At 41.6% G+C, this 288,358-nt stretch overlaps 10 protein-coding genes and 3 long non-coding RNA genes across 29 annotated transcripts in view; 7 read left to right on the top strand and 6 right to left on the bottom strand.

The window, feature by feature from the left end:
• LOC146687842 (uncharacterized) overlaps nt 1-27,110 on the bottom strand; it is a 28,329-nt gene extending 1,219 nt beyond the window's left edge. The window contains exons 1-3 of one of the 4 annotated variants that reach the window (XR_014916331.1): nt 26,935-27,110; nt 16,482-16,573; nt 7,995-8,903 (exon numbers count right to left, since the gene is read on the bottom strand). This is a non-coding gene — a long non-coding RNA (uncharacterized LOC146687842). Of the gene's footprint in view, nt 1-7,994; nt 8,904-16,481; nt 16,574-19,210; nt 19,460-22,993; nt 23,056-26,934 lie in introns of those variants that run through there. The other 3 variants (XR_014916333.1, XR_014916332.1, XR_014916334.1) reach the window with 3 other exon arrangements.
• Nucleotides 1-104,350, top strand: part of LOC146687841 (neurocan core protein-like) — a 108,161-nt gene extending 3,811 nt beyond the window's left edge. Inside the window, exons 1-20 of one of the 3 annotated variants that reach the window (XM_085438473.1) lie at nt 57,687-58,123; nt 70,902-70,984; nt 75,897-76,100; nt 77,162-77,344; nt 77,980-78,154; nt 78,581-78,708; nt 80,188-80,472; nt 80,973-81,116; nt 81,262-81,351; nt 81,447-81,604; nt 81,681-81,843; nt 86,562-87,929; nt 91,557-91,673; nt 96,001-96,114; nt 98,501-98,552; nt 99,623-99,729; nt 100,099-100,181; nt 100,401-100,545; nt 101,521-101,703; nt 103,161-104,350. In XM_085438473.1, the coding sequence (XP_085294599.1) occupies nt 70,912-70,984; nt 75,897-76,100; nt 77,162-77,344; nt 77,980-78,154; nt 78,581-78,708; nt 80,188-80,472; nt 80,973-81,116; nt 81,262-81,351; nt 81,447-81,604; nt 81,681-81,843; nt 86,562-87,929; nt 91,557-91,673; nt 96,001-96,114; nt 98,501-98,552; nt 99,623-99,729; nt 100,099-100,181; nt 100,401-100,545; nt 101,521-101,703; nt 103,161-103,279 (3,891 nt within the window). In that variant the 5' untranslated portion in view covers nt 57,687-58,123; nt 70,902-70,911 and the 3' untranslated portion in view covers nt 103,280-104,350. Of the gene's footprint in view, nt 1-57,686; nt 58,124-70,901; nt 70,985-75,896; nt 76,101-77,161; nt 77,345-77,979; nt 78,155-78,580; nt 78,709-80,187; nt 80,473-80,972; nt 81,117-81,261; nt 81,352-81,446; nt 81,605-81,680; nt 81,844-86,561; nt 87,930-91,556; nt 91,674-96,000; nt 96,115-98,500; nt 98,553-99,622; nt 99,730-100,098; nt 100,182-100,400; nt 100,546-101,520; nt 101,704-103,160 lie in introns of those variants that run through there. The other 2 variants (XM_085438472.1, XM_085438474.1) reach the window with 2 other exon arrangements.
• A 1,750-nt stretch (nt 104,351-106,100) lies between these two features.
• Nucleotides 106,101-110,415, bottom strand: LOC146687840 (transmembrane 6 superfamily member 2-like). Its single transcript, XM_085439682.1, has 10 exons — nt 110,137-110,415; nt 109,389-109,492; nt 109,201-109,298; nt 109,000-109,103; nt 108,844-108,926; nt 108,636-108,760; nt 107,580-107,681; nt 107,396-107,488; nt 107,185-107,304; nt 106,101-107,075 (listed from the first exon to the last, which is right to left on the bottom strand). The coding sequence occupies exons 1-10, from the start codon at nt 110,226-110,228 to the stop codon at nt 106,866-106,868; spliced, it is 1,131 nt and encodes a 376-aa protein (XP_085295808.1). The 5' UTR covers nt 110,229-110,415; the 3' UTR covers nt 106,101-106,865.
• Nucleotides 110,416-125,472: 15,057 nt separating this feature from the next.
• On the top strand, nt 125,473-172,891 carry LOC146687839 (myomegalin). Of its 10 annotated transcripts, XM_085440445.1 has the most exons (46): nt 125,473-125,996; nt 133,667-133,743; nt 138,088-138,211; nt 138,307-138,461; nt 138,543-138,699; nt 140,329-140,382; nt 146,847-146,984; nt 147,084-147,203; nt 147,286-147,378; nt 147,482-147,706; nt 147,783-147,941; nt 148,106-148,213; nt 148,601-148,738; nt 149,049-149,228; nt 149,383-149,577; nt 149,683-149,865; nt 149,955-150,071; nt 150,156-150,236; nt 150,346-150,449; nt 150,567-150,709; nt 152,971-153,086; nt 153,191-153,366; nt 153,464-153,809; nt 154,266-154,470; nt 154,591-154,707; nt 154,797-155,056; nt 155,161-155,375; nt 155,517-155,634; nt 155,760-155,877; nt 155,960-156,014; nt 157,704-157,951; nt 158,026-158,136; nt 158,235-158,396; nt 158,559-158,807; nt 158,914-159,045; nt 159,132-159,248; nt 159,324-159,531; nt 159,618-159,739; nt 166,114-166,350; nt 166,471-166,572; nt 166,774-166,994; nt 167,086-167,229; nt 167,341-167,479; nt 168,031-168,077; nt 168,312-168,366; nt 170,236-172,891. In XM_085440445.1, the coding sequence occupies exons 1-46, from the start codon at nt 125,856-125,858 to the stop codon at nt 170,367-170,369; spliced, it is 6,846 nt and encodes a 2,281-aa protein (XP_085296571.1). In that variant the 5' UTR covers nt 125,473-125,855; the 3' UTR covers nt 170,370-172,891. The 10 variants fall into 10 exon arrangements, with proteins under 10 accessions (XP_085296571.1, XP_085296572.1, XP_085296569.1 ...); XM_085440437.1 differs by lacking the exons at nt 125,473-125,996; nt 133,667-133,743; nt 138,088-138,211; ... (1 more) ...; nt 138,543-138,699; nt 140,329-140,382 and adding an exon at nt 143,767-145,811; XM_085440438.1 differs by lacking the exons at nt 125,473-125,996; nt 133,667-133,743; nt 138,088-138,211; ... (1 more) ...; nt 138,543-138,699; nt 140,329-140,382 and adding an exon at nt 143,769-145,811 and having other exon boundaries at nt 166,777-166,994.
• A 590-nt stretch (nt 172,892-173,481) lies between these two features.
• On the bottom strand, nt 173,482-181,045 carry prkab2 (protein kinase, AMP-activated, beta 2 non-catalytic subunit). Of its 2 annotated transcripts, none has more exons than XM_085440451.1 (8): nt 180,861-181,045; nt 178,815-179,001; nt 178,542-178,699; nt 178,321-178,414; nt 177,878-177,992; nt 177,445-177,578; nt 177,246-177,314; nt 173,482-176,110 (listed from the first exon to the last, which is right to left on the bottom strand). In XM_085440451.1, exons 2-8 carry the CDS (start codon nt 178,971-178,973, stop codon nt 176,033-176,035), a joined length of 807 nt encoding a protein of 268 aa, XP_085296577.1. In that variant the 5' UTR covers nt 178,974-179,001; nt 180,861-181,045; the 3' UTR covers nt 173,482-176,032. The 2 variants fall into 2 exon arrangements, with proteins under 2 accessions (XP_085296577.1, XP_085296576.1); XM_085440450.1 differs by lacking the exon at nt 180,861-181,045 and adding an exon at nt 179,925-180,221.
• Nucleotides 181,046-182,181: 1,136 nt separating this feature from the next.
• LOC146687837 (mitochondrial adenyl nucleotide antiporter SLC25A24-like) lies at nt 182,182-191,829 on the bottom strand. 2 transcript variants are annotated; one of them, XM_085440447.1, is made up of 11 exons: nt 191,636-191,829; nt 188,384-188,774; nt 188,047-188,173; nt 187,837-187,924; nt 187,571-187,682; nt 185,439-185,597; nt 185,198-185,350; nt 184,983-185,090; nt 184,706-184,873; nt 184,370-184,520; nt 182,182-182,554 (listed from the first exon to the last, which is right to left on the bottom strand). In XM_085440447.1, the coding sequence occupies exons 2-11, from the start codon at nt 188,558-188,560 to the stop codon at nt 182,373-182,375; spliced, it is 1,425 nt and encodes a 474-aa protein (XP_085296573.1). In that variant the 5' UTR covers nt 188,561-188,774; nt 191,636-191,829; the 3' UTR covers nt 182,182-182,372. The 2 variants fall into 2 exon arrangements, with proteins under 2 accessions (XP_085296573.1, XP_085296574.1); XM_085440448.1 differs by having other exon boundaries at nt 188,384-188,601.
• LOC146687836 (EEIG family member 2-like) lies at nt 191,052-198,992 on the top strand. The gene is made up of 11 exons (XM_085440449.1): nt 191,052-191,409; nt 193,069-193,189; nt 193,440-193,469; nt 193,912-194,028; nt 194,503-194,549; nt 195,858-195,961; nt 196,245-196,340; nt 196,436-196,643; nt 196,845-196,981; nt 197,481-197,544; nt 197,812-198,992. The coding sequence occupies exons 1-11, from the start codon at nt 191,264-191,266 to the stop codon at nt 197,852-197,854; spliced, it is 1,113 nt and encodes a 370-aa protein (XP_085296575.1). The 5' UTR covers nt 191,052-191,263; the 3' UTR covers nt 197,855-198,992.
• A 445-nt stretch (nt 198,993-199,437) lies between these two features.
• Nucleotides 199,438-206,191, top strand: prpf38b (pre-mRNA processing factor 38B). Its single transcript, XM_085438769.1, has 6 exons — nt 199,438-199,869; nt 200,325-200,393; nt 200,622-200,773; nt 202,071-202,131; nt 203,400-203,635; nt 204,836-206,191. The coding sequence occupies exons 1-6, from the start codon at nt 199,660-199,662 to the stop codon at nt 205,491-205,493; spliced, it is 1,386 nt and encodes a 461-aa protein (XP_085294895.1). The 5' UTR covers nt 199,438-199,659; the 3' UTR covers nt 205,494-206,191.
• LOC146687834 (uncharacterized) lies at nt 205,758-229,778 on the bottom strand. The gene is made up of 45 exons (XM_085440405.1): nt 229,748-229,778; nt 229,224-229,484; nt 228,860-229,126; nt 228,477-228,746; nt 227,885-228,145; nt 226,188-226,448; nt 225,763-226,023; nt 225,400-225,660; nt 224,856-225,116; nt 224,318-224,578; nt 223,957-224,217; nt 223,601-223,858; nt 222,811-223,077; nt 221,790-222,047; nt 221,434-221,694; nt 221,076-221,336; nt 220,740-220,997; nt 219,800-220,060; nt 219,450-219,710; nt 219,061-219,324; nt 218,724-218,981; nt 217,404-217,667; nt 217,030-217,290; nt 216,414-216,674; nt 216,078-216,332; nt 215,721-215,987; nt 214,820-215,080; nt 214,490-214,747; nt 214,148-214,408; nt 213,776-214,039; nt 213,424-213,687; nt 212,176-212,433; nt 211,831-212,091; nt 211,430-211,687; nt 211,082-211,342; nt 210,361-210,621; nt 209,975-210,235; nt 209,255-209,524; nt 208,900-209,169; nt 208,362-208,622; nt 207,994-208,254; nt 207,628-207,918; nt 207,212-207,448; nt 207,075-207,128; nt 205,758-206,924 (listed from the first exon to the last, which is right to left on the bottom strand). The coding sequence occupies exons 1-45, from the start codon at nt 229,776-229,778 to the stop codon at nt 206,641-206,643; spliced, it is 11,367 nt and encodes a 3,788-aa protein (XP_085296531.1). The 3' UTR covers nt 205,758-206,640.
• A 6,439-nt stretch (nt 229,779-236,217) lies between these two features.
• Nucleotides 236,218-243,779, bottom strand: fndc7a (fibronectin type III domain containing 7a). The gene is made up of 13 exons (XM_085438718.1): nt 243,766-243,779; nt 243,402-243,659; nt 241,821-242,081; nt 240,911-241,168; nt 240,558-240,809; nt 239,616-239,870; nt 238,937-239,194; nt 238,203-238,460; nt 237,637-237,891; nt 237,245-237,508; nt 237,117-237,146; nt 236,738-236,774; nt 236,218-236,525 (listed from the first exon to the last, which is right to left on the bottom strand). The coding sequence occupies exons 1-12, from the start codon at nt 243,776-243,778 to the stop codon at nt 236,743-236,745; spliced, it is 2,394 nt and encodes a 797-aa protein (XP_085294844.1). The 5' UTR covers nt 243,779; the 3' UTR covers nt 236,218-236,525; nt 236,738-236,742.
• Nucleotides 243,780-254,567: 10,788 nt separating this feature from the next.
• LOC146687832 (uncharacterized) lies at nt 254,568-257,488 on the top strand. The gene is made up of 4 exons (XR_014916319.1): nt 254,568-254,651; nt 255,297-255,357; nt 255,836-255,868; nt 257,319-257,488. It is a non-coding gene; the product is annotated as an uncharacterized LOC146687832 (long non-coding RNA).
• Nucleotides 257,489-262,491: 5,003 nt separating this feature from the next.
• On the top strand, nt 262,492-263,419 carry LOC146687831 (uncharacterized). The gene is made up of 2 exons (XR_014916320.1): nt 262,492-262,715; nt 262,806-263,419. It is a non-coding gene; the product is annotated as an uncharacterized LOC146687831 (long non-coding RNA).
• Nucleotides 263,420-278,091: 14,672 nt separating this feature from the next.
• On the top strand, nt 278,092-287,362 carry LOC146687830 (uncharacterized). Its single transcript, XM_085440404.1, has 6 exons — nt 278,092-278,104; nt 278,218-278,517; nt 278,625-278,912; nt 285,239-285,571; nt 286,221-286,303; nt 286,394-287,362. Exons 1-6 carry the CDS (start codon nt 278,092-278,094, stop codon nt 286,529-286,531), a joined length of 1,155 nt encoding a protein of 384 aa, XP_085296530.1. The 3' UTR covers nt 286,532-287,362.
• The last annotated feature ends 996 nt before the right edge of the window (nt 287,363-288,358 follow it).

The following is a 288,358-nucleotide window of genomic DNA, read 5'->3' as shown; positions in this document are numbered from 1 at the left end:
CCAACAACCAGATAATGTATGCAGAGGGGAGCCTACAGTCCTGTCTCCAATAACCACACACACACAGACACACACACAGAAGAATATAACTGCATTCCTGCCAAAGACATCAGAGCTGGAGCGACCAGAGAAAGCTATCAGGCTGACTTTTATTTGATTAAAATGCAACTCTGATCTTTTTTATAATTAGCAATTGGTAAAAATTGTGGAACGAAGGATGGGGGCTTAATGCATTACTGCAATCCTTAAAATGATTCAGCAACTTTATGCTTGGATCCAAAAATATAAATATGAGGCATAGAAAGATGGACAGGCACAGGAAGTGATGGACTTTTTCCAGCTGAGAGGCATGCTAACATAATATTCTAGCTTGTTTTTGTTTCTCCTACCTCTGTCCTTTGTACAGTCTTATAATCCACAAAAACTACAAAGGGTTTCATGTATTTGTGAGGAAGTAACTCTAGATCTTAGAAAATAATATTACATTGCATATGTTCATGGTATATTGCTAAGTCACACTGACTCTATCAGAAAAACCAGTCCATTTAGGAAGTAATTGGGAATTGACCTCAAACCTTGAGAATAGGCTGTTGTTTAGGTCAATACGCGAGACACCTAACGATGTGCGATGAATGCGGCTGATTGCAGAGGGGAAGAGTTTTAACTCTCGTGTCTTATGTTTATCAAAGTTTATTTTAATCAATCGGAGAATTCAGTCGACACCGCTGTGAAAACTTCAAAAGAAGAGCGTCTTCGAGTAGCAAGCGTGCAAACCTCATATCAGCAAAAGCATGTAACGCTGATTTATCGCGTTTGACAAAATGTTCAGCTCTGGCGTCACGAGAGCTTGCCTTTGAGAACATCTGAGGCTTAACTTGGTCAAAAACACTAAATGCCAGCTCTGACATTCAACTTCTCCAACCTCTCCTATGTGCAGGACACACTTTTCCCCAAATTCTTCCTATTTTCCCAAGAACAAGGTCACCCTTTAAAGGATGTTCTCATGGAAAAGAGTTAAATCTTCTTCCATAGAGACGGAGTGAATGTGTGTGTTTGTGTGTGTGTGTCAGAGTGGATAAAGTAAGAGAGGCATAAATAGAGAAAAAGCCTGCATTTGGATGAGGAGGGTGTATGTATGGGTAGGTGTAAAGTGGACTCTCTCCCTCTAGTTCCCTGCTTTCTATATTCAACCCCACCTTCCCCGACACACACACACACACCCTAATGCTGACATTGTGTCCGTCCAACAAAGACGTCCCTGCAGCCCCCTCATTATAAATACATGTCATTGGATCACAGCTCGTCTGAATCCCCGAGTCTGCTGCGCTCTAAGTGGCCGTGACTGAGCCCTGAATGGGTGGCCGAGTGACAGCTAACCCAATAGAGCCAGCGGTGTGAGTGAGTGTGCGAGTAGCCTCAGCCTATGGGAATGAAAGCATCGCAGCAGGACGAGGTCAGAGGTCAGGGGCTGTCTGTTACGTGTGAGGATGCGAATATACACACATGAAGTTTTCAGAGTGTCGGGCATGCTGCTTATAATTAAGAATTGGTGGCAAAAAAAGGGGGACATGAATCTGTGACGAGGACAGTTTTGAGATGAATTCATGAAAAGTGCGTTAACGGTTAGCTGCTGCATGCATGCAGGAGGTTTGCTTTAAATCTAGGGCAATAAGTTTCCTGCTGCCTCAACAACAAAGCTGCAGAAATCTCGTCCTGGTTCACTTAGAAGCAGAGAACAAGGTGTGTGGGTTTGCATGCGTACTTGCGTGTGTGCGTGTGTGTTTGAAGGGCTCATCCTATCGCATTTTGCAGGGAAATGCAAAAGTGTCTCTATCCCTCTGGAACCACAAACCAGGACAAGTACAGTGTCGTACTCTCATTCCTCCTCCCTCTCTTCTATTTCTGAGTAAAAGCTTGCATTTCTCCCCAGGTATAACAAAGTTTCCCTCACTCTACTTTCACTTGCGTCTTGAACCACTAGAGATATGACCCTAAAGTCCACCACAAATTAATATTTAAAGAGTAACTAATCACCAGCAGGTAAGCTGAACATGAACGCCAAGCCTTAATCATTGTTGCCTCATTTCGCCGAGCCAATGAATGATGTGAGCCCAGAGGTTAGTGTTTCAAATTAAAATGTGTGCTTTCTCTCAGTTTTCTTTCTTTATAACACCTTTTTGAGAGTGAGCGTACATATGTGTGTATCACAGACAGTCTAATGTGCAGTTGGCTCATTAATGCAGCACCGCAACAATGAAATGAAGAAGCGATGGCAGCTGCTCATGCTAATCATGTCTGACATCCCACCACCATCCAGCACGTTGCATATATACACACACACACACACACACACACACATATACACACACACACACACTTCGATCATACTTACACACAGTTACACACAAAGACACGTGCGCAGCAGACACACACTATATATATATATATATATATATATATATATATATATATATATATATATATATATATATATATATATATATATATATATATATATATATATATATATATATATATATATATATATACACACACACACATACATACATGTCTCCTGGCTCTCACTAGGCGAGGACCCCGAATAGCTGCCTGCACACATTGCCGGATGGGGAAAAAAAGACGTGCAATGCTAACTGTAGAGGGAAATCACTGCATTTCTGTGTTTCTAGATTTTTATTCATGCTTTTTTACAAACTGCATCACATTCGTCAGTGTGCTTGACCCAGCTGATAGTATAAAGCAGTGTGACAAGGTAAGCTACTCTAATTAGAATTAAATTTAGTCGGATACAGAGATATCGTTTTTTAAGGTAGATTTTTGTGGCTGCTGTTAATATAGAGGAAAATAAGGGAGAAGAAACATGGGGAAAATATATGTCACATGGTTGAGGGTGTTTAAGCCTAAGCCTTAACCAGACAGAGACCACTGTTATGGTCAGACCCCCTCCACAGAACATGCAAGTACATGGAAGAATACTTTCAAACAGAATCCCAATACTGTCAATAAAAGTAATGAATGATTTTAGCATAAAAATGAAAGAAGATAAAGGACTGATTAATGCAGACATTAATATGTAAAACTTTAAATATTCTCGCCCCTTTTTTAAGGTAGAAGCTTCATGCAAAATCAGAAATATGTATATAAGTATTAAAAAAAAGATTAACACTAACTGATTCAAGTGAAAATGTGACAAATAAAACAGTCTATATCCTGTACAGCATATGGCTCTTCACTGAATGTCCAGTTCTGTGAGAGGAGTAAAAAAAAAATTTGTGAAGCAGACAATAATGTGAGGGAGAACAAGAGTGAGGGACAAAGAGAGAGCGAGAGAGTCTAAAAGTGTCCCTGCCAGGCTTCCTTTGGGCATGAGTGAGAAACTATGAGTGGTGTGTCAATGGATCAGAAAAGCACATGCAAACACACACACACACACACTCCCCACTGAGCCAGAGCCTCTGCCAGAGACAGGTCTATGGGTCTATTGAGGGGACTGGGAGGGAGCTGTCCCTTTCTGTAGAGCTAATGAAGCCTGGATCCCCAAACATAAAGGAATGGAGAGAGTTAGCATTGCGCTCCTACACCCATTCACTCACTTCCTTCCTTTACACATCTCCTGATGAGGTAATGCTGTCTCTCTTAAAGGGATACCGTAAGTAACGCACCTTTAGTCGCACAACGAACGCATCACGCCAAGATATGTGCTCCTATGAGCTTGCACAGGACCAGGCTGAGAGGGTTTAGCACAATTAGTTCTTAATGAAGATGTTCATTTTTATAAATTCACATCTACCTTCACCGGCCACTTTGTTAGGTGCACCTTGCTAGTAGAGGGTTGTCTTTTTCCTTCAGAACTGCCATCACTCTGGGTGGCATAGATTCAACAAGGTGCTGGAAATATTCCTGAGATATGTTGATCTATATTTACATAATAGCATCAAACTATTAGATTGAGATCTGTTGACTGTGGAGGCCATCTGAGTGCAGTGAACTCATTATGTTCAAGAAACCAGATTGGGATGATTTAGTTTTGTGACATGATGCGTTATCCTGCTGGAAACAGTCAGGTTAAAGGGTGTGCCATGGAAATATCCCCTAGACTATCACATGATCCATGCTTGTGGTTTACACCAAATTCTGACTCTACCATCCGAATGTCATGGCAAAAATAGAGAGACTCATCAGACAAGATATGCAAGGTTGTAAAAAGTTACTAACTTACTCTTGCCTTCCTATCAGCTCAGAGCAGTATGACATCTGGCATAAACAAGGCATTTCACCCAGAGAACTGCAGCTCACTTGATATTTCTCTTTGTCAGACCATTCTCTGTAAACCCTAGAGATGGCTGTGTGGGAAAATCCCAGTAGATCAACAGTTTCTGAAATACTCAGAGCAGGCTGTCTGGCACCAACAAGCATCTCCCCCATTCTGATGTTCGGTTTAAACTTCTACAGCTTGTCTTGACTACATCAAAATTCCTAAATGAACCAAGTTGCTGCCATATGATTGGCTGATTTGATTATTGTTGATTATTTGAGCAGCTGAACAGGTGTACTTAATGATCTGTATATAGTTGCAGTTTTCATCATCAGCTGGTCACTGGTTTTTGGCAAGTGTTAATCTAACAACAGTAAATACAGTTTTTTAGGGGACTAATCAGATCTGGATTAATACTAATTTTTAACATGGACATTGTAGATGTTCTTTTAAATCAGAAAACATTTCACAACATTTTTTTTTTCATAGTTTTGGACAATAATGAAGAAAGAAATTCCTGGCATGTGAATAAACGGTCTGAACCAGAGGACTCTGGATTTCCTCCATCATGGAAATGTGGAGTCTTGGTACAAAGCTGCAGTCAGTCAGCAAGAAACAAAGACAGGCACCACACTGGAGAGCCTGAGACCAACATGTCACTCAGAGAAGAAATGTCCCAGAGAGCAGAGATGTGGAGAGAAAAGGCTTCCAGACAACACAATCACACTTTCAGCAGGGGAGGTCTGACTTTAGGCGGCCTGTCTATCTGCCTGTCTGCTACTCTGCTGTGACTACAAGATGATGAAGGAGCGCTTGTCCAAGTCTACGCCCAGTCCTCTCTGAACAACCACACTGAGCTAATAATAGACGGCAGTGCTTATCAAACAGTCTCAAAACTTCATTTGCATCTTGCAAGACCCAGACAACAACCAGAGAGGCCCTACACACACACACACACACAGAGTCATGAACCAGACAACCCCTTCACTGGCCTTGACCCATGAACTCTAGGGTCCTCTTTCACCTGCTACGACAGCATTCATGCTGCCGAGGCTGTCTCGCCGGCAGCCGACTGTTCTGCATATCTGCTTGCTAGATTCCCACGCTCCGAGCTCAGACCTCCTGCACGGAGGACAATCACACTTTAAACACGGCTGTATTCATACAGGTAATTATGGAGATCAGTATTGTATCTGTGTCTGACTGTCTGACATTTGTGGGCCTCATGCACTGTCTTTACAGCTCAGTGCATACTATGGGGGGGTGGCGAGCTTTCCTTTTCCCTTCTTCCCTCTCAAATTGATCAGTCTGACTGGCACACACACAAAAAACCCTTTGATTCAGCACAGCACGGCGATCATGTATATTTCTAATAAACGTCTGTATTCTTTCACCATAAAACTCGGTCCGCTATCTTGCAAAGCGCTGGTCTCGTGTCGCCATTCCCCTTCCCACTATCCTCTGCATCCCTCTGTTTTGCTTGTTCCCTCTTCTCCAGCACATCAAGGGTAAACTCATGACTCGCCTCGCCTTTCTTTCCTCTTCCTGACTCTTTGCCGTTTGTCATTGGCTGAAAGCAGCTCCACATTGGCTGGACAGAAACGGTGATGCAACGAACACGAGGCTCCTGTGTAGTAGGGGTGTTTACGTGTTTTTTGTGAGAAACGGGCTCTGAGCACGCGTCTGCTGCTCTCCCACAAATAATGTGACCGCCAAACACGGACGGGCGCAACACTCTCTTCTCTCGTGTGATCATGCGAGGGAGACCTTCAAAAGACTGTGACTGAATTTGCCTCGCCGCGCAGCATATGGGCACCCTCGCCGTTCTATGCAAATGGCCGAAATGCAGACAAATCTGCACAAATGCAGACAAACTAAACTCCCCCCACCACCACCCTCCAGTGTCTCATTAATGGTTTCTCCTAAAACCAGACGCCCCCCTCATCAAATAATAACCTCTCCACTTACACCCCCGCCCCAACTCCATCTTCCCCTCCTGTGCACACCCCGCCAATCCCATCCTACAGTCTAGACCCCACAACCCTCTCCCAAACCAGACACCCCAAAATCTCCCCCACCCCAACCAACCCCAACCCACCCCCACGCCTCCTCCCTCTTCTCTCCTCAGCTCCCACGACCAGCAGACAGACCCTATGATTTGCGTGACCGCCATTTTGCTGCCCACAGTAGACCTAACTGTACTGGCGCAGCAGCAGCTGCCTTGATGGGCAAATGCAAATGCGAGCGCCGCATTGTTGCTTGAATTAACGGCCCCACCACCACTACCCCCCAACACCGAAAAACAAGACCTGCTCGATCAGATGCGACTACACAATGACGCAGTGCCGTAACTGTAATACAGAAAACGTGACATGTTCATTTACACAAAGCGGCTGTGAGGAGCTGTGCAGAATGCTATTATGCATGGTTACGGGATCAAACGCATTCTGTATCCCCCCCCCCCCCCGATTTTAGAAAAAGGTGCATTTCCAAAGTCTCAAATAGGTGCAGCTGAGGCGTCTCCCGTTTTTCATGCGATACTTCAAAGCTACAATCCGCCAGTCTTCAGGCGGCAATTTTTGTGCTGCGGCCTATTTATATTTTTCATCTGCAGCTCTTTTCTAGCAAAATCAGTCACCCCATGATTTGCTCAGTGCCATGGTAACCAGACACCCATGTGCATGAAAATGAGACTATTATGGTCTGTGTGTCTGGAGTTTGTTGGGCCTATGGATCCCTACTTAATTAGAGTCTGTGTGCATGTCTGAGCCTCTCTGTTTGCTTAATGCTTTCATCTGTGCATTATGTATGTCTGTGTGTAAAAAAAAAAAAAAAACCCCAACTGCGAGTGTGCATGCGTGACAGAGCGCGATCTGATTAAACAAAGCCCCAGCTTAATCTTTTGTACAGTGTCACATTTGCATGCGAGGGAATCACATGCAAGCAAGCGCACCATATGGCACAGTATGTCTAGACAGTTGATCTAGCATGGACCGAACACCTATCAAACACATTTCTGGGTGCGAATACTCGCACCTTGAAAGAAACCCCCCCCCCCCCCAAAACCCAAAAAGAAACGGCATGGAGTACGCTTTAAAACATCACTTCGCTCCTGCTCGCTTGTCGCCAACGTGTGCCTTCGTAGGATCAATTACCAGCTCATGCCGACGACGTGATGTTCGGAGGTTATGCAAATGCAATTAGCCTTGATTTGCATTCGACGACAACAGCTAACTGACGCACAGATGGCAGACAACGGGGATGCACTCGCCATTTTTTGGCAGAGGGAAAGACTGGCAGCCATTTTGTCTGAAGCTGTGCCCATCTGGATGGAAACAACCACGCCGCATTACTGTGACGACGACAGCAGTTTGGGAGATGTGGGTGCACACTGCTGCTGCTGCTGCTCGCAGCTCAAACACTCAAGGCCAAACATATACAGTCCATTTACACACACACACACACACACACACACACGGCTCTGTGATGTAGATAAGAATTATACAGCGAGAGTACAGATTGAAAGCACGAGTGGCATCTTATAATTAAAGAAACACCTCTTTTTTTTCACAGCTGTAATCCTAAATCGGCCTCAAAGGATGCCGAGTTACCATCTCTCCCTGTCACAGGCTATTTTAGGCAATGTGTGATGTAATGACAGCACATTCAGAGTAGTTCATAGAGTGGAAAATGTGAAGTGCTAAAGAGAGATACTTGCCATTTTACCATCTCCACTACAAGGTCTCTCTGCTCTATGATCTCCAGCCCTCTTTGCTGTTCAGTCAGTTTTTTTTAAACAGTCTGAAATTGAATAATAGACATCATGGAGAAAAAAAAAAGCTCATACTTCGTGTGCCAGTATTTCTTGTTTGAACAGACACGTGTCTACAGCTCACCATAGTAACAGCAAGCCAAGCGAGTGGTAGAGAAAATAAAGATCTGTCTCTTTGTCAAATGTAAAAACTAGTTGGGGGAATAAACAACGGGCGAGTCGAGGATGGAGAATGAGTCAAAAGTAGAGCTCCCGAACTGTGTTTTTTTTTTTATTTTGTTTTTTTTTTTATCAGCCCGAGGCAGGAGGTTGGGGGGATACGTCAATCTTATGATGGAAAAAAAAGGCAAGAGAAAGGAGCATCCCTCTTGGCAGTCTTTCAACGTTCTGGGCATTGGGTATTATTTGGGGAGAAATCCCCTTCAGCAGAACCACACACACAGCCAGTGGAGATTGGGACTGAGGTCCAGTCCAAGGAGCCAGGGCTGCAGCTGAGAGAACCACACAGGACCTGTCTTTTGGAGGTCTGCAGGCCCGTAGGCCACACACTTAAAACACAGGAAACCCCACTCAGAGCTGTGAAGGTTTTCTGTTTCATATTGATTTCTCCTGCATGCCGGTAGCTCCAGAGGTGATCTGAGCCTTTGGGGACCTTCTCCATCCTTCCCGGCCCACTCACTAGCTCCCCGCCTGGGCTTCACTGGCTCTACTGGACCCCTGGATGGAGGTACAAGCCACAGGAGGAGAGGAAGAAGACAAGAGCCCATGGCAATGATGATGAGCTGCGCCGGGTCTCTGAGTTCAGTCATCCAGCAGCCTTTATCCAGCCTTCCAACCACCCACCCTTGTTTCCATCTGAAAAAGGGAAAATAGAGAGTGCTTTTCAAAATCTCACCTTTGGCATTCAGCATCCCTCTGCTCAATGCAAATGCAAATGCAAACACTAACACTTTGATTAAAAATACGTGGGAAGAAAACGCCAACTTGCTCTTTTGTAACCCGCCCCAAGGCTCCCACTGCTGTACAGAAACAAATAAAAATTCTCAACATGCTGTATGAAAGACAGAAGCATCCATTTCTGTTCGTTTTTCTAAAATGTTATGCACAAATATGAATTTTTCACGTTAAAATCATTTACATTTAACCTTAACCGTGAGGAATTATTAACAACAGTACCAATATGCATGTAGAAATATTATAAAAGTATTCTGAAACCTGTTATCATGCTAATACGCTATAATCCTTTGTGCTTCTTTGTTCTTTTCTTTAAAAAATAAGAATTGAAGGAGCCTCCCCGAGTAACCTGCACACACTGGCCCTAGTTTCTATCAGCTGAGAGACTCAGCTCGGTGTGTTCTCCTGGAAAACGATTAACACAGTTATAGCCAGTCATGGGATAGTTTGCTAGGGAATTTAAGTTTACAGTAATGTGCGTGTTTTCATCATATAATGGAAGGAGCAACGGGAGTAGCCCAGCGAGCCGGAGGAAGATTCAGACACAATGCAGCCATTGAGAGAGTTCAGACATGGGTGTTAACTCGCCATTCCTTCACACACAATAGGGGCCCCCACTACAGCCAGCATAGGGCACAATGTTGGTTCAGGGCAGCCCTCCACCCAGTGACAAAGAAAAGAGCTGCATTATCAAGATGGGAGGAGAAGGAAGGGTGAGGGGGTGCAGGAGGAGAGAGACAAACAGGAGATTGAGGGATATTTGTGTATGAGGAGGGAGGTAGAGAAGCAGAGGGGAGGCCCTGCGACCCATGGCTTTGGACTTGAGGAACAAAACAGCGAGACGTCACCAACGTCAGCATCAGACGTTCCATCTATTTTCCGTCCCGCTCGCATGTTGTCAATTTTATGAGCGAGCACCGTGAAGAAGCTATTCGCGCATTTACAGTGGTGCAAAATATGATGTGGGAAAAGCAAAGACTACTAACAGATGGTTTATTCCGAATCCCATGAAACGACTTTCAAAGCATGAATTAAAGACGCCACATTAGAAATATTTGTGCTAACTGATATTTTGCAGTGTGCAATTTACTAAGGATGCCTGGTTCTGTATTTCATTTGTAGGAGAATTAATGAGGAGAAATAATAGCGTGATTCAGCCTCTGCTTCGGAGCGGTTAATATGTAGAACATATGTTCTTCTTGTTAGTTAATCGCTGTGAAGAAGAGCCTGGAAAGAAGCAGATCTGTCTTTGATCACACATATGTGGTTATGGGGTTTGTCTAGTATATTATTTAAATATAAATAATGCAATTTTTTTGGGTTCCTGTCAAAAATATGCTTGGGACATTTTCAAGAAATAGATGGAGCCATACTGAACAAACCACACATAGCCAGTACCAAGCCAGGATAGCAAGCTGTATTTTGGGGATTTGCAGACTATTATATTATATTATATTATATTATATTATATTATATTATATTATATTATATGCTTGGTGGATCCATATAAACTAACGCAAAAGTTCTTTAATGGTTTCGTATTATGGGCTTCTCTTATTCATGTTTTTATTTTCTTTCCTTTTTTTAACATCTATTGGACAATAAAGTAGAGAATAAACAGGAAAGTAGGAGAGAGAGCAAGAGGGTTGACAAGCAGGAAAGCATTCAGGGTGGAACTGAAGCCAGACCTCTGCAGTCTTTTGGTATACGTGTTCAACCAAAGCCATAGAGGTGCCTCATTATTCAGGTTTTCAGTGGCATGCTCTGGTGATACATACTAACCCAGCAAACAGTTTGTGCATTCATTTTTTTTAAAATAAAACACATTACTGAATAAAATGTACACTTCACTTTACATTTAACATATAACTGCAACGCCCCTCGTCTGTTTTTGCCTGGTGACCTTATTTCCACATTTCTTCCACCGTGTCCCTGTCAGACTCTTCATACAAATTTTACCAACTGGTAATAAAAGCAGCAGCATTTTTGATGCAGGTGCATTTTAACTACATCCAACTCCCCCCCCCCCCCCCCCCATTTTTTTTTTTTTCATTGGATCTGAAGGACCAAATTGTTTGCCTGCTTTTGTTTGTTCCAGTGAAACTCAGAGATGAATTTGATGTACAGTATGTGCATGAAATGAAGGACATGGGAATTTATCTGCACTTTAATGGCTTCATATTTGCAGCAGAGAGCAGGAATCACATCATCTCCAACGACTTCAGCATTTTTGAAACATCTTTAGTGGTCATCCAAAGACTGTATAACAAGCATTTGCTCGTTCTGAGTTGCTTGTTATACACTCTGCATGGTTGTAAGGGAGCACTGTTTTGGGAGTGAAGCTGACAGCGTTAACAATCCGTTGGTAATGTAGGTGTAAAAGCTTTTATTCTACCTTCCTTTTCCCAGACAGGTAAAAATCTCCTGCAAAACAAAGGGGCGACTTCTGCTTAAAATGTATAAAGGAAACTATCAGTTTGACAGTGTTTAAGGCCAGCAGGCTGTATAGGTGGTGACGAGGTAGTGGGGCTGGGGGTGGAGGAGTAGTTGGAAAATGTTTATGGTGATCCTGTGTCTCTCTGGGAGCCTAATAGGATCCCATGGCTGGAGTGAGAGCTCATTGTGCCAGTGTAAAGGATTACACTGCTAAACTGGTAAAACAGGGGAAAAAGCCCAAACACTCTCTACCTCCTATGGAGAGGCAACGAACCATCCAACAATGAGAGGGGAGAGTATACTGGGAGCTGACTCATTTCATCAACAGAGAAAGCGACCCAAGGAAAGGGAAGTATCGGAGGAACTGTGACAGAGGGGGGAAAAAAGACCGGGCAGTTCATTTAGCTGTATGTACAGAAACAAAAGTGACTGCAAATGGAGGGAGGGATGACAAAAAAAACAGAAAGGAAGGGGCAGGGGGGCTGCTTGGATGACAGTTTCAGTATTCGAGGGTAAAATGGGCAAATGATGTCTGTCTTGCTTGTCTGTCTGCATCCTGAGTGACAGTTTACAATCTCTGAGGCAGCAGGCAGGCCCAGCAGGTCGGCTCTTTGGCTCCATACAATCCCTCATTTCCTAACCTATTTTTTCCTCTCTCTGCCGTCTACCCTCCACCTTCAGCTCTCGTCTGTTTCCAGCCATTTCTAATCTCCTCCACTCTGCCACCACAGCCACTACCTTCACTCTGCATATATATATGTATGTCTATGTGTATATATATATTTTTTATTTCCACAATTTTTTAGTTGATCGCCAGTTAATTGAATCATTACGTTGACTGAGCCTTCCGTCGTTGTTTCTTTCTGACTTCACCACAAAAAGACTAATACTCTGCAACAATAATGCCCTCTCCTCTTTATGGAACTAGCTTGCAGGCTTTTTCTTGCCCTTTGACGCAAACGATGACCTGAATCAGTCCCTCACTGCACCTGCCTCACATTCATCCAGTAACTGTTTACAGACGACTTTCTTGGAGCTACGATCATGCTGAACTGGTAGATTAATTTTCAGCAAACATTTGCTTGCTTTTGGATTCTCTGCTCGCTTTAGTGTCTTATATAAATATATATTTGTTAAAAATCCCCAAAGGGTTTTTATTTTCATCGCAAAATTTGAAAGCACAGGAAATCCTCCGAACATCTGATGAGCATGATGACCCAGCATATTTCCTGCAGTTTTCATGTACAGCACACACATACAACATTATTCTCATCTCATTTGCTGTTCAAATGGAAACCACGCCGGGCACAAATGCATCATTTGCATCCTGCAACCTGCCAGGCTGACAGACTCCTCTCTCTCTCTCCTCCTTCGCTGTCTTCATCTCTTCCCTTCCTTCAAAGGCTGCTGAGGATGTATTCAAACAGCAGGATACACACTCAGCTAACAAACCTCATTAAGGGCCCATACACACTTTCTCAATGCTTACACTAGCTGTCACACATCCTCTCTCAATGCACACACTGGTGGCCACACTGACCACGACAAAGCATCTTTACAGAGCTAATTAGAAGGGTCCCCCTCTCTATTTGAAACTCATCTGAATAGGAGGGAACATGATAATGAGGAGGGGAGGACGAGATAGAGGAGGGAGGGACAGTTGGGGTGAAAAAGGAAAAAAGGGGCGAAGGAGAGAGAGGGAGAGAGGATGCATGGTGATTTGTTTGCGGGGATGGTGGGCATGTTTTTTCGTGGCGTGGAATTAAAGTGAGGAGCCCGTGCAAGCAGGGGGAACCGAATTAGTGTGACACTGCTCAGAAGCAGCGACGGAGACGAACGGGGAGGGAAGTGAGTGCTGCACCATTTTGATTGGTGTGCCAGTATCTGGAGAGAGAGATAGAAAGAAGCCATGGGTGGGACCCTAGCTTCATCGGGAAGGAGGTAAAAAGAGCAGCCGCTGCCACGGACGGCATTTCAGAGAGGTTTACATGAACTCATGATCAAACTAACTGACACATGCAACACAAAATGTGGGGTAAAGAGGCACCAGATGATCACCTGAATTAAAGGGAATTATTTTCATTCCTTTTTCTGATTATAATTATTTATCTGTTATTCATCAGATAACATTTTGTATTTACTGAGGGACAAAACGTCGCATTGAGGTTAAGCTCTAAAATGATCCTCAAAAGCTGCTTCATCTCTCTGTAAACTTTTCCCCATTTGTGCTTTTTTTCCTTTTGTTTCTCTGAAGCATCTCTCTCTTTGTGCGTGTGTGTGCAGACAATGCCAAGTTGACAGTTAAGGTCTCAGATCAAGTTTGTCTCTGGAGCCTGTGTGAGTGGACATATCAGAAGCTGCACAAGAGCTCTATCAGAGCTTTCCATCATAGTAAATAAAATAAAAAAAGCTTTTTAAAAATATTAGAATTAAACTACTCGAAAACAAACAACGCTCAAACAAGATCACAATGTGAGTATGAAGGGAAAGAAATCCAGGCTCCCTTCAATGCTCAGCAGAATTTTAAGTTCAAGTTGAAGTTATGACCTAATTGTTCTCTCATCAAGGCCCAGTGGCCCCTTGATGGGAGTGCAAAGCATTCTGGGAGAATAGCAGGTGTCCCCGTGTCGCAGAGCTTCCCAGACAGCTTGTTAATTTGCACAACTTTTGCAAATTAACAAGCTCTCTGCTGTATGTGTGTGTGCATGCGTGTGCATGTATGTGTGTATATATTAGCGATGGGACTTGACCCTAGCGAGCTGCGGCAGTGTTTCGCGTCTTGCTGGGCGTGGGAAAAAGACGGGACCCCTTTTCACAGCTGCCTGGCCGAGGCCTGGGCTGCTGGGGCCCCCTTCACACACACACACACACACACACACCCTGGTTCCCCCTTGTTCAAGATCCCCCCCAACTCTCACACACACACACACACACACACACACACACACACACACACACACACACACACACACACACACACACACACACACACACCAACCCTTCTCCTCCTTCTATCCCATTCAGGCTCCAGCCTACTGGCTTTCAAAAGCAGGACCCCCTTCCCAGCCCTTCATAAATACATCTCATTATTCAAGCCCTAGTTTGCATAGGGATTCCAAAGAGATCTCCACTCTGCTCGCGAGGCCTGAAGCCTCTCAGCCTTTTGGACCGCACAAGTGCAAATTTCGACTTAGTAATCTCCCTGTGTTAATATTTGTTTTAAAACGATGTGCGCACACTTTCAAAATTCTTTCACCAACATTGAAACGCATATTTTTTCCCTTTCTTTCTTTTTTTTCTTTTCTTTTTCTTTTTAGTTTTTGCATCCGACTTAAAATTTCTAATTTGTCTCAGAAATTATGGAAAAATCTGTAGAAACTAAAGCCAGTGAAAAGAGAGTTTAGCATGACTATTAGCAAGTGCTTGTCTGTGTTCCATCTGCCACGGGCTATTGTACAGTACTACACACACACACACACACACACACACACACTTCAGACCCTGTACAATACCACCCCCCACCCCCATTCACCATTCACTGCAATGCATTACTGCAGAGATTTATCTCCTATCAGCCTGTATAATACTGAGGTTATAATTTACATCCACTTTAGAAAACAGCAGCACAGGCCGCTCCTTGCATATGCTAATGTAAAGCTTGGGAAAATCTGGGCGATTCAAAGAACTCCATCCTAAATTTGAATAACTGAGCTTTCCATTGAGCTTCAAGGTTGTGGAACCACGAAGATTTGACCTTGCTAACAATATGTACTTACCGTTTAATTCCTTATTCTCGACTATTTAAGAGGGAATTGGAGGGAACGCTCTGACGGCCTTAAAGCCAGGAATGTTTCTGTTTCCATCTTGCTCCAATAACTGCAATTATATCATTTTTTTTTTTTGGTTATGTTTCTCAGCAGCCTTAAAATGATCTATTTTTTCAATAATCTTTAACCTTATGAGTCACTCTACAGTTTTCACTTAATGCTGCTGCTAAAACCGAATTATGCATATGCTATAGCTTTATGCTGATCGATGCTTTGCTCCCAGCAATCAGAGATTTTTGGATGAAGGGGAGGGTGGCTCATCAAGGCATTAGGGGCAAAAAGGACAGAGCCACCCAAACACTCTTTCCACATGAGCAGGTCCAAACCTTGGGTGAGCCCTACGCCTCCGCTCTCCTAACGGGATAAAGAACCGCAGCAAAGATTACACGGCAACCTCCCCTGCACCTACCACACACTCCACCTGACAAATAGGATCATAGTGTTTAAAGGGATAAAACGCTGAATGTATGAGAATGAAAAGAGAGTTGTGAGTGCGTGCATGCGTGTGTGTCTAAGTGTGAGAATGATGGAGGGGAAAGGGGGGAGGAGGGGGTGATATACGACGTAAAAAATGTTAATACTTCAAAGGAAGAAAAGAAATGATGGAATTCAACATGGAGGTCCTACTTCACTCGCTTAGATCGGGCCATTTGCACTCTCTCATAGCTGCAGGCCACAGTCTACGGCTGTTACAACCTGTATGCATATTCCTGCATATATGTGAAAGGTATAAAACTGACATTTACACAAAATAAAAATGGCAGTAAATGTGTCTCCTAATGCCCCTTTTGCTTTGAAAGGGTTTATGAGAATTATAGCAACACACTTAAAAAAATCACATTTGATACTAAATAATAAAAATAATATATATATTTTTAAGTATTTCAAAATTCAGGCTTAGTCTGTGTCTCTTTCTGGCTTTTTCACACCCACACACAGCCCACTATGGTCACACAGCTCAACAAAATATGGACAACAATCAACCACCAGCAAAGCTCCATCGCTGGCTGATGAATCTAGATGCAAAACTTTCTGAAAGCCTCCAGCATCTTCTGGTTTGACCTCTTGGATTCACTCTTAAAGCTACCCAAGCTGCATAAGACAAAAAGATGCACGCTTGCTTCTGCGCTTCGCAACCCTGTCGTGGGTTGTTACCGATATGGAAGCAAACAACGTCGGCGTTCATCATGCACGTCTTCCTATTTTGTGTATTCACCTGCAGGCTGATTGCTGCTCCTCATCTTGTCTGGTGGCAGCTTGACTTCATTGTGAGGTGATAAATAAGGGGCTGAAATTCCCGGCATTTTTCTTCAAAGATAAAAGAAAGGAAAATCAGTTAGCAGTGATTTAGAGGCAGTGGATGAAAACACGAGGCAGGAGAAGAAAGGAATGCATTGTGTTTGTTAACCATACAGCTAAGATCAATCTCTAAAACTTGTTTACTTCCTTGTATTTTTCCTCTGTGCACTTTACATTATTTTGCCTCGTTGCAAGGTTAAATCTATTTTGTGCTGCGCATACTGTAAACTATAAATGTAAGATGTCATGGACAAGTTACACAAAGTATTTCTAGTGAAGGAACTATACCACAAAGCAAAGCTATGCATGATGTTTTATCAGCACTGCATCACAGTTGCTAAGCTACGGAAATGCAGAATGAGACATAAAAAATAGCGCATAAAATAACAGGAGAGTAGGTTAGAAATTTTTAAAGAACATCACAGAAAGACTCATATGACATATTAATCCCTTTTTTGGGCATAAATGGAGAACATGGAGGTCAAATCGTGTATACTTCCTCAACCAGGCAAATGTCAACAACCCAGATGCACAAACATGGACACACACACACACACACACACACATACCATTTGAGCTGTCTTGTCTAACGGCGCACATCAAATATTGTCAGTCATGGTCTAAATAGAGCATGCAGGGACTTCAGGGATATTCAGTCATCTCTGAGGCTTGCTGATTCTGCTCTAAGAATAGATCAAACTCTGAGCCGATGTCCTATTTAGTTCTTATCTAACAGGCGAACACAAAAATAATCCACCCTGCGAAACACAGATTCAAACATATCTGCCTCATCTAACTTGGATTTGAGTCGAAAGCCTGTTCAAAATACACTGAAGAGGGCCGGGTACAGCCCAGTCTCTGAATGACTGATGCGGCGGGATGTTGATGTGTTGCACCTGCAGGTTCTGGTTGGGTAGCAAAGAACCAAACAACCCACAGTTATGTGATGGAAAAACACCGATAGCAGGTAGCACACAGCAGTTCAGTCCTGCACTTTCTCCCAAGTACTCCACTAGCTGGGCTTCATCTTGCACACCGAGTGGTGTGCATGTACATCCAATTATACATCACACTCCTAATGTCAAGTTAATTACAGCCATGGGACATCACTTAGGCTACACTGCTCATACAGGAAATACACTTGGAGTATTAGAGGAGTCAGAGAGTCTGCAGGATGCAGCTCTGCAGGATAAATTCACACTGTGTAATTATGCCTTGAAATGCAGGCTACAGCAACTTCTGGGCCTACAACACATTGCCATAACTATCATGTGAGATCTCAGAAAGCGATCTGATGCTGCTGGTGCTGCCAACACCGTCACGTGAGCTCTGGATTGGCCAATCATGTGAAGCCTTTAACTATTTCTGTCTCACCCCTCAAGATATTACTGTTTTAACACCCACACAGTTGTGACAACTACACACTAGCATGCGGTGTGGATTTGGAGAACGATTTCTCCACATGCGTGTCTCCCTCGTGCCTCAAAGTTGAACGAAACGCTGATATATTGATGCCCAACAGGCCCCTGCATCACCGCGATACCCACGCCACGAGCCCCCCCCTAAAAAAAATACAGAAGCAACATTCACGCCCTCGCAAGCTCCAGAGAGCCAGCAGCTCTGCACAAGAGGTGGACTGCCACAGCTACAATCACGCAGGTGCTGTTTTCCACCCGCCCCTTCCACCACTCCTCCTCAGCGGCGGCAGCCGCGGCGGTCAGCCTCCCTCAGCATCCGTCCCTCCCGCTTCCTCCTGCTGTTGCCCGCCCCGGCATCGTTTCCTCCTCCTCCTCCTCCTCCTCCATGCCGAGCGAGAGGACCCCGCGGCTCCGAAGTGCTCGGCGTCAGTTCGTACTTTCGGTTCTCTAGCTTTATGAAATTAAAACTCATACAGCTAGATAACCAAAGACACAAACTAACCCGTCGTCTCTTAAAGGGGCCGCCTCTCCGACACACGGGAGAAAACAGAGGGCAGAAAGAGAGAGAGGGGGGGCAGAGAGAGAGAGAGAGAGAGAGAGAGAGAGAGAGCCTGCTTGTGGTCTCATTGGACTGAGAGATCCTCACACACACTCACACTCTGAGTGAGAGAGAGAGAGAAAGGAAGATGCTCAACATATCAGAAATATTCATGAATTTATTTATTAGGATTTAGAGGAGAAACACGGTTAAAACACGACTTTAACACAAACGCTCACTTCTACACACACACGGTGACTGACAGCTTAGCAGGCTGTAGGCCTGATAGATCTTTAACCTTAACTATGCCCACAGTCAAGTATCACCACAAGTTGGTTAGATACTCAACCAGCGTTTTGTTTCGCACAGTATCTTAAGCCCATGCAGCAGTGATATGCACACAGCTTATTTCTTCATCCACTCCCATTTACCAAGCAATGTATTTTTTTAATGAGTTTGAGCACCTTTGTTGTGCACACTGTCACACGCATGGGCCCTTTAACGTAAACCTTAACAAACGGTTTTCTATTGTAGTGTCACAGCTTCAGTTTATATTTCTGCAAACACGCTGACAGCGTCAGAATCATTGCGATGGATGAAGGCACACAGAAGCAAGTTAAAGACGCAAACACACACGGCACCTCAAGTTATAATCAGTTACACCAGTCACAAAGCCAGCATCCTACTTACTTGCACACCAGGCTAACTCCACTCCACCAGTCCATATCCTCCAAATATTTCAAATTCCACCCTGGGGTTTTAATTCACCTGTGCGTCTAGGTTTAATCGCATCCGAGAGGAAATAGCGCAAAAGCTCGGATACTCGAGACTACAGAGTGTCCACCCTCCTTCTCTCCCTGTCTCTTTGTGGATTTTGCAAAGGACCGACACGATGTCCTCTCCCTCACACGTGCAGGCTGCGACTGACAAGTGCGGAGAGCCCACGGTGTGCAGAGGGGATAAACTCCGCCTCAGAGAGAAAGAGCGAGAGAGGGAGAGAGAGAGGGAGAGAGGGCGCGAATCCGAAATTATTAAAGCCAAATCAGAAATGAATGCAGGTGCGTGTCAATCAGGAGCTGATTCCTCCAATTATACTCATTATCCATGGGCGTAAAATAGAGAGACGAACGCATCAATTATTTCTAAGAGCAAGATGCAGATGGAGCTGCATGGGTCAAACCTGACCTTTCACAGGCTGTATTTTTGAGAACTCAATTATAGATGTTTAAAACTTCCCCGTATTCATAATTTAATGTGTGGAGAAAAAATAAGGAGAGGACTGCTTCCCTCCCCTTTTTTTTTGAGCTTTATAATTCGGTTCGGGGAGCGTAATGGGAGCACAAACTTCCTAAATTCATTTACTCCTTACGACTATTCTGGAAGGTTTAAAGCTTGATTTGAGCTGTTAATTCATATAATCAGTCAGGAACAAAAGATAACTCGCAAAAACACAACTGATTTGGTGTCAGGGAAAGTGACTCGGTAAGATGCAAGGTGTTAATCCAAATGCTAGTTGTGTGTCCAGTTAGGCTTCCTCTGCTGTGCGCATTAAATAGCACACCACACACGTGATTATACATTTTATTGTATGGCAGCAGTTGGGAAATAAACCCAATTAGTCGTCGTACAGTCTCGTTACTGTATCATGTGACCTGATGGTGAGTGCAAACATTTTTATTACGTTATTATGACACAGTTCGGTCAGTGCGCACACCAACAGTAACATGTTAGAGGATTTAAACGAGACTCCACAGAGTTAAGAAAATGTTACAATACAATCTCTTGTTTTATTTCAAGACTATAGAAGCTCGCTGTTGAGGCACCGAGCAGAGGAATTCAGGGTTTTTTTGTACTGGCTGCAGAAAGAAAAAGGGTTCACGCCGAGCTAAATCCTGATAGTATTCAGGCTTATCGAGTGCGATATATTATGATGTGAGTGATACCCGGGCTGTGGAGATGAGATAGCGAGAACGATAAGAATCACGCCCTTTGAAAGAAGAAGCCAATGGCAGAGACAAGACCCGGATAGCAACTTGTAATATAACCCAAAGTTTGAAAGGATATTTAAAAAGCTGCTGGAATCTGTGTGTTTGTGTGTGTGTGTGTGTGTGTGTGTGTGTGTGTGTGTGTGTGTGTGTGTGTGTGTGAGAGAGAGAGAGAGAGAGAGAGAGAGAGAGAGAGAGAGACATGCATTGCTTGTGTTGTGGGGACCCAAATCATAAAGACTTGTCGTTCTTATGTAGGGACAAAAATCAAGTCCCCATGACGCAAATAAGGTGAACCCGTATCTTAAGGTTAAAGTGAAGGTCAGGGTTACGCATGTAGTAGGTGAGGCTAGTTAAAAAGTTAATGCAAGTCATTGTAATGTCCTCTGAAGACATGGATATAGGGATGCACGTGTGTGTGTGTGTGTGTGTGTGTGTGTGTGTGTGTGTGTGTGTGTGTGTGTGTGTGTGTGTGTGTGTAAACCAATAAAAGAGCAGGGAGCTACAGTCCAGGTTTTCAAACGAAGCTTGCATCAGATAGCAGTTACACAGGCCTATCTGATTATTGCGCATGGGCAATCTGTTAGTATCATGGAGGTGCAGCTCTGCTGTCAGGCTGCAGCACAGGTCGGACTTTACTGTATGAATCCTATTCTACTCTGCATCATTTATAAATAGATGGCCTCCGTTATAATGCATCCGAGCTTGTGCAGCACATAGTGCATTGGCGCGGTTAAAAACAAAAATCAAAACACGAGAAAGCCTGCATACAAAGCACATTTACAAATATTCTTTCAACATTAGAATTAGCACGGTCATCATTGCACCTGAGCATGCGTGACCAAGTCCTGGAGGACACGTGCTTCCCAACATCAGTTGCACCTGCTTGTAAAATATGTAACCTCCACTTCTGGCACCCATAAAGAAAAATATGAGATAACGTGTGTGTTGGAAAGCATCACACTCGATCACACAATCACCAATGTCAAAAACTGTTAAAAATAAAATAAAAATATCAGAATATGTAGGTCTTGATATCACCTGTTTGTTTTCCACGGTTAAAGAAATAATAATAGTAATAGTATTAAAACCTTTTAATGGTGACGGATCTACTTAAAACAGCTGCCAAATAATTTAAAATGTTTTTGGTTAAAAAGAAACATTTTTTTTTACATTCTAGTTTTAATGTTCACAAACGTCACCCACGGTCACAATTCCTGCTCTGAACATTTGAACAATATGTTGAAAGGTGTGTGTGTGTGTGTGTGTGTGTGTGTGTGTGTGTGTGTGTGTGTGTGTGTGCCTGGAAAGATTTTCCCACAAACAAGTGACAGGGAAAATTTGCCCCCACTCCCACCGCCCCCACCTCCCATCTCAAAAAAGAAAAAAAAAGAAAGAAAGAAAAAAAAAAGAGAGAAAAAGAAGTCAACATCAAGTTCAACAACGTGCCGGAGAGAAATTTACATGACAATCAGGTCTGGGATCCTCCAAGTCTCCCCCTCTCCCTCCAGCCCCGCACAACAGAGTCTGGCGTCAGCCCCGCTACACTTTCCCAGGCTCACAACAATATCTCCCTGCTGAACTCTGCACTGCAGCGCTGCCTGGGGCCTCCACCTCCTCCCCAACCTCCTCCTCCCTCCCTACTACCACATGAATACTTCTTACATGAGCACATGGCAGCGGAGACCCTCATTAAATATTCCGGAGTTTGCGTTAACTTTGAAGCGAGCGAGCTGAGGTTCATCCCTGCACGATGGGAGCAAAATGTCCAATCTTTAAAGATTAATTTACAGTAAATATTAGGTGATCGGGAGGCCTTATTATGCATTATTAGTATTTTTGGACTATATAAGTCAGTTGATGCTAATATAAAATCTCAATCACAGTTCTCTTATAAATTTAGATAATTAAGCAAAAATAAATTTTAGACGGATAAAGAAAAAAAATAGAATAATATGCAACTCGGTGCTTTTGAAATAAAAAAAATATATCTGGTAACACACACACACACACACACACACACACACACACACACACACACACACACACACACACACACACACACACACACACACACACACACAGATATGTATTTTTCTTGTGGAAGTGAAAGCAACACACTGAAAAGGAGAATTAAAGACATTTCCAGTGAAGCACAAAATAACGTCCACCACGCTGCACCTGCATCACTGTCAAAATATAAAAGGCTATTACAAATCACTTGAACGCAATCCAACACTTACATCCACATAGATCGGCTGCATTTAAAAAAAGAAAAGAAAAAACCTTTTCGGGAGCAATAATTCGCCGCAGAAATGCACTCATTCAAATAATCTGGGCTCCACATTTACATACGTACATATATAAATATATCGCCCACTTTCTGCCAGCACCATAACTACAAACTGCAAATCTTATGTCTTTTAGCTGCTACATAAACGGATGACTTCCTGACATGCTATGCAGGGGGAAAAAAATCCTCTCTTACCGGATAAAGCGGGTCAGACACGAGTGTAAGAGCTGCGGCTGCAGACAGCGAGAGAGGCGAAAGGAGGGAGGGTGATAATGAGGAAGAGGAGGAGGAGGGAATACAGCCGGCCCAGAGCCTATCAAATTTGTCAAACAGAGGCCTATAATATATATCTATATATTAATTTATTATTGGTGGGGGGGAATAAACGAGAAAATAAAAGCGCTCCAAATCAGGTTACTGATTGATTTATCTTGAAATAGAAATCAGGATCACATCCAGAAAATAACTGCAATTAAAAGTGTGATGATGAGGATGTTTTGAATAAGCAGGGTGATGTAAAGCATCGGTACACGTCAGTGTGGCTAAACAACCACCGGTTTAGAAGCTGGGCTGAACGTATTTTCCTGCATAGAAGATATATCTATATATCTATATCTCTCTATATATATCTATATAGATATCTATATAGATATATATAGAGAGATATATCTATATAGATATCTATATATATCTATATAGATATCTATATAGATATATGAAACAGAAGCCTAATTAATTGTGTGTGTTTCCCTCTCTTTGTTCTAACGGTTTGATTTTTGTTGTATACGGCTGAAAAAGGACACTCCACTCTTAGACTGGGCTGAGTCTAGATCTAGTTTTTAGTCTCTCCATCATGTGCATTTACAATATTATACCATGAAAGAGTGGATGGTTATGCAAAACCTCTTAAAACATAAAGGACCATTGTTGTCTCTTTGTTTTATAGTGGTAAATGACTGAAACAGATTGTATCCAGCGATAAGGTTAAAGCAGGAAAATAAATCCAAAGCACTGTATGATGTAGTTAATCTTTACAAAAATGCATTCTGGGTATTCAAGTGTTTCCAGCCTGTTTATGATGGAGCTATAACAGCCACGGATGCGCTCTCCTTTGGAATAATGAATTTTTATTAGCTGCTACTCACCAACTCTAACTGACTGTAGCTTGTGAATTTTAACCTTCTGGATCTTAAAATGCGAACGACATGCTGCAGGCTCGTGTTTAGAAGGCACATGTGTACAGCAAAGCAGCTTAAAGTGAAAACGCAAAGACTGCAGGACGAAACAGCGACACACTTTGGCGAGAAACGAGACGATCGCCTCGTGAAAATGTGTCCACAGTCCACGACCAGTTTTTGTTGGGTTTTATTAGAATATTGATCGAATGTGTGAAGCCTGTCCGTGTGCGCTTCTTGAAACATAGAAATAGATAAAAGGGAAAGCAAGAGAGAAACATAAAGCTTGTTTTTTTAGCTGAAGACTCAACCTACATATTCAAATGAAAAGAAGACAAAAATATATTCAGATTGAATTTAATTGCTAAAAATCTACATTTTGAATTTTAAAAAAATGAATATTTTAATTGTAGAAAAAGTTGCAGACTGCTGACGTGGTGAAAACAACGCTTGTAGGAAATAAAACATACAGCTAAAACTGTCTTTGCATAATATTTCCTTTGTAAACTGCAGTTACAACAAATTATTTTATTAGATGTAATTTCATATAGTAGCATTAAAGAATGCTCAATAATCGTAATTTTACCTTTTCAGATAAGTAAACGTGATGAAAGTCAAAGTGAAAAATGCTAAAATGCTAAGTTAAAGTTAAAGGGTTAAAGTGTCTCACTCTGTAAATGTTCCACTTCTTCTTCTACTACTACTACTACTACTATTATTATTATTATTATTATTATTATTATTATTATTATTATTATTGTTAATATGTATTTATTTCTCCTTTATTCGTCATACAGTTATGTAGAAAGTGTAAATATTTATATTGATTCTTTATGGGATTATTTACAGAAAACAGTGTGTGTTTGAATTCAATGATGTTTCAGATTATTGAACTGAAACTGCTTCAGCAGTTCTTTTTAAATTTTGAAGCTATCATCACTGAAGTTCACATTTATTAAAGATAAATGCCAACATTCACCTGTCAGCTTCTAAAGATCACTATTTGTTACTGAATGTTGGGCCATCAGTGCCAACATGCATGAAAGCTTTCCTTTATGCCATATTTTGAGATTAGGCAATGAAAAAACACCCCCCCCCCCCCCCCAAAAAAAAAAAAACAAACAAAAAAAACCCAAAACAAACAAACAACAAAAACACATTAAACTAATGTGACATAACACCCATACAAAGTGTTGTGGGTATAAAGTGTGTAGTTAAAAAATAACAGTATTTTATTCAGTTTGCAGATGAATTCATAAAAAGTCTCTAAATAATATAAATGATTTTAATTACGTGTGTTTGAATTGTTTAGTTGTGTTAAAAAACATGTTTGGGCTCAGTGTGTTTCTGGTATAAATGGCCACCATGCATGTGTGCTGTTCTTGCTTTGCTATTACACCTTATTATGCACTTTATTTCTGATAATGTTATCTAACAGAGCGATAATTTTATTTTTTTAGTGCAAAATCAAAGAGTGTCACTCAGTGTGCGACATGTGTACTTCTCCATGTTTGTTCACACCAAAATCCTGAACTAATTTTTTACAAAACTCTTAAAGTTTTCTGCACATTTATAAAGATGCAGAATTATTATCCACAGATTCTAAAATAGTTTTTGATTTCGTTATGTATGTTATGGCTGTAACTTTGAAGTAAAACACGCAGAAATTATTTATTTGTTATGCATTTTCATTTTTGTGAGGTCAGTACAGGATTTATTTTAAACTGCAATTAACCATAATAGCATATGAATTTCATTAAATAAATAATAAGAATTATTATCTCAATGGTATTTTTGTAGATTACATGTTTTCCACTTTGTTGCATTTTGAATTTAATGTCTGAATACAAACAGCAATGACTGATGGTGCAAATACATTAAAAAAAGTTTCATTTCTTTGTGTTATTTGGGTTTATGCCTCTTCTGTAAAGCCTGTGTGAGCTGTGTTGGTGTTAGTGTTGCATGCTATTGCTCACAGGCCTCATATTAGACTGAACCAAGTACCCATCAAAAGACTCAACTCAGTGATGCAGCAGGCCCTGTAGGGGAAGATTTCATGTTTGAATTTAATAGATAAACCTTATTTCGAAAAAATCAGCAAATGTTTTTTTTTCTTTTTTGTGTCTTTTTTTCTTTTTATATAATGTCCTATTTGTTCATTTGTTATGGAGTGGATTATAGAACAATAAAATGCAATGATAACAAAACAGCAGTGTGATTAGTGCATTTTGAGGTTAAGATGTGCTTTCAGATACAAGACATCAAATCCATTATTGCAAATTAAGTAAAAAAAATGGGCAAACGTAAATGAAATGCAATTTAAAGCAATTAAAACAATATAATCTATAACACACAAATTAATCAATTATTCGTTGTGAAATGATAATATGACGTAATACATTAAGAAAATAGATTAAAACTCCTTTAAATATAAAAATCAGTGTATTGTCAGTTGTGCTGTAAATACGCCTTTTTCCATAAGAAGACCAGCCAATAGGAAACTACAGTTATTAAAGAGCCTGTTTAATAACTAAAGAGACCTTTATCATATGAATATGTCAGAGACAGTTTATTCACATGGTTAAAAAAAAGCTATTAGAGAAAAATAGTTCATATTTGTTTATTTTAACAGTCCAAGCTTCTTTCATATCTTCTCTCGAAAACGCAGTCAAGTTATTAATAACGTTTAAGCAAAGCTGAGACACAATCACACTTTTACAGGGGGCTAAAAAGTTGCCCATCTTCCGCAAGTCCGCAAGCAGCGGAAATATGCGCCACTTACAGCAGTTTATGTAGGACGTTAAACAAGTCTAAATTCAGCTTCAAAGGTGTTAAAACTGCTCGCAGTGAAAATATACTCCGGCCTCTGTCGCAGTTTTCATTAACACGAGAGAGCCGTGGATGTAAAGGCTTAGCGCAGGCTGTGTAAACGTGTGTATAAACCAGTAATAAAGTTCTTACCTCAGCAGGCTCCTGCAGAGACCTGTTAATTCCTCCTCTGCCTGGCGTGAAAGAGGGACCGCCAGCCTGAGCCCTCGTGCCTTAATTTGAAGCAGGCTGGGTTTTATGATAATCAGCGCTGACACCGACCTGCGCGCCATGAATAGAGGAGGGCACCCTCGAGCCTGCGTTCCCACGAGCCGCATTCCTGCGGTCAAGTTCAAGCTCAAAGCGCGAGCCACCATTACTATGCGAGGCGTGCCGCGTGGCTAATTCCAAAAAGGCGCGCACTGCTCGCCGTGGGAGAGTTCGTCACCTTGTATTCAAATGCAGCAGCAGATAGACGGATAGGCCCACTGAGAGGTTGTGGGCTACACTGAAACACACCAACGGGGCTTCTGCTGGCTTTACTTTCACCAAAAGCTTTAATAAATAAACAAAAAGCACACAAACGCAATCTCCAAATATCCTGCAGTTAAACAAAACAAACAAAAAAGGAATACAACTTACTTTCAATAATTATAATGATGTAAGTGTCCTTTAAAAATAAATATCTCAGTGTGAAGATTTACTATTTTTTTAATTTTTATTTTTTATACACTCCGTTTTCTGTTGAGAAACTTTCAGGTTCAGTGATCTGAGTGAGCCCAAATGGAAAAAATAGTCATCAAATGACTTATCAAAATCTCTAAAGCCTAACAGCTGGTGTATTTTATTAGACTATAAGTGTGGTAAAAAACAAAAGTGTAAAAAAAATGTAGCATCAACATTTAACTGAAATTCCCAAATGAAAAAGAAATGATTCAGCGTCTACACGTGATCACAGATCAGCACAAATCAGCATCAACATTACAACCCCATATCAGATTATGAGTTAAAATGTATATCTTTGTTATCTTTGGGGGCAGTTTATATTTATATATATATGAAAAAATAGTAATCTACAGAAACACAATCTGAGGAAATCTAAATGAGACAGAGATTTTGGTGCAGAAATTGTGATTGTGTAACAGTGACGTGTCAGTGGATATGAAACATTTCTGAAGGGCAGATTTACTAAAACAGAAGTTTATGTTCACATTTATCAGAAACACGCAGCCCGCGCTTTCATTTAAACCTTTCTTCTCTTATACTTTCACAGCTTGCATTTTCAGTCTACAATAGTTTAGACATTTCTGAAGGAAAAACACTGGGCTTTTTCTTCATAGTTATTATTATTAATATTATTATTCCCACATCCAATCAACTTATTGTTGGATACAGTGTATAACACAATAAACAGTTTGCTTCAACTGTGGCTTAGGCTAAACTTTATATTTTGGATGATTTGCAGATCTAAATCTTTCACAGTTTAAATAAAAATAAGTTGGATGCTTTTTGAATTCGTACGATGAAGGCTTAAAACCAGACTACATGCTTGTATGCACGAGGATGACATCCGTGTGAGTAGTTTCAAACGCAGATCATTCCCACACGTATGGCGGGCGTGTAAGTGTGATGTGTCTAGTCAGAGTATAATTGGCTGGCTCAGTCTCAGACAGCTCTGTCCCACCTCCCCATGTTCGTGTATTTGAGGTCCCATAAAACAGTGTCTGGCTCGCTGATCCCACGACCCCTGGGGGAATAAATCCCTCACTCATGATTTGGATTTTCCGGCTCTGTCTGCGATTGTAAAGTCGAGAGTTTGAAATGTCACAAAGTTCTTAACACCTTTAAAGCATCTATTTCTATTTTCATATTCTTTCAAAATTCACTTCGTCTGACATGTCACTGTGACTGTCATCTATGTAAACCTATGATTAATATTCATATCTGAAATTAAAGTCAGCAAATTATTGGCTTTTGCTAGCCTTAAGCTACCAACAAAACAAACAACACCAAAACATGGGTTTCACCCATCATGTAGCTCTGCTATTGTTTAGTATTTACAAGCCAGTATACCATTTCACTAGCCTCTAGCCTCTTTTACACCGACCTCCTCAGCTGGAGTTTAAAAGCCCGACAACCTCATAAAGGCATTTTACGTTCAACTCTCTGTGGTCCTGCTAACAGAAACAGATTGATCAGTGTGGAGGGAAACGTCTTATTATGTAATGACGACAGAGAGGGCTGGCCAGGTCAGATGTGAGATGAACCCCTGACCCCGGCTGAGCTGCGGAGTGTGCCGCTGACCACGGGGCTGTTGATGAAGTCGTGGACCTGTGGACAGTGCATTTGGTGACCTTTGGTGTCAGCTGCCGGGCAGCAGACGGATGTGTCTTTAACTTAATTAGCACTGATTAGTTGACCTGTGGAGGAGAAGCCAGCAAGTTACCTGAGCTTAGATCAAAGCTGGATTGGAAGAAAAACTGTTTTCCTTTAATATTATCTAAACCCCCCCCAAAACACGGAAACACAAGCTTTTAATCTCCACAGTCCAGCTTTCACAACATTATTCATTGATTATTGTTATTATTATTTACAGCTTATTAATTTAATATTTTTTCTGTATTTTATAATTTAACAAAATAATATATGATTACACACAGAAAATAGCTAGAAAAATAGCTAGTGTTACAGAGTTTTATGCGTCTGTTTGTAAATATGTTCAAAACTCCAGCAGACACCAGTTTTTCAAGAGAAAAATGAATCTTAACTTTTAAAGTTTGCCAAAGCTTTCATCCTCTTCCAGTGACCTTCATAAACAGATGGGGTTTGTTTACTCTGAGGTTGACGAGATATAAATATAAATTAGTACAACATAAAAATACCAGCTTTAGACTGATGAAGGTATGTTATGTAGTCAGTCATTAATTATTAGTTTATTCAAAGTTATTTCAAAGAAAAAGGTGGCAAATTTTAATTGTCTCACTTTCTGTATTTGTCTCACTATCTATCTATCTATCTATCTATCTATCTATCTATCTATCTATCTATCTATCTATCTATCTATCTATCTATCTATCTATCTATCTATCTATCTATCTATCTATCTATCTATCTATCTATCTATCTATCTATCTATCTATCTATCTATCTTAGAAAAGTGATTAATGCCCACAGGTTTGATGTACGTAAAAGATTTTTTTCTTTTCTATTCTTCCTTGTCAACAGTTAAAAGAAATCCTTTTTGTTTTGTTTTTTAATTTTGCCAGTGCAATGATGGTCAGTCTGGTGGGCAATGATTTCATACCCCCAGCCCACCGCACACACTCACGCACACACATACACACCGCAGGGCAGTCATTTTTCAATCAGCCCTGTGGGCCTCTGACAGGTCTGGGAGAGGGTCTGCCTCCATGTAAGGCAGACTGGCAGGAGTGACACCTCCGTATAGCAACGTTAATTATGGGCATCTGTTCAGACGCCCCAGTCTGGGGGTCTTCTAGGGTCCTTGGCTGTTGCCATAGGGACGGTGGAGAACCGTTGGTGGTTTTGGGGGGCAGACAGAGACCCCCTTATTCTCTTGAGGGGTGGCCAGACATGACCCCCCACAACTCACCCCTTTTGATTTGGGTGGGAACAGGGAGCAGCCAGCCAGGAGAGAGAGAGATCTTTCCAGCTTCATTTTGGGGACCATGGGTGCACCTCCTGAGAGGAGCAGAAACACTTTTAGTTTCAGTGCAGGAATATTGTAGCAGTGAGAGTGTTGTCCCTGCTTTCCTAAATGATTTCCACATTAATACTGAGCGGTTAAACTGTAATATGGTAGTACAGATACAGAAAACATACGTGCAAACAAATTAGAAATACCCAACACTTACACTGCATTCTTCAGACTGTCCTCCATGACACCGCACTGACTTACATTCATCTAAACCTCACCACACATAGCTACAACTGGGGTTCAGTCTGAACTCCAACCTGAGCTTACATCAAACCAAAGTCATCTCTTTATGCTTTGTGTTATGAAAACTTTCTTCTCATCCTCATAATGTGATTGCATAAAAAGATTTAAGTCCCCACTGTATGAGTGATACCTGGACACACACACACACACACACACACACACACACACACACACACACACACACACACACACACACACACACACACACACACACACCCTCTGCATGAACACCCTTTATTCCCACTTTGCATACATTAGCCAGTGTCTGTGTTCTGAATGCATTGTTGTGTTTTCCCACACCCCCCTATTTGATGTCTCTTTTGTCACTGTGAATAAAAGCAGACTGACGAATGGGAGGTGGGCTGTAGCTCCATTTCAGGGGGAGAGACCCCCATTAATTGCCAGCTACAGAGGCTGTAGGTGACCCCTGCTGGACAACATGTGAATATTCTGAGAAAACTCTGATCCTCATGACCTGAATGGAAATCTGAGTCTCACAGGAAGCTTAGAATAACTGCTTTGCCTCCATGTTTGGTTGTGTAAAATAACAGCTGCATGCTGCACTCTTATTTGTGAAATAAGTATACACAGTAGAGGAACAATTCTTCTAAATGTGATGACGAGATCCCAGCAGACTAAATGTGGAGCAAAGAGCATGTTTGTGTGGGATAATGCAGGATTAATGCTGAGAGGTAGTATGAAGGTTTTATAACCTATATCTACCTTCAAACACAATGATCATGGGAGGTCAAATATAGCTGTTTTATATCTGAGGGTCTTTTTTATTTTTTTAGCTCCCCACAGAAATTCAAACACTGCTGTATTTTCTTTTTTTCTGTCCCCATAACTGTTAAAAATGTTATAATTACACTCTTGCTTTTATTGAATTTGCTTATCTGTCTCATCTCTGGTTTTAAGTAGATCTTAACACATATTTTTATGTGTTTTATGTGCTCACATATATTGACTTTTGTAAATTAGAGCCATTAAAGATGTAGGGTAGGAGATAAAAACACTGTGCAGTCTGACATAAAGAAGGACACATAGTCATCCCAACTCCTGAAGTAAGAGGAGAAATGTTAGTTGCACATTATCGTCTATTAATATATTGTGTAAAAGCATTGTGTTGCTGATTTATTAGGTGTTGTTAACATTTTACACCCACATAGACTGTTTTATTAAGAAAACCCATCAAATCAAATGTAGTCCAATAAAAAGCTGTTCCTCAAATATTCCCTGATAATGAAAAACCAATAAGTGTGATTCAGTCTTTTTTTTTTTGGCCTGTCCCGTTTGGCTCTTTTGCCATCAGAATTGTTGTCTAAAGGCAAAGAAAGATGCCCAACGGATTTACTTTACCAAACTGACCATCCCAGCCTTGCCGTAATGGTCCATTTGATTCACCTTTTATTGTTTATTTTATTTTCACTTACTGAATACGGGACAGACTTGACTGGGGGAAAGAAGGGGAGAGAGAAAGAGGGAAAGAGAAACAGCTGGAAACAGCTGAGAAGAGGGACGGGGGAGAAGGGCAAAAGACAAAAACCAACAGAATGGGCAGAAAAAGAAAAAAAATGCATATATCAATCACCTGGATCACCTGCTGAGAAAGAAAAAAGAAAACAAGCAGAAGAGAACAAGAGTAATAGAATAAACAACATCACAATGATATATGGGAATATGACAGTAAATACTAAATATTAAACATTATTGTGCAGCACATAAGATCAACAGAACACAGTGTGCTTTGAGGTAGGAGCCAAAAAGGGTGTAGTTTGTGGGTGTGATCACCTGTGTGTACACCTGTGAGCATGGACGCGCTTGCTTTTTTTAAAAGGTTCCTTCATATAATGATCTGCTAGAGGGTGTGGGGGGGCCACAGCCCCGTCCTCCAGGGCATGAAGCAGGTATGGAGGAGATCAAAACTCCAGACATCCAGAGGCCCCCAGAACACAAGAGACCAAGGAAGACCAACAGAGGGGCAGCCGCGCCACTGTCCCAGAAAGAGCTGAGGAGAGTCCCAGATGAGGGCTCACTCAGCAGCCGCGGAGCAGAAGCCAGGGGGGGTTGCAGTGACGCGCCCGTGAGCTCCGCCGGCAGCCAGCCGTGCCTGAGTGACCGAGCCCCAGGCCGAGAGGCCGGGGCACCCCACCTCCGAAGTCTTCTTTTTCTTCTTCTTTGTCCTTTTAGGATTTGCCACAGCAGATTACTGATACATCTATCTGTCTCTATTGTCCTCCTCTGCCACACCATCCCTCTGCATGTCCTCCTTCACTAAATCCATGAACTTTCTCTGTGGTCTCCCTCATTTTCCTCCCACCTGGCAGCTCCATATTCAGCATCTATTGTCCAGTATGTCCTCTGCACATGTCCAAACCGTCTCAGCCTTGCCTCTCTAACTTCTTCTATCTTCTCCTCTTCTACCTTCTCCTATCCTTCCTCATCACTGCCAGTGAAAATCTTAACTCTACCACCTCCAGCTCGGCCGCCAGCCTTTTTGTCAGTACAATTGTTTCTCAATCATGCGTCACAGCAGGTCTCACTCACTTCCAGCTTACAAAACCTGTAATTAAGAATAAACATAAAAGTAAAATTAACACATGTTTCACATTGTGAACACAAAGTAAAAATGCAGAATCTTTGAGAAGCAGAATTTATGGCAGAGTTGTTGGGATTGCATAGGAAAGGTGTTCCTAATAAAGTGAGTCAAACAGGGGAACAGAGAGAATTTGAGTCATTTAACTACTGTAAGTGAAGGTATTAATGTCACACTCAATAATATTCCTGTGCAGTCCAGGCTTTATTTACAAAGTTCACATATATTAACAGTTTTCCCTCTGATGTATTGATTTCAACCTGACTTTATAACTTTGCTCTCTCCTTCCTGTAAAATGATGTGTGGCTTCTGCTTTCACAAATGTTGGATTTCCAAGAAAGAAAAAAAAAGTAGAAAAAAAATAGTCACCTGTCATGTGACACCAATTGTACCCACTAGATGGCCCTAAAACACCACAGTGAATGCTCCCCCTCAGTCACCTGGTGTCTTCTTGTTCCCTTTTGTGAATCCATAATGAATCTCATGTAAAGAATCCAATTTTGCTCAGTCAAGGTTTTCATCACAGAAACTTTTCACACACTCGCTTCAGTCCCACTGGTGTTACTGAGAAGTCTTCCGTGACGTCCTTCAGCGGAGTCAATCTGAGTCTGACGTGTAATTTACCGGAGCACCGAGGACAGGCGGCAACATCTCGGTGTCCTTCAAGAAAGTTGCTCCGAGCGTTTATTAGCGCAGAAGTGGCAGCAGGGAGTGAGACAGTGAGCAGTGGGTGTGAGAAACAATGCTTGCTTTGCAGGGATGAGACCATTAGTGGTACTGTGCTGTGAAAGGGATGAGACAGAGGGCAAAAGGAGGTGACCTGCTATCAGGACTCTGTGAATGTCACAGTTCAGCTCTCCTGAGCCTGTCGAGGTTTCAATTAGTCTGCCCTTTCTACCCACAAGGTTAAAAACCAATCCTTGTGCAGTGATCAATGGGATTGTTAGCCTGCTTCTCAGGTATGTGTCGATGTAGTGTTTAGGTGTATACACGTTTATACACATACCTAAAATATAGTGTTAAAAATAAATGAATGTCCTGTGTTTTAAGACACAGTGTGCCAGTACTGCAGTGTGAAGCACAGACATTTCTGCTACTGAAGGATTTACAGGTCTGTCTGCATAATCCACTCACAACACCTCCCACCCCCTCCTTTACCCAACCAGCCAGACAGCAACAAGAACTCAACAGGCACGGAGGAGAAAGATGTTCGGTGGACAAACGAAGGACGAACAGGTTGCTCAGAATCACAATGAGCTATGAAGGGCAGGTTTCAGAGCTAATGGACATTTAGGCTTCACTTAAAATAATAGTTTGACATTTTGGGGAAAGACCCTTAATTTTGCTTTCTAAAGGAGACTTCCACAAGGAGACTGTGCTGTAATTATGAAGATGTAAATACAGGGAGGCAGCTAACCTGGCTCTGACCCAGCCTCAAAATCCAGCTCACAGCACTTCTATCAATCACTAATTATTATAATTGATATAATGCAAAGTCCTGACACCACATGCCGACCAGCATTCGTAGCTCGATGCAATCGTTCTTCCAGCATTTCTTTTACTCGTCTTTCTGAAAAATGAGAGCGTTTGCTTTCCAGAATCTCACACACATCATCACCCACAACAGTGTTTGTAATTAGAAATGGAAATCTTTGAGATTCTTCCAAAAAACAGTGAAAAAAACCACAGATCCTGTGAAATCACTGCAATTTGGTTTTATGCATTCCTATAGTGTCAGTCAATGTTTTCCCTGTCTTGCTGCTATGACAGGCATGCCTCAGCAAGCCAAAACCATCACTTGTGGCAGGTTTAATGATATTGATTATCCTTTCGTATCAAGATTACCATGTGTTTGTATGAGACTGTAGGCAGGAGTAGAGATAATTAGCACGCCTTTAACAGCCATGTATCTTTGAGATGCACAGTATCTCCAGTGGAGTTGTGTGCTTTAAAAAATATGTTGGATTCACGCTGTGTTAATGTTCTGACAAGCCAAATGTGTTGTAATTAGGAAAAACAAACAGATGGGCATTTTCATTAGAGGCGTTAAATGTGGGTGTGTGTGTGTGTGTGCGAGAGAGAAAGGAGAAGAAGAACGTGGGGGAACTCGAGTTTTCAGAATTGTAGGTTTGGTGAGAAAAAGTCTAATGAGCGTCACCAACAAAACCCCCGAAAGCTTCTCTGTTGAACATTTGAGTTATTTCACTGCATTTTATTCAAGAGGTTTCGTCACCAGTCTGTTGATTTGCCTTTTTTTTTTTTTTTTTTGCTTGCGTGCTAAAGCTAGAGAATAAATTAAATGCATTTATGTGCAAAGCATGCTTTGTTTGCAGTGATTGGAAATGGCTCCATGTTTTCCATTTCAATAGCACACAGAAGAGAGGGGAGGGCTGCTAACAGACAGACATGACATTATGCAAAGCTCCACGAGGGGTGTTTACACTGCTATGAAAAAACAGCCCTTGAACATGTGAAGCATCGCTGGTCGGCGCAGAGAGACAAGAAAAGAATGAGGCTGGAAATAAAAAAAGCCAGAAGACCTGGGTGATGAAACCAGGTTAAAACTGGAGTAAAGTGGGTTAAGGAGTCTGTAGATCTAGTAGATCATTTAGTCAGATTTGTCTCACAGTCGGGGAGGCCGTATGAGGCAATCTGAATGAAACACGCTCTATTATCGGGCCAACTAGGGCAAGACTCACCTGCAGCGATAAAGAAATAAAGACCTACTTGTTTCTTCTACTCATTACTGTGTAAAGTTGTGATAAAATAGGTATAAAATAGGTGAGTTACAGGACTGAAGGACACAGTAATGATGTGTAGAGGAGAGAAGGCTGAAGGCTGGGTACAGAGGAGCACAGTTACAGGGAAATCTGAGGCTGTGCACTGGCAGAGTAGAATAAAGCAGAGCTAAAGGGGCTTTACACTTTTACACGTCAAATTAATTTACACATCATGCAGCCTGTGAAAACAGTGGTATGTTATCAAAGGCTGCAGGATTTTTAAGACTGATCCCGATAGTTAGTGATTTGAAAATCTGATATTCTGATACATCAGCTGATATTTTTCCTCTCAGACATTTATTGGCCGTTACTGATAGATCGTCACGTTATCGGCTGACAATACTTGCCAGCTGATGAGCTGGTCAGGCTCCACATATTCTGTTGTGTTGTGGAAGGACACTGTGGCTCAAATCACATGCTTAGTCCCTATTTTGATGGCATCAGTGAATTCAAACCAGTCCTCCAACTAGATACAGACATATTGATCATGTGACGTAAGCATTCATTAAATTTTATATAGCAGTCGTTCTATAGTAAAAGAGTGAAAGATCAGTGATTGTTAAAATACACTCTTTCACACGGGTTTGAAAAACCTGTTGCCAGGGTACTGAGCTCTGTTCCAGCTAAAAGTGACGACACCTTTGCAAAGACTTCTTCACACTACTGCTTATTTGTAAAACTCCTTGCACAAATGCCCTGCAAGGTCATGTTCAGGGATTAGACAGTCTCTTAATGCAACAAGGGTGCATGGATCCATAACAATCAAAATTTAAATGTGGTACTCTGAAGACTGGATCACCGGTATCTTGCTTTGGTTGCGCTTTTCAACCTCCCATGCTGAGGGACCAGAAGGATGAGGCTAACAGTCTGAGGCTCCTTAGTGTAGTGGTTTACATATTCAGTGCAAAAGACTCCTAGTTTGAGACCTGGAGGAGACAGAAAGCAAGACTTTTATGAAACACTGACATCTCATGTGTTGTGGCATTGTTTGGTGGTAAATCTGTCTTTAGTGCAGAGCAATTAAGATAAAATAGAAAAAAAAAGATAAAAAATAATTTATTAGAAGAGTTCATATTTGAAGATGTTCAGTAGGTCACTGTGATCACTGTGTGTCGACTCTAAGTCTTTATCAGGGTCTGTCAATTTGTCATATCACAGTGTTAGTTCCTTTGTTACTTCATTCTTAAAGCAACCTAAACATGGAGTTAAAATAGCCTTTCCAAAGCAGAGCAGCTCTTAGATGCTATTAGAATAATTAAATAACTGATTAAAATATGGATCAAGATAAGGAGAGTAGAATTATTTAGCATTTTTTGTAGAAGCTATCCATTTATAAGCTCTCCATTATTTGTGAAATAAAATAATCGATGAATTAAACAATATTAAAGAGAAAATTACAGTTTATTACAACTCAGGTTTTGTTGTTGTATTCAGGAGGTCTTTGCACTATAACACCGTATCCAGTGCGTTACTCAAAGAAACTGTTAACATGTGAAAAAGGTGCAAGATTTCTAAAAATGCAAAAAAAAAAAGGCACGCATTGTCAGGTCACCAGAAAGGTTTTAGATAGAACTATGTTTTCCCCCCCACATGAGATCCAACTTTAGACTTCAGTGAATAAAACAGTCAGTCTCCTACTTGTGATGGAAATTTACAATTTGGGGTTTTTAAAATAAAAAAAGGGCGTGTTTTTTTTTTTGTTTTTTTTTTGTCCATTCACCTTTTTTCTCTTTCCTAAATATTTTTGACCCATACTCATGCCAACATGCTGGATCTATTTAAAGCAAAGATGCAGCATTTTCCCACTGGTAGAAAGAGGAGACCAGAGTTTAGAGCTGAGCAGCAGCAGAACATGGAGTAGTTACATGAAGCAGAGCACATGAGAGCAAAGTGATGAAGAAAACTAAAAGAAATAGCAGAATTTACTGTTGCCCCAGTACGAATGATCATGTCTTCCTCTTCTATGACAGGATCTATTCAGGACCGTGCCTACAGTATGCACTTGTCCCTGTGTGTGTGTGTGTGTGTGTATTTCTCTCTTCATATACCGTATGTGTGTTAAGGAGGAGAGCTTTCTGTTTTCAAATCGGTGTGCTATGAATACATCGGCTTCCACAGACACTGGATGAAAGCAGGAGGAGGAGAAGGACGAAGGCTGAGTGTGACACGGACCACAGATGCTGCACAGGAGAGCTCATTAGAGACATGTCACACGTGCACACACACACACACACACACACACACACACACACACACACACACACACACACACTTCGATCATACTTACACACAGTTACACACAAAGACACGTGCGCAGCAGACACACACTGTCTCGCACCCACAGCTGCTCTTTCACACGTGACCTGAATTTTAACTGCCAAGGTAGATCAGTGCTTAATTGAGCATGTAAAAGGTTTTCTCTCTTTCTTCTGCTTTTCTTTTCTTTTTTCTTTTCTTTTGGAAAGTCTGAATGTTTATGTGTGCCTGTGTGTATATGTGTTGTTGGTGTTAAAGCTGTCATACAGTCAGCATTAAAAGCCCTCCCACATCAGCTAAACCGTAAGAAAAGAACAATTGCACACACAAACAAATCAGCCCTGAAACTGAACAATGCAGATAAAAGATTTTTTTTTTAAATCCAAAGAAAAGCATCACTAAATTTAGTTCCACTGTCTAAGAAGCACATAGCTCTCAAACATCGCCGCTGAACTACTTTTGATTTAGGAATGTGCGCCTCCTTCGTCCTCTCCTCCTCCAAACTCTCTGTTCTCTCGTTTGATTATTGTCTCTCAGCTGCTGTTTAGCTTTTCATTACAGTTTCTCATCATTCTTCGACACTGACAGTTTCTGACAAACATTTTTCTTGTCAAACTTAAAATCGCGAATTAGTGACAGACTCCAACCCATCTCAGCAGCACCCTTCACACCAAAGGCAAGGTTAATTACTTTGCTTTTGCAGCAGGCCCCTGGTGTGAAGGCTGCCAGTGGACTGGATTTTGTCCAGAAAAGAACAGGTAAATGATGAGATGGACGACAGGATGTTACAAACAAGGAGCCCTTAAGTTTAGAAAACCAACCAACCAGTCACACACAGCTATGGCATGTGGGGCGAGCTAAGCTAGCTTCTCTGTCTTACTGTGTTAAGTTTCATAGCGCACAACAGACACCAATCCTAACAAGACAAACTACTGGCAAAGATTTACCGGTACTCGTTATTCCAATTATATGGACCACATGTACGACGTTATTACTTACAAGCAAGAAAGAGCAGACAGATAAATGAGATGGATGACAGGTACTGTGATTTCCTCTCTCGCTTCTGCCAAGTTTGAAGAGCTGACTCGAAACCAAACCGTCTCACAAGGGAGGAGATGCTTCCCTGTGTAAACTACTGCACAGAATCAGAAAATTAAGGACCTTATTTTAATAAAAGTACACATTAAATACAAACAGAGTATAAGAAATTAAATCATTAAGGCATGTCACACTGTGGTCTAAGCCCCTTACCTATTGTACTGTCATATCTCTATGTCCAGATACAGAGAAAGTAGGCTCACAGTTTTGAAGTTTTATGTAGTAGGACATAAATGTATTCTCTTAACGTCTTGACACAGCATTTCAATGCGATTGAAGTTTGGACTTTAACTGGGCCAGTGCAACTTTGACTCTTTTTTTCCTGCCATTGTGTTTAGCTTTTCTGCTGTGCTTGGGATCATTATCCTGTTACCTGATCGAGTTTGGTCGAAGCTTTATCTGTCCGAGGTAGCTGTAGAACAGGAGGTAGAGCTGGTCGTCTGCTAATCGGAAGGTTGTTGGCCAGTGCCAAATATCCCTGCACTCGCTGACTGGCTGCTCCAGTCTGCATGCCAAATACTTGGCACACATACATGTGTGCAAATGTTAGATAGAAAGCCCTTCTGTATAGAATTGGTGCTTGTGTGAATGGGTGAATGAGGTATGTTGTATAAAGCGCTTTGAGTGCTCTAGGAGAGTAGAAAAGAAATATATAAGAATCAGTCCATTTACCATATTTGAGAATACTTTGATACACGGAGGACTTGAAGGTGCTCGGGTCCTGTGGCTGCAAAACATTCTCAAATCATCATCCCACCACCGGCTTGACAGTCAGTATGAGGTGTTTAGTTTTCTCCAAATGTGCCGGTGTGCAGCTCTGCTCCATGGCACTGTGTAAAAACAAACCTGGATGCTCAAGACCTTCAAACTGTCAGAACGTCTGCTTTTATAGAGGCGCTCACTTCCTGATGAGCAGTTAATTAAGTGCATTTCATTATCAACATCTGGTTGTTTTGTACCCTCTTAATTCCTGTGGAAGCAGAGAGGGTTGCTTAACTTTTGTTGTGTAATAGAGTAATTTTTTTTAAGTGCTTGTGATTTTTCTCAGCTTGTATTTACCTAACTTTAAGACCAGTTAAGGAGCAGATGCTTTTTTATTTTTTTAAATTGTGGCCTGAAACATAAAAGTGTAAAACTGAAAGAAGATTCTTTTCTTTTTACATGAATGTAAAATGATTTTGGATATGTGTCATAAACTATTGGAGGAACTTGCTTTATGAATTGAGAAAATTCTTCTCTCTGTATATGAAAAATGAATGAGATCATAACTTGTGGTCATATTTGATTATAACCAGTTTTTAGTGAAGCATGGCATCTTGCACTGGATGTTTTGCCTAGCTCTTCACTACATTGTAAGCACAAGGAAAAGTGTCCTGGAGTGACTGGACTCCCATGTGTGATTTACAGTAATTTTATGGGATTACACAATCCCATCCCTGACACTGTCAGTGGTTGAAGTGTGAAGAATAAGGTTGTCCACATATTTGTGAGTATTGTTTAGAGACCAGATTTTGACCTTTCATTAAAAAAAGCCTAAAACCCCCCAAAAGTGACGTCTACATCCATCATTTCAGGAAACTGCCTCATGCAAACAATAACACGGCACACAGTGGTACTTTTGGTTTCTCACTTATGCTCGAGGGGTTGCCACAGTGGATGGATCTGCATGTTGGATTTGGCACAGATTCTCCACCAGATGCCCTTCCTGACAAAACCCTCCCATTTCTCCAGGCTTGGGACCAGCAGATGTACACGTGTGACCCCCTGAGGCTGAGAGTGTGTCTCCATCAGGTCTCTGCGCACAGTCTGACATCGATAAAGGAATTGAAAGCGCGCACCTTTGGCACTTTAAGACATTGGAAACATTCATCCATCCATTTTCTTCTGCTTATCCTTATCAGGGTTACAGGGGACTGGAGCCTATCCCAGCTATCATAGGGCAAGAGAAATAGTTTCTTTGAATTTCAGAAGCCAGACACACCCCAAACACTCTCCTTCTGATTACATGTCTATAAATATCTACTTACCTGAACCACACACACATTAACTGTTGTTTCCATGCTGTCATTCACATTCACATGCTCAAGTCTCCACATTGTTCTCCGTTTTAACCTCCAGAGTTGCTGTTGTCAGTCTGCAGAGAGAGAGGGGCGATTCTCAAAAAGTACAGCTAACCCTCTAAAAGTGATTTAGTCTCCCAAAGTTTCCAAAATCAGGAAATTAAAACATTCTTCTTCTGTGGTGACATGTGATCTGGCCCACTTTTATCAAAGCTCAGCTGTGAGCAGCAAAGAGTGTCCACTTTCCAGAAGTTCTGCTAAAGACGCACTGTGTTGCCCTTTAAGCACCATCCTTTCCCCACTTCCTCGGTTATCTACTGTATTATAGCACCAGAGGCTAATTTCCTTCATCTGTTAAGTAATGGCAATTACTTTAATTTCTGGCACCGGGATGCCAGTTTCAAAATTCTCTATCCTACTTTTTCAGCATACTTCAGCTTCCATTTCAGGCAGCAGGTTGCCAGATAATCTCTTCTCTATCCTACTTTTAAAGATTCTTCAGTTCCCATTTCTGGCTCTGAGTTACCAGAGATGTTTCTCTGCAACCTACTTTTTCAGCATAGTTCAGTTCCCATTGCAGGCAGCAGATAGCCAGATTCACTTTCTCTATCCTACTTGTTATATTTGCTTGCTCCCACTCCGGGAATCGGTAGCCAAATATTTCTCCGGCCCCACAGGTGAGGGGCTGTATTTAGCCAGATAGAACATAGCAACCAGATTGTTGCTGCAGATTGGATTAAGGCCCATCATGGTGTGCACTATCTTCTGATATGGCAAGTTACATTATTCCTGACTGGGGTACAGTTGTGACAGGAGCTGAGAACGTGGGTCTGCAGCAAATCTCTTCATTCAGTCTGGAAAATGCAGGAAATTGTTGCATATAAAAGTGCCCTAAAATGATCTTGGTTCATCTCTGGTTTAAAAAAGACTTCTAGATTTCTACACCCAATATTCAGCTTTTAGACTTTGGGCGAGGCCATTGTATTTACAGGTTGCAACTTTCTCTTCCGTCTTTTGGTTGGAAAGCTAAATAAATTATAGAAGCTAAACCATCATAAATTTCAACAGGTTTCAACATTGCATTCTTAGATCTTAATGTTTGATCAGTGCTACTCTGACCACAAGTGGAAATTAGAGGGGTTCTTCACACCAAGAGATCTTTCTCCTTTACTTCAGATTACATTTATTTAGATTCTGGAAATGTTATTCAAGCATTTCATCGTGCCATTCCAGACAGAAACCACAGAGAAATAGGACCTTAGCTGCAGATTCCTGGTCTTTAGCACTAGGATGCCACTCTTCTTTACTTCTATCCTCCTTTTTAGAAATCTTTGCCACTTCTCTTTGGCGCTCATTATTCAGTCTCATTATTTGGCTTTCACACATCAGCAACCCTCAGCTAGTGACGAGTTAACAGTTCAGTCTGCCTCAAGTTGCCAGATGCACATACTGCTTGTTTCATTTTTATCATCTGACTACATTGCAGGTCCTAGAATTGGTTGCGACATCCTTGAGGGTCAGTTCACCTTTCTATCAGAGATCCCACCTTTTAATACAGCAGCCCCAAAACCTTCTGTAATCTATAAGCTCCCATATGGCTCTATAAGCTCTATATCTATGTTATAGTGTTTTATGGGGTCTTGACATCCATTGATTTCTTCATAGCATTTAAACATCAGATTGTTGCCCACAGAGTCCCACGAGCTGCTGCTGATCCTTGATGTGGCGTTCCCCAAACCACATCCTCTGGCACAGCTTGTTGCTTTATTATCAACAAATGTTTTCCATTCACATTTGTGGTTGGGATCCTTGCTACTAAAAAAACGTTTTCTCAGCCCATAGGCAAACACAGAAATGTCTATGTCACACATATCTGTGTGGAGAGGCACAGGTGAAAATGATCACTGGGTTGCACTGAGCAACTGATTTTGCTAAAACATAAGGTCAGAAGAGATGGAAGTGAGATCACATCCCTCTGAGAATAAAATAAAAACAGCTGGCAGAAGGGAACAGATTTTACATTTACACAGCAAACAGGATGAGTAGCATCAAGAGGTCTGACTTAGTTAGTTGAAAGGCCTGAAGTTACAAGGAATAAGATTATGTAGCCAGATTAACTGCTATGAGGTTGTACCATAGACAGTATAAGAGATGGATGCAGCACCATGACAACACCCACTGATTCTGGGCTATTAATTTTGAAGTTTCAACATTATTTGAAGGTCATGTTGGTGTTTTAGAGCCAGACATGACCATATTTGGATGAAAAGGTGGAGTGCTAAGTTGTCAGTTAATGGTAGCTCTCTTACACAGTGTGTTTTGTGTCCTGTCTCCCGCCCCTCACCCTCAACTGGTCGGTCACAGCAGATGGCTGTCTGCATGAGGTTTCTTCTTGTTAAAAGGGAGTTTTTCCTTCTCACTGTCGCCAGTTTTCTGTACTTTGTTGTAGAGTCTACAATCTAAACCACTTTGTGGTGCCTGTTATCGTTAAATTGAACTGAATTGAACTAGGAATCTTAGCTAGCAAGCCTCATCCTTAAACTGTATGAGACATGGTATGGTATTTAGTAACAGACTAATAAAATACTAGAATATAAATCACTGAGACTGAATGGACTATATTACAAAGAAAGCCATAATCTTAGGCATTAGATAACTTTTAAACAAGAATGGTCATTCAGTTAGGCATCGTTCTGGATGCAAGGGAAACCCATAAATAACTTCAGCTGACAAAACTTATGGAGCAAATTTACTTGGAGTAATGAGACAAAATAATGAGAAAAAAAAAGTTTTTAGCCACAACCTTAAAAACTACGTTTGGAGAAGAGTCAACGTTTGGTGTGATGAAAAGCACACCATCCCTGCTATGAAACTTGAAGGTGGATCACTGACATTTTAGGGATTTGTTAGCTACACAGGGAACTTGGTTAAAACTGATGGCAAGATAAATGGAGAGTGTTATCTGAAAATACTGAAGGATAATTTACACTCATCAGCCTGGAAGCTGCGCATAGGACGTATTTTGGTGTTCCAACATGACAGTGATCCAAAACAGAAGGCCAAGTCGACCTTTCATTGGCTACAGAAGAAAAAAGTTCTCAAGTGGCCATCTCAGTCTCCTGACCTCAATGTCATTGAGCCACTTTGAGTTAGGAACTGGAGGCATTTTGGCAAGACGAATGAGCAGCTTTACCATCTGAGAAGATAAAGTGCCTCATCCACAACTACTGTTATGCCTTTTGGTCAAAAGTCAGTAGTTAGTGCATAGTCTGATTAAGTTACATAAGCAAAGTGATAAATAAGTTCAAAGTTAAGAAATATTATAAGTGATTCATGCTAAAAACAGTTAAAATGTATGGGTTTGTAATTTGCTCAGAGTGAGACATCGTTATCACAAGCGATCTTTGTATTGTATGTGCGGAAATGGGAGCGAGGGAGCGCTCTGATCATTAACATATCTTTGACGTATTTTCTCCGTTAATGCCGTGAAAAGTGTTTCGGCAGTATTAAAAGAGTGAACGAGTTCATGTACACGCTAAGAGTGCCCTACACGCTTGTACCTTGGGAAACGTTCGTCTTTGTGAGTATTAATATGTTCAGAGATAACTTTTATATGTGTTTACATGGAGTGAACTGTGATGCTAATGTAACGCACGTGTTAAGCTAGGCTAATCAGTAAGTTGTCATTAAGATGTGTATTAGCTAGCAATTTATTTTCATTTTCTGTATGTTTCAGTTACAAATAAGAATTAGCAAGGAGAAGCCTTGAGAGACATAAGGCTTTAAAGGATCTTCATTAAAAGCAAGAAAAGCAAGCCTTGTGTGGAAGATCTCCTCTATTTTGTTCGCTAGCTGTCTAGCTTCACATGGTCACGTGTCGTGAGGGCAGCATAGTAAAAAGACGCCTACTCAGCGGGTTCAAGCATACAGAGCTACTTTAAGCAACATGAGTCTACGCTCAGGAAGAAATTACCTAAAAGACTACGCTGCTGAAGAGCTAGACGAAGCAGCCGGTGGTGAACAGCAAGCAGACGTCGCCACTCAACCAGCTACAATGCAGCAACGGTCTCAGCCATTCGACACCAAGTCGCAGCAATCCAGAACATCGACAAGGCGTTCTCAACGGACATCCTCATCAGCAGCTTCTGCAGCTGCAAGGGCCTACGCCAAAGCTCAAGCAGCACGAGCTCAACTGGCCTTCGCTGAAAAGGAAGCTAATGCAATGAAACAGAGAGCTGAACTGGATGCTCATCTCGCTGAAAAGGAAGCTAATGCAATGAAACAGAGAGCTGAACTGGATGCTCATCTCGCTGAAAAGGAAGCTAATGCAATGAAACAGAGAGCTGAACTGGATGCTCATCTCGCTGAAAAGGAAGCTAATGCAATGAAACAGAGAGCTGAACTGGATGCTCATCTACATGTCCTCCAGTGCCAAAAAGCAATAGCCGCAGCTGAAGCAGAGGTCTCAGCCTATGAAGAAGCAGAGATTCAGAGCGGGGAGCTCTACGGAGAACTTTGTGAGGAAGCTGAGCCCATCAGTACAGTGCACCGCACTAACGAATATGTTCGACAACAATGTGAGTTACTCTACCCAGACACTCAGCACGACCCATCACAGCCTCCTAAAGGAAATTGCAATGAAGTAGATGTACAAGACAGTACACAAACGACTAACCCTTTTATAACCAACACTCAGACGAAAACACAACCTGTAAATAGAGAAAGGAAACAGGAGCAAACAGTGAACACATGTGTAGTCGACACGTACTGGTCCAACTCCACAAAGCACACCCCCAACCTTAACAACTGTGTACCTGAATCAAGGGAAATGCAACAGTTTGCAAAATACCTAATTCGCAAAGAACTAGTCAGCACAGGCCTTTTGCAATTTGATGACAAATCTGAAAACTATTGGGCATGGAAAACCTCATTCATCAGCGCAACCAAAGACCTAAATTTGTCTCCAAGAGAGGAATTAGACTTGCTAGCAAAATGGTTGGGTCCAACATCATCCGAACAGGCTAAGCGCATTCGCGCTGTACACACCCTCAATCCGGCTGCAGGTGCAAAGATGGTCTGGCAACGCCTTGAAGAGTGCTACGGCTCATCTGAGGCTATTGAGGACGCACTCTTAAAAAAAGTAGAGGACTTTCCCAAACTCACAAACAAAGACAATGTTAAGCTGCAGGAACTTAGTGACATCTTATTGGAGCTACAGTGTGCTAAACAAGATGGTGCACTCCCAGGACTTGCTTACCTGGACACAGCTAGAGGAGTCAGGCAAATAGTGGAAAAACTTCCCTTCAACCTACAGGAAAAGTGGACAACTGTAGGAACACAGTACAAGGAGACTCATAGTGTGTCATTTCCTCCTTTCTCAGTTTTCACACAATTTGTCCAGCGGCAAGCGAAAATGAGGAATGACCCAAGCTTTGCTATGTCCAAGGCCAACACCCATGTCCCTTCTCCCACAGAAAAACTGAGATCATATAGTCGCAAACCTACTGTGTCAGCACACAAAATGGACATTACGGCAGAGCCGGACCAGAATAATCTCAGTCCAAAGAAAATGGAGGAACCGGATCGCCAGTGCCCAATCCACAAAAAACCACATCCACTCAAAAAGTGTAAGCTCTTTAGAGACAAAACTATTGAAGAAAGACAAGCCTATCTCAAAGAGCACCACATATGCTATAGATGCTGTGGGTCTGTCCAACACATTGCAAAAAACTGTAAAGCAGTGGTTAAGTGTATTGAGTGTGACAGCCTTAAACACTCATCTGCAATGCATCCTGGTCCTACTCCTGCCCCTAAGAGTACTACACCAGGAAACAACGACAATGAAGAGCAAATTGAGAGTTCACCTTCAGTCGAGTCGAAGTGCACAGAGGTATGTGGCCAAGGTGACAGCCCACGTTCATGTTCTAAGATCAGTTTGGTCAAAGTGTATCCTGCAGGCCAAAAAGAGAGAGCTATAAAAATGTATGCAGTAATAGATGACCAGTCCAACAGGTCACTGGTTAAGTCAGAGTTTTTCAGCCTTTTCAAAATCAATGCCAAACCCACTCCATACACCTTAAAGACTTGCTCTGGCAGAGAACAAACCTCAGGTAGGAGAGCTGTAAACTTCTTCCTCGAGTCTTTGGATGGAGAGGTCAACATCCAGCTACCCCCTTTAATTGAATGTGACTCTGTTCCAGACAATAGATCTGAAATACCCTCTCCAGAGATTGCCCAGCATCACCCACATCTTCTTCCAGTGACAGATAACATCCCACCTGTCGACCACCACGCCCCAATCCTTTTACTCCTTGGAAGGGACGTCATCAGGGTCCATAAGGTACGTGAGCAAATCAACGGACCCAATGATGCACCATACGCCCAAAGGCTAGACCTGGGTTGGGTTATTGTGGGGGAGGTGTGTTTAGGAAAAGCGCACAGTCAGTCAGAGGTCAATGTCTATAAAACACACACCTTAGATAATGGACGTGCATCCTATTTTGAGCCTTGCCCAAACACAATTCACGTTAAAGAGAATTATGGGGTCACTATGAATGCAACCTGCATCACAGACGATTTGGGACACTCTGTGTTTGTTAGATCTGAGGGTGATATCAAACAAGCCATGTCTATCGACGACAGAGCATTCCTGACAATAATGGACAATGAAGTTTATCAAAACCAAGAGAACAGCTGGGTTGCACCTTTACCCTTTCGCTCACAGAGAAGGAGGCTCCCTGACAACAGAGAACAAGCCCTAAAACGCCTCTGCTCTCTCCGAAAGACTTTGGAAAAGAGACCAGAAATGAATGATCACTACATCCAATCCATGCAGAAAACGTTGGATAACAATCATGCTGACCAAGCCACTTGGTTCATTCCAGCAGCAGACCTGCAGAACAGTACCTGGTTCTCAGGTCCACCCTTTCTGTACTCTGACCCACACACAGAACCACACACTGGTCCTTTCACGCTCATCGAACCTGAAAAAGACAGAGAGATACGTCCGGAAATAAAAGTAATGAAAACTACTGTAGCAGAGCCACAGTTGGGTTCTGACCGTTTCAAAAAGTACTCAAACTGGATCACTCTTTGCAGAGTCATAGCCAGACTCATTCATGTAGTTACATCCTTTGCACAAAAGACAAGTGGACAAAGGGGATGGAAAGGTTTCGGTGAGACACCGAGCGTCCAAGAACTCACCCGAGCCCAAGTAGTCATCATTCGAGCTGTCCAACAAGAAGCTTACAAAGGGACACTTGAAAACATTAAAGAAGGAAGGAAGGTCAGTGGCATATTTGATGCACTCAAAAAGCTCAATCCTGTGGTGGACAAAGACAGTCTCTTACGAGTCGGAGGACGTCTTTCCGCCGCCGATCTCACAGAAAATGAAAAGCACCCTCTGATTATCCCATCTACCAGCCACATCGCCATGCTAATTGTAACTCACTATCATGAACAAGTGGCTCATCAAGGAAGACACATAACTGAAGGAGCTATCCGTGGTGCTGGGTACTGGATAATTGGAGGGAAGCGGCTTGTGTCATCTGTCATTCATCGGTGTGTCACATGTCGCAAGTTGCGAGGCAAAATGCAGATCCAGAAAATGGCAGACTTGCCCGCAGACCGAGTCACCCCTGAACCACCCTTTACCACTGTAGGCCTAGATGTATTTGGGCCATGGACTATTGTGACGCGTCATACAAGAGGTGGTTGTTCCCAGAACAAACGTTGGGCTGTGTTATTCACATGCATGTCAACTAGGGCTGTGCATATCGAACTGATAGAGACTATGTCTGCTGATAGTTTTATCAATGCATCAAGAAGGCTCTTCTCTATTCGGGGCCCAGCCAAGTTTCTGCGCTCAGACAGAGGCACGAATTTTGTGGGCGCTTGTAAGGAATTAAACCTAAACTCCGGGAACAAAGCGGTAGGAAAGTACCTGCAAGAGAGAGGGTGTTTGGACTTTCAATCCCCCTCATGCGTCTCACATGGGAGGCTCATGGGAGCGCCTTATAGGCGTTGCCAGGCGCATTCTGGATGCAATGTTGTTACGAACTGAACAAACACGTCTTACTCATGAAGTGTTGTGCACCTTCATGGCCGAGGTGATGGCAATTATTAATGCAAGGCCTCTTGTCCCCATATCCACTGACCCTGACAGTCCTGCAGTACTCACTCCAGCAGCGCTACTAACGCAGAAGATGAGTGCTGTGTCTGCTCCACTTGGGAACTTTTCATCAGGGCAGTTGTTTGGGAAACAATGGAAACATGTTCAACACCTTGCTGATACCTTTTGGAAAAGGTGGAAAGGAGAATATTTGTCCACCTTACAAAGTCGTGCAAAATGGACAGAGACTAGACCTAATGTCAAACAAGGAGATGTGGTCCTGCTAAAGGACTCCCAAGCCAGCAGGAACGAATGGCCCATGGGACTAATAGTAAAAACATTCCCCAGCAGCGACAAGAAGGTCCGAAAAGTGGAAGTGCGGACTGTAAAAGATGGGACTGTTAAAATGTTTCTCAGAGCAGTTTCAGAGATTGTTGTTTTGCTTGCAGAGACTGAATGAATATTCTTCAATGCTAAATGATGTTTGAATATGTTGTATTGATGTTTATTGTGATATAATGTGTGTATATCAAGCGGGGAGTGTTATGCCTTTTGGTCAAAAGTCAGTAGTTAGTGCATAGTCTGATTAAGTTACATAAGCAAAGTGATAAATAAGTTCAAAGTTAAGAAATATTATAAGTGATTCATGCTAAAAACAGTTAAAATGTATGGGTTTGTAATTTGCTCAGAGTGAGACATCGTTATCACAAGCGATCTTTGTATTGTATGTGCGGAAATGGGAGCGAGGGAGCGCTCTGATCATTAACGTATCTTTGACGTATTTTCTCCGTTAATGCCGTGAAAAGTGTTTCGGCAGTATTAAAAGAGTGAACGAGTTCATGTACACGCTAAGAGTGCCCTACACGCTTGTACCTTGGGAAACGTTCGTCTTTGTGAGTATTAATATGTTCAGAGATAACTTTTATATGTGTTTACATGGAGTGAACTGTGATGCTAATGTAACGCACGTGTTAAGCTAGGCTAATCAGTAAGTTGTCATTAAGATATGTATTAGCTAGCAATTTATTTTCATTTTCTGTATGTTTCAGTTACAAATAAGAATTAGCAAGGAGAAGCCTTGAGAGACATAAGGCTTTAAAGGATCTTCATTAAAAGCAAGAAAAGCAAGCCTTGTGTGGAAGATCTCCTCTATTTTGTTCGCTAGCTGTCTAGCTTCACATGGTCACGTGTCGTGAGGGCAGCATAACTACCACAAAAGACTTCAAGTTGTCGTTGATCTTAAATGAGGTAATAATAAAATATTTGGGTAGTTTCTCATTATGATTTAAAGAGGACAACCACAATTGTTCACCCAACCACTAGCCTTAAGGAAAGAAAAGTTAGGTATTCTCATTTATATACACATAAAAATGACCCCAAGAAATCACAAAAATCACAAATTCTGCCAGGTTATGTAAAATTATGAACACAGCTGTTTGTTCTGGGGGAACCCGATATCACGGCAAAGCATGTGATAGACACGTGTGTCCATTTTACGCTTTGCCTCTCCAAAATGTGAAATGTACATGCATGCAGAAGTAATTTGCAGTAACAGTAGAGGGAGATATTTTATTTGAAGCACAAAATAATCTCAGGAAAGCCTTTAAACAGAAATTACTAACACATTTACATGTAAATACACATTAGCTGCCTAGCTTAATCGTTCCTGGGAATTAAGAGACAGGGAATGTACTTCATATGTTTTTTGCTCACTACCGACTTTCTGGCTTTTAATAAGTTATCTCCCCCTGCTAGTAAAGCATCTTTTGCATGCATGTCCATCTCACGTTTTGGAGATGCAAAGCGTGAAATGGACACGGTGGACCGGCGTGTCTATTTTGCTGTGATATTGGGGACATTTTGTTTATGTCATATCTGCTCTCTTTCTACATTTTTCCCATAAAATGTTTCTTGTAAAAGAAAGACAAAAAAAAAAAAAGAGAAAAGAAACAAAACTCTTGTAAACCTTTCTCTCAGTGCTTCAAATTATAACCCAGTGCATGCATGTCTGCTTTTCTAGAAACTCAGCCTCAAGCCTTTAAAGGAAAAGTTCTTCAGTGAAGCCTCCGGAGAAAACATAAAATATGAACGAAGGGAAAATTAGGCCAAAGCAAACATAAACCAAGGGCCCTGTGGTTAGACGGTATGGGGGTATTACATGTGGTTAGCTCCGCTGCCAACCTCGTCTCCTGCACTTCCTCCATGACTGCCCTGCTGCCGCCCAGATGGGCCTGCTGGGCTCGGAAACATTTAAACTTAGCAGGGTGGCTAAATCAAGCCTGAACAACTGCCCCATCAGCACAGACACTGGAGTTTGTAAAATCTAGCTCAGTTTATATTTCTCCTGACTGGGAGGTATCCTGTTTTCCATCTTTTTATGTGGTTTTCTTTGATCTCCTCTCATTATCAGCAAGGCCAGCAAATAATAGGCAAACATGTGCGTGGAGAAGCCATGATGCTACAGAAAGCTTCATTACGCAGGCTGCCTTCCTACTGAGGGCAGCCTGCGTTACTTGGAAGTGGCATTTTGCTCCAGTGAAGATGCTGTAATAGCTTTCCAGAAGTCTTTTTTGTCTCAGCATCCTCATCCGACCTCCCTTGTGTGCTGTGTGTTCTCCACTGTGCGCGGATGGCTGCCCCCTTGCTGGAGAGTGATTGACATTGTTTGTCTGTTTGGTGAGGCGCCTGACATTTCTAAAAGTCACAGCTCACATTAAGGATGAGCCTTCTTCGGGCTTGCATGTGCATGAATTGCCGCCTGTGTCCACCACCACAGCATATCTGTTCTCTATGACTGTAAACTTTAAGCAGAGCCAGACTCAGATGTCTAGTTTTGCTTCTGACTATGAATAAATATAATTTGATATATTTGGTCTTTATTGCATCTCCTCTCCTGCAGCAGAGTGGCTACGAACCAATCAAAAAACAGCACAAGGCAAACAGTTTAATCCTGCAATGTTAGTTCTGGTGGGCTGATCTTACACATGTTCAGAGCTCCCTGTAGCACTTCCCAAAGGCATCTGCAGTAAAAACTCTCAGAGCGGTGCTTCTGCGGTTCTCTGCTCCTCCTCCTGTCATGTTTTGAGGGAATCTGAGATGCACTGAGAGCTTGATGAATCCCCCACAGTTTAGCCCGTCTCTATTTTTCCATCAGTCTCAAAGCGCTGATGAGAACGTCTATAAATGTGTCCGCTTGTAAAATAAACACAGCAACTGGATCAGGAGTTTATTTTATTTTACTGGATCCATAAGTGTGTATGTGTGTAAGTGTGTTTGTGTATGCGTGTGAGTCTGACTGAAATTTCCATGCACTTTCTCCTGTCTCATAAATCTTTTACAAAACACAGCATTGTGTTTGAAAGCCACCATGAGTAAAGCAGGAACTAACACGGATGCAGCCACGTGTACACTCTAAACCAGATTAAATATGACTGTAACACAGCTTTTTTGTGGAGATTTTGGATTTTTATTTTGTATTTTGTTCCCTCATCGTGAAACAAAAACAAACACATAGACATCAAGAGAGCATGACGAGGTGTTCGAATGGCTGAATGAACTCACATTCGCAGGGCTTGTTGTCACGTGCAGCGCTTCTGCTGTAGAGTTTTGTGTTGACAACAAAAAGGAAAAGCTTTTGCATCAGTCCGGGAAGGAGATGCAGAAAGTGCCCCTGCGTTTTAAGACTACACTGTTTAACAAAAGCAATAATTTCATGTTATTTGGAGCTCCCTTGCCTCTGTGGTACAGCCGTACTGTGTAGATCTAAAGTCGGCTTCTGTTCCAGACGATCAATTTGGGGCTGACACACACCTCTCCTTGTACACTCATACGCCTTGTTTACAGCTCAGGCAGCTCTGAATTCCTCAGTGTTGGAAGTATAAGTGGAAACACACAGAGGCATAAACTGAAGAGTCATCTCTACGCAGGTGTGAAGTTCATTGCAAAAGCACCGCATTATATTTCAAATGACTCGTGTTTATGCATCACTACCTTACCATCTGATGTTAGGAAGCACCGCTTTCAACACATTTTATGGATGTTTAATCCCTTGACATCCAAATTTATCCCTATTTCCCTTTGAAGGTGCTCCAATTAAAATTTGATAGGAACAATAGATGAAAAGTCTTTGTGTACTTGAATCTGCAGTCCCCCCGAGCTCCGTGGAGTTTTTAGCATCTTTCAGCTCACTGTTTTGGTTTACTCTGTCATTCCCAAACCTCTGATCAGTGTCATTTTCAGAAGCGGTGGTAGACGGCTGTTGTTTCTGTAAATGATAAAAATACGTAAAATGATATAAATACGGCCCCCGAGGCGAAAGACACATAAAAGCCATCCGACCCATTCATCTAACCGCCCGCTAAGTGATTACTTAGTAACCGTGATTTGGCATTACTGTATATCGCCGCTTTCATTGCCAGCAGAGTGCTTCCACTCTAGATTTATGGGCTTTTGCCCGCTCTTTCCTCTTCTTCTCCAACTCTTCTGATGAGGTCGCAGGTAACGTGTCCTTCTGATGACTCCTCTGCGTGGGTTTTGTTTGTTTGGTACAGTGAGCTGCCTCTCCCGTGCCAGCCAAACGTTCATCTCCTTTGGAGGCATGCTTTGTTTTGTCTTCCTGCCCAGCATACATCCAGTTTTCTCTGAAGGTTTTCTCAGGCTTCCAGATCTCGTTTTGACTTCACAGTTCCCTTTAACCGACATTTCTCAGTGACATTTCAAACGACACTTTGATGTCTTTTTATAGCGCGTCCCTTCTTTGTAGACATCAGTTAGATTCATTTTTAGATCCTCCGTCAGAGGAACCGGAGGATGTTGAGTGTTAAATAAGGTTAGAGGAGTTTATCTCAGAGTCTGGGACTGTAATCAGAGGACAGTTCCTAATGACAGGTACATTACACTCCAGTAGCTAATTCATTAAGGCATAACAAGCTCCTAAAGCCCAAACTTCACAGGCTGCAGTCGTTGCTCATGCCCACAGACTTAACATTAAAGATAGACATCACTATGATGTCAACCATTAATGGAAAACAACTTTGAAACATTGGGCTTTGCATTTATGTGCGACAGTGAAAATGGGGCATTATCAGCTAAAGCTAGAGCTTCCATAATTCATTGTGTTATTAAACACAATGCTTTTTTTGGCTTAAACCAAAGAAATTAAAAATGAAACAGCTGAGTCCTTCGAACTTCTTCTTCTTGTCCTCCTTCTTCTTCTGTGGGTGGGGGCAACCTCCAAGTGACTGATTGTACTTGCAGTGACCAACAACAACACAACTCTTTGGTGAACCCTTTCGATCCCAAGACGGCACAGGAGGGAGGCAACTTTGTTGTGGTCTGACTGCAACCACTCTGAAACAGACTGACAAGCGAAACTGCGTTAATATATTTGAATCGCTTATCACGGCTCACATTCTTTTATTTTGTCTGTATAGTTTCCTTTTTTAAATCTTTTATATATCTGTTGTATTTCTCATACGCCCTTTTTATAATTGCTGTTTAAATTGTTTTTAATTATCATTCATTTTTCTATTTTATATGTGGATTGTTTTCTTTTTGGCATCTATTGTGGACAGCAAAGAAAAAGTTTGACTGCACAGAGAGACATGATTAATTACTGCGCATATGATAATAAACTTTGAAACTAAAAATACTTTGAGGTCTAATTTATAAACGCAGACAGATTTTCAGCAGGTTGCAATCAATCTGAATCAGATGAGCGCAACTCATCTGTCATACGTCTCGTTGCAGGGGGCTCGACTCCGCTGGTTGCCAACTGGTTTTATTCTGTTTATATTCTTATGAAAGTAAACCTGCTGAGCTTCTGTGGCATTTGTTAAATTTCAGCCCTGCAGCAACTACGTCACAATTTGGGGAGTTTCTCAATTTCTGCTTCACATCTATGAGGTTCTGGTTGGACTTTGAATGCAATCAGGTTTATGCCATTTGTGATTTTTAGCAACTGATCACAATTAATCATCACAAACAGATTGCATGTAATTGCCAACATGACCTCATTTGTCGCAGACTGATGGCAGACTGATTCTGTCTTATTTATCGCTGTCTTGATGCACTAAAGTCACTTTGAAGATGGCGGCTGAGTGTTAGTAGTTGCAGACTTGGTCTTCATCTGTGAAGCAACCACTCTAGAGGCAGCAAGATTTCAACAGTTTTGGTTATGCTATAGCCTCCAGTCACTGTTTTACCCAGTGTGAGTATAGCACACTGGGCACCTGTCACTCCTGCCAACCCCTTACTTATGCTTAATCTCGAGCCTTTTATTATTTTCCCCTTAATAATAAAAACCTTCATTTACAAATGAGAAGTTGTTATCTTTGTCTAATATTTAAATCTGTGACAAGCATACAAAAAACAGGAAATCAGGGAGGGGGCAAGCACATTTTAACAACACTGTATATAAATAACTCAGACCAAGTAAATAAAACTGCTACTTGGACAAGATTTTAAAAATGTCTATTTCTGCTGTGAAATCTGGCAGTTTTACACTGTGGGGTGAGGAACTGTGGGTTTGACTTAGTTTGGAGACGGGCCCAAGTGTAACTCTTATGAACTGCAGTTCTTGGGACTTGTTCTTTGAGTTGGCTTCATTTTTCTTTTTCTTCTTTTGTCATTTTCCCTTTTCTTTTCTTTTCTTTTCTTAAAACTATCCCCAAACAAATAATGGAACATTTGAAAAAAATGCTCATTTTCACATTTACTTGTGTTTGTTTGCTATCACATCAAACTTAGCCCAAGGATAAAAACGGCTGTTGTTAAGTATTTATCAGCTTCACAGTCAGATATTTTCTTCAGGAATGGGTGGAGCCCAAATCACAAATATTAAACTTGCATTCATTATGTGGTTGCTGTACTCTACATGAATGCTGATGCTGCTCCATGTCTGCTGGCTTTGCATGTTTACTTATTATTGCAATGATCTAATATTAGAATACATTCATGGTGTGTTTACTGGCGTTTGCTATCCCCAAGATGCCAGAACAAAATTTGATTTACTTTAAGTAGTTTTAAGCAGGTAGCACAAACTCACAGGTGAAATATTTAAACTGAAAAAAATCAAAACAGTCGTTATTTCTGCATGGTCAAACTGAAACACGCTGTTTTACACAATCTTTATTATATGAAGGTAAAAATTAACTCATATTCTTTATTACTTGTTTAATGCTCTAATTTAAGGCCTCAATTCCACGCAGATAAATCTGAAATATGAAGTTTTTGTGCGCACGCCAGCTCCGTAAATCCCCTCAGTTCTCCAAATCTTATTATAAGAATAAATGAATGAAATCAAACAGAGTATATACAGACTTTTTTCGCAGTCATCGTGATTATCATGATTAGTGGCTCGATTAAGATTCGAAAACCAACGCCTGCATTACACAAGGGAAGATGCATAATTCAAAACCATCTTGAGCACGGAGCAACAGACTGCAGACCTACAGTATGATGAATAACAAAGAGGAGTGAACTGCTCTTCTCACTTGATCACTGACAGGAATCAGTGTAGGAGCTGGACCTGTGGTCAGACAGCCCCAATGGCCAAGAGCTGCCATCAGCAACAAACCGCCGACTGCTGCTGGGTTTGTGCGCACAACGTTGCAGCAGTGAGATGTTGCCAGGTTGGGAGATTTGTCTGATGCAGCCGGTTAACAGTTAACATTGCTCAGCATTACGGTCAAACCCTGCAAACGTTAATTAAACGGACAAGAGCCCCAGCTTGTCTATAATAGGTGGCCTGGGGGTTATACGCGTAAGCACACAAGTTCTTCCATTAAATGTGTGGAAACACGAGGTGACACGAGGGTGTTGGGGTGGGTGGGGGTTAACTGATGGTCAGACTGTCACTGTGAGCTTACGGGTAAATTTAATTCGCAGACCCCGGATCAACCTCGGAGGTTTATATAGGAATCGGATTATGGTCACATAAACTACATCCCTTCTCCTCTTTTCACCCCCCACTCTCTCCTCAATCCCTCCCACCCACCCACACCGCCACCCTATCCCCACTCTTTGAATGGGGGGCGCTGGAACCGTCTGCCCGTCACTGCTTGCCTCTTTGTTTAGACCGATTCCGCTTCTCTCCCTCGGCGTTGCTGCTGGCGAGGAGGGGGGACGGAGGGAGCACCTTGCTGTCTCTCTCTCGCTCTCTCTCTCTCTCTTTCTCTTTCTGTGTGAGTGCTCCTGCTCCGATCTGGCACAAATCGGCGTCTGACGGGATGACCGGCGCATAGGCTGCTGCTCAGTGAGGAGAGGATAATGTTGAAGGAGTGAAAAGTAAGATCCGGAGCGCTTGTGCAGACACTCGCCCTGGTCTCTGTTCTGCCTCTGCAAAGTGCTGTTTCACCCTTGTTCCGTCGTTCGCCGTCTCTGCACCCCTCGGGGAGCTTTGGAGAGCACCTGATCTGAGGCGCAAAGCTTTGCTTTCCCTAGGACTGCACTACTGAGGCGAACCTTGGTTCGGTAGACACGGTAAGAGAGAGAGAGAGAGAGAAAAAGGCAAGAATAAAATGTTTTTCGCTTGCATGCTTTATGAAATCAGTCATTTGGTCAGTGTGTCATGTCTCAAGTCGCCGGGTAGCCGGAGGCGGCTGAGACCGCTCTGCTGCGGGAAGATGCTTTGAAGTGTGCGTTTCTTGGCTTAAAAAACGTACTTTTAGAGCAGCTAGAAGAAAAAAACCCGAAAAAAAAACATGGGTACATTTTTCTCACATTGCTCTAATTATATGCAAATACAATACCAGAAAGTATTAAAGTATTTTTTTCTTGTGGACCAATCAATGCCTTCCTGTTCGATCACACCGTCAGCTTCTGAGAGGCGCGCAAATCGCACCCGTTTGGGATATCTTTAATTATTTACAGGTCAAAGCTTTTAATATTGGTCTATATTTACAACCCATGTATGTTCATGCATAAATCATCAACTCAGCGAGTAACCTCGTTAGCGTGCCCATTACATGGTTTCATCTCAGGAGAGCTTGTCTTCATATCACGAGAACTGGTTTACACGGGCGCAAAAAACCTTCTTAAATCTTAATCTACAGATGTCAGAAAGAAAGGAAACCAGAAGGTGAAGACGCCTTCTACCGGTGATGCAATTGTAGAAGCGCATCCGAGCTCTTGAACAGGTGTTTGTGAAATCTATTATGTAAATCAGAGGCTTTTGGTGAGCAAACAACATGTGCTGAGTGACTGCCAAAATCAGATCTCGTGGTCCATCTCCAGAGCTGTCACCTGCGCCTGACATCAAAGATCCTCCGTGGAATCTGAGTTACTAATGATCACAGGGTCTGCTTGTCAGTATGTTATCTTTACACTGAAGTACCCCGTGCCAACTTTGCTTTGCTTTGCTGAAAATATGCGAGAAGAAAAATGAAGCAACAAAAAAAAAGTGTCGGTAAAAAGATGGATTGCCTGGTGCCAAGTAGGTGAACAGATCTTAGAGGGTTTTATATTGATGAGTGCCCCCTCTGTAAACAAACACTGGCATGTACAAATCACAGTGAAGGAGGAGAACAGTTTAAGTCACCTTGACGAATGAGCTGTATTGTCTGAGAATATGAGAGCCCCTGCAGCCCAATAAAGCCCATTCTGTTTCCATTCACCGCCTCAGCCTGGAGGAGTCCAAGTCTTTTCTTCTTTTGCCTTGTTAGTGCGCCCACCACCAGCTGTGTGTCAGTGCCACAAAGCAGGACGAGGTTAACTAGGCAACGACACGTTATAGAGGAGCTCAGGAAAATGTTTGCAAGAGGCTACAGAGAGGCAGAGAAGTGGTGCTTACAGGGCGAGAAGAGAAAAGTGAGGAATGAGGCAAAGAGGCTCAGCTGAAAGTTTACAGCATGCATTTTTCATCCTGTCCGGATCTGTGTGTGTGTGCTTGAGAGATTGTGTATGTGTGTGTGAGTCATCCATGAGCCCTGGCACGCATGCAGTAGTTGCGTGTATGTTTGCGTGTTGAAGTGTGTATGTAGATGAGTGCACTCATACGAGCAGAGGGATCAGAGAGCGGTGTTGTGAGGAAGAAAGGGGTCTGATTCTAAAATAGAGTACGAGCTCAGTTCAGCTGCCTCGCTGTCTATTTGCTGCAAACTTTGCACTCATTCAGCCTCTGTATTGTTTATCGTGCATTTCTCTGTGAGCAGTCTGCAATTTAAGGAGCCACTTTGCATCAGTGGAAGATGGAAAAAAAGAGGCTCATATGCAATGCTTTTAGAGATGCTAGAGTGTGATTAATCATTGCATAAAACTAGTTCCAGCTTTATGTGAGCATTTTTCTGCTTTTTTTTGTCTTGTGTATGAACATGAGCTGAATTTCTGTAGTTTGGCTGGGGAAAATAAACAATCTGCAGAAGCATTTCAGTGTTTTTCTGCAGTTTCTGTGGAGACAAAAATGAATTATTGAAACAATCACTAAGTTATTTGTAGCTGAGTGACAAACATCACTGTTTTTCCAGATGTTATAGAACTGCAGAGTCAATATCTTTGGGTTTCAGTGGGCAATCAATGAAACTGCTGTGTTTCTTTTTTGTGTGTGTTATTTTCTGATGAAAATAATCATTAGTAAAAGCCATGCTGGTCTCAGCTCATGTGAATTTGTTTCAAGAGCCTTGCTGCTGGCATATTTGTCAGTGAAAGCCAAAGGTAATTCTCAGTCAAGGTTTGATTTTATTCTCTATGGTTAGAAAGTGCCAACTCTAATATGTCACTTAGGTGATTATGGGTTCTAGTTCCCCACTAATACAGTGTTAATAGCTAACAGAATGAGACTATATAAATGCAAATGAGCACCAGCTTTGCGCTTATAGCGGCTTAGGTATGATCAAAATAAGCTTAACTTGGAGAGAGCCACGGGCTTGTTGCTGTATGATTGTGCATCTATTAAAAGGTTCTGATTTTGTTTGGCTCAGAATGTGATGGGCAGTGTTTTAAACCTCTTTTTGATGTTTTTTAACCTGGATTTTATAAGCAACGGACTCATCTGTGAACTAAGCTGTGAACCAAAATGGGAGCTTTAACGATCTCTTTGGGCTTTGTGGTCCGTGTGGAGCCAGAAGGGGAATAGGTTTGTGGACTAACAATGACTTTACAGTGAATGTTGTAAAAACTGTCTGTTTTCAGCACTGGACAGCTCCCAAATCTCAGAGCTCGGGGACCTAACTGCAAACACTTGGGAAATAGTGCAAGAGAAATGAATACTCAGTGTTTTGAGGTCCTTGGATTGGGATATTGTCGAACTCCGTCACTCTGCGGAATATTGAAACCCTCTCGCAGCCTGTGCACCCAGCAGCCAAAACCCAAGGGGGATTGGGCAAGCCAATCCATCAATCAAATTCAGTCTATAGACTGGGAGGGACTAAAGCAACCCACGAAACCAATCATTACAAGCCTAGATGGGACCACAGCTGAACAGCTCACCCACACAAAGAGAAGGGCCCTCTCTTTGTCTTTGGCCAGGGGCTCTCCTCGAAGGTCTGGTGGAAGACAAATGTTTGGTTTCACAGATGGATGAGGAGAAGGTCTTGAAGGCAGCACGGAAGTTTTAACAGCCCCGCAACACAGAGATTAGAATATCTTCCACACGTTCGCTGGTTAATGCAGTTATGTTGTGATGTGTAACGTCCCCCCTGTTTGAAATATGTCCATTCAGCAATTCTTTGCTGTTATTGTTAAGTGCTGATGTGAGAATAAGCTGATGGCTCAAGACTCTCCAGGCATTTGGCACTGGTGACAAACACTTGGAGGACAATACTCTTCCCTTCTTCTTTCCTCGCCTAGTTGATATTCCACAGACTCAGCACATCATTAAAGACGAGGAATCTTCTTGGATGATGTCCCACCAGCGTGTGGGTCTATTATTCCATTTCATTTCACAGCTACTCACTTTTCTGACCACCTCTGGCTGCAGAACTGAACTGTGGTCATAAACGGCGGTCTGTTTACGGTAGATCCGATGATGCAAGGCGTACACAGAGGGCGTGAATGTGTGGAGGTTCAATATACTACAGAAGGTAGCACCTGATCCTTTGTTAGCATTGTTCCTCAGAGCCAACCTCAGAGGCTTCACCTTTGACCTGTGCTCTCCTTTAGACACAGCAGGCTTCAGCATGCTAACAGCCTTTCGATGCTTATATTTGACCTTTGACCTTTAAATCATTACTCATTTGACTTACAAAACATTTCCGTGTGTAAAGGTGCTTCTTTCTTTATGATAAAACGGAATAAAGGACTGTAACGTGAAAGGTGCTGTTTGCAGCCTATTTTAGCTCATTGCTGGTTTTGTGCCTGTGTTTTTATTTTGCTTTAATCTCAGCAACAAGCAGCAGAGAGATGGTGTTATTAATGGAGGATTAGCCTGATAATGGACAGAGATGGACAGAGACTGAATATCAGAAACATGAGGAAAAAGTAAAAAGTATCAAGTTAGCGCACTGGCAAATGTCACAAATAGCAAAAAATGATACGATTTCAAGCTGAAACTACGATTCAGTAAGTTTTATTTGGTACAGCAAGTATCTAATTAGTACCAAGTACAGCAAAATGTAATTATTTAAACTTACTTACTTAACTGTACAAAGCCTTGAACCACCCCTCATTTCTGTGCATTTTGCTTCCAAGCATTTAGACTTTCTCGTAGTTGTATAAAGTGCTCTTGAGCAATAGTTCTCCAGGCTTTCTGAAGGTCATTCATTCAGCTATTCCTTGGCTGCTTTTTCACTCCTTTTCAGTCTTTGTACGTGACCATTATCAGAAGAGTCAAGCATAAAAAAGGCACCCGACTCAAGGGATGAATCACTGTTGCTCTTACACATAGATATAGACAGACAACTTAGCAACAAACCAATTTAAGATTGTATCTTTAGGGACTATTTTTTTATTAGAAGCCTGTCACCAAACATGTAATTTGTTAACGTTTCTTAAGTTGAATCTACAAAAGATAACACAGACTTGACATGGTACTTTTTGGAACAACAAAGTGATTTCCAAAGAGTTATTAGCTGAAAACTTGGCACTGTGTGCAACGTGCCCTTAAAAAACTATGAAAACTTCGCCATAGCAGATGAAGAGTATTTCCAACAAAGACCTGACACCGAACCTGAGAGATGCATCTGGCTCTTCAGTTGATCCGTTTGCTGTTCACTGAAGCCTCATCAGCAATGGTCTCAATATAACATCCTTCAAGAAACCTGGAGCACTACTCCTGAAGACTACAGACAAATCTGTGTCGAAGAATTAAAGTGGTCAGACCAAGTATTTACTTCAGGCTTGTTACAATTATACAAACTCTGTTTTTGCCTTCTATGCTGTAGGTTTGCACGTTTTAATAAATCAGTACAAATATTCCCCCTTTTCTAACAAAACATAAAGAAATAAGAGGCGACTCCAGACTTTTGCACAGTACTGTAGCCAGTCATAGTGAGATAGTGAGATTTGTACCTACAAATCTTGAGTCTCTATCTCAAGATTTTTATTCATTTTTTCATCATTTGGCCTGAAGTCTTCTGGAATCTACAAGCAAATTCTTCTCCATTATTTACAGACTTTACAGTCACAATATTTCTCCTCTGATGTTGATATATTTTGATGCATTTGCTTCAGAGCAGTGATTGACTCTACACAGAATCTGCTGTTTGCTGGTCTTTATTTTCCTCTGAAAGCTACCTTACAATGCTCCACTCTCACACACTTATAAATAATGCGTCTCCCTCGTATGTTAATCAAATGCATTTAAATGGACTTTTTTGTCCAACTCGCAGCTGGCTGACCAAATTTCTCTCTTTCTCTCACACACACACACCAACACACATATGGCAGTGACAGAAAGAGGCTGAGAATGAAGAGGTGGAGAGAGAAAATGAGCATATCTGAGATCATCTGCTGCAGGTCTGTTGAGTGCAGCTCCACAGCAGCTTAATAACACTACAGGAAGGTAGGAAACAGATGGATGGTATAAGAGCTGTCAGTCTCTCTCAGGTACCTACAAATCACTGGCGACACATACATTAAACATCACGACAGTAAATTTCCTCTTTGGTACCTGCTGCATGTTGTCTCACTGAATAATTCACACACACACACACACACACACACACACACACACACACACACACACACACACACACACACACACACACACACACACGGAAAGAGTAAAGTTACAGATTGTAACCTACTTACACTTGTGCAAAGCCGAGTCCTGACCTAAGTCATTACACTTCTCTGTGTCTATCTCACTGGACTTGTGCGTCAAGGATCCTTCAGATTGATCTAAATTGCCTTTTCCCACTTTACTGGACACACATCTAGTCAAATTTTACCTCGGCCTCTCCTGAGCGTGTTATCGAGCTGTTTTAAATAACCCCCGTCCCAGCACCAGTGAGATCAATGGTGTCAGTGTGAGAGGATGGAGTGTGTAATCTTGAATCGGAGGGACCAGCAGCTTTCCAGTGTCCTCTCTGCAGCTGAAGCCCAGGCCAGAGCAGTGAGTCATTAGCTGGTCTGAGTATAATCAGTGACCACACAGGCACACTGAGTGTGAAGGCTTTTGAATACTTGATCCAGATTTTCTTTTTCTTCCTTGTTGTTGTTTTAAATTCTTGAGTAATTAATGTTCATGCTCTCTGGTTTTATTGCCTCTTTTATGGTCCGACATCAACAATGCAATTTGGATTTTTTACTCTTTTCTCTGCAGTTACTTAGGAAAAGTTGGATTCGAGTGAGCAGAGTCTCCAGGATAGACTGGCCTCAGTGTTTTTTTGTTGTTTTTTGCACAAACATTAAATGAAAAAGACTTACAGAGTTACTGAGGCAGTTTTTAGACCTTCCACCGTGGCAGTGTGTTATTGTCATAATGCTGATAAAATGACCTTCCTCTTTCGCTCTTCTCTCCTTCGTCTTTTTCCTCTCACCACTTTGTCTGTCACTCATCCGGAGCTGTTATTCCGCTCCTCACTCGGCTGCTCTCTGGAGGTAATGGTTTTGTGAGATATGATTAAAGAAGAAGGGGAGAACAGGAATCACCTTTTGCTGTCGGTTCGCAGTAGGAGACACGCGGCAGACAGTTTGACTCGTTTCTGTAAAACTGCCACAGTTTCTGTCCTCGGGCCAATTCTTAAACTATGTTACGTTGCTAGACATTGATTGTGCTGCTTCCTCATGTCATCTCAAGATTTTGCAGATTGCTGTAAAAAAAGGAAATAATATTAACGCCTGGATTTTACATCACTCAGAAAGTGAAAGAAGACCTCAAACCCTGAAGGTTCAGTCAAATGTTGAGCATGAAGTGATTTTTTTTTCTTTTACTGTGAAAACAAATATGAACTTCAAATTTTTCATAACACAAACACAGAAATCAATTGCATTAATTGGCTATACGGTGTATTATTGACAAGCTGCCTGCAGCTAGCTTCCACCCTGCTGCAGTGGAAGAACATAAATCTGTTTTGTTCTGGAGTTAGTGAGACATGTTCATACTTCTCCAGTCCTAAATTCTATCAACTCGGTCTCATCAATGTGAAGATAGATTATTAAAAATATACAAAGCTGTGAAACTAATCTTTACGTTACTATAATCAGAAATCAAACTGAGTTATTTCATGGAACATGTTACATTTATTATTTGCTCGTGAAACAGAAGGCAGACTTTTTGTACGGTACCCTTATTTTCTCATGCTAAATGATGGCTATTATTTTGGAGTTTTACAGTTTAAAAAAAGTCAGCTGGAAACATGAGAAAGTCTTCTGGAGACATAATTTCACCGAACTCAGTGTTCAGTGATTATAGTCCAACTATCTGTAACATCAGCTGATAAAATGACTTTGTTTTTCCATTCTCTGTCAAGATGATCCCACACTGCTGTAATAATGTTGATGTCTGGGCTCTGGGGAGGCTAATCCATGACTGATAGTTTTTCACTGTGTGTTTTTCTATCCAGCTTTGCTTTTCCTGCTTTGGCAGTGTGTTTGGGATCATTGTCAAGCTGACAAGTTAAGATGTTGCCATTCAGGCACTTTGCAGATGGTGCTGCACGGTGGATCAAAATCTGAACATACATCAAGTTTGACAAGATTCCCAACAACTACTGGCTGAAATACAGCCCGAAACCAAGACAGAGCCTTCACCATGTGGTACAGATGGCTGTAGACACATACTGGTGGACCTCTGTCCTCTTCTCTCCCGCACATATTGACAAAAGATTATATCAAAACCTTCAATTTTTAATTCTTCAGTCCTGTTGCTACTGATTTGCAGACCAGTTCATATGTAATTTGGCATACCTCAGCATTTTCTCCCTGTTTCCTTTCCTAATGAAGGAACCCATGATAGCCAATCCTCCACTGAGAGCATTTGTCATGAAAGGTAGATCAACTGAAGGCCGAGATACTTCTGTCAGGTCCTGTTCAGGTCTTTGCTGGCTTTTGTCCCATTTTTTAATGTTATAACCCTCAGTTAAAAATTCTTTTGTTTTCTTTTGTCCCACAGTTGCCAAGTTTTTGATTAATGGCTCTTTGAGAATCACTCTTTTTATCAAACTGAGTCACCTATCTTAAGACTTTTTTTGTAGATTTAACTAAAAATTCCTTGAGATAGTATCTTCTTTATGCACAAATAAGTCAGTATTAAGGAGTTTAACAAAGAAAGAAAACAAACAAACAAATTCCTCTGAAAATGGTCGGGTACAAGGACTGGACTGAAAATGAGTGAAAGACCTTTTTAGAAAGCACGGAGAACTTTTGCTCAAATATGACAGACACTCTGGCTGCCTGGAATCATAATATAAAAAAATAAAGGCTTGCTGAAGACTTTTTTGCAAAGTACTGCACTTTGTGATGTGGCGCACATGTTCATGACAGTCACACTGGTCCCAACCTGGCCTGATTAAATAAACCTTTGGAGCATATGAAACATGTAGCATGACGGAGGTGCTGCAGGCGTAAAGTTGCCACGTTGCGCATGCAAACATTTACATGTAACTGCAGCAGGAGCTAATATTTTCCTGCTTTTTTAACAACCAAGTGTCCTACCAACTGAAAACCTGAAGGAGATTTGGGACGGGGGGGAAGGGGCCCTTCCTGCCTGCATCATGATGATCATGAGTGCAGTCAGCAGACTCACATGATGTAGGTCTGCCAGGCTCGCCTGTTAGCTTCCTTTGCATCTCTGTCACTCCCCTCGCCGGCTCTTACAATGCTCTGAGAATGCATCCTATTCAGACAACATCGGGAAAATGTGTCAGCTGGACATCCACATTGAAATCCACTGAAGCATTTTAGAGTCTTCTGGCTCTTTTCTCCTCAAGACACAACTGTGCCTGTTAAAGAAAAAAGGGGCAATTTAGAGGGAGGCGCTCACAACATCTGATGTCTCATCCTTAACAAAAGGTGGTACTGGTTAGCATTCGCTGCTGTGATTGGATGACCGGTTCACTGTATGTTGTAAATCCCCTCTGGTAACACTTTGAATGGCTGCTGTCTATAGGCATACAGTGTTGTGTGTCATGTAGCACCCATACAGACGGAGCTCTGTATTCTGCTGGTGTGGGTAGTGACTGTTGGGCCCCTGCCAGTCCCAGGCCCTCAGATACAGCGCTCTCCAATGCTCTCCGTTTTCAAGTCTGGGCAATCTCCTCAGTGTCACGACCCTCTCCAAGCCTTTAGAAATCTCTTGTCACCCACCCAGCCAGCTCAACCAATGGTTCAGGCCTTAAACATGCAGAGAGCCCAACGGCTCGACCCCAATCTGTCACAGCCCGTCACGAGGGCCTAACCCACCTTTAGAGATGGGATGCCTCAAAGTGTGTGGCACTGCGGGGTCTGTGCTTCTTTTCAGTCGTCCAAAATGGAAATGATTGCCCACTATTAAAAATTGCACACTCAATAGTTGTTTAATGACAGCTTAGTTTGGCAGGTGTCACTGAGTCCAAGAGGAAGGTTTTCTTTCCAAGACCTACACACTCCGGTTTTATACATTTGAAGGTTTCACTCAGCTTTTCTCATGGTCAGGACACAGCGCAACCATTATTCCTGTAATTTATTAAAGCCTGAACTGGTGTTACACAATCTTCTTTCTAAGCATGAGGGATGCTGTTGGCATGGGTTGCTGTTACCGTGGTAAATGCAAAAAAGGCCTTTTGATTTCTTGGATAAATAATTTACTTTAACTGAAATCAAGATGTGTTGGACAAATTTCTCAAAACAATTTCACTTTCTTCAAAGAGTCTGATAGGAAACCTCAGTTAAAGGTGTTGGTGTAGTCAAGAATGCTTAAAGAGACAGCTTTGTCCACAAGTGAATTAATCATTTAGATTTACCCGTGCTGTTTAACCCGTCTTAAAATATGTACATGTATATATTTTAAAAACATAGAGTAGTTGTGTTTTCTTCAAACTGCACGCACTTCTCTTCATCTCCATTTCATACCACATAGCTCCATCTCAGACATCTCACCATTGAGCTGAGAAGCCTCGGGCACCAAGCCAAATCCTCTGGCAAAGTCAGCAGCTCTTTTCCGATGTGTGGTAGGATTTCCTGAATGTTGTGCAGTAGGACTGCACCACAATCGCCTTTTTACTGCGGTAGTAAATGTTCACCCAGTCTAACAGCAGCTTTTGGAGCGATGCCATTGGGTTGTCAGAGAATTCAGTCCAGTTTTCTACATTAGATTTCTCTCATACTGCGTCTGGTACATCAAACCAGACTCACAATATTCAAAGCCTCAGCTGTTGCATCAAATCTGTCCATAGTGCCTCCTACCATTTCTAGGAGAGGAAGGGTTCAAAGGTCTCCTTGTCTCATCGATTGAAAGCAGTTTACAGGCTCTCACACACAATAGCGTTTCTTAGGTCATTGTCTAGACAACACGTGGATGCAAGCTCTAGTGAAGTGTGTTTGTAATGCAGTATTACTTTTTTGTTATAAATAAAATCGATCACCTAAGGTTTCGTTTTCAGCGATTCAGTGTTCAAGGCTGTTTTGGGGGAAGGTTTTTTTTACGTTGCCACTGGTAAGCTGGAAATGGAAAGGAGTGAATAAAGGATCAGAAATTTGTGCATTCAGAAACATTGTGAAGGTCAGCATTAGTTTTTCTGTCAGTACTATTTGATGCTGCTCCTTGTCAGGGCTCCACAGGTTTGGTTACCTTAACTTATGGATGTATGTACAATACTGTGCAAAAATCTTAAAGAAAAAACTGAAAATCTTTCTTTATATTTTGCTTCCAAAGAGTCAGACTTCTAGTTTTTTAACATGCTTTTAAGCAAAAGCACTCCAGGCATTCTGAAGATCTAGAAAAATCTTTTTTGGACATTGCCTTTCTGACTTAGTCCGGTCCTTGTACGTGACCATTTCCAAAGGAAAGGGGTTTTATTTGTTTGTTTTATGATCTTTCAAGCATATAAAAGCACCTAATTCATGATTTTTTCTCATTTATGTAGTCGAATCTATGAAAAATATCAAAGATAACATAGTTTGACAGACATAAAAATATGTTCACGCCAACTAGGTGTTTTGAAGAAACGGGACAATGGGTGAACAATAGATGAAGTGAAATGCTTTAAAAAGCTACCTACAGCACATGAACATATCTGAAAGTCATGTCCTTACGGAATAGGGGAAAAAAAAATCCAGCAGGGACCTGACACAGGACCTGAGAGATGGATCTACTATTCACTGAAGCCTCATGAGAAATGGACTCAGTGGAATGTCCTTCAAGACGCCTGGAGAACTCTTCCTGAAGAAAACTTAGAGACATTAGAAGAAAGCTTGCCTGGAAGAGTTGAGCCTGTGTTGAAGAATAAAGGCAGTTGGACCAAATATTTAACAACAGCTTGTTACTCTGTTTTTGACGCATGTGTTTCTATTTCCACTGCACTCGTTTCCTGTTTTCTAGCAAAATAAATGAGGGGTGACTCAAGACATTTGCACAGTACTGTACTTGTATTGGAGAGAGAATGAGCAGGATGCTGCGAGTAATTTCCTTTTTGCTGTGTTGAAATGGCACAAAAGCTTTAGATTTTACATACTAGATATGCAGCCCTCCTTTGCCACAGTTATTACTAATTTCACTTGGTCTGCTTAGATTTGAAGAAGGTTTTATAAACAACGTCACCTGGTTTTTATCAGGCACACAAAAGGAAACGCCAACCTTCACTTCCTCAAACAAACCTCATAAAAATCATATTCTAATATTTTAGGACTTTTATTCAAAGTGCTTTAAAATTTGCCTCATTTCCTGCTTCACACACTCACACTTACATGCTGGTAGCAGCGACCTGCCATACAAGGCATTACTGCTGGGCACAATTTGTGGTTGAGTGCAGCTGTAAATTGGACCCCTTCAGGGCTGTTATTTTTCTACAGCCTGAAGGGGTTGAGAAATCACATTTTAACCAGCTTACTTTTACTTTTCTCTAGTATATAAATATTTTTCTTTATTCTATTGACCACAGGCTCTGAAAGCATTAGAGCTTTAGAGTTTCAAGATGATAGAGAGCTCTAATAAGATCTAATTCAGCCCAATTTCAACTATAAAAAAGGTGGCACGTGAAAATTTCAGTTGGTGGTTTTGATTAGAATTACATTTTAATGCCATCAGTCTGGGAACCCACTGTTTATTGCTTGATGACTTTGTTTCTGGAGATGGGGGAATATTTCCTAGTGTATTTCTGGTGTTGTCAGAGGTGTTGCCTGAGGCTGAGACTTCCTCTTCTGTCCACTAATCATTGCTTATGTATGCAAATAGTTTTTTAAAAGCTAATGGGTTAATTTGGCAAATGCTTTCCCTCTTTAATGCGCTACTCAAATGGCTTACTAGCATGGTGTCAAAGTCTGCTCAGAGGTGATTGGTTAATAGCACTTAAACTACAAGTGGAATCCAAAAAGCTTCCTGTATCCATAATCCGGACATTCTGCAAACATATTAATACGCAAATATGTGTTTCTAGAAATTAAATGTCATGTACGGCATCAGGCAATTGTCTGACTCGACCAATTTTGTGTATGCACAAATCTGTCATTTTTTTAAGATCAAAATCATATTAGAGTGAAATAATGAGGAGACTCTAATAGTTGTGTCAAAAATCTGAAGCTAAAGTGAAACGGAGCAACTAAAATACTTTTGCGCCAAGCATAAAACCTGAAGTTTCAGTTGTACAAACACACTGACTTTCAAAACATTTTTACCTCCGATTGAGAGTGATTTTCACTCCCATATCATCGCTCCCTCTCACTACTTTCCCTCCTCCCCCTCTCTCAGCAGGTCTAGGATGGGGCTCGCTCTGTGTGCAGCTGGGCGGCAGATCCTCTTTCCTCTGATGCTGTTGCTCTCTTTAAGCTTGGGTGAGTTCTCTGTCTCCTTCCTGCACATTCTGCTCTGCAGAAACGAATCACCACAACAACACAAATAATAATAACAATAACAACAGACAAAGTCGACATACAGTTGGGGATAGAGATACCAGAGACAACAGGAAAGAACAAAGGGAGGTGGAGTAATCGTAGCAGAACAGAAAAGAGCCAACAACAACACGCACACACACACACACACACACACACACACACACACACACACACACACACACACACACACACACACACACACACACACACATGTATATAGACCTTGACCTAGACAGGTCTGTAATAATTTGACTGTTTTAAGTGAGACCTGACATGTTGGGGATGTTTGCAGACATGCTCAGAGGGACTGAGCTGGAACCGCTCCAAGCCCATTTATGCAAGTTTAGCCGACCATCTGTTCCATTACAACTATGCATAAAATTCACAATTACAGAACAAAAGAGAAATCATCCCCGAGCTGCAGCTCTCTATTGGATAGTATCACAGGTTTCAGGTCCCACACCCAGCCAGCTGACTGCCCGTACTGAAGATAAGTTTCTCTCTTTAATTACTTTCACTGCAATTGGCATGCACGGCAGTGGTCAGCCTGGATTTTCATTAAAACGAAAACCTGCATTGCACATTTCCAGAATCAGAGCATTACTTTACTAGTCACTGCGCTCAGACAACATACAGTTTTATCTCGCCACATGCAAAAGTATTTTGTCTGTTTTTGTTGCACAACGAAGAGTTAAAAATAAACCTGAAAGATATTCCAACTGTTAAAATGAAACAGCAGGATTTGAGCCTGTGATTTTTTTCAGAATTGAAGGGAGCAGATAATATTTTATCATCTCTGAGTTCATCACCATAAAGTCATCCTTGTGCATATAACAGAGTGTGGGCTAAACAAGATTTAAAACTGGGAAACAGAGAGAGCTATATTAAGGTTATATAAACTGTATAAACTGAAGAAAAATTGTAAACAGTGTACAGAGTTTATAGTAAAAACTTCACCACAGTAGTAATGTTTTATTTCAGCAGATCTGCAACAGATACACATGGTCACATTATGAGTTGATGAAAATCACAAGCAAATGCCAAAAAACTACCTTTGGCTAGTGCAAAGTGCTTTGTTAAATACAGATCGCCTCAACGCACCTCTGCAAGGTTTAACTGCTTGCATAACAGCCTGGGATTATTATATACCAGCCTAATGATTGTTTCTCTATAAAGGAATAGTTGCACACTTTGGGGAAAGCATGTTGTTGGAGCATTAGATAACAGCGTGGTTTGGCTTAGTGTGAAGGCTGAAAACAAAGCACGCCAGGATGTAACTTTCCCTCAGCTGATGTTGAACACATTTTAAAGATTTTGTGTTGATACAGACAAAACTTTTGTTTTGTTACACATGGACTTAGCACAGCTTGCTGTTTCCTGCAGTTTCCAATCTTTGAAGTTAACCTGTAGCTTCACACTGTGCAGACATGTGAAAGATGATGGGGCTGGTGAAACTAAATTCAAGTACAATATCACAAACTTTTATGATATTTGGCCATTAAATACTCCAAGAAAAGTTCACATAATTTGTGAACAATATCAAGGCGCTAAACTCAGACTTTTCCCAACTGACCTCAGTGTATTGGGCACATTAGGTTTATTTTTTGGGTCATGGCATTTCCATTTGAGCTATTCCAGTAAAACAGAGCGAGGAAAAAATACAATACAATACAGTGAGCATGCATTACTTTAATCTCTTTGATTCTGCTGTGATAGACTCAGACTTTAAAGGCTTAGGCTGTTGGACAGATTGTGTTTTTGTACAAATGATTAGCATAAAATACAATCTTTCATTTGTAGCATGCAACATTTCAGGTGTGATTTTATGCTGTTTTGTCTACATAATGAAGGGTTTGCTTGAAATTACTAAAATTTAAATCTTTGGAAGCTGAGCACTCATTTTTTAATTGATGGAAGCTGAGCACTCATTTTTTAATTGATGGATAAGCAGTTACATTTCTGGGACTGCCCTCTTCAGATTTAAGCGTATTTGTGGGAGTTTTTTTTATTTTTAGAAAGCATCCCTGGTGCTGACAGATCAGCTTTGACCTGGTGGGAAATTTACATGGGACCTCTGGAGGGCTGTCAAGACAGCTGACAACACCCATGTTGATTCTCAAATGTTGGCAGCCGAACCTTTAGATCCTGCAGGTTACAGAGTGAGTCCAGTGGGGATTTTGCTTGACCTTGGACCTCGGGCTCTTCTCTGTGGTGTGGTGCGGCTCACTGGCCCACAGTAGAGGCTGCTGCCATTGGGGAGTGCCACTGACATGGAAGAATCAGCTTAACTAAAATAATGTGCCCGTCAATGTAACATCCACATGGATGTCACGACCTAAGGCCTCTGGAGCATTGCAGTGTAACAAGATGAGGAGTTCAATTAACTCCTGTCTGTGGTTTTAATGCACAGATAGACCTACAGTACCTGGTGATCTGCTGCAGCTGGAATGTGCTCTGATTGCTATCCTACCCACATGTGACTCTTAAGTGGTAAATGACAGCAACATAAATATTTTTAAGTTACACTTTACACTTAGAGCTTTAAAGTCCATAATAGTTGGAACAATATTGACCAAGAAGAAAATTTTATTTTTGGAACTACAGATGGGTCTGTTAATGACAGAGAGCATCCTTTCATGTCACTTCCAGCTCTTTGCCTGGGGTTTTCTTTTCTCCCCTCCAATCACCTCCAGGCTACGAGGTACACTTCCTCCATTCAGTTTGTTGGATTAACTATTTTCCTCCATCCCTCTCTCATTCCTGCTCTGCCTCTTGTTTGAGCTCTCATTCTTTTCCCTCGTATTTGTGATTCTGTGATTACATCTGATTGGGGGGAAGGCAGCGGGGGCGTCCTCTGCGCGGAGTTTCTCTCAGGGGGTTCAGTCTGTGAAAGCCGTCCAATCTAAATGCAGATAGAAATATCTTTCTGGGATTCTGTTCCTCTGTGTGCACTATTCCAAATAAAGCAGTTTTTTTTCTTTTTCATACATGTGCTCTTTTTATGCCCCTGATTATTTTCTATTGTACTTGACTAACTGTGAAAATTTTAATGGTGAGGGAACAGAAAAGGCTTATGAACAAACAATGAAATATAAATAGGTAAGCAGCAGTTTATGTTATTTTTTTAAACTATATTAAAAATATACCAAAAATAAATAAATGAATGAACTGAGGGTCCTTTTGGAGACTTTAGATGTATCCTAAAATCTTCACTAATAGTGGATGGACAATGCTCAGTCATCAAGGCAAGTGTTGGCTATCATTATAATTTATCTACATAGGTTCAACCCTCTATAAATATATAGATATAATACAATAACAGAAGGCTGGGATGTTACAGTAATGTGCACAGTGTGGCAAAAAATGTCAGAAGATTGTAGGAAATAGTCATATCTGTACAGGTGTTGTCATGGTTACATTAAACCTGTATGTCATGGCAACCAGACTGAGTTAGTTGCTGATATCAATCTGCAGAACTCAATATTTTGTGCACAGAAAGTGGCATTGAAAACAACTAATGCCATATCGTGTTAGTCAGTTTGGTTTATAAATTTCAATACAGCCTAAACTTCCTGTGTACGTGCAACCTTTTATGCATATAATGACCAAAATCAACCAGAAGACATCATTCATGTATGTACAGTAGTGTGCAAAAGTCTTGAGCCAACCATCATCTCTTTTTATTTTGCTGGGAACATGGGAAATAGATGGAGTGGTTTATTGAAACATGTGCAGACATACATGGAAATACAGTATATGAGGCAAAAACAGAGTTTCCGCAATTCTAATGAGCATCAAAGTCAATAATTGGTAAGAACACCTTTATTCTTCAGCACAGCCTGAACTCTCTTAGACAGCTTTCTGTTAATTTCATTGTTGGCAAAGATTTATACCAAAATGTTCAAATATGGATTCTCTCCACAAAACCTCTCCCCCAACTTCCTCTGTAGGTGACCAAAAATTCAAATCACTCCATAAGACCTGCTGACCTGTTGCTAATTTTTCAGAACATGGCACATGGCATTTGACATTCCTCAGCCTTCTCTCTTTGTTTCCCTTAATTAAGAATGGCTTCTTGACAGCCAGCCTTCCACTGAGACCATTTCTGATGAGCCTTCAGTGAACAGTAGATGGATCAGATGCATTTCTCAGGTTCTGTGTCAGGTCTTTGCTGGACTTTTTCCTAGGACATGAGTTTGAGGTGCTATTCATCTGCTTTAGATAGAGTTTTAGGTCTGTTACTTCTTTTGTCCTGCACTTGTTCATTTCCCCCCAATTTTTCGGACACACTGTACAGAATGCTGAGATTTGCCACGTTTTAGCTAAACAGCTCTTTGTGAACCACTTTGTTGGTTCTATTTTATTTCTGCCACGCTTTGTTATGGCTGACATTTTTCATAGATTCAGCTAAATAAATTTGAACAAATTATGTGTTTTCATGACAGGCTGCTAGTAGCAAAACATCTTAAGATACAATTTAAAACAACAAGACTGTTTCCTCCCCTGAGTTAGGTTCCTTTTTATGCTTCAATGGGTCATAGGAAATGTTAAATGGCTTAATAAACATGGTCTTTGTATACTGAACTGAAAATGAGTGAAAAAGCAGATAATGTTCAAATAAAAACTCAGAAAGACTATCTATCTATCTATCTATCTATCTATCTATCTATCTATCTATCTATCTATCTATCTATCTATCTATCTATCTATCTATCTATCTATCTATCTATCTATCTATCTATCTATCTATCTATATATAGATATATACTTTCCATTGTTTTAATTTCTTCTAAGCTAAATTTCCTTGAACGCATTGCATAATCATGTTTGTTCTCTTGTTCATCCTCTCCAGGTGCAACCTCCTCCATTGTGAACATGCGTAGGATCACTCATCCTACAGTGCAACAAATGTTGGCAGGCAAAGCCACTCTGCCTTGTGTCTTCACCCTCCAGACCAGCACCTCCACTGGCCCTCCTCACCTCCTGTGGACTCGTACTAGGCTAGCAGGGGGAGGACAAGGTGCTCCTTCGGAGCAGACTGTGCTTTCTGCTAAAGGTAAAACAACAACCTAATGTTCCTGTTTCACTGAGTCAGCAGTATTCTGACTTTATTCAGTCAGAATACCCAGTGAGACTTAAAGCTACACTAATCAATAGTTTTGTATCAACAACAGATCAAATGTGTATGTGTGAGGTGTTGTTCACAGATATTAGCTGACTCAGCTGGCCAGGCTGCAGTATTTATAGAATTTATCTTAAGGCCACAAAAGAAAAGAGGGGAAAAGATCTTAACAAGTTGATGGTAACAGCTCCTGGAATAAAAGTGAAATAAACCTGCGCTTCTAAATGTCCAATCTGCCTGAGCAGTGCTGATTAAATCCATCCACAGGGTACTATACAGCAGACAACTTAACACTTTATCGGGCACAGCTGCCAGCTGTTTTCAGTCTCTTACAACGCACTGTAGAAAATTGCTAGCACATAGCATAAAGCATTCAGCAGCAAAAAAGTCACATTTACCTCAGAAATGAACAGAGATCAGGTGGAGAAAGAAATATAGCACAAAATGAATGCTAATGTTGTTCTGTATGTGTTTGATATGCAAACGTGAAACTGTTTGCTAACATGTTGTGCAGTTTATAATTTGGAGACTCACGGGGTTAACTAAATGCTGCAACGCTCAACAAGAAGTACGCAAATACTAGGAGGGAGGCAAAGACTACATTTGCCCAGGGCAGAACAGGGGCACAGGTGCTTACAGGCAGGAAATAAACAAAGGCAGGAAGTGGAGGACCTGAAATTAGAGACATAAATCCCAAACAGGAAGCAGAGAAATCAAGGACAAAACATACTTCCTTTAAGATCGTGGATCTGTCTAAATGTCAGATCTCTGCAGCAAACAGTGACTTTCTCAAACAACTGGTGAGAAAAGACTAAAAACCAAAAACCATGTCAGGGGGGGTAACTGTTCTAACTTTGTTGGACAGTTAGGTGTTAGTGGGTCACCCCATTGCTGGTAGCAAAGGCTTTTAGATCCATATACGCAAACATGTAGCAAAGTTTATTTTCTACCTCTAAAATCTCTTTAATGATGAAACCTCTCTTTCTGTGCCCAAGGCGATGTAATCAAGGTGAATAAGGCTTTCAGTGGTCGCATCATGCTGCCAGGATACGCTGCCAACCCTCTGAATGCTACCATGGAGATCTCCAGCCTCCGTACCAACGACTCAGGCACTTACCACTGTCAGGTTGTCATGGGCAACGACTATGAGAAGGACACTGTTCCCCTGGTGGTGTCCGGTAAGTGCAGCAGCCGCCGACGAGAGATTTCTGTGTGTGGAAAGTTTAGGGCCCCAAAGGAAACATATAGGTTAAGCACAAGTGATGCACAGAGGGTGAAGTGCATTAACTCGAAGGGCTTTAAAATTCCTCTTCCAGCCTAATTGATTTTATTGCAGCCAAGCCTTGTTGTGCTAATGTAAAACAGATAATGGAAGCTTTTAAAACAGAAGCACCTCATCCCCCAAACCACTTTTTTTTGCTTTTTTATTTAATTAAGCATTAATAACATTGATTCACTCTATCGATATTATAATGACTGCTTTAATTAATGTAGCGTCATGCTTTCTGTGCTTGTTTTGTTTTTGTTATCTGGTTTTCCGCTTGAATAATTTTGTTATTCATTTAATTAAAGTGTTTGCACTGAATACCAATACCGGTTTCTCTCGCTCTCTCTTTTTTTTTCTTTTTCTGTGTGCTCATGTGTGAAATTTCAGCCAAAACTAGAGTATCTTTGCTTGATCTGTTTGTGGCCCCTAATAACATGTTCGCTGATTACATTCCCCTGATGTATTGATTCTGACTGTGTTGGTATATCTGTCAAATTAAAAGGAATTAAAACAGTTTGCCACCTGTCTCTGGGTCTGTCTGTGTAGGTGTGGTGTTTCACTACCAGTCTCCCAGCGCTCGTTACGCCCTCTCGTTTAGTGACGCCCAGCGAGCCTGTCAGGAAAACTCGGCTCAGATCGCCACTCCGGCCCAGCTGTGGGCAGCGTACCATGACAACTTCGCCAGCTGTTCTGCTGGCTGGTTGGATGATCAGACTGTTCGGTGAGGAGACAATCAATAAGTTCTCTTCTCTTGCTCGCTGCTTGCACTTTCTGCAACACTGTGGCGCTTTGAAGGACTGAAACTAATGACTATCCTGTTTGCTTCCTCTCTTCTTGGATCATTTGCTTTCTCTATTAATATTCCTCAGTTCTTTTTGCTGCTTCATCTACTTTAAGATCGTGTTCTTTTCTGTGTTTTGCCGTTTCTTTGCTATTAATTTTATTCTAATTTATTCTAATCCCTTACCCTTTAAAAGAGAATGCAAATAAGAATTTATTCTTTACTGATATTTAAAGTCTTAATGAAAAGAAACACTTTGATATGTGATCTAACACATTTGTCACGCAGTAAAACGTTCAAGTTATTATTATTTTGAAACAAAAGCAAAAAGTTACTTACATCACTCCCAAATGGTTGTCTCCACAGATATGCTGTCCAGGTTCCAGAGCTTGGCTGCTACGGACATAAGGAGTACTCTGCTGGAGTGAGGAATTATGGGAAGAGGGACCCAAAAGAGCTGTTTGATGTGTACTGTTTTGCAAAAGAATTGGATGGTACACAAACACACACTCACATTCATGCACACAAAAACACACACACAAGAGAAGATATAAAACAGCATCAAGAGCTCTCACAGCTTTTGGCTGGTTTGCATCATATTCTGCTACAACATTAAAGGGATAAGTCAGGACTTTTTTTAAGTGTTCTTATTGTTCTCACTAAATCAAGTGAAAAGACACAGACCAAACCCACATGTACACATGTGAAAGAAAGTCAGCAATCTAAAATAACAATAAAAAAAACACCATTAAAGTTCATGCGCTACAAAATCATGGCTCCCTATTTTTTATTATTTGCATTTTTTTATATAAAAATATTCACATTTTCAATACTTTCAGTAGGAATTTTGGCCTTTAAGCCACGCGTGCTGCAGAAACTAAAAAAACCCCAAAAAACTTAAAAAGATTTTACAGGTCTACAAAGAGTCCTGTGAAAAACTAAATACTGCCCTCAAACTAATAAAAAAATAAATAAAAATTAAACAAAAAAACCCACACACACATATATATTTTACTGTGCATGTGCCAGTCTTCCTTATCCACTTTTTTCTCCTCCACCTCCTCTGTAAGATATATTCAGTCTTGTGAAAAACGAAGTGCACCTTACTGTTTTCATGGGAATTAAAATGGTAAGGTACAGACAGGTGTAGCTAATCAAACCCACTTGATTGACTGATCTGGAGCAAGTGTATAAACGCAGAGGTTTTCTTCAGGTGTGTTATCACAATGCCTCTATCTTCTCAGGAGTGAAGGTCCCCGCAAATTCAGCCCAAGGTCAGACCGTGCAACACTCGGAGAAACTGCAAAAACCCAAGACTCATGTCTCAGAATCTGCAAGCCTCAGTTAGCATGTTAAGTGTTTGCGATAATACAATTAGAAAAAAGACTGAGCAACTGTGAACAAACCACATGACTTCTTGAACAATGTCTGTTGTACAGACGAGACCAAAGTGGAGATGTTTGGCCACAATGCACAAAATTCAAACGCAGCTTATTAGCTCAAACATCTCAAAAACAGGACCTGGACACCTGCAGTTACTGAGTTGAACATGAACTCATCTTTATACCAAAATATTTTAGACTAAAGTTGTGTCATGTGACAGTACAATGAGAAATTAAGAAAACAATCAAAGTTCAGACCTCAACTTCATTGAAATGCTCTGGTGGGACATCAAGAGAGCTGTGCATGAATGAATCCCTGCAAACCTCCATGAAACGAAGCAACATTTTGTGGATGAGTGGGCTGAAATTCCTCCATAATAATGTTAGAGACTGAAAAAGTCGTACAGATAATGTTATTGAGTTATTGCTGCTAACGGTGGTTCTACAAACTGTTAAATCATAGGGTGCACTTTACCACCAGCCTCATTATTTTACGTCGAGCACTATTATATAACATTATGTGGCATTTCAGTTATTTAACCTATTAGAAATTTGACAGGCACTGCTGTCTCTTTTGTTTCCCTGCTCCAGGCGAGGTGTTTCACTCCTCGGTCCCAGGCAGACTGTCACTTTCTTCTGCCTCCGACCGCTGTGTGTCCCTTGGGGGCCAGCTGGCCACAGTGGGGCAGCTGTACTTGGCCTGGAGGGCCGGCCTGGACAGCTGTGCCCCAGGCTGGTTGTCTGATGGCAGCGTCCGCTACCCAGTGACCTGGCCTCGTGCTGACTGTGGAGGGACAGAGCCAGGAGTCCGCACGGTCACGCCCAATGACACCGCTGACAACACTACAGCACTATATGATGCTTACTGCTACAGAGGTATGGTGGCCTAGGGGTCAAATGATGTTTCTTAATTAAGTATTAACACAGCAGAAAACATCAATACAGTGAATTTATAGTATGATAAGGTTATGTAACATAGAATATTGTTTTATTTCCCATACAGGAATTAATAATGACTACAGGCATGATTACATACACAGATGTGATTAACATATCACTCCCAAACAAAGCCTTGAGTGTTATTAATGCAGGAACAATGACAATAAATGTCACTGCCAATGTTGTAGCTATGGCAACACTTGTTTCTGATTCATATCTGAGAAACTGTTGGATTGACAGAAGCTGTGGGAGAGAAAGAGAGAGAGAGAGAGGGAAAAGACGGGGTATGCTTAAGTTTAATATCTGGATGCTCAGCTGTCAGTTTGGGCTTTTGTGCTGACTAATATCGTCAAAATTAAAACTCTGTAAAGCTTTTAGAGGCAAAAACCTTCAGTGAATGTCATACAAACAGCAAATCTCTTTGCCCTGTTTCTTAGGTAAAGTGAAGAACACAGGCTCCATCTCTCAGATCTACACCTCCCTGTGGAAGCCCTGGAGCTACCTCGCAGGCTCGAGCGATGCTGACTCTACAGGGACAGCTAGTCCCGACGTGACTTCACAACAAACCACCACAATCAGAGGTGTAACATTTATCTGCAGTAGGCACATGAACCAGTGACGCCAACCATCTGGTTAACCAGAAAATTTGCTCATCCAATCAGTCGATGTAGACAGTGAGAATTAATGTAACATAGAAGAATTAAAAGTGTATTTTTCTTTGCATAGAGTCACCAGATGACAGCGAGCTTTCACCTTCCAACTGGACGGGATTGGTTGACCTAGAAGAGGAGGACTCCTTTCACAGTGCTGATGCCTGTAAGTACAAATGCTAATATTGACTCCCATAAGAAAGAAAACTGGGTTTGATGGGCAAAGACAGCACAAATGAACATTCACATCATTGTCTCAAGCCTCAGACCCTTGGTCCTCAGAGTCCTCGACAACATATGTAACCCTCCAGTTAATCCCGGGACAGAACTCCTTTGACTGGGGAGCATCACTGGAGCCTGGACCCGACTCTGAGGAGTTTCTCCTGCCCCCAGTCCATCCAACTCCTCCTGAGAAGAAGGTTGGTTTTAAGACTCTGTTGGGACACTTTAAACACTGAAACAGGGACTTTGTAATAAAATCAACTTTAATTTTAGGTTATTTCCAAAATCGTCAAGTCCATTTGGAAACCTTGGAACTATCTGGTGGGGACTGAAGATGAGGAGGGAACCCAATCACCGAGAGGAGAGTCGGAGGAAGAGAAGATTGTGACGAAAAAGGTCGACGAGGGTTCACAGGAATCCAGTACAGCACCATCAGGTGAGTGGATGTGTCCTGTTTAAAACCAGTGAATTAAGATTAGCCAGTGAAGTGGGATTTACTACATTAAAATGCTTTTATTACTGAATGAACTCAAAATGTGTAAACAGACCTTGATGTATGTCTTACTTGGAGATTTCTATTATTCTGTATAGTTTAAGAATAACAGGACAAAGGGGACATGCTATAGCTCTAAAGGCTCTATATGGCATAAGTCTATTGCACAGGGTTGGATTTCTTCTCCTTGCACTCTCTCACAGCTTATTTGTCTACCCTCAATTGTCCTCCTATCATAATAAAGGCTAAAATGCCCCCAAATACTTCAAAAAACATAACAAGAGAAGAAAGAAAGGACACAAATACTCAAATTATAGACCTGAATGCACACATGGTCATTGAGTCTGTTGAGAAGACTAATTTGCGATCAGGTTTTCTATTGAATTTTACTATTACATTAAAAGTATATATTTTTTAGACAAATACAGATCAAAACTGTGAGAAATTGAGTATTTCAGATTCTAAATTTGGATCTAGCTGAGACAGGAGGAAGGCCATTTCTTAGGAGACACATTTTAGAACTGTGAGAAAATTGTCAAAATCTGATCAAAAGATGTTAAATCGAGCTCAGGTCTGTGTGGGAGAAATGGGAAGAGGAATAGGATGAAATAGGCCATAAGGAGACATCTTATTTGGATTTTTCCTTTTTTCTTCAGAACCGCAGCATCTGTGTTATGAAACACTGACAGGGCTTAATGCCAGTGTATATTTATGAGCATGTATTTGGAGCATATTTGTTCAGTAACTCGCACAGTGTGTGATGTTAGGGATGAGCAACTCAACAAGATGATGCATTAAGCTCCTGGAACAAAGTTTATTAAGAAACAGTGACATTGGGGGGAAGCAGACGCCTTTACTGAGGAGAGCAGAACTCCTGAAAGAAAAGCAAACTCTGAAGTCTGGAGAGAAATTAAAGTCACACTGACATACAGTAGCTCAGCTGCCACTCCCGCAGGACTGCTTTCAAGCTGTGATTGATACAAAGTGTGACAGCTGACGAGTTCTAGCTTTAAGCGGCGGCTTTCTTCACACTGGGATACAGTCTGTAGCAGAGGTTCTCAAACTTTCTGCGGTCAGTAGGGTCACTGAATTGTTTCTCATTTTTGTCACTGAGTTTTTCCTTTGGAAAAAAATGGCAATGGCAACATGTCATCATAACAATGAATCAACATTGCAACTGATCAATGATGCCATCTGAGCACTCAGGTATCATTAGCCAACAAGTTAGCTAATACTTTAAAAAACTGTCACTAGCAAACCAGCATGAGTAGCCTAAATTTGGCTAATAGTAAACCTCACTTGATAATGTATTTATTATATATTATAAGTTACTAAAGAAAATACTACACATGCAGACCATTTGTTCCAGAAGAGAGTTTTATCATGGAAAACATTATTATCATGATACAGGAACAGCACCTCTGTAGCACATCTATACATATGGACATTATTATACAAATAAATGTATTATACTTTTCAGCTAACTGAAAAAAAAAGCAAACTTACACTGTCTAAATTCAAAACAAAGGAAAAAATAGTCTAAACAGGAAAGAGAAAAGATGTAATGAACACAAACGCAAAAAGAAACACAGACCTTTAGTGTGCAGCTGAAAGAAAATAAGAAATAAGAATTTATTATTTTTTATACCTATGCTTGATTGGGTGACTCATTAGTGTTTCTTTAATGTTTGGTGGTTTTTCATTAGCTACAGAGTAACAAAGACAAGCAGACACTCACTTGTATTTGTGACCACTGTGCTGCTGTACTATACTCTGAACCATTTCCTGTGTGATGCTGCTCTATTAGCACATCTCCACCAGTGTATCAGTGGAACGGGGATTTGCACCTTAGACATGGGAACCAAGTTTGGTTGCGAATGTGAGCAGACAACAGAAAAGGAGTGAAATGGAAATCATCTTTTTCCATTTCCAACATGTCAGTGTTCAGCAGGTTCACAGGTCTGTGTGTGTGTGCACAGTGGATGAAAGTGGTTTTAAAACTGCAGCCATCTCTGTTCAGTGTGTGTTTAAACTATGTTGGAGTTACTGATTTAATTTTGAGGCTTTTTGTGCAGAGCTTTTCAGTTTGATTCTGTTTGGACTGACTGAATCTTTGTGTGTGCGGCGTCTATTTTAGCTAACAGCGACTGTTTTTGAGGTAATGACACAGGCATTTAAAGTTTAGCACTTAAATCTCTTAGTAACTTTCAGAGTTCAAGTCAATCTATTTTTGTTTCTTAGTTTCTAACATGTTATTGATAGAAATTATTTATTTTAGCCACATCAGAGAATTGTATAGCTTTCACACCAAAGTCTGCCTCGTTGCATTCGCTGCCTGATGCAGCAGTCAGGTATGTGTGGATGTTTTGATGTTAACGAGCAGCCTTCACTGAAGAGAGCTGTGGGATTCCAGAGTAAAATATACAGTGCACTGACAATACTACAGCGCAATGTTAATTATTTTTGCTTAATGTGGGTTGATTTTTATCCGTTGTGTTACATAAATGTTAAGCTGACTAAAGCTTCAAAGGTAGTGTGGTGGATATTTTATTAGCATTTTAAAAAATATATGTTTTATGAAGATTTCTTCATCTCCGTGGCATAGTTTTCACTAATGTGCAAAAGTCATGAGCTACCCTACATTTCTAGATATTTTGCTAGGAAAATGGGAAATAAGTGCAATGATTTAGTGAAACGTGTGCAAACATACATGGAAATACAATATGTAAGAAACAAAAACATAGTTTGCACAATTGAACTCTCTTAGACAAGCTTTCTTTCCTAAGAGACTACTCATTTCTTTAAGTAGTCTTCAGGAATAGTTCTCCAGGGTTCTTGAAGGACATTCAGAGCTCTTCTTTGGATGTAATCTGCCTTTTGTTCTGTTCTGTCAATCCTATACTTCTTCAGTAATGTTCAAGTCTGGGCTCTAGGGAGGCCAGTCCATGTCATGCCAATAGTCAATGTCACTGTCAATCAGACCCTTTCCAAAATCCGATGGTACTTTTCTGAATTCATAATTCCATTTATTTTGGCAAGGTCCCCAACACCACTGGCTGAAATGCAGCCCCAAAACATCACATAGCCTACACCGTGTTTTACAGATGGCTGCAGACACTCACTGCTGTACCTCTGTCCTCACCTCTTCTGTAAATATTGACAAAGATTTATATCAGAAATCTCAAATTTAGATTCATCACTCCATCAGGCCTGTGGTCACTGACTTCCAGTGCAGTTCTTGTGTAATTTGGCATACCTCATCCTTTCCTCCCTGTTTCCCTTCCTTAAGTACGGCTTCTTGACTGCCACCCTTCCACTGAGACCATTTCTGGTAAGGCTTTAATGAACAGTAGGTGGATCAACTGAAGGGCCAGATGCTTCTCTCGGGTTAAAAAGCTGAAAAACAAATGAAAAAGCAGCCAATGACCAAAGAAAAACTTTGAAAGAAAGCCCTGAGACTCTTGTTCAAAATCCCTGTTTGCACAGTACTGTCCAAAGTTTCCATAGTGGATTCATCTTAGATTTTGATTATAGTTGTTTATTTTTTTGAGTATTTTTGCCATGACGCAGAGGTAATGGGACCCAAATGAAGACTCAGAGGGGAGGTGGAAGTAAACTGAAAAGGAAACTTTTATTTCAGGCTGCCACAAAGCCTCCAAATCAAACATACATAGGAAAGACAAAAACAGAATATCACTACTGACAAGGAACACAAGGGGAGGAAAACTGCACGTAGGAAACAGACACTGAAACAAGAACTGAGGGGAAGATAACACTATTTATACACATGAGGGATTCAAGTGAAGTGGGCAGGGGATAAGAAATAAGTAATAAGAAAAAGCTGAAACTAATGACAATGAGACAAAGGAAGTACAACTAAACACAGTAACACAGGAGCAAATGAACTACCAAAATAAAACAGGAAGTAAATAATAACTGGAAAACGAAAAGACAGGAAGAGGCCAAAGGAAACACTGAGGAGAATGTTACCAACATTATTAGACTATAACCAAAACTGAAGATTCAAAACACGAGATAACCGTGACACCAAAGCCAAACAATAACACTGAAAACAGAAGACTCCTAATAACATCAGTAACCGCAAACGTCCAGAATATAACCCAAAAATCCCATAACAAAACCCACAGACCGTGACAAGTTCGATATTGTTCAGCACCAGTTCAGATATTTTTCCCTTACAAAAATCTTGGTTTATTCTCTTCATGATTATGTCTTGTTGACATTTAAAAGTCAAAAAGACACAAACACTGCTTAATATTCTGAAGCTTCACGCTAGACTCAGACAAATGAACTGCATCAAGTTTGAGTAATTCTACGCATACTTCATACTTTTCCATGTGACATCCAATGTTTGACAGATAGAGGCAAGCACTATTGAGGCTTCTTTTTTAATGGCTTCTCTCGGTCTCCTGCTAGATAGTGTTGTTAATATTGAAGTGTAGAGAGTGCAGCTACAGTTATGGAGGAAAACAGCTGATGTAAAGCTCACACAGCTTAGAAGTGTTTGTTTTATCACCCTTGGCAAAGCTGAGAGAATCCATAAGATGAATTTCACTTTGTAACTCCTTTCCCTGTCTGGAGTAATTGCACTGCTGACTTTTATTTTGCTTGTCTTTTTCTTTGCCTTATGCCCGGCACAGGTTTGCTTTCTTTGGGAACGCCATGGTTCAGCAGTCCCACAGGAGAGCGCACCACACCAGCGAGTGAAGATTCACCCACTCATCTGGCATCTACTTTGGCTGCCTCCAGTATATCTATGACTACAGAGAGCAACAAGAGCTGGGAGAACTCGGAGACACCTACGTCCATAACCTCCAGGCCTGCACCTGAAATCCCCTCTTCCAGCGGAGACGCCTGGATCCGTGTCGATGCCGAGACCACGACTCAGCCTGGAGACAAGAGGGGGGAGACGGTGACCTCCAGAGCCAGTGGGAGAGGACGAGGAAGAGGGAAGAAGAACAGAGGGGAGGATAGGAGCAGGGGAGAAGAGAAGGGGAGAGGAGAGGAGAGAGGGAAAGCAGAGGAGGAGGGGAGTGGAGAAATCACCGGGGCAGAAGCAAAAGGAGAAATACAGGTCTCACGCCGGCCAGTCGGAACAAGCAAGCCAAGAGAAAGATCCAGAGAAAGATCCAGAGAGAGAGGTCACAGGAGAGGACACTCTACGACTACCACAACCACAACTACAACTGACACGGCCTCAACCACAGCTGACACAACCACAACCATAGATGACACGACCACAACTACAGCTGACACGGCCTCAACCACAGCTGACACGACCACAACTACAGCTGACATGATCACAACTACAGCTGACATGATCACAACCATAGCTGACACAACCGCAGCCATAGCTGACATTAGCACAACCACCACCATCACCACTGACAGACCTCATGAGCCAATAGACATGACCACATCTGGTACAGAAAGTGACTTTCCTACTTCCAAATCCTCCCCTGCTTTACCACAAGCAGAAAAGTCATCCCTGTCAGTCTCAGATGCCCCATATCAGACACTATCTTCATCTCCATCTGCACCCCCATCCACCATGCCATCCATATCTTTCTTCAAGCCATCCCAATCTGAAGCTGAGTCTCATTTTCTCCCCTCATCTATCCCCTCTTCCTTCTCTCCAACTCTAACACCTTCCTCACCTCCACTCCATCCCCAAACCCCATCTTTTTCACCTTCAGTCCCTTCTAACGTCCCATCAGAGACTCAAACTGTTGGATTGGGAGACAAAGCTACGTCACCTCATTCAAAAAATCAGGAAAGCTCCACTGACGCCCTAACGCCACTTCACTTAGTCCCAGTGGAGAAGGTGGTGGTGAACGGCTCTCTGGATAACCCTCTGTCCTTGTCGGGACCCCCAGATGAGGAGGAGCCTGCCTGGTCTCATTCTGTGGGCTCAGGGGCCCTGTTACCCGTCACCATGGAGGAAGAAAGCAGCAGCACAGGAGGAGGAGGAGGAATCAACATCAGCACCACAGCGCTCAGTCCAACATGTAAGCATCTTATGTCTGTTTTCAGATATTTTGTTATGCCTTTGGTTGCCTTTACCTTTCGTGCTTGCTCATGTAACTTTTGCTAGTAATCCACAACTATTTTTCTTGTATGTAATTTAAAATTAAAAGAAGGAAAATCGGGCAAAGAAAACACAAACAGTCAGACAGACACATATTAATGAAAGTTATCTGGAAGGGAAAACAAAGGCAGGCTTTAAAAGGATGAATCCAACTTTCTGAGATAGCTGTTCATCACAGTTTATGTTCTCTTTCATCTTTGACCTTTTGTGCTCACCATTACAAGCACTTTTTGTGTTCGGTGACTTATTACTGAGGATGTTGGCAGTTTGCAAATGTCTTTTTTCCACCCACATAAAAAACCTCGTTAGGAAGCTCAAAGATTCGCTTTAGAAATGGGACCAGGAAGATCTGTTCTTTAAACCTGCCATGACCATAATCTGTATATAAAAGAAACACATAAATCACCCAATTGTCTGTGTACTTTTTGAAACCAGACGTAACAATCGAGCAGTGGTTCTGAGAACATCGTATGGTAGCAACTCAATCACAAGGTGGCCAACACCCCTAAGGCTCACCCTGCTTTATCATCTACTCTAATCTGTACCATGAAACTAGTGCTTTGAGTTGTCTTTATGATCATTCATTCACACTTTTTGGGGGCTTACGCTAACTCCTGAGGTAAATATGAGGCTCTTTAGCAGCTAAATCCTATTCTATGTTCACCAGCTGCTCGCTGTCTTCTTAAAAAGACGTGAAAAGTAGACGTGGACATTAGAAATCTTTTTTTATGGGTGTTGAAAGCAGCTGTCTGGAAATCCAAACAATGATGCTATGAGTATCGTTAAAGGTAATTTTTTTGTACGATAATCACCATGAATGGCATGCTTCATATTGCATTGTTGTAGTAAAGATCATATCTGCTTTAATGGAAGCTCCAACTGGCTGGGCAGCATAAGAAAGTTAAGTAATGCATTAATACTAATTAAATTGTCTTCAGGGTAATTTGCAAAGCAATATAATACACCGTCTATCCATTGAGAAATATAGAAGCGACTTCATCCTTCAAGTAAGTACACGCCTGTGTCATGTCCTGTTCCTTGGAGTAAAGTCTGAGGCTTGCCTTTGTAAGCTGTTGTCTCAGAGAAAACTGAAAAGTAAGACGTGAGTTGTTGGATTACAAAAAAAAGAGGGAATTATCTTTCAAGACTACCTTTTCATTACTTTCCCTCTGACCTTGCCTCTGGCTTATTTATTCAAAAGATGCGGTTTGTTTTTCCTGGCAACAGAAGATGAGCCCACCATGCACAACTCATGATTAAGTCCGCAGCGCAGTGAAGCTGCTGGCTGGCCACCTGGTTTACTTCTTATTTTGTGCTTGATAATGAGAGCGCACAGAGAAAGCGTCCTATCGCTGAGCATTTCAAACCCCCCTGGGCATCATGCTATCACACATTTCTATGGTGATTTATTTTTGCTCTGTGAAAGCTGCTCATGTCTGTGGCAGGCATGGCGAGGAGTCTGCGGATGGAAAACAGCTGTAAACTGTATTGACAAGAAGCCGAGGGCAACCATCTGGGCCGCTGGTGCGCAGTATGAGGGTTGATTGATTGAGTGAGAGACCCTAGAGTCATGCAGGCAGAAGGCCATAAACACACAGTTATATTTTTTTGCTATACAAACAGTAGAGTGGATGAAGTCACTCGCAGCAGATTGGACCTGAATAATAGCGTTCAGCTTCACACGTCTTTCTCGTGTACACACCTCTGCTTGGGCTCGGTCCCTTGTGTTTGGGTTTCATGCTGGTGGTCATTATTTGCTCTCCTGACTGGATCACAGAGCACTTCATCAGTCAGCTGAATCAATGAGACAGAGGAGGAAATAGCCTCAGGTTTGCTTTAAGGACCTTTAGTAAAAGCGCATTGTTCCTCAGAGGTGAACAAACACACATGTGGCTCCACATTCACTGCACAAACACGCACGTCGGATCTTTTTAGGCAGATTCTTATCTTTCTGTGGCATTTAAATTGCAGCCAGCTGTCTTGTTTCCACCTTTCTATTTGCGAGTGCTTATGCACGAATCATATTTTCAAGATAACCTGTACTGTTGCTGTGCCCTTGGCTATGATTACCAGATGCAATGCATAATCTGTGGATTAACTGTCCTATCTCTGTAGACATATTTACATGAGTACAGTTTTGCTGTTGCCAGTTTATTGTTGATGTTGGTACCCGAGCTGTCAGCCTCTGTGCAGAGCGAAGGGGCAGTCCACTCTGTCAGCTCCCACTACGGGCTATTGATTTTTCTGCACCACTCGCTTTAATGAACGAGCAATCGCACAAGGTTTATCTTTCACACATACATCCGTACACACACACACACACACACACACACACACACACACACACACACACACACACACACACACACAAGGCGTAAATCTGCTTGTCACAGCAGTTGATATTTGTCAAGATGTGACCTTGACTGATGCAGAGGGTGCAAGTGCACGTTAGCCCACACTGATGTACATTAAATGAAATGCATGGCTGGGTTTAGCACCTGACTTCAGCAGAATTCAAAGCGTGATGCGAGAGGAGTAGCTCGCAAAATTCATCACAGAGCTGAAGCTATTGACAGTTCTTTCTCTTCGCTCGGGTCCTTGTGGTTGAAAGCTTTCAATGCTCTTTTGTCCTTTAACCTTTAGCTCGCAGTGTTACGATCATTCAGAGGATGTGTGCTTCTGATCAGTTATTGAAGAATCTCACCCTGAGGGCTAATCATAGCCAGAGTATTGATTTTAACTCATCGTACCATGTAAATACACAAAGCCACACACCAAGACATTCACCGTCAACCTCACAAACACACACCACCCCCACCTAAGCAGCCTTCGGTGTCAGGGAGAGAGCTGGCAGAACAAAGACTCCCTTTTGTGGCCAGGATGAACGAGTGGTGGTTTTCAAAGACCTTAACTTGCTATAACGAGCAGCTCAGGGGAGAAACACGTGGTAGTGTGTCAATTGATATGGAAATTTTTAATTGTGGAAATGGACCACACACACGCACACGTTTAGGGGGTGAATGGCTGGGACGAGGCGCTCAGCGGGAGGTCCCCTCATTTCTGTTGAGGATGGCTAATGTCTCAAGTTCTCACGCTGCCCACTATGCTCAATGGAGTGAGCGCAGGCTCGCTTTCCATATGGTAACCATGACAACTGTGGCTGTGAGTGGATGGCGAGGTTGAGGCTCTTCGGCTTCTGATCCCTTTGAAAAGAGACGGAGTGTGAAATGGATATGCATCTGTTGTAACTGCTGGTTATGACTGAGCTGCGCTGATGAAAAATTTAGAGCGCCGTGTCTTTTTTCTTCTTTTTTCTTTTCTCAGAATCATACATTGATTTTATTGAGGAAATTATGTTTAATCCGTCCATTTTAAGAGGATTAACACAGAAATCTTTTCACCGCCTGCGAGATTAGATGCACCTGCTTTTTCTTGAAAAAAATAAATGATATCTACAAACACAAAAAACATTCTCTTTTACAATGTTGCCAATTAACGGTTCCATTTTTCCTCCCTTCACCTCCCTCCATCCATCCATCTGTTTTAGCTGAGGTGGAGCCCTGCATGACAAACCCATGTCTGCACGGAGGGAAGTGCCTTCCTCAGGGAACGGGCTACACCTGCTACTGCCCACAAGGATACACTGGGGAGAACTGTGAGATTGGTGGGTCACGGTCACACATGCACAACACACACAAACATACACTGTGATATAATGAAGTCATCCCCGTGTCTGTTTGTATTTAAGAAAGTAAGGCTCTCTAACAGCCCTTTAAAAGGGTCAAAGGTCAAGCTGTCCATCACTGTGGGAGATAAGGCCAATGGGAGGCAGAGGTCAAAGGTTAAGTTCACACTGTCAGGGTCGGCTGATGGTTACAGTCCCTCAGGGTCAAATTAAGTCAGCATTTGCATAAAAAACTTTTATTTTAGCTAAAAAAAAAATGTGAAGGAAAGAAAAGAAAATTGCTCCAGGACAGAAATGACAAATCTCTGCCAATGAAACAGACTTCCATCATTACAGCCTCTTGAATTTTGTAAGCTGAATTGATTTCTTGTCCCTTGAAGAAAAAGATTAAAGTTCTGGAGTCATGTCAAGGCCGCTTAGTTTTACCAGGAGTTAAAAAAAAACAACCCCACCCTACTAATAATATCAGAACTCACTGACTCAAATTAGCACAACAAATGAATGATTTGTTTCCCACCCGAATGGCTTCATGTGCCTTAAACTTGATTGATGAATCTTTTCATTGAATAGATTTCTGTGCTGCTGATGGACAGAAACGAAAAGCAGAGCAAAGCTAATCTACTTTGCAGAGGTATAAATAGAGTTGAAAGCTGCTGTTCTCTGTTATTTGTGACTTTGCAGTCAGTGATGCTACAGATAGAAAGAACAAGGTCAGAAGGCCCAACTGGCTGCCATGTTTTACAAAACCTACTGACGGTGACGCGAATAAAACTATAAGACAGAGAAGGTGTCGGTTTCACCATTTATAGCATGTAATTCAGTCCCTGACTTTGAGCTACTTATTATTTCAGCTTAAAAGATGAGATCTGAATTGAGCCTGCCGAGCTGTTGTGTTGTTGTGGTAGACCAATCTAAATATAGATTGTATTGATACCAGCGCTGGTATTGGATACTGGATATAGAATACTAGTGCAATACGCTCGATACTTTGTTTCTCTCCTCTAAGTGCAGTATGTAGCCCACTGAATTATGTTAAATAAAAGCTCTTTTTGGAAAAGAAAAAGTATACCACAAACGTACTGAATGAAAAATGTCTGACTGTCACGTCTATTTTATTTATAGCCTAGAGCACATTAAAAACAACAGATGTTGACCCAAAGTCCTTTAGAGACAGACACATTTACATCCCAGGTCTCAAAAAAAAACCAGTTCACATGAAAATCTCAAAGTTGTGCTTTGTTGTGTGTATTGTCTAATTATTGTGGAAAGTAAAAATGAGTTAGCGGTCATTAAAATCTGTTCAGATTTTCCACGATTCATCTCATAAATCATGACACACAGCTCTCCCCTACATGAACTCCATCTACAGGTTAAAAGGATCACTACTGGTATTAACAATACTGGCCCTGTATTTACATGGTATCGGATCAGCACCACTGGTGGTATCAGGAAATCAGATTGTGTTTTGATACAAAAACACACATCTGCGTAGATTCAACTATGGATTGCATGTGTCTTCATAGAAAAACAATATTTAAAACTGCTAATATGAACCCCAAATACAAATGTGTCCAACACACCATTGCTAACGATCAGATTTTCACACTAAAATGATGTGTTGGATTTTTTTTGTAGCATTTTCAAAGTGTTGCAGCATACCCAGTACTGTGCCAAGTGCATAGGTTGTCCAGGGGTTTTAGAGTATGCAAGCAAAGGAGATAACACCAGCAAAAAATATACCACAATGCAATGCATTCATGACACACATAACAGCCACTGCCAGGTGGTGTTCAAGTCAGCTGAGGCTCATAACTCTGCAATTTAGGTGTTAAGGTGTTTAAATACAGCTTTCTGGCATATTTTCTTTTTAATTTGTTACTCGGTTCTCTCAAAATGAGGTCAGGTTACCATAGAAACACTCTCTAACCGTTTATAGGTGTATACTCATGCACTAAATATCTGAAGCTGCTGTTCCCTTGCTGCATCATGTGCGTGCAGGAAAGTCTAAAACAAAGCCGAAGTCACGTTCTCTGTTAATGTCTCTGTTAGTGTCAGCGTCACAGTATCATTACACCGGAATATAAGGTGTTTCCTGAAAAATGTATGTATATGAAACGTTTTCAGGAACTGTATTAATGCTGTGAATACTGATAACGTCCCTAACATGGTAATATTTCAGAAGAAGTGCTTACAAGCCTCATTCTGTCTCTGCACGTCCCAAAGCAGACACCAGGAGCACTTTCGCTTCGGGACTGTGACCCTTTGAAACCGAGATATAAATCTGCCTTGAGGGTCCAGATTTGTTACTTAACACATGCTCTGCTTATTAAACAGCAAGTCAATCAAGGAAGCGAGTCAACAAAACAAACCGCACACACACAATTGCATGCACAGTAGCACCCTGTTCTTACTAAGTTTTGTGCGTTCAGTCACGTAAAAATGGATGGATGGACAGGCAGACAATCAAACTGACAGCCAGCAGCCGATGCGTGGGCATGATGCAAGGCTTTGTTGTGGATTTGCAGAATTTGCAGTATTATGTCTCTGAGGAGCAGCATCCCCTCTGCATAATGGATGAGCGGGACAATCGGATCAGACTTTTTATATTGAACAACAAAGAGCTGCACTGATTTTAATGGGGGAATGAGAGAGTTAGTGGTGCGTGTTGAACTGTGTGTGGTTAGCAATGCTCCCACTGATCCCGAGGTCATTCAAAGTCAGGCTACATAACGAGACCGGGGGGTTCGCATGCATTTGTTATATTTAGGAACAGGTGCCTGTGATTTTGATGATTTGAATCATGTAAGCCTGAGTTCAACATTCAGTACATCATTTAATTTGAGTTCCAATTAAAAAAAAAAAAAGTCAGTTTGGTGCCACAGAAGCCAAATCCTGCACATCGTGCCTTTAAGGTAGTTTTTTCTTCTGAATACAACATGTGAATTTTGAGAAACTTTAGGAATTTGTGCTCTCTTGAGTTGATATTTGATTTTAGGGACAAACAACATTGTTTGGTTGATTAAAAGTTTCCACACAGACTAGTGGGAACTCTTCCAAGAAAACACATTAGCATAAATCTCTTGATATCAGTCATTAAATCCATCCTCAAAAAACAGCCTAATTTTATTTCATTCTTCTTAAAAGAGCTGCACGTTTTTATAAACAGATAAACGACCTTAAACTGAAGTCATAAAAGGAAAAAAAAAAAGGCCCAGAAACAATCTCACAGTGCATCCTGAAACACACACAACCGCAGGTTAGCCCAGATTAAAAATTAATCCTTTTGCAACATCACACTCAGGCTGAAGTGTGAAAGTCTCGCATGAGGCTAAAGGTCATTCTGGGCTGATCTGTCACTCAGATTTAGCTCTTCACAGCCACTGGCCTTTTCACTGCTTTTCACTGGAACTAAGCAGTCATTAAGCTGAGAGGAAATACTTTGAAATTCTGTTGAACTTGAAAGTCGCCTTCTTTCTACACTCTTGCTGTGAGTTTTAATAGATTTCTGCAGTCCGGGGGTGCATCTGTTATTCTGTGTCAAAAAAAACCCCACACTGGTGAAGGAAGATTACATGCCCTCCATTTATAATGATAAAGAGATATTTTATTGATCTCTGTAGAGAAACTTTCTTTTTGTCTGATTTTTTTTAAAAAACAGAGAGGTTAGAGAGCATAAGCAGCTGCAGAGAGCTGGAAGGGTTTCTGTTGTTGCTTAAGGCCTCTTAAGGTTGGGGGCAGGATCTGCTAAAACAAGAGCTTGAACCTAGATCTTTTGGTCAGACTCTGCTTTTCTGCTGGGCTATCCATCAAATTTACGCCTGTTCTTTAACTGCATTCAAAGAAAAGCATTCCACTGTGTAGCCTACTACTTCTCGCTCGTGCAGTTGTTTGTAAATGGAGACAATGCGGAGAGAGAAAAGAAGAGAATAGACACATGAAGTCAACCTTGGATTCGGTAAATGCATAAAAAGAATGTAATAACACTAGAAAGGCTTTTAGAGTGCCTTCCTCTGTGAGAGAATGAGGATAAATAAGGAATGTAAGAGGAGATTAGACTGTCTGTATTCTCCTCACACCGCGTCTGAATTATGATAATGTACTCAGCAACATGGACACATTTCAGTGTTTAAAGCAGGACTAATAACCAGCTCATCTTGTGTCAGAGCTTGAGTGGCAGCAGACGCCCACACTGTTTTATTTTTTTTTGTTCTGAACAGCATCACTTCAGCTGAATATGTCCTATTAATTTGAACCCTAATGAGATCTGCAACCCATCTGTTCTCACTGCTTTTTCCCTTCACCGCAGACGTTGACGACTGCCAGTCCGAGCCTTGTGCAAATGGAGGCACTTGCATCGACAAGATTGATTCCTTCCTCTGCCTTTGCCTGCCCAGCTACGGAGGAGACATGTGTGAGAAAGGTGAGAGGCTGGTGCACGCACACACAAACACATACATGATTAAATAACAGATTACTCCGAGCTGTGTGAAAGGAATTATTTTGCAGTCTGTGTTTGAAACTGGCCTTTTCACCGTTGTGACGCTTGCTCTGAAAGGTTTGTTGCTAACTGTGCTGGTGGAAATAATCCTGATCAGTGTGCAGCATCTGTTACTGCCGTGTGTCATACCACAATATCACAAGGGTGCGTCGCCTTGCAGATATCAGACAATGTATCTGAGTGTCACAGGGCTGCAGCGTGACAGATACTGACTGAATTTGGCCATGCACGTAAATCCACAGACTATTTTCAAAGCGTCAGTTAATATTTCCACCGTTTTTCGTCAGCACCACACATCCACACTTCCACAGGTTTGTGTAGCAGGTGATAAGAATCAAAAAACATCTTCTACTGTGTGTGACGTGAAACTAATGTTGATTTATCATTTATGACTAGTAATTGTCATAAATGCAGTAACTGTTTTATGTATGTTTGCATAAATGCAACATTTAAAATGGGAAACTGGCATTTTTGATCTCTCTTGGTGGATATCATCTGTGCCTTACTACACATGATATTCAATTCAATTCAATTTTATTTATATAGTGCCAAATCACAACAACAGTCGCCTCATGGCACTTTATATTGTAAGGTAGACCCTACAATATTACAGTGGAAGTGATTTTGCACAAGACAACTGAGTGGATAACTGTCTTGCAATATTTTTGCAGAAATATTTAGATGCTTTACACTGAAATTAGCAATACAACTGTGTAAAATATGCACAAGTTACAAGCATCACTCAAAACTCTTCTTCACGTAAAGTACAAATGTATTAGCATCAAAATATGTCTAAAGCAAAAGTCCTTCTATTACACATTATAAAATCATATAGAGTATATTATTCATAATTATGAATACATTAATAATAATCTGGGGATAGGAATACCACTTCCTGATGCTTTAATAGTTACACCTTGCCATGTTATGTTAAAAAGAAACCCAAACAGTTCCTGATGATTTGAGCTAACAACCAGTGTTATCCAGCTGGAAGAAGTCGTTAAAAAACAGGTACACTGTGGTCATAAAGGGATGAGCACACCCAGCAACAATACTCAGGTTGGCTGTAGTGTTTAAATGATACTCAGTTGGTAACAAGGAGCCCAAAGTGTGCCAAGAAAATATCTCCCGCTCCATTTAAACCATCATCCAGCAGCCTGAACTGTTGATCCAAGGCAGGATGGATCCATGCTTTCATGCTGTTTATGCCATTCTCTGTAAACTGTAAAGTTGTTGTGTGTGACATCAGCAGTTTCTCAAATACTCAGACCTGCACCAACAACCATGCCAAATCAGCTTTCATCCACATTCTGAGGCTCAGTTTAAACTTCAGCAGGTTGTGTTGAGCACGACTACATGCTTAAATGTATTGAGTTGTTGCCATGAGACATGAGACATGCCAGCCTTAACAAGCAGATGAAGATGTGTAGCTACTAAAGTACTTTTGTAGATAATAGCCCGTTTTTAATGACCCCAGGAAGAGTTGTTGTTACCACAGAAAAAAAGATTGCTGATCTGGATGCACTTATTTATAAAACACCTTTGAAGCATAAGTTCAAAGTGCTTGAAAAAATTAATGTGGGAACAAAAAAGATAAAGGAGACTGAGAAGATGATATATAGTATAAAAGTAAAAAGAATAAAGTGGACAGCTGACAAAATGTTTTTCAATTCTTAAATAAAAAGTCAAAGGAAATGGAACAGCTTGTTCAGTCCAGAGGTTCTCCTTGTTTCCAAAATTTGTGTTGCAGACTTGTGCAGGGTGACAGATACTGGGTGAATCTCCTGTGAACACACACACACACACAAACACACACACACACACACACACACACACACACACACACACACACACACACACACACACACACACACACACATCGCTGATTCATCTCTGCACTGGTCTTGGACACCTCCAGCTACAGATCCGTCTCCTTGTGCGTGCGCGTGTGTGTGTGTGTTTGCCTGTGTTTGTGTGTGAATGTCGTGCACTAGTTGTAATGAGGATTAATGAATTTCTAACCTTTGCGGTTATAAATGATTCTACGGGCCTTGGTGTTAATAATGAATACCAATAGTGCAAAGAAAGAACCACGTGTGCTGAGAATGGAAAAGAAGCCTGTGTATAATTACAGTTCATGTATTTTACTTCTGAAGATGCGCGAGTCATATGTTTTAGTCTTTATTTGCTAAATGGAAGGAAAAAAACAAAATTCTGCTTCCTTATATAGACTATAGCATCTCACGTAGCGTGCTGTATTTGACTATGTTTAAAGAAGAAACAATTTAACTTCCCTTCCTCTTTACAGATGTTGAAGGTTGTGAGCACGGCTGGAGGAAGTTCCACGGCCACTGCTACAGGTAAGAATCATGGAAAACAGAACCAGCTTACTTTACTGCTCTGTGCCAGTTTACTCAGGAAAGACTGAGAAAATTAGCAGAGAGAAGTTGTAGGAATGACTGGATCCTGACAGAGTCTCGATGCTGCTGGTGATGGACCAGAGTGAGATGCCCTAGATAACATGGATGAGCTGGAGGGGAGATTCAAATTAATTTGTATCAAATGATAACAATAGTTGCCTCAATGTGCTTTATATTGTAAGATAATAGAAAGAAAACCCAAAAATCAGATGACCACCTGTAAGCAAGCACTTGGTGAAAGTGGGGAGGAAAAACTCCCTTATAACAGGAAGAAACTGCTGGCAGAAGCAGGCTCAGGGAGGGGCAGCCATTTTTAGCCAAGTCATACTTTAACCATACATTAATATAATACTTTATTCTCGACATCCATGACCAGGTTAGAATCACCAGTTAACCTGCATGTCTTTGGACTTTGGGATAATCCAGAGAACGTGGAGGACACAGCTGGAAAAGAGAACATGCAAACTTCTATTAGCATTAAAAACAGAAGCCTTCTTGGCGACAGTGCTCCACTCCACAGCGCTGGTTGCACATTTTGAGCATCCTCAAAGTTTCATATAATGAGGTTAGAGCCCGATGAGTCAAAAGGACAGGTTTTGGTCGCCTTCTGAAATTTTTCTCCACTCTTGGCTGTTAATGGTGTCGCTGAGAGCTGATAACCTTAATATGTTGATCTCAGGCATGCAGCAAAACTTCTTTCTGGGAGTGACAGCTAAAACAACTCTAAAACAACTTGTTTCAGGTAAAAGGATTGTTATTTTGAACTGTGAATTATGCAACGCTACTCTGGCAGAAACTATTGTGCTGGAAATGAGCACAATAGGTAGGCAGATTAACTTGGAGCGCATGGATCATTAGCGAGGAAATCTCCTCCAACGTGCTTTTGACGGAGTTAAAGTAGAGACTGAACACGGAAGATCAGATGTCTCGTTTTAAAGTTGAACATCATTTAAATCTTTTGGGAAGCATAACATGTGAATCAAATCTGCTTTCACCGTGTCATCCCACAGGTACTTCACCCACAGACACACCTGGGAGGATGCAGAGAAAGACTGCAGAGAGCACAGCGCCCACCTCAGTAGTGTCGTCTCTGCTGCCGAGCAGGAGTTCATCAACGGTATGTCTGACGGGTGATTTTGATTTATTCAGTCATAATCTTTTGAAAGAAAAAGAAGGAGACAATCAAGACAAATGGCACAAATTAAACCCAACACTCTTAGGAAAAAAATATTAAAGCAGAACAAAGTATTAATATCATACATCACAAACAAGGGGCGTGAAATCGAAGCTTGAGGGATAAAAACAATAAAAGGTAGAGTGTGAAAAAAAAACAAGAAGAGAAAGCAGCAAGTCACAAAAAACATGATTCACAAATTCGATTATACGGAAAAGAGGGAGAAGGTGGCGGTGTGATGCTATCAGATACACAAATAAAGATCTTACAGAAGCAGTTAAATGAAAGGAAGCCATGTACTGTTTGTTCCAGGTCTCGGTCACGACAACGCCTGGATCGGTCTGAACGATCGCACAGTGGAAGAGGACTTTCAGTGGACCGACACCAACGACTTGGTCAGTGATCGCTTTTTACACTTCCTGTTTTCAGACTGTGAAAAGTCATCATAATAAACCAGCTCAATAGGAAACACACGTTTAAAGCTCACAAAATCACATTTGTGTAAAAATACCATTTTTTTTCTTTTCACTTAAAAATATGACAAGAATCCCAGCCTGACTACAATTACAGATGAACTCAAATGCAGGTGAAATCTGGTGTTTGCTGCCGTGCAGGTTTACGAGAACTGGAGGGAGAGCCAGCCCGATAACTTCTTTGCAGGTGGCGAGGACTGCGTGGTGACCATTGCCCATGAGGACGGCAAGTGGAACGACGTGCCCTGCAACTACAACCTGCCCTACATCTGCAAGAAAGGCACAGGTACTGTAACAATGCTCAGCTCGCTAACAAAACTGAAAAAGGTCTTTTCAGATTATCGGACAGGGAAGGACGCTCCCTATCAAAGATCTCCTGTCTTTACATGATTGGGTTTTCTGTGTACTTACCAGCTGGCCACCAGTTCTCATGCAGAAAATCAGTAGTTGGCTACACTTCACAAGTTGCTTTTTTGCTCTATAAAAGGTCATCGCTGCAGACGCTCCAAAAATTGACAAAATGCACAAGTGAAGGCTGAGATTCAGGCTAAAACCTGTATTGATTTTTGAGAGGAATATCAATCTAAATCTTCCTCTCATTGGCAGATCTTTTTCCCCTGGCCCCACTTACACTTGTTCAGGCAGAAGAACTGAAACTGCAGTTATTGTCCTGTTCTCAAACGCCATGTGAAATTCCTACAAGCTGTTTTTTGTCAGCTTTTCTTGATACTTACTGTACCCAAGCCTTTCCTCTGGGATTCAGTCAACCTAAATGTGAAAGCAATGAGATCACATAGACTTGGGGGGAAAAAAAGAAAGAAGACATGGAAGACCATCAAGAGGCCTTAGAAAAGGACGGGGAAGGATAAAGGAGGACAGGGGGAGAGGGATTAAGTCATTTGAGAGTGTTTGCTTGTCTGGCTGTGATCTCATGGCTCTGTGGTTTGGCTGTAGTCCCTGTTTACTGCAGAGACTAGCCCCTTAAAACAGCTCTTTCTGTCAGCAGATACAGCAACAAGGCTGCCATCTAGAGGCAGCGCACTCCTGCAAATGACGACCTTCACGAGTTATTGTTGTGCATATTGTGCGATGCTTTCATTTACTATACATTAGCACATACATAAAAAAATATGCGATGACTGCTCTAATGGGTATTTATTAGTGTGTCTGTTCTAATTAATGTCAAATAAACTCTGGATGTCTCTTCAGGAATTCAGCCTTTTTTGTATGAGTGATATGAGGCTTCTCTGTTTGTTTGTAGTGTTATGCGGGACCCCGCCTGCGGTGGAGAATGCCCATTTGATAGGTCGGAGGAGATCACATTATGATATCCATTCAGTGGTGCGCTACCAGTGCTCTGAAGGCTTCTACCAGCGCCACATCCCCACCGCACGCTGCCGGGCCGATGGGAGCTGGGAGCGACCAAGGATCATCTGCACAAAGTGTGAGTGGTCGCTTTAAACTGAAAGCATCATGTATGAGGAGAAAAAATTTTTTTCCCCACATACAGGCTGAGTAGAAGTTGAGATGTGAAACTCCTTTTTACTTTTTTATTATACCATAACATTGCAGCATTGTAGTGACTTTGGAGCTCTATAATAGTGACTGTGCCACCAATACAAGTTTTTTATTGATTATTTTCACGCCTTGCTCCTCACTTACAAATTCAGACGGTTCTGCCAGGTTGTTGTTTTATTGAGTCACTTTTGTCATTAGTTTCTGAACTGGTTGGGCAAATTTCTTGAATCAATTTTGTAATTCAGATTGATTTATATGCATATATGCACACAAATGAGTTTAACACATTGAAAACCTTTAATGCAGGTGTCAGACACATTAGTGTAACTACAAAGGCAAGCCCATTTGATGGTGAGCAAAACGCAGTGGTTAGATTCACAGTGGACACCTTATCAAAACTTTTACCATATACATCAGTATATCAAAGTAATGAAACATCTTCTCACACACGTCTGTTTGGTCACAGTTTCTTGTTGAATGCATATCTCTGTATGTCTTGACTGTCCTCTGCACTTTTACGTTTTCCTATATCGCATCATTTTTCTCCCGCTTCACATCCTTACTCCCCTCCCAGCGGTACGCTTCCGTCCTTATTCGTGTCTGAGCAGAGTGCTCCATGCTCACAAATCATGTCTGTGGCACTCTATAAACGCTATAAATGTGTGTGACAATACTCATAATGCCTGTGATCGTATTTTGGCAAGTAGAGCCCGTAAATGATGACTTCATTCATAGTTGTGAGACAGAGACAGAAGATTCATTGTTAAAGTCTGAAAAGAAATGTTCTCTTTCTGTTGTGCACAAGGACACTAAGTCAAAGCAACTGTAAAGATCTTGGATGTAAATATGACCTCACAGACGCGCGCACACACACACACACACACACACACACACACACACACACACACACACACACACACATAACAACGCAGTAAAATATGATTCATTTAAAATCAGTGAAATTACAATCCAAGCAGCTCTTTGAAGATTTCATCAAACCCGATAATTAGCATCAACCAACCTCAGAGCTTTAAGTCTGTTAAGGATCATTTATTAACTCTTTCCCATCTTAACAAAGGTGACTCACTAATAAATAATGTATCAGCTCATATTAGGCTTTTGTGTAGCATTGAAGAGTCCACTGATTAGCGATGGGAACCTTCAGCAAGGAAATATATTTTGAGTATTTGAGTATTTATGGTTCAACTACACACTTAAGCTTCTTTCAGAGCAGATCGTTTAAGAGTAAGAAAATAAATGCAGAGATTTAGCCAGTGAATATGGGATTTTTGTGTACAGTGCAGTAATTGTGCACAGTGACAAGTGTGTTGTTCATCTACTGCAGCTCATATACAACGTGTCACCATTTCCTCCCCTCTGCAGCTCGACGACTGCACCGGTACCGACGCCATCACCGCAACCAGCGCCACGACCGCCACGGCCACAGGAGACACGGAGGAGAGGGACACAAGGCCAGAGAGGACGCACACAGCTACTACTGAACCAAATAATACAACATCCACAATGCCTAGGTGCTAACCATGGCCCATAAGGAAAGACAGTAGATCACAGCAATTTCCATTTGCCCTTCCTGCTTCTAACCACTAACCGTGCTCTCTGCTTAGCTTTACTCCCCCAGTGAATAAGATTATCCCCATAATCTAACCTCCATGCTTTTTGATGCTTCTTTTTATTTTCTCTCTGCTTTCTTTAACCGAGGTCCATGCGAACACTGACTTTAGCACCGCCCTAACATCCGCCCTCCCAAACAGTAACTCCTCCACTCGTCTGCAAACTATAACCTTCTCTTGGTCTGTCAGCCTGACAGCAGTGTGTGAACGTATGCATGTAAGACAGAAACTTAGAGGAGTGCCAAGTCACTTTTTTGGAAAGGTTTGCTTGTTCTACATGAAAAAAGTAACTCATTTTAGTATTCTGTTTACAAAGCACAGATGTAATTGATGCAAGATAGTCCTGGTATCCCAGCTTTTTGTACGTGTACTGTAGCTGTTACTTTTCCATAGAGCACCTGAATAGCTGGTCTCTTTTATTCGACTGACGTGCTTTTTTTCTAATATCTGTTTGTGTAATGTTACTATTTATTATGAATCATTTGCTAGTGAACATGCTTGTTTTCTTACTTATCCTTTAGAAAGCTGACGTAACACCATTTTTCTATACCAATATGTAAGTCCAACAATCAGTCGATAACAAAATTAATCATTTGATTGCCTCTAATCTCTGTACTGTAAATATTGTGACGTGTGTTATTGGCTCAAACCTGATCAATAGCTGGACCTTGTCCAATCCGATAGACTCCCCAATCCCCATAAGCACTCTCAGCTAATGTATACGTCCCATTGACATAGTTAGTGTGGGTGGGATTACAGAATAATTTGAGATAACCACTTGATTGTACCTAATTTGCACGGCCATATTTACACGATGTGTAGAATGTCACTCTTTTTTTTGTCTCTTGTCTCTTTGATATTTGATCTGTTATCCACTTTTTTTGGTGTTATGACTTTTTGTCCTGCTGTTGTACTCCATTCTTAATAAAGCGAACAAAATGGACAAAAGTTCTGCTTTTCATTCATGCTATCAGCTGTTTTCACTTTCAAACGCAGCGTAGTTTTGCCACGAGGTCATGCTCGACCCAGAACCTGATCAGATCAGTTAATCTGAGTCGGGGTTTTTCCCCCTACTATTATCTCTCTATTTTGTTTTAGCTCCATAGTGTAGTGCGAGCTAAACCTCAGTTCCAGCTAGAGACAAAAATGCCCTGTGGGGTTAAACTAAGAAGAGCATCTGGTGTAAAACTTTGGAGCTACTCGCTGTGGTGACCCCTTGCGGCAAGGGATCATCTGACTGTAGCATCTGGATTTTGTCAATAAGAAGTTCTTAATGGTTATTTTAGGCAATAGATAAACTGAGGAGCAACATCAGGACTCAGTATAAGATGAATACAGATCATTTCAAGTGAATTATGGATGCTATTGAGTTGAAAATTATCATAGGTTTTTCACTTTAAAATACTTTAGTCTGGGTAAAGTTACAGAATCCTGCAAGCTGCTTTGCAACCCACCTTCACAACAGCTCCCTGTCATGCTACATCTGACTTAAAGTGCCTGTTCTCTTCTGTACAGTGCTTTTGTTGATGCTCTACTCACCTGAAGCAGCAAAATATCTTCTTTTGCAAAGGTGGACCTGATTAAAGTACACCTCCAGGAGCAATTTAGCTTTTGAAACACATACTATGAAGTGCCCAGCGGGAAGTTTTTGGCGCGAGGTTGATGCTAGCGGAGGTTTGGAGCTCTGCAGTTATTGATTCAGCAGAGCATGAAGACTTTTACATGGTATGTGCCTCAGGACTCAGCTTGTAAACTTTATATTGTTTGCCACTATATTTGGCTGATTTGCTGCGTTTCCCAAATATTTCTGCTTTGCAGTATCATCACTTACACTGGAATATCAGTTTCTTCCTATTACAGTACCAAGCTTTTTAAAAACGACCCACTGTTTCATTTACAGAGCCGGACGGTATGGCTGGTCATGACTCTACCCTAATGACTGAGAGTCAGTTGGTGGGTCCAACACTTTATACCATACTAAACTGTTTTTAATGGACACTCATGTTGCAATAAGATAAAGCCTACAGGGTTAGGGTTGTGTTTATTTGCACTGTGCTTTCTAAAGTGTGTAAGTGTGTTATAAAATACAAACTTAATCTGAGCCACAAATTGTGACAAAGACAAAAAAAACAAAAAACAAACAAACTCAGTGATCAAACTTCTTGTACTGCATCTTACATTCAGCTGTGTCCTGCATATCCTATTGTATGTACACAAAAAAGGGAAATGTTCTATTTACAAAGTCAAATGACACTTTAGCAGCCAAAACATGTTTTTTTTTTTTGCTTTTTGAGACGTTTCCTGCAGTAATCCTTATGGCCGCTGTGTCTGACAGCTCACCTAAATCCAGGGTTCACCTCTTATCAGTCTGATAACTTGAGCAGTGCAGTAGGGCACAATGACATCACCAGCTGGAGAAAACACTGACAGCTGCGGAGACGCGACTGCTGAACCCGTAAACCACTTGGTTCGGGAAGAAGTGCGTTTAAGTTTAGAAGCTCAGACGTGATATGAGAGTCATAAATATTCTCAATATTTAGCGAAGGAAAAAGGTTAATGAGAATGTAATTTAATCAAACACTGACATGCACAGCTAGCAGCGAGAAATCTGTGTCCCATTTTTATAATACAAAAATAGCCACAGTTCAGCGCTCCAGTTCTCAAACTGTAGATAGAAAGAATGAGCGTGGTAATCATTTAAGTCGTTTATTAAGCAAAAACAAATTCCATGTGCTTCCTTTCCCCGTTTCACATGACTGTAAACTGAATATTTAACTTGAAAATGACAGTCTGGACTTGGAGTGGACTGGAATAGCGATTAGTATCTGTCTGATTTCTTTATAGGCTCCAGTCACATGAAGGCTAGACCACAACGTCAATCACCAGGTGGTTTTTTCTTCTCCAAGCTATCAGCTCGAGTGAGTCATCTCTCTTATCAGCAACTCTTAAGTTATTCAGCCTACAGAGGATTCAGCTGATATTCAACATTTAATATACTCACAGTTAGCGTTGGGGGTGCTAAAAATCACAGAAGGGTGAAAGTTGCAATATTCAAGATCAAAAAAATGAATCTTCAAATTTTGTAGCTTTGGTTTAGATTTCTGTATAGAAAAAAAAAGAAAAAGGGACTGAATCATTCTCCGGTGCTGCTGCTGACCTGCATGGTTCAGGTTAGTTGAAGTTTTGTGACGATACAAACTGGGTGTCTGCATGAGTCACCTGAACGCTGTGCGATCTGATCACGGTCCTCACCTCCATCAACAGCCTCCTTATCAGGGTCCAGAAGTCCATACAGGAAGTGCTGGGTGAGGTGACTGATTTTTTTTTTTTTAACAGTTGAGTCAGAGAGAGCAATGTTTTTAGATTTCCTCTGGGTTTTAGGGATGAAAAATGTGTGCATTTAATTCAGTTCGTGCCCCAGTAAGCATTCCTCACCAGTCCGTGGCTTGCGTGTGGTCTAGTTTTCCTTTTTCTTGCTGTTGGATTGTCCCGCAGGAACAGGTTTCATAAAATAAGCAGGGTTTGTGTGGCAGCGCAGGGCCAGCAGCGCCGGTGCAGCAGCGAGCAGCGCATTGAGAGCGATAACAGGCAACCGTTTGTCTGCTGGGACTCGGTACGTGAAGGGAGTGCGGGAATGCAGAGATGCTCCGATATGGCACCACTGGGTCTGGAGGGAACAGCGAGTGAGGGGGAGGGAAGTCAACATGAAGCTTTCCATTTTTCCTTTTGTTTAAACGAATATTAATCACAGCACGAGATGAGAAAACTACAATTACCTGAGCCATGGCGCCGGCAACGAAGATGGTCCAGTCCAACATCCAGCTACATCCAGGTGTTTTCAGACCGTAGATGAAGACCGTTAGCAATGGCAGTGCATAGAATAAGTACACGAGCATCTAAAGGAATTGTGCACCAAACAGTTAAACAATAAACTACATATTATATTAGAGTTAACTCAGTTTCTGAGTCTTCGGTCTCCAGACTCACCATAACCCTGGGAAAGCCAACGGGGTCTTTGAGGTACGGCTCATACTGATAGATGTAGGTGAAACAGGTGTCCAGAGAACAGTCCAGCACTACCTGCAGCACAACACGAAGAGAGTTAAGACTGGAGCGCGAACAGAAGCGCAAGTACCGACACGCAGAAAAGGTCTTGTGATGTTTCACTTACAAAGCCTCTAAACACGGAGAAGGCCATGGATCCCAGTAACAGCAGTGAGAGAAGCAGGTCAATGGGTCGAAACAGCAGACTTTTCTTCTGCTCTGCAGCGATCTGCTCGACACAGAAATGTTCACAGTTGATGTTGGTGCTGTTCATTTTACAGCGTACAGGTTATTTTCACACGGGCATCGGAAAACTGAACGTGTCTGGAGATTACCCAGCGGAGCTGCCTGTGAGAAGACAAATGTCTAACACAGTCAAACTGGATATTAAAACAGCTCTCAAACTGCCTGCTCCCCAGTGGGAAGCCTGTGTGATGTCCCACTGAGCTCACGTGGGAATAAAGAATGTAACTGTGTGGAAAATTCACAGCAAGCAAGAGGGTGTTACGTACCCTCCAGCACCTCCTGAACCTAACAGAGTTTTTCCAAGTACTAAAAATGCATTTCAGGTGGAATAAATATTATTGTGGGTACAAGTCAAAAAGGCCAACTGTGAAGAAATGTCCCCAAATGAGTTTTCTGACACCATCTGGAGTTCATATGCAAAAACAACAATTTTCTTCTCCCAACTTACATACATACACACACTTTTTTAAAGTATAATTTAATGTCATTTGGATCCTGTTCTATTCAAATTTAAATCAGTCTAACTGTCACTTATGTAGCACCAAATCACAACAACACTCCGCTCAAGGTGCTTTATATTGTGAGGTAAAGACCCTAGAAACCCATGAACCATAACAGAGAGAAAACCCCAACAATCAGATGACATCACACGATCCACAAAGGTGCATATCAGGTTAACTGATGAGTCTCAGTTGGGTGTGAGCATGAGTGGGAATAGTCTGTCTCTGTGCTAGCCCTGTGTCCCAGTGTACCCTGCCTTTTGCCCTATGACAGCTGAGTTAGTCTCCAACCTTGAGCATGACTCCTAATTAGAAAGGTGGCTACAGAATTTTAAAGTTTAATGCACAGATATGTAAGCTGTAACCAGATTCTGGCTAGACTACTCTCGGAGTATATGGTGTATAATGAACACATCCTAAAAGCGAGAACTTTTTACCTTATCTGCTGTGATGACTTGCATCTCTCTGGGTCTGCTAAAGAGCAGCGAGGCTGCCCAGAAAGGTGCCAAAAAGAAGGGGATATTCCTCCAAAACGCTGGTCGAATGTTGGACCCATACTTGCCTGAACAAATGAGAACTTCATCAATACACGTGGTCACAAACAACTGCGCCGATCTGACCAGACTGTGTTCATGCTGCTCTCACCAATGACCACTCCTGGGATGTGAACGATCTGATGAGCGATGGAGGAGCCTGCCCACAGCAGGCCCAGGCTACGATACGACTTCCTGCACGACAGAAAGTCAGAGGTCTCACTAAAGCACAGACATGAGAGACTGTGACGGCAGCGGCAAAACCTACCCAGAGAACATGCGGTGGATGATAACGAGGAAGAGGATGAAGTGAACGATGCCCTCCCAGTAAGACATCATCAATGCATAGGCAGTGGTTAGATGAGGCTCACCCTGAAGGGAAAGAAACATCCAAACTTTAACATTTAAACTTATGAAGTAAAAAAAACCCCAAAACTGATCAGTCTTGGAGAGAAAAGCGAGAGGTTACCATTTTTATGTAGAAGCCCATGAAGCCAGAGATGAACCCATCCTGCTCTAAAGCATTGGTCAGACCCACCAGGCAGGTGAAGGAAAACTCTGCGAACACTGCAAACATACAGAGAAAGAAAGAGAAATAACAACCGTCCACCTGGACTTTACTCATTTATATGAAAGCATGTGTTAGTGTGACTGTACCATAGAACAAAGGGTCCACTTTGGCCTTGTGCCGCACAGTGAGGAAGAGGAGGAGAAGCACAGACCCCAGGATGACCGCTCCCATCCCCAAGATAACCAGAGGTCTGAGGACGAGTTCAGACACAACAAAGTTATTCTGGAGAACATTAACCAGTAAATCAGGATCGACGTAGATAATTAATTCTCTCTAAGCTGCTTTATTATAAAACGACAAGTCTTTGAATAAAACTTAAACTTCATTTTGTGCTTTATAAAAATTAACTCAAGATCAGTGACGATCGACGAGACTTTAAAATGATCTAATTTTGCGAAATATCGCAGCTTTCGCCACAAAAGGAGGACGTTTAGATAGAGGGTTCAAAAAGATTAACATTTCTGTTACTTGATTATTTTCAAAGCTTTCTCGGCTCTTTAATTGCCAGTTTCTCTTTGGTGAAATTCAAAAGCTCGGAGCAGTGTGGGGATGTAACACTGATTGATTAACGCTCATTATCGTGGGCGATATAGCCTTACACTCCGTTAATTTAGATTTAGGCCTACGTTTTAAGACTTTATAACGGATCTCTTAAGTTCACAGCATTAGATTTTCCAGCCTTGGTGAATCTTTTTTTTCTCCTCTGGGTAAACACGCCCTTTTCCCTTCAGGCTGTGGGCCGCTTCATAAGCCTATTAATATCGGCGGCTTTACCATGCCTCCACACAACAGGCCGAGATTAGAATGAAATGATCCGACTACACACACACTTACTCCTGAAGCGCTGGGATGTTGTTCATTGTGTATAAAACTCCAGGTGCCAGAAGAGAAAGGAGAAAAACGCTGATTTCCATCGGTGGCCTCATTCTTGTAAACGTGTTGTTTGGTCTCTATGGTGAACCTTAAAAATGTTCCACATAAAAAAGAAATCTGTCCCTCCTAAGCACGTTTCAGAGCTGTGCACCGAGTCATGTTAAAGCAGCGCCCTCTGCGCTGCCGCTGAACGCAGGAGATGATTTAAAGCAGCGTCACGTTGCCTTTTGATCTGTGATGAAACCTTCAGCGCCAATAAGCCTGCAGCTGTCCTGCAGGTGTCAAAGTTCACCTCGGGCAGGAGGCACCTCTAATGAGAGAACATTTAAAGGGAGAGTAATGCAAAGTTCAGATAACGGACCGCTGAATCGCCCATCATGCGCAAATATCGCTCTTTTCCTTCACGTTTTTCATTAAATTCTCTGATCTGTCATTAAATGCGTCTTTTAAAACATTCACTCAGTCTTTGTACAGACTGCCACCTGGTGGAGGACGATTCCCCATGTCAGTGTTTCCTCCCCTTGAAGTCCTTTTAAGTTCAGTTTTCTGTCTTTTCGCTTTCTAATCATGCTGTTTGTAGATACCCTGCACCAGATGAGTCTGTACAATCCAGCTATTCAAGTCACGTGATGTCAGGGCAAGCGTGGTCTTTAGGGTCTGCTCGCCCATGGGGCTCGTTTAAGGAGCCATCTGTGCTGTTTGGTGTAAGATTAACTCCTCCATCTGATGTCTCCAGTCTCGATTAGATTGTGGATTAGATTTGATATCTTACAGAGAACATAAAGTTCAGAACAAAGATTATGTCTTTTAGGTCAGGTCACTGTTTAAAACTCACAATCAGTGTGACATTTTTACATAGCTTCTGTTTCTTTGTAAAGCACTGCCTCATAAAGCTCATTGTGAAGAATGCCTACACCTGCGTTACACAACACCATCTCATGGATGAACAAGGGTGGGTAAAGCAGGTCTACATCCAGCGCACCCTTATCTTCTGTAACAAAGCTGCTGAAGAGGATTATGCTGCTGTTGCCTCAGAAACTTAGTCACCAGTGGAAAGAGAGCACAGAGAGGGGTGGGGAGTCCACGCAGAGAGTAGAAACAGACAGGCAGGCGATACTACTGCTACAACCCTTCACACACACACAGCACCAGCTTTTTCTTTCTTTCTTTCTTTTTTTTAGGCTGACACAGATTTTTTCTAAAACCTGCCACCATGTGGCACCCTTTGATTATCGGCATCATGACAGTGAACACCTCTCTAACCGTCTTCTACTGGGCCTTCATCCTGGGCGATGCTTACTACAAGTGGCTGATGGAGCCAGAAGACAAGCCCAAGAAGGTGGTCACCCCAGCTTGAGGGAGCCAGTATGGATCTACCTGAATGAGTGACTGGATGTTATTTGCTTAGGGATACTCTGCTCAGCTAGTAGTGCTTACAGTGAATTTCTGCTTCTTTTTTATGTATTGATTTTATTTTTTTTAACTGGAAAAGCCTTGGATTCCTGTTTTGAACTGAAAAAATAACCTAAAGCAATCTGCAAGTTGATGAGAAGAATCATTCTTACAGGTAAAGTGTCAATTTATCTTAATATTTATTTCGCATCATTTTATTGTGTTTTAGCTACATTTGTTGCTTGCAGTGTGAATCAACACACACACACACACTTCACACACCATCCGCAGGCAACAGGTCCTTCAGGTGACACTAAATGAACCGTTTAAGCTTTCTGCTGACTCGGTGAAAAGGTTTTGTTGGTGACAGTGGCATGAGTCAAGCAAATCCTGTTAGGATTACTAAACTACTATACACCACCTCTAAACTGGCACAGTTGGTGTTACTTTCGTAACAGCTTCATCCTGAGACACATTCAGAAACCCTCGTCTCATCTCTCGTTTGCATCTCTCCTGAAAGCTTATTTTTCACTCTTCCTCCTTTTCCTTTTTCTCTCTATTTTATTTTATTTTTTACATCTCTCCACAACATGTCGCACGTCTTCTACTGGGGTATGCACCCAGTCTCTTGGTTCATTCTTTTCGCCAATATAGCCGTAACGGTCATTGAATGGAAGTTTCTTGCCTCTCAGTTTTACAAACTTAACTGGAAAAAGGAAGAACAACAAGCCAATGCCTAAAATCCTGGTGGAAACCACATCCACATCCTGATGCTGCACTGAGAATATTTGTGAGGATAAAAATATCTCTCTCCATATATATATATATATATATATATATATATATATATATATATATCACCTGTTTACCTGCCCACATGTACAGAAAAAACAAGATTGTGTAGCTTTAGGCTTGTTATGAAAGGGCAGCCACTATGCAACGCTAACCTTATGCTGTGTTTTTGTGGTTATTTCCAGAGCTGCTTCTGTACAGTTCACCCCAGAATTCAAAAACAAAAAACCAGAGGAATCGTCTCAACTCTTTGCTGCAGGCAAGTTCATTTTCTTTCCCTGTGACACTCCAATGCAGTGCTGTCTTCCATGTCATCTGTGCCATTTTCTCATCTTTTGTCATATGAATGGAGCTGCTCTCTGGCTCTTTATCATTTTTACAAGAGTCATTTATAAAGAAAAATACGTTAAGATGTGCACCTTTTCTACCTGCAATGATATCATGCTCTGTTAGGGAGCAAGAACTCATTCATGAAAGCATTGTTTCATGTTAGTGAATTATGTGACATGTCACAAGTGCCAAATTGTGTATAAGATCATTTGAAAGTATCTATAAAGTGATGCCAGTCTGGACCTGAGTGAAAGTGGGTTCACTGTAATATACATATCATATCTTTATGCAAGGGGGACCATAAGCCTCTTTGGCATATTACTGTCCACCTCTCCTCGCTCATATCTCTAATCCCCACAGATGGAAAGCTGATATTGCTCTATGACAGACTCAATCCTATTAACTCCGTCTGTCCTACATTCACTTCTCCTCTGTCTCGCTCTCCTGGACCGAAGACCCTCTGTGCAAAAGATGAGAATGAGGAATTCTGGGATTCAAGTCTAGACCAAAGATTAGAAGAATTGGCACATGGGTAGTATCAGGCTTTACTTGTCAGCTGAACTACATTTCTGTAGAGCCATTTTGTGACAGGGAGCTGTCACTGCTGAGAAACAGTACTCTCAGTTTCAAACCATCCGCACATTTCCACCTGTCACTCATCCTTCCGACACCCAGAAGATGTTGAAAATGTTCTAATGCTTAGTTTGTTTCCCTCCTCCGCCTCCTCTTCCTCCTCCCTGGTGCACCTGTATCACCTGTTCTCCAAACATTCACAGTGCAGGAGTGAAGGAGCGCAGATCTGCAACAAGACAATAAATCTGTCATCACCCAAAGAAACAGCCCCGAAGCTTCAACGCTTTCTGTGAGCTGACAAAACCATAAAAAGAGTTTCAAAAACCGGCCAAGACAAAACATGAACCGGCAACCAAATGTGTCCCTGAACGCCTCAGGAGGAGCTCTGATTTCAAACTTCACACAGTCTGCGTTTGAGCTCCGGCAACTCCTCCAGCTGTCTAGAAGGAAGGAGGAGGAGGAGGAGGTGTATTTTGTGGACTACATCCCCCCTGCGAGAGATGCTATAACTCTCCCACCCAATGTAGTCTATGTAATAGTTGGGGTGGTGGTGATCATAGTGGCCACCTACGCCATAGTGGGACACCTCATTGATGACCTGTTGCATGACCTGGCAGGTAACCCCAGGTGGACACATCCTGAACTGATGCCACCGTGTCCACTCTGGCATCTGTGTTTGTGGTGTCCTTTCTGTCCCTGAGCTCTCGTGAATCAACTTTTGATCTTTTCCTTGTTTTGACGACAGTTTCCTTCATGTTCACCCTCTGGTTTGTGGATAGGATAACCTTCCCAGTGGTGTCTGTTATTCTTTTAAGGTGAATGTTAACAGCTGATCAAATGGCTGCTAAAAAAAGCCATCTTAAGGGGGCGGTCAATGTTCAATTTGTGCAATTCCACAAAGTTCCTGCTTTGGCTATTTAATAACCCCCCAAAAGAAACAGCATCCTCTATGCTGCAGTTTGTCATGCATGACATGACAACTGAAGTGAATCTAAACCCGGTGCAATGCCCCTTTAAAAGATACACAGAGAAGACATAAAAATAAATCATTTTAATTCATTTCCAACATGTTTCCTCTTACAGACTGGATATTTGGCCCCAAACCAGTGGAGGATGACTCAGAGGGAGGGGATGCAGAAATAGAGGAAGAGAGGCGACTCAGCGTTTCCAGCAAGCTGTTGGAGAAAGATGAGATCAGAATGGAGGAAGAAAAAGAAGGCCAGCTGCCTGGTTTCCACCAGGGAGACGCAGGCCGCTGTCGTCCATCCACCCCTCCGCTGAGAAGCGCCATTGCTTCGTCATACCCTGGAGAAAAAAGGATTTCCACACATAGCGTGACCTTCGCCTGCCCCGTGGCCCCTTACGTCACTTCCCTTTGAGTTTTTTCATCACAGCAGTTTTTATTACGTCTTAATCACAGTGCAGTGATCAGTGATGTCCTCGCTGTAGTGATGCAGAGGCTGAGGCACTCTTGTTTTATGCTGGTGTTATAGTTAGCGTGCAAAAAATGTACAAGAAAATGTTGTTAGTAAGCACGATCCATACTGTCAGTCTGTTTCTACTGCACCATGCTGAAATTCGCTGTCCAGCTGCTCGTGGTAAAAACTGTAAACAAATTAAGTTTCAAGTAAAAATATCAGTTATGTTAATAACTTAACTTTACATCTAAAAATGTTCATTGGAAACACACTGTGTCCAGTTCGTCCACAAGGCTAGACAGAAAGTGTTGTGAAATTGCAAAATCAAAAAGACTTGTCATGTTACATGTGCTTGTAATGTGTTTCTAAAGAAAACGTACATCACTTCTCCTGGTGTTGGACTAAGCTTCTCCCCAATAAACAACTCGATAATACACGCTCGTTCCTCCTGTCTTGTCTGCTTTCATTAATCCATCTTACCTTCTCCTAATACCTGCTTGTGCCCAGGGTGATGACCTTGTTTATAAATGCAGAGGATTATTGCACTTGAGCATATTAAATACAGCTGAGTGATGAAAGATAGATAGATAGATAGATAGATAGATAGATAGATAGATAGATAGATAGATAGATAGATAGATAGATAGATAGATAGATAGATAGATAGATAGATAGATAGATAGATAGATAGATAGATAGATAGATAGATAGATAGATAGATAGATAGATAGATAGATAGATAGATAGATAGATAGATAGATTTCTACAGAGAGAAAAACAGGAATCTTGTTCACATGAGATACAGCTTTGCATTTATTTTAAATCTTACTTTAGCAGTCATTAGTCATAAGGCTGATCAGCTGTGAATTAGAGGATCTTCACAGCTTCCTTGATTCATGCAAAGAGTTTCATTCACGATTTCCTGAATTTTGAGTAATTTTGCTGTTGTTACAATGCTGACATTGGAGAATGTGATATTTCCTCCTGATCTCTTTGTATTTTGCACAGAACGTTCTGTGCGATTAAATCTTTGTGCCGGCTTCTTAATACAGCGATGACCCACAGATATTAACTGGACTCGCAGGCTGACAGCAGAGGCAGCCAGACTGCAATGGACAGCTTAAACGTTCGTCACAAAGAGGAAGATGGCACAGTGTTATTTGAGTCATATATCCCTCCTTCTCGGGATGCTATCCACCTGCCCACCTACGTCCTCTACTTGCTCATAGCCGTCTTCATCGTGTTTTCGGTTCTCTACGCCATCACGGGCCACCTCATCAAAGACCTCATCCATGACTGTGCAGGTTTGTTACTGTACCGCTAGCTTTTTAAAGACCAGAATAATCAAACCACAAGCTACTGGCAGCGCTTCTCTGTGACATCTGTCTCCTACCCTCTCTTTCTGTACTCAAGACTGGCTGTTTGGGGAGCAGCCTGCAGAAGTGGTGGTGAACTACTGTGAGGCCAAGGATAAGTTCATGGCAGACTGGTCCCCACAAACCAGCCCTGAAGTAGAGGCAATGGCCCGGGAAGAGGAGAACAAGGTGATTGACAGAGACTTTATGAAATCCCCTGCCATCTGGATCATCTCTACAGAACCACAAGGGGCAAAAACAGGACCCCGGGTGGTCTTTGGGAAAAGGACTTGAACCCATCAGAGACTTGCTGTCGTTACAGACCTTCTGTATGTGATGTGAATGTATAAATATCTAGATGGATGATGAAGGTAAAGAACCATTTCTGTGTGAGGCTCAAAATAGATTATTAGATTTAATTTCAATATTTTGCAAAATAAGATTAAAAAGTAAGATTAAAGATTTTAGTATAAGCCTTCGTGTGGATTTTTTTTAAATATAAATGTTTTGTGGAACATGTGCATGTAGCACTGATCTATCATGTGGAGTAGTAAACAAGTATCTTGTGAAAATAGTTCTGAAAAGTCAAGCCATGAAAGTAATGGTACAATTACACTCTTCTCAATAATAATGATGATTTGTCTGTTAACAATAATTATCATTATTATTATTTTTAGGTAGCCTCAGTTGGTCTGCTGCTGAATTTATTTATTAATTATTTATGTTTGTGTTTATATTCAGCTTTTTCACGTTTGGATAAGGTGTAACTTCGTAACTACTGTATAGAAATGTACACCGCACAAAAAGGACAAGGCAGCTAATTTGGCAGCAGACATTTCTAAACAGAATATAATGCTGCACAGTAAACAGGACCACCCCACTTGCATTTGAGATGCAATGGTAAGCGAGAAAAGCACCTCCTGTGGTGAGATGCATGGCACTGCACGCTGAGACAGTGACGTGGTCTAATGTTATTCCAAACTCGCAGTTTCTCATTAAGTTTCTTCATTTAAATGTGAATGTAACTGCCTCTCTTTTTGTGTATAATGGCTGAAGGCTTCAGCGGTCCTATAAGGACATCTAGTGTCTGCTGTAGTCATTACAGCTGAATATTATTTCAAACTGGAAAACCTCTGGAAATAAGGTAACTCATTTAAAAAGAAGAGAGAGAGAGAAAATATGACAATGATCTTCAGAATCTTTGATTTCAACAATTAATATTTTATATCTTAAAAATGTGGTAGGTAGTTGCACTTTATTCTACATTTCTCCTTTACTTTCATGTATTTATTTATTTGAGAAAGCTCTAAACTCACTCCACACGCTTTAGAGTTTTCAGACCTTTTCACAAACGTATTCTACATTTCATAGACTATTTAGTTTCTCATAAGTCTAAAGATCAGTCGTAGATTTCAATGCAAAATCAATCAGTAAATAAATAAATAAAAGCTTTTCCAGTTGTCTGTAAATTCTCTGTGTTCCTCTTTTATGAGACTCTCAGTTCCCTGCTATAGGGATCAATGATCAATTTGAAGCTTGGCTGCACTGCTGTAGGTCACAACCAGTTTTAATGTGTCAGCACACAAAGATCCACCGAGCACTAAAGAAGCCCAACCTCAGTCCAGGAGAGGGCGCTGTGGTAGAAACAGCCCTGTAAACTGCGTGCTGCCACGTGGAACTTGATGGCTGATAGAGGTGGGGTGTTCTTCTAAGTGACATGGGAAGAGGCTCCTGATGAGGCAGTAAACATTAACCATCTTTACTCTCATTTTTGTTCCCCTATCAGCTGAAATTAGAGAGCATTTGTCCTTCAGCCTGGAGCTGTCTCCATCTCTTTCTGTCCTGATCATTTTTGAGAGCAAATTAGCTCCACATTAGTTCCGTGACTCCTAACAAGATTACCAAAGCTACATCCGCTCCTCACATCCACTCGCAAACAATGCCACAATCTCATTAACTCTGTCCCCCCCTAATCCCTTCACCCTTTCAGAGCGCCCCTCCACCACCATTCTCCTTAAACAGATAAAAGTGTGGCCAGTCTCTGCAGCTGTGTGGAACAAGTCTAAATTTGCTTTCTCACTCAGGTTGAACTAAAAAAAACAAACAAAAACAAAACCCCAACAATCTTATAATAAGCCGTAAAAACAGAGCTATAATCAGTCCCAGCAGACTTGAAAGCATCCTGAAATCATTTTACTGAAAATAACTGAGTCACTGTGATGAGATTATTGGTTCTGGGATTAATATAATCTGAAGGTTACAGTATGGTTAGTCTATAATTTAGGATTCTGATCTGGAAATCATTTGAATCTCTAACATTTATTTCATGCGTTCCTGGAAAATACATTTGAGATGGAAAAGGCCTGCGCTATTAAATCTGATATATTACATCAGATAAGTGAGTGAAAGTAAACTCACTTCCAGCCCATCAGTAATAAGAAATCATATCCATCACTTGCTGTTCCAAAACGACTTCGCATCAGAACCAAAAAAGCTGTTTTATTGCTATTTATAATTTCAAATATCTACTGGTTTCACCATTGTTCTCCAGAGTTTATTATTCGTATGACTGCATGACAAAGAGCAGGACTATAGCATAATTAATATTTAACACAACTACTGAGCAACAGTTTTGCTTTGAAAACAGGGAAACCTGCAATTTCCAATTAAATCAGAAATGTAGGCTACACATTACTGCTAAAGAAGGCAACCCAACCCTGTGGTGTCTATATCTTTAAAAGAGTGGGTATATTCCTGCCCCCAGCTGCTCTCCTGGAGGGCTGAATCAACATTAGTGGCACTCTCTTGTGTGGGCTCGTAGCATCCTTTGCTTTTCATTTTCAGGGCGCGCATCCTCTCTCTCTCTCTCTCTCACACACACACACACACACACACACACACGCACACACACCCCCTCCAAACCTGAGCGGTGCGCGATGCCTCGGCCGCTGCGGATAGCGTGCTCCTGTGTGGATGTGGCTCATGTACTCCAAACAAAAATGAGTGATGTACGGCTGATTTGAACGCAGCGATGCTTTCCGGCATGGATGCCCGTTAAATGACGGAATAGCCTTTATGGAGTGGAGCTCATCGTCGCCGGAGCAAGTCTGGGGAGAGTCAGAGAGGTGAGGTGGCTGATTGTGTGCGGGGGGACACCGCAGCGGAAGACGGATGCTTATTTGGCATTTTTAACAAAAACACGACTCCGGCGATACAAACCGCGGTTTCAATCAGAGCACTGACTGCTGCTACAGTCAGGCCATTTCAGTTATTTTCTCTCACTTGATGTGCACCCATCATCCATCCTGGATAAAAGGCCGTTTTTCTCTCCTCACAGGGCTACTCACACACAGTAGCCGCGGATCGGAGAATAAAGCTATCGGGGGTGATGCAAATGTCTCTCTGTGATTGCGCATGTGTGCATTTATCCTTACACAGCTACATTTGTAAAAGGGTTTCTGATGGAAGATGCCATTAAAGACGCGGTGTTTCTGACCTACTTTGCAGGAATAAACATAAACTGCATGCACCAACTAGGCTGCTTAAAGGGCTCATCGGTGCAGGTGGGCAGTAGGGCCTTGGAAGCGCTCAATGCAGCTGTCCTAGAAGTGATAACTAAGGCTGAATTCCTTCATGTACGCCCACCAAGTGCTTAAGAGATGAAAGCTTGACTTTCATTAATAAGGGATGGTTTTTGATAACCACTCATCACATAGCTCAAATTCTCCATGGTGACCACACCATCTGACCTATATCTGCATTAAGGGAACAGTTGTGTAAGACAGTTGTGATTTGGATGCGCTGTTTACCAAAATACTACAGCATGTATACCATTTGTCCACCTGGTGAACTTTTAAAACCCTTTGGCATGCATACAGCTGTCTTTACATTTACTGACCCAGCAGCTGTCAGGGGCATTCCCCATGAAGTGGGGGAGCACTGATGGGGCAGTAGCAGTTGGCCTAATGTTGGGCATATTTGTCTGTATACTGTTTGGGTGTTGACCCAGACTGTCTGCATCTTACTGCCGTTATTTCTAACCTTAGGGGTGACTGTAAAGGCAAACACCCCCTCCGTTAGTTGGTAGTGAAGCCCAGTTGAACTTTGACCCCGTGGCTCCTCTCTTATCTCTTCTCTCCCCTGCTGAGACTCCAATACAGAGGTGCAAATGACATCATGCTGTTATACTGAAAGGGCTTTTAGTGGCTTTTAAATTTCAGGAAGAGCTCTTTGTTTTTAAGGGCACGCAGTAAAACGGAGAGACCATTACTTGGCTGTTTTGTGTTGGAATGGATCTACTTGTGCAGGTTTTCACTCACTCTTGTCTTGTCTGTTTATGTTCATTCAGTGCTGACTTTGCTTTTTTTTGCCATTTCTTTCACAGTACTCAAGATCCTTCATCTAAGATCACAGGTCACATGACAGGTGTGTATCCCCCCCCCCCCCCCCCTCCTACACATAACTTAATATTTCCATGAGTTTTCAGGTTTTTTGAACGCACCTTTTCCCCTTGTTTAGATTTGTGCAGTGATGAAACAGACAACTCTCCCCCTCTCCAGCTTCACACGCTCAAGCAGTTCGAACAGGTGAGAGCTTTTATTTTTAGATATCATGGAGTTTGATGTGAGGGACACTTCTTCATCCCCATGATGCTGCATTTGAATGAATTATGTGCCAGATGAATACATGCTTCATGCTGCCATCTAGTGGCTTCATGGACTCACAGAAAAAAAAAAGATAAAGTCAGAGATCAGTATTGAGGAAATAAGGATAGTCTAACCCAGGAATTCACGCACATACTCCAACCATCTGGAGAGCATGTTTTAAAAATACCGTACTGAAAAGGAGAGCACCTGCGAGTGGAGAAATGTGGATGGAAAACACCCAGAACTCTCCTGGTATTTTAAAAATCTGCCTCTGGCTACTGCATGGCCCACTTTAGGTTCCCAGTGTCTGCTGCACTATTGCTGGGCATTGTAGCAGTCACATTAGAAGAGAGTATATTAAGTATTCCTTTTAATGTCTGGCAGGGTGCTGTTCAGAGCACTCACAATATCACTGACACAAACTCCAAGCCAAAGTCATAATTAGCATTTTAATGTTTTCTGCAGTTTTAAAAAAAGACATTACAAATAAAATGTTATTTGCAAATGAATGTTCCCTTGCCTACACAGTTAGGTCCATAAACTGCATTTTTTGTAAGTTTTCCCTCTGTACTGACATGGATAAGCAGAAGAAAATAGATATGGATTGTTTTTAATACTTGGATGCAGTCAATGACTGTCTGAAGTCTAAAACCCATGGACATCACCATATGTTGTATTTCTTCCCTGGAGATGCTCTGCTAGATGTTTACCGCTGCCATTGTCAGTTGCTGCTTGTTTGTGGGTCTTTCTGCCTTCGGCTTGTACTGAATAGCCATAAAAGCATGCTCTGTACAGTTGAGATCAGGTCACTGGCTTATCCATTGATGAATATCCCATTTCTGTGCCTTGAGAATCTGTGTAGCTTTGGGTCATTACCCTTTTGAACACTGTTTGATCAGTGTTGCAGCATTTGTCTAAATCTGAGCAGAGAGTAAGAATATACAGGCTGATGATTTGGTCACTCCTAATGTTTTTTCACGGTTTCTCTGAGAGGCTTATTTTGGTGTTTAGTCTAATCTGATGTCCTTTAGGGGCTCATATTTAAAATGACAATGAAAAGCTATAAAATACAAATTCAGCACTGAATCAATTTCAGATATTACGTTCGATTCATTTGCCATGAAATAACAAGGGAAGTGGCCATGAAACTGCTTGTGAGTCAAGTGTCCAATTAGTTTTGAGCCTCTGAAAATGGGCAGTTGTGTATAAAATGGTAGCATTTCCTAAAGAGTTGTTACATACTGATTTAAAATTGATTTAAAAAGCGCTGTGGTGGGGTACAGAGGCAAAACTACAAAGCATGTTTGTTTTCCAACAAATTATGGCCCTAATTGTACATGTAGAACTCATTTATTTTTGCTATAATGCTATAATATTCATATGTGATTTCCCGATGCATTACTAAAGTGAAAACTGATAATAAAGAGGGGATGAATTGCAGTATATGTTTTTCTGTCACCTTACACAAGCACAGAAAAATCGCACCCTTTTTAATGAGATAGATGGACAGTTTTGCCATGCTTACGTTTCTACAGGGATTTCATTTAAAAACAAACAAACAAACAACAACAACAACAACCTGAAACTAAAAAACCCATCCAGGCCACATTACTGTCAGAACTGTTGAAGCAACACATCAATTAAATTTAACCTGTTTAGTCGGTTAAAAGATCTCAAAAAGCAGCAAATCACACCACGATCTAAGAAAACAACTGAGAAACAACGTCACTGACATATATCGGTGTGGACAGGGTTACAAAACCATTTCTAAAGCTTTGGGACTCCGTTGAACTACAGTGAGAGATATTGTCCACAAATAGAGAAAACTTGGCCGACCACCTTCCCAGGAATAGTTGGCCTACAAAAATTACTCCAAGAGCACGTCAACATCAGAAATCATCTTGATGATCCCCAAAACTTTTGGAAAAATATTCTTTGGACTGACGAGACAAAAGTTGAACTTTTTGGAAGTTTTGAGTCCTGTTAAAGCTGCATAAAACTAAAGAGCATTTCACAGAAAGGAAATCATACCAGCATTCAAACATGGATGTGTTAGTGTGATGGTTGGGGGCTGCTTTGCTGCTTCAGGACCTGGATGACTTGCTGTAATTGATGCAACTATGAATCGCCTCTCTACCAGAAAATCCTAAAGGAGACTGTATGGGCCACCAGGTCATGCCCTGAAGCTCAAGCACACTTGGGTTATGCAGCAGGACAATGATCTGCAACACACCAGCCAGTCCACCTCTAAATGGCATAGAAATAATCAGATGAAGTTTTTGAAGGGACCTAGTAAAAGTCGAGACTTTTACTAGGTCTTGAGATCCTTTGGCATGACCTTAAACAGACTGTTCATGCTGGAAAACCCTCTATTGTGGCTGAATTAAAAGAATTCTGCAAGTAAGAGTGGGGCTAAAATTCCTCCACAGTATTGTGAAAGACTCATTGTCAGGTATCACAAACACTTGATTGCAATTGTTGTTGCACAACTAGTTTATTAGGGTTGGGGAGCGATTACTTTTGGATAGGATACCTTGGGTACGTTTGGATAGCTTAATTAAAACTTGTATTTTGTATTTATTCAGGATATCTTTGTCTAATACTGAAATTTGTTTGATGATCTGAAACATTTAAGTGTGACAAATATGCCAAAAACTATGAAAGCAGAAAGGGGGGGAATACTTTTCCACAGCACTGCACATGCCTCCATATGCATGCTACTGCAAAGTCTTGCCCTAGAAGACAACAAATCATCACAGGGAACCCATAATGTTTAACTGTTAGTGCATGGTCTCACAGAAAATATGAAATGATATCAATTCAGTGAAAGTAAAATCAGACAAAAATCATCGGTATTTAAAAGAAATGGGAGAAAATTCATGTCCAGCAACACAAATTATTTCATTAAACCTTGTGACTGTTTCTGAACTGCATGTTAGAGCAATCATTTGCTCTTTTTTACTTTTTATTTGGGGTGCCAGTGCAAATAATACAGTATATCGCTCATTTGCAATGTACCCAATAATAACATCAGCAACCTAAATTCTTCTACTACTATATTCAATTAAAGAGACTGTTATAGACCAAGAAACTGATCCCCAGGTTCTCCACAGTATATGACATCTCCGTGCTTGTCTCTAAAAATGTGTGTTTTTGGACATGCACTTTATAAGAATAAAACCTGCTGGAGGAGCTGATAAGCCCAGTTAAAATGGGATCAGGGACCAAACAGTCACGAGAGCTGAGGTAATTTCTGAGAGAGCGTGGCCGGCACATTTACACCAAACAGCACTTCAAACAACACAGTGCAGAGTTATACATACACATCATAAATCCAATTTATTTCTCTTTGATGAAGAGTGGACACGTGTGTGATTATTTATGAGGATGCGACTATGTTGTGTGCAGAGTTTAAATGTAGAGGTAGATGATGTCATCCCTGATGTCACGTGGAGACTCTGCTTGGCGCCCAGCCTATCTTTGCTCTGAATTATTTAGCAACAGCATGTAACCTGACACTATAATGGACACACTCACTGAAAGCATCATGAACTAAAAATGATCTAATTGTCCTGTCTGTGTCTCTGTATTATCCAATCTTTTCACACTTGGTTTCAGCTTATGTTTGTATTGTTAGGATATGTAGCACTCTTGAGTTCAATTCTTTCAGTTTGCTAGTTTCTCTGAGGGACATTCAGGGATTCTCCACAGTGAGATTGAGGACAGCTACCTATTAATAGCACTGTGGCTCACTGCTCCCAGGTTTCCTATTTCTTTAACTTCTTTCCACTCACCTGCCTGTTTCACTCCCACCAGTGTCTCTCAACTTCATTCCCAGAGCTGATTGTGTAGCTATCACAGGCTATGGTAAAATCAGGGTGGGCTAATCCATCTTCAACATCATTATTAGTGTAAGAGGAGAAAAAAAATGACAGCAAGGTTCCAAAAGATGCAAAACAACATTAGCATCGACACATACTCATATGTATTGCTTCCAGTCAGCCATATGTCCCATATTTGCTTTTCCTGTAGCTCACTAAAAGAGCTTTAGAAAGAGCTATTTAGCTAATTATTGTTAAACGGCTTTAGCTGTTTGCTAACTTTGTTTGCACTTTAGTGCTGAAAGCAAGAATGGATTTTTCTGTGGTTTTCTTTATCTGAAATATCTCCTGCTTCTGCCACAAACTGACATTTCTGTCAAAACCATAAATAAAAAATACATTTTCTAATAATGCAAGAGGCTAAAAGAGCTACTGCTACTGCTAATTTCCCCAACTGGCTTCTACATTTAACTCACCGTGAATGTTTAGGTTAAGACAATCTGTACCCTGAGTAAGATATTGAAGATGATATTTATATACTATTTTTAAGAAAAGGAGCTTCAGAAAACCCCCAGAATGGGATATGACAGGTACTAATTTGGTTGTGAAAGTTTAGTTACTTAAACTATAGCAAAGCTAAATAAAAAATAAAGCAGGTGTTATAGAAAAATTGTCATATCCCAAGTTCAGCAGTGGTGGATTTTGACAGTGGTTTGAATCCATACAGAAAAACAATGCAGACAAAAAGAAAAGATCAGAAAGTGCCTCACATCTCACCCCCCCCCCCCCCCCCCTTTTTTTTACAGAGGTGTGAGATTTCCTTTCATATCACAAGTAACTGTGAGTCTTTTTGACTCCCTCCTCCCCTCCTCTCCCTTTCCTCCCATCTCCCGTGGCAGTCTGGGATTCCAGACATGTCTCCCCCCAGTAAGATAAGCTCCTGTCCCCTTCCTGTGCAGACCACAACACACCATGGAGCTCGCACGGCTGCATCTCTGACCGCCGGGCTGCAGAGTAGCCCTCTGCACTGCAAACGCCCCTGAAAACCTCAGCGCGCGCGTGTGTGTGTGTGCATGTATGTGTGAGTGTGTTAGATTTAGTATGTGTGAGTGATTTTGTAGATTGTGTCCTTATGGCCTGTTAGATGCAAGAATGACACTTTGTAAATATTCTTTTTTTTTTGAGGAAGGCATATCTGTCAGTTCCTGGACTCTAACAAAAGGGCATGCTTAAGAGCTGCTGTACTTTGAAATGGACTCCTTTTCTCCATGACATGGAGAAGTCGAGGACAGCTATTCATTTCTGATCTATGATGGACATCATGTCAAGCAGTGTGGATGCACTTTGACAGTCATGTCTAACGGTTACCGTACTTTATCACAGCACCTGAATGACCTGAAGAAGGAGAACTTCAGCCTCAAGCTCCGAATCTACTTCCTGGAGGAGAGGATCCAGCAGAAGTATGAGGAGAGCAGTGAAGATGTCTACCGCACGGTGAGTGGGACAGCTCTCTAATTATTAGGAAAGTAGTGGCAAACTACTTGACTTTTGGTGATAGCTGATTTTGTGTTTACAGTTAATTAAATGAATTTATTCATTTATCAGTCACATGTGGTGACTGTCATAAACCATTGCTTTACTGAGACATGTTTGTTGATCCAGCTGTCACACTGGTTTGGTTGAGGTGATGGGACTTTACCAAGTGCGTGTTACAAGACATGGCTGTCCTGTGAAACACTAACCTCCAACTACCTCTTTTTGTAGTATTTTTAATGCAGTACATGTTTCTGGCTGGTTTGGCTGGCTTCTCTTTTCCTATCCGGGGTGCTTCATACTGGCATTTGGGGTTTTGTGCCCATTGTTTGATTCACAGCACAGAAACACTCAGACACATCCAAGGCTGCATAAACATGTAGAACAACACCACAATGTCAGAAAATAGCTTATAATAAAAATCAAATGACTCCTGTCATGAAAAAATATTTATTGGATGTGTGTGAGCTGTAAGTAAAATGTTGAACCTTATTACTTTTTATTACAACTCAAAATGAAAGAGTAGCACAGACGTTATCAAAAGAGATATTAAATTGACATTGAAGCTCTAGTTGTGTCAGTAATAATACTAACAATAACTTGTTTTATACAGCGGTTTTCATGACAACCTGAATCTGGATACCTTATTTTATTTTGCAAATACATTTGCATTTGTAGATACTGTAAAGGTTTATGTTTTATATGGATACATTGTAGATCTTATAAGATTTGTCTTATACTGTAATTTAGTTATGTAAGTAACACATTTAACATTATATCATAAAAAATGCGTATTTTATCTATAGTTAATTCTTGTAATTACATTGCTTGTAATGGCATTCATGTTTAAATCCGAGTAGGGCTGGGCCATATCATACCTTTCACGGTAATACCGGTATAATGTTGGGCAACGATAAGAAAATGAAATATCATGATAGAATATGGGTAAAATGTGCATGTGCAGTGCCTTTCTTTTCATACGCACATGGCGGAAAAAGCATGGCGGCAATGAGAAGGGCGAAAGGATCGTTGAATGAAACGGATGAACCAGACTTAGTTTGTAAAAATGCTGCAACTTCAGTGGTGTGGAACTGGTTTAGCTTTCGGCTGTCAGATACACAACAAAGCACTATTTTTGGTAGAGCATGCTTGGGGGCCGTCGTTATTACCGTGTTTTTTGAAAAATACGGCACACTTAAAATCAGTCCTTTGATTTTTATGAAAATTGACAGTGCCCCTTATAATCCCGTGTGCCTTATGTATGAATTCTGGTTGTTTTTACTGACCTCGAAATGATTTTATGTCGTACACGGCGCTCAAAAATCTGTCAAATGTTTTAGTACGACTTTGCTAAGCTACAAACCTGCACCGCTTGATGGATTGTCGGAGCGTTGCGGCTATCGTAGGCAGGCACGTACGTACTGTGCTTCAACATAATATTACCGTATTGTGTGTGTATAACCTCTTTTTAAGTTTTGTGGATATTATACATGGTTGTGCTGAGGATATGTCGGCCACTTTCCACTGGAAATGCCTTTTGGTTAAACTCTCAGCAAGGAATTTGCATTTGCACTGTTAAATTTTTATATAACTTTAATGCACATAAAAAAGCTGCTTGTTTAAGTGAAAATACATTGATCTTTGGGTTTTTTTGCACTAATAAAGTTGTGGAGTTGTAAAGTATTTTGTCTAGTGGCAGTTATATCGTTATCGCAAATTTTCAAATGTATATCGTGATAAATATTTTGGGGCATATTGCCCTGCTCTAAATCAGAGTATAAGATGTAAAACACATGCTTAAATTTTTTTCTATTTGTCTTCCATTTGGATGCTCATATTGCATCTCATATTTATTTTCTCTGAACTGATTTGAAGTGCAGCAAAACAATATGCCTTATACATTAATTAAAATAATTGGTGCTTGGAGCATTTATTTAGAAACTTGGTAAAGCTTTTGTCCTGGAATCAGTATTTTAGATACGTGAATTGATTCGAAACTTGAAAATGTCAATTTAGATTTACATTTGCAGTGATTGCGTAGATTGCATAGCCATAATTTTATGCAAGAGCCTGAATTTTGCAAGGATCTAGCTGATTTTAATAGAAGCAAAAAAAACCCAAAAACAACCCCCAAACAAATCAATTAAATTAAATTTAAAAAAATCAGCCAACAGTATATCTTCAGATATTCTCGAAATATGGACTATGTTAAAGTAAAAGGATGGAGTCATAGTATTCACACTTTCTAGAGATGTTGTTCAGATTGCTTTAACTGTATTTTCATGATCCCTGGCTTGATTAATAAAATATTAACACGACAGCACCAGTATTATGTAATACTCCAACAGACTAGGTTATTGAAGTCTGTTAGGATTCTGTGCTGCTTTAAGGGGAGAACATCTCTGGAAATGGTTTTAAAGTTGGTTTTGTCCCAAGCAAAACATTTTTTATACAGAGTGAAACTGTGAGAGCACAAAATAAAAGATACAGTCCACAACTAGTTAAAATATATATAGTAGGAAGGGATCCAGACAGCACATCCTCCACCAAAAACCCATAACCAGTTGTGCAGTTTTAAAGATCGTGCTCCACCTTTGAAATGTATTTACATGTAGTTTTAGTTTAATCTTGACAAACAGACACAAGGGTAGCTAGAATCATAAAGCTAAATATAGCATCAGAAAAGTATGGTTAGAGTGTTGGTACTGCAGGTCACCTGTTACAGTGTCATAGTTGGAGTAATGAATGCTTGGCTTTAAATCAGTGCTAGAATCAATAATTAATTTTAAGATCGTCAAAATATACAGAATATATTAAAATATTAGATTTTTAAATAGATTCATTGATCGACAGTGAGAATTCTCTGCTTATCTGAGCAAAGCAAGAAACTCACAGATGTAATAATTAGTTGCAGATCTAAAAACAATGGTCTTTCTCATAGAGTCTCTATGAGGATGCTGTTTCTGTGAACATGCTGCTTTGCTCTGCTTCTAAATGTGTTTTCTGCGTCCATCTCTGCATGCAAAGTGTGCACCTACAGTAAGGTGACCCAGTTCAGCTGTTGTCTGTTTGCAAAAGCCATCACTTTCGTTCTCCCCTGGTTCTAATTCCTTTTTGATCACCACCGACTCTTTGATATGAGAAATTAATGGCTGCTTAATCCAGCCAAACAAGACCTGAGCGTTGGTCCTCTTATCCTCCGCTATTACTGCATACCAGCAGTGATTGGGTAAACTCGATCCCATGTTGTACAGACATGCAGCTGGAGTTTAATCCGTGTGCCTCATAGGCCCCACTCTGTGTGACTAAAGGCTAATCAGTCAAAGCACTTTTTATTTGGAGACTAAATCTTTGTTCTGTGGATGCTATCCGACCTGAGCTGCTCGTGTTGAATATCATGACAGAGTGATAATGTTCCCATCTTTCCTCCGAAGCATCTCTGTGTAATACAGTACAGGCTGGCGTGTTAGTCCTGGGTACATAGTGATCTCTCTGAGAGCCCAAGAATCTCTATTTATAGAGCCGGCTTCAGTGCACTGATGTATTTATCACATGTGTCATCGTAACACGTGCTTGTATGTTTCACTTTCAGTCACATCTTAAACATATTTGAGAAACATAGTGTGGTATAAATATGTAATAATGTGTTTAATTGTTTCTTCAAATGTTCAGTTTTAGAGTCCTTACTATTTTATATGGTAAAGTTGAGAAAAAAAGCGTTTTGTGCTGGATGGATGGATGAGTTTAAAGAAGCCAGAAAACCCTAAATATTTACCATTGTTTGAGAGAGCCAGGTCAGCTCTGTCAACAGAACAGCTAGCAGCACAGCATTCCCACAGAGAGGTACCTATAAACCTGTACATCACAGCCTGTAAAATAGCTTAGCACCATGTAACTGTCCCAAGTACATGATGGGTACACGATTACAATAATTAGTAGGAAAACATGGCAATATACTACAAATATACACAGCATTTCACAGTATAATATCACAAGCAGCCAGGATCTACAAACCTAATTCCAAAAAAAGTATTTTCTGAAAAAAATAAATAAAAACAAAATGCAACTTTTTTCAAATCTCATAAACTCATATTTTATTTGCAATAGGATGTAAAAAAAACAACAACAAAAAACAAATCGAATGCGTAAAGTGAAAAATTTAGCATCTTTATGAAACATATTAGCTCGTTTTAGTTGGGTCTGTGTCATCCTCTCTTCTTTTAACACCAGTCTGTAATCCGTCAGGGAACTGAGAAGACCAGCTGTCAGACGTTTGGATAGGAACATTGTCCTGTGATAGTCTGTTATAGGATTCTAGTTTCTCAACTGGACTGCAGGAAAGTCAGTTCAGCACCTGGAATCTTCTCCTTTGAAGCCATGCTGTTGTAATAGATGTGGTATCCAGTTTGTCTTGCTGAAATATGCAAGGCCTTCCCGAAAAAGACTTTGTCTGGATGGGAGTTCATGCGATCTAAACCTTTATAAAGATGCACGCTTTTGAATTCAGCACTGACACCAAGCCAGACGGTCCCTCTCCTCTTCAGTCCAGAGGATGCAGCATCCATTTTTTTTCCAAAACAGAATTTTTGGGAAACAGAACAGTTTTCCTCCCATTAGCAGATGTCTGCCCATCCCTGGTTTCTTCCTGTTAAAAGGGAGATTTTCTTTCCTACTGTTGCCAGTGCTTGCTCAAAGGGGGTCGTTTGATTGTTGGGGTTTTCTCGGTGTTATTAAAGGATCTCTACTTTAAAATATAAACTGCCTTGATGCAAGCATTTCTGGATCATGTTGACATGTGGCTTCTTCTTTGCATGATAGAGCTTTAACCAGCACTGTGGATGACACGGTGAACTGTGTTCACAGAAACTGATTTTGGAAAGTGTTCCTGAGTCTATGCAGTGATTTCCATGGCAGAATCATTTGTGTTTTTAATGCATGTCCTGACTAAAGGCCCAAAATCACAGGTATCCAGTACTGGTTTTTGACCTCGTCCTTTGCGCACAGAGATTTCTCCAGATTCTCAGAATTGTTTGATTATATATTTTTCAGAGATTGATGAACCTCTGTCCATCTTTACTTCTGAGAAACTCAGTCTTCTATACCACCACATACTTTTCTGACCTTTTGTTGTCCGTGTCCCAACTTTTTTGAAAAAAAGTTGCTGCCGTCAAACTCAATTATCTGATATTTTTCATAGTAAAATGTTGCACTTTAAACACGTTACATTTTTTTTTATCTTCTATTGTAAAGAAAATATGGGCTTAAAAATTTAGATATCATTGCATTTTGTTTTTATTTATATTTTACAGAGATTCGCAAATTTACTGGGTGGTAAAAACGTAGGTGGGTTTATAAGGTACATGTTAAAATTTGGATTTTAAAACATTTATTTCTATAGTTTTCATCAAGCTATTTGCACTGTGATGTCAAATATGTTCTTAAAATCCACAAAGATGTCCAGAGTCTTTAGTCTGGAAAAGTGTGGAACTTGGGGAAGTTATTGAAGGACCCTTAAAATTAGAATAGAATACAATAGCATAAAATAGAATACCCCTTTATTGTCATTGTACATCTACATTGAAATTATGGATTTCTAAAGAAATTACTCATCTAAAAAGCTGTTGTCAGTATAATTAATGTTATCGATACTACCAAACCATGTAAATCTTTGGTATCAGTTAAAACAGGATGAGCAGGATAATAATTCCAAGAATTGAAGCTGATGTGATAGCACATCACTATTAGCTGATCACTCCCCATGATACAGGTGTGTTCAATTTCTGTGTGGTGAGCCTGTCAAGGTTCGAAGTGCAGCCATCCCCCTACCCTTAGTTAAAAGTGGATGTGTTGCTGAGGGCCGTCAGGCCAGGAGAGGCCAAAGTAGCAGGTGCACGGTGATGGGTGGCTATATATAGAGCTCTTTGCGAGACAGTTCCTGTAAACCATGTTGTTGTCTCATGCACACGCACACACAAACACAAACATGCACACACACGGGAATACATGTTTGCTATTATCAGAGTCTTTAGACAGGCTTCATATCATCAGGAATCTGGAACCCATTTATCACATATTTATTGCATATGTTAAAGCTGCTGTTGCATGACTTAGTAACATAAGTTGAAAAGGATTGTTTATCATAAGACATTACGCTGAAATTTTCATAGATTGTTAACATGATCTGACTCTACACAACTACAAAGTTTGAACATTTCATTGAAATATTTTTGAGCTACTGTGTTTACAGACAGAATGACCCCGCACATGACGTCCAGGGCCGAGGTAATAATTGTTATTTTAGATATTCAATCAGTTTTCTTTTGATCAGTAATTTGATAGTCAACTAATACTTGCAGCTCTACAGCTGCAGAGCCCTGCGGATTTAAGCACTCATAGTTCATGAATATTGGTTAGTTTCAGGGTGATTGATTTTTTTTTTTGTTAGTAGTTCTGGATACTCTTAACAGGAGAGCTCTCTAACAGCAAAGAGGAAAAGGTCAACACACGTGCTTGAAGGCGGAATAAAACTGAACATTTAAATTGCTCAGTACCGACCACTGAGAGCTGCATTTGTTCAGCCTGCAGCGGACAGACAGAGACAGACAGATAATCTGTCCTCTCTGGCTTTGCTGAGGTCAGAATGGAAAGAACGATCCCCACGATTAAATTGTCAGTCCTCTAACACTGTGTGAGAGCTCCGATTGGCACCTAAAATGTCCCCTGTGGACCTCAGCAGGTAAACAAACTGTGGAGTTCAGCTTTTGGCCACAGCGAGCGAGTATCTGAGCTGCTCTGAATTCTCCAGCTCTAAATATACCAGCCGTGACAGTTCGGTCAGATGCTCCGCACTGATGACACACAACACCCATGAAGCCTTGATTCACTCAGCAGAGACGGGGCAATTACAGCCTGAGATGTAGTGGTTAAGGACACTGAACAAGGACCAAGACAAATGAGTGCTAAATATGTGACAGAGATTTACACAAACAGCAAATCAAAAGCAGAGAGAGTGATGAAAACTTAAAAGCTTTTCCACATTTTATCATATACATATATATCCATTCTGCACAAAAGGATCAGCCATATTTATTGCCTAATTTATTGTCTAACCACCTGTCATTTGTGAACTCAGAAAGTTTTGCATTTTGGCTGTAGCCATTTTCTTTGGATCATAAAGTGACCATCTTTGGACCAGAGTGTGCTAAAGCTAGCAAGCTTGGGTAATAAACATAATTTTACAGACTTAAGACAGTTAAAGCGGCTTAGAAGCCATAAAACTGTGAATATTAGTCAAGGAACCACAACTGTTTTTTGTTTTCACCGCGCCGTAAATAAGAATCTAAAAAATGTCACATGTTTTGCTGTAGGTACCACGGTTACTTAGCAACTAAGGCCACATGAGGAGGGTTTTATTTATTTATTTATTTTATTAGTAGATTAACAATAATGAAGCTCAAATCAATTTTTTATTACTGATGAAAGATTTCACATGATTTAGTTTTTATTCTTTATGCCTCACACATGTTTTATTTTTAAGATAAGGCAGAGGAGGTGGTGCACCGAGGAGTGAGCTTGTTTTAAGATAACACGATGTGTTAACTGATTATCTTGATGCTCTTCATCTGTTGCAGAACATCGAGCTGAAGGTGGAAGTAGAGAGCTTGAAGCAGGAGCTTCAGGAGAAACAGGACCTTTTGGACAAAGCCCTGTAAGTCCACAAATATTCATCAGAATTAGTTGTTAAAGTACAATAAGGTAAATACTACTAACAGATTATAACAATTAGACAGATGCAACGCCAATTGGAAACTAAAGATCAATAACAATCAAGTTGAAATATTCTTCAGACATGTTCTGTGATTATTAATAATCTCTATTGCATTTCTTCTTCTGTGGTCTTTTCTCTTTTCTTTCACTGATGTACACATTACCACAGCACTTGGTTAACTTTCTTTTCTGATTTGGCTTTCATGAAGTGGTGTTCTTGCTGGATAATAAATGTAATGCTCTACATGGTCCTGTCTTAACTATGGTAACACTTCATATGACTAAAAGCTCATATGCCATGCAGCTGCTGGTAGACACACACACACACACACACACACACACACACACACAGTAAGCCAAAGCGTAGATCATTAACCTTTAAATATGTGTTCTCATTTGTGTCTAGGGATGGGTATCGTTTAGGTTTTATCCGATACCAGTGCCAAATCGGTACTTTTGAAACGGTGCCGGTGCTCAAACGGTGCTCAAACAGTGCTCAAACCGGTGCTTAAAGAATGGAGAACACAAAATTGGTCCAAAAATCTCTCATGTTCAGCTGGTTTTTTGTAAAAAGATATCAATGTTAGCCTTTTCTGCAGCTATAGGGCATATATGGTATCACTCTTGGCTGGAAGCAGTGCTTAATCAATGGAAAAAACACAAACTTTGTCCAAAACCTGTCATGTTTAGCTGTTTTCCACTTTTTCTTTGGTCATTTTAGCCTTTTTGGCCAGGGTGCAGGGAGTATCTGCCATCAAACAAGAAGACAGCCGCATGTAGCTATGATGAGGTTTGCTAGTTCACCTTACATGCATTAATGTAATAACGTGGTTAGCCTACTCAACGTAAATTACACACGAACAACATTAAGCTACTGACCCAGAGAAGAACGGCTGCTGCTGCCATCATCATTTCTGCTACACTGACAGGGCTAGGGGCCAAGACTCTCCTCTTCGGGGTTTTTGGGGGATGTTGCTAACTCCAGGTCCGATAACAGGCAACCCACGCACAGTAGATGTGCTCGGTGTGAGGTCTCGCAGCAAGCTATCATACGGCGCATTTCTGGGCTTTAAAAAAAAACGCTATGCATCGCCAGGTGTTTCATCGGATTTGAGGTGTTACCTCCTTTGACAGTATCACAGTATCAGCTTAAAGCACTTGTTGCAGGCTGCTGAGTTTGCATATTTTGCTGTGAAGTACAGCCAGACTTTGACCGCTTCGCCTTGGACATTTTTAATCTGTAGCTCTGCTCTAAAAGAACGTACGTACCTGGACCCGCCTACTATCCTCGGAAACGTAAAATGATTGGCTAGAAGTGTATCACAGCTCAGGAAAAAAAAGCACCGAAATAAAGCACCGAAATGTGCGCTGCTTTTCGGTCTGGTTACTACCGTTTATGTCAGAACCCACCGGTACCCATCCCTATTTGTGACCACTTTATCTTGTGTCCCTGTGGAATTAAACAATTAAAGAACTGAAGGTTGGGATTTTGCTGGGATATGTTGAGATTAAATAGTGGTGTAAGAGTAACATTGAAAGCATGGGTGTCAAACATCGGGCTCAGGGACCATCAGCATGACAAAGAGCCCAATCCTGTCATGGCTGAGCAGCCATTGTGTTAGTGGAGTGGACCCAAGTGCAGACATAGAAGGAGATGGAACTGAATCTTAACAAAAAAACAAGCTTTTTATTTGGCCAAAAACATGAATACAAAACAAGGCAAAAACGAACCAGGGCAAAACTAAAACTAAAACCTAAACTGGGAAAAGCTAGGCTGTACAAAACTATGACAAGGAAAACATGATTCTGAGCAGGTGTATGAGAGTAACTATGACAAGAAAAACTGTGAATATAAAACATGAACATAACCTGACCAGAATCATAAGGTACCTGAGATCCACCATGACATAGGGAATGGAAAACAGACACACCAACAGAGAGAGACAGAGGACTTAAATACACAGGAGGGAAAAGAGGGAAGTGGAAACACCTGGGGAGACACAGCTGACACCAATGATTATGACCCAACAGGGAAAAGTAAAACTAAGCACACTGAACATAGAAACAAGACTTTCAAAATAAAACGGGAAGCATGGAGAGACATGAATTGGGACACGCAAACTTGACACAAGAGACAGAGGGAGCGAGAGAGGGAGAGGGACACAGAGGAGAGAGACACAAGGGGAAGCTACATAGACGAGGAAGAATAGAAAAAACATAAACCAGACTAAAACTCAACCAAGACAAACCAGTAATAATACTAGAACTCTACCTCAACTTAAGAATAGCACATGAATATTAACATAAGAAGTCAACAGTATAAAATAACACAAAACGCTGGGTCACAGATCCAGCACCTGACAAATCCAGTGTGAAAGAAAGCATACATTTTGGAGTTTTAACTACACTTCAATAGGTTTTACAACTTTTGCTCTTGGTAAAGATTTCTCAAATGGCCTTTTATAGATAGTAATTAAGGATCAGATGAACAATTCAATGCCAGAAAAGTTTCTGTTTTTTCAGTATCTACTATAGGATTTTAATGTTTTTACTATGGGTCAGACAGTACGAAAAAAAATAGGGCATTTTCTGTGAATTAACAAAAGCATTTTGTTTTATAATTAGAGGATATTCTGGGGAATGAGCTTCCAGAACTTTTCCCTGTAATTTTACACATTGATTTCTTAGAGAGACCAAAAAACAATCCATTCACATCCTCCTCATCCTATGGGGCAGGTGCAGAGCCCAAAAAATGGGACAAAGGTAAAACAGAGTGCAGAACTCTAGAGTCCTAATTTATTGCATGGAACAGCTTTTCGAGCCCAGCTGCTCTTCATCAGACATGAAACACCAACCATAGCATTGTTTGTCCTATATAAGAACTGATTTTTGATTGGATGTAATTGGTCATGTGACCATTCACAGGTGATTTACGAGGGTGCTGTTTGGTGTTTCATTGTCTGATGAAGAACAGGTGCGCTCAGTAAATAAGGAATCTGGAGTTCTGCAGCGTGTGCATTCTTTTTCTCACGCTGGCAGATTTCTTTAATTTACTGCAGTAGAATTTTTTTATTATCATGTAGAAAAACTGAGGCATACTTGTGTATTTTTTAATCATCATTATGTCTGGTTGTACAGCATATGTTGCAACAGTTTTATGGTAGTTGTTGACCCACCAAGATTATAAAAGAGATGTGTGGGCTGTCTGAACAGCCTGAATGTCCACTTGACATAAAGGACACTTGTCCATGAGACACTTACGTTGCTCAGATGGGTTCAGAATATCCCAGTTATCTGAGCTGCTGCATGTGGTGGATAAAGTTAAAAATGTATGTAGACAGGGTCCAGAAGAGGACTCGTGGCGTCAGGGTGGCGTGTGCCATTCTGGGAGCAGGAATTCTGGGATACCGCTGTTGACTCACTAAGTGATATAGAGAGATGCTTGCACAGCTGGAGTCCAAAGGAGTCAGACGTCGCATGACACACCAAATGTGCTGGCACAGAAATATAAAGTACCAGGGCGTGTGTGAGAAATTTCAGATTAAAGTTTAAATTGTTCATGTTTGGTGGACGTTTACCTTCAGCTGAGTGTGTCAGCTAAGTATTTTATCGCACACATCTGCAGGTAACAGCAGGTACAGCAAATTGACATCCTTACGATACAAGCCTCTAGTTAACGGTGAAAGTCCAGGCTACTAATAAAAGGGATAAAATTCTGCTTTTCATGCACAACCCTACAAATATCAACCCTTTTATATTATGAGATCATCCCTTCTATGACAATAAACACCACGGGTGGTGTGCTACTTAATCTCTGCTATTAGTGGAAGGGGCTAAGGAAATCCCATGAGCAATGTAGCAGACAGAAAACCTATGACATCATATTATGTCTTGGCTCTCACTAATATTTCCCTCATGCTCTAAAAATGACACCCCCCGGACAACATTTAGATCTGTGTGTAAACTGCTGCTGGGGTTTTAAATCTCTTATTAAATAAGCTGCTACTCAATTCAAAGTGTAAGATTAGATATTTTATTAGGCCTTTTTGCATGATAACATATATAATATGTGTTGTAAGCCTGATTGTTTTAAGCCTGACTGTGTTAGCATTGCAGGAGAGGGATGACTTGGATGTACCCTGCATTTTAAACTATGACAGTTTATTCAATTTATTTTGACCAGATCCAAATGACCTGGTTATTGGAGTCCAAACCTCATATACAGTGGGCTATCTGCTATCTGATTGATTTTGTGATTAGACTGTGATGTCCTTTTCTTCTTCAGCACAACAGCAGAGAGCCTGACCAATCACAATGAGGCAGAGCTACAGAGACGGTGTCAAGAGAGACAGCAGGAAATTGACCACATGCAGCAGGTGCTTGAGGCAAAGATTCAGCTCCTGCAGGAGGTTGGTCTGCTGCTGTAATACTGACACTTGGGGATACTCTGTGATAGTGGCCAATCTTCCCAAATCTTAACTGCTTTGGTGCATGTTTCTTTCAGGAGGCCCAGCTGGCTCGCAGCGAGGCCGAACGAATGGCCTCGCTGGCTGGATCACAATCCCATGCTTCCCTCCTCTCCTTAGATGCCGCGATGGAGGAAATCCCAGAGGATGAAAGGCCTCCAAATATCCTGTCACCATCTAACAACAAAGACAGGTAAGAAACTACTCAGTTCTGGAGAACATGAGAAGAAATCCATCCTTCTATGTCACTGACTGGTTCTCTTTCTGCTTTCAGGTTAATAGAGGAGCTAACTAAAGAGCTTCGCACTAAGGAGGTCCACATCACTGAGCTGTGTGGAGAGAAGACAACACTCACACTCAGGGTGGAAGAGCTGGAGGGACAAGTTCATGAGCTATCTAATTCCCTGCTGCAGAAGGACAAGGATGTTGAGGTACATATGAGTTAAATTTTACATTAAAAAAAACCCCTCTGAAGCCAGGTCTTAAATTTCTTACTGAAATTAAAGGAACACTTTGAAGACACATCTCAGATGGAGAAAAACATGCTGGATATCTATCATGACCTGGACTGGGTAATGTTTTAAGAATGAAAAGATGCCATGATGGAAAAGATGATAGAAATGAAAGTTATCAACCTGCAGAGGTCTGATTTCAAAGACACAGTGAAAAAGTGCAAAATTTATGTGACAGGTTCATCCTCGAAATTTTGCCAAATTTCATTACGACAACTCAAAGTGGTACTCAGTCGTTTGTTTGACCCCCAAGTGGTTGTATGCATGCCTGACAACATCAGGACATGCTCTTAATGAGATGACAGGTGGTGTCTGTGGGGCATCTCGACCCAGATCTGCACAAAGGCATCACTGAGCTCCTGGGCAGTCTGAAGTGCAACCTGGCAGCATCATACAGACCAAAGCATAATGTCCCAGAGGTGGTCTACTGGATTTAGATCACGTGAGTGTGGGGGCCAGTCAAGCGTATCAATTCCTTCATCTTCCAGGAACTGCCTGCATACCCTCACTACATGAGGCAGGGCATTGTCATGCACCGGTAGGAACCCAAGACCCACTGCACCAGCGTAGGGCCTGACAATGGGTACAAGGATTTCATCAATACCTAATGGCAGTCAGGGGGCTGTTGCCTACCCTGTAGAGGCCACACCAGTGGCCTGCTAGAAGTCTTTTTCTAGCTCTGACAGTGCTCATCCCATTTCTCCTTGCACAAAGGAGCAGATACCAGTCCTGCTGATTGGTTAAAGACCTTCTACAGCCCTGTGCAGCTCTCCTAGAATAACTGTATATCTCCTGCATGCTCCTGAGACTGTGCTGAGAGACACAGCAAACCTTCCATCCTCGCGGTGTCCAGGTATCACCTTATGTTAATGACTTTAGCCAATGCAAAACTAGTGATAAACGTCAGAAAAGATGATGTCAGTGGCCTCCACCTGTAAAATCATTTGGGGGTGGGTGTCTCATTGTTGTCCCTCCAGTGCAATTATGGTTAATTCCTTTAAGACCAAAGGAATTGAAACTGCTTAACAACCCCTCGGTTACTTAAATGACCACATCAATATCCTAGAAGCTTAACTGAGTTGATGATTTATGCTGATTAAAATGTGTTCCTTTATTTTATTACATATTTTATGTATTTTTGGAGCAGTATATTATATATTATATTATAATGGACCCTGAGGTGCATGTGTGAAATGCAAAACCATGGATACTTTATATAAGCCGTCTAATGTTACTGCATTCCTCTGGACCACCATGTCTCCTCTGGCCAGACTTCTGTTCTAGAAAGACATCCTTAAAGCAGCATGTGTTCATGCCTCAGCCATATTTTACCAGCTATTCATGTAGATTGCAAGAGCTGCTGCATGCACCAAATAACACTTAAACACATGGATATGATTAAAACAGTGTCACAAATACAAAATAATATAATATAGAAATATATTAGATGCAAAATTCTCCTTTCTTTTTTCTGTGTGTATTCCTGGATTGGCTGGAGCTATTAGTTTTTTCTCTTGATAATTTTAACCTCTGTTTTCTTTTACACAGTTCTATCAGGAGGAACTTGGTCAAGAGAGGCTGCGCATCGAGCAGGAGATGCAGGTATGTGGATTTTAGTATTTAAAACGGTGCTGGATCATTAGCTTTCAGCTGTTATGTTCTATCCAAAGTGTGAGAGCGGTTTCACACAGCAGACTGAGTGAAGAATATTTTGATAGACTCTGCCTCCTTATGGACAAGTGACACATTGCATTGATATGACTAGCACAGACACACAGCTAAATTATTTGTAGGCAATAAGAAATGATCTATAGTATTTAAGAATTTTTACAGTGCGTACAGTGTGAGTGTGTTTGTGGTATAGGACCACATTTTACCCGATTTTATCACTGAAAAAGGTAAAATAGCAGCAAGACATCCTCATAACCAAGCTCAAAGAGCGAGCTCATAACAATATCATGAGTAAAAATAAGTAAAATACTCTGAAACTAAGCTGAAACTACATTTGTGTAGAAGAAAGGGACCATGAGGCAGAAAAAAGAAAACTACTTTGCTTTTTGAGGCTGTAATATATAGTGTATTGCTTAAGGATTCTAGTGGTAGCGAGAGCCATCTTACTGGGGGCTTATCTCATCACGAGAAGTGCCAGAATCTCATTACATTTACAGGCTTCAGCTGCAGTGACATCCTCAAGGGCACACTTCTCTCCTGATGCATGATGAAACTACGAATGGAGAGGGACTATTACTTGAACAGCAACTCACTGTAACCTGGACAGAATCTCTACCCTGTTGAGTAGAGATCTTGTAGGGATTAATACTTAAGAACACAGTGTGTGTTTAGCCTTACTGAACCTGTGCAGCGGTGCTTCTCTGTATTTGAATTTGTCAGCATTTGCTGCAAACATATTTGTTGTCAGGCGAGTTTTGTTTTCAGGGAGGCTGTGCAGGCGTTTTAACTTGTAAATCATTTCTGAATGAAGGATGCAAATGTACTTGTTAGGCAGGCTCTCTGTTCAGATTTCAGACGGGACACACGTATGGGTAAAAGCATGTGTGTATGAGTGAGTGTGTGCCTCGGTCAGTGTGCAGTGAAAGGGGAAAAAAAGCTGAGGCAGCAATGGCAGCTGCGCTACGGCACAGCATTTAGTTACTAGGGTAACAGTGGAATTTGCATATGATCAGCAACCCTCTGAGTGTGGCACGTGGTATATATGAAAATTGTTAGCTGGATTCAGACTGCTCATGTGTTTAAAAGCTGATATTCAAATTTTCATGAGGCTGTTTGACTTTGCAAAATCAGAAGAAGATGATTGTTTTTGAAGTATAAGTACAGTATATATGTGCAACTGTATATAATACATGCTATATATATTATATGCCTCTTCCGTATTGCTGAATTGGTTTCTAAATCAGTGGAAGAAACTGTTGTTGTGTGTTCTTACCACAGCTTTGTTTACATGTCCTCACAAACATCAGAAGAGAGCATGTAAGAATGAATTTAACTGGGTTTGTGTGTGTGTGTGCGCACGTTTCCATGAGGAGCCATCCTTCACGTACGTGTGTGCATGCAGGCGTCTCACTGGTTAGCAGTTTAGCAGTTCTGGTTTCAGCCAAAATATCGATAGGTCAGATTGACCTTTGAGTGCTCGGTGACCCCCGACACTGATATCAGGTTGTGTTGTTTCAGACAGACACCTGCCATAAGAGCTCATAATTAGCTCCCCGGACAACACAGACACTTAGCCAATAATTGTCTGCAGAGAACAGCAGGCTGGACATGAATATAATCTGAAACCTTGTAACATATTTATTTCCAGGATCTCTTTGTCAGGAATAACATGCATAAGTGTAGACCTCTGAAGCAGTTAAAAAGCGAGACGTTTCATAGTAGTTATGAGCATTCGAGTTCTCATTAAATCTGAAAGAAAAACATTTTCGGTTGCATCCTTCCCGCATATGGCCCTCTGCAGCTAAACCTAATTTTAGAGAAAATGACTCAGGTTCAGCAATTAGTCTTCACAAAATCAGCAATCAAAGACTTTGAAGCACACATTAGTGAGGATTTCCAGTCTCATTCTCTGCTCTGACGCAGTACGGCTGCTTTCAGAGAGAAAAATGGTACACGGCAGGCTTCACACTGCATATATCTGCTTGGAACTCACAGTGTGACCATCTGTTTGTGCACCCTCGGGCAAACAAAAATCATAGCCGCTGCAGAGCTGAACTTACATGGTCAAATGCAGGATAAAGCTCTGGTTGTTTGGTCATTACAGTCCAACCATTGTTGAAATATCAGCACCATGGCAACAGAAAATAATTGTAATAATATTGTGCTGGTCTAACATGACACTATTTACAGACTAAAGTCACCATGGCAATTGTGTTATAATCATATAATGATGTTTGATACGTTTGTTAATAGCAGGGCAGTTAATTGTGTTTTTAAGTGTGTCAGTGTATCTATTGTTATTATTATTATTATTATTATTTTTATTATTATTATTATTATTATTAATTAATTAATTATTAATTTAGTTAATGACACACAATTTGATTTCTGATAAAAAACTCTATTAAGAGTTTATTTTCATATGCAGCATCGCTGGCTCATTGCAACACAGGTGTTTTCTGTTATCTGTATTTATTGATTAGTATGTGATATCTTCTATTTTTACTCTGCAAAGCGTCTGCCTGACGACGGAAGGAATAAAGGTCAGGAAGGGGACTCTGGAAGAAACAGAGCATACATTTATTAACCTCGGATGTCTTTTCTTTAGTTTATAATTGCGTGTAGTGGTCTTGTTAATTCTAAATTATTAATGCTTAAAGAAATGTACAATAGTTTCGCGCGCGCCCGTGTGTGTGCGCGCGCGCGCGCGTGTGACAGAGCGAGAGAGAGAGCGAGAGCGAGAGAGAGATGGGCTGTGTCATAATATTTATGAATGTCTGGAGTGATTTGAGTCCCCAGGTTGACTTGCCTTCGCTGATAATTCAACTGGTTATTAGATAATATTATATTTTATTTTATAAAATGCAGCTGTTTAATATAAATGTGTGCACTGTTGTTCTTTTTCATTCATCCTCAATAAAAACCCACTTTAAGGGTTAGCATGCGACCATGCTAATACAGCTAATGTGAATTGTATAAAACTATAACTTGGAGACGTTTAATTTTATAGTTTAGCGTCATGCTACTGGGCTTTTCACCTGTTCAGTCAGGCGGACGGAGCTTAGCAAACCGGGTAGGAGGAAGTAGCAGACACCCGGGGGAGCGACTCTCTTTCCTGTTTACAAATAAACCCAAAATAGAGGAGATGTTATTTAGGGATGAATTTAAATATGCGTTTTAAAACGAAAGTGTCTATGTTTTGAACCGGTATCTCAGCGGGAGTTAAACTGCGAGCATCTCTGAACGTCTTCACCGGGCTTCTCAACTCCCCCTCGTTTTCCCTGAATGGTGCGCTCCGACGCTGCAGGTCTGGTTCGGGCAGGCGCTTCGTTATCTGACTGGAGGACATCCGACTGGAGTCCGGTGTGTCGTATCTCTGCCTGTAGCTGCTGTAACAGCTCTGAGATGAACAGACAGCCTTTGTTTGGGACACAGACGCCGCCGGAAGAGTCAGAGGATCGTCCTCGGACGCCTGTTACTGCTCGGTTTCCGCGTACTGGGCAGTAGATCCCGTCGCTTCCCGGTCACGATGAACCTGTCGTCGTTCGGAGCGGCTCGCGCCTCCGTGATGGTGCAGAGGCACGTGCGGCTGTGTTGGGAAATGCGAGATACGATGTTTGTTTTTTTGACAGCGTGAGGACACTTTAAAGATAAATACTGCGTCTGATTCACGAGACATTACCTGACCAGTGTGCGCCATTGCGATTCACCTGCCCCTCCATCAGATGAACGGGGATCCTGGATGTCTTTGGATCACAGCTACAGTATAAACTGATCTTACAAGCTCTTTTTTGTCTACCTCCTTTAATTTATCATGGACTTAGAAGTCATAGCATGGACTCGGTTCAATTAGGAGCATTACACTGTCCTGTTTATGTTATTGACATCAGTGCTTGCTCTGAAGCTGGACTCTTCTTGCTGTTTATAAAGCAGCGCAGTCATTCTGAGGATCCATGTTTCCTCACATCCTCATGTTAGAGTAAATAAGATGTTCTGCTCCTCCCTGATAACTATAATACTGTGTAATGTTTGATCTCAAGATGAAGGAGGTGTGTCGTATTTGTGGACGGGAGCTCTGTGGCAACCAGCGAAAATGGATCTTCCATCCTGCTGCCAAACTCAACCTGCACGTGCTGCTCTCTTATGCTGTGGGGCACGAGCTGACCCGGGATGGCAGAGGAGAGTTTGCCTGCTCCAAGTGCACCTTCATGCTGGACCGCATGTACCGCTTCGACACAGTCATCGCTCGTGTGGAGGCCCTGTCCATCGAGAGGTTGCAGCGGCTCCTGCAGGAGAAGCATCGACTGAGGCAGTGCATCAGCGGGCTCTATCGGAAAACCAATTCAGATGAAGGGGCTGTAACATTAAGTGGAAGTGATGACGGACCAGGGGATGGGATGGTGGATATTTCAGGGCTAACTCATGCAAAGTATTGCGCCCTGCTCCAGGAGGATTTAGTCTACTCTTTGTATGAGTCCTGGGCAGATGACAGCCTGGACTGCCAACATCACCACCATCCTCAATGTCCTGCTGCTAAAGGGTCAGAGGTTGCAGTTGAAGGCTCACAACGGTGTACGCCCAGCACTCCCAGAAGGTGCCGGGGATGTTCTTATTGGCGGGTGGCAGACTCTGATTATGAAGCTGTCTGTAAGGTGCCCAGAAAGTTGGCCCGGAGTATTTCTTGTGGGCCATCAACCAGATATTCAGCCAGTGTGGTTGGGGGAAGTGTGACTGGAGGTGGTGCAGGTGGAGAAGGAGAGATGAAAAATATGGAAGATTCAGAAGACATCACCTCCTCTCAGACTCTAGTTCCTGGATCTCAGGACCCCTCGAGGACCTCAGATAGTGATCGCACTTTAGCTGGGCGAGCCAGCTCAAGCCCCTCTGTAGCATCCCTGGAGGCAGCTGAGGAATATATTCAGCCTGGAGCCATAACAGATGGATCCCTGAGCTCCCCAGTGGATGCAATCGAAGACCAGATATCTGACTCCCTCTCTGAGGAGCACATGGGAGCTCCACTTGGCCAAGCCTCTCCTAGACGCACTTTCTCTCTAGCCCTCTCTTTGCTGCAAAGCTGTGCTGTCTACCGGCCAGTCCGGAGCACAAAAGGGAGCAAGCTCCCAGTCTTTCTCAGACGAAGCTCCAGCAACGGGGGCACAAGGTTGTCCTTTACCGATCCCGTTATGGGAATGCCTTATGGAAGCCCAAACGGAGAAAGATACAATCACACGCCAACACCTGAGCTGGATACCCCTCTGATCAGAGTGGACACTGGGCTGGATCAGGATCTGAACCTGGCAGACTTGGAGAAATTGTTTGAAGATTTGTACAAAGAGTATCCTCCTCCTCCTCCCCACCAGGTACAAAACCTTGATCGGAATGGGGATGTCGGCGAAAAGACGAATTTCATTAGTGCAGAGTGACGGCGCTTGGTACAGTAATGAAGTTGGCCTTTGATGAGCAAACTTGCTACATCTGCAGTAATCTGCCTGAACCAGCCTGACAGGCTTTGATGTTTGACACCGTGGTCTGCCCACAAAACCATTATCACCACATTTTAGCTTAACTATCCACATAATCCAGCTACACACAGCCTCTGCAGTTAGCTCTCACCCCAAAGGACCTGAGCTTCAGTAGCGTGCAGCCATGTTTAGTTGTGTGGTAACACTATACATTACACAAGCAGTCAGGTGTGGGTAGCATGGCCTAATTAGCTAGTCTGTGTGCGTGAGTGTGCACACATAAAAAAAGTCTAATTTCTCTTACTCCTCTGTAATACCTTGTAGGGGGTATGGATTTGTCTGAAGCCTGTGTTTTTCCCTTACTACGAGCATGTGATCGCTGAGCGGGGAGTGCTCAGTGAATTAGGTTAGATATGGGGAGACGTTAAGACAAAGTGACTCCACTACTGCCCTATTTTCACTCAGAGCCCTTGAGGCAAAGTGATCCACGCGATGTCAGACCACTCTGTCATCTCAATACTGGTTGGCTACTAAAGTCACACTATTTCATGATAAGACCACCTTCTATCTTAATATGAAAACTCTGAGTTGCATCACCCAAACGGCAAACACATAGTGATATTCTTCCTGAAGTTGAAATCATTTATATGCTGGTATGTAGCAGGAGCACAGAGCACTTTGGGTAAACTCACTCATGCATGCAGATGCTCATAAACCACTCGAGTGGTTCTTTCCTTGTCATAGCACACACACGAATGAACAGAGTTTATGTATCTTGTGCACAAAAAGTATTACGTAATATGCTGTGGTGGTTATGAAGGCTTTCTATTTTTTATGAATTTGAGAAAAATGTGTTTTCTAAAAATAATTCAGCTAAAAGATATTGTGAATAGATTTTATAAGGTTAAACTCTGATGTCTTAACCTTTTCCAGAGTCTTGTTGAAGAGCAGCAGAGCCAGCTCAACCAGTATGAGTGTGCGGCCGGTCAGTGTGTCAGCGAGCTGCAGAAGGCCCAGCTCCAGGTCCAATCCCTGCAGGCCAAAATCCAGGAGAGCGAGGCCAACAACATGGTGATCCTCATTAAAACACATTACAGCAGCTGGATATGTTCTTTTATTGTGCATCAGGCTGATGGCAGCCTAACCTAACCTTTCTGCCTCCGTCTGTAGAAGCTGCAGGAGAAGCTGAGTGAGATGGAGTGCGAGCTACGTTCGCTTCGCCAGGCCTCTCAGAGTCAGGAAAGAACCATTCAGGGCCTCACAGAGTCTCTCAGCACCAAAGACAGCGAGGTGTGTGTCTGTTTGTACCTAATCAAGGATCGCTGTGACGTGATTTGTAAACCTGTTGTAAATGTGCTGATTCTGCTCTAAGGCCCAGGAGCTGTACCAGCTGATTGAAGGGCAGAACACCACACTTTGCAAGCTGCAGGAAATAGCTCATCACAGCCAGCTTGCTCAAAGCAAGGTGAAACTTTTGACCTGTTTTTTAATCAAAAATGTAAATGCTGTCCTCAGTGTGAAAACATGTTGTGTTTTTGACCTTGGTCTGTGGTCGTTCCTCTCTTCAGGCTCCGGCAGGAGTTAGCGAGTCCTTGGCGCTGGCTCAGCTGCAGGGCGAGCTGGTCGGGGTGCAGAGCTCCCTGTTCTCTCTTGGACTGGAGCTGGAGGCCAGCCAGAGGAGTCTGAGACAGAGCCAGAGGCAAGCCGATGACCTGATGAGGTTCAGGGAGAGACTAAACTCAGATCTACAGGAGGCACTGCAGCACAGAGAGGTCACCGAAAAACACAATCAGGTCAGTCTGGTTGTGACAGTGTGAGTAAACCTAACATGTTACACAGCACGTTTAACATACTTTCTTTCTACTGCAGGACCTGCGCTGCGCCCTTCACAAACTTCGCACTGAGCTTCAGGCCAAAGAAGCAGCTTTAAAAGAGAGCGAAGCAGAGAAACACGCTGTGACGCAGGAGAAAGACCGGAGCGTCGCACAGCTCAAAAGCGCTCTGCAGGACAAGGAGCAACAGTTGCAGGTGACATGCACAATTCCACACAGTCTGCTTACATAATATATATACTGTGTATATTCATACAGTATATATATATATATATATATATATATATATATATATATATATATATATTAGGCACACACACACTTCTTTTTTAGCCCATCTAAAAATATATTAATCTGTAGGAGTACTCAGAGATGGTGGAATCAACAGGAAGCGCCAAACCAAATCCAAGAGACGCCCTGCTTGAGAAACTGAGGGAGCGCATTAAAGAAAGAGACAGAGCTCTGGAGGTAAACAAGCACACAGATTCACAGCAGGGATTGAAACTTGTGGCAGATACTGAAAACAACTCATTTTAGCCACGGTTACATTCGCCTCACAAACTGATGTGCATTCATTGTCGGGACAGTGGGAAGGCTTTTAGTCACAAACGAGTATCAGTCAAGAGTCATGGGCACACAGCAATACAGACTCACACACCAAAAGGTCAGTGTGCAGTAATATTTTACTGCAGTGGGAAGAAATATATGAATTAAAAAGGTGACGATGAAAAGCATGTGTTAAATCTCTCGGCGTTAGCTACTGCATAGCTAAACATTTTATGCAGTAAACTACAAAACTATGAAGTGCAAAGAACACGGTGAAGGTTGAGGATGCTTTTCCATCGCTGCCTGCAGCAATCCATCGATGACAAGTTCCACTGTGTGGAGGAGCGTGAGGGCCAGGTGAGGAGGCTGCAGCTGGCTCTGAGAGAGAAGGAGCGAGACCTGGAGAGACTCCGCTGCATTCTGTCCAACAACGAGGAGACCATCACGGTACGCTCGCGACACGCAGCATCATCATGTCCGAACTGTTTGGTGTGGAAACACTAGAACATACATATTATGCAGATTAAAGCTCACAGTTTAAAACAAGCTTGAACCAATAAGCCAAGTGCATCATATTTAATAAATTGTGAATAAACTGAATTTTTTTTAGTTGTCATAACGCTCAGTAAACTCTCCATTTTCAAGAAAATTGAATTTTTCTGGCAGTTATTTCATGCTTCAGGTTTTATAGCATTAAACATATTACTCAGTATCTAAAGTTATGCACTGATATATTTTTGGTGATCGTGACCACCAGAGTCTTGACGGTTTGGTGCGGGGTAAAGAGCTGGAGCTGGAGCAGGCAGCAGAGGCCTACAGGAACCTCCAGTGGTTGAAGCAGCAGAGCGACGAGAAGGAGAGAAACTCCCTGAGAGAGAAAGACACCATCATAACCCAGCTACAAGCAGCACTACAGACACGCAGCCAGGAGGCTCAGGTACACACTGACATTTACAACAGCTTTCTGTTTCAATTATTCTCAGTTGTTTGCGGTGTAAATGTTCAAAGCTTTGAAAAACCATCCCATGTCGACAAACCTGTCTCACCAGTTTCTTACTAATTGCTCTGTTTGTTGTGTTGTGCGTGTGCAGGATCTCACAGCTGCCCTCGTCGCCAGAGTTCAGGCCGGTCCCACTGAGGTTGTGGAGGAGCTGAAGGCTCGGTTGGCTCTGAAAGAGAAACTCTTCCAGGAGCTTTTGGGAGACCGCAGCCGGCAGTCTAAGGAACACCAAGCACAGATCCAGGATCTGCTCAGCACTCTCAGCTCCAAAGACCAGTATCTGCAGGTGGGCGACATCATGGCATCGAAGTGCAGCTGGTAGATTATAGGTTTGGGCCGTACAAAAAGGCGGTTCAGGAAGATAAAGTGTAACCTGATCTTTCTCTCTCAGGACTACTCCTACAGGCTTTCCTTAGTGATCAGTGAGCGGACTGGCCAGCTACAGGAGCTTCGCAAGCAGCTGTCAGAAAGAGAGCAGGAGCTGCATGAACTGAGATGGGACAAGCAGAGAGACACGGGAGGAGAGACGGAGCATCTGCAGAGTCTCCTTAAAGAGAAGGAGGCTTTTATCAAGGTACTTGCTCTGACATTTTCCCTTGGCTGTTTGTCTTTCTATAGATCCTGTACACCTGGTGTTCACAGGCTACTTTATCACACTGTCAGGAGCTGATGAAGGCCCAGGAAGAGGCCATGCAGCCGTTTTCCAAGGAGAGCGAGGCAGAGATTAAGGCTCTGAAGGAAGACATGCAGCTGGTGCTGAAAAAGGAGGCAGAGGCTCAGGTATCAGTGAAGCTCTTGAGCTGATGCACTAAAATTTCATGTTTTTTAATCTTTAAGTCACATCTTTGGGTTCTTTTTCTGCAGAAGGAGATCTCTGCTCTGCGTTTGTCTTTAGCTCACCAGCAGTCAGAAGGAGATGCCACAAAAGACAACACTGATCACAAAGTATGATTATTGCTTCATTTCGAGTCGCTTAGACAGTGTTTAGACATTTGTATTCCTTAGGAAATAACCACTTTACTCCTTTTTAACCCTCCCCGCCACTGTGATTCAGCATGTGCTGGAGCAGCTGGTATCAGAGTACAGCAAGCTGAATGACGCCTTGAGGGCAGAGAAGAGGTTATACCAAAATCTCACTCACATTCATAAGAGTGACAGGTAGGGAAATTCCACGCAGGTCTTGTGACGCTCTGGATTCCTGCAAAGCTTTTTTTTTTGTCCTTTCTTTTTTGTTTTCAAAAACACCATTTTGTTCTGGTCTTTTTGATTTTGCAGCAGCTCAGAGAAGCTCCAGGCCCTCCACATGGAGTTGGATTCAGTTCAGGCACTCCGCAGACAGCTGGAGGAGGTCCTGTCTCGGACCCGTAACACGGCCCTGCTACTGGACAGGGCAGCTAAAAAGCAGCCTGACTTTGGAGGTGGGAACGGGCAGGGTCCAGCCTCCAAGGCTGCAAGCACCATTGTCACCTGATGCTCTGTGTGACCACAGCACCACTCAGTGACACTCTAAATGTGAGATGGAGCTGTCTCCAACCACTGACGGTCAGGTTTATGAAACATTGCGTTCCTGAAGTAAGAGAAAGAGATCTATATTTTAAAAAAGCCAAAATCTGACCCTCAGTGTGCAGGCAGCTTTGTCCAAATAACACAAACACTCCTCTTAATGGTATGAAGTGAAAATGTGCAACTCAGAGTTTAATTTATTAATATATTTTGTGAGTGTGGTGTGAATCTGTTGGGTTTTTTATATTGTTTTTTTTGAGGATTGCCTGCATATTGCTTTGTAGCTCGATTGTTCTCTATTGCCATTTCTGTGTACTGTCTCTCACCGGTGTCGCTCTTCCAGTCTTACTGTCACAGTGAAGTCACGTCTTGTGGAGAAATTCAAGCTCATGCCTTACAGTGAAACGTCTCACCATCCATCATTTGTTTTATATCATCTGTTTGTCAGCAGGATTGTGCACGCTTAGCGAAGGCCCAGGAAACAAATCCAAAAAAGACGGCCTCGTACTTTCCTTTAGTTCTGTGTTAGCTCTGATAGATATGCATGATAGAGTAGGCTAGTTGTTTTAGATATAAGCTGGCAGATGCTTTATGTTGTAGTAATTTTATATGATATGCATATTTTTAGCAGCTCTGCTTCTAAATCCAGCTTTGTACAGAGATAGGATAATCTACAGTCTAGACAGTGCTCTCTATTAATGACAGGAGATGTGAACACCAGAAATAAACCTTGCATATGAATTATTTATATGAGGTAGAGTACATTTTCTAGGGATTTTGTGCCCCCGATCTTTTCATCTAGCCTCACAGATGGAATCACCGTCAAAGCTCCTTCTACTTCTTCTTTTTTTGTGTTTTAAATGCATCAAAAATAAACATGTGCTGGCTTTTTGTCAAAAGCACTTCTGTTATGGATTTCTCTTTATTGTGTTTAATTAGGAAACCTGAAATCCTCCACTTATTCCTTGACATACCTTCCGTCTTTCCCCTCAGAGCAACCCACAGTATATATCATCTCTCTGAGCCTTTACCCAGAGTAGAAATATTATTTACCCGCCCTCCTCAGCCTCTCAACTTTGCCTTTTTTTGTCCTAAAGTGTAAATTTAAAACCATATGAACACGTGCTAGAACGTTTAATGTATAAATACAAAGGCAACAAACAGCAACATGTATTCTTAACACAAACTCGGTCCCAATTAATTTTCCTTCATGTCCTTCCTCCCTCATGCATGATAGTGTGGCATGGTTTTCATGTTTGCATGGCTTCCACTGTAATGCCCAGTGAGATATTCATAAACACAAAGCCCGTGTGGCGGGTCACTCAGTGTCCTCACGATCTAGCTTGAATAAAAATACAATTCAAGTCCCTCTTCCTACACCTTCCTCATATGTGGTGACATTATGTAGTGTCACAGTGTGTAAACAGGGTGCCACATTACACCAGTCAAGCCTGCAGGGACACATTACTCAATCAGTATTGCCTCAGCAGTTTTGCTGAGTTTCCTGCCCTCTCGCCAACAACACAGAGACATTTAGTGCTGTATGCTTCATTAAAGGTGGACACATTCTGATAATTAGCACCCGTTAAACTTGCTCTGACTATGAAACAATCCTTTAATATGTCCCCACAATGCAGTGAGCAACTCTAGACACAAACCCACACCTATGATTCACATGTAGCTCTGCGCAGTGCGTGCGAAGGCCTATTATGTAAAACAGTTTCCCTTAGAAATTCTTTTCAGTCACTTTCCTGATGTTCCTGCTCTCTCTGTGAGTGCGTATACAATATTAAAAACAGAACAGAGAAGAGAACATGCAGTACTCGGTCACAACAACCTCCTTTAATCCCTGCAAACAGTCGTTACTCTAAATCTGCTACAGTTGTGTCATTTTTAGGTGTTTAAAGTGGCCTTCACACACACACTGTTACTGAGTGCACCGGTTTTTTGGCTGGCTTGCAACTTATGACATAACATTTCCCTTAAGTCCCATGACTTCCAAAGTGGTGATTCAGTGGAGAGAGAGAGAGGACTGTGGAAAGAATGGGATAGAGTGGATGCCGAGGAGGGAGAGGCTTAAAAACTACAGGACTGAGAGAAAACCAGGGGGTTTGAGATTTAAAGAAAAGAACCAAAGCAAGTGGATACTTTCCCTAAATGGTCATTTTGTTTCCAGAGCTCAGCACAGAGGAGGAAGAGGGAGACGATGAAGACGGCAGCAGTGAGGAGTTCACAGACAGCATAGAGGAGGATGACGATAGCGTGAATGCCAGAAGTTTGACCTCCGGTCAGGTAAAGTGCTTTTACTAACACTTCACTGTGACCATTAAGAGCATCTCACCTACTCCCATGACTTAAAGGGTAAGAACTAAGAAGTATTATTTCTAACTCTGTAGGCTTCTGTTAAGGCTCAAGGACCTGAGTGTGTGACCCGAGGGCTGGTGAGGGGGGCACAGTCCCAGACAGCTGATGTAAAGCAGCTCGATGAAGCAAAGAAGACACTCGAGTTCGAGCTTGAAGAAATAAAGTCACAGCTGGAGAGGGATGGATACACCTCTGTAGCTCAGATGAGGTGTGTAATTTGCTTTAAATGACTTATTGTTTACCTGATCGTGCTGTGTTTGATGGCACCATTATGCTTATTTGTCCTTCTGTTCGACTTTTGCTAGGAGTGCCCTGCAGAAGCTGCAAAGGGAGAACCAGGCCCTGAAAGAAAACCAAGTACGAGCTGGAGTGGTGGGGACAAACACAGAGAAGAGTCTGAGCCCAGAAGAAGAACAGGAAGAAGAAGAAGAGGAGGAGGAAGAAGAGGAGGAAGAAGAAGAAGAAGAGGAGGAGGAGGAAGAGGATACTGAGGAAGAAGATGAACTGGAAACATCTCCGGTGCCGGCGGGGAAGCGAGGTCCTCCATGTGTTAGTCTGAGCAACGAGCCAGGGAAGAGGCACTGCATGAGGCCATGCTCTCTGAACCTGGGCACACTGACATCTCACCATGTCACACACCAACCTGAAGCGGTAACACATCATACCCTCATTATCTGATCATTATTACAGATTTAGTGTGATTCTCTTTAGTGTTAGAGAGAATAAAATGACCAGACAGTTTAATACCAGAAACAGTACTCAGATCATTAAATGTAACATATACAGTTTAGATGGGAAAATATGTTAGAAACAATTGAAGGGCAACAAAGTGTCACTAGTGAAATTTAATTTAGTCTGATACTGCTTATAATTGGATCATCAGTAATCCAGGTGTACTAAATAGTTGTACTAACAAGTTTAAATGTAATCATATTAATTGACATGTTTTACATATAAACGTAGCTCTTAAAAAAGAATCAGAAACAGTCAGTTAATGTCTTGTTATATGTGATATTTCAGTGCAAGAGATGCTGTATGACTAAATAATTAAATGATGTGCCTGTGAAGATTACACATCAGTGTTGCTTAGATGCTTTGCTTTTGCAGGAGACAGCGGTCGCCGGTGACAGCTCTCAGGTCAGAGCGCTCTGGCGAGATAAAGAGGATGGCCTCCGTGAACAGGCGTCTCGTCTTCACGCTGATCTGACTCTGAGCCAGCAGGAGAACAGAGAGCTGCAAGAGAGGCTGATGGTGTCTGAGGCCACGGTCCAAGCTCAGGCCGAACAGCTGAAGGAGTACAGAGATCTGCTCAGTGAGTCACTCTGAGGCGCATGTATAAAGGAAGGCTGGGATGAGTTAGACAAATACATTTAAACATATTTAATTATTTGGTATAAAGGAATGAAGTAAGTTCTGCCTCATGTCTGTGCAGCCGAGACGTCTGTCCAGCAGGCCAACAAGCAGGTGCAGGTGGATCTTCAGGATCTGGGTTATGAAACTTGTGGCCGGAGTGAGAACGAAGCAGAGAGAGAAGACACCAGCAGCCCAGGTGATGAACAAAGATCTGATTCATTTTAGACCAAACACATGCTCTTTAAGATACTCTCATTAATCATGTCTCACCTCTCCTCCTTGCAGAGTTTGACGACCTAGAGATGTGCACGTCGCTGTCCCATCCTCAGGACTGTGAGGGTGGTGGCTGGTACGCTGGAAGGTGCAGCAGTAGCAGAGGCGCTTATGAAATGAGGGATGAGTCGGCGTCTCTCCAGCATCTGGTCCAGGATCTGCGCTCACAGCTTACTCGCTGTCACAAAGTGATCCGTGGACTGCAGCTCCGTGTCCGGTCTTTGTCTGCGACCAGCGATTACGCCTCCAGCTTGGAGCGCACCCCCCGCAAGGTACTGACTCACCAACAAATGCTGTACTTTAAATGTATTTAATGTTAAAGAAAAAACAATTCAAAAAACAGGGGTTTTTTTTGCTTTTCATCCTCACCCTTTAGGTAAACTGGGCGCTTGAAAGATCACCAGCCCCGAGTGGTGTGGAAGAGGATGAAGGCTGGTTATCTGATACCCAAGGGGCTCGTCCAGCGTCCAAGCCAAGCAGGGAGCTCCAAGAACTGATGGAACGAGTCGCGTCGCTGGAGGCTCAGTTGAAAACTACCAGATCGGAGGGCAAAGGCCAAGCAGAAGAAGGGAAATGTGCCACCTGGCCTGGGTAGGTTAGCAGCGATAAAGTGGCAGTGTTGCACATTTACTTTTTATCTAGAATCAGTTGATGTATGCACATAAGAGCGAGACTAATCTCCCTTAACACTGCGGTGCATTTTGTCCCTGTGGCGGCTGATTGTCTGTGCAGGAAGTACAACTCTCTGATCCAGGCTCAAGCTCGTGAGCTGTCCCACCTGAGGCAGCGGATGAGAGAAGGGCAAGGAGTCTGTCACATCCTGACCCAACACCTGGGAGACACCACCAAGGTGCTGCAAACACACTCACTGATTCAGTGATATTTTCTACATTTTATCAACATGGAGAGAGAATAAAGTTCTAGCAAAGTTCATAGCAGATTCTCACAGATGCACTAAACGTCAACAACTTTCAGGCTTTTGAGGAGCTCCTGCGGGCCAATGATATTGACTACTACATGGGTCAGAGCTTCAGGGAGCAGCTGGCACAGAGCACTGCCCTGGCACAAAGAGTGGTCACCAAGATTAGTGGACGTAAGGAACGTTTCTTTAAAAAAACTGTTTCTACTGTTATTTAAAATCTCACCGCTCCATCTTTCCTCTTTTCTCTCCACAGGAGAACGTGTAGAGAGCCATGACGACAAGACAGGCCACGAGTTGCTCGCTTTGCGGTAAGTGAGCTTGTTCATATCTATATGTGTAATGTGAGAATATGTAGGAGATTAAACTATTTTAGGGTGGTAGCAATTAAACCAAGGAGCGATCTTTGCTTAAAATCAAGCAACCAGCAACATCTGGGGATGAAAAGTGAAGCCATCACTGTTCGAATAATTAGTTGAGCCTGGTTCCAAAATCAAGTCAGTCCCCAGAAACTGACACAGACCAAAATTTAAGCAGAAGCATGAAGATTCAGCCTAGCATGAAGATCACTTTTGGTCTTTATCAAAACTGCACCTGCAGTTTTGTGATCTGTTGACCCCCACTGAACTTAATAGCTCACTTTGCAGCACTAAGTCTGTCCCACTGATTAGTTTGCTCTGTCTTGTGACACGCTGTGAGGAGCTGTCTGCATAGCTACTTATGTTGGAGAGAAGACAGAAGGTCTGCTGTTAATCCACACGCGGGCCACCACGCGGATCGTTTAAGTTACTCTAGCTGAACAGACAGCTTCCTGGTGTCCACCCAGACAGGCTTTAAAATGCTCAGTGTTTCTGTATTCTTCACAGCTTGGCACACTGTTTCTGTTGGATTCATGCTAAGTCACTTATTCGTGGATTTCTGTTGTATTGACGCTTGCTGCTGTACTGATAAATATTTGTTTTGAAATATTTTCCAGCATGCAACATTTTTAAGGGTTATCAGGAAAGCTGGTGAAATAAAAAAACAAAGACACTTAAAAAAAAAAAAAAGATGCTGTCAGAGAGCCAGGGGACCCAAAACAGCAAGAGAGACACAAATACATAGCATGAGGGTCTGTAAGGCCTCTAGACCCACTTGTGACTCACTAGAAGTGATTTCTCATCTTCTATATAAATGTGTCTGCATGGTCAGTTTCTCTCATTTAATTTCATTCGACTTTGGTTGCAATTCTTTTGGGTGCTTACACAGAAGATGTCCACACATCGTTGCATCACACACATTACTGATGCAAGAACAGAACAGGACATCGTGTGATGTCTCAAAATTTGGGCCAGCCTATGAGGATGGATGATGACAGTGCATAAATTTACAGTAGTCAAGAACATAGTGTAGTAGCTATGCAAGCCTTTGATTTAGTAGTGATTTTAGAACAGTATAAAAAGTACCTAAAACTACTGTAATCCATGGCTTCCTGGAGCTAACACATAGTATGTTGTTGACAGGCATGAAGGCGCTATTAACATAAAATACACATTAATAGGCATCTTATTAGGACTTATAAGCACCTCACACCCTATTAGTTAATGCTCTTTAAATGGGCTTTAATATAAAGTGAGTTATCCTGTGCTCATATAGGGAAGAAGAGCTCTTTTCACAGTAATAGTGTTGTTTATGTTGTCTAATATTACTGGAAAAAAATTTCCTTTCCTATTTCCCTCAATGTTGATGCGTTTTCTGTTTTCTGTGCATCCAAATGAAAAAACTGACCAATAAGCAAATGTAAAAGCATTTACTTCGATTCGAGGAGGAACTAGTTAGACTTTCATCAGAACCTTGAACTCAAAAAACATTTTTTTGATCATGACTCAAGAGTTCGGAGGCTAATTCCTACAAAGAACACACAAATGTGTAATAGAATGAAATGAAAGTGATTAGGTTTAATATCTCAAAGGTCAGAGTTCAGTTTCACTGTGATATCATGACCTTCTGTCCACATGCAGGTTAAGTAAGGAGTTGCAGCAGAAAGATAAAATCATCGAATCACTCCACACGAAGCTGCAGCACCGTCCCGAGACCCCGTCCAGTTGCCATGCCCTCTCTGAGACTACGGACCAATCAGATAGGACCTCCTTGGTGTCCGATGAATACCAAACCAATGAAGACTTGGAGCTGTGCTCTGATTTGGACACCAGGGAATATCAGGAGGAACACCGACTCCGGCAGCCAGGACTCGGATCAGATCCGGAAGGTATTGTTGATGTTAATCTCTCTTTCTGTGAAATGCATCTTTCTATCATTTCACCTTCCATTCCCCTCTTTTAGTCCGTTCCTCTATCCCACCACCTCTTCCTCCTCCTCCTCTTCATGGCCTCCTCAAGTCTTCAAGCAGCTGTCCCAACATGCTTTGCTCAGCCGCTGTGGGTTTGACCAGAGGTAGGGGAGTCACAGACGGCTGTTGACTTGCAAAGATCATTTTCTTTTTTCCTCCTCATCCTTTCGTCTTCTGTATGTGTCCTGTCATTCTCCTCCAGCCCTTTTCAGTGAGCCTGTCTCCTCCTCCCTCTCTATCCCCTCTGGCCCTGACGGCTGGGGTCACGAAGTTATGTTTGACCCCCGGCCCAGAGCTCTCTCTGTGATGGCTGTTCGCCCAGAGCTGGACACGCTGTACAAACAGATGAATGAGCAGAACAGGGGTGAGGGGCCAAAGAGAGTGTGCCATGTGTGGAAAATACTCAAAACCTGTCTGAAACTACAGTCACACTTGGAATTGTATAGAATGTTTGACTGATCTCTGACAATTTTTGTGTGTCTGTGTGTGTGTGTGTGTGTACATGTGTTTGGATGGCTGGCTACAGGCTTCCCAGAGCCTCATGACAAGGCTCTGTTCACCCTTTCACCTGATCACCACAACCAGCATGGCCTGTCAAGCTACAGCCAGCTATCCCATCATGCCTTTCAACCCTACCAGCTGGGGGGCATCCCTACAGGCCACTTAATGAAGTCTGACTCAGGTTTAATGTCAGGGGGGCCTTTGTGGGACATGGAAAACTTCGTCGGAAGTTATTCTGGATCATCTGCGCACCAACCAGGAAGCAGCCAAACAGGTGTGACACACAAATGCAGTGAATTTATTTTTGGAATATTTATGTAACTTAAGAGCTTCTTAGTTGAATGAACAATACAACATTTTATTATATGACTTTCTTTCAGGGGTAAATTTGATAGAGGAACACCTGCAGGAGGTGAGGTGCCTTCGCCAACGCCTGGAGGAGTCCATTAGGACCAATGAGAGGCTTCGTCAACAGCTTGAGGAAAAACTGGCCACCACTGGACGTGATGGAGGTAATGCAGTTTTCCACACTTGAGTAACAACAAACATCGGCGCTTCTTTGTCTCTAAAAAATGACACAATGTGGGGTTTTTTTCAGGGGCTCCAACCAACATTTATATTCAGGGACTGGACACAGTCACTCAGCTGTCCAATGAGATCAGAGTCCTGAAGGAAGAAAACTTGGGTCTGCAGTCCCGCTTGCAGGCCAGCACAGGTACTTCAGTATAAAGGCAACAGACATTTAAGACAGTTTGTTTTGTTTTTTGTTTTTTTAAATAAACCCATTCAGTCTCTCCTATGCTCTCAGACACAAGTGAGGAGGTGGTGCAATTGAGGGAGGCGGTGTTTACAGCACGCGCTCGCCTGAAGCAATCAGAGCTGGAAGCTGAGCAGTGGAAGGAGGAGCTCAGACGGCTTCAGGCCCACAGTCAGGAGCAGGGACAGCAGATTCACACATTAAGGCAGGAGCGGCAGGCGGGGCAGGAGAAAACCAACAGGTGTGTGCAGATAATGGCTGTGTCTGTCTGCGTGTTCACATCATCGCTAACTGTTTTATTACTATAACGTATCTGTGCATTAACAGGCTCCAGCACGAGGTGTCACTACTCCAGCAGCAGCTATGTGAGAGCAGGGAACTGATCCACTCTCTGCAGAGCGAACTACACGTCTATGATCGAGTGTGTTCCAGCACAAAGGCCAACAAAGGTCAGTCTATCAAATTAGCTATACACAACATCCTACCATAGATATATACAGTGGCTTGCAAAGGTATTCGGCCCCATTGAACTTTCCCACATTTTGTCACATTACAGCCACAAACATGAATCAATTTTATTGGAATTCCACGTGAAAGACCAACACAAAGTGGTGTACACGTGAGAAGTGGAACGAAAATCATACATGATTCCAAACATTTTTTACAAATTAATAACTGAAAAGTGGGGTGTGCGTAATTATTCAGCCCCCTGAGTCAATACTTTGTAGAACCACCTTTTGCTGCGATTACAGCTGCCAGTCTTTTAGGGTATGTCTCTACCAGCTTTGCACATCTAGAGACTGAAATCCTTGCCCATTCTTCTTTACAAAACAGCTCTACAGCTGCTCTGTGACGGCCTCAGAGGTTGTCTAAGAGAATATTGGGAGCAATAAGACCATGAAATCCAAAGAACACACCAGACAGGTCAGGGATAAAGTTATTGAGAAATTTAAAGCAGGCTTAGGCTACAAAAAGATTTCCCAAGCTTTGAAAATCCCACGGAGCACTGTTCAAGCGATCAGTCGGAAATGGAAGGAGTATGGCACAACTGTAAACCTACCAAGACAAGGCCGTCCACCTAAACTCACTGGCCGAACAAGGAGAGCGCTGATCAGAAATGCAGCCAAGAGGCCCATGGAGACTCTGGACGAGCTGCAGAGATCTACAGCTCAGGTTGGGGAATCTGACCATAGGATAACTTATTAGTCGTGTACTGCACAAAGTTGGCCTTTATGGAAGAAGAAAGCCATTGTTAACAGAAAACCATAAGAAGTCCCGTTTTCAGTTTGCCACAAGCAGGGACAGGGAAGCTGGTCAGAGTTGATGAGAAGATGAATGGAGCCAAATACAGGGCAATCTTGGAAGAAAACCTCTTGGAGTCTGCAAAAGACTTGAGACTGGGGCAGAGGTTAACCTTCCAGCAGGACAACGACCCTAAACATAAAGCCAGGCCAACAATGGAATGGTTTAAAACAAAACATATCCATGTGTTAGAATGGCCCAGTCAAAGTCCATCTAAATCCAATCGAGAATCTGTGGCAAGATCTGAAAACTGCTGTTCACAAACAAATCCATCTAATCTGACTGAGCTGATCACCCAAAGCAAAAGGTGGTTCTACAAAGTATTGACTCAGGGAACTGAATAATTACGCACACCCCACTTTTCAGTTATTGATTTTGTGGAATACACCAGGCACAAATACACGCACACGCCGGTATTTACTGCCAATTTCCACATTTATTGATTTGTTTGTTTTGACAGCTGACTCAGTCGCACAGCCTGACAGCTCACGAGCCCACCTGATCTTCTCGCCGCTCCTCCCCGTCTCACTATAAACACAGCGGAGGGAGACCATCATCAGTACATAAACACCATCAGCTGTTCTTACCGGCCTCGCAGCGCCGCCCTGTTGAGCCTTCTGCTCCACTCCTCCCCGGCAGCTGCGCCCGGGGCCACGCCTCCGCCACACACCCCCACCGCCCGTTCGAGGCCGGGGAGCCGTCCGGCCGAGCCAACTCCCCCCCTCGCGAGCGAGAGAGGAAATCGGCCACCGCCATCTGTGCCCCCGGCCTATGGATCACCTTGAACTTAAAGGGCTGCAATGCCAGATACCACCGGCTGATCCGGGCGTTGGCATCTTTCATGCGGTGGAGCCACTGCAGCGGGGCGTGGTCCGAACAGAGGGTGAATGAGCGTCCCAGGAGGTAATAGCGCAGGGAGCCGACCGCCCACCGGATGGCCAGGCACTCCTTCTCCACGGTGCTGTACCGGCGCTCGCGCTCCGCTAGCTTCCGGCTGATGTACAGGACAGGGCGGTCAGCTCCCCTCACCTGCTGAGACAAAACGGCTCCCAGCCCTCTGTCCGAGGCGTCAGTCTGCAGAACAAACGGGAGGGAAAAGTTAGGAGTGTGAAGCAGCGGCTCCCCACAGAGAGCGTTTTTCACTCGCACAAACGCCGCCTGGCACGGCCCCGTCCACTGGACCAGATCCGGGGCACCCTTTCGAGTGAGATCGGTCAGGGGGCTGGTTAGCTGCGCAAACCCCGGCACAAAGCAATGATAGTAACCCGCCAACCCCAAGAACCGTCTCACCTCCTTTTTCGTCCTGGGGCGCGGGCAGGATGCGATAGCCGCCGTCTTCTCCACCTGTGGCCGCACCTGCCCGCCCCCCAGGTGGTACCCCAGATACTGCACCTCCCTCCGTCCAACCGCGCACTTCGTCGGATTGGCCGTGAGCCCCGCCCCCCTCAGGGACTCCAGGACCGCGACCACCCGCAGCACATGCTCCGCCCAGGTGTCGCTGTGGATGATCACGTCATCCAGGTAGGCGGCAGCATACGCCGCGTGCGGACGCAGTACCCGGTCCATGAGACGCTGGAAAGTGGGCGGGGCCCCGAACAGGCCGAACGGGAGTGTCACGAACTGGTACAAACCGTACGGAGTGGAGAAGGCCGTTTTCTCCCTGGCCTCGGCAGACAAGGGAATCTGCCAATAGCCCTTGGTTAAGTCCAGCGTCGTGAAAAAGCGGGCCGTGCCTAACCGGTCCAGGAGCTCGTCGACCCGAGGCATGGGGTAGGCATCAAAGCGTGACACTTCGTTCACCCTGCGATAGTCGACACAGAACCGTATAGACCCATCCTTCTTCGCCACCAGAACGATGGGGCTACACCAGGCGCTGTGCGACTCTTCTATTACTCCCATCCTCAGCATTTCCGCCAATTCCCTCTGCACGATTTTTCGCTTATGCTCCGGGAGCCTGTAGGGCCGTGAACGCACCGTCACGCCGGGCTGCGTCACGAAATGGTGCTCGATGAGGGACGTCCGGCCGGGCAGGGGGGAGAACACGTCCGCAAAGCGCTGTTGCAACGCGACAACGTCCGCTCTCTGGGCCTGTGTGAGATGGTCATCACAAGGGAGGGAGGTGGGAATGATAGAATTTGGCACCTCAGGCCCCAACTCATCTCTCTCCTTCACCAGGCTCACCAGAGAAGCGGTTTCGACCTCTCGCCACTGTTTGAGGAGATTGAGGTGATAAATCTGCGCGGCTCCTCCCCTGTCCGACCGAGCGACCTCATAGTCCACGTCCCCGACACGCCGTGTGACCACAAAGGGACCTTGCCACTTGGCGAGCAACTTCGAGCTGGAAGAAGGGAGTAACACAAGCACTTTATCCCCTGGTGAAAATTGCCTGAGTCTAGCCCCTCTGTTATACAGGCGTTGCTGACGCTGCTGAGCCTGGAGCAAATTCTCCCGTGACAACCTCCCCAAAGTGTGGAGTTTTGCTCTCAGGTCCAACACGTACTGAATCTCATTTTTGGCGGGGCTCGGACCGTCCTCCCAGCTTTCTTTAATCAGGTCGAGCACCCCACGTGGCCTCCTGCCGAAAAGCAGTTCAAAGGGAGAAAATCCCGTGGAGGCCTGGGGCACCTCCCGCACTGCGAATAACAGAGGGTCTAGCCAGTGATCCCAATTGCGTTCATCCTCGTTAATGAACTTCCGAATCATGGACTTTAAGGTCTTATTCAGCCGCTCCACCAGCCCGTCAGTCTGAGGGTGGTAGACGCTGGTCCGAATAGATTTAATGCCCAGTAATTCGTACAGTTCCCGCAGTGTACGAGACATAAACGACGTGCCCTGGTCAGTCAGTATCTCTTTCGGGATTCCGACTCGGGAGATGACCTGAAACAGTGCCTGCGCCACACTCTTAGCCGAGATGGTGCGCAGCGGAACTGCTTCCGGGTACCGCGTTGCGTAATCCACCAGGACTAACACAAAGCGGTAACCGCGTGCACTCCGGTGAAACGGCCCGATGAGGTCCATGCCGATGCGCTCAAACGGGACCTCAATGAGGGGGAGAGGGCGCAGAGGCGCTCTCGGTATGGCCGGCTGGTTAACAAGTTGGCAGTCCGGGCAGGACGCGCACCAGCGGCGCACATCCGCTCGGATGCCAGGCCAATAAAATCGGGCCGTTATTCGCTCCAGAGTTTTCTCGTAGCCCATATGCCCTGCCATGGGGTTATAGTGGGCCGCCTGGAAAAGCGTTTCCCGGCGGCCCTGCGGCACCAACAACTGGGTGTGTGTTTCCTCAGTCTGAGTGTCACGACTCACTCGATATAATCGGTCATTTAATAAGACGAAACGCGGGTAGGTCTGCGCGGCCTCAGGGCGCACCACGTGACCATCAATAGCCATCACTTGGTCAAAGGCTGAGCGTAGGGTGCCGTCACGAGACTGCTCCAGTGGGAAATCACCCATGGGAGACACTTCCGGGGCTCCTCCCCCCCGGAGTCGGTGTCGGACGACCCCGCGTCACCGCTGAATGCCGCGCACACGCTACACCCCGCTTCCGGTCGTGATCGCACCCCCGCGTACTGCCCCAGTAGCTGATGAAACCCCGGCCAATTGGTACCCAGAATCAGGGGGTGCGACAGGCGCGGGCTAACTGCCGCCGTTACCCTATGTGTATGGCCCTTGTATTTTAGCAGCAGCGGCACTATGGGGTACCGGTGCACATCACCATGAACACACCTCACCTCCACCCATTCTGCCTCCAATAATGCCCCGGGGCGAACCAAGCCTTGGTGCACGAGGGTCTGTGTGCAGCCCGTGTCCACCAACGCTTGGCGTATACCCCCTCGAGTCCTTACCGGAATACTGTATGTCCCTCCTGGACCGGGGGAGGGTGCTGGGGCGCCAGCAACGCGGAACACCTGCCCCACTTCCATAAGCGGACAATCCCTCCTCAGGTGTCCCGGCTCCCCGCACTTCCAACACTCCGGCCCCGGCGTTTGTGCTGCCCTCCATGGCTCGGGGGCGGCTCCACTCGGCTCGGTTCCCCTGGACGGCACCATCGCCGCGAAAGGGTTAGTGGGGCTCAGCGCCGGCAGCCGCTCTGCCAGCCCTGGTGCCGGCACACGGCGCCTCGGGGCCGGCACTGGGGCCTGTTTGGTCGGCCTCCGTCCGGCGTCCCCGGACTCCCCTGCTCCAGCGGCAAGGTGGTCCTCCGCCAGCGTCACCGCTACCTCCAAGCTTGCGGGCCGGTGGCACCGGACCCATCTCGCCGTCTCCGCTGGCAATCCTTCCGTGAACCGCTCCAGCACCACCTTGTCCACCAGCTCCGTCTCGCCCTCCGATGTTCCCGGCTGCAGCCAGCGCACCGTCGCGTCGCGCAGCTGCCGGGCCCAGCCGAATGGTCGGTCCGTTGTAGCCAGCCGACAGGCCCGGAACCGCCGGCGATGGTCTTCGGCGGTGAGCCCCAGCCTGTCCACCACCGCCCGGCTCACATCCGGGAAGCTGCTCCTTGACGCCGGAGGCAGACTCAGGGCCGCAGTTTGTGCCTCCCCAGACAGCAGGGGGAGCAGCCGAGGGCTTCGGCGTGGCAGCGGCCCCGACCAGCCGCTCCAGAACTTGTGTCTGTCGGTCCGTTTGCTCCCGCAGCGCGGCCAGGTGGGCACGCTGGTCGGCCGCCTGATCCCGGCTCATCGCCGCCATCTCCGCCAGCATCTGCGCCAAGTATTGCAGGGGCTGGGCGGGTGGCGCGGCCTGTGGGTCGGACATTTCCCCACCGGCACTTTACTGGGTTTTGGCACCACTTGTGGAATACACCAGGCACAAATACACGCACACGCCGGTATTTACTGCCAATTTCCACATTTATTGATTTGTTTGTTTTGACAGCTGACTCAGTCGCACAGCCTGACAGCTCACGAGCCCAGCTGATCTTCTCGCCGCTCCTCCCCGTCTCACTATAAACACAGCGGAGGGAGACCATCATCAGTACATAAACACCATCAGCTGTTCTTACCGGCCTCGCAGCGCCGCCCTGTTGAGCCTTCTGCTCCACTCCTCCCCGGCAGCTGCGCCCGGGGCCACGCCTCCACCACAGATTTGTAAAAAATGTTTTGAATCATGTATGATTTTCGTTCCACTTCTCACGTGTACACCACTTTGTATTGGTCTTTCACGTGGAATTCCAATAAAATTGATTCATGTTTGTGGCTCTATCTATCTATCTATCTATCTATCTATCTATCTATCTATCTATCTATCTATCTATCTATCTATGGTCCCAGTGTCCCTTACTTTGGTGCCATCTGGTGGTACATGAACAAACAGATAAATGGGCTATAAAAAGAAAAAAAAAATCACTGGATGTTTTTCTGTGAATTGGAATTCCCAGAATTCTTTGCAGCTCAAGAAAAGCTCTAACGTATGACAAATATGAAAGGAGGAAAGAATAAAACCCTCTAAACCCCTCGCAGCACCTAAGCACAGCTGTGCCTAACACGTTCTCATGTTTGTGCATTTTGTCTTTCGTCTTCAGGCTACCTGTGCGAGGTACCAGTTCTACCAGTAGAGCTGGGGGAGTTGTTGGGAGAGGTGAGGAGTCTACGGGCTCAGTTGCAAAACAGTGTCCAGGAGAACAGCGCTCTCAAACAGCTGGAGCTCCACAAGCAGCTGGAACAAAAGCTGGGCGTGGGCTCACCTCGGACTCCCTCGCTCTCTGCTCTCACTGCCAGCCCTCAGAGGGAAAACTTCTACAGACGTCAGTTGCTTCATGGTGAGACATGACTGGGCATGACTCCATCATGCTACAGTGTAAAATGCCTGTGACGTTCAGTGTGCAGTGTTAAAGTTTACAGTGTGTCCAAGCCTGTTTGCCTATCTGTGTGCTCCGCAGACCCAGCTCCATCTCCACCAGTCAGGGACATTGGTCTCTTTAACTGTGGATCTCCTGGTCCTCCATACTCAGACTTGGATGACAGCCATAGCACTGCCAATGGTGTGACTTAACTTCAGTTACTGCAATTTATTTTGACTTAATATGAAGAAGGTTTATTTGCTTTCTAACAATAACTGCACTTTTGGTTTGTGTGCTTGTTACTGAGTAGTTTGAAGGAATTCTAATTTCCATAAAATAAAAATTTAAAAACCGCTTCATTCGAAGTCCTTCCACAATACAATCCAGCTCTTTTGTCACCAGCAGACCCTCTTGATCCACACTCTGAGCTGGAGGGGGATGCGCCCGATGGATCATTCGCGAACCGTCATGGTCGTCACGCCATTGGTCACGTGGATGACTTCAGTGCTTTGCAGCAGCAAGTCCTCGAGGGCCGGAGCCTCGTCCAGCGCATGGAGATGACCCTGCAGGCCTGCCTCGGTCCACCAATGCTGGATGTAAACCAGAAACAGAGCAGCGAGCTGGTGTGTTTTCACCATCCTAGCAGTCGGCGACAACTGAAAATAAAAAGTATTGAGCACAGAGCACGAGTAACTAACTGAGCTGTGTTTGCAGATTATGGATTACGGATGTGTTAGGAGTCTTCTGTCTAACACCAAGACTCTGAGGCAGATCTTGGAGGAGGCAACGTCTCTGCTGAAGATGTTCTGGAGAGCAGCTCTTCCCAGCACAGATCCCTCCATCCAGAACCTTAAGAAGGTTTTAAAATTACGCATTATCTTATTTGTTTATTTGGCCTTTAATAGCATCAAACAACTTATGTTAAAATAAATGTTTACAGAGTATATCTGTATGTACTTGTGCATGCAGGAGCAGTGCATGCAGGAGGAAATCTTGTCCTTGAAACTGCGTGTGTCTGAACAAGAAGAAGTTCTTAAGGGGACAATACAAAGACTGAGGAGCACCAGCCGCACCAAGGAGAGCATGGAGCACTTCATAGTCAGCCAGCGTGAGTGTTTACGTGCATGTGTGTGTGTGTTTGTATGTGTGTGTGAGAGAGAAACAGGAATGTGGGACGGTCAAGTGTACTCATCCCTTTACTGATGCCTAATAAGGTATGAGTAACGGGAAGTAAGATACAGAGAGGTTCTCAGCAGACAACAATGCTAGTCCCTTCTCGGAAATGTCGTCTGTTTAGAGTTCAGAAATAATAAAGGAGGTGGTTCATGGTCCCTTGGGACGCATGCCACCAAAAACAGCTGTATGGAATAACATCATAAGGAATTCCTTACCCCCTGACCTCAGAAATATAAGTTCATTCCCTCTTTTTAAGTCCATCCTCAAAACTCATCTGTTTAAAATTGCTCATGTTTAAACCTCTGTATGCTCTTAACTTTTATCTGTTATTCTTATTATTGTGCATATTTCCAGTTTTTTATTTGTTGTACGGTGTCCTTGGGTGCTTTGAAAGGCGCTATTTTTAAATAAAATTTATTATTATTATTATTCTTAAGTAATGCAATAAAAACAAAAAAGAAACATTGTCCTTGTTTTCTACAGTATCAAGGACTCGTGATGTGCTGAAAAAAGCAAGGACAAATTTAGAGGTAAGCCATGTGCGCAGCCTCGATTACATCACTTACATATTCTTAGCTTATCTGTGTTTGTATTCCACAGGTCACAGTATTGTGTTAATCAGGATTACGTGTTGTGATGTGTGTTGTAAATTCATTACTGTTGGCTTTTCTGTCCCACCTGTTCCTTCATCCTTACCTTGTGTCTTCTCTCCCCTTCCCTGGTCTCCTCTCTTCCTTTCCATGACCCCCCCCCTCCTCACCCAGACGAATAAGCTGAGACTTTCCTCTCTAAGTTCCTCCTCTTCCTCTCCTTATGCTGGTAATTGTCTGACATCCTGTGCGCTTGTAAATAGGTAGACGTTGTCCCAGATACATGTTTTATTAGATGACATAGTTCGTCCCTCCTGAAGTGACGATGATCATGTAATCTGGGGCAGCTTTTACCTGCGTGTGGAGTTTTGCCTTTTCTAATCATCACAGCTTTACCATCCTGTCTAACAGCAAACTCCATCCTGACTTGCATTTTTAGTATTTAATTACATTTTTCATTAAATGTAACAGGGGATATAGTGGAGGTGATTCTGGTGCAGAGTATAAAACAAGCTGACCACACACTGCTTTGTTGACTATAGAGAAAGTTGGAGTTGGATGCCAACTGGATGTATTTTTTAAGTGATGATGGTTGAGGAGGAGTTTTAAAAGGCCGTGAGTCGTTCCCGAGTCGTTCTTGAATTGTTCTGAGCGCTGTTTTACATCAGCGTGCCTCTAGTGTTCAGGCTAAGTCTGTTTACAGCTTCCAGTGTGAGTGCAAAAATAACTGCACATACTCATAGTTCCCATTCTGTATGTATGCTGCACGAGCGTCACTGAATGATGTGCACACAAACTTGTGTGATGACTTTAAGGAAGTTTCGATTGCTTCGTTATTGCCAACAGACACGCAGCACTCAGCTGAGTGTGTGTGTGTGTGTGTGTGTGTGTCTTCGTGAAAGATGGACAGCATTTCTTTTTCTTGTATCATTCTTCATCCTCAGCTTTCCATCTGCAAGGAGTTGGGGATTTTCTCTTACTGCTAACATTTTACACAGCAATCCCCTCCTGCTTTTGTTTTTAAAAGAATAGTGGGACATTTTGGGAAATAAAAGTTTTATCTGTAAAATGGTGCATACACATCACATGGGTATCCAGCACATCTGTGATGATACCTTTAATTCTGAGTAATTAATTACAGTACTTTTTCACTCATTTTCAGTCCAGTGGACTGACTGTATTTACAGATCAGGACTTGCTGCTTTTTTGTTATGTTATGTCTCTCGACACTGACCTATGAATCATCCAAGGCCAAAAAAGACACCTAAACTCAGTGGATGAATCAGTGTTGTATCTACACATAACAAACAATATCTTCAGTCAATTCGTGACTAGCAGCTTATCACAAAAATACTTCATTTGTTTTCATTTCTTTAGTTGAATCTATATAAAACACCAAAGATAAAGCAATGTTATGGGTGGGAAATTGTATTTTTGCACCAACAAGGTGATTCCCACAGAGCTAGCATTTCTTAGCATTTCTCAAAATGCTGTGCAGTGTGGAAACCGGACAGAATAAGAGAATAAAAAAAGTGGCAGGCCTATAAACCTATCCACAGCAGATGAAAACCATCTGAAAGAAATAAGGCTGTTAAGGAACCAAGCTTAATTAAAGGAAACACTGAGGACTTTTTACAGCTTTTCTCAAAATGAGATTTATGCATCATATTTTACAGAGCAGTCTAAAAAAAGACTCGCCAGCAAAGACTGCAGAAAGTAGCAGTGTGCAGTTCACAGATAGCATTTTTTTTTATCAAGCTGAATGTTAATTTGTGAATTTGAGAGATCTGGAAGATTCATTTTTAAGTTCAGGTTTAAGTTGTAAGCTAAAGACTGTACAATAATAGAGTGAAAACTCCAACAATCTGAAAATCCTCCTTGACCAAGCACTTGGCAACAGTGGGAAGGAAGAACTTCCTTTTAACAGAAAGAGACCTCTGGCTCAGGGAGTAGAGTGTTCCCCAAAATGTCAAACTATTCAGTCAACATCTCACCGCTCTGGTCAGTTTTATTCACCTGTATTATGTATGTAAGGATTGTTTACTAATAACATTCCCATTTCCTTCTTGTTCTTTTCCTCAAAAAATAAAAAATCCAGCTGAAGAGCCAGGAGGTGCTGCCAGAGAGCGGCCTGCTGATCGCAGTTTCCTGAAGGCCGGTGGTGCTTCTGGAGTCACAAGGGCCAGTCAGCGTACGGCAGCGAGAAAGCGCAGCAGCCAATGCCTGCTTTAGACTTTCAAAGAACCAGCCTAAATGCTACGACCTCTGACCTCTATGCTGAAATAGCCAAGACCCACAATCCCACCTTTCCCCTCACAAGCCCTGCTCTTTACCGCCATAGATGCTTCAGTCCTTTCCTCCTCCAGGCACTGTGTACACAGTGCAGTCTGCACCTGGAGGCTTACCTGATTCCCCTCACCCACTCCACTGTTTGTGACATCCCCCACCAACACGTGTATTATTGTCTTTGAGTGATACAGTCAGCAGTTTGCCTTGTAGTGTGTGTGTCAGAAGAAGGTGTTTAAAATGTGCCTATGAAGGCTTCACTGATGTGACGGAAGTGGTCGAGGATGCCTTTAGATGCCGGGTTACACAGAAAGAATTTGGGTATTTATCAGGTAAAGATTTTACATCACTGGACAGCTTAAAGATGCACACCGCCTTACCTGCGTTAAAGGCATCCCTGAGAGAGAGCCAGACAGCCTGTGGATGGAAGAGATGTTCATGCATGTTTAAAATGGCTTGTGAAAGGAATTCTGCACACACGAACACACACACACACACATACATATATGTGTGTGTGTGTGTGTGTGATGGAACCCAGCCCACTCAAAGACAAGACAGCTTCAACTTTGACTGCCACAGAAACTCAAGTACTTATTCTTGTGGCACTCTAATTAAAAAGGACACCTTGTAAATGCAATGCAAAGAAAAATGACACTGACAATGTATCATTACACACAGTGGAGGAATGTACAGTAGGTAGTCGATCACTGCTATTAGTTTGCTACTAGCTATATCTGTGTTTGTGGAGGAAGCTCATGAATGGTATGTCAGACATTAGCCGAGGCTTAAAAACAGCTGAACAGGAAGGTTCCATTTCAGTCACAAACGTCCTCTTTTAGACCCCAGAGGTGCTTTACTGGCATCCAACTCCAAACTGAAAAATGCTAAACAAGTCACAGAATTGTGAAGCTGGCTGATTCTGATTTCCACGCTGGACTGTAGTTTGTAAAAAAAAGATTTGAGTACTCAAATGGAACCAGGCTAAACACGCGTATTCACTCCTCTGCAGGAGTTCTCATACGAGCATGTGCAATAACGATATAGTTTCTTGAATGATTATGCTGCACTGGGTTATTTCTTCTTTGCCCAACACTGAATTATTATCATTCACGCTCATACTGATGTTAGGTGACAAACGGTGTTACGATTATACTTATTTTTCTCGAGTGTTTATGCATGACAGAGATTGTAAATGTTGAAAATTTAGGCTATGGAACAGGGGATCGCCAAAACTTGCCAAAGTTTGAACTTTGAACTCTGTACTTCACTCTGACTTGCCTTATCCATGCGAATGGCGAAACCCCAGTTGGATCAGGTCGGTGGGGTTACACAAGTGTTAAGTTATTGGGTGGGCCTGTTGAACCACAGAGACGGTAACCGTTAGACAGCTGTGTTCATTTAATTTAGAACTGTGTGACAGAAATGAGCTCCTTTATTGGACCAAAAAAAAAAAACTCAACCAAGTGGCCATATGCTATTGTCTTTGCCATTTCTCTTGGTTCAGGCCATCCTAGCATTCCCATGGCAACGGCAATATGGATGATACAAACTTTGGCAGGCTGCTGGTGGGGTCGTTGTTCCATAATTCACTTACTTCACATTTAGTTTGGTGTGTTTTCTTGCTGTACATTTGCCATTTTATGCTGTAACCCCTCCCCCCAAACAAATCTGCTTTTCTGGATGATGTTTTGTGTGAGTGCGTGCGTGGAAACATCCAACATTTGCTTTTTTGCAAAGTTGATTACCTGGGTAGCTGTGCAATAGCTTGATATGTTTTATTTTGATGTTAAACATCATTGAATTCTAAGTGTGTTTGCGATGTATGATTTCCATGCAGTGTACGCTAAGAGGTTTGTGTCACATTGAATCACTTAGTCATATATAGGCTGTCTGCTAAGTAAACTATGCCTTCGTGATATTTACGACACTGATCACAATGTCATCCACCTGTAACGAAGCTCTGATTGATGTTGCTTTACTTGCCTTCAAATTTTAGCTCGAGAGCCTCTTAAGTCTGCTCTCGGTGGTAGAAATGGCCTTCGACAAGCGTCTACCTGAGTTCTGCCAAATTAGGTTTTGTTTGCGCTCGAGTCTTCAGAAAAAAAAGACAAAAGTTGCCAAGTTTTACAAAAAGTGGTAAAATGTTTTGAAGATTTGTGTACTGTAAATAAAATTAAAAGCCAGTGACTGGAAAGATTATGACGTGTTTGATTCACAGAGCACCTTATAAGAGCGTAAACAAAGCCTTTTTGTTGAGGAGGGAACCAATAATGCTTTGTTGGTGCTGAGTTGCATATGTATATTGTGCTCTGATTGGTGCAGCTTTTTTTCCTGAGTTTGTGCATAATGAACTAGAAGGCCGATGCAGGACTCTTCAGGATCCTGTCTCTGATGAGTTAACCGTGTGTTGTGTTGGCAAAAGTATTACCACTGAAAGATTTTGGGAAACAATAAAATTTTAAAAAACACTTTAAAATCTTTTACTTCTGTTTGTTTTACATCCAGATCACCAGTAGCAGGGATTTTCCCCTCCCACTGTGGTACCTTACAATATAAAGCACCTTGAAATGACAGTTGTTGTGATTTGGCACTATATAAATAGAACTGAATTGATTTGAATTTGTTTTTTTCTATTACCAGTAGGAAAAGTTGATTTGATAAACACCACAAATAAGAGTGATGTCAGAGTGAACCAACACCTGGTGCACTCGTCACTGCAACAAGGTGAGAGGTTTGAGATCAAGTCATCTTTAGGGTATCGGATCACCTGCTTCCATCTCACCGCATCCCTAGCATCGTCTGTCACACCTCCTTCACTACATCATGAATCTTCTCTGTTGTCCTCCTTTCCTCCTGCCCTGCAGCACCAAATTCAACCCTTCATCCCATTTGTTCAGCATCCCTCATCTGTGCATGTGTATCTTACCCTCTCTAACTTTATCTCCAGTGGTTTAAAATTAAGTGGCTGAAATAAAGCAGGTATTAAGGACAGATGTTTAACCACGAATCCACACATACAATAAAGAGTCAAGTTAAAGAGAAGACAGAGGAAATGGGATCAGTGCACCCTCTTTATTTTGATTTATATGCAAACAAGTAAAACCTTGTACAGTTGATCCTTACACTGCTTCTGCAAAGCATTTTTAAAAACATTCATGAAACCGCTGTAAAATTCAAGTTTCAGTTTCAACCTTAAAACAGCCAAGTCTACCAGACATGGATCTTCTTTGAATTTAGGACTTAATCCATGTCTGGGAATCTGGCTGCATTGCCACAATCCCTTGTCATCTTGTCATATGAAACTCTTTGGACAAAACTTCCTAGCTAGCCTTACCTTTTACAAAACACTTGTACACCCAACAGGATTTATGAAAGCCCCTTTTACAAGTCTGGAGTTTACCAGATGTTGGTATATACTGTACTTAAGATGCAGACAAATAGACACCAAACTGAAAAAGTGGAAAACACAACGTTTAAAGCCACCATACCAAAAAGAAAAAAAAGAGATTAGCTTCAAATGCTTTTATGAATACACATGGTAAGCAAACTTTGTACAACACTTGAGTTCTGCTCATGTCGATTCATCTGATGACGTGTCTCTGGCTACTGTTTGAGGTGTGCGCGTTCACTCATTTTCTAAATGTGCACCACATGTATCTTTATAAGGGCAATCAATACCAAGCAGCAAGGTGAAACTGTTCGCGTGTACAGGCCTCTGTATAAAACTATACAGTACATGTAACAGATACAGTACATTCCTGTAATCCTGTTTGATAAATACAACTCCATACAGATACACACAAAGCACAGCAAAATATCTTAATTAGACTAAATCAGATCCTACAGTCCAGAGAAGCTACAGTACACGCGTTCTCTGCTGCATAGTTAAAAGCTTACATCGACACTCCTGCTCAAAGAACGGTAAAGTGCTCGAAAACTTACATCAAGGCAACAGCAGAACTAAATGACCTTTGACCATCATCATATGGAAAGTGGGTTTCCCAGTTAAAACAGGTGAGTACTCCTCCCGCGACCAAAACTTTACCATATACTGAAATGTATGTGGCAGATTCCACTGAATGACAAGCAACGGCATCAAACCCAACTGTGGGTTCTGCATCTTTTTAAAACTACAAACCAGGAGCCAAAGACTGGGGTCAGAAATGTCCTTGTTTTTTTAAAGAAAGTCAGATTTGATTTTGAAGCTAATATAATTAAAACCTTTCAAATAACAAACAAAGTTTTCATAAATACAGTTCGCTCTTTTATTGTAGAAACCTTCACTCTTGTTTGACCGGCAAACTGTATTCACTAATACAAAGTTATCATTGTTTTAAAAGGCTGACTGGCCGTGTTAGGCCTCAGTTACATGGGCCTAGACACCAGTTGGAGACCAACTGACAACCACCGGTTGTTAGGGAAAAATTAGTATTGCACAACCTGTTGTGTGTGGTTGCTGGCAGTCGCTGTGAAACTGACTGCTAAGCCTCAGTCACTCACTAAATCAGCATCTTTCTTGAAAACTATGGCAGCTGTCATAATCTATGAACAAAGTAATCACATGATGGTTTTTGGCATAGCACTACATTTGAGAAAACCAGCAACCACTTTCAGCTGGTTAGGAAATACACAGATTTCCCTAGCAACTGGAAGTTGCTATGGCGTCGCCAAAGCCTCTCTCTTTCCAAAAGAATGTGCCTCTGTACACACATGTGGACAGACCACTAAAAGACAATCAGCTATAAATTAATTAACCATTAACTGCTAATCAATTCCATGTCACATTGAATGAAAAGAAATTAGCTTTTCTTTCACAAACAAGGACAGCTCCAAGTTGCTGCAAACGTTTGAGCACTACCTGATGTTCCTGCTGCTTGCTAAACAAGAATAAACATGATACTTGTGGGTTGAGCTAAAATGTAGTATTTCTGCTTTTTATTGCACTTTAAGTTCAAGCAATGCTAAATTTGTTGCTCTTCGCATCAGCCTGTTGACCTAGACTTTGTGCCAGTTTAAGTCTTCCTGTTATTCACCATTTACTCAGCTAAAAGCTTAATGGAATTAGTGGAAAGGTGAATACAATCACTCAACACTGATTAAATTCAAACTCAACTGAATTAAAACCCAAAATCCAACGTAATATATCATTTACAGGTTCTCTACCTGAAAAAAAGGCATGTGTAACAAGGATTCGCACCCCAGAAAACATGATTATGAATCACAAGGAGCAGCAAACGCTTGAATACACACAGTGATCTTATCCGTCCGTAGAGGTCAACGGTAAAAAGCCACAATATGGTTCTCATTGCTTTTTCCAACACCTGGCACACACACTTCGCTACTATTGTTTAGAGCCCTATGTAGACAGAAGTGCAGCCTCTTTAAAACCCAAGTCACAGCCATGGGCCTCTAAGCTCGTCTGTAAACTTGTTTCAGTGCAAGATATAGCTAAATGTAACAACAAGCGCGCACGCACACACACACACACACACGCATATACACAAACACAGACTCACACGCACAAAAAACCAACAACAAAAAAACAAAAAAAACCCACAGCAGATTATAAACATGCTGCTAAAAGCACTGGGGGGAACCCGAGCTGAGGTTTAGATAGGCTTGTAAAGCAGAGAAGTGACATATTTCTTCTTGTATCTGTGAGTCGCACTCAGCACCATTACTCCATCCTAACCAGGAGAGGAAAAAACAAACAAACAAACAAACAAACAAAAACAGGCTGTCATTAAGTTGGATCCAAAGCATCAGAACAATGCAATATGCTCCAATTTGTGAAAGTACCAACTACGTACATATTGGATTACTGTTGAATACGCGATTTACCACAAACCTCACCACAGGTTTGGCTCACATTGAACCACCTAACTGATCAATTAGCTAATAACATAATAAAAATAATGCAAGAGAACTGTAGAAGTAAGTTCTGAATGTGGTCAGTGGTGTGAAACGATTCACACCACTGACCACTAGAGGTGGGAATCACCAAACATCCCACGATACGATATTATCACAATACTTAACTCACGATACGATATTATTGCAATTTCTAAAAATATTTTGCGATATTCAGATTCTGTACATAAAGGTAAACTTTATCAATATTCATTTTATCTAATATCAAAGTCTCGCACTCAGTCTTTCTCTCAGTTCAGTTTTATTGTTGACAAACTGAACGGTTTGTATTACAGTCTAGTCCAAGTTAACTGAAACCATCTGGTACAATTATAGCTATTCTGAACTATGCAATATGAAAACTATGCAGGCCCTTCAGCAACTGAAGAATTTGAAAGTAAATTAAAACAAAATATAATTTTACATTAAATAAAAAAGTTTTAAACTTAATTAAAATAAAACATGTCTTAAATTAAAATAAGTAAACTGTCATGTTTATTGCTGCAATAAAAAAAGTTAAACACATTTGGACAGTGTCAGGATTCTTGCTCAGAAAAAGGATCAACATGCTCTGAAGTCAGAGCACAAAAACTTTTTTTGTAACAAAATATCGATTTCTGCTGTCCCTGTATCGATACATTATTAGCAAACAAAATATCACGATACTACACAGTATCGATTTTTCCCCCACCCCTACTGACCACCCCTACCAGCTTCCCCCTTTAAAGCAGAACATCTTCCCTTTGTCTGCACAAGGACTGAAAGAACTGATATAAAACTGATATGATTAAAAATCATGTTCATGTAAATGTGCTGGAACATTTAACAAAAAGAAAAAAAGAGGGTAGGGGAGCAACTACTAACTTCCGTGAAAATGTGAGTCATGAGTCATTCTGCTGCAAGTAAACCTACCTTTATTGAAAGTGCATATAGGTGATTTAGCATGACATGGTTGGGTTCAGGCAGCAGGGCAGGGTCACACTAACAACAGACAGTAGGAGGAAAAGTCACAAAGAAAACAGTAACACGAAAAGATGAGTCACATCAGGGTCTAAAAAATTCTATCTGATTTGTAAACTGAGAGAAAGGTGCGAAAGGTGTAGATACTCACAGATATATTGGTGTCCTTGTTGAGAATGACTTGAAGGAGGTGAGGCGGGAGGATGGGCGGGGCTTTGAAGTGCTCCTCAGGTCTGAAGACATACTGCTCCTGTCCATACGGACCAGGAGGAGAGCTGGACAGGTCTAAAGATACAGCAATCACATTTATATGACATTTCACATACACACTTTACTCTACAGCTACTGACCAATTAAACACTAACAACAACAATAAAAAAGCTGTATTCTTTATTGTTGTATTTATTTTGGCATTTATTATTCAACTCCTTTCCTGGGAGCTGTATTAAGACTTAAATTGCTGGGACTGTAAGTGCAAGGTCAGGAAAGGCATGCTGCAATATGACAAGGCACTTTCCAGTTACTATTTACACATGCTGATTACCTTTAGTTGACTAAATAATTCAATAACGGAGCAGGCTGACCTGACGTGTCGGAGCACTCCAAAGAGTCGACCTGAAGGGCGTCAAACACCTCAAAGTCAGACTTTTTCACATGGATCAAGTTGTTGATAGTTCCCATCTGGCTGGTTACCACCGGCTGCCGAAAAAGAGAGAAATCATCACAGAGGAAATGAGGAAGCATGTGTAAAATTAGCAGTTTCCTGCACAGTTTTCCCTAAGGCAAAAGAGCTATTTAGCAGCTTTCACCGAATAGAAGGGCTTTTCAAAGCTTTTCAGTCCCTCTGAGGTCTCAAAGTCCACATTTTGTGAGGATAACACAATACAAGATGGATGAAACTTAAATGCTAAATTTCCACAAAGGAATGTGTCCCTTCCTTTTTGAACTGTCAGAGGTCTCTGCACCATGCCAAAATGCAGTGTGCATGAATAAGTTAATGGAGGGAAAAAAAATGAAGCTACTGTACCTCTGATGGATCATGCACCCACTGTCCATCTACAAAAAACTTGTACTGGTGCTCTCCTTCGGGCAGGTCCAGAATTGCCACAAAATCATTATGGCTTAGGAGAAAGTAAGAGAATGTATTAGTGCAATATCCGAAACGTTTATCTACAAACTCTCAAGCTACAGGTTTACTTATAAAAGATAATGAATGTGATAACGTACCGTTATCCACTTCCTGTTTACCTTTTATTTAGCGGTATCTTTGTGTTCCAGTTATTAAAAGAACCAGCAATGTAGACCTCCTTCCCACCTCCGGCCCAGCGGATCACAGTGGGGCGAGCCTGAGGACCAGTTTTAACCAGATCATCCAAATCTGGGGTGAATTCTTTCTCTCCTGATGCCTGAAAGTAGTAAACATATAAATCTCAAATATAAGCTGTTTTGAGAAAATAAAGCTTTCAAATCTGAGGAAGTGGTGTGGAAGACAAATGTGTTTCAATATTATAATCTGCATACCTTCGATTCGGGTCCATGTGTGTTGAAGGTGTTGGGGTCATCTGTGCTGTCCACCATCTTGCTGCTGGGTTCTTGGTCTTTGGAACTGCTGCCACTGTCTGAGCGATGGGCCTTGGCACCATGCCGATCTCCGGCCACTCTGTCACTCGTGTTGCCCATGGTGCTTCACGTTTTTTTTGCAGTGCCACTGGAAATAAAGAACAATCCATTATGTGTTTAAGCATAAAGCAAGATCTTTCAGAAACAAGAAAAAGACTTGAAGAGACAAACAGACTGTAGGCAGAGATCAGCACTAGAAATCTAATAGCTCATGGTAATCTCCTGTTTTTTTCCCCCATTATAAATTTTATACATCTGATACGGATGAAACACAGTTTGTCTATGAAGCAGGAAGACCCCCCAGGTTTTCTGGTTCTTCAGTCAATAGAAGAACCAGAAAATATTTTATTTAATTTTTGAAATCCAGCCTTTAATGTCTTATAAACTTTTAATTTTTTTGTGGTTTTCAGTGTGGAACTATCTGTTTTTTTATATATCTCCAATTTAACAGATCTACATCAGTACAAAACTTTTGATGCTGCTGACAACAAATTGAAAACAAAATATGAATATGAAGATCTCTTGAATAGACACCATAGTCGATCTCCAGTTATCCAAAAGACAATACATCACAGAAAGAAGCTGAGGCTGACCACAGGCTATTGTGACACATGTTTAAATACAAACTGAACCTGTTACATGAAACTATTTGTTCAGCATGACAAACACCATCTTAACACGATGAGCAGCAGCCTGACTCAGGCAAAAAAGCTAAACGCCTTTGCAGTGGGGCTAACCGGCTTACCGGTCGGTAGACGGATAAAAACAGAAAGGTGAAACAGGGACTGTCTTCTGGCCGTGTTTTTGGACTTGAATCATAAACCGCCTAACGTAAATACAATCATGCTTTCAGACATAACGTAGTAAGAAAACCTCCATTAGTTAACGCCCACTAGCTAAGCTACCGCCAAATCAACAAGTTTTCACCACAGAACTTAAAATAACACATACGCAATTTTGCCATTAGTAAATAATCATGAGTACTCGTACAGCTTGCCGACGGAAACCTACCGTAGTTTCCCCACCAGCTGTTCTGCTGTGTCCACCTCAGGTCACTTCGCAGGAGAATATTTTTAGCCCCTGTTGGGAGTTAGCTAACTGCTAGCTGTCACTGTCTACAAGCAAACGACCAAGCTGTTTGCTCTGTTTATCTGCGCCGCAACAAACACTTTCACCATTAAGTTGTGGCAGACGGGAAAAAAAAAATAAAATCACCGACACTCTCCACCTATCTGCACATTGACTTTAGTTTGTGTTTTAGTGGAGGGCGGGCCCACCTCTCTACGTCACTGCAGAGAGCCCAGTGCTGCCCCGACTACGGAGAGCGGTTAGGACAAAAACTGTTCAAACAACCGAAAAAAAGGGCTGAAGGTCGCCAGGAAGGCAACACCTGTCACAAAAACGCCACAAAATGAAGAAGGTTAAGAGATACCCACAAGGAACTTAAGTAAAATAAATCGTATTTTACGACTGACTGCATAGTTAAAAAAACACATAGTAAGTAATAAGCAAGTAATGTGATCCCAGTGAATATACAGCATTGTGCAAATCACCTCTCACCTATTTATATTTCCCTTCTAAGGAGCCAGACTTTACTGTAATTTTTTTAGTGTTCTTCAGCAGCAGTTCTCCAGGATTTCTGAAGATCTGTCAGTTTTATGTTTTTGACATTGACTGCTTTTTCACTTATTTTCAGTCCAATCTTTTCAAAGGAATTTTTAAAAATTGTTTTATTATTATTATTACTTTTATTATTATTATTTATGATGCCTACTATCAAACGTTTAATTAAAAATGCGGTTTGTATAGTATGTCTATACCCCCTGAGGCCCCAGCTTCCAAAAATCCTGGGGTATTTAACTTGTCTATGTGGGCAGTTTCATTTGAGCTTGAAGATACGGATTATGGAGCAGGGGCTTCTCTCAGTCCTTGGTGATGTAAACTCACTTCAGTGTGGACATGACTGTGTTCTGACTGTGTTCCAGGAGTTTTAAGTTCGTGGCAGGATTGAGCCTTGATGGTTCCTGAACATCCTAACCATTTTCCTCTCATCTGACAGTGACAATTTGGGTCTTCTTCTAAACTTTGGCAAATGGATGACACATCCAAACAAGTTGTTCAAGGAACAAGATTTCTGGACCTGCAATTGTTTAGAAAGAATTGTTTAGCTGTTTAGCAAGAATCCAAAATTCAACTGTACACATTTTCCCTTCCCTCCTAATTTTGGAGGATTTAATTTGTTATGGAAAAAAAATGCACCCAGAAATTTCAATCAAAAATACAAAGCTGATGCAAAAATATTCTCAGTTTTTGTATTTCTGTTTCATCTCCTTCATCATAGATGCTAACCGGATGGAAGTTCCTTACTGACACCAACACAAAGTTTATGTTCTGTGTGGAAACAAATCCACAGTTTTTGTCTTTATTGACCACTTGGCAAAGATTTCAACACATCAGACCGAGTTTCCAATCAGTGATCCTTACATTACTGAGGAGGCAATATCAGCATTCAAGCCTCCCTGGAAGGACCAAGTTTCAACAGCTAATAAATCAAGACTAGTTTCAAGCTCAGAAAATGTCACATAAACTAAACACAGAAGATTGTTATCATGCATGCTACATCTAAACTCCATCCACTTGGCTGTGTGAAAGAGTATGAAACAAATGAATGAATGTTAACTGTAGCAGGAATGTGTTGTGCGTATGTACTAGGTTGAAATGAGGATTGAAACATGACAAACATATGCTTCTTGCAAGTATTTTTCATCATTAAATCCCATAAATAAGCATAACTGGAAACATATATACAGTAATTTGTATAGTTATAAAACACATCTTCTGATGTTATCATCAGATTTACACACACATAAGGCACATTTAAATCGTTATCAAACAGAGAGATCGGTGGTTTTCACATTGCACAAGATGTGTGTCTTCATTCACACACTGTTCCAGTGTTAACAAGTATTCGTTTGTCCAAGCCAGCTATTTTTAGTGGACAGCTGCTGATTGGAGAACAGTTTGTTTGGAACCGCTGTCACTTAGGGCAGGTGTTTACAAAATCATGTATACAGTGCATAGACATGTGAAAGGTTCAGCTGACATAGCGTCATTTTTCAAACAAAGGAAACGCACAACGCTATGTCGCGTATTTGTTTCATCACAGTTTAAAGGAATATCCGTGGCATAAATGAAATGAGCCATTATACTTAACACGTTTTAGTGTTTTTCCAGAACTGTCTTTTTGTGTGTAAATAACGCAAGTAAATGCAGGAAGAATGGTATGTTTTACAGTAAGAAAAAAAACATTTGAGCATGCATACCACAAATTATTAATGCTTTAACTACTGGCAGACGGCTCTTAAAACATGCACTGTATGCTTGATTGCCGTCTGTCTTTTTGGAATTATTTCAGGCATTTTCAAGTCTGACATATTAAGTAAACCTTTTTTTGCAGTATCATTTGGAGATCCCTAAGCCACTCTTCATATACTCATAAACCACGTAGCTAATGCTGACTGCAGGAATGACTTTCATGAAGTTCGGCAGGATGCCCCGGTAGAGTCCAAAAACACCATCTTTGGCTACAATCTTCTTCATCAGAGAACTCATAGAAGGCTGGTTTGATGGTTCCAGAGATGCTGCAAAGAAATATTAGCTATGTTAGAGAACCAATTAAAAAGCAAAAAATAAACTCACTGGCCACTTTGTTAGGTACATCTGCCCAACTGACTTAATGCAAATATGTAATTAGCCAGTCACATAACAGCAACTCAACATATTTAGACATGTAGCCATGGTCAGGACGACCTGCTAAAGTTCAAACTGAGAATCGTTTAAGTGACTTTGATTGTGGCTGGTTGTTTTTGTCAGACAGGCTGGTCTGACCATTTCAGAAACTATTGATCTGCTGGGATTTTCCCACACAGTCGTCTCTAGGGTTTATAGAGAATAGTTAGAAAGAGAAAACATCCAACGAGTGCCAGTTCTCTTGGTGAAAATGCCTTGTTGATGTTAGATAACATGTAAGCATGGATCCATCCTGTCTTGTATCAAACAGTTCAGGCTGCTGGCAGTGTAATGGTGGAAGAAATACTTTTTTTTTTAGCACATGTGGGGTCCCTTAGTACTAGGGATGGGTACCGATACCCTGTGCCATTATGGCACCGGTTCTGACATAAACGGTAGTAACCAGACCGAAAAGCAGCGCACATTTCGGTGCTTTTTTTTTTCCTGAGATGTCATACACTTTGGATTCCAGCCAATCATTTTACCTTTCCAAGGATAGTAGGCGGGCCCAGGTACGTACGTTCTTTTAGAGCAGAGCTACAGATTAAAAATGCCCAAGGCGAAGCGGTCAAAAGTCTGACTGTACTTCACAGCAAAAGATGCAAACTCAGCAGCCTGCAACAAGTGCTTTAAGGTGATACTGTGATACTGTCAAAGGACGTAACACCTCGAATCTAATGAAACACCTGGTGACGCATAGCGTTTTTTTAAAAGCCGAGAAATGCACCGTATTTGATAGCTTGCTGCGAGACCTTTCACTGAGCACATCTACTGCGGATGTGGTAAATCTCCATTAGCGAGTTAGTGCGGATCGCCCCGTGCATGGGGCTGGACGGTGCTTATCATTTTGCAGAAAAAAAGAGACTGCTGAAAATAAAAACGTAAGAGGTTTTTGGACAAAGTTTGTGTTCTCCATTCTTAAGCACCGGTTCGAGCACCGGCACCGTTTCAAAAGTACCAATTTGGCACCTTACTTAGTACCAACTGAGCATTGTTCAAGCACAGCAGCCTACCTTAGTATTGTTGCTAATCACGCCCATCCCTCTATGACCACAGTGTACCATCTTCTGATGGTTAATTCCAACAGGATAAAACCTCATATCACAAAACTCAAACCATCTCAAACTGAGATTTTGAACATGACAATGAGTTCACTGTTCCTCAGATGGCCTCCACAATCACCAGATTTCAATCTAAGAGGAGAGTCACATTGTGGATGCCAGTATGAACCAAGGATTGTCTCTGGGGAATGTTTCCAGCACCTTGCTGAATCTATACCAAGAAGAATCCAACCTGATAACAGCAACATGTAACTAATAAAATGGCCAATAACAGCCAACATTTTTGTCTATTCGTTTCTTTACTCATATAGCACTGATTTGTCAGTTTGTGAGACCATGACCCTGTCTAAATGTTACACTCAAAAAACAACTTTCATCTCAAAGTGAACAACATTAAAGAGGAATGCCCTTTTTCAGATGGAGCCCCTTTACATTACGTGGGCTGTAACACAAGTATATATTTACAGAAAACATGGATCACTTTTACAGAACCTTTACACCATCAAATGCAACCCGCCCACCTTGAAAAATATTGTGCTATTATTATGCTACGAAGGGGCTACCTAGTTATGTCATTACTATTTTCAAATATCAGGCTGTGTTTACCTTGTGCTTGCATCCGAGTGCGCACAAGTGCGAGTGGATAGCTTGCCAGCTGGCCACAGGTACTAGAGATGGTTCCACAGCCCAGCAACACCAGCACTCCAGGGTTGGCTGACTCAGTGGCGTAATGTGCCAACCAAGTGTTCTTTAGAGTCTAGAGAGTTATGATAAGAGAAATGAGAATTCAGCTAATGTGCAAAATCAGCATAACACAAAACTTTCTCTCATTTAATTTAATGCAACTCTGCACGATGGATTGGTTTAGTGCGCATATAAATGATCTAATTAACTGAAGTGCAATCCATGGTGAAATATCCATGCGTCACAAAGCCAGCATACCTCATAAACAGCCAGGTCTATCCCAGCGTAGGGAAGGATGCCCAGTGAGTTTGGTACGTAGCCCTTGTAGAAAGCTTTGACGCCCTCCTTCCTCAGGATCTTCTTGGCACAATCAAACATTCCTGCATACTGGCCAGTTTTCCTAAGCGTCAACCGCGTCTTTAATACCTAAGAGAGAAGCAATGCATAAAAAATACAAAAGAGGTCAGATTCGGTTGGTTTGCGTGGAGAGGAGGTGTTACCACATCCAGTGAGGCAGCATCACAGATCTTGTTACCTCCATTGGGTAGATTGTTGTCTGTGCTGTGGCCCCAGCCAGAGAGCCAGCCAGAAACCTCTGGTGGGTCTCAATCTTCGCTCCTTCTGATGATAACAACCTCTTATACTGTAGCAGAAAACGTAAAAAGCCACAATATTTGTTACTACATTTAATAGCTGCAAACAGAAGTATTTAAAAAAAAAAATTCACATTTCAGCGGTATGGTTCCTTACTTGTTCATAAGCCATGAACTTAATCGCCGTCTCGGGTGCAATCTTTAAAACATTTATTCCATTTCCCCTCCACAGCGAAGTCACACCTCCTTCTGCAATCATTTGCTTAAAGCCCCCTAGCAGACTTATCCGGTTGGCCTTTGAAGAATGAACCTGCAGTGCAAATATATGCTTTAAGTAAAACACGGTCACAGACATCTATTTATCCATCTATTTGTTCCACTTCTGTCATATTTCTCACCTGCATGAAGACTTTCACTCGGTCCAGTGGGGCAGTACCGGTACGAGAAACAGCCCCTGCCACAGCACCTGCAACAAGCTGCTTCCACCAGCCACCTGTGCTCTTCTCTTCCTCTGTGAATTCATCTGGGATTGCAAGACTGTCACCTATGTCCAGAACCTAGTGATTACATAAGCAGATTTACTCAGCGAGACCAAATTCATGAACCCTGGCACATCTGATTTACAGTCATGGGAAAAAGAAAGCTCTCACAGGACTCTAAGCAGTCCAGAACCATTTTTAGCAACAATAACGTTAAGTATGATCATTTTTATCAGTCTTTTGCGTCAATGTGGATGAATTCTTATTTAAAACATTGCTTCACTTCATTGAGGTTTGCAGGCACAGCTCTCTTAAGGTCCCACCCCAGGATTTCAGGTTGAAACCTTGATTCTTTTCTTTTTCAGCCATTCTGTTCATTCTGCAAGACAGATGGCCTCATATTTGACTCTAGAATACTTAATTATACAGAGGGGTTCGTACTCAGTGGCTGCATGGTACTTCCTCCTCTGTGCTGGCAGCTGTTATGAGGCGTTTGTGCTGATATGCTGAGTTTGGTTTTCACAGCTTTAAATATATTGATGTGCATTATGGCCAAACATCTCCAGCTTGGTCTCATCTGTCCAATGACATTGTTTTCACAAGACTGCATAGAGTCCTGTGAAACCCTTATTTTTCTTCTGACTGCATGTTTGTGAGCAGACGGGATAATACTGTAGATACAAACACAGACTCTTATTAGTATTTCTCTTTATGTGTAATACACATTATAAAATGCCTTATAGGTGAATTTCTTTGCCTTTGATAATGACTCTTTCACTGAAGGGTTGTGCCACTTAAGGGTTTCTTTGTGTGGTTTCAAATGTACAAGGTCAAAAACAACAACTTCTCCTTTTTGAGGTCAGTGATGCAGAAGCAGTTATATTGTAACCAGAAGGCAACATTTACAAAATCTTCAACACGAGCTGTCAGCCAAAAGATGAAAACATTATAAAAAAAACAACAACCACCACTATTTTAGATGTGTAAATCATTTAAAAGGGTTGTAAAAAAGGATATGCAGTGAGGAAAAGCTGAAACCCTTTGAGCCAAAGAATGATTTGAGCTCCTTGTCCTTTCACTAGAATAACTACCGAGCTGAATAAACCCTTATCTAGTATATGCAGCGTTTTCCCCAAAGCTTAAAGCACTACTGTGAGCTCTATTTGAAGCTGAAAGTCAAACTTAGAGTGCCAAGTGGGAATTTTCAACTGTAACGCCGCCTCAAGTTGGACTTACAACTCAAGATGTCAGTGCAGCCCCACCAAACCTGAATTAACAATCCAACATGGCAGCAGTATACGAAAACACAGTAAAGCTGTACAACTTCTAACCTGTACTATCAATGTTGTATAGCTCCCTAAATGAGCCACTCACAGAGCACTGACCAGACTCCATCCATGAATGTCCTGCAGCACGGTTTATAAGTATTGCCAGTGATGGATACATGGCTCTACCTTGCTAAGAAGCACAACAAATCCTGTTTTCCCTCTTTTCCTACTTTAATACTGGAGCACGCTCAGTTCGGTAGAGACACCCAGCTCTGATATCTGACTTCTGAGATAAATGGAACACATCATTAGTTAAAAACACACTCTACTGGCAGTCTAATGCAAAGCTAAGGGGAAAGGCAAAGGTTCTTGGACTTGCTGCGGTCATCTGTAGGGCACGTTTCCTGTATGACAATGCAGTTCTGCCTGAAAAAGACTTCAGATACAAGCTCTGTGAAGGACAGGCACTGTTTGGCTCGTGGCTAAAATCTTGCGCTGAACAAGTACTAGAGCAATCAAAGATGTCTTTCTTAGCACTAGCAAGAGGTGGAGGAGTGAGCTGGGGGGGGGAGTGTGCTGCTATGACCTAATTATCTTGCCCAGGTCACCACTTCCAAAGCTGCTGCCTTGTGTGAACTGCAGAGGAAATCTATAAAGCTAGCACGAGAGGACTACACAGCATGTGATTCGCTTCACAGCAACTGCCTCTGTGTGTGTACGTCCACTAAAAGCACTTGTCTGTGATACAGACAGTATATGTGAGTGATTTTATATGATACATACTGAGGAGTGTTTCCAGTAGCGTATAATCTCTTCCAGGTTGTGAGCAGGGCATAACAGGAAGTGTTCCCTCCACTCGTTCCAGTCAACCATCATGGTTCCATCTATATCCATACTGAGGAAACACAAGTTTTTATCCTATGAAATGTATGATTATTGTATGGAAGTACACTATCCGATCACATATACTTCACATAATCTTAAATTTTATTCTTCAGACACATTGTAACCAGACACATGTCACAGTGCGTAAAAAGTGGAGGTCAAACCTCTGTAAGATTTTTAGGGCATCCTCTCCGCTGACACCTATGCCCAGCTCTGCAAGAGACTGCTGGATCTCTGAGGAATCGATGCGCCCTGACACATAAACACTCCAGTGAAACAAGCTGCAGTATGTGACTGTGTAAACATTCACTGGAAAGCCATGTGACTAAAGCAGAGCGTTCATTTATTTCTTGCAACCTCCCTCCTCTCCCTACCATCATCATTTTTGTCCAGGCTCTTAAACGTCAGCCACAGCTTCTTCTCGTGCTCCTTCAGATACTTGGTAAACTCGTTGAAGTCCAGGCACCCGTCTTTATTTTGGTCACCAGATGACACTATTTTCTGTAAGGTAGAGATATAGTGTAAGTGTCTCTTCATTTATATTCACAGTGTCTCACTCTCTGTCTCTAAAACACACACACACACACACACACACACACACACAGGCTGTTAAGTGTCACATTACTACGGAAATGCATGCAAAACGAGCAGGCCAGGACTTGAAACTCATATCTCTGTGTGAGTCCTCTCCCTCAGCAGACTGATATTTACCTGTGCAGCACCCTGGCGGAATATGCCCATTGCCTTGAGGCCCTCTCGTAATTCAGCAACATCCACCTTCCCATCTTTGTTGGTATCGAGCCTTTCAAACAGGTCCTGGTACGACCTCTCACTGTCGGTATCCCAGCACCGGGCATTTGACAGTAACGTCCGTAACGTCTGATACATTGTAGAGCTAATGTGCAAACTGGGTCCAGACCTGAGCCGTCCTGCAGTCGGAGTCAAATTAGCAAGCCATACTGAAAATCACCCATAAATCCAATGCAAAATCCACATGCGAACTCGTCGTAGGCAGTGACAAATCGGGCTTTTACTCGGGTTATTCTGCAGCCTGCCCTATGCAAAGGTGCGCTCCGGAGCGTTTCGGGGGAACTGCAGTGATCTGTGGGCGGAGCAGTGTAGGCTACGTAACTACACAGAGTTTTTTACGGAAAAGCGGGAAACATGGCAGCATATGAAAGCGGTGGAGAAAAAAAAAAAAAAAACTCACGGAGGGACCATATGCATAATCCGGCTTATGATTTTAAAACCGAAGTTAATCATTGTTTGCCCATGTGACATGTGAGAGTGCATAACAGAGGACATTTAATCTTTTCATGTAACAGGACGTGTGAGTACAGCGCAGCACCGCTCCACTCCAGCAGAGGGCGACGTTTCACTGCACAGAAACAGCAACGGGGTAATACTAAACTGTATGCATAACACACTGAGGTTATTATAGGTAACTAAACCAGATTTCAGTCAACTTGAATTACCCCCCCCCCCCCCCCCCCAAAAAAAAAAAAACAAAAAAACAAAACAAAACAAAAACAAAAGAAACCCCCAACTTTATAAAAAAAAAAGCAAAAACGAACTGAACAATCAAGCAGTCCCTGACACGACAGCCTTTGTGTTGTAATATTTGTTCTACACTTTTAAATCGTACCCTTGATAAATGTTTCTGTACTATAGCAAACAAAAAGACAGGCAAACTAAGCTTAAATATGAACAATCAAATCCACTTTGGAAAATAACTGAAAGTAAATTGGACTGAAAACCAAAGCATTTTAAAAAGTAAATAAAAAGGCAAAACTATAATAATGATAGTTTTTAAATGTTCTTCAAAGAACCATTTTAAAAAAGGTTCTTTGAGAAACCATTTAAACCATTTCTTAATGGTTCTTTGGGGCACCTTTAAAGGTTCTTCAGTGAACTACTGAAAGAAATGGTTCTTCAAAGAACTATTGCTTGAAAGGTTCTTTGTGGCATTAAAAAGGTTCTTCTATGGTATCAGTCTAAAGAACCACTTTTGGTTCCAGTTGACACCTTTATTTTTACGAGTGTAGAGTAGCCTATACTATATGTGCTGATAACTGCTGTTTCAGCCTGTTGACTGGTTATGCATCAGCTCAGGATTGCTTAAATTTGAGCGACTTCTGGTTTATTTTGTGAACGGTATAAAAGTCACGTCTAACCACAAGTTGGATACTTCCTGCCATTCCCATGGATGACACCCAAAAGTGTCCGCACGTCTACATTACTGACAAATGAGGCTATGTTTTAGATAAAGAAAAAAAACTTTTATCCATCAGTCTTTTAGTAGATTCAAACATCTCCACCATAAGCTAGAAGATTAAAGCTGCTCACAGCCATAATGTGCTATCTGGTACTTTTCCCATGTGTTGTTTTTATATATTTTTATTTTTCAGTAAAGCAACTGAACGCATTCAATTTAAATTTTATTAAGATAATTCTTTCATCTCTCATATCACATCCTGTTTGCACGTTGTTCTATTTTATCTTGTTAAGGTAGTCTACTTTATTTAGCTGATTTTATTATAGAATGTAAAGTCATGTGAAAAACAAAGATTTCACCGGACTGCATGTAGTCATGCTAAAAACAAAGTAAATCCTTCCTTATTTCAGGGTAATTAAGCGATTAAGTAACAACCAGGTTTATTAATTGATCAGGAAGTATGAGCACCTCTTTAAAAGCAGGGATTTTGGCAGTTTGCTGATTTGAAGCGTTCAGTCTTCCCAGGAGTGGATGCCCAAGCAAATTCAGCCCAAAGCCACAACATGTGATGCTTAAAGAAATAAGAAGAACATCACACCACAGTTTAGGTTTGCAAAACTGCCTCAGAGCAAACCACGCGATATCTGGACTAATATCCTTTGGACAGATGAGAACAAATTGGGGATGTATAGCCATAATGAACAGCACCACATCTGTAAAAACCTTTTCGCATAACTTTATTCAGGTTTTCCAAACCTTTTTTGTGAAAGTAAATGTTATCATTTTTTATTATTATTATTGTCCTCAGCTAGCAATTACTTCTGTAATGATCACTTTGCTCACTACTGATAGAAAGATAAGATAAGATAAAGGTCAGGTCAGGTTAAACCGTATACAGTCTGAGATGACATTGTTCCATGCATTTATTAACAACGTTTACATTTTAATAGTGCTAACTGCGGACAACTCAACTTTAAACCATCTTGTTTTGCATTTCCTCCTTTTGTCACATGCCACCTTCTGTTTTGTCTTTTATGGTCAGTGCTGACCCCCCACAAGAGGTGTTGCTGGTGTTGCCCCAGTGAGTTTCAGCCACACTGTAACAACTGTACCAATACCCACCTACACACGTTAAATTCGGGCTGTCGGCATTTCTTTTTTTTCCCTTTAACCTAGCTGTCCAATCACACCGCGGAATTTCCCTGGCGTCATTAATATTGTGTTTCAGTGGGTGGGAAGGAAGAGATTTGAACTTTGAGTCGTGTCTGCAGAGCAGCGACAGCTGAGTGAGCAGCAGAGACAGCTCGGAGAAAGTGTTCGGCTGTCTACCACCTCCACAGTTTCACCCGGATACTTGCGCTGCACAGTCTCACATCATGTCGTTTATTCTTATGAAGAAAAAGAGATTTAAATTTAAGGTGGACTTCGACTTGGAGGAATTGTCGTCGGTTCCCATTGTCAACGGAGTTTTATTTTGTAAAGTCAGACTACTGGATGGAGGTTTTGCTGAAGAGTCCTCCCGGTAAGATTTTTCTTATAATTTAATTTAGCTATTTATAGCAACAGGTCACTAGTTGTTTGGGAAGACTTTCATCAGTCAGGCCCAAATTCAGCTTATTTTTGACATCTGTTTGCATTTATTGCGTCGTGGTTGCTTCTTCGGTGCCTACAGCATTCCGCTGTATTCGTAGCTGACGTTTAGCTAACTCAACACCAGCTGTTCGCTAACTTAAACAACTTAAACTTACCTCAACGACAGTTGAAGACCTGTATGTAAGGAGGCAACAGAAAAGACCAGCAGAGTGATTTAACGCATTAAAACGAACACAGAGACTCTCGTTCGTCGTTTCAAGAGACAGATACTTTTTTTAAAATCTAACCCATATTTGTAAAGTTTATCTAAGCAATTGCTAAGCAACAACTGCTGTTAATTGTGTAGTGGAACAGTGAGACCACCGGTTGGGATATTAACAATAATGGTTAACATTGGGGTGTTTGTTTGTTTAATATAACACTGACTCTGGTTGAAACAAATATTTAAAGTTATACTTTCATTCATTGTTTTTCTAATGATTAAAAAAAAATACAAATCTACAGTAATCACGTGTCCCTAATTTATGGCAGTGAGAAGCCCCAGAACAGATTGTTGTTTTTTCAATTCAAAGGCGCATGCTAGGTCATAGTCTCCTGGGACGCTGTTTTTTACTGTACGTTACTTTAATGAGTCACTCTGGAAAAACGGAGTCGGAAGCGCTGGCCCTCATTACTTTGCTATGGTAACTCTCCCTAAACTATTGTGTAAACACGGTATTCTTAAGTTTATCCTGCCTCAACCACTGCTTTTTATTTCCTGCTTCCTTTGCAAATAACCTGCAAACACTCTGTCTGTCTGTCTGTCCGTCCGTCCGTCCGTCCACCCACCCATACATACCTTAAAAAAACAACAACAATAAAACAACTTTGTTCCCAAAGTTTGTAAAAGTTTTAGCTATCATTTATTTATTTGGCTGATTTTTCAGGTTTTGACTGGTGATCCTGTGCATGGAGCTTTTGTGTCTCAGTGATTGTAGATGTAATTGCTCGATAATAACTTGTCCAAACCATAACTTTCCTTTTTGGAAGATAGATAGATAGATAGATAGATAGATAGATAGATAGAGAGTCTGCAATGATAGGATTGCATTCAGTTTCATTGCACATGTGGAACAACAATAAAGATGTGTTCTGTTTTATTCTACTGCCCAAAAAACTACCTGGCTACTTTTGTGGTTTTGAGAGCTGCTTTTAGAAGGACAGTATAAAAACTATTTAGAAGCATCTCATTATACTTCTTGAAAACCTGCATACAAAAATAAAACTGTGACATTTCCTAACATAAAAGAATGTGCTAAATTGATACGCATGTTTGTTACTCAATATCAGACTATTGCAGTTAAATATTTGCTGAGGATGAGTTATCTCAAGACATCATCTGATAGACAACGAAGGACAAGGGTTGGAAATTAGCAATAGCTATAAACTTTATATGCAGCACACCAGTTTGAGAATTGCGGAAGCATAAAAGGAGCTTGTTTACTGCTTGAATAAGTGCTAATCCTTTCTTCTCCACACATTTGGAAGCTATTAAGATACTGTGATATATCTGTATGTCCACTAGTGATTAAATCCACTTGTCTTACAGGGAGCCCGTCCAAGCCAACTGTGTGCGCTGGAAGAAGAAATTCTCTTTCATGTGTAAGATGAGTGCCAACGCTGGGACGGGTGTGCTAGACCCCTGTGTGTGCCGTGTGTCGGTGCGCAAGGTACAAAACCCTTTGTTTCTGTTTTGCTGACACAATTTAGAATGCACAGTGTGAGTTGTTCCATAGCCATAGTTCATGCAGTGAACAGAGACTTGAGTGTCTATTTACATAAGGTTAGAAGAACTGTTGTAACTTCAACACAGCAGTTCATTGTTGTTCACGGACTTTAGTTGTCCTGCAAAAACTTATAGAGGCAAGGAATAGTAAATAAACAGGCAAATGATGTGATATCACTTTTTTGTCATTTCAGGAATTGAAGGGTGGAAAAACATACGCAAAGGTAACACTTTTCTTCTAAAGTGTGTAGAATTGTTGTGGTGGAAAGAAATCTGCTTAATAACAAGTCTTATCAAACCTTTCTAAGATAACGATGATAACGAGGCGTCCTTCAGATGCCCTGAGAATTTTTATTTTTTTTTAATAGCTTGCAGTTTCTGGCTTTGGTCACTGATTGGGGGGAAAAAAAAGACTGACATGTTAACCAATAACTCCAATGAGGAGTTAAAGAATTAAGCAATCTTATTTCTCAAGTTTCCAAGATCCCAACTCATGCAGGTTACATTGTTTCCCATAACTAGACCTGCATTGAATTTCTGTGTTTGTAGGACTTAAATCTCGTGATCCTTTGTAAAAAATAAAATAAATAAATCTATATTTAAGGTATGTCAGCTGACTTCTAATCAGTTCAAACTTGTTGAGTTGTCACTTTTCACTCTGCACAGCTGGGCTTTGCTGACTTGAACCTGTCTGAGTTTGCTGGGTCTGGCAGCACAGTACGACGCTGTCTCCTGGAGGGATATGACACAAAGAACACCAGACAAGATAACTCAATTCTCAAGGTATGACAATGATGCAAGACACACAGCTTTAAAACAACAATAAATAAGATGGAAAGGGACCTTAAGAGTATCTATCACACTGGTCATGTGTTGTCACAGTTCAGTAGTTCACTCTTGTTTGTCTGTTCACATTAAGAAAACTAAGTGAATTTCTCAATAGACAAGAACACATATATATGTGAGGAAGCTGAATGTGTGACATACATTGGGGAAAAAGTGAGCGCCCTGAAAGCTGAGACAAGACATGTCTGAGCTTGTGACTTGTAAACTACCTGCACTGTGGGAATGAGGTTAAAATATATGTGTTCCTCCAGGGGCAAAGAGAAAGACATGCAATCAACTTTCTCAGAAAATCTTATTATATTAACCACACTTAAAAGATACCGTGTGAAACCAAACTAGAAAGCAGAAAGCTGTATGCCTTTGTATTCCTTTCTAAAGCTGCCAATCCTGTTGCTCTTGTCTCTGTCACAGGTTGTCATCACCACACAGCTTATGTCTGGAGATCCCTGTTTTAAAACGTAAGAGTGCTTCTTCAACCTAACATCTCACACGTGCAACTAAGAAATTCTTAAATTATCTTTTTTTTAATATATATATATATATTTATTTATTTATTTAATTTTGATAAATACTCAATTTGGTTTGCATGCCTAACTGCAAAGCTTTACATTTGTGGTTGCAACGAAAGTCTGCTCCTGAGGTATAAACGTCTGCTTCTAACCTCAGAGGAAGTGCTTTCTTGACTTCTTGTCTGTCCTAAAGTGACACCCTTACACATGTTATCAGTAATGAGATCCAGAGAAGTAATGGCAAAGTACTTTGTAGGTAAGGCCTTATTGTTGTCTTATCTGAGAGCTAATGATGCCTCACCCAAAACATTGAGCTGCCCAACCTTAAGAGTGACCAATGGCTGATATGTGATCAGAAGCTTTATGTAGAACAGGTTTGTCGCAAATGATGTGATGTAATGTCGCACTCCTGGCAAAGACTGTACCATGTGCAAACATTAAGCTGCCTTTCTTGATATTTCTTTCCTGTTTCAGCTCATGCTTAGTGTAATAACACACAAGCTGTTGCCCTGGAGATGTCTAGAGCTTAGTCACCCACCCACAGAGTGTTACTCATTGTGTGTGTGTGTGTGTGTGTAGGATTTACAAAGCGGAGGAGAAAGGATGCTCTTTTTTTCACACTTTGTAGAACTCACGTTACTGTGCCTTTTGTTGTTTGTCAAACTAGAGGTTGCTCATAACTTGCTTATAACTAATACTAACCAGTGTGATCAAACAGCCAGTTGTTTATGAGTAAATGTGTTTGAATATTATCGTCAAAGTTACACAGAAAGTGTGTTTACATGGATGGTTGATATTTTGACTTGGCAGTAAAAGCACCAGCTGATTCCAGTAGGGACACACCAGCTGTGAAGCCAACATGCTTTCTGGCTGCATGTGTTTTTGAATTTGCCCTTCATTTTAATGTCATCTACATACGTAAAACATGCACTTTATACAGTTGTGGCAGAATATCTGCCCACCACAGACACACTTGCATAGAAACGCTTACCCAAAAGTATTCAGAAACCACTTATGTGTTATTTCCAGCTATAGTAGGTGTCTATGATAGCACAACACCAGCGACAGCTGTTCCAGCTGTAGCAAAAGGTGTCACAGTTGAATCAGTGAGCAACCCGGCAAGCTCACCTAGTCGTGAATTATCAATTCAGTAACCAGCTGTGGTTTCCATGCCACAATAAGCCAAAAGGTCTGATGTAGGGAAGCTTTGTTTACATAAGTTTTAATGAAGTTAACCAAAACCTGTGTTCCCTTTAGTCCCCCATCTACAGCCATGACTCTGGGGATCCCACAGGCAAATGCAGAGGGTCTACTTGAGGGGAGGAAAGGAGGAGACATGCACATATCACACTCAGTCTCTGGTACGTATATGTAGCTTATGGCAAATACCCTTTAATATTACTGGTCAGTTTCTTACAGAAACACAGATATTTTTTGGGAGACTGTAATGGGGTCGAATATGAAATCAATATTCCTTAATCATGACACTGGATAGCAGTAGCTGCATTTACGTTTTATCATGTTTTATCATGTTTTGTTATGTTTTGTCAATTATGATAGCAAAGCTATAAAAAATGTCTGATTTCTATTTAATTTACTGCAATTTATTATAATTTACTGAATACATCACTTTTTTTTTAACAGGGACTCCAGGAAAGTCTGTATCAGTGCCAGAGGAGCTGGTAACGTTTGGTCACTCTCGAACACCCAGCTATGCAAGTCAGCTGTCAAAAATTTCAGGTAGAAATACTGTGACACACATTTATTCACTTTAATCATTGGAAATGTTCTCATATTTATTTACTATATGGGTTTTTCCCCCTCACATGCTGTAGGTTACAGCTCAAACAACTCCAGTTTAACAGATCTGAGCCATCGGCGGAGTGGGTCAGGAGGTTCTGCCTCTACGGGCATCGGCAGCATCCTTGAACACAGTGATCAGCAGGTGGAGAGAGGAGAGAAGGAGAATAAGACTACTCCCCCAGTCCCAGCAACTTATCATCATACGTTTGACAGCCCTGCAATACATTTAAAGGCTCAAAGGTGATACAGACAGTTACTCTGACCTTGGAATAGTATGCTATTGATAAGATGGTGGTCTTTTGACCACTATTACATTATTTCCATGCTCTATTTAACCTGATGACAATGTATAGTATTTCCTAATTTATAAATGACATTTTTTTTCTTGGTGTTTGAACCCTGTATTTGCAATACTGACCCATGTTTCTCTTCCCTTGTTAGACACCCAGTCAAGCAGAACTCTGTGGAGAATCAGCTGAAAAGAGTCGATGCGACCAGAGTGGATGCAGATGATATAATTGAGAAAATCCTCCAGAGCCAGGATTTCAGCCACGGATTCTTGGACTCCAGTGCAGAGGGTGTGTACTCCTGATCTTGGTGTGGAACATTTCCCACCATGTTGCAGATGGGATCAAGTTACTTTGAGGTGTCGCAACAGTGTAATGTCTCTAGGGGTTAATCCAAGTCCTTAAACCAATCTTGCCAAAGATGATTCATCTTTCATGAAGAATTGCATAACTTATCACAGTAATTCCATGAGGTGTGGTTTAAACTCACATCTGGATAGCTACCCTGTTACAAAGTCTTAGAGAGAGAAGAGTTGTTTGTTGTGTTGAGATTAAGAAAGGATGAGTCTCCCTGTTTATTGAGACAAATGTTGCACACATTTTTGTGTGGAAATGCATCCTCAAGTATAAACTACCTACCTCTGTTCCTGAAAAGATCTTGCTTGCCTAAAACTCATTTATTGGTTGATTTAACCTTAAAACAAGTGGGGCATTTTTTTAAGCCCTGACTATAGGAGCTGATTTTCATTTTTCTTATTTCTAATGTGTATTTGTGTTTGTGTTGCTGCAGAGGAGGGGCTCAGCTTGTTTGTTGGTCCTGGAGGAAGTACAGCTTTGGGAAGCCAGCACATGAGGTGGGTTTGATTATGTAACCATGGGTTGGGGGTGCAAGACACCAGACACCAAACATTTACTATAAATATGGGCAATTAGAAGAAGGCTAAATAAGGGTTCTGATAAGGACTCTGTGTATCTGCTTTATACTCTGTGTAACTGGTCTTCATGTTCTATACTTAAGGGGCACATTTTCATGATAAAAATCAGATCTGCCAGATCAGATGGCGATCCTTATATTGTGTGTGTTTTCCTGTCCTGTAACAAACTGCGGCATTCTCTTTCAGGGTCGCAATTGGAGCCTTTGAGCAGGTGGTCATCAAGCGCTAGGCTTTGGAAAGCACGTGTCCCCACAAAGGGTGCTGTATTATTCTGATGCAGAGGCCAAAGGATTGAACAGTGGCTTTACCATCAGAACTTGCACCATCTCATTCCAAGGGAGATCTAATTTCTCTTATGCAATCACTCTCCAGCTGATGTGCAGCTTAGCCAGGACAGCCCCCTAGTGTTCAGGAAGTGGAGCTGAAGGCCACGTTATTGAAACGTTTTGCAGACTGAGATAATTGGTGCACTGATCTTCTTGTCCTCTTTGGAAAAAGTAAGACATACTGTAAGTCTTCTGCTTACCCCACTTAGTGGCATTTTCATGCTGGGGTTTTCATTTAAAAAAAATGCTTAAAATAATTCCACATGTCCGTTAGAAGTCTTTGGTACAGCTGTGATTTTTTTTTTTTTTTTTTAATTCACATGAAGTGACAAGCCAAAATGTCTGTCAGTGAGTTTGTTTTGTTTTTGGTATTTAAGCTGCAAAAACAAAAGAGGGTTGTGGAAGAAATATGGCATATGACTGTGGGTTAAAGAGGGTTTTTTTCCTCTCTCTCATTTTTTTAACAGGTGTTTTCTGCAAGAAAGGTAAACTTTTGACATCTGTGAAAAGGATTTTATCTAAATGTAGATTCCAGACAATTGCACACCTCTACCTATGTAAAATCTAAGTATTATAAAACTGACAATGGTTATAGTTGGTTGGTTATTTATTGTGGTTATAGTAAGATTTTATTTTAATAATTCATGCTCAATACAAATGAACACCTTTCTTCATCTGGTTGTGATGAAGGGTTACAGCATTGAAAATATTGACATTAATACAGTTAATTGTGTGTGGATGTTAAGTTAATCAGAATCATAATAATAACAATAATAATACTAGTAATATTTTTTTTAGTCACAAATTTGTTTTACCAAATTAAAGATGTACAATGCTTAATGTATATTTTGCTGCCAAATATACATCTTTTTACAGCATCTGTATCAGTATGTCATTCTGACAACCCGCTGGTTATCATCACATGCACATATCAGTTTATAGAGATTAACTGTATATACACTCAGTCAGTTTGTTGACATTTTCCTGCATTTATTGTCAACTTTTTTTTTTTTTAAATAAAAATTTTAATTCTGGAAAGTTTCTATCTAGTATTTGTGCTTCATTTCTAAATCCTAGTGCAGAAGAGTGTGAAAGACAGCCACATTTCAACAAAATAATTAAAAATGAAAGTAAACACTGAAAGAGAAACCTCGATGTTTGGAATAACTGGATTTTGTGTCTAAATTCTTGAAATGTGCACGCCAAAACCATAGATATTTTAAAAAAGAAAATATAAAAAAAAAATTGACGATGCTGCTTCCGGTTTGGGGAAAGCCTTTTCAAAATAAGAATTCGCTAACGACATTCACACGAATACCAACAGAAAGCTTACGTGTTTTGAATTAGTTATACCTGGATATAATTGTAAAACCACATCTTTTAAAACCGCATTTGTTTGACCTGTCAAATATAACTTAAACCATTCCTGCGAGCTTGCATGCTTTTATTTTAAAAGTTAAACGCGCTGACGTATCAACGTCTCAGGACAGCAGCAGTGCACCACAATCGTCACACTTCCGGTTCCACCTCGCAGTACTTTAGCTACACCGACGGCGGGAAGTTATTATCATCAATTTAACTACATTTCACCGAGGATTAAACAGGCAAATTTATTAACGGTCGACAGTTCACTACCTAATGTTGATGGATCTGTAGCCGGATATACGCAAAAATTAAAGAAAGCATAGCGGTGGTGGATTCAGCTAACATGGCTACCGTCGGAAACCAGCTACCAACGCAGGCCGTTAGCAAGCCTACATCTGGAAAACATGGAAACGTACTGCCCCTGTGGGGCAACGAAAAGACTATGAACCTTAACCCAATGATTCTTACCAACGTGCTGTCTTCGCCGTATTTCAAAGTACAGCTTTATGAGCTAAAGACCTACCATGAAGTTGTGGACGAAATCTATTTCAAGGTAACGATAACAATAACATCTGCTGATGCTAACCCGCATGCTAGGTTAGGTAACCACGTCCAGTTTAGCTAGCAGGGTTGTAGCAGTGTACAACTGTCGTAAAGTAATAAGCGCAGCGGGGAGGGCAGGGTTTATATAATAATTCCCAATGCAGGCGAGGGAAGCTGGTGTTGTCGTGTTGTACAGCACAGTATGCGTATAACTTTGAATTACTGTTAGTTAAAGAGATTATTAACATTATTATATCAATTAAAGTGACCTTAATTGCCTTCCGTCGTTAACGTTAGAACTACTCCACTTGAGTTTGAGACCCGTTGATTGGGCATATGTTAAAGAAATATTAGGAAAGTAAATCTCTGTCGTTGTTTTGATAATCCCTTGAAGTCATAGAGTTGATTGGTGTGTGTGGGGTTTTTTTTTTTTCAAGCGGTTTGTGTTTGTCTGTGTGCCTGCAGGTGACTCACATTGAGCCCTGGGAAAAAGGAAGCAGAAAGACTGCAGGCCAGACTGGAATGTGCGGAGGGGTAAGTGAGAAGTACGTGCTTTTTGTACTCCCCACCTTTCCCCTTTTTCTGTGCCAGGATGAAGGATGGCTGCTTGATAAAGTCACTTAATCTGATCTGTAAACTGGTGAAATCAGTTGTGCACCATTACATAAGCTATAATTCACTGCACTTCCACTGGTGAGTTTAATAGTTTTGTGGCAATGTTGCAAATTAAAGTTTTCATTTAAACTTGTCTTCTTTCGCTAGGTACGCGGAGTAGGCACGGGTGGGATTGTTTCTACTGCTTTCTGTCTTCTATACAAACTGTTTACTCTCAAGCTGACTCGCAAACAGCTCATGGGCCTGATTACACACACAGACTCTCCGTACATCCGAGCCCTTGGTTTCATGTATATAAGGTATGTGTTATAACTCACTACAATTTTTTTTCTTATTTCAGAGGACAGATGAGTATGACTGAGATTTAGGACGACATAAAAAATCGAGCTCATTTTGAGATTAAAGTCGAAATGTAGACATTACAGTTGTGGTTTCAAGCCAAACAACTGCCCCAGCTCCCATGCCTTTTGTTTGGATGAGTTAGTGAGACAACTTGATCAGCTGTCTTATTGTGTCTTGTGATATAACATAACCATGGATATCCTTGCATCTTTGCACAAATCTGACCAACTTTTCCAAGTTTGTGTGTGTTGTTGCCTGCACCTTCTCCTCAGCATTCTTCAACTTATCAACACACTGTTTATGTGCCAAAAGATAATATTTTTCCTTGTAACTAAAACCATTTCACTAACTCATCAACATTAGACTTTAATCTCAACAATAGTATTTCGGCTTTAATATCAAAACTTTTTTTCCTTAACATGGCCCTAATGATCCGTAGATACATCATTGCAATTTAAATCATCATATTGTTTAGAAAAGTTTTCTTTGACCATCTCCAGTTTGCCTAAAAATAGTATAATCCAAAATATGGAAATGTATAATTAAATGAAAACTATATTATACACATTTAAGTTATAATTAGAATAACAATATTCCAGTAATTTTTTGGTACAACTTGTAATAACAAGAGTCCTAAAAAGGAAAGTACATTTTAAGAATTTGATGTTATAAAGTATTCTGCAAGTTTCTTTTGCATTATTGTGAACTACAAGTATATAATACTCAAAAATTGTATTTTGCAGTGTGAATTTATTTATTAGTGTTTGCTGAAATATGGACAATCTATTTTGAATTTTTCTCATAGGTAAACTGGACATTATTCAGATATGTTTCCATGTAGTTACAATTTATTTGTAAAAATATAATGCTTTTAACTGTAACAGTTTTTGAGGTTTACATGTTCACAAGTACACAAAACATGTTGGAAGTGGGATTATAGACTATTAATAAAAATAAAGATGTGCTTGTTTACACGAATAAAGCTAACAAAGGTTACTTTATATGCAAATCGGAGATGATCGAGCAGAATGGCTGTGATGGTTTGAGATGGAGTGATGTAAAGTTTTTGTTTTAGACCATCATGAGCATTAGTAATTAAAATCTTAATAAAATTTTTAAATAAGTTAGTGAAGCAATATGACTAGGCAATGTTTTGTTTAAATAATTACCTCAAATGTGTAAAGCATGTTGCTCCTGTAAAAGATTAGCTCAAAACGCTAAACTTCTGTGCTTGTGCTCCCTTTCCTGTCTCAGATACACTCAGCCCCCAACAGATTTGTTTGAATGGTATGACGGCTTCCTGGATGATGAGGAGGTATGTCACCTCGGGTAATAATTTCATGTTTCTTTCTCCTTCTCCTTGAAATGCACAGTTGAACGTCACTCATAAAAAGCTGTACTCCCCCACCCACCCCCTTGTGATGCTCATAGCTGATTTTTCACCTTTGCCTTCATTTGGCTTAATTGTCCCCAGTTTTTGTCCTCTAAACCTGAGTAGCTAGGTTACTTTTGCTCACTGCTCTGCTGCTGATTTTTATCGGGGTAAGTACCACACGTGATGCCGAGTAAATCTTTTAGTCACTGTAATTTTAAGGCATGCCCTCTGTTTTCTGACAAGCTTTTGTAAGGACTTGTTGCACAAAACTACATTTGGGATAAACCGCAATTGGAACACTGGCAAGAAATAAACACTGTGTTATTTAATGCATGTAAAATATTTGCTTACGTTAATTATTTTCATATTTAGGTGAAATCTAATTTTATCCCAGGCTGTGCAACCAGGCCTCCTCTGATGTTCTTTTGCATTATATTTGAATTGAATAATTCTGAAATTCTACCCAACTGGTTAATTCCCCTGTTTTTTTCTTTAGATGCCCATTGTGCAGCAGGTGAATTGGATATTGTATCTCAGCACTGTTGGTTTGCGTGAGTGCAAAGTGGCTGTTCTCTACCATATAAAATTGATAACTATTCAAATGGTGTGCACTTACCTACCTGCTCCAATCTGTGCTTACACTGTGGGCAATTTTTATTCTCTTTGAGCGTTCATTATGCTTTTGGGAGATTGAAGAAGGAAGCTAAAGCTTCTTTCTCTTTTTTCCCTTTAGCACAATGACAGTGTGCCCCGATGTTTCACTCTTTCTTTCCTTCATATTTAAGTTAAAGTTATAGTTTATAGTTAAACATTAGCACTTTTTTGAAGATGCTGTCAAGGATATGAAGGATGGGCATTGCGTCGTATAAATGTACTGACTTTTGCTGCATAATTAAAGCTCACTCTGTAAATACAGACACAAGGAAATAACAGACAGGTTAGGTGAGACCAGACTTTTAAGATATTCAGAGCTGTGTGTCCACTATTAATAAGTAAGGCCAGGCACATTTGATTGGTTTTTGGTCTTTGATGAGAGATTAAGCTAGATGAACAGAGGTGAAGGTTCAGTGCTTGGTCATCACAAATTGCTTTTCGATGTGAGGCAAGATTGGAAAAAAAAAATATATTTGTCAATGTACTAAATTTGTGTGCTAACTGAGTTTTTTTTTCTTTTTCTTGCTTTATTTCCCCCCACCATTTGGTTTTAGGAGCTCGACGTAAAAGCAGGAGGTGGTTGTGTGATGACCATTGGAGAGATGCTGCGCTCCTTCCTGACCAAACTGGAGTGGTTTTCCACACTGTTCCCCCGTATCCCAGTGCCTGTGCAAAAAGTTATTGACCAGCAAATAAAGGCAAGGCCACGGAAGGTACCTCAGAAGGAGACGCAAGAGGACGAGGACGGGTTTGCAGAGTCGGGAAGGCAAGGAGAACGCCGGCGCTCCAGGTAACGGCAGTGATTCAAGTGTTTCTACTGAGCTGTAGACTTCTCGGCAGGTTATAGCTTTCATGGAGCAATAAACGGGACAGATTTAAGTCCTGCAGTGTGTGAGCTGTTGACTTGTTTTCATGTTAACTTATTTTACTGCCCCTTAGGTTTTTTTTTTTTTTTTTTATAACTAAAGAAAAAGAAAACGTCTTTCTTATTATTTCTCTCTTTAATGCCAATTACTAATAAAAGCATTTTAACAGTATAAATTGTCAAAATTAACTACATATAAAAATTGTAATGTTCACAAAGGAGGTTTTTGCTTTCCACAAGGACTTTGATCATGAAATGTTATATAAGCTCAAAATACACGAGACACGTTTGTTAATTAAATGGCTAAAAGTAACAGAAAACATGCAAACCTCTGTTAAACAGGTAGAACAGTCTCTTACCTTTAACTTTGTATAGACCAGTCATGCATGTGCATAATCAACAATAAAGGGACATTACTGGGTTATGAAAAAACCAAGGGATAGGTATTAAAGATGTTCATGGTATATTTGTAGTCTGAATGGACACATCAGATATAAAAAAAATTGCGGATTTAGAAGAAAGAAGGATTGCATAACTGAACTGCCACAGGACTGAAGGAGCTCCTTTGATATTTAGTGGGGCATTTAGATTTCATTAGTCTGTCCTTGTGTGTGTCTGACTTGCCAGAACAGTGTGTGTTGTGTGTTTTAAAGAATCCATGTTGCCAAAAAAAAAAATCCGATATGCACAATAAAGTTAGAATAGGTCATATTATTTAAATCTTAAGAATATGTATACGGTATGTGGAGGGTATTTTGCTGGGGTCCAAGCAATATATGTGTACTGGGAAATGGGGAGGTCTCCTCTGACACCCCATAATGATCTCACCATCTCAGATAACTTTGTTTACCACTACTGTCGGTGACATCAGCCTTTGCTAATGCTGACATGCCCATGGAAACAGACACTGCACTATAAATAAGGCTACGTATTCTGCATATGAAACATCCTCATCTGTATATCAGTTTCAAATATCTGAACTCTGCCATGACTAAAAATACCACAGTCTTTTTAAAAAAAAGTTGTGTGTCAGTTAAATGTTAAAACGTAAGAGTTTGGAATTGTGCTCGTGTGGTTTTGTTTTTGAAGTAAATGGTTCTAAGATGATTCTGTCGCTGTTTCCAGGACACCCAGGCGGACACCGAGCCCCCGTAGGTCGCCCAAACGGTCCAGGAGCAGGAGCCACCATCGCGAGAGAGAGCGCCACGGGCCCAGCTTTGATCGAGAGCTGGAGAGAGAGCGTGACCGGCAGAGGAAGGAGAGGGAAGGCAGGGACCGAGACAGGGAGAGGGGGGACAGAGGGGACAGGGAAAGGCGACGCTCCCGTAGCGCGGACAGAAACCGAGAGCGCAAGAGAAGCCACAGCGGTAGCCGGGACCGTAGGAGCGAGCGCAAGGAAAAGGAAAGGGACGGCGGGGATGACAGGAGCAGGAGGAAGGACAGGGATCACCATAAAGACAGAGGCACTGAGAGGGAGAGGTCCAGGGATAAGAAGAGCAGGGGAGAGACTGACGACCGCAGGCACAAGGACGATAGGGAAAGGCACAGGGACGAGAGGAAGGCCAAAAGGTCCAGCCGGAGTCGAAGCAGAGAGAGGAGACACAAAAGTGGGGCAGAGGAGAAGAGCAGGAAACGGGAGCGCAGCCACAGCAGGGAGAGGGACAGGGAGAGAGATGGAGAACAGCGCTCTCACAAACGCAGTCGCAGCAAAGAGAGGAGCCACCATCAGCGAGAGTCCAGCAATGACCATAGTAGACATAGAAGCAGTCCGAGCATCGAGTAAATGCTGCCTTGCAGCAATATTACTTGTGTTTTTCCTCCTCTTTTTCTATATTCGGCTGTCTGCTCTGTCACTTGTGCTAAAAAGAAGGAACAGTTGCACATCGGACATTTGGATTTGTCGTCTATGGCTGATGTTGCTTTATGTTTTTCCGCTATTTCACTCCCCATTAGACCATCGTTAGTCTTCACTTGAATTCTGGAAAGTGGAAAAAAAAAGGCATTTTAATTTTCTATTTTTGTTGTTTTGATTTGTTTTGTTGTCCCAGAAAGATGGGGGTTTGTACATAATTTCCAAGGCTGTCTACACGCTGCACACGGGCAGAGTTGGACTTCCTGCTGGGCCGGATGCCTTCAGTGCTATACTATCGCCATGTAGATTACACGATTCATGAAAAATGACTGTAATTACTTTCAGCCTGTGCAAAAGACCACATGTGGTTACTCTTAAAATTTGTCTGATATGCCTCTGTACACAAATGGTTGAAGTTCAACACTTAACATGAAGGCCATGTGGCTCAGCTAAAGCAGAACAGTTCTGTCCGTGATCACGTGTAGACGTCCTGAGAGCGTTTTAATCCTCTCAAATGCGGTCCGCAAAGGGTAATTTTTACAAAACACACTTGAGCCCTGCTTGTGTTGTGTTTCGGTTATTGCTCTGTTGCATTTTGTTTTCTAATAAAACACTTTAAAAAAAAAAGAAGAAGAAAAAAGCAACGGGTCGTTTGTACAACTCACACGTACACATAAAGAAGCTGAAAGAAAATATTTTCATTATTTTATTAGAATGTAGTCTGAAAATTATTTGCATGTTAAATACACATTTAGCAATGATGATAATTTACAAAATGAGAATTAAAAAAGCAGGAGGAACATGCAACTTCAACCAGCAGTAGACATAAACCCATCTTTATAAAGAGTTTTTAATATAAGCATGAACTGGAGGACAGAGCCTTTTATTCTAAAGACAACTACTTTATTATCAGTGGTGAGGCTAATGCTGAATGCATCTCATGGTACACGAGCAGAGCAACCCACATTAATTCCCACAATCTAATGTGCTTGTGTATTGTGTGTTAAGGATTTGGCATCTAAAAGTGGAACCATTTTTAAAAGGAGAGGTGTGGAGGCCTCAGAAGTGCCTTTTCTGTTTACTGTGGAAGCCCGCTCTCTGTCCGCACACATACGGGCTCAGACTCTGGCCCACTAGCGTCTGCGTAAATGGCCAGCACAGAGATGCAGTAGGTGGCGTTTGGTCTCATATCAGTGAGCATGATGCTCTCCCCGTACACCGTCAGCTGCTGGTGCTCGTGGGACCTGCTTTGCTTTATAACCAGCAGGCTGTAATAAGAAGCACCCTCCACCTTAGACCATGTGATGGAAATGACTGTTGATGTTATGTGTGTGACATCCAACACGGGAGCTGAGATGCTTCCTGATGGAGAGAGGGAAAAAAAGTTCTGAACAGAGTCCCGGAGGACTTAGAACTTCAGAGTGTGATGAAGCTGGTAGACGTGGAAGTTAATTCTTATAAAGCTCTAAAATCAAAACTAAATAGAATAAAATCCAATGAATGTAAACTCACCATTCAGTGACATCTGTTCTTGGAGATCTCTTCTCCTGCGTGCGTGCGTCACCACTAAAGACAGAAGATCAGTTTAGATCTTAATTATTCATTTTTAAACTTGTCTTAATTGTCACCACAAAGCTACTGAACCGTACTTTTTGTGACATTTATTGCTTCACTTTCTCCAGCGGCATTGCTGGCGGTGATCGCGAGATCGCTGGAAGCGATGTTGGACAGAGAGCAGGACAGCTGTGCAGTGCTGCACAGCTGGACCTTTGGCGTTATGCTGTTGTCATACACCGTGTAGTTGACGGCAAACACTGAGGCGTTCCACGAAACTGTGGCAAAGGAGCTGTTTCCAGTGTACACCACACCCGATGGTGGACAAGGAGCTGAGAGAGAGAAATGGGATTTAAAGAAGTTCATTCATTTTTTTTATTTAAAAAGAAAGAAAGAAAAAAAAAAATACAAATAGCTCATATGATTACTAGTTACACCAGATTTTGTGAGGACACATGAAGCACCTGTGTAACTGCAGTGAACAACAGCTCAAATCTGGGGTGTAATCTACCTGTTGTTCCATAAACAGGCATGGATGTGTCGCTCATGCCTGCAGCATTCCTGCTCTTCATTGTGGCGCTGTAATTCGAACTGCAGACGAGAGGAAACTCAAAGTATGTCACATTTGTCCAATAGGAAGAAAGCTCGAACAGGGCCTGGCTGTCTCCCAGCAGACTTCCTTTCAAAGTGAGCATGTAACCGGTGTCGCCACAGGTAATCTGTTTCCAGCTGAAACGCATCACCTCGATCTCGTCCTGCATTGGGAAAAGCTGCACCTCAGCAATAGCTGGTGGACAGGGAACTAAGAGAGGAGGAGTCAGTAACAGTAATGTGAAAAGTTACTCAGGGTTTGACGAATATGAAGCTCCTTTTTTACCTGCTTCAATCTGCACAGGATCACTGAAGGAGCTGTTGCATGTCCCGTCTGAGGCCTGGACAGAGAAACTGTAAACAGTTCCGCAGTCGAGGCCATTGATAACACAGCTGGGGTTTGTGCTGTGACAGTAAAGCATGTCTTCATTTCCAGCCTGAGCACAGCCGTAGTAGTCTTTAGCTGGTCCACTGGGAGTCCACGTCAGCGTCGCGGACTGATTGCTACACTGGTACGTAACTGAGAGTCCACTTGGCTGGCAAGGACCTGGGTAAAAGGAGCAATTAAGATGGTGTAAGTCTTAGAGTGCTAATATTAGTTATATTCTTCAGTCATTTTTGGTACTAATATCATACAAGTCCGAAAACAAATACCTGTGTTCAGTGTTACATTCTGACTGGCTTTGCTGGAGCAGTTCTCATGGCCAGCTGTCACAAACACAGTGTACTGCTCATCACAGTGGAGCTCTGATAAGCTGCAGTTTGTGGAGCTTGTGTTGCAGGTATGCGTGTGTCCATCTGCAGCCTCAGCGACAACGTGGTAGGTTTCAGCACCTGGAGACGGAGTCCAGGACACCACCGCCATGTGATGCTCACAGGCAGCGTTCACACTCACGTCTGTGGGTGGACAGGGCTCTGTGGAAAAAGACGAGTCAACATAAATACACAAAGGCCAGGTGATGGGTTTTTAGTTACTTAGATTTAGTAGCTTTTAATTATCTGTATCTGCTGTATTTAAGCTATGATTTTGGCTGTATTACTAAACCACTTTGTTGGGGGGGTTTTCTTGCTAATTTATTTAAAAAATACTTGTCTACTTCCAGTCTTTAAGCTGAGGTAAGCTGCATATCTGTTAACTTAGAACTTCCAAACTTGATGCACTTTTTGACAGAAAATAAACATGAAGACGTACCCATGCTAACTTTGGAGGGAGGACTTCTCATACTGCTGCAGGCGTCCGATGAAGCAGCTACGCTGATGGTGTACTGAAGGCCACACTGTGCTTCCAGGAGGGAGCAGCTGGTGCCGGTGTTATTGCAGGTCAACAACGTGTAATCACTGGCTTCTGCTGCAGCAGTGTACACAGTGTTTCTCTCACTACCCTCCATGAGATCCCACATAACAAGGATGGAGGAGTTGTGACACTGGGGGACAGCAGTGATAGCAGAGAGGGAGCAGGGGGCTGAGAATGAAGCAGATGTTGATAAGTTCAGACTGTGGCACGAGTAATTAACTGAAATGAGAAAACACAGCTCTTACTGAAGTACCTGTTTCCAAACTGATGGGGGCACTGGGCTGACTCTCACACTCGCTGTTTTTGGCCAATACGCTGAAGTTGTAAAGCACACCACAGGCCAGGTCTTTCATCTCACACGTCATGTTGGTAAAGGTGGTGCAGTTGGCTCTGTAGTCATTTCTACCTACAGCTACACCGGACACAGTGTAGCTGTCTGCCCCGGGAGCATCAAGCCATGATATCCAGGCAGAGTTGGTCACACAGTCAACGCTGCCCATGATCCCCTGGGGCTGGCAGGGAGCTAAAACACATAAAGTTGATTTGGTGATTGGTTGGAAGGATCCATGCAAGCCAGCGTAGTTTGTCAAGTGTTTTTTTTTTCTTTGAAGCTTGAATTTAAAATCCTTCTCCTCTTATACAAGATCTTGAATAATTAGGCTCCATCTTATTTTGAAGACCTTATAGTTCCACAGAGCACTTCGCTCTCAGACTGCAGGTTCCTAGAGTATTTAGAAGTAAAATGAGAGGCAGAGCCTGGATTTAGGAGACAGACACCCTGTCTGTTTAATATTAGGCTTAAAACTTTCCTTTCTGGTAAAGCATATAGTTAGGGCTGGATCAGGTGGCCCTGAATCCTCCCTTAGTTATTACACCTAAGCTGCTGGGGGGCCACTATATATATAAAGTGCCTCGAGGTGACTATTGTCATTTGGCGCTTTAGAAATATTGAACTGAACTGAAGTTGTCTAACCTGACTGGATGCTCTGGGTCTGACTGTGCACGCTGCGGCAGTGTTCTCTGACAGAGGTCACCTGGACTGTGAAGGTTTTTCCACATGTGGCATTGCTGCTGAAACATACAGTGTTTGTGGTGTTGCATAACTCGCTTTCGCCATTCTCAGCAGCTAGTGAAACCAAGAAGTGGTCAGCATCTCCGATGGCTTCCCAAGAAACTGTCAGATCGTTTGACGAACAGTCGACCTGGGTGCTCACGTTCTGAGGCGGGCAGGGGACTGAAAACATGACAACAGTTTGAATACACAGCTGAATGCTTTAAATTGCAAACATTTGATCGCCTGCACAAAATTCATATTTTAAAAGTGCTTTAGGCTCTGGTCACTGGTGTTGTTTCTCTTACTTGAGTTGAATTTCAGAGGCCAGCTGGGGACGCTAGAGCAGCTGTCACCCATAGCTACAACGTGAACGGTGTAGAGGCTGCCACAGGTGAGGTTGTTGAGGCTACAGCTAAGGCCAGCGGTCTGACAGCTGTCATTATTAACATGGCCACTGTGGGCCATGACTGAGTACTTTACAGCACCCTGACTGGAAGCCCAGGACACAACAGCAGTGTTGTTAGCACAATCCATCACCACTGAGACGTCAGTGGGAACACAAGGTACTGAAGATAAAGCAGACACAACAAACAGGATCAGTCACTCAGTGTGGAGAGCATCATGAGCAAAAACCTCAGTATACAGCAAAATGATTACTACTGCTACACAACACCTTAACTATGCTGACTTTACATATTTAAAAGCACAGACTGTAGAAATAATAAAGCTTGTGTCCATCCCCTCACACCATAACTAGACATTGTCACACTTTTTCCTTGTTCAGGCTTCCTATGATTGGACAGCCTCCCAGCACTGACTAGATGCTTGGAGACCAGCAGAGGAAAAGTGGGAGTCTCAGAAAGGTTTGTTTGCCCAGTGACCACAAAAACATGTCACTTTCCTCACCTTTAAATTCTAACAGAGAAAAAAAAATCCTTTCAAATATGAAAACAGAATTAAGAAATGAAGTTTAAATATAGCAATGAAAGCCTGCGTTTCCTGCTCTAGTAGCCATGCAATCCTCACCTGATTGCAGACTTGTGGCTGGACCGGAGGTGACGTCACACTGCTGGTTGGAAGCTGTGACGGAGACAGAGAAGTTCTGTCCACACATCAGGTCAAGGAAGCTGCACTTATTAGTGTCTGACATGCACATTTTTGACACACCGGTGTCAGTCTGCATGGTGGCTGTGTAGACATCTGACCCATTACTAGGCTGCCAGGTTACCACAGCAATACTAGTAAGACAGTCCTGGCTGGCGGAGACTCCGATGGGTTTGCATGGCCCTGGTATAAAAACATATAAACTCAGATTAGAGCTCACTTCTCCATTATGTGTGGTTGGTCAAAACTGTGTATCTGAACAGTACGCACAGGTCTGCACAGAGACTGAAGCGCTCGAGTTTCCAGGACAGTACCAACTGTGAGGTGTGATTTTGATGCTGTATTTTTGTCCGCAGGTAAATCCAGTGAAGCTGGCTGTGGTCATGTTAGTGTTGAGACTGACTGACTTGTTTCCCGCCTCAGCGTAAACCGTGTACATCTTTGCCCCACTGCTGGCATCCCAGCTCAGAGACACCACTTTCATATCACAGTTCACAGTGGCAGACAAATTCTGGGGAGCACAGGGGTCTGGAAAGAAACAATGATCTGATAATGTTTCTTTTACTTGTGCAAATTTCTAAGAAAAACTGTAGAAACTGCTGAACAATTACAGACATGAGATGATGTATTCTGACTTCATTTCACTTTGTTTTCATTTGTCAATATCATACCCATGTGGATGATTGAGCTGTTGCTCGGCAGACTGGTGCAGTTGTTGCTCTTTGCTCTCACTACAACACTGTACTCCTCCCCACAGTGCAGGTCGCTCCAGGTGCAGGAGGCGGTATTGCTTATGCAGCGGTGAGTGTGGCCGTCGAGGCCAGTGGCTACAGCAATGTATGTTTCAGCTCCATCAGTTGGCTGCCAGCTGACGGAGCCCACGTCAAACCCACACTCTGCGTCAGTTGCCAAACCCCTTGGTATACATGGAGCTGTGTCCCAAAAAGGAAAACAAAACAAAACAGTCAAAACATAAACGTTAAAATAATTTGCATATGATGTAGAAAAAGTCCCACCAGTTTTGAAGAAGGTGGGACTGCTGGGGATGCCATTACACATGCTGCCCTGTCCTCGAACAGTGACATTAAAGTCCTGTCCACAAGGCAAAGAGGCTCTTAGAAGCGTTTGGTTTGTGCTGTAAATCTTCACCAATCCGTCGCTGCCGCTCACTGTAACTAAGAAACTCTCAGCACCACTCGCCTCTTGCCAGGAGATCTTCATCTCATCGGACTCACAGAGCACCTCAGCAGAAACATTTGTAGGTGGACATGGCTCTGTAAAAAGAGAGAAAAGAGTTCAAATCTTCATTTTTTACATCATAGTTGATGAAAACTAGGTTTAGTTAATTAAAACAAAATAAAAGCTAGACTTTAGAAAGAAAAAACATTAAAAATATAGAGGAAATTCTTAGCTTTAGGCTTTGTTAATTTAGTAAAAGCTGTTATGGCAACTTGCCCAATGAGGCTTTGATAGACATGTTTACTGGCACTTTGGTTGACTCCCAAGACTGTGAGTCAACTGCCTTTAAAACATTCTGTGTTTTTATTGTAATACATGTGCCAAATCTTGCCTCTCACATATGTCCTCCATCTAAATGTTTAAAAAGATCAACACAGATATAAATACGCAAACAAGCAAACCCACTCTGGAAAATAACTGAAACTCATCTGAAGGTCAAAATGAAATTAAAATAAAAAATAATTAGACAAAAAACGAATGCAAAAATAATAACTCTGCCAGTAAAGATGTCCGATTAATCTATAAATATTTCTTACTTTAAACTTCAGCGTCTGATTTAAAGGGACTGTGTATCCCTGCATCCTGTTTTTACATGTAAGCCTCTAAACTTTTTGTAAAGAGGGTTGTACGATATAAAAATACAGTTTTTATTCCCGAACTTATTTTTACGTGATTAGAGTAATGAATATCTTCAACTCTAAAATGAACTTTAAGTATCAAAATCGACCCTTTAGAGTCTTATTATGTAAAAATGTTCTATGACTGTTTTACTGCTGTTGATGCCTTAAGATTGACATGTTTGGAGGAAATCCCATTTCTTCTTTCCTACTTATTGCTAGATTATTGAGTCTGCTATGCATGCGGTTTTATAAGATCATTACTTGTTTTATATTTAAAATATATATTCAAATGTAAAATAAAATATATCATATATTTACAATGGGAACAGTTTCAGTGAGAATCTCCACTGTTGTGTAGCTGAAACAAGGGATTTTCTGTACTTTACAGTTTGGTCTCAGGAGTACCTGTGTGGATGAACACGGCACTGCTGGGTTGGCTACAGCAGCCTCTGTTGTGGCCTGTAACAGTAAAGTTATACATCTCTCCACAGTCCAGACCCGAGAACTGACAGCTGGAGGTCACTGAGTCACACGTTTTCTCTTCCCCTCCTGACGCCTTGATGGCGCTCGCTGTGTACAGTTCAACATTAGACCTCTCTTCCCAGGATAGGACAGCAGTACGGGAGCTGCACTGCAGATTGACAGCTACTCTCTGAGGAGGACAAGGACCTGAGGAAGATGTTTATGTTTGTTTTATTGTGAGCAAATGAAATCAGCAGCAGCCATGCATGCACATTACCTGTAAAAGCTCACTCACGTGTGGTAAAGTTAGACAGTGTCTGTGTGCTGAGGCTGCACTGGTCGTTGCTGGCGTTGATGCTGAGACTGTAGGTTTCCCCACAGCTTAAACTTGTCATGTTACAGCTTTCCTGCTGAGTTGTGCACAGAGTTTGAAGACTTCCACCAACGACAGCCATCAGGGAAATGTTAGTTGTGCCATAAGTGCCGTTCCAGGACACCAGGACTGCATTGTCAGAGGTGCAGTTGACTTCCACTGTCATGTCTCTGGGCAGGCATGGGGCTGAGGAAATATAAATATATATAAATATATATATATAAAAATATAAATAAATCAAGGTTCCCAAATGAAAAAAAAAACATCAGATATATATGCTGAGTGTTTCTTTACCTGATGTAAGCGAGACCACTGAGCTGTCAGAGCTGTTGTACTGCTGTCCTAACGCCTTGACCCAGACACTGTACACTGTACCACACATCAGCCCTGAGACCACACAGGAGGTGTTTGTGCTCATACAGGAGGTGTAGTGGCCATTTTGGTTGTCAAAGTAGGCAACATAACCCAAAGCGAGGTCACTCTGCTGCCAGGATGCAGTTGAAGTAAGCTGTCTGCATGACATGCTGGCTTGAACATTAGTAGGTGGACACGGCTCTGAATGAAGAGAAAAGGGTCACATTTAAACGCTCACTCTGGAAACACAACCTGTGCATCACTTCTGATGGATTGACAAACCTGTCACGAGGCGGTAGGGTGCAGAGCTCACAGTGTTGTTGCATGCCAGGCTTTGTGTCATCACAGTGATGCTGTAGGTGTGGCTGCACTGCAGAGCAGTCAGGGAGCAGTGTGTGTTGCTGGTGTTACAGGCGACTGTCAAGTTTCGGTCACTCACAGCCTGAACAGAGTACGACGCAGCACCTCTCGCTGTGTTCCACATCACCCGGGCAGTACTCAAGTTGTAGTGGATGGACACATTTGTAGGAACGCAGGGCTCTGGAGGGAGAACAAGTTAAACGGTCTGAACTGTGATGTAAATGAGACAAAAGGTTTGGCTGAAACGAGCACCTGTGGTGAGGTATCCTGTCATCTGAGAACTGCTGTTACAAGTCTCTCCAACAGCCTTCACAGTGACGTTGTATTCCTCTCCGCATCGCAGAGGCCTCGGCTGACAGCTGGTTTGGTTGGTGGTGCAGCTGGCTGTGTGTCCTGAAGAAGCTGTGAGCACAGTAATGTAGAGCACAGCTCCATCGCTGGGCTGCCACGATATGTTGGCAGAGCTGCCCCCACAGTCGTAAATCACTTCAATATTGCTTGGCTCACAAGGTCCTGTGGGATCAAGAATAATATCAAGTATGGTAACTCTTTACAACAAGGGACACAAAAACTTGGTTACTAAAGAACAAGTGATGAGTCATGAACGAGCTGGTAGTTAATGAGATTTTCATCAGCAGTTTCTTAATAGCTTCCCTAATAATTTATACAAGATAATTATTCACTAAAGACATAAAGAATCTATCTGTTTATATAGCTATTATTGATTTTTGGCTCTCTTCCCGGCATGTCTTTGTTCTGTCTTCCTCCCCACACCTACCAAAGTTGTGGCAGATGGCCCCCGATGATGAGCCTGGTTCTGCAGGAGGTTTCTTCCTACTAAAAGGGATTTTTCCTTCCCACTGTCACCAAAGTGCTAACTTATAGGGTTTTATTTGCTTGTTGTTATTTGCTCTGTATTATTGTGGGGTCTTTACATCACAGTATAAAGCATGTACCTTAAGGCTGCTGTTGTGATTTGAGGCTATATTAATAATATTGAAATTAAAATAATCCATAGGTAATGAGGAACTTCACTATTAAGAGACCACTTAGTAAGATGCTTCACTACTTGTGGCAACACAGAAAGAGTAGCTAATATTGAATTGATCAGTAACGAGTAGTTTGATGCCACGTTGTGTGGGGTTTTCATTACCTGATGTTAGAGGGACCACTATGCTGTCAGAGCTGTTGTACTGATGTCCCAGGGCTTTGACCCAGACGTTGTACACCGTGCCACACATCAGCCCTGAGACGACACAACTTGTATCCGTGTCTGTGCCAACACAGAAAGTGTCGTGTCCACGCTGGCTGTCGAAGTAGGCAACATAACCTGCAGCAAGGCCACTCTGCTGCCAGGACACCGTTGCAGTGGGTTGCCCACAAGACACATTGGCTTGAATGTTTGTGGGTGGGCAGGGTTCTGAATTAAGGGAAAACAAACACATTTAGTTATTAAAATGCACACATGTACATACGTGTACACATGTTCCTTCCTGATTTGACTACTAACCTGTCATAAGGAGGGAGGCGTCAGAGATCTGACTGTCACAGGCCTGGTTTTTAGCCGTCACAGTGATGCTGTAGGTCTGACTGCATTGTAAACCAGTCAGAACACAGTCAGTGTTTATGGTGTTACAGGTTAAACTCAGGCCTTGCTGTGTCACAGCTCGGACAGAGTATGAGCTTGCACCGCTCCCTGCACTCCACTGCACCTTGGCAGCACTCACGTTATAGTGAAAGTTGACATTCATAGGAACACAGGGCTCTGGAGGGAGGAAACATTATAAAAGTTAGAATTTTTGAAAGTAAAAAACTCCCCCTGTGTTAAAAGCTACTGTATACTCACCTGTTGTGATGGTGGTGGGGACACTGGAAGGACCAGTATATCCGGGGTCCACTGCTTCCACAACAACAGAGTATTCCTGTCCACAAACCAGGCTGTTAAGATGACACGATGTGCCCAAGTCACTGCAGTTGGAGCTGTGTCCGTTAGCAGACGTGGCCTGGACCATGTATCCCGTGTTTGCTGCAGTATTACTCCAAGTGACCAGAGCTTTAAAGGTAGTACAATTTAGCTCAGCTGACACATTGGTAGGAGGGCATGGGCCTAGAAATAGAGAGAAGCACAACTTGGAAGCAGATATAGAAAATGAGGAAATGAATGGTAAAATTTAAGTGATAGTTTGAGATTAAACCACAGGTTTATGTGCTATTTAATCCATATACAATCTGCAGGGCTTTAATGTAACATCATGGGTTTATAGACTGTCTCTTGCAGTAACACCTGCACTATGTGCCAGTCTATGATGTTAGTAACAAGCTAAATGAATGTGCTGTTAGCATTTAGCTTCAAATTAATAAAATAAACACAAATATCTTCTTATTGTAGTGCAATTAAGAAGAGACCAAGTATATTTCCCTAAATGTAACTGATTTTTGAAAGATGTACATAGCGTGTGTACCTGTGAGCTTCTCTATAGGAGTGCTCCACTCGCTTATACAAACATTTGTGTGTCCCATCACTGTGAAAGTGTAGAGTTGACCACAGCTCAGGTCCAGGAAGGAACAGCTGCTCTGGGTGGAGTCACAGGTGGAGTTCACACCTGAGGCAGACGTAGCCTTAACAGTGTAATTCTGTTTTGTGTCACCTTGGTTCCACTTTACTGTAATGACGCTCGAGCTGCAGTTTTGGTCAGTAGTCGTGTTCTCAGGTTTACATGGAGCTAAAAGTGGTTTGGGGGGGGGGGGGGGGGGGGGGGGAGAAGAAGCAGGTTTACTCAACATATAACAAATTATGTTTTGCTAAATGTCTTGGATTTAAAAGACCTGCACTCACCTGACTGAACCTTGTAGTCAGAGCCAGCAATGACGTTGCAGTGAACAGAAGAGGAGGTGACAACCACCTGGTAGACTTTTCCACACTGCAGGTCACGGATGGAGCAGGAGTCGGATGTCGAGTTACAGGAAGCTCTGTGATCATCTGTGCTGCTGATGGCCCAGGCGGTGTAGTTATCTGAGCCCGGAGTCTGAGACCAGCTCACAGTCATCATGTTGGTGTTACAGTCCAACTCTGCCACAACATCTTTTGGTAGGCAGGGAGCTACAGGGGAGCGTCAAAAACATAATGATACTATACTCTACATACAACAGACAAGCTGCCAAGGTGATTTGATAGGCTGGGAAATAAATAAACTTAAATGTTAATCCTTGAAAGGACCTCAAAAATCCATATTTTCGTGGTTCTCGGGACCAAAAACGGTCCCAAGTCCTTTCAAGGTTTTATAAACGGAATTTTTTGTATCACCAACTTAATTTGTTCTCATAAACCTCTGTAAAAAAAAAGAAGAAGAAGAAGAAGAATTACACTGTCAGGTTTAAAGTCCGACTGGGATGCTTATCAACTGATCTGAGCTATTTTCAGAATTTATAATGATCAATACATGAAAATTAAAGTAAAAGAAGAGATCAGAGAAACATTCTTCAAACACGTTGCGTTTACAGTAGATATTTTGTCCACCAGGGGGCACTCCATAGTATCCATGTTGGCAATAAGTGTTTTAAATGCCACAAACACAACCAGCTGATCCGAGCAGCGCATAAATGAGTAAATAAATACTTATACTTAATTATACTTATGCCTGACAGCTCCATACCTAACATCCTCGGTCAAATATATCCACCACCGCTCCTCTGCACATGTCCAACCATGTCAACATTGCCTCTCCAACTTTATGTCTCAAAAACTGAAGCTGAGCTGCTCCTCTTCTATTATATTTCCAATCCTGTCCTCCAACATCCCACTTCTAATGAAAATCTCATTGAAACCTCTTCTCTCCAGGCACCGCCCCCTGATCCATACTCTCACTACAGATCACAGTTAGGCTTCAAATATCATTGTCTATGCAGACCCTGCCTGACTTTCACCACTTCCACTTTCATCATTGCAAACAACAGGCTCAGAGCTGATCCCTGATGTAATCTCACCCCACCGGTGTCTTACTGTCATTCATTTCCTGCGCCACTCTCACATACTCCAATGCCACTCCTGTCTTCCTCACAGAGGACCACAGTTCCTCCCTTTGCACCAGATCACATGCTTTTTCCAGATCTAAGCAGGTCTAAGACTTGCTCTTGTAGTATAAATGTTTTGTCTTACCCGAGTCAAAAGAAATATCAGTGTGTTTGCTGCTGTTGCAGCTTTCTGTGGAGGCCACCAGTGTTGCAGAGTACGAGCGGCCACAGTGAAGTTTCACAGCGCAGGAGGTGTCATTAGAGGAGCAGGATGCTACGTGGCCGTGCTCCCCTGTCACCTGCACAGTGTAGAAACCTGCACTGCTGCTTTCATCCCAGGAAAAATTCCCATTGTTTGTCCCACAGTCCACTTGGACCGTTAAGTTTGTGGGCTGACAGGGGGCTGAAAGAAAAGGAGAGCTGATGGGTTATGCATGCCCCACAACAACTTTTGCTGCCGTTGCTATGGAAACACTCATTACCTGTACTTATTTCTATGGGTGGACTGTAACTGCTGCGGCAGTTTCCATCCTGGGCTGCAATGCGGAAAGCGTACCTTTGCCCACACAGCAGATTAGCCAGAGTGTGGGAAGAGTTAGAGGTGACGTTGGCTGAATGAGGGAGTGCACTGCCTATCTGCTCATACTGTAAGACATAGATAGCTCCAGTCACCGGATCCCAAGTGAGGGTCAGTGCGTTGGCATCACAGCTGACATGACCCGTCAAGTTAGTGGGTGGACACAAAGCTAGGAAGATACAGGAGGTGAGCAAATCAAAAAGGATTAATGTTTCAGTATTGTTGTTGTTACTTTTTAGTAAATCAGCCTACAGACCCCAAAACACAGAGATGCTCCTTCCAGCTTTCTCTCACCTGTCCTGAGCTGCACTGCTGAGCTTGGTTCACTCCAGCAGCCCCTGTCTACACTGACAACAGTGACAGCGTAGGTTTCCCCACAGTGGAGGTCAGTGAAATTGCATGAGTCTAAATAGTTTGAGCTGCAGGTATGAGTGTGTCCATCATCTGCCATTGCTGTTGCTATGTACATATCAGCTCCCATTACAGGAGACCAGGAGACTGTGCTGTTGCCCTCACAAGCTGGAGACACGGCGATGTTACCAGGAGCACAACGGCCTGCAGAGAACATAAGAAAAATGGTTTCCTGTTGTCTTTCTGAAAAGTAGGGAGAGCTCTCCTCATGGACAATATATGACTTCAAGTACCTGCTGGAAAGCTGTAGGCTGCACTTGGATTTCCTGTGCATGTCTGAGAGTAAGGTGTAACGGTAATGCTATAGGTTTCACCACAGTGGATGTCATGGACTTGACAGCTGGTAGAATTGGTGTGGCAGTGGTGTGCGTGTCCATCCTGTGCTGTTGCTGTCACATTGTATCCTGTAGCACTGGGGCTTCCCACCCACGTCACCAGGGCTGAATGATTCAAACACAGCAGGGCGGCGCTCACGTTCTGTGGGGCGCACGCGACTTTGGAGAGAAAAGAGAAAAACATTCAACGACCAATCAGGTTACAAACACACGAAGTTTAAACTGACGTGTTATGAGGTTGACATTTAGAGGAAATACACATGAGGAAATTGATGACGTCATATTTTCCCTTAATGTTTATAACGATTTGAAAGATGTAGAAACAGATGGAATATAAGCCACATTCACTAGAAAATAGAAACTAATAATAGATTGGGGGGAAGTTAGTGAGGGTTGGCTGTCTGGCTATTTCCCCTTATTTTTATTAATTGTGCTAAGCTGATTTAGCAGGCTGGACAGTGCTATATCTGTCCTGTCTCCGTACGCTCTTGTTCTTTCCCCTTTTTTCTTTCCTCACTCCCCAACCAGTTGCAGTAGATGTCTGCCTCTTCCTGAGCCTGGTTCTGCTGGAAGTTTCTTCCTGTTAAAAAGGAGTTTTTCCTTTCCACTGTTACAAAGTACTTGTTCATAGCGGGTTGCTTGATAGAGTTTTCTCTTGAACACTGAAGAATACCTTCAGTATTCAAGTCCCAATAATCTTGAAGCAACTGTTACTGTGATTTGGTGCTATATAATTGAACCTGAAATTAAAAAATCAATACTATACGGGGCAGATATGAGGTCCAGTGGTGATTTCTTTTCATCTTACTCTATGACAGGAAAAATGTCTGTTATTTACCTGTTTCTAATGATTCGTTGACACTTGGGCTGCTGTTGCACTGCGCCCCCTGAGCCTGGAGTGTTACATTCAAATCCAAGCCACAGGGGAGATTTTCAAACACGCAGCTGGTATTTGTCGTGTGGCAGTCGTCCTGATGCCCTTTTCCTTCTACCTGAGCCAGGAAACTGAGGCTTCCCGCAGGGTCAGTCCACCTGAACACTGCTGTGTTGGTGCCACAGGTATACTGCTTAGAAATGATAACTGGAGAACAGGGAGCTGGAGAAAGAGCAGTACATTGGTTTAGCAGGGGGATGAAGCAAGATCACATGTATGTGCCATTTGAAGCATGCTCACCTGTGGTAATGCTGGTGCTGGTTCCAGGCGCACTGTCGCACTCGTTACCGTGTGCAGTCACTGTAGCTGTGTAGGTCTCACTACACTGAAGATCAGTCAGTGTGCATGAAGCTGTGGCTGAGCTACACGACAATTTGTGGCCGTTTGAAGCTGTGGAGTTAACTGTGTAACCTGTAGCATCAGCCACCGGGGTCCATGACAGAAAAGAGGAACTGGTGCCACAGATCAGAGTGTTATTCATGAAAGTGGGAGGACATGGAGCTGCGAAGGAGACAAAAAGAAACACGTTTAATAAATGTGTTCGTTGATTCTAAAGATTGTAAAACATCTTTGTTTTTGCTGTGTGTGGTTTCCCTACCTGTCATTATAACATGGCTTGCTCCAGTGCTGTTACAGGTGGCGTCCTCAGACATGACTGTGAGGTTGTAAACTTTCCCACACTGCAGCTGCTTCAGCTGACAGGAAGTCGTGTTAGTCCTGCAGGAAATATAATCATGAGATGTGCCATCCTGAGCGAGCACAGTGTGGGTCAGAGCTCCGGGAGATGCAATCCAGGACACCGTGGCCACGTCCGAGCCACAGTGCAGGAAGCTGGTCACGTTAACTGAGTCACATGGTCCTGGAGGAACATACATTACATGATACATGATGTGTCCCAAAAGTCCAAATATGATTTGGAAACTCATGAAATGCACAAATATATGTAAATGACACCTGTTGTGATAGTAGTTTGAATGGGAGCACTGGTGCAGCGGTTGTTCTTGGATGCTACTGTGATGCTGTACTGAGTGGCGCACTGCAGGTTGAAAAAAGAGCAACTAAGATCTGATGAGGAGCATGTCTCAGAGAAGCCATGTGGGCCCATAACTTTAGCTGTGTAGCTGGAAGCACCGAAAGAGGAATTCCAGGAGACCAGCAGCGAGTTTGATCCACAGTCTGTCACTGCTGCCAAGCTCTGAGGGGAGCAGGGTGCTGGAAATAGATATGGCACACTGTAAATCCAACTGCTCAAGTAGTATCTATATAAAAAACTTATCTTAAATGATTTTGTGTTTTAAATGTAAGCCTTTTAAGAATACAATTTCAGAGTTCATATCGCTTTTGTCAGGTTTAATACAGGCTGCACTTGTTCATTAATTAACATGGCAGTTTCCAGAGTTGGCATGTCAAAGGTTTAAAGTAACAAATTACTGGTGCAAGCTAACATATCATGCATGCTTGCTTTATCAAAGCCTTTCTGTTTTTCTTCCAGTATGTTGCTCAGGTTTTGTTTTATTGAGCTCCAGCATTAAGCAAAGCAGCGAATCATGATTCCCTGACTTTTAAACAAGACAAGAATAATGTGTTATCATTTTTGTTTTAATATGAGCATTAATGAGTGTGAGTATTAGGACAGGAGAAGTGCAGCACTGAGGGAATCATGTGACAGCCTATCCCAGCTGACCCAAAGTAAATCCTCATCTATTGGAGGTAATTTATATGAATTTCAGGAGTGGGACCACACCTCCATCAGCATGTGAGGGCATGAAATTTAAAATGCTGTACTAATTAACATTTACAGGACAGTTATGTTGATTGTTTTGTCACATAGTTGGTATAGAATGATCTCTTTCCTTTCTTGCTAAATATTCCGATTCTAAAACAATTGATTTTGGACTTTATCTACTTAAAAAAACATTAAGGAAGCATTAGCAGATAGATGAAATTATAGATTTACAATAACCGTCATTGTTACCTGTCTGAACAGTCTGTGGAGGGCTGTGCGGTCCTTTGCAGCTGCCAGAGGACGCTTCCACTGAGACATTAAACGTCTGTCCACACTGAAGGCCGCTCAGAACACAGCTGGCACCATCAGTGTGGCAGATGACCGAAGTTACATTTCCAGTTAATGGCACAGCAGTGACACTGTATTGGAGGTATGCAGAAGAAGAGATCCAGCTGACCGTTAAGTCATTGGTGCTGCAGGACAAGTCTGTACTGATGTTCCCTGGAGCGCATGGCACTGAGAGAAACAGAACACAGTGGGAGTTAATCACAAAGACTTTTCTCAGCTGAACTGTGTACTGAGTTCGATGAAGAAAGCCATGACCAGTATAGTGTATTAAAACCAAGAAAAATAACTGATCTGGGATTGAGTAGAGTTTAAAAAAAAACTAATTGCTTATCAGTTTGATTGAAAAGAATGTAAAAGAAGGACAACTATGATGCCTTGTTTAGTTTGAGTTTTCTATCTTCACTGCTAAAGTGTTTAAACCAGTAATGTGCGATGAGGCTGGAAAAAGGCAGGTCTTGTTAGGTCAAGTTTCTTTTGCAAGAGATCAGTGAAAAACATAAATTTACATATTAAATCTCAAGTCCAGTGGGGGCATATTTAAGAAATTACTGGTGACAATATTATAGGATATAATATTATAGGAATCACTGCTGTAAAAAAAAAAACGGTCCAAGTAGAAGAAGATTAATCTCAATATACTGAGACTGAGAGGCTTCTCCTCACCGGAGCAATTGCCAGTCAAAGTCAGTACCTTGGTCTTGCCTGAAGGGGGCACTGTAGTTGCTGACACAGGTGCCATCCGTGGCAGTCACAACAATTTCATATGCTTGGCCACAGAGCAGGTTACTCAGTGCGCAGTTGGGGCTGGAGCTGTTGCAGGTGAGGGTCTGCCCATCACTTATGGCTTCCACTGCATAGCTCAGTGCATTCGGACTGGGGTCCCAGGACACGTGAGCGGCTCTAGCACTACAGATCAGCTGGCTCGACACATTAAAGGGAGCACATGGTCCTGGAGTTGGAATGAAATAAAATATCAGTAACGCTTCCAGATTCCCCAAATAAGACCCACATTACTGACATCGGTGGTTTAGGTCAAGGTCGTGTTACCTGTGTTCACAGAGACAGTGTTGCTCTGTTGAATTTCACACTTGTCATCAACTCCTGAAACACCTATTGTGTAAACCTCCCCACAGTGGAGCCCAGTGAGGCTACAGGAGGTTTTATTGGTTGTGCACGAGGACCTGTGACCTTCACTGCTCAAAGCAACAGCAGTGTAGTATTTGGCACCATCACTGGCGAGCCATGACACAGGAACAGGGTGTGGAGCACATGTGCGTGTCACTGTGACGTTGGTGGGAGGACACGGCACTGAAAGGAAACGAATAAGAAACACAATTTGGAGGATTTATCTAACAAAGTCTTGTGGCTCTATCTACATATATGATCATGAAAAATCTGCAGGTCTCACATGTGTCCACTGTGACCTCTGTGCTCGGCAGGCTCTTGCACGTCCCAGTGATAGAAAAGACCGTCACTGAGTAGGAGCTTCCACACTCCAGTCCTCCTGTACTGCACTGTGTCTCTGTGGAGTTACAGTACAGAGGCTGGCCCGATCCTCTGGATATCACAGTGGTGTAGCTCTCAGCAGTAGTGGAGATGTTCCAGAAGACTGTCAGCTCACCAGTTGTGCAGTTCACATGGGCTCCGACTCCTTCAGGACCACATGGCACTGAAAAAAGACACACAACATCATCTGCCATTTAAAATCAATAGAAATGGTATACCATTTCTATACCAGAAATGGCGCTCCACTCACTTCCTTAGGTTAAAAGTAGATATCAGATATCAGATTTTAGATATTATTTATTATTTTTAAATTAAAGTTTCAACACATTTTATTCAACTCATCTGGTTTATTTAGGATATTTCCATTTTTTTGTAATCATTTCTTCTGCAGGATCAAATATGGTGCTCTGATGAACAGATTTAATTTAAAGCAGTAGTACCTGAGTCCATGCTGACCACACTCGAGGCTGACGGACAGTTTCCATCATTGTAAGTGACCGAGACGTTGTATTTCTTTCCACAAGGCAGAGAAGTTATTGTACAGTTGTTCCCTGTGTTGCTGGTGCAGTTTAGCTGATCAGCACTCTGATCTGCTATAGTGGCGGTGTAGAGGCCTGTGGACTGATGGTTCTGCCAGACTATCACAGCACGATTGGCATCACAGTCTCTAAACGCTTCGATGTTTGTCGGAGGACACGGTGCTGGAGAGGAGAAAGATGATTCAGTTCATAGTAACTTAACAGGTGTTAAGTGTCTTCATCATAAATCTGCACATGAAACTGAACATAACAAATGAGGGTGGATCTCACAGAAACATTGTTGGAGACTAACTATTTCATCCTTTTTAAGACTAATTCTGATTTTTGGTGATTTAAATTTTTTTTAAGTAATTGCTGGTTTAATTTTTTTTAGGTATAATATATATAGTGTATAGTCTATACATAGGTGACACAACACAACAGTGTTATCAATCTTCTGACCTACCTGTCATAAAAGAAACCTCCTGACTGGTGGTGCTGTTGCAAATGAAATCCGTGCCAAAAACACTGGCAGTGTAGTTCTGTCCACATCTCAGGCCATCAATCATACGGGTGCTGTCCATTGACATGTACCTGTATGAATTGCCGTGTGCATCTTGGGCGACAATGACGTACAATATAACGCCACTGCTTTCTATCCAATCAAGTGTTGCAGAGTTTTGGCTGCAGTCCACTGATACTGTGACATTGTTTGGGGTGCAGGGAACTGAAAAGAGAGGATGTTAGTGTCTACGAGTCTCTGCCACCTGGTTTAGCAGTATGACATCTCGGGAACTATGAAAATTTCAAACAGTGACTCAATACATACCAGTCTGTGCAACCTCCCCCAAAACTTGGGGAGAGGAGCACTTGCTATTGGAGGCAACAATCCACACGCTGAGGTGTTCACCACATGGCACATTGGTAATTTCACAGCTGCTGGAGGAAGTTGTGCAGTTGTAGCTTTCTTTAGTGTTTCCCTTTGCTTCTACAAAATAGGAAAGAGCTCCAGCAGCAGAGTCCCAGTTTATGACCAGCCTGTTAGGGTCACACTCAGCTTTCCTTCTCAAGTTAGTTGGAAGACAAGGAGCTAAAGAAAGAAAATGGAGAAGAATGTGTATTTTGTTCCTTTCCTTTAATTCAAAGTGTTTAAAAAATAACTAAACTTTACCAGTTGTTAGCGCAACCAACCACAAAAAGCTTCTGTAATCACATTTTAGAAAAGTCACAACAAAGACTGTAAGAAATACTCACAGGTTTGAACAATCACAGGTTCGGTGATGTCGGTGTTACACTGTAAGGTGACAGCATACACACGGTACGTGTAGTTCTGAGCGCACTCCGCATCAGTGAAGTAACACATGATGTCTGTTGTTCGACACTCCGTTGACATGCCATTGCTATCCACAGACGTCGCCACATAATAGAGGGCGTTGTTGGTGGGCTGCCAGCTGAAGACGACTACATTGCTGTTGCAAGTGTATGAAGCCTGAGGATTTGCTGGGGCGCAGGGGACTGGGGGAAAAGAACGAATTAAGGATGGGAGGATAAGATAAGTGCACCTCTCACTTCCATCCTGGCATCAAATTGTAGAAATGACACAATGAGTCATTTTGCACATTTACATAATGCATTTTTTCCCCCTTTCACTGTAATTTCATGACATAAATGACACCCTCATCGTGACCCTAACTCGTCCATATATCGTTTAGTAATCGAAAATGACACAGAAAAAAGCTTAAATTTTGTAGACATGTTAAAAGAAATATGGCTAATGAACAGTTACTTCTATGTATTTGCAAGGGAATGCATACATAGCTGAGGTCACTGATGGCCAAGGGTGTTGGTGGCCAACAAAGCCAGTAGTGACGGCCCTTGAAGAGCTAGGTTCATGCTTGTAGAACCATTAACATTAATTTATTTATTTTCTATGCACCATTCTTTACGCACTAGAGCAACCACTAACAAAAGCGTATTGAATGTAAGTCCACATCGTGCACTTCTTCATAAGCGACCAAAATGTTGCCTACTTTCTCTGATCACCTCAACTCTGGCCACTGTTCATCTGCAGTGAGTGTACTCAGAGTGGAACATGACTCTTGACTCTGTGAAAACTTTTTTAAAACCAATGCTAGCTATACCGAAGTGAGTTGTCGAGGATATCTTAACGTTTTCTGATGTTGTTGCTGCTGTTAGCCTCTGTTAGCTGCTGTTAGTTGGCATTAGTGATACATTTGTTGAAATGCATGTAACATTGTTGACGTCTTAGTGCATAAACTTTAATACAATGTGAGAATGTAATCAAACTGTTTATCAATGGGGAAAGTGTGATTTTTAGGACACTTCCAGAAACTGGTGCCTGCTCTTATGTATTTTTAATGGATTCATTCAAAGTTTATGAGAATGTATCAGTTTGTCGAGAGATGTAATTACACATTAATTATGCATATATATCCTTTTTTGGTTTAAACAACCTAGAAAAAATTATCGATTTCATCTTTAACATCACGCAGGCTACCAAATTCTGTTTTTCATTTACATTAAATTAATCACATCATCAAAACAGCTTGAAGACTTGGTGTACAGTACATGATTGTGTATCTCCTTCACCTGTTCATGTTTCAGACCCATCCTATATATGACTTTTGATAACTCCCTAACTTCAATAGACTGTAAAGAGCTTTTGAAGGCTTTTTTAGCTGGTGTTAGATGGCAGGTCTTATTAGATAACATGAACTTGTGACTTGCTGCTCAAGGAACAAAGAACAAAGGACACCATGGAAAGAACCTAAAAAGTCTGACCTAAGGGTACAGTTTGTTCTGAATAGATTGCACTGTGCAATGTAAGGAAAAAAGAGGAGGTGGAAGTATGATTGAAAACATGCAGTATAAAGGCGACAGGGGATGAGCCTCAGAGAGGTCATATTTGTTTTCACAGCCGCTGCCCTCACCTGTCTCAAACATTGAAGATTTGTTGGAGGTGCTGCTGCAGTCGCCAGAGAGGGCTGTAACACGGACCTCATACTTCTCACCACATTTTAACATGGAGATCTGGCAGCTAGTCGAAGCTGATGTGCAGTTACTAGAAGCGCCGGTTCCATCTACAGCTGTGGCTCTGTACAAGCTGGCCCCAAAGACCACATCCCAAGTTGCTGTCACACTGCCACTGGAGCAGCTGTAGTCCACTGAGACTGTCGTCACCGAATTAATAGCTGAATAAAGTAAAGAAAAAAATGTACAAATTGTAAACAGATGGCATAATTATGTTTCAGAAGTCAGCAAAAATGGTAAATGTAGGTACATAAACATATTCTCGGTTATCCCTAACAGGTCAAACAAAACACTCTGACGGAGCTCATTCACAAATATCATCGCGATGCAGGTAATAGTTGTCCTCATCTATAAAAACAGGGAATCAGGCCTATGCTTCAGTGGTTCTGGTAGTAAATACTTTTCTACGCTTTATCTGATGTTGATTTTATATTTTTAAACAAGAGAAGAGAAGGGAAATAGACAAATAATTGATGTTGCACAGATACTCACTAGAGGTAGTGTGTGTAACATTAGCAGCCTCCCCAGGCACCAAGAAGAAGTTGAATGATGATACTCCCACTGTGTAGGTGGAGCAGGGCTCCAGATTACTTATATCAAAGGTTGTGCTGGTGGTGTTTCTAATGAATAGCATGTTGCTGGGGTTTTTATTGTCACTCACAGCCACTCGGTACAGCAGGACTTTATCCACTGAGTTCCATGTCACTCGGGCTGTACTTCTTCCTGTTGCTACTACTTTCACGTTAGTGGGTGGCTGCACCACTTCCAACAGAAAATACAGGCGTTAATCAGTGATTTAGAAGTAATTATGTATATTTTATGTGTACGTGCATCATCTGAAAAACCATCAAAACCAGCTGTTTGTATGCACTTACACGTTGTTATTATCTTTGTGCTACTTAGGGCACTTCTTCCAGCACTGTTGGAGGCGTAAACTTTGCAGCTGTATGTTGTAAAGTTATTCAAATCATCAATTTGTCCCCTTGAAACTGTGAAGGTCTTAGTGAAGCTCTGTGCTGGAGATTTAATGAACTCTTCCACAATTATAGTATAGTTAACTGCCCCCATCACACTGGTCCATTCAAACCTTATGGAAGTACTTGACACAGCTTCAGAAAGTGTGATCTGAGGTGTAGCCGGCACTGGGGGGATGTAGAAGATGTTCAGCATTACTTTATTTACTTTACTCTTCAAATAAAATTGCTTTGTTTATTCAGATGGTTTAAAACGTGTCCCTACCTGTCATGGCTGTTTTAGTGTCCGTGCACACAAGATCCCAAAACACAAGGACCTTCAGGGTGATGTCATAGACATATCCAGATCTTACCCCCTGTACCACCATCTCTGTGCTGGTTGGTGGTATCATCACCATCAGCGGGGAAATAGTGGTGGAGTTCACAGCTCTCAAGTCCAACACATAAACTGAAGCATTGCTGTAGGTGCTCCATACCACATTAAGGGATGATGCTGAAGGAGATGTAACTGACAGGATATTACATCCTGAGAAAAGTAAGAACATTTATTTATTAAGTTTCTTTGTGGCGCAGAATAAAACAGATGGAAAGTCCTTAAAAGAATACTTAATTAGTTCTTTTTGTTACTCAGTTTGAACACTTCGACAGCTTTCTTCAAGCCTCATGTTTTTCCTATGTCTAAGCACTTTTAATATGACATTCACAAGGTCAAACTCCTAATGGAGGTAACTCAGGGTTCAGCATCTTGCCCAAGGATTCTTTGACATATAGGTATAGTGAATAACCAACCTTCCAAATTGTAGACCATCTCCAGTATCATTTTTGGGGTGACCCCCAATAAAGAAAGTAATAATAGACTATTAACAATCACACTGCCAAATGATGAAAAAAAAAAAACCCCAAACAAAACAAAACAATCCCCCCCCCCCCAGGTCATTTTCATTAAGAACCTCTTCTTCAATGTCATTCACAAATCACCAAAACGACAATAAAACATTCCATAAGAAGTCATTCTGTTCCGCTGGCATATTCAGTGTGGTGTTGAAGGGATATTCTCAAGGAAAAATTCCATATATGTTATACGAAAAAAAGAAGTGGGAAAAACAACAAATATAAACATCCATATTAATATCAATATTAACCACTTGACAAAGGAAAAAGGACAGAAGACCTACCTGCAGCCTTAACATGGGGTATCTTAAAAAAAAGAAAAAACTGTTAAGAAGCTAACTCAAAATTCTGTAATTACCTGAAAACCTAATTGACAATAGAAAATTCAAACTGCATAATTACCTGCATGAGGGACAATATGGCAACAGAAAAATAAAGGAGCCTCATCTTATTCATAGTAAAGGTCAGGATCACGGTATGTTACATCTGAGAAGTGCACAAAGATCCTCCAAACATCCTCTGAGATCTTTACAGGCTGCACACTGTAGATTAACCCCATCGGAACCAATCAGGAGATCCTAAACGAGGACAAGTGAAGCCCCTAGGCTACCTGTCATCATGATACAAAGTACAGTAGCCAGTGCTGCTGGTTAAGCAGGGAAACTTCCCTCCGTGTGGCAGAGAAAATCAACCTTTTTTATATGAAAAAGAAACTTTTAAATCAAAATGATCTCAAACTGCTGGTGAGGAAAGTGGTAAACAGATAAGGAGGTCATTATAAAGATAATTGGAAGTACATTCCTGTGTAGCATCATTAAAATGTAAAAAGATTCAAAATGGTGTAAATATACGTCACATGTAAATTGATGATTTAAAGTAATATTTTAGCTCATTTGTAAAATGAAACACTAAATGTTTAGACTGCAAATACTTTTTAAAAAATACAGCAGGTGCTACAGTAGGAACTCCATGTGACCAAAGACAAACAAATAAACAGATTGTATATACATTGTATAACCAGGTCATTTCTTTTTGTTGTTGTTTTAGTGGGTTCAGTCCTCCTCAACAAGGAGGCAAATATTCCACAAAACGTCTGGAGAGACGTTGTATCAATCTTCGGATGCTTTTTGCCAGAGGAGGTTGTGTTTCACCTTCTCTCTTGTAGCAAAGGTGTTCTGTTCCATTCAAGTAATAGTCTCTGTGTCATCTAAAAGTACAAGCCTGCTTTTTCTTTGGAAACCTTTGTGTAAGTTTGGTGGCATGTTTTGGGTTTTCATCATGAGACCTGTGGCCACAGGCATTCATGAATGATGGCACCATGAATGGTACCATCTAAAAATGTCATCTCCTCAACAGCCTGTTGTCACACTTCACTTCCATCTCTGTTCTTCTCTCCACATCCACAACAAACAGTTTCATGCTAAAGAGAAAGAAGGCAGTTGTTTATTGTTGGCCATCCATCAGAAACTCAGATTTCTACTGAAAAAAGGTTGAAAGTTGAAAAAACAAATTGAAAATATGCTGGAATTGCCAACAAGGAAGTGTAAAGGCTGAGTGACAGCAGTTTATAGTAGGCCATAATGAGTTTGAATCAAAAACTGTTTTATATGTCCTGTTAAAAACAAACAATTTCACAGTAGGCGTATCTTTTCTCTTGTCCTTTTTTAAAAAAATATATATATATATTTTTAATTTGAAATCCTGGTGGCCCTCCACATCCATTCTAATTATTATGCTGTTTTTGGTCTATTTAAAAGCAAAATTCCACATTACAGGAAATATCCAAGTAGTTTTAATGTTCCCACATTAAAACATTAAAACAAAATATTAATGACATTATTACTGTCACAATTATCAGAGGGACCCATAAGATTATATTGTGTAATATCAGCTGTACAGACATTTGAGCATATCCCAACATTTAGAAATTTGTGTGAAAGCCTCACTTTCAAACATGTATCCTACTAGTGATTGCAAACATATGCTTACTGTAATAGAAACAAAGCTAAAGAAATTGAATTGTATCAGCCAATAAAGTTTGAACTTATAAATAAAAATATTTTACAAAGATAACAGTGTAAAGATAACTGCGCCTCATGAGGAAGTCATGACTTGGTTACCATCAGTGCATCCCTACAGGGCTTTTCTGTTCATAATATGGAGGCGTAGTTTAGTCTGTTGTGTTATATAAATGCATGTGATAGCCTGTTGTGCGTTTTAGCGTAGGTTGGCATCTCTGTCTCCTTCCTTAGCGCTTGTGTTTTTTTTGTGTGTAAAATCCCCGGCTGGATGAATCCTAAACCTCATGCTGAAAAGTATCTGATTTAGAGTCGGGTAGCTTTTGTTTGCCACATACTTGAGACATTCTTCAGCACATGTGTCATTTCAGCCAAGTAACTCTTCTTGAAACTCCACCTCTCTACTTTATGGGCACCATTATTCATTTCATGGGTTACGCAGCGTTTAATTGGTCAGGGAACACATCCTCCAAACAAATGATAGTATTAGATATATCTAATACCTGCCGTGGGCTGGTGTGAGCATGGGTACAGCTGCACAAACACATCAAGTGTCATGCTCCTGGGTGAACGACCCAGCATTTTGAGTTTTGGGATGTTTCAAGTTTCAACTCATGAGTTGTTCTTTTGGATTTTGACATGAGGTTTATGTTCTAGCTCTGTATCCAGTCCTTTCAGTATAATATTGTTTCCTTGTGCTTCTTAGTTTTCCGTTGTTTGCAGTCTGTGTTTGTCATTAGTATATGTAACCTTGAGTTATCCTCTTTTGTGTTCCTTTTCTATCTCCCCAGTCAGTTGTGTTTGTTTATCTCCTGTCCTTGTACAAAATCCCCGTCTTAGTTTGGTCTCAGTGTTTGTTATTTTGATAGTCGTTTGTCCTGTATGTTGTGTTTAGTTTTGCTTCGTTTGTCTGCTCCCTTTCAGCCTGGCGTGTTTATATCGTCTGCGTCTATGTCCTTTGTTGAATTGTCTGTCAGTCTGTGTGCGTTTGTTCTGCATGTTCCTAGTTAGTCCTCACGTTGTCCCCGGTCTTTGTTATATTAACTTCAACAGCAATAAAGCTGTTGTTGAGTTTTAGACCTTGTCTTTCGAGTCCTGCAATTTGGGTCCCATTCTGCCTGAGACACAGCGAGCCTTGACCTCATGTTTCTTCTTTACTGTGCATAGTCTCATTGTCATGGTCCTGGGCCGTGTTGGCCCAGTATTCTTAGTTCTCTTGTATTTTTGTATTCAGTTCCCTGTTTAGGTTCTGTTTCCTGAGTTGCCCTGTTATGTGGTTCCCTGTGTGCTTTCCCTTTGTGACTCTCACCCCCTGTGTGCCCCTCTATGTATTCATGAGCCCTTGTCCCCTTTCGTGTTTTTTTCCATGTTTTCCCCAGCCTGTTATGTCTGTGTTCTCCCCGTGCTCTCTCCTCCTGTCTGAACCTCTGTACTTCCTGTTTTACTTTGACAGTCTCTCGTCAGTATGCGTCATGTTGTGTTCACTCCTGCCCTGTCTCGTTATGATTATCTGTGTCAGCTGTGTTCCCCGTGTGCTCCCACTTCCCTCGTTAACCCTCTGTGTATTTATGTCTGCGTCTCCCTCAGTTCTGTGTCGTAGTCTCCCTCATGCTGCGTGGATTTCCCTGTGTCTCTCTCCAAGTATTAGTTTATTGTGCCCAGTTTAAGTTTTGTATTTTCCTGTCATCTTGTCAGCAATAAAGCTGCCTTTTGAGTTCATCCCTTGAGTCCGTGAGTTTTGCGATTGGGTCCTCATCCTGCCTGCCACACAGCCGACCATGACACTCATATAAATTTGGCGTACATCCATCAAAGTCTTCAAGTTTGACTAAATGACTTATTGATCAAAACCTGAGAAAAAGTCGAAACCATGGCTCTTACAAATGTGTTGTATATTGTCAACATGTAGAAACCACCAGTGTTGGGGAGTAACGGAATACATGTACCGCCGTTACGTATTTAAAATACAAAATATGAGTAACTGTATTCCGTTACAGTTACCGTTTAAAAAGGTGGTATTCAGAATACAGTTACTTTGTTGAAATAAATGGATTACACTGCGGTACTTTCCTGTTTCATTTTGTCGCGGGTCAGGACTGTTTGGGTTTTGTTTGACAGCTACGTTCTGTTGTTCCAGGCGGCAGCGTTATGGTTGCCATGGTTACAGGGCGACGCTCTCTCTCTCTCTCTCTGCGACTGTGTGCTTCCTGGGTGAGAGAGCGCCTTTTCGTTGTTGTTGTTGTGCTAAGCTAACAGGCAGAATGCTACAAGCATAGCTCTAAAGAATGTAGCATCATGGGCAGTGTAGTCCGTGTTGCAGGGAGAATGGACTGCCATACACGTTATGGGTCTGTGAGTATGGAACGCCAGGACTGCCATAATGAATTAATTAAATACACCATTAAATAATTAATTAAATGTGGCAATAATTAATTAAAATTGGAATTAATTAATTAAATAAATAGTTATGATATATGTAATTAATTAATTATTGACACATTTAATTAATTATTTATGTATTTCACGTTTTAATTAATTATTGACACATTTAATTAATTATTTAATGGTGTATTTAATTAATTCATTATGGCAGTCCTGGCGTTCCATATTATGTGAGCGCGAGGAGGGAGAAAAAGGGAAGTGGAAAGGTACGAGTTGTCATCGAGGAAAAACGGGAGCTGGAAGCATGTAAATATAATAATAACCACTGCAGCCAAGAAGAGTGCCTGACGAGCCCAGTTGTAAGTAAGCTATTAAGACTCGACTGTACACCGTGTTCGTGTTTTCCTCCGAAAACAATAAGTTCCGTTGGAGCAGCCTTTCAACGCCTCTCTCTGTCTCTCGCAAGAAAAGTTGACCCAGACAACAAAGTAAAGCTATTTTTCGGCTACGAGCCGACAGGGACCCCGCCGTATTAGTCAGAGGTCCCTTTACTACAGTTCGGAGTCGCGGACCTTCAGTAATAGTAATAAATCACACAGCAATAGTACATTCACGTTGTTGTAAAAAGCATGATAATATATTAACTAATCCAAAGTATTCAGAATACGTTACTGTCATTGAGTAACGTAACGGAATACGTTACAGAATACATTTTGGGGCATGTATTCTGTATTCTGTAATGGAATACATTTTAAAAGTAACCTTCCCAACACTGGAAACCACCAAATACAGATTTAAAATATCATGTCACATTTAAACTCCAACTCAAGTAACCTATATTCAACAACAGCATAATAAAACAGGAAATTATATTTTCTGTGTGCCACCCCAATATTCAGGGGCCTCCATATGGAGACACCCCTGCTGACTGGTAAAAATAATTATTTAATGTTTTACTACAAATATTAACATCTTTGAGATTAGTTATTTCAGAATGAAATCAGTTTGTAGAACACCAGATGTGCCAGTTGACTACCACTGGACATCTGTTTATATGATTATTGCCAGTTGGTCAGTTCTCCGTTGCTCTAGTTGTGTTTCTCTACTTCTTTTCTTTCCAACACAAAGCTTTAACTGTGTTTTGGCATTCATTGCTTCAATTTAAAAGATGCTGACGTAGAGAAAGGTGGAAAATCAGGAGGATAAGAGGGGATATTAGATGTAACAAAAGATGTTCTAATCCAAATTTGTCAGTGTTTGTGTTACAGTGAAAACTTATATTCTTCCTTTGTGTTATTTCATATCGTCCCAGCAGGATCTTTAGTCAGCTAAAATGCAGTCACAATGAGACCACAGACAGACAGATATACAACTTTTAAGTAATATCTTAGTGGAAGATCAATTTCAGGATCTTACCGTGATCATTTTCAGGAAAATCTTGGATGTAATTTCAATTTAATTTCAGTTTTATCCGTAACAAATCACAACAGCAGTTGCCTCGAGGTGCCTTATATTGTGAGGTAACTCCAACAATCAGACAAATCAAACAAATAATTTAAATACTGACAGACTGACTTTACACAGCGTTGTGATGCAGAACAATTTGCTTTATTTTTTTTATCATCTGTCATCTGGGAGAAAACAAATCCAATGAAAGCAGGTGTGACATTCAATATTTCTCTGGCAATATGATCAGATGAGTCATCCACAGACTCCATGAGACGGATCCCTGTTGCCCCACGTTCAAGCTTCACAACCGGGAGACATCAAACTGAAGCCATATGGAGGTCCTCTACTTGGAGAAGTCCTAATATACTGTTTTAAAATTTGAATGATTACTGCTATGACACTTTTAAGTCGGGCCTCAGCATAATGTTTCAAGCTTTGTTTCTTTTCCATATTTTATAGTCGTCATTTCTTGTTTTTTTTCACAGTGTAACTTCTAACTGAAACAGGACGCATGAAACATGAGGAGTCGAGGAGCCAATAGTAAAACACTTATTCTTTTTTTTTTAAATGCAGCAAAATTTTAAAATAATATATCTTAATAGCGCTCAGTAAATGCTCACATAATTTTTTTCCCCTGTTTTTCAAGTTCGTTTATCTTTGGATTTAATATTTATTTTTAAGCTTATTAGTTAACAGATATTCATTTTATTGGATATTAATTATTATCAGACTCAGTGTCATCGTGGTATACAGAGTCTTCACAGTTATCACTGGTGTAAACATCGGCCTCTGTCCTTGTTGCTGTGTTGGTGGTCGGGGTGTTCACACTGGGAGAAAAAGGCAGGAGAAGTTCATCTTAGTAAAAACAAGAATCCTTTGTGGAACATTATACTCTAGAAATCACACTACAGCGATAGCGTACAGAGTCTGAGGCTATTTTACAGCCACTCGTAACAGACACAATAACATGGGCGTGTCATCATCTCCAGGTTTCCAAGATGTGATGTGAACAACGTTGAATGAGAAACAACAAACTCACCACAGTTAATTCACACTTCGTCTCACACGAGAAATTACTGAGGAAAGAAAGAGACGGCATTTTAACAATAGCTCAAAGCTTAAGAGGAAACAGCTAGCAAAATGTAAATAGTTTTTTATGGTTGTGTTTTTAAACAATGATATTCAGAAGTAACACCTCATGAACAAAATATATTAATATAGAAACAAACTTTTAAATGACATAGTTGGATTCTACCTAAGGATGGAGTCAGTAGATGTTTCTCTCTTTTTTCTGTCTTTATGCTAAACTATGAGACTTCCGGCTTTAGCCAATGAAATTCTTTTTGAGTGGTAGAAACAAACTAAAAGATATAATCAGTGTGTAACTATCATTGTTTTAGGTATAAGATGATACGTACCCATGCCAGTGTTACTTCCAGGGCAGGGAACTAAGGATAAATGAAAAGTGTAAAAGCAGCTGTTAGAATCGACTCGTTATACAAATTTAAAAATCAGAGTAAATGCGCTCCTTGAATTTTGTTCCCACCTGAGTACGTCCTGGGCTGGCAGAAGGTGACTTTGCTCCCGTACTTTTCCACAGGTGCCGCCACCACTGTGTAGACATCCCCACATGTTTCTTCCTGGATGTCACAGTACATGCTGCCTGCAGCTGCCATACAGGTGTAGTTTGCTCCGGTGCCATACAGCTCCACTGTGTGATTATAGATCTGAGGGCCGAGCGAACGCCAGTATACCCTCAGGGTGTTGTTGGTCCTGCGATAGAGCTTGACCCCCGTTGGACAGCAGGCACCTGTAAAAGAGTGAGTGTAGAGTTGTGCTTTTGTAAAAAAAATCTTTTTTGACAGTGTGAAGATTTCTACTTTTCCCTCCATTAGATGTAAAAATATTACAAATGTGTTTGTATTTATCGATCCTCACTGGAAGAGAATCCACGATATTTGCACTCTGACTTCTGTCCTGTGCTGCTGATTGCTTCCAGGTTGACGCTGTAGTTGGTTCCACAGGTGATGCACCCCATCAGGCAGTGGGTGTCTAGAGTGTGGCATTTGGCATACCCTCGTGGTGATGTCAGGGAGGTAATGAATGAGCGAGCTCCAGTGCTAGGTGACCAGGTCACATTGGTCATAGCCTGGGTGACCTGGGTCACGTTCACAGACATGGGGCAGCAAGGGCCTTAAGGGAAGAATACAGAACAGACTTAAGTATGGGAGGATTTTTAGATTCCTAGATTCAGTACATGTCATGCTTCCTCATGAGAAGCATCCACATTGGTGTTTTGCGTATAAACTTGAGAACTAATTCATTTCATTTAATGAATGACAAAAGCTTTTGGCAGATGTCTAACTGTTGATAACCTTAAAAGCAGAGATCAGCTTTAGCTCGATGCAACTTTAGCATATGGCTCAAATTAAAGTTGCTGTTTGGTGGACCAATTGTACATTTTGTTGTGGGGTTTAACAGCGTAACCAATCAGACTGTCATACCTGTTTCCAAAGTTTTACTGAATCCTGGCAGACTTTTCCCCACAGCTGTTGTGGCCACTGCTGTAACCTCGTAGACAGAGCCGCAGGGCAGTTGCGTGAGCACACAGGAGCTGTTCGTCGACTGGCAGCTTTGTCTGTCATAGCGTCCAGTGGCAGTGATGGTATAATTCGTGTTGGGGGTGTTGGGTGTGGTGAAGAGGATTCTGTATGTGGAACTGTTGGTCTGAGTCATATTCAGGATCTCTGGAGTGCAGGGAGCTGCAGCAAGACACACATAAAAGAGTTGGTCACTTCAAAATTACAGAGATACAAATACAGAGTGAAACATTACTGCAAAAGAAGAAATAGAAAGTTTGGAAAATGTACTGATTCATACTTGTAATTCTGTTCACATTTGTAGACAAAATGTGAAGCAACTGGTATTTTCTAGTAGCTTAGCTAAATAAAAACCAGAAGCATAGGAAGAAAACTTGCCCCATATCAAGAGAAGAGAAGAGAAGAGAAGAGAAGAGAAGAGAAGAGAAGAGAAGAGGAGAGGCTTTCTCCTGGTGACCCTTCTACACAAACCATACTTGTTCAGTCTTTTTCAAATTGTGCTGTGATAACGTGTAACTTTTAACATGCTTTGGATTTTTTTAGCTTCACTGAGCGATGCACAGTCTGAGCTTCAGATGAATTTGCACACAATTTGTGTGTGTTTCATAAAAACAGTCACTCTTCAGTGTTTAAATTACCTGTCTCATGCGTTTGCGGCTTGCAGGTGCGGTTGCATCCTCGTAAATCGCAGCAAGGTGTCACAGTCACAGAATAAGCTGTGTTGCAACTCAAATCTGAGAGCGCACACACCGGTGCTGTGTCGTTGCAGTGGATGACATCTTTAGTCTGTGCTGCTGTCGTCTCATACAGTTCAGCTCCTTTGACTGGTGTCCACATGACTTCCAGGGTCTCCGTAGAAACCAGCTTTATCATAACATCCAGTGGGCAACAAGGGACTGAGGAGGAGGCGGAGAGAAGAAACTAATTAAAAATAATTAAAAAAAACAGGCAAATAACCACACACAGCCAACTGTGAGTTTCTCTTAGTTTGGTCATAAAACTGCTGTAGCTTTAAAGTTGGGTTATACATTTTGTCTGTCTAAAAGTGGGCTTTTCCTGTCATGACAACTCAGGCTTAATCATGAAAATGACTTTTTTCTTAAACAATAGCAGCATAGTAGTTACTTCAGAGATGTTTACCTTTAGTTCCGACAAAGGACTTTTGAAATGAGGAAAAAATCCCATAAGAAACAAGCATAAACAAAAGCACTGGCCTGATCCTATAGGATGTGATTGGATGGATAGTGCTGGGTTGGAGTAGACTGTGTTAATAGTGGTGCTGCTGTATATGTGGGTGCTTTTGTGTGAAAGTCATACTGGTAGTGTAGTTGCGGACATGTCCATAAGGGCTGGAGCCGGCCTGGTTGTAAGGGAATACGGTAGTGAGGTAGGTGTAGCCACACATGCAGGAAAATGGGCAGGTGGTTAAACTGGTGTTACAGAACGTCTCCATTCCATCATCCCGCTTTATGAACGCCATGTAGTACTCCACCAGTGGCACTCCGTCCCACATCACGGAGCAGTTACCTGCTCTGGGCTCCTCCACCCAGATGTTCTCTGGCGGACATGGGTCTGTCAGAGAGAGACAATGGTCCTCAATGGTCCTTGAGTAATAACAGTAATGGACTTCACATGTCAAAGACTCCATGTGATAATTTGTCAAATATGCTTATTGGTTTTCATTAGGAGAGCTTGATGATCTGGTCACATCTGTAAAAGGCTTGTGGCTAACAGCTAAATGAATTCAAGATTATTCTTTTTTTCACTAAATTCACAAAGATTTAGCACAGGTCAGCTGATCACAGCCTGAACACTAAATCTGGAGCAACAGAAATGATTGTGTTTTCCTTTGTCACAAAAAAGTTCCAGTTGCAATTCCTTTTAGTCAGCTTGAAGCTGGTTCAAAAACTGAGCCAATCCCCATGGACTCCCATGATAAAATGTTTAGTTTTACAGCAGAGCACAGGGTGCTTAAAAGAACAACAACAACAACAAATCTAAAAAAACAGCTAATTTAGTTCTTCGTGACATTAATAGATCTTCTTTTAAGGTATAAATTTGCATTCACAGATAGTGTAGTTCATTTGAGAACAATGGGCTTCACTTGAGCTAATTACAACCAAGAGCAGGATTTCTCAATATTGAAATTCTAGTATTTTACTTCAATGCTACTGAGAGCTAATTTCAAAAGTTTTGAGAGTGCTTTAAATGAATAATAGTATAAGACAAACAACCATACATTACGAATGATATACCCACATGTTATGTAGTTAGCCGGTTCAGAGGGGCTGCTGGGTCCAGCATCGTTATAGGCTATGACATAGACTGAGTGGTTTTGTCCACAATCTGCAGGATTAATGTAACAGTAACTGTTTTCTGTGGAACAGTTTTGGCCATTAGAGGTCCAGACTAAGTAGAGATTAGCACCCCTCACTTGTGACCAGAATACAGCAATCCCAAGAGCCCGTCCTGGAGTCACCTGAACGTGAGTCACATCTGGGCTCTGAGGACCTGGAAATGAAACCACAATGAAATCAATAACAGCAGTCATGACTGGTCCTCTGGTACGGGTTCAAATGTTTATCAGCCTAATTTTTGAGAAGGTTTCTTACGTGTAATTTGACAGACAGTGACATCATCACCAGTGCGACCCTCAGAGTCCCATGCCGTGCCCTTAATACAGTATGTAGTTCCTGGTTCAAGGTTATCAAACTTCACCGTGGTGTCAGTGGTGTTGAGTTTGAGGCGGGTGTTGGATCCCTCTCTGATGATGACCAGTGTGTAGAGGACGGCGTCCTTCACTGGGTCCCAGTTCACAAGGATGGTGCCATTGGTAGGAGAGGATGTGTTCAAGTTGGGAGCCATTACAACTGCAGATGTGATCAGGGGGAGAATGAAGAGTTAATGGGATTAATGGGGAATAAAAACAAACAAACCAACAAAGAGACCTTACTTCTCCTCTCCTTGTTCCCATTTCTTTATAAGATATGAAATAGAAACTACTTTCCTGTGATCCTGTTACATTCAGTTACCCTTCAGGATGCGAGACAACCTAGTTCTCATGGTTTCTCTTTTCACTTATGAAACCACCATGGAGCAGCGAGTGGATACAGTTTCCACCCTCGTGCTAGTTGCAACGACTTGGGCACCCATGACAATGGGCGGTGAAATGGTAAGCCACTATTGCCAGTGGAGTGAGATAACAAGTTATTGTTCTAAGGAGGAACAGAAACCTGTGTTTCACTCTTTATAGGCTGATTACCATCTTTACGGTAAAGTGGAACTAGAAGATAGTTATAAGTGCACTGTCAGTCACACCCGACTTGGCCCTCTCAGAATCAGCTGATGCTTTTGTACAGACGGCATCCAAATTTTTACTTTCATATTATTAAAATTTCTGAGTTACATGACCTCAAGGTACAACATTTCACTGCTGAAAATTATATTTAACTTATGCTTTTATTTGACATGGAATGGCCCGATTATTTCTTCTAATTTAGCTCGTTTCAGATATTGACGTACCTGTCCTGGCCTCTGTGGGGTAGGATGGCTGGCTTCTCCCGCCTAAGTTGACGGACATGACGCTGAGGACGTAGTCTGTGTATGGCTGGAGCTCCACCATGGTACCTGGAGAGCTGCTCACAGTGCTCTCCTTGAAGAAATCACCTGTCTTTGACTCTGCCCTCAGGATGTAGCTGGTCGCCCCAGATACCTCTGTGAACTCAACAGTGATGCTGTCGCTGTTTTTGGAGTAGGCTTGCCCAATGCTGGGTACATCAGGGGCTAAGGAGCAGATGGTAGATGTCAGTCAGATAGATTCCAAAATAAAAGCTTTTCTATTTATAAGAGAAGTACAATGTATCACTGAAATACAAAACAAACAAACAAACAAACAAAAAACATCTTTTGGGTTATTATCTCAGAATTTCTACCTACTAACATATATTTCTTAAAAAATAACTCAAATTTGAGAAACTAAATTCAAATTTCAAGTTCCAAATAAGAATTTTGAGACAATAATCCAAACTATAGATTTATTGATGACGACATGTTTTTCTTTTTCAGAAGCAAAAACAATTTTCCATAACAACTCCTGTAAGAATGCCATCTACAATGTTATAGATGCAGCAGTTGACCACCACTACCAAATTTAAGTGCAGTTCTCAATAAAGTCTCCTTTTTACATTATAGTTTACTACATGTAAAACAAATAAACATTTACATTCTTACATTTATACATATTTATTCACATGTTACTGACAATTTGCACACTAAGATTTTATTTGAAAATTCTGAAATGACTGCATAGGCCTACAGTTTATTATTTCCTCACATTTTCAGAAAAGCCTCTTGAGGCCTGAGCGCTTGGTTGGAGTGGGTTTCAAATATCTCTTTGATATTCAAGGTTAGTTGAGTCCAATAAATATAAAACTTATTTCTATACTAAAAGCCAAAATGTAATGTCTTCAAATGAGAACACGGCGTCTCAGGAGGATAACAAAAACGATTGTGTTGTCTATGGAAATCTTGGAAAATGTGCAGCATAATTTGAAACGGCTGAAAGAGTTGTCTGAAATGTTTTTCTGGCTGTTCCATGTAACAAAGAGTGATGATATAAAAAAAAGAGAAAAACAGCAGAAAAAATGTAACAAGAACATTTTCACTTTTAATTAAACCATGTTTGACAAAGTATTTTGGGTATTTCATAACTATTAAATAGAGCTATTTAACAACAACACAGTACAAGTAAAATGTTTGCCCAAACTATCTCATTAATATATGCACTAAAATAAAGATACTTTTGTTAATTCATAATGCAAAAAAAATTAAAATTACATTTAAATTTTCCATGTATTTTCTTTTACACAGATACACTGTAAAATGTTACATTGACTGATACATTTCATTGTAGTCAAATGAAATGTACTTTATTGTTGGTGTGTAATCAGTTGATGACAAGAACATTTTTCTTAATTTCTCACTATATGAATAAATAAACCTTTGATTTTCTATATTTTAAGTTTTACGTTACTCAAAATTATTGCTTCGTGTTTATTTATCAATAAAGGTTTGCCCCTTTCTGTTTTTTCTGATGTTACCAACCTGTCGTCTCCTCAGTCTTTGCACTGCTGAGCACCCTGAGATTATTGTCCATAGCTTCTAACTGCATGGTGTACACCGTGTTTGGTGACAGGGAGTTAACTGAGCCCATGACTGTGTTGCCACCGAACTGAGCAAAGACGGGTCTTTCCGGGGAGTTCTTGGGGGTTGCTGTGATCTTGTAGGAGCTGGCACCAGTGTGGCCGCTCCACTGCACTGTCATGCTCTTGGATGTCACTGTAAACACTGACAACCTGATGTCTGAAGAAGATAAAGCAGAAAGTGTGATTAAAGGGGAATGTGATTAATTTACATCTTAAAGTATCTTAACCAATAAGTATCTCAAATATGAAAGAAGCTCTGTTACCATTTTGAGCCATGCATATCTGAAAGTGAGAAAAAAAGTCAGTTTAATGAATGAAACAATGAATGATCTTGTTAATGAAAGTCAGGAAATACAGTCAATTAAAGACAAGGGTATCCTTCCAAAGATAGTAAGCTTCTGCTATTCCACATTATATCCTGAGGCAAATTATGCCCTGTATCACATTCTCAGAGCATGAGAGGCAGCAGGCTGCACATTACCTTCACTCAACACAGATTTCAGGACTGGTCAGTGCAGGTATTTCTTTCAGGTCGGAATGAATTTGTCTATTGAGGTACGGCTGGGCATGCCGCTCGCACTTGTTGAAAGCCGTGATACTCAAAAGGGCCTGTGTTCATATGTCTCAAACGTCCTCTACTCCCTGCTCTCTATCTGGATTTATGCAGCATGCACAATATCAAAACATTTTACCTTTGATGTGGAAAACACTGTAAATTACTTTGGTTTAAATTAACGCTGAATGAGAAAATAAGAACATCTTACCCCACTGAAGGTCAATAAAAACAAAAGCTTCAGCATCTTTAACTGCAACGTCCCCATGCCCTCAGTTTTTTTCTGCTATCCACTGCCTCGAGGTGAGATGCTGTTTCTCAAACTGATTTTAGGGAAGCAACTTGGTCTTAAATTTTTTACTTTCTTCTCTTTCTTCTACCTTCCTCTCTCTCCAACATGAAATGACAGGTGTGTTATTGTTTCAGCAAATACCAAAGAGCCCACAGGCTTTAACTCCTCCCCTCAGGGGTGTCTGTCTGTCTCTTACCTATCAGACCTAGACAAGGAAGCTCACCTTTGTTAGATGACAATGTTGATGATAACACTTGTATAACAAATGAATGTTCATCTTTTCTAGTCTTTATGACGTGAATTAAAAAAATAAGCACAATACTTTCCTGTATTACTGAAGATCTTACTTTTCCCTGTGAGGACAAAAGAAGGTTACACTATATCATATTCCACTGAGGCGTGGCGTGCTCTTTTGTGGGAACTGACCTCAAACTTTTAATTTAGGACAACATGTCTTATCATTGATTCCGAGTACAACTGAATGCATAATCTGATATGATTTGCATCCACATTTTTCTTTTCTTATTTAGTAACATTTTTGGTCAACTTATTTGATATACAGTCCACCCAATATAAAAGTGCTCGCAACAAAACTCCACTTTCTCTACCTCAACCCGTCAATTTAAAAGACCATTTCTGACCTGAATAAAAAGCACATAAAAACCCTACTCCAAATGTGATCAGCATATCTGCTGAGAGACATGTCTGGGGCTGGGGAGAACATACGTGAATGCATATGACAGACGGGGAAACACAAGGACGGAACTGCATGATTGGGATCCGGGGAACAAGGAAGATGGGGAGAGGGGAAGATGTAAACACAGATGACACAACAGATACATACTGGCGAGACATAAGAGGAACATAATAGACAAGAAACTAATCTGGGGATAAAAGGGAACTGCAGAGTATGGAAAGAATAAACTCATGACTACTTAATGGAACCTAAATCATCATTATGATACAAAAAACACTCCCTTGGACTTGAATTTCTTTGAACTGTTCATTTTGCCAGCTGGAATGATTGTAAAGCATACATACTTGATTTGAATTTCTCTGATTCCCGCAGGGTCAAAAGTGCAAATTTAGGCTTAAATACATACATCCACCCCCACTGATATTTTGTTAAACGTCCCTTGCAAGTTGCACTTCGACCCGATGATTTTGGTTGCCATAAAAAAACTTCTGGCATAATTCTGGCCAGATATTCAACCACTCTTTTTGGCAGAGTGGAGTTGAGTTTTAAAAGCAGTTCACAATTTTTCCGCCCGTTCCAGATCAGGGCTTTGGTGGTTCCTGAGTTGTTCCATCTGAACCAAAGGGTGGCAGTTTGGGTCATTGCAGGCCTTAGCAAAGTGGTGACACATCTGATTAACTTATGCTTAAGAAAAATTATTTGAGGTAATGAGCCTGGAATCTGCAGTTGTTTAAAAATGGCTCCAAGAGAGATCTTCCAAACTCAATCTTCAATTCTCCTTAAATCGACACTTAATTCATTTGGGTTTTCCCATTGTTCAGAGCAACTGGTCAATTCACTAAGTACCATCAAACAAATAATTTTATGCTGGCAAAAAGAAACTAACAGTCCTAGTAAACCATGATTACTTATAAAAAACTTAACAGGCCTAGGCCTTGTCAAGTTAAAAGACACCATTTAACCTTCAGAGCCACTATTAACATCGAGTGTATGTATTTCAACCTGTAAGGATACTTTTGACCTTGTGCAGTTTAGAGAAAATCCAAAATATATTCAAATGTACAACAAATTCTTACTTTTAAAGTCAATAAAGATGGGTTCAATAAAATCATTAAAAGCCTAAGATTGCCATGAAATTCATGCCCATGATAAGTATTTGCAAACTTGTCTATGGAGCATGGAAAGAAAAGCGTCTGGACTTCTTTAAGTTTCCTTGAAGATGTTTCAACTCTCATCTGAAAAGCTTCTTCAGTTCTAAGAGTAATTGGTGGAGAGTCCCAAATTTTAAGTCTTATGGAGTGTTGCAAACTTCTGATCATAAACATTCAACTTAGTTTCTCTCCTTATATTCAATTTGAACACTTATGCCCCACCTCTGCAGCCCACCAGGAAAGCTTGCCCCATAGTTTGGTAACCAGTGGTCTGTCTACACCACAGCCAACTTCACCTACTTTGGGAACAACAGTTCAGGAATGTTGCTTGGACACTTCTTTTTCTATAATTACGTCCAGAACAACAACGAAATTCAATATCTCAAAACAACAAAAACTGAGCACAGTCTGGCACCAGCGGGCTGTAGCAGTGACAGGAAAAGAAGCACAAAGCTGTCTAATAGAAACTACAAGTAACAAGAGACAGTTTCTGTAGCACCTACAAGCCAGCAGCAATGGGCAGTAACACTGTCAGATGAGCACAATAAGGAAAAGGACAAAAGTTGATTTGAACTAAAGACAGGTTTTGTCCTGAAAAACAATATGACCTGACACAGATTAGATGTGCCTCCTTTTCCATGTTGGTGTGCATCCTTCTTGGGAAGAAAGTAAAATAATAGAAGCAATACCAGGGTGTTCAGTAACACATAGCATTGTGAAAAGATCAAGTTTACATTTATTGCTCCATCTCATAAGAGACATTGTACTGTATCATTAATGATGGCTTCACTATGGGATCACACGGTGTCTTACAGTCATATTTGAACACATTTTGGGAACTAGTGAGAATATAAACGTTATTCATCCACATAAATTTTTGCTGATGTTTTAGTTTTTTCTTTTATTTATTCAGTTTTATTTAACTCACAGGTAAGATTTGAAGGTTTTACTCTGAGACTGAAGTGATCTCTCTTTTTTCTGTTTAAAACAACACAAAAAATAAACTCATCGGGTATCCTATGAACTGGCAAATGGATGAAGGATGAACTCCTGGTGTTTCCTTCCACCTAGTGGTTGCATGTGGTGCAGTTTCCTTTGTAGTTGAGCCATAGCCAGATCTGTAGATAGCCTCCTGGCCATGCAGTCAGTGGTTGACTTTATGTTGTGAACTAGGTATTCCACTATTTCACTAGAGAAATACGTGTTTTATTTTACAAGTGAGGCTGTTTTTTTTTTTAATGTGGTAGAAGTCTGCTGCGAGGACCAAGCGGTGCCATCTAAGGACTGGATGCCACTGGACGTGCCTAGAAAGGACACTCTCAATCTGAAGGCCACCTGTTTCCTTGGAGGATGGTAGAATACAACGATTTGCAATTTTTTTTTAAGGATTAACGTTTTTACTGAGATCTCAGGACACTTTATGTTGCTACTTTTTTTTCCTTTTTGGGTCAGATCTGATTCCACTTAACACAAAAACTGATGCATCTAAAAGCAAAACTGTGACTAAAGACAATTCAGATAACTTGAACACTTACCAAATACTGAATGCGAAGTGCACTGAACTGAAATGGATGGCCTACCTAATATATTTATGGACACTTGAAGTGATATATTGGACATCGTTGAAGATTACATGTTGAAATGATTTAAATGTTGTTCATGTCTATGTTTTTGGACCATTTAAATGTTGAATACACTCAAATCACTTTTTTCCTTTAAGTTGTTGTCAGTGTCTCATTCTGAGTGGAGGGTTTTTCCTTCTTTAAGTTGAGTTACCACTGCCAGTCTCCTTACGATCCTAACTGAACCCAACAAGAGGAGATTCTCAGATATTTGATTTTACTTGACTTTGGATGACAGATTACTGTGGATTTGACTGATTTTGACTACTCAGTTAAAACAGGTGACAGAAACAGTTAAAAAGGGTGACAGAAACATGACATCTAGGCTGCGCCTAGAAATTCTGTCCATAAAAATTACGATCAGAATTGGTGACAAAGGGCAGTCCTAGTGGAGCCCATCACCCATCGGGAACATTCAATGAAATTATGTTACCTTATTTTGGAGATGAAAATTAATATTAAATCTGTGTGCAATCTTGCCAAAACAAAGTTTTCTTTCATCCATTGGACTAGGAGTAACATGTTTACCCAAACGGCATCATTAAACTGCTGGTTTTCTGAGTGGTGTCCTAAAAACTATGTGGGCTTCATAGATAATTGGGAAACTTTCAGGGAGAAAATCGGTCTTGATATATCTATCTATATATATATATATATATTAGGGGTGCAACGATACACAAAATTCACGGTTCAGTTCGATACTTTGGTGTCACGGTTCGATATTTTTTTGATACAAAAAAAATGTTCATGCATTTTTAATTTGTCATTTATTAAAATTATAAATATATATTTTAACTCAAAAGTACAGTTTTTAAATTTAACCCTAACCCTTGTGCGTGTTTTTTATTTTGACAGCGAATGCGCACCTGCGGACCACTTATGTGCAGCCCTGGTTATTTAGCTTGTCATATTGCAGCCACAGAAATTCTTTTGTCCATGAAACCATAAAGCTGCACTTTCTTTTTGCCTTATAGTCTGATTTGTCATAACTTCTCCGTTTTGTGGTAAGCTTTTCTTTGGCTGTCACTTCTTCACCCTGACCTGTCTTATTTGGCTCAGCAGAACTGAAATGCTTTTACACACGCACTCACATAAGCTCAGCGATTCTCTGCGCGATCAACCTCTCACATGTTTAAGCTTGCTGCGGGAGATTTCACTTGTCATGTTTGCATAGTAAGCTAACGATTAATAAGACGATGTCAGAGGAATTGGTGCACAAATTATCATCACTCACAGATCAGTGCTGTCGCTCTCTATACACAGTTCACACGATTGCAAAGTGAAAGCAAAAAAACAAGCGCAAATTCAAACGCGATTTCAATATGTCACATATTGACAGTGGCTCACCGATGCCAATGACATAATTACCCAGCTACATTTCTGAAAGAATGCAAAAGCATTGACATATATTTTTCCTTCCTACGATAGCCCGACGGGCAGGGAAGAGATAGATTTTGGTAGCCCGACTGAAAAAATCGCTAGCTCCGGGACGTCGGGCTAGCGATATTGCAAGCCCTGTATCTGATTGAGGAATCACTCATCTTTGGAAAAGAGAGTTTATTACAGAGAAATGGCTCTTTCCAAAATAAAAGCTATACTATCCGCTTCTTCTGGGCTATATTCTCAGCAGCATAAGGAGAATCATGTGCTAACAGCTGTCTAAATGACTCGGCTAAAGTTAGTAGCATGCTTGCTTTTTTTTGTCTGCTTCCACTTGTCTTTGCACTACGATGATGTCGGCGTAAATGTGCAGTCATATTCGTTGTGTTCCCACTAGTGCTTTCAGGTTAATCTCGTTGAAATGACCTTAACGCCACAACACGGCAAATCTCCTTTAACGAGCTACCGCCGATCGCTCCGTGCATGGGGCTAGACGGCCAACACGTTAACGAGCTAACTGTGCTAGCACACTAGTTCACACCAATGTAATTGAGCATTGCATGGCACATCCAACATACTGTTTTACTTTAGTCCATGACTCGCTTACCTTCAGGGTCATACGTCACATGAAAACCAAAATAATTCCAAACGCCAGAACTGAATGAGGGTGGGGGAGGTGCCCTGCGCTCTTCCTTCTGACGATGCTGTCTGTGTTGAGCGCTCAGTGGATCTGCGCTCGACAGTGCAGCCTAGGCGGAGTAGTCGAACACAGATTCACTGAGCGCTCAACACAGACAGCATCGTCAGAAGGAAAGTTGATAAAAGAAATTACAAATGTTGTATTGTTCGATACATATGCATACCGAACCGAAAGCACTGTATCGAACGGTTCAATATCGATACGAATATCGTTGCACCCCTAAAATATATATATATATATATATATATATATATATATATATATATGTATATATATATATATATATATATATATATATATATATATATGTATATGTATATATATGTACATATACATATATACATATACATATATACATATACACATATACATATACATATATACATATACATATACATATACATATATATATATTAGGGGTGCAACGATATTCGTATCGATATTGAACCGTTCGATACAGTGATTTCGGTTCGGTACGCATATGTATCGAACAATACAAAATTTGTAATTTATTTTATCAACTTTCCTTCTGACGATGCTGTCTGTGTTGAGCGCTCAGTGAATCTGCGTTCGACTACTCCGCCTAGGCTGCACTGTCGAGCGCAGATCCACTGAGCGCTCAACACAGACAGCATCGTCAGAAGGAAGAGAGCAGGGCAAGCTAGCGAGACAGAAGTTAAGCTCTCCTTGCAACATGGACCTCCCCCACCCTCATTCAGATCTGGTGTTTGGAATTATTTTGGTTTTCATGTGATGTATGACCCTGAAGGTAAGCGAGTCCTGGACTAAAGTAAAACAGTATGTTGGATGTGCCATGCAATGCTCAATTACATGGGTGGGAACTAGTGTGTTAGCGCAGTTAGCTCGTTAACGTGTTGGCCGTCTAGCCCCATGCACGGGGCGATCGGCGGTAGCTCGTTAACGGAGATTTACCGTGTTGTGGCGTTAAGGTCATTTCAACGAGATTAACCTGAAAGCACTAGTGGGAACACAACGAATATGACTGCACATTTACGCCGACATCATCCTAGTGCAAAGACAAAAACAACAAGCATGCTACTAACTTTAGCCGAGTCATTTAGACAGCTGTTTAATATGCTGCTGAGAATATAGCCCAGAAGAAGCGGATAGTATAGCTTTTATTTTGGAAAGAGCCATTTCTCTGTAATAAACTCTCTTTTCCAAAGATGAGTGATTCCTCAATCAGATACAGGGCTCGCAATATCGCTAGCCCGACGTCCCGGGGCTAGCGATTTTTTCAGTCGGGCTACCAAAATCTATCTCTTCCCTGCCCGTCGGGCTATTGTAGGAAGGAAAAATATATGTCAATGCTTTTGCATTCTTTCAGAAATGTAGCTGGGTAATTATGTCATTGGCATCGGTGAGCCACTGTCAATATGTGACATATTGAAATCGCGTTTGAATTTGCGCTTGTTTTTTTGCTTTCACTTTGCAATCGTGTGAACTGTGTATAGAGAGCGACAGCACTGATCTGTGAGTGATGAAAATTTGCGCACCAATTCCTCTGACATCGTCTTATAAATCGTTAGCTTACTATGCAAACATGACAAGTAGAGCTGGGCGATAGAACGATAACGATATGTATCGCGATATAACTTTTACTCGATAGAGAAATTAAGTATCGCGATAGACCTCGCCGCTCTTGTCCTCTTAAAAAAAAAAAAAAAAAAAAAAAAAAGGTCAGCCAATCCAAATTAAGTAGCGCACAGCCGAACCAATCACAGCCGCAGCGTCACGTCGCGTTACGTACAGCACAAGTGCCAAGCCGCACGTGTGTTTGTTTGGGAAGCAGCCAGCTGGTAATGGAGGAAATGAGTGTGTCGACTAGAAAAATCAACCGAGCGTGACCGAAGAGAAAACAGATGATGGTTCCAATGCCGGAGAGATTGTCGAACGGAAGAGCCATAGAAGTTCCGTAGTGTGAAGGTATTTCGGCTATTTCAAGTCTGACAAAAAACAGAGTAGCGTGCAACGTAAATTCTGCCGAAAGCAAGTCTGGAAATACAATAAACTGGTGCATGCGTCACACTGTGCGCCACGTTATTGTTTCGGTGAAATGAATTTCTACAATACTGTTACTGTTAATTGTACTCTCTGCAGTGTTTAAATGCTTACACACACACACACAGTTACTGTCCCTCCACACATACGACTGGGTTCTGCTTCTATGCCCCAGCTTTGTTTACTTTTTCCCACCGAGGCTTCTAGACTTCTGATTGGCCAACATTTCTGCACGGTTAGGAATCTAGCGCCACCTGCTGCTTTGGCATGTTCATAGCGTTTTCCTTCATTTCTGCCTTTATGTGTGGACGGGATTATTTTTTAAAACGAAAACGGAAAATCTCCGTTTTCAAAAATACCCGTGTACGTGTGGACGTAGCCTCAGTCTCTGACTGGAAGCGCTAATTCGTCATTCGGCTTTTGTCAGACTAAAGTAACTGTTAAAACTGTTTGAAAAGCTAAGCTATACAACAAGGAGAGATTGAGAATTTCCTTTTAGTTCTCAGTTTATTTGATATTGACAAAAGTTAGTCAGTTTTGTCTGTTCTTCTGTAAAACAAACTAAGATTTATTTTTAGAATTAATATTTTGTTTCTAAGTGGAATTGACAATTTAGTAGTCTGTTTCGTTTGTTCTATTTTGAAACTTAAACGCTTTAGCGGCTGCCTTTTGTGTAGTTAGCAATATTTGCCTTTATTTATCTGAAAAAGTCTCATGTTCCTTAAGTACATCTACCCTGTTGAACGTATTATGGGAAAAATAATATTTAAATAAAAACAAGCTGCTGATTATTTCACATTTTACTTGTGAGCAACGGCACATTTAAATCTTACAAATATAGTTATTTGGCTTATATCGTGATAGATATCGTTATCGCCTGAAATGAAAAAAAAACAAACATATCGTGATATGAAAAAATCTCATATCGCCCAGCTCTAATGACAAGTGAAATCTCCGGCAGCTTAAACGTGAGAGGTTGATCGCGCAGAGAATCGCTGAGCGTTATGTGAGTGCGTGTGTAAAAGCAGCAGGATATATATTTTAGTTCTGCTGAGCCAAATAAGACAGGTCAGGGTGAAGAAGTGACAGCCAAAGAAAAGCTTACCACAAAACGGAGAAGTTATGACAAATCAGACTATAAGGCAAAAAGAAAGTGCAGCTTTATGGTTTCATGGACAAAAGAATTTCTGTGGCTGCAATATGACGAGCTAAATAACCAGGGCTGCACATAAGTGGTCTGCAGGTGCGCATTCGCTGTCAAAATAAAAAACACGCACAAGGGTTAGGGTTAAATTTAAAAACTGTACTTTTGAGTCAAAATATATATTTATAATTTTAATAAATGACAAATTAAAAAGGCACGAACATTTTTTTTGTATCGAAAAAAATATCGAACCGAACCGAACCGTGAATTTTGTGTATCGTTGCACCCCTAATATAAATATATATATAAAAAGTACACATTTCATACCAGTGGTTTGAATATGTAAAAACTGAGGTTTTAACCACTCAGAGTTTGTTCCACCGTGTGTGTGTGTGTGTGTGTGTGTGTGTGTGTGTGTGTGTATTTCAAACCACTGGTATGAAATGTGTACTTTCCCTTCATGTGCTTTACCCTCATAGTATATCTCTTTATTTCTGTTGATGCAAATTTTGCTGAGTTTTGGACTTCTTCTCACCAGTCTTGAAAAACAAAGTAAAAAAATTATCAATATTAATATTGTCACTGTTTTAAGAATATTCTGCAGCTGAATGCGGATCACAGTAAAATATACTGGGATATGGTCATAAGTTGAGGTTGTTAGGCAATCATGGCAAATGCATTCATTATTTTTAATACAATGAAACACTGAACTGTTCTCACTACTGACACTTTGGAAAGTTTACAAGGACTTGATTCAGAAGTCAAAGCATACCTAATTTAAAGTGGGCTGATCTCCCTTCTGCTAATCTCTGGTAGATTTTGCAAAGATTAATATCCAATATTGATTGAGGATGGATAACCGCGAGCCCCTGGATAGTACTGAGACACTGACTGATACACTGAGGAGGAATGGCATCAACATGAACTTTAAATCACTGAGGTAACTAAGAGCCTGAGTGTCACTAACACATAAGCAGACAGAACAATCGGAGGCAGAGATTATAAACAGGAGGTAAGTGGAGTTTGATTGCAGGTGTTTCAGAAAGCAGAGTGAAGGAAACATGTGAAGGCCACAGCTTGAGCACGAGACAAACAGCGTTGTTAAACATTTTTTTTTAACATGTTTTTAACATGTTCAACATCTGTGCATGCTTCGCAATGATCGAAACAGACTTTTCTTTGTAGGTTACATTCAAATGTTTTATTTGTGAATATATTGTTGGGGAAAACTAGTTTCCTGTTTGGGATTGGGAGAGAAGAAAGAGAAACAGATGCTCCTGAGGGACTTGGTTCAGAAAAAAGCTTTAAGTAAGCTGCACATTTGCATGGTTCAAATTAAAGTGTTTTTAGTGTGGGAAAATGGTTGATGTACTGAGCTACATCACACACTGAGGTTTCTGTGGTTATTTTACAGCAGAGTGCCAAAAATATCAATCGGATGATCTAATGTAACTGTGGTTTAACAGCAACATCACAGCAGTTTGAGACTGCAGGTGGAACAAATACCTGCAGCCTTCAGACGACTGCAGAGACCTGCAACTATCAAGGCTTCACTTTAGCTTTCTAACTGTTGTGGATTACAGAACTGGTAAGAATAACTAATTAATTTTATTCCATCTGCCTCACAGTTAAATAAATCTTCAAATATTGGCTTCATTTGTCATGGTCATGCATATTACAAAACTCTACAGATAATTTGTCCATGTATACGTTTAGGAAAAATATGAAACACACGCTGTGTAAAAAAAACAATAAAAAAATTTCTGAATTCTAGATATATGAGAACAGTTTATGAATACATATCAGTATTTTGTGTTCAGCAGTTCCTGCAGGTCGTAGCTGCAGGTGTTTTCATAAATTTTTGCAGTAATGAAATAAACTGTCTGTCCGTAACTTTCAGAGATGAACACAGTTTGAAACATAATCCTTTATTTCATCTAGATTTAGGTGTTCAACTCACTCTAATGCTGCACATACATATTTCTCATTTAATTTAGGTGCCAAAGTAAACTTTATTTTTGAATTGCTTTGTGTCTGTTTAGACACTGCTGCTGTTCTACATACACAAATCCAAAATTATTATATTTTACTCCTAAATAAAATGATCCACAAAGTATTTACAATGTCTTTACTTTAAAATACTATGGAGGAGGAGGCATTTCAAGGGGAATAAACAGTGTGAAGTGTTTGGGTAGATTTAACTTTTTTGTCACTGATGATTCATTTTACACAGAACACATTTTGAGTCTCAGCCATGTGGACACAACAGAGAAACTTCTTCTATTTGGCCATCGGTGAGATGAACGTTATATCACTTAATTATTTTCTTTCTTTGCTATACTAACGATGGGCGTAACTTTGTGCTGAACATTGGGAGGGTCAAGATCTCTGTCCAAATAAATAACTAAATCTGTGTAAATTCCCAGATGATTAAACATGCAACTATGTTGTGGGTATTAACTGAAATGAGTAAAGAAAATCAACAGCCTATTTAGGCAAGATAATTCATAATTTTATTAGCGTGGTTATATTGGCTGGGTCTGATTTCGGGGGGATCATAACCCCCCAAGCCCCCTGGAAATTACACCCCTAATACTAACAGAGTTTGTCAGAGGACTCCGGCAATCAGTGTTCAGTTCCTTAAAGGTTTTCTGTTCTGTCATTTAATTCTTTTCTTAATTTGGTATGCTGTGTTCAGTTCAAGTTTTTATTGTATCCAGACAGGAAGAGCTTATCATTTCAGAATAATGAATTCTAATTTCTTTTCTACAGTCACTTCTTTGTCTGCATCTTCAGCTGTTGAAGGTCAGTCATGTTTGTTAAACTGAGTTTCACATGCAAAAGTTTTCTTTAAATAGTCTCATATATTGAAATTAAACTGTGCGTGGATGAGGGTGTTCCCCAAAACACCAGACTGATAAATGAAATTACATTATATGATTTTTCCCCCTCTTCTATTTGGCTTTATGTTTATCTATTATTTTGATTAATTCTCAGTTTTTATTTATCCGTCTTTTATTATTTTTCTTTAATAATTAAATAAATTGTTTTAAACATGGAGCAGCTCTTGTGACTGTCTAGAGCTGGGAACAAGAAGCAGAGTAGCACAATTACATACCTCTCTGCAGCTTCTGTCCTCCGGTTATCTCCCAAATCCTCCCAAAACCTTGGAGACTGTCTGCTTGCAAAAGAGTCTTTAATGCACCTTGAAGGTGTTTATATGTAAATAGTGTTTATATATAAATATATATAAACACATACATTGAATATTTTACAAACAAACAAAATTTGTTTTGATAGGTACAATATTTTATAACTTATTGAAAGCATAGGACAGCACTGACTTAATTAGATGCAGAATTAAATTAAAAAGGATAAAGCAAAAAAGAAAAAAAAAGAAATACATAAATGAAATTAAAAAAAAGCACATTTCAAATTAATTATTAAATTCATTAATTTATTGGATGTAATTGACTTTGAAAATGAAAAATCACATTATTATAAAAAAGTAATTAGAATTCAGTAAAAGGACTAGATGTTAAAGTCCCTGATAATGCATTGCTTTGGTTGGAGAGACTCTTGAGGGATGGCTGTTATGAAGAAAGGCAGCCCAGAAACTTTACCAGCAGCACACATCGTTGTGTGCCTGAACTTTCAGTCTTTTACCCAGGCTAATCTGCCATTTTCCTTCCTTGGTTAGGTTTAGGGATTAGAGGTCTAGCTTATCATATTAAAATTTGGGACACATCGTCAGTAGTGGACCTTGGATTCATCGGGTGTTTCGACCATTATCACTAGACACCCTCATCCAAGGAGGCCCTGCCAGGTTTGATCAGGCCCGTGAGTGTGTCAATGGTTTATGTTAAAATTGTTATTTCTCTTCTTCTTTCTTCTGTTTAGTTTCCTTCTATCCATTCACTGCAACTGAGAAATATTTATGGAGCCTAACTTCGTCAAAGGGATAGAAAAGGTGATAGAGAGAAGTAAGACAAAAGGGACAAGATAGGAGAGAGAGCAGAGAGGAGAGCCGGAAGTGGGCGCCCGATCTGGCTTCCCATACCTCCCCGCCGGATCGGGCTGTACGCTCTACCTCCCCACTGCATCCCACAAAAGGGGAGAAGAGCAGAATATTTTCTTTTCTCTCGCGGTTAGCTGACTGCTTTAGCTGCCCAAGTGATGTCAGCCCTTTTTAACCAGAGTAGCTTAAATAAAATAAAATAAGAAACAGAGTGTAATCTGCTCTTTCTTTTGTCAGATGCTCAGATAAGATTAGTTAATCCTGGGTCAGCTCGTTGCTTCGGAAGAGTTGAAATCTCCTACAACAACAGATGGGGAACAGTCTGTGATGATGGCTGGGACATCAATGATGCTGAGGTGGTCTGCAGTCAGTTAGGCTGTGGACCGGCACTGGAGGCCCCCCGATCAGCTCAGTTTGGTGAAGGAACAGGACAAATCTGGCTGGATGATGTGTCCTGTTCAGGAAGTGAAAGTTCTCTAACTGAGTGTCAGCACAGAGGATTTGGTTCACACGACTGTGGACATCATCAGGATGCTGGTGTCATCTGTGAGATAGGTGAGATGCTTTTTGTCTCATACACAGTATTCAGTAACAAAATGGTCCATGCAGCTGTAATCAGGACAGAAATCTGTATGTTAACTATTATAATGTATACAGTGTCACTGTTTAGCTTCACTTCCTGTTCTTTTCCCTCCTTTGTGTTCATCTTTGTTCATTTTCGTCTATAGAAGCATGCATCTCATTCCCAATCACTGTCTGTGTGTTTATACTTTATTCTCCCCAAAGGGAAGGAGTTTGTAATTGTTTCTCTGTCTGTTTGTTAGCAGTCAGCATCCACAGTTTACAAGACTTTTTTTTTTTTTTTTTTAAATTTTGTATGATGGTTGATACCAATGACAGCTGATTTCATTTTTGTAAAAATCAGGTCGAGGTCACACCCAATGTGAAAATCAGTAAAAACTTTATATTACCTACATTTTTCGTTATGTCTTCAAACTTCGCACCAATACACTGGGCCTTTGGGATCATGAGTATCTAGGTTAGCTAAGCACTTGATCTTGACCTTCACTGTTCAAGTCCAAGGTCAAAGTTGACCTAGAAAAAAAAATGTCCAACAACCACATCAAGTAATATATCATATGAAAAGACCTGAATAGAGCTGTTACGGCATCCTTGAGATGCCATAACTGGCTGACATCATCATAAAGGCAGGCTGATATCAACAAGGTGTGATAAAAATGTTTCGGTACAGCACTTGTCCATCAGGGTAGATATGCTCAGATTTTTGCAACAGCCAATGAAGACTCACTTTTGGGGTTTGTTCTGTCTCAGTGTCTTACATTTGGATGCTCAGTTGACGTAGTTGACAGCGTTTGGATGTTGTCATTTGTTTACCTTCAAATTACTGAGTCAAGGTCATGTGGAAACTATCATTGTTTATCATCATTATTTCATCATCCTCTTGATTTATTAAAAGCATGCTTTTTACTTATTCTACTATTAGATAAGTTGAAGAAGGTAAAAATAGATTTAATAACTGCAGACTCCATTGCTTGAAAGGTTCACCAGAAAAAAAAATCTCAGAAATGTAGAACAAAAAAAAAGAAAGAAAAAAAGATGTATTCTCACCACTATTAAAGTATGATTCCTGATAAAAGCTCATAATAAAATTAAAAAAAAAAAGAAAAAAAAAAGTGTAGTGTAGACCTTACTCTGCAATGTAATGGTGCCAAAATATGAGCTAAATGACTTGCAAACAGACCTAGATATGGCCAAATAAATATGCTATTCTGTCTAAACATTTTAAGCAATTAAAATATGAAAATTAAAATTTAGTTTTTGTAGCTTTACATTTTTCTCATCTAGAAAGCTCTGCTCCAGAGTCAATGAGAGCTTGCTGGCAGCAAGGGAAGAGAGAAGATAGCAACGTAACTTGTAATTCAGTCACTACCTGCAACAGGGTGCTCTGCTCCTTGGTTATATGCTGAAGCATCTCCTCGTGCCGCTCCAGCAGGTCCGCCTGCAGTGATAATTCCCGCAGCACTGGGGTCGAGTCTGCTGGGTCCATTATGTAGCTGGATTGTTCTGTCACAGTGGGTGGTTAGTAATCGAACCCAAGCAAAGGACTCTTTGCGAAAGAAAACACAGAGTTTATTTACAGTGAAAGGTAAAGGTAAATATACACAGCTCTCCGACACTTTGGCTTCACGATAAGACTTTCACAGGTCCTCCTCACAGTGTGATAGTCCGTAGCAATGCAAAAACACACCGATGACCCGTGCTCAATTCTGTGAACCCTATTTATACTCCGTACTCGTGCTCCAATTTGTGACTCCACTCTTGTTCTCCGATATGTGATCCGCTCCAGTGACTCGACACTCTCCGCTCCCAACTCCTGACAACACACAAGCACACAGACATGTTAGCAAGAATATCCACAATTAGTGAGGTTTCTAACACTACAAATCACGGCTGTACTGATGAAGATTAACTCAACAATCCAGCGTTGACTGGAGCTCGGTCGCACTGCCAAATAGGTGGCTCAGAAGACTGTAATCAGAGCGGCTGATGAGCAGCAGGTGTGGCTACCTCCAGCGCCGGAACACTTCTGGCCCTCTGACCACCTGGTGGTGGTCAGAGGGCCTGGTGGCGCCAGTGTCCGGCAGCCTCGCCTCTGTCAGTGCGCCCCAGGGTGGCTGTGGCTACAATGTAGCTTGCCATCACCAGTGTGTGAATGTGTGTGTGAATGGGTGGATGACTGGATATGTAAAGCGCTTTGGGGTCCTTAGGGACTAGTAAAGCGCTATATAAATACAGGCCATTTACCATTTACCATTTCTGGGTTGAGAGGTTGCAGGACAAAACATCCGGGAGCGAGAGTGTAACCAAAATCACAGAGACAAGGAAAAGAGGGAGACACAAACAAAACGCACATGGAAACAATGGGCAGGTCAGCTGGAGGACTGCCGGACCTTGACAATTAGGTATACCATCTGATAGTATTAAGATTTAACAATTTAGCTTTCATAAGAGATTGATTCGCAGCTCAATATGTAGAGTGAGCAAATGAATGATTATAATGATGAATTTATTACACACTAAATAACACTCACAAACCAAAATCAAAACACAAACTAAGTGAAAAAACACATTTTATTTATATTAACTGGTAGTCACAACAATGCCCACCTATACAGGAGTTTTCCTTTTGTGTCTGACTGGAGTCTGACCTGAGTGAGCTTTATTAGATAATTTTTAAGGAGAATTTAGTTCCAAACAAAGGTGGGATTAAGTGTAAATAAAAACAGAATGCAATGATTTGCAAATCTCATAAACATAGAAACACATCACGTGTTTACACTGAGACCATTTTAATAAAAAAATATTCACTCAATTTGAATTTGATGATAACAACAGATCTCAAAAACATGGACAGAGTCATGTTTACTACTGTGTAGCAGCCACATTTATTTTAACTACAGTCCATAAAAATCGAGTAGACCAGCTGCTGGACTTATGGGAAACGGAGGATTTAAGCTACTAAACAGTCCCGAAATTCCCAACAACAGTCCTGTTTATCATGCTTTATTACTTGATGTGTCAAAAAGGTCCGGACTGACAGGTCAATTCATCACCAGAAATCTTCTGCTACGAAGCCATGTTGTTCTAATACAGGGAGTGCAGAATTATTAGGCAAATGAGTATTTTGTCCACATCATCCTCTTCATGCATGTTGTCTTACTCCAAGCTGTATAGGCTCGAAAGCCTACTACCAATTAAGCATATTAGGTGATGTGCATCTCTGTAATGAGAAGGGGTGTGGTCTAATGACATCAACACCCTATATCAGGTGTGCATAATTATTAGGCAACGTCCTTTCCTTTGGCAAAATGGGTCAAAAGAAGGACTTGACAGGCTCAGAAAAGTCAAAAATAGTGAGATATCTTGCAGAGGGATGCAGCAGTCTCAAAATTGCAATGCTTCTGAAGCGTGATCATCGAACAATCAAGCGTTTCATTCAAAATAGTCAACAGGGTCACAAGAAGCATGTGGAAAAACCAAGGCGCAAAATAACTGCCCATGAACTGAGAAAAGTCAAGCGTGCAGCTGCCAAGATGCCACTTGCCACCAGTTTGGCCATATTTCAGAGCTGCAACATCACTGGAGTGCCCAAAAGCACAAGGTGTGCAATACTCAGAGACGTGGCCAAGGTAAGAAAGGCTGAAAGACGACCACCACTGAACAAGACACACAAGCTGAAACGTCAAGACTGGGCCAAGAAATATCTCAAGACTGGTTTTTCTAAGGTTTTATGGACTGGTGAAATGAGAGTGAGTCTTGATGGGCCAGATGGATGGGCCCGTGCTGGATTGGTAAAGGGCAGAGAGCTCCAGTCCGACTCAGACGCCAGCAAGGTGGAGGTGGAGTACTGGTTTGGGCTGGTATCATCAAAGATGAGCTTGTGGAGCCTTTTCGGGTTGAGGATGGAGTCAAGCTCAACTCCCAGTCCTACTGCCAGTTTCTGGAAGACACCTTCTTCAAGCAGTGGTACAGGAAGAAGTCTGCATCCTTCAAGAAAAACATGATTTTCATGCAGGACAATGCTCCATCACACGCGTCCAAGTACTCCACAGCGTGGCTGGCAAGAAAGGGTATAAAAGAAGAAAAACTAATGACATGGCCACCTTGTTCACCTGATCTGAACCCCATTGAGAACCTGTGGTCCATCATCAAATGTGAGATTTACAAGGAGGGAAAACAGTACACCTCTCTGAACAGTGTCTGGGAGGCTGTGGTTGCTGCTGCACGCAATGTTGATGGTGAACAGATCAAAACACTGACAGAATCCATGGATGGCAGGCTTTTGAGTGTCCTTGCAAAGACAGGTGGCTATATTGGTCGCTGATTTGTTTTTGTTTTGTTTTTGAATGTCAGAAATGTATATTTGTGAATGTGGAGATGTTATATTGGTTTCACTAGTAAAAATAAATAATTGAAATGGGTATATATGTCCAAAGACATGCAGCTTGTGGGGATAGGTTAATTGGATAATACAAATTGCCACTAGGTGTGAATGTGCGAGTGAATCTGAGTGTGAATGGTTGTCTGTCCCTATGTGTTGGCCCTGCGACAGACTGGCGACCTGTCCAGGGTGTACCCCGCCTCTCGCCTAGACAACAGAACTCAACATTTGTACGTCATATAACTGTGACTACACAACTGTTTGACTATCCAAAGATTTACCAATCTAAATGTAGGTAATTCATTAGTGACTGCTGTTCAGTCTGATGATGATGATGCAACGTGGCCACCATATTGGTCAGATGGAGCCACGCCTCCTAAACCATGTGTGTCTGGAGTGTGTGATGTAGTAAGGTTGTGGCTGGGTGGGGTGACTTTTACATGCCATTCAGTGGAAGCCCATTGTTTCATAATCTGTTCATGTTAACATGGATGGTTTATGAGAAGGTTTTTCCATGTAATCTTTTTTCAGACATTTAAAGCAGTTGAAACAATTGATATTCTGATGATGCCTGATCGCTTTCCACAGATTCAAGAACTCCAATCCTGAGATATGTTTTCCTGCCACTGATTCTGCTTTTGGAGAACATTGCCCTTCATTTCTACTATAAGGTACATCAGAGTAAATAAAAGCATGTATGAAACTGAGTAGTAGCTGAGAAATGTAGGAACAGTAACATGCATTGTGTATCGTCTCTCCAGGTCATCAAAAAGCAGAAATCAGACAAAAAGGAGAACGATGAGACGGATGTTTCCAGAGCTGAAGAAGTGGAGGCCGAGGAGGAAGCAGTCCAAGAGATAGAATAGAATCATAGAAACAAACACACAAGTCTAAACTTTTGTTGGAATTTAGATTAAAGTTGTTTAAATACTGTTTAATTATATTTATGTTTTAAATGTCTGACACATTACTGCAGCGGCTCTATTTAACCTGCCTTTCCTCTCCAGTATAAACTCTTAATAGCGTGACTGTGACTTAAGTTTGAAAATAATCCTTCCTCCTCATCATCCAATAAACCTGACACAGGACCTGAGAGACGCAATTGACTCTGCAGTTGATCCATCTACTGTTTGATCAGATGAAGTGGTCCCAGTGGAAGAGTGTCATGGTCTTGGGTCATGGACTCAGAGGTTTGAGTTTTAGGACTTAGAATTCTTGTTTATGTTTACTTTTATTTTTCTTTGTTTCTCCTCCAGTATTTTAAAAAGTACAGATTACCTCTTCTTCTCGGAATTTTTGGTATTTTCCTTTTGAATTTATGGACTTTGATTTGTAGACCTTCAGCCACTTGGAATAAAGCTAGTTTTCAGTTTAATCTGTTGCCTGTTTCTGCTCATGTATTTGGGTTATTTTCCATGCAAAGTATGAGAGTGGGAAGCTGTCAAGAAGCACTTCTTAAGGAAGGGAAACAGGGAGGAAATGCTGCCAAATTACACAAGAACTGGACTGAGAATCAGAGACAACTGATGTTGGGGTTAGGGTATATTGCAACAATATATTGGAAGAGAACAGTGTGGTGGCCCACCAGAGGGCTCCACTCACACCCAGGTCGGGAGGAGGGGTTCTGCTGGTTTTTGGCGCAATGTGTCCAGTTGTAGTTTGGAGATGAATAAAGTCAGAATGGAGAGTTACAGCTCCTGTGTTGCCTGTACCATATCTCCACAACAGAACAAAAGGAAGTAAAAAAAAGTGGTTTGTGCTTTGAATCATTCATCAAGAAGCCTGACGAAGTAAGTTGAAGAAAATTGCCTAAGAGAATTCAGTTTCACATGGAAACATTTCTCCCACTAAAAATGTTACGTCCGGATGAACAGAATCAAACTTCGGAGATTTACTTACCTTGATGACTGAGCATGCATCAAGACATCTTTTGTCGTACTTCCTGTGTTTTCCTGCTGCACTCTGAGCTCTCACTGCTACTGCTGTAAAATGGCAAAGCTGCGACCCCTGCTGTTCATGATCAGCACTGACAACAAGACTGTAGAGAATTTTCATTAGCAGTTTTATTTCCTATTAGTACATTAAATACTTTTTCTTTTATTACCTTGTTAAATAAAGTTTATTAATTTTATGACTGCTCATCACTGCTTTTCCTACCTCACAAAGTTCAGGGTTCACCTGCTGGGCTGGGGTCGTTATTCACTCAGATTTAACTCTGGGTTATTGGCTAGCTTAGCGTTAGCATGCTGTCTGTGCTGAATCTTCCAAAGAGTCAAAGTTGTGTTAGCAGCACAGTGCAGTTGTTTCTGTCCTGGGTCCAGTTTCCACTTTAACATCACGCCCTTGGCCTTTTGTGTAATAAAATATAAATAAAATGTCCATGTCCACGCTGTAGACTGTGCCATTATTATTCCAAGGAACTGAATTACTGCAAACCAGTTCTCTACGAGAACCATTTCTCTTCAGAAAAGAAGAAAGTAAACATGAGAAGACTGTCAACAGCTGTCCGAGCTGTTTAAGAGTCATACGTAGGACCACCAGTGACTTCATGCGAAATCCACACTGACTGCTTCATCAGCCCAGGACTTTTACATTTTTACATGATGTTATGTATAATTTATACCCATTATGCCAAGATTTGGGCAGTGTTGTTGACAAAAGGTGAATTGTATGATTGTTAATTACATAGCTTTTGGACCTTGGGTCAAATATAACTTCAGCAGGTGGAAGAGCATCTGCTACGAAATATTCACATTATCACCAAAGTGTGAACTGTGACAGGAAAATTCAATCATTGCTGTAAAAGAGACACAGGAACAGGGAGAAAATACAAACAGCTCAGAGAAATCCAACAGCTGCTAAATGGTTTGAATCAGTAACCATCTGTGAGGAAACACCACAAACCACTGAACCATCCAGAACAATCCTGCATTTTTTTTCACCCACTGTATTTAAACCAAAATAGAAAAGATGTGTTGTTGCTTTTTGAATCATTTGTAATCATGAAACGAGGGACCTGAACAAATACACAGGGAGTTCTCCCAGCCATAAGCTTCAGGTCAAAATGTTGAACCAGCATAAATATTATGCCACCCATGGTGACTCTTACATTTTATGTTTCAAACACTGGTTACAATGTAACAGATAAAATGCTTATTCAGTAAAAGGACTAGATGTTGCAATGCCTGATAATACATTGCTTTAAATGGAGAAAATCTTGAGGGATGGCTGTTATGTGGAAAAGCAGCCCAGAAATTTACCAGTGGCACACATCATTATTCCTCAACTTTCGGTCTTTTACCCATGCTAATCTGCCATTTTTTCCCCTTAGTTAGGTTTAGAGATTAGAGGTCTGATCTAGCTTATATTAAAATTTGGGACACATCGTCAGTAGTGAACCTTGGATTCATCGGGTGTTTTGGCCATTATCACTAGACACCCTCATCCATGGAGGCCCTGCCAGGGTTGATCAGGCCCCAGAGTGTGTCACTGGTTTGTGTTAAATTGTTATTTCTCTTCTTCTTTCTTCTGTTTAGTTTTCTTCTATCTATTCACTGCAACTGAGAAACCATACTTACCTCTTTAACATTTATGGAGCCTCATTTCTTCAAAGGGACAGCTGTACGCTCTACCTCCTCACTGCCTCCCAGAAAAGGGAAGAAGAGCAGAGGGGAGAAGAGCGAAAATTTTTCTTTCCTTTTCTTTCATTCCTCCTTTTGGTTTCACTACCATGAGGTTAACCGCACAGTCCCCAGGAGGCCCTGAGACAGCTGTATCAGGCAACCAGCAAAATTTCTAATGTTATGTTTTACCCTTCGACGCCCCTGTTGAGGCACGCCCACCACGAGTTGCTCAATCTTAGCTGACTGCCTTAGCTGCCCAAGTGATGTCAGCTCTTTTTAGCTATAACCAGTGACTGGTCCTCTCACCAGCGTTAGCTAATTCTCTTATAGCCTGCCATTGCGCCTGTCCTCTGATCCCAATCTCTCTAAGCAGTTTTGCTGTTGTACTGGCAACAAAGCCCCTGTGTTGGCAGAGGTATGAAAATGCGCAGGAAAATCTGACGTGCATGGCAAACTTCACCGACGACATTTAGGGAGGAATAAACACACATCAGCCTTCGGCCATTTTGATGAAACGCATACGCCCCCTAGAGCGAGCTAACTTTATTAACAGCCACACAAATGTAAACTACACATCAAACATAAATGAACCATTTGACTGTCTCCATAATTGAGAGCATTTTCTCTTCTTATGTCAACACCCCCACTTGCTCTCATATTATGATGCTCTTAAGTAAACAACAAACAAAAGGTTTCTTCCTCAGTACTGTATACATGTCCATATACCATGTTAATGCCCAAACATAAACTTCTCAAACTTGAACAACTTAACTTTTGTTGCAGGTTTTGTCATTACATCTGCAACCATCTCTTCTGTTGAATCTTTCAAGTATTTTTTCCACATATTGTTTTTGTGACATTTTTTACACAGTTATCACTCTGGTCAAAATCTATACCAATGAAATGTCTCAGTTTACCCAAATCCTTCATTTTGAATTTTTCTGCAAGCATTTTCTTCACAACAGTTAGTTCACTTTCATCACTAGCAGCAATGATCAGGTCATCCACCCATACAATCAGAATCACCTTCTTATTTTCTGTCATTTTTGTGTAAACACAATGGTCAGCGGGATTCTGCACAAAGTTGTTCTCACTCAGATATTCATGCAACAACTTGTTCCAATTTCGGCCTGATTGTTTTAGCCCATAGAGTGACTTTTTCAACTTGCACACTAGTTTTTCATTTGTGTCGGACTTTTCCTCATAGCCCTCAGGTTGTTCCATGAATACCTCACAATCTATTGGTGCATGAAGATAGGCAGCTTTAAAATCCATCTGATGTAAAAGCATGTTTTCTTGTGCTGCCTTTTGCATCAACAGTCTGATACTAGTCAGGTTAGCAGTAGGGGAAAATGTTTCTTCATAATCCACACCTATCCTCTGACTATATCCTTTAGCAACATAACGTGCCTTGTACTTCTCAGATCCATCAACATTGTTTTTGACTGCGTACACCCATCTACTCCCCACTGTCTTCTTACCCTCAGGCAAAGTGGTTAAGGTAAATGTGTGGTGGACCACTGGAGGGCTCCACTCACACCCAGTTCTCAGGAAGTGTTGTTGCTGTGTTTTGGACGGAAAGTGTTCAGTTCTGTGGTGATGAGTAATAAACGAGCAGTGTTTATCGAGAGCTCTCGTGTCGTCTGTGTTTACCTCCACAAATGTGTCATTTTCACTTAGTGATTGCATCTCTTCATCCATTGCACTGACCCATTTCTCTGAGTTAGATGAAGTTATTGCTTCCTTGAATGTTTGGGGAATGTTACACATTGCTCTGTAACAATAATCCATGTTTGTGAGTACTTGATCACAATCCTTCTTATCAGTAACATATTCACTTAAATACCCAGGCCTCTTTCTCACTCTGGAAGGATACCTTGCAGCCTCGCAGTCGAGTTCATTCTCTTGTGACTGGCTGATCATCTCAGACATCTCAGACTGGGATCTGTTCCTGAGTATCTGTGTGTTCTGTACTCACATCAGTCTGTTCTCTGGTCTTGGTGAACCTGTTTGGTGTCTCAAAGTCACCCTCATCATCTGGCACCTTGTCAGTCTGTGTTTGTCTCTCTACTCTTGTTTTAGTCTCAAACTTCACCAGTCTATGCTTCTGTACTTTCCCACTGTCTGGGTAGTAGACCATAGACCATATAAGCTGGACTGTTCTTGTCATATCCAACAAAAATTCCTTTCTCACACCTTGAGTCTAGTTTTCTCTTGTTCTTCCTGTAGGCATAACACACTGACCGAAATGTCTGCATCCTGGAAAGGTTTGGCCTTCTTCCTGTAAGAATTAAATATGGTGTCTGTTCTGTGCGTCTGTTAAAACATCTATTCCTCACTACAGCTGCTGTTTGCACTGCGTAAGTCCACAACTCTTTAGGTAACCGTTTCTCTATTAACATACACCTGGCCATATCAAAAAGAGTGCGCCAATTGCGTTCTGCAGTACCATTTTGGTGTGGTGAGTATGGTGCTGAGGTCTCATGCCTGATTCCATTTTTGCTAAGGAGTGCCTGATACTCATTTCCCATAAACTCTGTTCCATTGTCAGACCTGATACATTTAACTTGCCCATACGGGGTTGTATCAGCCAGAAATTTCTGTGTTGCTTTTGCTGTGTCACTCTTATTTTTCAGAAAATACAATAACACTGCACTGGAATAGTCATCAGTGAATGATAGTGCAAATCTATATCCATCTCTGGACTCTGGGTCTACTGGACCAGCTAGATCTGTGTGTACCAGCTCTAAGGTGGTTTTGGCTCGTGCATCAGGGTCCCTGTTTCTAGTTTGAACAAACTTTCCCTGTGTGCACACTTCACAATGCAAGACAGATTTATCTGTTTTTCCTTTGATTGCCATACCATCAACAACACCCTGTAATTTCTGAATGTCATCATAATTACAGTGACCAAGAATTTCATGCCATGTTTGCATGTCATAGCAACCTTTACACTGGTCTTTACCTTCAGTGTTTACTGTTTGCAGGTGGTACAGTCTGTTGTACTCATATATTGGGAACCTTGTACCGTCTTTATGTCGCAAGGTGTCTTTTCCTTGCTTGTTGCAAGTTGCTCCATTTGAGGTAGCTGCTTTCACAGAGAAGATGTCTTGTGGATACGATGGGATGTACAGTGCCTGTTTCAAGGTTGTTTTGTGGCACTGCCCCCTGCTGTCCATCAAGCAAAACTCTGCCTCCCCTCTTTGGTCTGCAACTCCAGTGCACTTAGTGCCATCAGCCAACTCTACGTAGTGTGACTTGGGCTGGAAACTGTCGTCGAATCTCCTGAACTTCGTTATATCTGTAACAATATGCGAAGTTGCACCTGTGTCCACCATCAGACCCTTTTTGTTGATGCCATGCTCTGACTGTAACGCTGCATCCTCGCTGCTTACCCGGAATGCGTAGTCTTTGCTACCCGACTCCTCGGAAACGTGCGTTGTCTTGCCGCCGTTTCCGTCTGCATGTTGAGTCCCGATAGATGGTGCTTTTACACTCGCTACACCACTGCTTGCGCTAACACGTCCTGGCTTTGTGTCCCTTTAGTCCGCATCTGAAACACACTATGTCTGCGTTGCCGGCCCCATGGTCATTCGATTTTTCAAACGTGGGATTGTCGCTCGGTCGTGCACGTGCTTTCATGATGTTGTCATCTGACGCTGCGGGGCGCATTTTCTCTGTGTCTTCAAAGCTTCGCAGCTTAGTTTTAAATTCAGCAAAAGCCACTTCAACTTCACTTTGTGTGACATGAATAGCAAACGGTTTGAATGATTCTGGCAGTCCCTTCAAAACCATTGCTACCAATAGCCCATCACTCAATGTTTCACCAGCATTCCTCAGGGCTGTGATTATTGTCTCTGCTCGTATCACATACTCAGTCACACTCTCACTGCTGGACTTTTGGAGCGAAGTGAGTTCTGTGTACAGGCTAATTATACGAGGCTTTCCTTTACCTGCATAATAGTTTCTTAGAATCCCCAGCGCCGTCCGTCCATCATCCGCTGCTTCTCGCATAACAAGAGACAAACTTTTGTCATCCAGAAACTGGATCAGCTCCGCGTAGGCCTCTGCATTCTTTGCTCTGTCTTCTTCTCCCTCCGCGTCAGTAGGCTGCTCCAAAATAATGTCTCTTAAACCTTGCAAACGAAGGTGGCCCAAAAATTTCGTCTCCCATAGTTCGTAATTCTTTTCGTCTCCATCAAAAACTAGCCGAGCCCAACGGCTATTTGACTCAGCGGCTCGTCGGCTCATGGCGCTAGCATGGTATGCTAATCCTCACTGAGTGCGCAGTACGTCGCGGCGTTTCTCTCGGTGGCAAAACCACATGGACTCTTTCGGAAAACTTCTTAGCTTCCTGGGCCCATAACCTGTTGGCAGAGGTATGAAAATGCGCAGGAAAATCTGACGTGCATGGCAAACCGATGACATTTAGGGAGGAATAAACACACATCAGCCTTCGGCCATTTTGATGAAACGCATACGCCCCCTAGAGCGAGCTAACTTTATTAACAGCCACACAAATGTAAACTACACATCAAACATAAATGAACCATTTGACTGTCTCCATAATTGAGAGCATTTTCTCTTCTTATGTCAACACCCTGCACCCCACGTCCACCTGGAGCACCTTGATCTTCCAGCCTCGGCTGCCAAGTTGGCATACCGCAGCTTCTTATGGTCAAAAGCTGCAACCTCAATTGCTTCCTCCCATAGTACCGTCAGCTCAATGACGTACGCAAGTTTTTGGGAGTTAGACCAAAGGACAAGGTCTGGTCGCAGAGTAGTTGTTACGATCTCTGTGGGAAAAATTAGCCTCTGCTCCAAGTCCACTTACATCTGCCAATCCCTGGCACCCTTCAGCTGGCCCAGGTCTGGGATTGAGGGGCTTGTCCTCGGCTTATCTCCCAGCATCAGACAAATGCTGATGAAAACTGACGCTCCTCTTGGTTCGTGAAAGGTTGAACATTAATGGATTTTGTTTTGCACTCAACTTTCTCAGCTAGACACCCGAGAACCTGGTTGTGTCTCCATCTGTATCTGCCCTGGGTAAGGCTAGTTCTACAACCAACCAAGACGTACTTAAGTGTGGCTGCTCTTCGCAGCTTAGTAAGTTGTTGCTTTATTTCCTCCTGCAGGACAGTAAGTCCCTCCCTTTCTGTCTCACAGGCCCTCCTCCACTGTTTCCTCAGTTGTCTTCTCTCTTTCACTAATCGGTCAATTTCCCACTGTCTCCTGGACTTTAACTGGTTTAAAGGGTTGTTCTGCTGTCTCTGACTGTTGTTCTTTACCCCAAACCGCTCAGCCCCATAACTGTAGATGATGGTTCCCAGGTTCTCCAACTTCCTTTCAGCTGGAACCTTTTGTTGATCTAGTATAAGAGCCAGTTCCGAGTCAATGGTTTCCCACTCTCTTTTACACAGGGAGCTCTTCCAGCCATAAGCTTCAGGTCAAAATGTTGAACCAGCATAAATTTTATGCCACCCACGGTGACTCTTACATTTTATGTGTCAAACACTGGTTAAACTGTAACAGATAAAATGCTTGCATGTAGTTGTTGATTAAATTCAACAAAATCTGTCATTATATGGAAAAAAGAAGCTACGTAGAATTTTTTTTTAGTATGTAGGTCAGCATAAGTGAATTTTGGTTGGTCAATGAATGCTGAACATCCTTATAACTGTTCCTGTGACAGTTAAAATAAAGTTGTTAGTTTTATATGTTTCTGTAATAGATTCATGTTTAATTCAGTTCATTTATTTGTTTTTATTTTGGGTTAAAAATCTCTTGGATAAGATAATAAAAAGTATAGCATTGATTAAAAAACTTGTCTGAAATATGGGATTACAAAATAAGGATTTGTTAAAGTTGTAAAGTGCTGTAAAGTTTGTTTGAGGTAGACTTTGTAATGGTCACATGACCAGAGTTTGGCTGAGAGCACAACCATGGCATTTTGGGTCAGAACTAGCATGGGGACAGAGCTAGAGATGCGGCTACAGCCACAACATTTAATGTTATTCTGCATGCGGTTCAAGAGGTGCACACGGCAATGGTTTTCATGTATATTGTTTATGTAATGTTGTATACATGTTCTACATTGGTAATAAGAGGACATTTTCAGTAATATCCATTACATTGCATTTTTCCTGTTCTGCAAGCTCAAGACTGTTTATGGACACTAACATAAGAGACTTTGATAAGATCAAACATATTTACGTGATAAACTTTGTGTTTTCTTCAGTTTTCTCATGTGTCTGAAAAAAATAAGAGAGAGAGAGAGAGAGAGAGAGAGAGAGAGTGAGAGCGAGAGAGGAATAAACTTCCAAAGACATCAGTATGATGCATGGCCATTGTTTGTTGGACCCCTGTAGTTACCATCCTCATTAAATATAAACAGTTGAAGAAAGTTTCACAGTTTAAAAAAATATTTCAACAAATATCATGTATACAATTATGTTGTTTTAATTACTTTCTAGATCACATTTAGCATTCATCCTAAGTTCACAAAGCACATATGCACACTTCCTCCACCAGATGTCAACGTGAAACATAAGTTCATTACAATTTTTAACGCTTGCAGAAATGAATCTTCATTCTTTTGCAGAAAGTTTGACTAAATCTGAAAATAACCTTTTATGAAATATAGATAGTAAAGTTGTCACTGGTTCATTTGTTACTGAACTAATCAAAGCACAGGCTGATCTTTGTCTAACAATTACCCAGAAAATATTCATAAAAATGTCTGAACTCAAATTGAAGTATGGTATGTCTTTAATATCACATGGCATCATCATCATGGCCTTCCTCACTGTTTCTGATACACATTTGGGTGTGACGCTCTTTTAAACACCCCCTGGTCCTAAACTATTGCGGATAAAATGAAATAAATATCAAATTAAATGATGAATATAAATATTTACAGCATGAGTTCCTTACTAAGTTGGTAGGTTGTCACGGCAGAGCTGTGCTTGCATAAATATGTAATTGAGTAAGATTGTAACTTCTGATCAGACATTTGATAAGACTGGTTTCAGACACCAATTTTTAGCTGTCATCAACAAGCATCACTGAGGCTGGAACAAACTGTCAGCGGTTAAAACCTCTGAGGAAGGTATGAAATGTTTACCTCCTCTTCATGTGCTTTACCCTCGTATTATATCTCTTTATCTCTGTTGATGCAAATTCTGAGCCCATGGATTTCTGTTCAGTCAAACAAAGAGGAAAAATATAGTATTTTGTAGGTTACATTCAAATGTTTTATTTGTGAATACGCTGTTTGGGAAAACTAATTTTCTGTTTGGGACTGGCAGAGAAAAAAGAGAAACAGATGCTCCTGAGGTACTTGGCTTAGAAAGAAGCTTTAAATAAGCTGCACATTTGCATGGTTCAGATTAAAGTGTTTTCAGTGTGGGAAAATACTTGATGTACTGAGCTACACCACACACTGAGGTTTCTGTGGTTATTTTGCAGCTGAGTGCCAGAAATATCAATCAGAGGATCTAATGTCTTCTAATCTGTGTAACTGTGGTTTAACAGCAACATCACATCAGTTTGAGACTGCAGGTGGAACAAATACCTGCAGCCTTCAGACGACTGCAGAGACCTGCAACTATTAAGAAGTAACCTTCACGTTAGCTTTCTAACTTTTGTGGATTACAGAACTGGTAAGAATAATGAATTAATTTTTATTCCATCTGCCTCAGTAAAATGAATCTTCAAATATCAGCTTCATTTGTCATGGTCATCCATATTACAAAACCTTTTTAAAGTTAAAAAAAACATACTGTACAGATAAGTCGTCCATGTACAAGTTTAGGAAACATATGAAACATTTGCTGTGTAAAAAAAACTCATTTTATTTGAGCAATTTCTGAATTCTAGATGTGTAAGAACAGTTTATGAACACATTAGTATTTTGCGGTCAGGAGTTTAAGCAGGTTGTAGCTGCAGCTGTTTTCATGGATTTTCATAGATTTTGGGTAGACCACAGACTGAGCTTTTCTGTCACTGATGATTCATTTTACACAGAACACATTTTGAGTCTCAGCCATGTGGACACAACAGAGAAACTTCTTCTATTTGACCATCGGTGAGATGAACTTTACATCAATGAATTATTTTCTTTCTTTGCTATACTAACGATGGGCATAACTTTGTGCTGAACATTGGGGAAGGGGGGGGGGGGGGGGGTGTCGTCAAGATCTATGAAGCAGAACTATGTAGCTGAAATGACTAAAGAAAATGAACAGCCTATTTATGCAAGATAGTTCATAATTTTATTTGGGGGGGTGGGGGGGGGGGGGGGGTGTATTGGCTGGGTCCCTACCCCCTCTGGAAATCAGTGTTCAGTTCCTTAAAGGTTTTCTGTTATTTATTGCATCCAAATTAGAAACAAGAACAGTTCATTATGTCAGCATAATAAGTTATATTTTCTTTTCTACAGTCTCGTATCTGTTTGCATCTTCAGCATCTGCAGGTCAGTCATTTTTTCTGTGAACAGCATCAGACTCACAAATGTTTTGCCAACCACCAGATAAAACAGTTTTGCTACATTAAATTACATTAAATCCACGTTTTCCCTCTTTTGTTCTTTTGATACATGCAATGCTTTATTTTTATCTATTCTTTTATTAGATTAGATCTTTTATTAGTTTCTTTGAATAAGTGAATGAATTGTTTAAAATATAAACCAACAGTACTAATGAACATTTGAAAATAAGAAACTTTGTTTGGATCAGAACTCGAAAAAAACAAACTCTGCACTATTCGTTGCACAGCAGCAGTGTGTGACCATATTATTCCGTATTATTATCGTTTTTATGTACATATAAATATTTTTTACTTAGCATGAAAATCAAATATAAAAAACATTTAATGAAAACTTAAACTTACTACAATAACTCTTTTCAGGATTATCCATGTCAACTGGAAAAGTAAAATGTAAAACAATTGTAGCACATTTATTTGGTTTATAATATTAGGCCATATTTATCTGTTTGCAAGTCATTTAGCTCCTATTTTAGCACCATCACATTGCACAATAATGACTGCCCTGTATTTTTACAAGCTTCTATCATGAATCATGTTTTAATAGTGTTGAAATTAAACTTATTGCTACATTTCAGAGAGCATCTTATTTTGAAGGTTTCAGGCAATGCAGTCAACAGTTATTCAATCTCTTTTTACATTGAGTTAAAAATCACATTTTTAATAAATCAAGGATTTTGAAATAATTAAGTTTTAAAATAGTTTCTGTAACATTTAGATTATGTTGCCAGTAATTTAGTTTTCTTTTTAAAGCTCAAAGACATTTTTCTTCGTGAAATATGAATGCTGCACACTGCGGCTGTTTTATATTTTTTTGTTATATTTTTTCTATTTTTTTTATTGTCTTCTTTTTTTTCTTTTTCTAAGTGAATTTGCTTATTTATCACATTTTTGCCACATGCATTAGTTGTGGGTTTCAGTTATCAATTTCAGATTAAAATCGATTTTAGCTTGAATAATGCGATATCGATTCATTAAATCCTGAATTGATTATTAAATATATATATATGTATTTTGCAAGAAACACCAGAATCTCAGATTAAAGCTTTCATTCCAACAACCAACAAACAGCTAAAACAACAATTGAGAGCAGGTTAACGATTCCACGCAAAGACCTAAACACAAAGCGTGGACCCGACACATCAGAATCTGACATGACGTAACATGTCAGCTTTCTCACCTGTCAGCACTTGCATGGACATGCGGTCGGGGCTGAAAGACGACTGTGCCAAACTGTGCCACCTAATTAGCTTGGAAAGAAAAGTGACTGGAAGGTTCCTGAAGATGTTCTGCCTCTCAATCGAGAAGCTTTTTCTGTTCTATGACCAAATAATGGAGAGTCCCAGGTTTTTAAGTTCTTGTGGGAGTTGTCCCTTAAGAGTCTTGAAGAAGTGAAGAGTGAGACCACATCAAGTTTCATCTGGATTCTTTGGATCCAGTGTAAGTTTCTGGACCTTTCCATTGGTGTCAGATTACAGCTCAGCATTCAATACCATCGTTCCCTCGAAGCTGGACAGGAAACTGCAGGATCTAGGACTGAGCAGCTCCCTCTGCAGCTGGATCCTTAGCTTCCTGTCTGACAGACGCCAAGTGGTCAGACTGGGCAGCATCACCTCATCCCCCGTCACACTGAACAGTGGTGCTCCACAGGGGTGTGTACTGAGCCCTCTCCTATACTCACTCTACACCTACGACTGCACAGCCACTAACAACTCCAACATCATTGTGAAGTTTGCGGACGACACTACAGTGGTGGGTCTTATCACCAACAGTGATGAGACGGCTTACAGGGAGGAGGTCAGCGCCCTGACCCACTGGTGTCAAGACAACCATCTCACCCTCAACGTCGCAAAGACAAAGGAGTTGATAGTGGACTTCCGGAGGTGCAGAGAAGTACACACCCCCATCACCATCAACGGCGCTGCTGTGGAGAGAGTGAGCAGCTTCCGGTTCCTTGGTGTACATCTGGCTGAGGATCTTACGTGGTCAGTACACACAAACAAAACAGCGAAGAAGGCGCAGCAGCGCCTCTACTTTCTCAGGAGACTGAAAAGATTCGGCATGAGCCCCCGCATCCTCAGGACCTTCTATCACTGTGCCATTGAGAGCATCCTCACTGGATGCATCACCACCTGGTATGGCAACAGCACCGCCTACAACTGCAAAGCTCTCCAGCGAGTAGTGCGGTGCTCTGAACGGATAATTGGAGGTGAGCTTCCCTCCCTCCAAGACATCTACAGGAAGCGGTGCCTGAGGAAAGCGGGGAGGATCATCAAGGACTCCAGTCACCCCAGCCATAAACTGTTCAGACTGCTTCCATCAGGAAGGAGGTTCTGCAGCATCCGGTCCCGTACCAGCAGACTGAGAGACAGCTTCTTCCATCAGGCCATCAGACTGCTGAACACGTCATAGACACCTCAGCTTCACTACTGGAACTTCAACATTATGCACTACATACCGTACAGTAATGCCACTGTTTTGCACATATTCAACTCTGTATATTTTTATTTTTTTATATATTTTATTTTATTATTGTTTACTATTTAATTTGTAAAAATGTGTATACACACACACACACACACGTAGGAAAACATTTAGTATACACATCCAGAAATGCATACACTATTATATATTGTACATATATTTATTAGTTTCAGGTTGGCCATTCTTGTATTTTGCTCGTTTGTGTTGTTGTGTTTGCACATCTCTGTTGCTTGTGGGGCTCGCACACAAGAATTTCACTCGCATGTGCTGTGCCAGTGTGCCTGCACATGTGATGTGACAATAAAAGTGATTTGATTTGATTTGATTTGATTTGATTTGTGCCATATTCAGTAATAAAATTTCCCCCTGTAAATGTAGCTGTATTCTACAGAGAAATATGTTTTTTTCTATCATCCTTTTAAACTGCTAATTCTTAAAAAGAAAAACGTCTGTCTGTGTGGAGCTCCAGCCATTTATTTCTCCACTGTGAGTTTGAGTGCGCTTCAGATGAGTCTCACAAAGATGTTCAAATAGTTGCTGTTCTAAACAATAAATAGAAAAAAATATTGCATTTGTTTTGTGTTCAGGTGGACCCATCAGATTACCTGGGTCCATCCTTTGCTCTGGAAGAGTTGAACTATATCACAAGCTCATTTATATTCTACTTTTTTGTTTTCAGTGACCCAAACTCACCCTTATTTGCTTCTTTGACTTTAATGAATAAAAAATAAGAAAATAAATTAGAAACACAGTCTAATCTTGTCTTTTTTTGCTAGGTGATCAGATAAGATTAGTTAATCCAGATAAATCTGAGTCAGCTCGTTGCTCTGGAAGAGTTGAAATCAATCATAGTAACAGCTGGGGAACAGTCTGTGATGATGGCTGGGACCCAAATGATGCTGAGGTGGTCTGCAGAGAGTTAAACTGTGGAACAGCCCTGAATGCCACTCAGTCCGCTCACTTTGGTGAAGGAAGAGGACAAATCTGGCTTGATGATGTGTCCTGTTCAGGAAGTGAGAGATCTCTGACTGAGTGTCAGCACAGAGGATTTGGGACACATAACTGTGGACATGGTGAGGATGCTGGTGTTGTCTGTTCAGGTAAGAAACTTTACTGATCAAAGGCAAATATGTAATAATTAAGGTTACAATATTTGTACAGTTTTAGATTTGAGCCATTGTTTCATGTGGTCTATGTATATCTACCTCTGTATTTATGTGGGATCCATGAGGTATATTTCAATTGACACTATTGGATTTGTCACTTCCCAGTTGAAAGTTTTTTTGTTTTTTTTTTAATTTAACTTCAGATATGAACATACTGCATGCACACTCCTCATTGTGGTTCATACTAAATCTCTGGCAATGTTGAACAAGTGTTAGCATGAAGCAATTCAATGAATCTGTCCCGTCAGTATTTTTTTTATAATTCATAATCAGTTCAGTGTGTACACTGAGCAAAGGATTGCAGGTTTGGATTGTTTTAATTTCTGAAATTAATTGTGTTTGTTTACTGTGCCCAGGTGTGCCAGTCAGATTATCTGGAAGCACTTTGTGCTCTGGAAGAGTCGAAATCTTTTACAACAACACTTGGGGAACAGTCTGTGATGATAACTGGGACATAAATGATGCTGAGGTGGTTTGTAGAGAGCTCGGCTGTGGAACGGCACAGAGTGCTGCTGTCTTTGGTGAGGGAAGTGGATCCATCTGGCTTGATGATGTGTCCTGTTCAGGAAGTGAGAGATCTCTGACTGAGTGTCAGCACAGAGGATTTGGGACACATGACTGTACTCACCAAAAGGATGCTGGTGTTGTCTGCTCAGGTGAGAAGTGATTTTTTGTAAATACTAAAAATTATAAATATAACAAGATAAAACTGTTGTCATTATTGTTACACACGCTTTCTCTCTGTGATTTCTGTTTTCCTCAGTGATCCTTCCAAAGCCCAGAATCTTCATGATTCCTGCTGGTAAAGTTGAGCGGAGAAGCGATGTCAGCATCACTTGTTCAATATCACCTCAAAGCCAGCAGCTTCTACAAGGAGAATTTACTCTGAAGCAGATTTCAGGCTCATTCAGTCAGACAAAACCATCAACCACCAACTCTGCTACATTCAAGATCCTCCAAGTAGATTTTGACAAGGATGGATTGTACCAGTGTGAATATTCACACGACTCCAGCATCTCCACAAGTGACTCTGTCAACGTCTCCGTTACTGGTAATAAAATGTAATATTGTTTAAATTACAGTCATAAAGTGACAGTGAAAATGTTGTGTTTACTTGTTACGCCCACTACAGGTTATTATAATGAAAATATAACATTTTTTAATATAAGAAGTAAAGTATGTATTTCAATGATTTACCAATTGGTTAATTCAATTCAATTCAATTTTATTTAAATAGCGCCAAATCACAACAAAAGTCGCCTCAAGGCGTTTTATATTGTACAGTAGATCGCACAATAATAGATACAGAGAAAAACCCAACAATCATATGACCCCCTATGAGCAAGCACTTTGGCGACAGTGGGAAGGAAAAACTCCCTTTTAACAGGAAGAAACCTCCGGCAGAACCAGGCTCAGGGAGGGGCGGCCATCTGCTGCGACTGGTTGGGTTGAGAGAAGGAAAACAGGATAAAGACATGCTGTGGAAGAGAGACAGAGGTTAATAACAGATATGATTCAATGCAGAGAGGTCTGTTAACACATAGTGAGTGAGAAAGGTGACTGGAAAGGAAAAACTCAATGCATCATGGGAATCCCCCGGCAGCCTATGTCTATTGCAGCATAACTAAGGGAGGATTCAGGGTCACCTGGTCCAGCCCTAACTATATGCTTTAGCAAAAAGGAAAGTTTTAAACCTAATCTTAAAAGTAGAGATAGTGTCTGTCTCCCGAATCCAAACTGGAAGCTGGTTCCACAGAAGAGGGGCCTGAAAACTGAAGGCTCTCCCTCCCATTCTACTTTTAAATACTCTAGGAACAACAAGTAGGCCTGCAGAGCGAGAGCGAAGTGCTCTAATAGGGTGATATGGTACTACAAGGTCATTAAGATAAGATGGGGCCTGATTATTTAAGACCTTGTATGTGAGGAGCAGGATTTTGAATTCACTTCTGGATTTAACAGGAAGCCAATGAAGGGAAGCCAAAACAGGAGAAATCTGCTCTCTCTTTCTAGTCCCTGTCAGTACTCTTGCTGCAGCATTTTGGATTAGCTGAAGGCTTTTCAGCGAGTTTTTAGGACATCCTGATAATAATGAATTGCAGTCGTCCAGCCTGGAAGTAATGAATGCATGAACTAGTTTTTCAGCGTCACTCTGAGACAGGATATTTCTAACTTTAGAGATGTTGCACAAATGGAAGAAAGCAGTCTTACATATTTGTTTACGGTAATATGTGCGTTGAAGGACATGTCATGGTCAAAAATGACTCCAAGGTTCCTCACAGCATTACTGGAGGCCAAGGTAATGCCATCCAGAGTAAGAATTAGTACCAGCAACACTCAACAGTCACTCCTCAGTCACCTCTTAGAGTGCACACACATTAAGTGAATAAACACATTCTATTTATAATAACTGCTAACCATGAATCTATGCATGAATTTTGTGTCTGACTGGAGTCTGACCTGAGTGAGCTTTAATAGATAATTGTTAAAGAGAATTTAGTTCCAAACAAAGGTGGGATTAAGTGTTAATAAAAACAGAATGCAATGATCTGTGAATCTCATAAACATAGAAAACACATCACATGTTTACACTGAGACCATTTCAATAAAAAATATTCACTCAGTCTGAATTTGATGGCAACAAATCACAAAAACATGGACAGGGTCGTGTTTACCACTGTGTAGCATCCACGCTTATTTTAACAACAGAACATAAACAACTGAGGAGACCAGCTGCTGGACTTACGGGAAACAAATGTTGGCCAGACTGAGGATTCAAGCTGCTCAACAGTCTCAACTCCAGTTTATTATGTCATTTTTATTTGATCCATCAAAAAGGTCTGAAATGCAGAAAGGCCAGTTCACTACCAGGACTCTTCTACTATGAAGCCATGTTGTTATAATAGATGCGACTCACTCCCACTGTGCAAAGCGACGTCTTTTATAAGTCATTTTTGGACTTCCAATTTTGGTCAGGTGTTTTTTTGTTTTGTTTTTTACCTCTGATGAATGCATAGATTTGTCTCCATGTACGGGCTATTTATAGTCCAAATGTGATCATTGTGGACATCTTTTTAAAAACAAACTTAGACTCCGTGTCATTTTTATAAATCAAATCAAATCAAATCAAATCAAATCAAATCACTTTTATTGTCACATCACATGTGCAGGCACACTGGCACAGCACATGCGAGTGAAATTCTTGTGTGCGAGCCCCACAAGCAACAGAGATATGCAAAACACAACAACACAAACGAGCAAAATACAAGAATGGCTAATCTGAAACTAATAAATATATGTACAATATATAATAGTGTATGCATTTCTGGATGTGTATACTAAATATTATCCTACGTGTGTGTGTGTGTGTATACACATTTTTACAAATTAAATAGTAAAAAAAAAAAAAAAAAAAAAAAAAAAAAAATATATATATATATATATATATATATATGTATATATATGTATATATATATATATATATATATATATAAAAATAAAATAAAATATATAAAATATACAGAGTTGAATATGTGCAAAACAAGTGGCATTTATATACAGTGTGGAGTGCATAGTGTTGAAGTTCCAGTAGTGAAGCTGAGGTGTCTATGACGTGTTCAGCAGTCTGATGGCCTGATGGAAAAAGCTGTGTCTCAGTCTGCTGGTACGGGACCGGATGCTGCAGAACCTCCTTCCTGATGGAAGCAGTCTGAACAGTTTATGGCTGGGGTGACTGGAGTCCTTGATGATCCTCCCCGCTTTCCTCAGGCACCGCTTCCTGTAGATGTCTTGGAGGGAGGGAAGCTCACCTCCAATTATCCGTTCAGAGCACCGCACTACTCGCTGGAGAGCTTTGCGGTTGTAGGCGGTGCTGTTGCCATACCAGGTGGTGATGCATCCAGTGAGGATGCTCTCAATGGCACAGTGATAGAAGGTCCTGAGGATGCGGGGGCTCATGCCGAATCTTTTCAGTCTCCTGAGAAAGAAGAGGCGCTGCTGCGCCTTCTTCACTGTTTTGTTTGTGTGTACTGACCACGTGAGATCCTCAGCCAGATGTACTCCAAGGAAACGGAAGCTGCTCACTCTCTCCACAGCAGCGCCGTTGATGGTGATGGGGGTGTGTACTTCTCTGCACCTCCGGAAGTCCACTATCAACTCCTTTGTCTTTGCGACGTTGAGGGTGAGATGGTTGTCTTGACACCAGTGGGTCAGGGCGCTGACCTCCTCCCTGTAAGCCGTCTCATCACCGTTGGTGATAAGACCCACCACTGTAGTGTCGTCCGCAAACTTCACAATGATGTTGGAGTTGTTAGTGGCCGTGCAGTCGTAGGTGTAGAGTGAGTACAGGAGAGGGCTTAGTACACACCCCTGTGGAGCACCAGTGTTCAGTGTGATGGGGGATGAGGTGATGCTGCCCAGTCTGACCACTTGGCGTCTGTCAGACAGGAAGCTAAGGATCCAGCTGCAGAGGGAGCTGCTCAGTCCTAGATCCTGCAGTTTCCTGTCCAGCTTCGAGGGAACGATGGTATTGAATGCTGAGCTGTAATCTACAAACAGCATTCTCACATACGTGTCTCTCTTCTCCAGGTGTGACAGGGCAGTTTTTATAATGCTTCTACGTGTATAGCCTCTTTAGTCTCATGTTTTAAGAGTGTGGAGGGTATGTTTTCTGGACAGAAACAGTTATATGTGAAGGAATGCAGAGTGATCAGTGGACATCTGAAAGATGGTGCAGCCTCCTGAGTTAAAACAAAAGTGAGCAGCTGCACAGTGGATTTGGAGCAGAAAGCTTCTCACAGAAACTTTGCAAAATGTGCGCATTGTTGAGTGGATAGTTCACATACCAGTGATGGCACCTTTCAACCTGACGTTCCAGTGTTCCAGATTAACTGGTGTCGCGAATTAACTGGTGACAGAGAGGAGTGTATTTCCCTTGGGTAGGAGGGATCCTGGAGGAGGGTCATCACACGGCGGGTGGACAGTGGATCCGGTGAGGCCTCCACATGATGGTATTGCAATGTCGCCGGCTGAAACGGCCCGAAGAGCAAACTGAGCTTTGATGTGCATGAACCACAAAGGAGGGTTGTGAAGCCAAAAATCCGGCAGCTTAAAACGTACAGCTCTGCTATCCATCCTGATTGCCAGTCCTGGTAGCCGGGCATCGGTCCTCCAGGATCTCCACTTCTGGCCGCAACCTGGCTCACAATGCACCCGACCCCTACTGTGCCTCCTCCGGGTGGTAGGCCTGCATTAAGATGGGCCCATGTCCCTTTTTCAGGTTGTGCCTGGCCGGATCCTCACAAGGACTCCTCCTGGGCGCCTCCTGGGTGAGGTGTTCCGGGCATGTCCTATTGGGAGGAGGCCCCGGGGCAGAGCCAGGACATGCTGGAGCGATTATATCTCTCGGCTGTCCTGGGAATGCCTTGGTTTTCCCTCAGACAAGCTGGAGGAGGTGGTTGCGGAAAGGGAGATCTGGGATTCTCTGCTTGGGAATAAAACTGTCACATAATGTCCAAAGAAATGACCCAGTTTAAAGTTCAAATGTTGAATGTCATACTAACGTCCAAGTTTGATCACTGTTGGCCGATAAATTGGACATCGTATAGATATCGAGAACTGGTCAAGGACCCAAGATAGACATGATCTGGACTTCTATCTGACGTCCAGTGTTTAGTTGGCTATTATGTGTCACATGCACACACTGAAAGTAAATTGTCTTCACATCACAACTGTGGTATAGAGTTTCTTCCTGCTACCAGGTGGTTCCTGTTTTACAGGGAGTGCAGAATTATTAGGCAAGTTGTATTTTTGAGGAATAATTTTATTATTGAACAACAACCATGTTCTCAATGAACCCAAAAAACTCATTAATATCAAAGCTGAATGTTTTTGGAAGTAGTTTGTAGTTTGTTTTTAGTTTTAGCTATTTTAGGGGGATATCTGTGTGTGCAGGTGACTATTACTGTGCATAATTATTAGGCAACTTAACAAAAAACAAATATATACACATTTCAATTATTTATTTTTACCAGTGAAACCAATATAACATCTCCACATTCACAAATATACATTTCTGACATTCAAAAACAAAACAAAAACAAATCAGCGACCAATATAGCCACCTTTCTTTGCAAGGACACTCAAAAGCCTGCCATCCATGGATTCTGTCAGTGTTTTGATCTGTTCACCATCAACATTGCGTGCAGCAGCAACCACAGCCTCCCAGACACTGTTCAGAGAGGTGTACTGTTTTCCCTCCTTGTAAATCTCACATTTGATGATGGACCACAGGTTCTCAATGGGGTTCAGATCAGGTGAACAAGGAGGCCATGTCATTAGTTTTTCTTCTTTTATACCCTTTCTTGCCAGCCACGCTGTGGAGTACTTGGACGCGTGTGATGGAGCATTGTCCTGCATGAAAATCATGTTTTTCTTGAAGGATGCAGACTTCTTCCTGTACCACTGCTTGAAGAAGGTGTCTTCCAGGAACTGGCAGTAGGACTGGGAGTTGAGCTTGACTCCATCCTCAACCCGAAAAGGCCCCACAAGCTCATCTTTGATAATACCAGCCCAAACCAGTACTCCACCTCCACCTTGCTGGCGTCTGAGTCGGACTGGAGCTCTCTGCCCTTTACCAATCCAGCCACGGGCCCATCCATCTGGCCCATCAAGACTCACTCTCATTTCATCAGTCCATAAAACCTTAGAAAAACCAGTCTTGAGATATTTCTTGGCCCAGTCTTGACGTTTCAGCTTGTGTGTCTTGTTCAGTGGTGGTCGTCTTTCAGCCTTTCTTACCTTGGCCATGTCTCTGAGTATTGCACACCTTGTGCTTTTGGGCACTCCAGTGATGTTGCAGCTCTGAAATATGGCCAAACTGGTGGCAAGTGGCATCTTGGCAGCTGCACGCTTGACTTTTCTCAGTTCATGGGCAGTTATTTTGCGCCTTGGTTTTTCCACACGCTTCTTGTGACCCTGTTGACTATTTTGAATGAAACGCTTGATTGTTCGATGATCGCGCTTCAGAAGCTTTGCAATTTTGAGACTGCTGCATCCCTCTGCAAGATATCTCACTATTTTTGACTTTTCTGAGCCTGTCAAGTCCTTCTTTTGACCCATTTTGCCAAAGGAAAGGACGTTGCCTAATAATTATGCACACCTGATATAGGGTGTTGATGTCATTAGACCACACCCCTTCTCATTACAGAGATGCACATCACCTAATATGCTTAATTGGTAGTAGGCTTTCGAGCCTATACAGCTTGGAGTAAGACAACATGCATGAAGAGGATGATGTGGACAAAATACTCATTTGCCTAATAATTCTGCACTCCCTGTACTTACGATAGCTTTGTTATTTGTTCTTTCTTTTGTTCTCAGTGTTCCTGCAGCAGCCCAACATCTCTGTGACATCTCCAGATGGAGGACTGGTCAGGGTTCCTGATGGTTCAGAGATCATCAGCGGTTACAGCTTCGTCTTCACCTGCACAAACAATGAACACTATCCTGGAGGAGTTTTCAATCTCATCTTCTATGGCTCCAATATGAAACGCACCAAACACACAAAGCCATCTGTCAACAACTCAGCCTCCTTTAGTTTCCCTGTAGCTGACTTTGGACATGATGGTCGCTACAGCTGTGTGTATGAGATAACTCTGTCAGCAGGAACGTTCACTTCTCCTGAGGCATCCTCGATTCATGTTATCATTATATGTAAGCAGACAGCAAAACATTTCTACTTGCTGTGAGCAGTATTTGAATGACATATACATCACTAGATTAATATCAACATATTGAAATGGATGTTGTTAAACATCACTGTAGTAATCCCCCAAAAGTATATTCTGTTCATCTGGATGTAGCGTTTTCAGTGGGAGAAAAAAAAAAGTGACTTCTTCAGTCTCAGCTGACGGCAGGTTTCCCCAATCTTATAAACATCACATTTGCTGAAACCAGCCCACTGAAGGAACAATGGGCTGGGAGGTCAGGTCCTTGATCATTAATATGCAAATTGTCATGACAATTGATCAACAACGACTGATCAAAGCCCATGACTACCATTCACAGAGAGTTGAGGTTCCCCACTCCCAAAGGCCTTTGATCAGTTGACTAAAGACTCCCGAACTTATCTGTAGGTACTTCATCGGTGGCTGCTGTTCAGTCTGATAATGATGCAATGTGGCCACCATATTGACGAGATGGAGTCACGCCTCCTAAACCATGTGTGTCTGGAGTGTCAAATGTGATGTAGTAAGATTGTGGGTGGGTGGAGAGACTTTTACATGCCATTCACTGGAAGCCCATTGCTTCATAATCTGTTCTTGTTAACGTTTGTCTCATGGTGACTGATCTCTTTCCACAGATCCAATAATTCCAATCGTGAGATATGTTTTCCTGCCACTGATTCTGCTTTTGGAGAACATTGCCCTTCATTTCTACTATAAGGTACATCAGAGTAAATAAAAGCATGTATGAAACTGAGTGGTAGCTGAGAAATGTAGGAACAGTAACGTGGATTGTGTATCGTCTCTCCAGGTCATCAAAAAGCAGAAATCAGACAAAAAGGAGAACGATGAGACGGATGTTTCCAGAGCTGAAGAAGTGGAGGCCGAGGAGGAAGCAGTCCAAGAAATAGAATCGAATCGAAACATAGAAACAAATGCAATATTTTAAAATTTTTGTTGGAATTTAGATTAAAATTGTTTAAATATTGTTTAATTATGTTTATGTTTTAAATGTCTGACACATTACTGCAGCGACTCTATTTAACCCGCCTTTACTGTCCAGTATAAACTCTTAATAGCATGACTGTGACTTAAGTTTGAAAATAATCCTTCATCCTCTCCAGTCCTCGCTTTCTACTTCTTCCTCCATCTCTGCCAGCAAAGTTTTCCACACATTAAGTTTTTTACTTCTCACTAAACGTATCTTTGGCTAACAGACAGAATGTGCGTCAGTCTGCACATTAACACGTTTTTATGTTTGGTGATATTTTTGAAAGTCTTTCAAATTATCTGCCGCTTACAAAAAATTCCTGCAATTATAGCATCCTATTATATATATAACAATATATTGGCAAAGAAAAAACCAAAAGGCAGTAAAAAGTGTTGTTTATGCTTTGAATCATCATCACACCTGGAGGAGTTTTCCTGAAGACTGCTGAAGAAATTAGAAGAACGCTGGCGAAGAGACTTTCATGCACATTAGAATTGTACAAACTGTTTTTCCTCATATACTGTGTTTGTATAAAGAAAACAATTGACTTAAGACTTTTGCACAGTACTGTAATAAGGAAAATGAAGCTGTCTCACATTCATGCAGCTTACAACAAGAGCTGACTGCAGACACAGGAAGTCAGTGAGAGAGATAACGGTATGAACGGCTAATAAACTTGAGATGTTGTGATTGTGTAATGTTGAACAAAAACAGACTAAATGCTGGGCCTGAATTTAGATACATTACTTTCATTTTCATCAAAGTAACTTGCAGGAAATTTTTGTATTGTTGTTGGCACTCTGATTTTATAAAAATATATGTTTGTTTTATATTTTATTCTAAAATCAACTTTTTTTAATTCTTACATTTTGGGGGGACAAATTTTATCTGAGACTGATGGTGGAAAAATATACACAGATATGACCATTTTAAATTACCTCTCACCATCAGCAGTGTTGGGACTAACGCGTTATTAAGTAACGCGTTACAGTAACTACGTTATTATTGTGGTAACGAGCACGGTAACTAGTTATTATGCCAAAATCAGGAACGCGTTACTCGTTACTGGGATTTAGATAGGCTCGTTATTCGTTACTTCTTGCGGTGGCTATCGCGGAGCTTCCACAGATTCATTAGCAAGTGGTGGAAGCCAGCAGGTGGATGAGAGAAAGGGGAGGTAAGAGGAGAGACCCGAAGCGGCCGAGTGTCAGGTGAACTGAACTTCAGGTAAGAAGTTATGACCTGCAGTCTATCTGGGTCAGATATAAACCAAGTTTAGTTGGAGTTTATTTTCGTTGTGCTGACTTTTTCGTACTGTGTGCTAGCTAGCATGACCGGGTTTCTATACAGCTGGGTGGGTGCTATGTTACTGATGTTGAACTTTATTTTGTTCATACGGTTAATTATTAGAGTTGCCAACCGTTCCCTAAAAAACGGAATCGTCTCGTACGCAGAGAAATTATTACGCGTTTCGTATTGAGGTGAAAAGGAACACAGTTCGTCCTGGACTTCAGCTACAATGAAAAAGACACAAAGCTGGAGTTATTCTGTCTTTGCTGCACAGCTGCCTCTTCTTCTCTCATTCTCCCCCTCCCTCTCCTGTTGCTACTTTAATCATGAAACTGATCAATGATCAGCTGATCGGCTTTTCTCTCTTGTTTATTTATCGTCCACTTTGCGCCAGAAAGAGGAAACCAGCGGATGTCGCGTTAAACAACAGCAGCACGTTTGATCAGCTGTTGTTAGAATTTATTTAATATTACTTTCTAGTATCAGCTGATGTTT

This window comes from Copadichromis virginalis, linkage group LG18, assembly GCF_057382275.1.
Source record: "Copadichromis virginalis isolate Kocher_CV1m ecotype Utaka linkage group LG18, C_Virginalis_male_GT1.1, whole genome shotgun sequence".
Lineage (NCBI taxonomy): Eukaryota > Metazoa > Chordata > Actinopteri > Cichliformes > Cichlidae > Copadichromis > Copadichromis virginalis.
Note: the sequence above shows the minus strand (reverse complement) of the source record. Positions and strands in the feature narration are given on the sequence as shown.

Bases quoted from the DNA above. Each gene is read 5' to 3' on its own strand.
- LOC146687840 (XM_085439682.1), bottom strand. From the start codon at position 110,228: ATGAGGCCACCGATGGAAATCAGCGTTTTTCTCCTTTCTCTTCTGGCA. The intron at 109,493-110,136 runs GTAAGTGTGTGT...ACTCGTCCTCAG, and splicing joins AACATCCCAGCGCTTCAGGA to ACCTCTGGTTATCTTGGGGA. The intron at 108,761-108,843 runs GTGAGAGCAGCA...TCATTTGTTCAG, and splicing joins CATCCCAGGAGTGGTCATTG to GCAAGTATGGGTCCAACATT.
- LOC146687839 (XM_085440437.1), top strand. From the start codon at position 144,477: ATGTTTGATCTCAAGATGAAGGAGGTGTGTCGTATTTGTGGACGGGAG. The intron at 148,739-149,048 runs GTACGCTCGCGA...CGTGACCACCAG, and splicing joins ACAACGAGGAGACCATCACG to AGTCTTGACGGTTTGGTGCG. The intron at 167,480-168,030 runs GTGAGTGTTTAC...TGTTTTCTACAG, and splicing joins GCACTTCATAGTCAGCCAGC to TATCAAGGACTCGTGATGTG.
- prkab2 (XM_085440451.1), bottom strand. From the start codon at position 178,973: ATGGGCAACACGAGTGACAGAGTGGCCGGAGATCGGCATGGTGCCAAG. The intron at 178,415-178,541 runs GTAAACAGGAAG...CTTTCTCCTAAG, and splicing joins AAGATACCGCTAAATAAAAG to CCATAATGATTTTGTGGCAA. The intron at 177,579-177,877 runs GTCAGCCTGCTC...CTGTATCTTTAG, and splicing joins GGAGTGCTCCGACACGTCAG to ACCTGTCCAGCTCTCCTCCT.
- LOC146687837 (XM_085440447.1), bottom strand. From the start codon at position 188,560: ATGTATCAGACGTTACGGACGTTACTGTCAAATGCCCGGTGCTGGGAT. The intron at 187,925-188,046 runs GTAGGGAGAGGA...TTTATGTGTCAG, and splicing joins CCTGGACAAAAATGATGATG to GGCGCATCGATTCCTCAGAG. The intron at 182,555-184,369 runs GTAAACACAGCC...ATTTCTTTGCAG, and splicing joins CACTCGGATGCAAGCACAAG to CATCTCTGGAACCATCAAAC.
- LOC146687836 (XM_085440449.1), top strand. From the start codon at position 191,264: ATGTCGTTTATTCTTATGAAGAAAAAGAGATTTAAATTTAAGGTGGAC. The intron at 195,962-196,244 runs GTACGTATATGT...TTTTTTTAACAG, and splicing joins CATATCACACTCAGTCTCTG to GGACTCCAGGAAAGTCTGTA. The intron at 196,644-196,844 runs GTGATACAGACA...TTCCCTTGTTAG, and splicing joins ATACATTTAAAGGCTCAAAG to ACACCCAGTCAAGCAGAACT.
- prpf38b (XM_085438769.1), top strand. From the start codon at position 199,660: ATGGCTACCGTCGGAAACCAGCTACCAACGCAGGCCGTTAGCAAGCCT. The intron at 200,394-200,621 runs GTAAGTGAGAAG...TTCTTTCGCTAG, and splicing joins AGACTGGAATGTGCGGAGGG to GTACGCGGAGTAGGCACGGG. The intron at 203,636-204,835 runs GTAACGGCAGTG...CGCTGTTTCCAG, and splicing joins GGAGAACGCCGGCGCTCCAG to GACACCCAGGCGGACACCGA.
- LOC146687834 (XM_085440405.1), bottom strand. From the start codon at position 229,778: ATGATACTGGAGATGGTCTACAATTTGGAAG. The intron at 212,434-213,423 runs GTACTCCTGAGA...CTCTTTTTACAG, and splicing joins TGCCGTGTTCATCCACACAG to AGCCATGTCCACCTACAAAT. The intron at 209,170-209,254 runs GTACTTCAGTAA...CTTCATTCTCAG, and splicing joins CCCCATCAGTTTGGAAACAG to CCCCCTGCTCCCTCTCTGCT.
- fndc7a (XM_085438718.1), bottom strand. The intron at 238,461-238,936 runs GTAATTTAAACA...GTCTTGCTGCAG, and splicing joins GCCGCAAACGCATGAGACAG to CTCCCTGCACTCCAGAGATC. The intron at 236,775-237,116 runs GTACGTATCATC...TTCTTTCCTCAG, and splicing joins TGGAAGTAACACTGGCATGG to TAATTTCTCGTGTGAGACGA.
- LOC146687830 (XM_085440404.1), top strand. The intron at 278,518-278,624 runs GTGAGAAGTGAT...TGTTTTCCTCAG, and splicing joins TGCTGGTGTTGTCTGCTCAG to TGATCCTTCCAAAGCCCAGA. The intron at 286,304-286,393 runs GTACATCAGAGT...TCGTCTCTCCAG, and splicing joins CCCTTCATTTCTACTATAAG to GTCATCAAAAAGCAGAAATC.